Source organism: Oryctolagus cuniculus, chromosome X, assembly GCF_964237555.1.
Source record: "Oryctolagus cuniculus chromosome X, mOryCun1.1, whole genome shotgun sequence".
In the NCBI taxonomy this organism is placed as follows: Eukaryota; Metazoa; Chordata; class Mammalia; order Lagomorpha; family Leporidae; genus Oryctolagus; species Oryctolagus cuniculus.
This window is the reverse complement of record NC_091453.1, coordinates 24,318,263-24,606,620: the sequence shown is the minus strand read 5'-3', so window position 1 is coordinate 24,606,620 and position 288,358 is coordinate 24,318,263. Positions and strand designations below refer to the sequence as shown.

The following is a 288,358-nucleotide window of genomic DNA, read 5'->3' as shown; positions in this document are numbered from 1 at the left end:
CCCACATGAGTGGTAGGGGCCCAGTTTCTTGAGACATTGCCTCCTTCCTCCCAGAGCGAGCATCAGCAGGAAGCTGGAATCAGCAACAGACCAGGACTCAAAGCCAGGGCACTCTGGTATGGGATGCAGGCATCGCAAGCAGCATCTTAACCACTACATACAATATCTGTAATTTATTTACTTCTTTTCAGTGGCTACATAATATTCATTGTAAAAATAAGTTATAACTTACATAACCTACTAATCCACATTTAGGGTATTTTTACCATTTGTCATATTTGAAATGTTATTGTGGTTATTTTTGTATCTTGTATGTATATCTACCTTGGTTCACTTATTTGTTAGGGTACTTCCATACAATAACTTTCTAGAAAAAGTACTGCTACTTTAAATTATATCACATGAAACATTTTAATAAAATGGCCAAGTCTGTTCCCCAACTCGTGTTCTGTTTATGAGTGCTCCACTTTGCTAACATTACTGTCATATGACAATTTTTATGTTTCCTTGTCTTTATGCATCTTCTCCTGGCTAAACAGAAAAGTATTCAGTTAACTACTCTCCTAAGAGCACAGATGTTATGAGGATAGCAAAGCGGGTTAAATAATCTTGGGAACTTGGAGAAATGCCATATAGCAGTATCGCTGTTGGACAAATGGATAAATCATGAAGCGTTTTCTGATTAATTTAATTGTCATGGTCTTAGTATTCAAATCCTATTTTGAATTTTTACTTTATTATGTATTTCATTCATCAAACAGAGTATATCACCGAATGCATAAAGAATGAACAACTGTGTAGAATCTTCTTTATGGCAATTAGAGGTTGGGTTGAGTAAACTAATGATAGGTTTCATTTCTGTCAACCTGATCATTATATAGATCAGAGTCTCCCCTTCCTGACTCCTCCCTCGCCTAATCCTCCCTCTACCTACGTCCGGTAAAATGCAAATGACTAATAGAGATCATCCCTTTTTATTTTGGTGGCTATTTTGAAGAATTTATACCAAACATTGTAGATTTATTTTAATTCAAAAGCTAAGGCGTTAAGTCATTCTATAGCCCAGGATTATGTGCGTATCACCAAGAAACAGGGCCTTACAGCCAAGGAATAACTCCTTAGTCATGAACTTTCCAACATTCACAAGCAGATGGGAATGTAGTTGATGCAGTAGGCCTGGAGGGAGACCAAGGTGAGGCATATGTGTTGGGGGGGGGGTAGGGTGGTGGTCCATGTGCTTCTAAAGTATACCTGCTGTCCCCAGCTATGCAGTTTGCTGAGAGCATGCCAGAGCTTGGCAGCACACTGATGGCAAGAAATAGCTCTTCTCGCTCCTATGCCTCAGCCTGCAACATATGTTCCCAGAGACTGTCACAGGCAGGAAGAGAACTCGGGTATCCCATACCTGAGCCAGTTCTCTCTGACTCCACTCCAGCTGCATCACACTACACCACGGAAACGCAGACCTTTGTGTAGCTGATCAAGAAGGAGGTGTTTTTCAGGCCGAAATGTGGAATCCAGACTAGAAATTTCAGCAGGTTTATAGATCCGGGCATTGGTTGGCACTTTGGTTTTTATTACCATGGTGACACCTCCCACACTGTGACCATGGGCACGCACTGGCTTTACGTTGCTTTTTCATTTTAACACCACACAGCATTTTTTAAGCCCCAGTAGTCAGGGGGATTTGTTGGCAGAACGTAATCCCCATACAAAATATATAAATAAATAAAAATCACTTCCTCTTTTGCAAGGCTGCCAACTTGTTTACTTCAAGGGGCAATTATGTCACTGCCAAAATCACACTGATAAATAACCTCTCTGTATTTGAATTTGAAAATGAAGCCCTCCAGAGGGTTAGGCTCAGAAAGAACCAGTGATAGCTTACTTTGCTGGACTGGAGCTGAATTTAAAATTTGCATCTTAATAAAGAGAATTTCTTTCTTTCTTTTATGGGTTGAAAGAGAGAAAATAATGATGAAAGGGAGTTAAGACTTACCTTGGTAATTACAGAGTCCCAGTGGATTAGACTTGCTAATGGAAACCCAATTAAAACGTTTTTGAAGGATTTTGTAAGAACTTGTAAATATCTCAGAGCTGGTCTGGGTTGTCAGCTTTTTTGTTCTTTTTAAGTTTACAATTACATTTTTTGTTGTGTATAGCATACTAAGTAGGACTAGAGGAAATCAGCCTCTATGAGTCAATTCTTCAATGATGCACAAGTCCTAGTGCTTTACAGCGTGAGATGACTTCATAATTTCTTGAGGACCATACGTCATGGCCTAGCCTTTCATAGAGAAGCTTGTTATTAAGAGGAGAATCTACATGGCTTCACTTGTTTCTGAAGATCAGAAAACGATGCACTTAGTAAGTTCACAGCCTCACTGCCAACAGGCAGGCACCTGCCAGGTTGAGAGGGATAGCCATCTGGAACAGCAAAATACAAGGTGAGGAAAGCTTTTTCAATTTGCAGAGAAAGCAATTACTCCATGAAATGAGCGAGATGGGACCAGAAAATGAATGCCCCGTCTACCCACCTGCTGTTCTTGATCTCGAAATAATTCACTCCTTTGGTTATTTGCAGGGAGTTTTTGGAAGGAAACACATTTCATAAATCCCCATGGCTACAGAGATTGCTACAATGGTTCTCAACACACCCAACGCCCCTAGATTCCTGTGTAGTGTTACAAGGCTTGGTTAACTCTGAGTCACTGACACCTGCTGCTGTGAAGAGCCTTGATGTCCTCACTGCTGATCAGCCCAGCATGAGGGCTTGAGAGTGATGGATCCGAGAAGACCGCATGGCTGCCTTGGGCTCATTGCGCGTATTAACACTCTCAGTTCTACCTCAGGTGCAAGTCAGAAGACTGGAATGAAACAGGTTATTCTTTTAACTCACTGCACTGTGGATGTGAGAAAAAGCCCTTTTTTTAATTGAATCTGCTTCTAGGATCCAGAGCTCTTTCCTGGGGTCTTCATGATGCTAAAGCTATCAATCTTCAATTCAGTGATTAGTTAGCCATGTTGATTGTCTTAATTTTATTTTCCCTAAAAGTAGACCTCAAGACAAGTGTCTAAGTGCAAGTACCTGTTTGGGAAGTGATTCCAGCAAGCACTGTTAGGTGCATGACGATGTGAGACAAGGAAGAGAAGGAAAGCAAGAATGGGTGAATTTTCACCAGTATACCACTTATGGACCCAACTGGAGGTCATCATGTTGAGTGAAATAAGAAAAGAGAAGAGAAGAGAAGAGAAGAGAAGAGAAGAGAAGAGAAGAGAAGAGAAGAGAAGAGAAGAGAGGAAGAAAAGAAAGAAAGAGAGAGAGAGAAAGAAAAAGAATCTGTGTGTATCACTATTGCCACAAATATAGTTTTATAGAACTTTGTTTTATACCTTTGTCAGACCATTGATCAAGGATTTTATACTATTATAGTTTTAATAATCTGTGATTACTTTAAAATTTACTGTATATGGATGAAATGGTCATTTTCCTGTTAAGTATTGTTTATAGCTGTTGTGGGGCACACAGATTAAAAAACACAGCAAGACTTTTGAGGTCAAATTAGTAGTCTTTATTAGCCAGCTGGCAACTGCCCTCTCACAGAGCAAGTCCCGAAAAGATAGCAGTGGTGGTGGTGGGGCGTTAAAGGCAAAACTTTTTATCAGTTATTTAATTATGCATGCGGGCTTGTGCAAGCAGAAAGCAGGCAAACAGAAGGGAGAAGCAGTTAGCCAATTAGCCAGTTTCTTTGCACCTTTATTGAAAAATGTAACGATTCAATTATTCAATTGTTCCTGGTCGAGGTCAAGCATGGCCTCACTGACCTTGGTACCACCTGTGTTATCTTGTGGCTGCAACCGGTAGAAGACAGGAGAAACCACAGTCTGGTGGCCTTGGCCATTATCAAGCAAGCAGAGGCACAGAAGCCAGAAATGGGCCAGTTACAAACTAACATTTATTTTTATGAAGAACAGGCCCAGCTTTTAAAACAACCAAGCAAAATAACCTATAGTCTATAACCACTCAGGCGTGCTATGCCTTGTAGACAAGTTAAACTTTCGAGTCACCTGTCACATATCCGTTGCCTATATTCCCACTAAACTAGGCTCTTTTTGTTTTTTACTTATTAAACTTCTTATTTGATGAAACATTAAGCCTTTTTACTGTAATGTAAATTTAAAATGTTATCTCAAAAACTTAGAAAAGGAGAGGGAGGGAAGGTAGAAGGGAGAGGGAGGGAGGGAGGAAGGGAATATCATTATATTTTTTAAAAAAAGTGTATCAGGTTTTAAATATGATGCCCTTGTGGAGCAGGACTGGTAGTATGAAGTATCTTTCTTTAAAAACGAGAGATTTAGGGGCTGATGCTGTGGCTTAGTAGGCTGAACCTCCGCCTGCGGCGCCAGCATCCCATATGGGCGCCAGTTTGTGTCCAGGCTGCTCCTCTTCTGATCCAGCTCTCTGCTGTGGCCTGGGAACGAAGAAGATGACCCAAGGGTTTGGGCCCCAGCACCCCATGGGAGACAAGGAAGAAACTCCTGGCTTCATGTCAACCCAGCTTCAGCTGTTGTGGCCATTTGGGGAGTGAACCAGCAGATGGGAGACCTTTCTCTCTGTCTTTTCTTCTCACTGTCTGTAACTCTGCCTCTCAAATAAATAAAATCTTTTAAAAAAGACTTTATTTTTGGGGCCGGCGCTGTGGCACAGTGGGTTAACGTCCTGACCTGAAGTGCCAGCATCCCATATGGGTGCTGGTTCAAGACCCGGCTGCTCCACTTCCTGTCCAGCTCTCTGCTATGGCCTGGGAAAGCAGTGGAAGATACCCCAAGTCCTTGGACCCCTGCACCCACGTGGAAGACCCGGAAGAAGCTCCTGGCTCCTGGCTTCAGATCGGCACAGCTCCAGCCATTGCAGACATCTGGGGAGTGAACCAGCAGATGGAAGATCCCTCTCTCTCTCTCTCTGTCTCTCTCCTCTCTCTTCTCTCCTCTCTCCTCTCTTTGTGTAACTCTGACTTTCAAATGAATAAATAAATCTTTTAAAAAAAGACTTTATTTTTAAAAAAGATTATTTATTTATTTGGTTTGTTTGAAAAGTTGAGTGACAGAGGGAGAGAGAGAGAGATTTTCCATCTGCTGGTTCACCCCTAAAATGTCTGCAACAGCTGGTCTGCTCCAGGCTGAAGCCAGGAGCCTGGAACTCCATCAGGGTCTCCCACATGGGTGGCAGAAGTCCAGATACTTGGCCATCATCCACCACTTTCCCAGGCTTAGTAGCAGGGAGCTGAATCAGAAGCAGAGCAGCCAGAACTCGGACCAGCACTCCCATATGGAGATTTATTTATTTATTTGAAAGTCAGAGTTACACAGAGAGAGGAGAGGCAGAGAGAGAGAGAGAGAGAGAGAGAGGTCTTCCATCTGCTGGTTCACTCCCTAATTGGCTCCAACAGCCAGAGCTGCACCAATCCGAAGCCAGGAGCCAGGAGCTTCCTCCAGATCTCCCACGTGGGTGCAGGGGCCTAAGGACTTGGGCCATCTTCTACTGCTTTCCCTGGCCACAGCAGAGAGCTGGATTGGAAGTGGAGCAGCCAGGTCTTGAACGGGCGCCCATATGGGATGCCGGCGCTTCAGGCCAGGGTGTTAACCTGCTGCGCCACAGCGCCGGCCCCGAGATCATCTCTCTTCTCTAGATAACTTCCTTAAGTAGATAGTGAAATATTTCAGTTAGAATGATTCGCAAATGGAGAATAAGGTATATGTGTAATTTAATTTCAAATAGCAGTATTATGCTTATCATATACATATAAATGAAATTGATGAAACATAGAAGGCAGAAGCATCATCCAAGTAATTGTAAAGCAAAATTAGTGTTCACCAAGGCAAAACGTGTTCTGTCACCAGATTCTAGATACCACTCATTCCCAATATTGCATAGCCTCTGTAGAACCACTTTTCAATGAAACCTCAGTTTAGTCAATTCTTCACAGCCTTACACCCTAATTTACTTAAATGGCCATAGATCATCAAACTTTCATGAAAATTTAAAATGTCAGCATAGCTTAAAACCCAAAGGGTCAATGCTGTGGCACAGTAGGTTAAAGCCCAGGTCTGCAGCATCAGCATCCCATATGGGCGCCAGTTCGAGTCCCAGCTGCTACACTTCCAATCCAGGTCTCTGCTATGGCCTGAGAAAGCAGTAGAAGGTGGCCCAAGTCCTTGGGCCCCTACACACGCCTGGGAGATGTGGAAAAATTCATGGCTTCTGATCAGCGCAGCTCCAGCTGTTGCAGCCATCTGGGGAGTGAACCAGCAGCTGGAAGACCTCTCTCTCTCTCTCTCTCTCTCTCTCTCTCTCCCCCGCCCCCGTTTCTACCTCTCTGTAACTCTGTCTTTCAAATAAATAAAATAAATCTTAGGAAAAAAAAAAATAAACAATTCAGAGAATATTCAATGAAAAATAAAATCTGTTTTTTACTTAGAAACTCTTTTCTTTTAAAGGTTTATTTATTTATTTATTTATTTATTTATTTGAAAGGCAGAGTTACAGAGAGGGAGAGGTAGAGAGAAAAAGAGAGGTCTTCCATCTGCTGGTCATTCCCCAATGGTTGCAATGGCCAGAACTGGGCCAATCTGAAGCCAAGAGCCAAGAGCTTCTTCCAGGTCTCCCATAAGGGTACACGGGCACAAGGACTTGGGCCATCTTCTACTGCTTTCCCAGGCCATAGCAGAGAGCCGGATCAGAAGTGGAGCAGCTGGGACTTGAACCAGCACCCATATGGGATGCCAGCACTGCAAGTGGTGGCTTTACCTGCCACGTCACAGCACCGGCCCCAGAAATTATCTCAAGTTCGTATTTGGTCACTAAAACTAAGCACAGTCATTTCCCCAATAAAGTTATTGAATTATTATGAGTTTTAGATGTTATTTAATTTCCAGCATACCAGGATGTTGTCAAAAAGAAAACCAGTCTATTTCCCCAAGCCTAGTTTCACAGTTAGAACAAATTGTGCACATTAATGATATCACACACAAGATAATTGCTATCATATTGTACATGTCAGATTAAGCAGTGCCAAATTTCATCATGGCTGTATAAAGTTCCCCCTGCTAATTTGAAAGTTAACCTTCTTGTCTGGGGATTGTTCCAGAGACACATATGCCTCCTATGCAAAGCTATCCCAATTTTCTGGTCTTAGGAGGAGGATGGTTAATGATAAAGGCTAGGAAGTACTAATCTTATCTACACTGGCCTGCTTCTGTTTTTCTGACTTACTTTGTTGTCTTAAAGCCAATTGGCACATTGCTTTTCCTTCTGCTATTTAAGGTGGTCTCAATAATTCCATTCACTCATTCAACTAGTATTCATTTAGAAATCTTTGAGAGCCAACAATATGTCAGGTCATCTCCCCCTTCTCCCCTCTCTACTTCCAGCTACCACACACACACACACACACACACTCACATGAGCACACACACACACACACTTGTTTCAGGTTTACATAGTAGGGAAGGAGCTGAAGAATGTATGCACCGTACTAGGGTCCCCCATATCACCACAACCACCAGACCCACGTAACAGCCCTCCACAACTGTCAGCAGTGGAATGAGGATGTGAACATTGACTCCAAGCTTGAGAGATTCTCGGTTGAACCTCCTGAAAGAGTTCTTCAGGAGACCAATGTGAGTTTACTTGCAAGATTTACCTTTTGGATCCTGAAGACCACTAAGCAGATGAGTAGGCCAGGCCATCAAAAGAAATAAAAGCTATTACACATGGAGGGGGTGGTCAGAGTTCCAGCTACGGTGTAGGCAATGCAGCTTTTTGGTTGATGAAATGGCTTTGGAAATAGATGGTCACTGAAGTTCAGTTCTGTGTCTATAAAAATCAGTTTTGTAATCAGTATCAGAAGAATATGGGGCCAAGTGTTACGGTACGTGGCCATAATTAGTTCTATTTTAAATTTAATCATGCCTGAATATTTTCCTGAGGGCTCCAACTTTAAGCTAGTAGATTCGCAAAAGAAAATTCTCTCTATTCTTAGTGTACCAGTATTATATCCTTTCTACTATTGGATCTCTTTATTTTGAATAATGGCTAGTCTCTAATTTCCATTTTCTTGGAGGGATTTCATCACACCAAGCACCGCATCTCACTGATACCTATGAGATCATATGCCTCAGAATATTAAAATATTAGATTATCTTTTTATTGTATTTAATTATCAATACTTCTTCGATTTCTATATAGCAGGAGTAGCAAACACCCGGTAAAGAATGCTCTAATCCCCCTTCCTGTGCCATGCAGGCATTGTTAATCAGTCACAGTCTTTTGAATGCAGTTTCTAAATATTTCTCATAAGTTCAAGAAACCTTTACCAAGGTGAAGTCTATTGAAGTCTATTTGACATTCTTGGTATATCAGGGTATGAGTCCTATTCTTAGGGGTTAATATCAAGAAAATTACTTTTGAGATATGTTTGAGCCAGTTTTTAATTTGGAAAGGATGAAGAGAAAGAAAGAGAAGAACAAATAGAGCATTGCTCATATGAAGCAATGTTTTTCCAAGGAGAATGCTTATCGGATTTAATTTCCATTCTAGCAGATGGATTTTAATGTTTAAACAGAATCGCTTGGGTTTGAAGAGACCTCTCGTGGGTCATTTAGCTCGTATCTCAGCACTACCACAAGATAGATCTCATTATTTTTCTTAAATCCTGTCTTAAAAATGAATGAGTGTCTAATGAGTCTTTAAATAGTGATTTTACTACCTCCTTTGGTAGCATATGTCATAATTTCTGTATTCTAATAGCTTCATAACTTCTGTATTCTAACAGCTACCCAGTCTTCTCTTCCATTTATTTAAAACCGCCCCATAGCATCAGAGGTCCGTTACTGCGTCGTCCATACTCAGTCTTCCTCTAACCTTTTAAACTAATGTGATGGAAAGTCACAGCTGGCGGCCTCTGAAGAAGACATAGGAGCCAGGATGTCATGATAACCCCCCTGGACTTAACAGTTGTTCCTGACTGGTTCCTATTTTAAACCAGTCCTCTAAATTCAAGTGCCTGGAAAAGGGTCGGCCTCCATGCCTCTGGACTTTTGGATTCCATTGTCTGTCTAGAGGACTTGGCTTTTCTCACTTGCTTTCTCCTCCATTTCTTTCTATTTAGGGCTGCTTGGGCCAAGAATTCCTGCAGTGCTTCTCCCTATTGTTCAACCCTGACATCTGCAAAGAGGGGATTCAGACAAATTCTCCTAGAGCCTCATTTACAATGTTTACATTAATGCCTGATTACATCTAAACTTTGCATGCCAAGATCCATTAATTTGTGTCCTTCTCACCCACAGATGAATTGAGAAGTTATCTTTCTGGTATGATTTGACTGAATAGTCACCCTAATCAAAAATAGTTTCTCTACTCAGGAGAAGTGTTGGAAATCCAATCATTGAAGTGTCTTTTCTCTTGATTAATGACAAGGCAAAAAGATTCTCTTTTGAATTGCTGATGATCTGGAAGAGTTAACCCATTAGGTCAAAAACTGTTTAGTGTGAGTTAAATATTTTCCAGTCCATTTTCTTTCCAAATAGGTGCCCACAATAGCATACTGTAGTATTTGAAAGAGATGCTGAAAGGAAAGATAAGACAACAAATTGAATGATGGAAAATTTTGCTTGCTTTACCATGTACTCATGGGCTAGCCTGACATCAACTCTCAAACCAAAAAACAATGTTTTCTCGCATTGTTTCCTTATGGATATATTCCATATCAATATCCCTGCTACTTATCAAGTGTTCTTTATTCATTAATACAATATTTGGCTGCCTAAGACTTCAACGATTACATTCATGCTATCTTATTACCAGGACCTGGAGTTCCTTTCTTCTCTTTCACTTGACATCAAATTTTAGCTTCCTCTCCAGGCCAAGATCATTATAATCCCTCCATAAAGCCTTATTTGAGACCTCAAGCCTGCCTCTCAATTTCTTTAGCAAAAATTATTCTAGGATACCAAAATGAAGAGGAATGGAACTACGCCCAGTGAGTGCCTTCTATGTGCCAACCACCATGCTAAGCACATCTCATAAGGTATCTCATCTTAATAGTCAAAGCAATCATATCAGGTTGGTGTTATTATCATTGTAAAATGAATATGTGAATAAAAGACCTTGTCTTATACAACAAACTCAAATCTGCCTGGAAAATCATCCTGCATCTGACTGGGAAAGTTCATAAGGTAAACCATTACATTAGAGCAGGTGGAAAGATTCTAATTCCAAACGTGTGAACATTTCACACAAGGTGTCCAGCTACTTCTGGACAACATTTTAGTATCTGGATGCCTAAAAAGTCAATGGGTAAGATAATGTAAAACTTTACTGGGAAAAGAATGTAAATGGAAGATTTATTTAGCAATTATTGGTGACAAGTTGCTTAGATTCATGCATGCCATTTTGCCAAAGTCTAGTTTCTTTTTAAATATAGTCACTCCTGCTTTCTTTTATTAGGATTTACATGATGTATGCTTTTCTATATCTCTTTCTATAAATAGATAGATATAGATATTATACATATACCCACATACTTACACACATACATCATTATATTTAAAGCAAATCTTTTTCATATATATACTTGGGTCTTTCTTCAATCCGTCTGACAATCTCTCAAAGTCTCTTCATTAAATGGGAGAAACAGGATAAAATTATCCTATTTCACTTGGAATCAGAATTTCCTATTTATTTTATCTTTTTTTCAAAAAATGTTGATTTATTGATTTTCATTTGGAAGGTAAAGAAAGAGATCGAGATAGATATGGGGGGCGGGGAGTCTTCCATCCACTGGTTCGCTAACCAAATGCCTACAACAGCTGGTGCTGCACTAACATCCAAGCCAGGAGCCCTATACAGCCTTCCCACATGGGTGGCAGAGACCCAAGTACTCAAGCTACCATCTGCTGCCTCCCAGGATGTGCATTAATTCAGGAAACTGAATCAGAAATGGAGGTGGGACTTGAACCCAGGCCTTCTGATATGGGATGCAGGCATCCCAAGCAGCAGCTTAGCCCTCTGCATCAGAACACTTGCTACTATTTTATATCGTTTTTTTTTGTAGACAGGCAGAGTTAGACAGTGAGAGAGAGAGACAGAGAGAAAGGTCTTCCTTCCATTGGTTCACCCCCAAAATGGCCACTACGGCCGACGCACTGTACTGATCCGAAGCCAGGAGCCAGGTGCTTCCTCCTGGTCTCCCATGCAGGGCCCAAGCACTTGGGCCATCCTCCACTGCACTCCCGGGCCACAGCAGAGAGCTGGCCTGGAAGAGGGGCAACCGGGACAGAATCCGGCACCCCGACCGGGACTAGAACCCGGTGTGCTGGCGCCACAAGGTGGAGGATTAGCCTAGTGAGTCGCAGGGCTGGCCATACTATTTTATATCTTGTTACAAATGTGACTTTGAATTTATCACAGATTTATTTTTGCTTTCTTTATAACTTTTAACCTAGGGAAGAAGTTTCCATTCATTTTATTAATTATTGTTATATTTGGGGTTGTACCTACTATTTTATTATTTGGTTTGTGATTGCTCTATTTTTTTCATTTCACTGTTTCCTTTTTCCTCCTCCTTTGGAATTATTTGAACATATTTTAACATTCCATTTTATCTATTTTTTTTTTAAATATTTCCTTGTATAGCATTTTTAGTGATTGTTCTAGGGATTATCTATACCTACTGAACTTCTCACATTTCTCATTATCTATATTTTACTACTTCTAATGTAAAATCATTATAGTCATAGAGGTTCCTTTACCTTCCCTTCTTTATACTGTTCTCCTTTTATATGATATACCAATATACATTAAGGACCCCATCAGAAAATGTCATAAGTTTGACTTTCAGTTATCAATCATTTTTAAAACTCAAGAGATTTAGTCTGTTTACTCAAATATTTGTTATTTTTGTCTCTTCTTTCATTCCTAATGTTCCAAGCTTCTTTCCATAACATTTCCCCTATGTTTAAAAAACTTTCAGGGCACAGTATGTTAAGCTGCTACCTGTGATGCCAGCATCCTATATGGGTGCTGGTTGGAGTCCCAGATGCTCCTCTTCTGATCCAGCTCTCTGCTATGGCCTGGGAAAGCAACAGAAGATGGCCCAAATACTTGAGCCCCTGCCACCCATGTAGGAGACCCAGATGGGATTCCAGGATCCTGGCTTCAGCCTGGCCTATTGCTGGCTATTGGGAGCATTTTGGGGAGTGAACATGTGGATGAAGATCTCTCTCTCTTTCTCTCTCTTTCTCTGTCTCTCCCTGTCCTCCTTCCTTCCCTCTCCCCTCCTCCCCTGCTTTAAGTCTGCCTTTCAAATCAATAAATAAATCTTACAAAAAAAAAAGCTACCTTTAGCAATTCCTTAGAAAAGGTCTCTTGGAGAGAATATTCCAGCATGGGAAGCAGTCCACACAATAGACTCATAGAATGGCAATCACTTTAAGTAGAACTCTGACCTCAGAATCAGCTCTTAAGGCATCCTGATCTGGCTGAAAAGCCTATGAAAGCATTTCAGGCATGGAAAGCCAAGACCCTGTGGCAAGAAATGTTCTACATGAAGGATCTCTGTGAGAGAGACCCCAGTGAAAGAAAGGGCCATCAAAGAAGGATGTACTTTTTTCTGAAGGGAGGAGAGAACTTCCTCTTTGCTTATGGCCTTGCCTAAATACTGTCAGAATTTGTGGACTCAAAAGGCTTCCATAGCCTTGACAGCTCATGACAAGAGCCTTGGGTGGTCACTGACATCATACATAGGAGTGTTGATTGTTAAATTAACAACAGGAGTCACTGTGCACTAACTTTCCATACAGGATCTCTGTCCTCAATGAGCTGTATTATGAGAGTTAACTGTAAAACATATTCTCAGTTTTTTGTGTGTGCATGTGTGTGTGTGCAAATTGTTGAAATCTATACTTAGTATAGAGTTGGTCTTCTGTGTATAAAGTTAATTGAAAATGAATCTTAATGGAGAATGGGACTGGGAATAGAAGAGGGACAAGGAGGAGGCATGGCAGTGTGGGTGGTAGGGCGAGTATGGTGGGAAGAATCACTATATTCCTAAAGTTGTATTTATAAAATTTGTATTCTTGAAATAAAAGGTTTCTTTGGGGGGGGGGAGACAAGGTCTCCTGGAAATACATTACCTCAGTTCCTCCACCTGAAAGTGTCTAAGGACTGAGTTGATAGCTCTTCTCTTTAAACACTTAAAAAAAAAGTCATTCTACTTCCTCCAGACCTCCATGGTTTCAGTTGAGAAATTTGCTGACATTCAAATAGTTGGTCTCCTGTAATTAACGTGCCATTTTCTCCACCTGATCTCAAAATTTTTTTTGTATTGAGTTTTTAGCAGTGATCTGTCTGTATGTGGATTTCTTTGGGTTTATCCTAGTTGAGATTTACTAAGCATCTTAAATGTAGCTTTTATGTCTTTTTCTAAATTTGGGAAGTTCTCAGCCAACATTTCCTCAAATGTTTTCCTATATTATACTCTTCCCCACTTCCCATTTTGCCTCCCATGACACAAATGTTAGATCTATTACCATTGTCCTATAGGTCCCCGGGGCTATGTTCATTATTTTTTAAAATATTTATTCTTTTTGTTGTATGGCTAGGATAATATCTATTGATCTACCAAGAATTTTATTTACTATTTGCAAGGTGTCCGGCGCATAACAAATCTTCCCAGGCAGACGAATCAGTTAATTCACAGGCTTTTATTGGGGTTCTGCTCCCGGGCGAGGTTCCCCGGTCCCAACAGAGCAACAGAGCAACAGAGCGGGGGCGGGGGGGCTGGGGAAGTCACACGTCAGAAATTGGGAGAGCTCCTTTTATAGATTCAGGGCATGGGGGTTAAAGGTTGAGGCGGGTCTGATCCTCATTGGGTGACCTTTAGGCACCCGCAGGGACCTTGGCAAGGACTCTCCATTCCCGGAAGTATAGGCCTTCCCTCCATGCGGATCCCAAAGCTACCACTATTTTCTCTATTGTCTTAATTTTCCTATTGATGGAACAAGGACATAAGCCTTAGCCATTTTAGGTTCTTGTTACCCCTGCCTTCTTTCAAGAGACCAGTTCAGTTTCACACCCTATTGTTCCCATCCCACCCCCTGCATTCTTCCTCAGGTTTGGAAGCTGGCAGGCCAAACTTGAAGAACCAGTGTGCAGAAGCTCACCTCCACCTACTGCCTCTCACCCCCACCCCTAGCCCACCAAAGATATAAAAAGCCCCAGCCTGCTTGGGTCTAGGCCTTCTACCACATGTTTGGTCTGTGTGCATGCTGGCAGTTGGTCAACCTCTATGGATTTATTTTCTTTGAATAATTCAGTCTTGCTGTGAGTTTGTATTCTGTCTCCTTTCTGTTCTGTGCCCCTTTTTCTTATATTTTGGTGCCTCGTGTTAGGAGGCACCAATCTGTCTCCTTTTTCTTAAACCTACTGAGCTCATCTTATGAGTTTTTAATTCTGATTATTCTGCTGGTAAATTATAAATTTTGTATTTGATTTATCTTTGTATCTTTTTAAAAAGATTATTTATTTGAAAGGCAGAGAGAGAGAAAATCTTCCACACACTGGTTCATTCCCCCAAAATGGCCACAATAGCCTGGGCTGTGCCAGGCTGAAGCCATGAGCCTGGAACTCCATCCAGATTTCCCATTTGGGTGGCAGGGCCCCAAGTACTTGGGCCATCTTCTGTTGCTTTCCCAGGCACATTTAGCAGGGAGTTGGATCCGAAACAGAATATCTGGGACTCAAAGCAGCACTCTTTTATGGCATTCTGGCACTGCATGTGGTGGCTTCACCACCCCGTGCCAGAACACTGGTCCCTCCTCTTTATATCTTATATTTCTTTTTGAGTCTTTCTACTTTTCCATTTATTTCAAAAGTGTTCTCCTTCTTGGAGTATCTTAATCATACTTACATTGAAGTCTTTTATAATTCCAATATCTGTGTCATCTTGGCACTGGTGTCTGTTGGTTGTTTTTCTCATGCAAATTGAGTTTTTTTCCCCCCTGGTTTCCTGTATGCTGAGTAATGTTGAGTTTTATCCAGGATATTTTAGGAGATGCTGGGTTATGGAAACTCTGGGTCTTAAAATTCTATTGTGGAGGGGGCGGGCGCCATGGCGCAGTAGGTTAATCCTCCCCCTGAGGCACCAGCATCACATATGGGCGCTGGTTCTAGTCCCGGCTGCTTCTCTTCTGATCCAGCTCTCTGCTGTGGCCTGGGAAAGCAGTGGAGGATGGCCCAAGTGCTTGGGCCCCTGCACCTGCATGGGAGACCGGGAAGAGGTACCTGGCTCCTGGCTTTGGATCAGCGTAGCTCTGACTGTGGTGGCCATCTGGTGAGTGAACCAATGGAAGGAAGGCCTTTCTGTCTCTCCCTCTCACTGTCTGTAAGTCTCACTCTCAAATAAATAAATAAAATCTTTAAAAAATTATAGTGTGGAATGTAGATAGTTTTAACAATGAACTTGATCAGGTTCAATCTGCACATTGCAACCAGCCTTCTATGGATTGTGGTCCCACTGTCAGTTTAGTTTCCAAAGCTTTTCTAGTACTATTCAAATCTGTTCCATATGTGTGCCAACCTGTATGGATCCTGAGCAGTGTTCTAGCTCATAATTCAATTCTCATAATTCTTGGGATATTGTTTAGGGTCAGATTTATGCATGTACAGAAAGGGGGAAAAACTAAGAGCTAACAATTCTATGGGGGTTTTCCCCCATTGTGGGGAGCAACTCGGACTAGACTAAGTTACTGGAATTAAGACTTATTCTATGCATCTGCTCTCCCACAATATGGCGCTGAGAGGGGAGTAAACAGCTTCTGCGCAGCTGCCTCCAGTTCAACCAATAAACAGCAGGACCTGCTCCTGATTGGAGGAGAGCAGCGTACTCGGCATGTGGGTAGCAGAGTTGGGATTGGTGGAAGAGGACTACAAAGGAGGAGAGAGACAACATGCACCAGGAACATCTAAAGGGAACATCCAGATAACATCTGAGCAGCCCCCAAGAGAGCCCGCGGGCAGTGTGCCGCTCCCCCGCGGAAGTGGGGAAAGTGGCAGGGGGGCCCGCCCCTCCACGGAGGTGGAGGGACGGCAGCAAACCCGGGGAGGGCCGAGCAGACAAAAGAACAGTGCAGGGTCCTGTGTCGTTCCTCCGCGAAGAGGGGGAGCGACACCCCATAATATCCAAAATGTCCCCATTATCTTTTCCTTGAAGCTACTTTTCTTTCTCTGACCCCACAAAGGTGAGGCTGTGTGTGCACTTCCGCAACTATACCCATGTCTGGGATGAACAGCAGGAGGGTAGAAAGAGGAACACAAGCAATGAGCGTCACCCCATCCTCCTGGGACATAGCTCTTTTGATCAGAAACAACGTTTCCCCTCCCTCAGAGTTCTAGGCACCTGGAGGCCCCCGTTTCTGCTGTTGCTCCTGCAGGTTTGCTTAAAGGGCATGAGTACAGACAAGAGGCTAATCCCAGCAGATTTCTCCCACCCTCTCTAAGCACCAGGAGATCTCTTTTCCTGCTTTTCAGTACAGAACCAGAGAGCTTCCCCTGAAGTTCTGTCTGTGCCCCAGTACCCACTTCTAGATTGGGGGCCTCCTTGACTCTCAGAACAATAGCAGAAAAATAAATGGCAAACTCAGGGGCAGTCTGGTAGCACTGTAGACTCTGGGCCTTCTTCTTTCCCAATCTGCCTACTACTGTTAACTTTTTGGAGTCATCAAATATCTGCCCTATGCCTGGCTTTACAGCTGCATTGAGTGGGAGAAACAGAGTGGAATGATTGCATTTTACTTGGGTCCAGAACTTCCCATTTATTTTATATCTCATTACCAAAATATCTCCGTATTTATTTTTTTACTTCCATAAAATTTTCCCTAGGAAAAAGTTGCTAAACAACAATATTGACTTAGGTAGTGCAAACTGAGACAAGGATTCTTTTTATCCACTTGTGTATATTTATGGTGTACAACATGTTTGGATATACAGGTACATAACGAAATGGTTACTGTTTCAAGTTACAAGTCAAGCAAGGTAACATAGCATTTTTTGGTGGTTAGAATATCCAAAATCTACTTTCTTAGTCAATTTCTAATATACAATAGCATTGAGTTTAGTCCTCATGCTGTAAATAGATCTCTGTACTTACAGAAATGCAACAGTGCACTTTTCCACCTGCATCCCTCAATTCCCTCCCCCCATGCTCTTTGTTTCCACACATTTGACTTTTTTAAATATGGATTTTACATTTAAGTAAGATCAGGTGGTATTTGTCTTTGTGAGCTTGGCTTATTTCACTTAGAGTAGTGTCCCCTGGGTTTATTCATTTGGTAACAAATGGCAGGATTTCTTCCCTTGTAAAGGTTGAATAATGTTCCATTGTACCTGTATACCACAATTTCTTTATCCATTTCTCTACTGATGGACGCTTAGGTTGATTCTATACCTTGGCTATTGTGACTAATGCTGCAATGACCACAGTAGGGCCAGTAGATTACAAGGTGCTCCTTTCATTTCCTTTGGTATATAAGCAGAGCTGGGATTGCTGAATCGTGCTAGCTTTGTTTTTCAGAGTTTTGGGGAACCTCTATACTGTTTTACATAATGACAGCATCAAGTTGCATTCCCACCAAAAATGTACAAGGGTTGACTTGTCTCCATCTCCTCACCAACACATGTAATCTGGTGGAGTGTTCTCAGGCAAACCTATAAAGAAGAAAGTGGGGGAAGCAGGAAAAGTAGGGGATTGAGCTAAGCAATGATGTGCCTCCAGCAGAAGTCAAGCATTGGTCTGCCTGATCTCACATGGGGCTTGAGAGCGAGGATGGCAACACAGAGTTGTCTCCCTTGAGGGAAAGGGGCTGGCCTTTTGTAACTACATACCGGTCAGTCAGTGGTTGTGTTGTTAGGTATCTAACCGCTAAAGTCATCTGGGGGAGGTGGCTTCCATCATCTGAGAGCAATTCTCCAGAGAACAGTGCAGCTGCGAGCTGTTTGCAGCGAACACTCAGAGCTACTAAATATAATATAAATAGAGCTAGTCCTGGCTCTGGGTAAGATGGAGTAAGCAGCTGGGGGATGGGTGCACTAGCTGGGTAAAGGAGCTCTGGGTGGGGCATCAGCACCATCGGTGTGATGATTTCCCACACGTTTTGGTGCTGATAATCACTGAAAGTTGCCATTTCCTTCAAAAACAGAGAGAACAACTAAGGAGTCGTGGCATTGCAAGAACCGTGCTTACACAGAAATAATCAGCCTCTAGGGCAGTGGTTTGCAACATTTAGTGTGCATGAGAATCACTTGGGGAGCTTGTTAAAGATGCAGATTCCACCGTCAGTGTAGAGATTCTTATTAAGTAGATCCGTTAGGGGGGCTGAATTTTAACAAGGACCCTCGTGATTCACTTAGAGAATTTGTGGACGATCACACCACCCAGCCTATTCCAATGATGGCAAACATCATTCTGCTTTAATTGCGCCCCTGTTTATATCTGAAGATCCTATGGGCAGATATTCACATGCAGTAGTTTCCCTTGTAGTGATGTTCACCATCATGACGTGTTTCACACAGAATGTTTTAATTCAGCACCTATCGATTCACTATTCTGGTGATCCAAGTGACTATAGCATGCCTGAAATGGGCTAATTTTAAGTATCTGGGGCACAGACTAAAAATCTCAGAGCATGAGCCATAGGAGTTGTAGAATTCTAGAATGCAGCTAGCCCTATCAGCAGTGAATGATAGCTTTTGTTGGAAAAAATGTTCAAATAGTCCAGGGGATCAGAGACTTAATGACACAAAACGCCCATCTCTGCCAAGTGCGTTGCATCACAAGTGAAAACGTATGGCTGGGATGAGCCTGGGAGAGGAGCATCTGTTTTTACATCTGTGATTGTCCATACAGATTGGCAGCAGCATCAATCATACCATCTTTCACCATAGAAGGCAGAATATTGATCAGTATCTCTGCCCACCTAACAATACTACCTCTACTTTCAGTATCTAGAATTTAAGACCAAAAATGAAATAGTATTTCCAAAGAGACATAATAAAACAAAAACTAATATGAGAAACCAATAGACTATCAAGTGCTCTTTTCATTCGTTTATAAGCATTAGGTCACATGCTGTGAGAGCAAAGAATTTGCTTAGGAAGATCACTTAATTAGATAAAGTATCTTCACACAGAAGACATTTTTGTCTTCTATGATTTTATTAGCTTATAAAATGCACAGTATTGCCCACTCAAGTACAGCAGTTATTTTAATCTATTCTTGAAGAGCAAATGGAAGTTAGGAGGTTCATCTTGTTGTAGTTTAAAGAAATCTGACATAGGGCTGGAGGGGAGGGGGGTGGCCAGCATTGTGGTGTAACAGGTTAAGTCTCTGCCTGCAATGCCATCATCCCATACGGATGCCGGTTCCAGTCCTGGCTGCTTCACTTTCGATCGGGCTCTCTGCTAACATGCCTGGGAAAGCAGCAGAAGAGGGCCCAAGTGTACCCACGTGGGAGACCCAGAAGAAGCTTTGGGCTCCTGGATTCGGCCTGGCCCAGTATTGACTGCTGCAGCCATTTGGGGAGTGAACCAGTGGATTGGAGATCTCTCTCTCTCTCTCTCTCTCTCTGTAACTCTGTCTTTCAAGTAAACAAAAAGTAAATCCTTAAAAAAAAATCTGACATGGAAAGGAACAGGTTAAGTTTTTAGGAACCATTAAAATACAGAAAGTTTAATGATTACTCTGATCAAAATGTCATTTTTGGTCATAACAAATGGTTCAGGATTTGTCATTCCCAAAGGGAGTATCATGGAGGCTGTCCCTTGCCCAAAGGCATGTTTATAAACATATCAATCTTTGCAAAAATGTATGAAGCACCGAGTTCTTTATAATTATCTAATGAGTGACTCTTTGCTTCCAACCTATAATTAGATGAGCTTGTTGTTTGCTGATAAATCCTCCTAGCACTCTGGAGGTCAAAGCAAAGAACCAGTGTTGTGTGGCAACCCATGATCATCCATCTTACTTCCTTGAGGAAAGAGAAACCGTGAGCTGTAGCAATGAACAATAGACAAGAATTCATTAATAGGCATCATTTTCTGACTTCATTTATGTGCTTGTGTAAGCAAGCAGGCTAGACTAGTCCCGCCTCTGAGAAGAGATAAATAATTAGAGATGAGTTGGGCCTCACCTGTCTTGGCCCAGGAATAATCCTGGGAGGACATTTCACCTCCTGGGCTTAGTAGTTTCTAGAGGAATATAGAGACCAGACAATGAATAACTGAGTTGGGCTAGATCATTGTTGTAGGACAGGCTTTCTGGGAAGCTGACTCTGAGATGGAGCGTAGGAGGCAGCATGTTTATTAAGGCACACGCTTAGGATCCACAACTGGGGAATGGAGGGAAAGGAAGCTGGATCAGGCACAGAGGAAAGCCAAGCTGTAACGAAGGTACAAAAACATCTGAGCAGATCTCAAGGGTGCAATGGAGCCAGACTGGCCCTTCACAATGGTCACCAGTGGGCCAAGGTGGCTAGGACTTTATATCCCTGCATCGACATAGCATTGCCTAGGGAAGACCTCAGAAGCTCATCCGGGAAACTATCTTTTGGCCATGGTGGTTGTCTCCAGCTGAAGGGGCTGAATTGAGAGTTCTCTGCCAACAGTACTCCTGGCAGCTGAGATGACCAGGCTTCATTAAATGGGGATCTGGGAAGGGCAGCAACATGGCCTGCACACCAGTCAAATTGGGGCTGTGGCTTATCTGAGTGATTATGCCAAGTTAATAAGAACCCAGAAGAACTACAGGGCAAGTCATGCCAACCACATTTTGTTGCCTCTGCTTCTAAGAATCATGTTATTTTGCGATCTGATAGGGAAGTGCATATGTAGAATTCCAATTCTATTAGCCCTAGCTTTTTCTACAGGGGTGAGGCAAAGTAGAATGAAGTCGAGGATAGCAGTGACACAAGGCTGAGCTTGTGCCCGGAGCATCAGAATGTTAGTGAATATGTTACCCACGGCCTTCAGAAAGGGTCAAGCAGTCAATACGCGGCATCAAAAATGAAACACACTTCAGGCAAGGGTAATACTCAAAAGTCATTGCAGTGCAGGGGAGGCAAGGCACTGGGATTGCAATCATGGCAACTACCCTTTTTAAGTACTTATGTGGATCAGGAACCCTGCTAAGCATTTCACGTATATCATCTCATTTAGTGCTTACAGTTCAATGTGATAGCCTTGTTTCTATTTCTATGGAAACCAGTTCAGAAAGGACCTTACTCAACACTTTACAGTCGGTAAGTGGCAGAGATTCTAGACAGAGTGCCTGATTTTTAATTCTGATTCTACTAGGTTTGTCACCTAGGAAAACTGCTTGACCTCTCTGCCCTCAGTGTTGTCATCTTGAAGATGGGAATAATAGGGGTGAGCATTTGCTGTAGCAGTTTAGACACTGCTTGGGAGCCCTGTGTCCCATATCAAAGTTTGATATGGGTTTGAGTCCCAGATCCACTGCCAATCCCAGCTTCCTGCTCACGCACACTCTGGGAGGCATCAGGCAATGGTTCAAGTGGTTAGGTCTCTGCTACCTGGATGGAGTTCTAGGTTCCTGGCTTCAGCCTGGCCTGGCTGTTGCATGTATTTGGGGGGCATAAATCATCAGATGGGAGATCTCTCTCTCAATCTCTCGTGAATATTTTTTAATTGGAATAATAACATCTGCTATTATAAGCATTGATATCATTAAAACATCAAGAATGATACCTGCCATGACTTCAGAGCTGTATAATTGTTGGGGAATTAAGTGAATAGGTCAGTCTAACTCCAAAGCCTTTGTCCCTGACTATTATGTTACTCTGGTAGGACTATTGATTCTTAGAATGTACAAATAGAAAGCTAAGCAGCCTATGTTCTAGGAAGTAGCTAGGATATTAGGCAACTAATCATTCTTTCATTCCCTTCTTCACAAATATTTAGTGGGCTTTTCTATATACGTGCTAGGCATGCGTCTAGGTAGTGCAGATAAAGCAATGAACAAAATAGCCAAAGTCCCAGACATCACAGAGCTCATGTTCTAGCAGACAGACAGGAAATAAAATAATTGATAAATATGTAAGTGATTGCAGGTAATAGTAAGAGAAATGAAAGCAGGGGAAAGGCACAGGGAGCCATGGAATGTGGCTATGAGGATGGGGTAAGTGTGTGCTATTTTAGAGAGAGAGATGAAAAAAGGCCTTTCTGATGAGGTGACATTTGAGCAGAGACCCGAATGAAGAGAGAGGGGATTCAGGCTGTAATCTGGGCGCCAAGGCCAGGCAGAGAAAATGAGAAAGCAGGCATGGTTTTTCAGAGTTTGTCCGCAGTTGGGTGATGGAGGCTGCCCTTAGAAGGAGAAGCGATCTTAGGCCAGGCAGTTTTCTTCAGTGGAGGCAATCCCTAAAAGGGATCGACAGCTGAGGGTCGCCTTCCGGCAGCACTTCTAGCAGCTAGCTAAGTGTTTCATTCCGGAGGCGCTGTCTGGGCGGCACATTCTCACTTCCAGCACCCCGTGCTTGCTTCAGTTGCTTGTTCTGTTCTGGAAAAAACAATATCTGCCTCCCAAGAATACATGCAGAACATTCTGGAAATTTCATCAAAGTTCTTGGGCAAAAGTAAAAAGATTGAACTCTTAGTTAAGGCTTAAGTAGCTAGAAAGACAACGTAAATACTGGAATAGAAGTTCCTGAATAACACAGGGCAAAGGAGCAAAAGTCTCAATCTGATAGTTGTCTGAAAGGGAGTGCTTGGCAGATAGGCGATTCAAAACTGTGATCCCATGAATTCTTTTGCAACTTGATAACACTGCCCACGCATTCTAGTAACCATGTGAAAGAAGAAGGCTGTCATTAGAGATGGAAATTGCTTTGTGATTTTGGCAATGGTTTTGCCCTTAGGCCAGGTTCAGATTTCCCAGTTTCTGAATTCTAACCAATAATTACTGTTCCTGTGTTTGGCAGATGGTTGTTGGAGATTGTGGCAAGAAGATAAAGTCTTCTGCCTTTTAAGGCATCTTAATCATGATTTTGGCAGCATGGAAGCCTGCAACTTAGTAAACTGAGCAGCCATTTCCATAGCAGAGAAACAAGCTACTCTTTGATCCAGAGAGGGAGTTTTCGGCTGTTGTTTGTTGACCTGTGCTGAGGGAAACAAGATGGCAGATTGGACAAGTAGTATACCATGCAATTTATGCCCTTCGTGGACTGTCAAACATTAATTTAATTTTAATCATTACCATCTGATACTTATATAGACAGTCAGGCCCAGATAGATATTTCCTTATCTTGAACTGGTGAACAGACCTGTGTTTTGGTGCACAGCCATGTGCGTGCACTCCTAGGAGGGACAGGAGCATTGTAAGAGGGGAGGTTTGCACCAGTGCCAGGCATGAAGCTACCACCAACCCCAAAAGCTGTAAATGGGACCCGTAGCTGGGACAGCTCCCACCATGGAGGTATGAATGCTGAGTCATGTCTTTATATTCCTGGCCATTGACAAAGGAGACTGACTGGGGATGGTGGCTGGGTGAATTGAGACATCTAACTCTGTGGCTCAAACCTCTCGAGTGGCTAAGGAAACCAGGAACCACATTAAATCTATTTGTTAGGGGCAAATGTTTACTGTAGTGGTTAAGCCACTGCTTGGGACGCCCACATCATATATTTGAGCGCCTGGATTTGAGTCCCTGCTCCTCTTAGGATTCCAGCTTCCTGCTAATGTGTATGCTGAAAGACAGCGAGAGATGACTCGGGTCCTTGGGTCCCTGCCACACATGTGGGAGACCCAAATTGGGTTCCTGGCTCTAACATCAACTTGCTCCAGTCCTGGCTTTTGTAGAATAAGTCAGCAGACGGGAGATCTGTTTTTTCTCTCTCTCTCTCCTCCCAGCTCTGTTCCCCACCACCACTTCTCAAATAAATAAAATAAATTTAAAAATTTTTAAAAATCGGTTCAATAGGTTATTATTAAGCTTAAGAGACTATTAAGACCAAATGGCTGTTGAAGTTCCATCAGCCCTAAGAATCTGGGACTTTGTGTGGATCACAGTGCCAGACCCAGCAGGATACATGGAAGAAGTATTAAGGCAGCATCCCTGACCTAGAAGTCAACTCAGTCCCAGGAGGAATTTTCCTTTCTTCCAAGTCCTCAAACTGAAGCTCAGGTTATTAGTGGCTGGTAGGGAGTAGAAGAGTTGCCAAGAAGTCCTAAGGGATTAGGGGAGGGAGAATGGAGGAGGAAGCCCTTCCTGTTCCTGAATTTTAATTTCTCTATTACAAAGGACCTTGGCATCCACAAGGCTGGAGGATGTCATTCAGCAAGCCAGCTCTGGCTTCAGGAGCAAACACCGAGTCCTGTTTATCACTTTGTGGGGTAAGAGCACATGACCTACTTGAGACCAGAGAGCAAGTTTCCCCTTTCCTTTGAAAATAGAAACAGATCTTTTTATTTCTGATTTCCCTACAGTAATTATATATATATATACATATATACATGTGTGTTTATTGGCAAAAAAAATCAGATAATATAGAAAATTACAAATTGGCCACACACAGATCACTGTTAACCTTTTAGTGTCTACATATTTACATACACATATATGCAAGAGTCTTCAAAAAGTTCAGGAAAAAAATGTGTATTTTGAAAACACTATGCATGGATTTCAAAGAGCTTTGCACCCAAATAGGCATCCTTTAATTCCATTTTCCCAGGGACTTTTTGAAGACCTTTCATATCTACATTTACAAAAAAGGGGAGCAGGGTAGAGGTAGGGAAAAGCAAAGTCTCTTGCTGGGTGATTTTCTTCTCCAGCCAGATGTCAGCATGATCAGAAAAAATCTTCAGTAGCTTCAAGCAGAGGAAGTGAAAGTAGTATTGCAAAATTCGCCACTTCAAATTTCAAGGCTGGACATCCTTTTCAGCTCAAGCTGTGTCTGTCCAACCCACCTCCCGGCAACCATCCAGGACAGACTTGCCAATTCTTCTGATACATAAGGCCACCTCTTTCAGAATGTAAATCTTGTTTCTTTCACTGAAACACTGCATTTTTCCTTTTTTAGAAAAGACTTATTTATTTACTTGAAAGGCAGAGCTAGAGAGAGAGACACACACAGAGACAGAGACCTTCCATCTGCTGGTTCACTCCCCAAACGGTTGCAACAGCCAGAGCTGGGCCAGGAAGAAGCTAGGAGCCAGGAGCTTCATTCAGGTCTCCCACATCTGAGGCAGGGGCCCAGGCACTTGGGCCATCCTCTGCTGCTTTCCCAGGTGCATTAGTAGGGAGCCAGATTGGAAGTGGAGCAGCCAGGACTCGAACTGGTACCCTTATAAGATGCCAGCATCATAGGCGACGGCTTCCCCTGCTGTGTCACAATGCCAGCCCCTACATTTTTCCTTTTTGAAAGGAACAGAAAGCACTTTTCATCATGGAAGGTAATCACCAAGCATGGAAGAAGCATTTGCAAGAGTTAGAATGAAGCACCATTAAGTAAGAGAAAAGGAGTTTCTGCCTCCTTTCCTGATACCAAGGTGTCTAAATCAGATTTAAATTTTCTCCTGTTAGAAGACTATTCTATACAGAACATATTTTGATTCACGTATATAAAAATGCAAAGGATGTGATCCACGATTGTGTTTTGCCCTAGGTAAGGATGAAGTTGCAGCTATCCACTTGAGAGGAAACCCAGCTCCTCCTGGAGAGTGACAAGAGAGTAGAGGCCCAGAGCCAGGCCACGTGAGGAATGGCAGAGGAGGCAGGTGTGTCTCACAGGAGAAGGGAAGGCAACCTTTCCTTCAGTGGAAGATCAGTGGGAAGATGGGGGAACTTATTTTACATTCTTCTAGAAGCAAGAACTGGAATGAGGTGCATAGCTGGTATATGATGCTCAAGAGGATGAAGATTGTAAAGGATAAAGCCAGCTAATAATTACTAGGTGCCTACTATATATCAGAAATTGTGCTGAGGACAGCACTGTGGCTTAGTAGGTAAAGTCATCACCTGCAGTGCCGGCATCCCATATGCGCACAGGTTCGAGTCCTGGGTGCTCTACTTCCAATTCAGCTCCTTGCTGATGGCCTGGGAAAGCAGTGGAAGATGGCTCAAGTCCTTGGGCCCCTGCACCCACGTGGGAGACATGGAAGAAGCTCCTGCCTCCTGGTTTTGGATCGGCCCAGCTCCAGCTGTTGTGGCCATTTGGGGAGTGAACCAGTGGATAGAAGCCCTCTCTCTCTCTCTCTCTCCGCCTCTGCCTCTGCCTCTCTCTAACTGTGACTTTCAAACAAATAAATATTTAAAAAAAAGAAATTGTGCTAAATATCTTGTGTTATCTTAACCTTTACAATAATCTTACAGATAAATAATATAAGTAGTATTTTATAGATAAGGAAGGTAAGACTCAGAAAGGTGAAGTAAGTTGTCTGTGATCATAAAGCCAATAAGTGGCAGAATCAATTTTTTAAAATATTTATTTATTTGAAAGGCAGAGTTACAGAGAGAGAGAGAGGTCTTCCATCCAGTGGCTCACTCCCCAAATGGCCGCCAACAGCCAAAGCTGGGCCAATCAGGAGCTGGGAGCCAGGAGTTTCTTCCGGGTCTCCCACGTGGGTGCAGGGGCCCAAGGACTTGGGTCATTTTCTACTGCTTTCCCAGGCCATCAGCAAGGAGCTGAAGTGGAAGTGGAGCAGCCGGGACTCGAACCTGCACCCATATGGGATGCCAGCACCATAGGTGGGTGCATAACCTAATATGCCTCAGCACCGGTCCCCAAAAATATCACTCTTGCTTGTCTTCTAGGACACCTACTATGGCTATGATTAGCATTACGTTTTTGGCTAAGGTAAAAAACTGAAGATATTCAAATATTCCCATTAATGTTTCTTGGAGGACCCAATCTAGGAGACATTGTTGGATCCTACACATAGCCCTCAGAAAACACTCACCATTTCCATACATGCCAATGGGGTCCTGCCACAAGCACCCCCCAACTCTCTACCTCAGGGATTTCTTTTGGTTCTTGCAGGGCAAGCCAGAGCGCCAGGAGTCGTCCTGGCACTAGTCCTAGAGGTAGTCCTCAGCTAATGACAGATAGGAAATAGAAGACAAATACCTCAGCGTCCAGGTGCTTGTTTGAGAATACTGAGGTGAGTCCCCTACAACCCTCCAGAGTTCAGTCCTGGTTGTGCTAGGGGGAACCTGCTGGTCAACACACTCTTTAGTGGTTTTCTCCTCCTTCCCTGTCTCATTTCTGCTGGTGCTTTCCGTAATCAGCTCCCCACTAAAACAGCTGCATTCAAATCTTTGTCTCAGGGTTTATTTTTTGAGGGAACCCACACCAAACACTAACAATTCATATGGTTTCTTAGCCTTAGCACTACAGACCATTTGTGTTGGAGAATTCTCTGTTTGGTGCCATCCTGTAGGATGTTCATCAGCATCTTTGGTCTCTACACATTAGATACCAGTTGCACCTTCTTCCCAGTTGTAATAACCAAAATTGGGCCCGTATATTGCCAAATGTCTTCTGGGGGAAAAATCAATTCCAGTTCAGAACCACGGCTTGCTTGAGGTGCCTGTGGGAAGCTCAGGGAGGGGGGAATTTGGCAAGGAAGACTTGGAGTGGACTTGGGCAACCTTCTCAGTGAGCTCCAGAGTTGAGTAGAGGGCAGAGGTAGGGTGAGGAGGAGGCTGTGTGCGTGCGCGTGCGCGTGTGAGTGTGCATGTGTGTGTGTGTGTGTGTGTGCGTGTGTTTGGGAGAGGAAAATGTTAAATCAACTTTTACCATTTTATAACTCTGCCTGCTTCCAGGCAGTCCCTTGTCCAAAATAGATGAACAGCTCAGAACTAAACTCAGTAACCCTTGTAGTTTCTTTTAGAAAGAAAAATGACAAGCACACAGACGGTGTTGCAGTTTGCATAACATCAGTTTCCAGGTGAGTTTAGTTTGGATGACAGGCCCTCAAGCAGTCATTTCACAGCCTGTCGGTTTCTGGGTTGCTGGGGATGTTTTGACTTTTAAGCACTTGTGTGCAACTATTAAAAAATCAATATGTGGTTCCAATATAGGGACTGCTGTCAATCAGAGTACAGGGTCAGATAAAACATGCAAATGCTTTTTTCGCTGAAGCTTTGAGCCTGATTTGGCTTGTATATGTACAAAGGAGACCTCTGAGGACAGCGACAGATTTTCAGGGATGCTGCAGCTGTTCGAGATTGCTCCAAAACCCCTGTAATTCTCTGTAAATAGAGGAAGCGAAGAAGAATAAATACAGGATAATATCTATGCTAAAGTCTTCATTTTATCCATTAGATTTCCAGTAAAAAGGTTCTGATTGGGATTCCTCACTACCACTGAATTATGGTGCCTTCCAACGTCAAATAGTGAGGAATACTCTAATGCCCTGCCCCCCCACCCCGATCCCCTCACCTCCCTTCCACTGGCTTAGTGTGCCCAGCCTTCCGTGTCAGTGTGCTTTGCTGCTAATGACTAGCACCTGTGACCTTCCTTGGTGGCTTTTTCTTGGGCTAATTGAGTTGTCTCACCTGTACCTAGACCCTGAAACTTTATATCACCTTGGGGAGGTCCATAGCCAGTGGACAAGAATTTGAAAGCCCAATGCCGTGACCTCACATTTAAGGACACTTAAGGTGTAATTTTTTTTCTCCAGAGCTTCGCCTTGGGCTGAGGATGAAAGTGAGACATTTCCTGAAATTGCAACCTTGATTCTTGACTTTCTCCCTTCCTCTGTCCTGTTTCCCTGCTCTATTTTGGTCTCCCCTGGAAGCACTTACCCCATAAATCACTCAGACAGGAATCCTCATCTCAAGGTCTGCTTCTAGTGGGGTTTGAGTGAAGACATAAGCATTTCAAGGTGTCCATTGAACTTGAAGAGGAAGTGAATTCTATGACTCAGGTGGAATGTTCCAGAATCTTACCCTCTCCTATAAGGTAGGTTCTCTTGAGATGTTTCTTGCTGTAATGGATGATGATCTTGGCCTGGAGAACTGAGAAAATAAACACAGCTCCCCTTGCCTCCCAGGCAATAGGGCCACAAAGGATCTCAGGAAGTACTGTAGAAGCCTGCTTAGCCAAGGAAAGTAAGAGAAGCAAGCCTTGAGTTTTAAAGGACTTGGATCACGGACACCCAAAGCTGTGTGTCTGTGCCTTCAGACTTGAAAGGGCATAGTCACAGAAGATGGTGATTCAGCAAAATAGGTCAGCAGTGAGGAAATGTAGATCCAGAAACATATTAAGATCTGCTTCTGATATAAGGTTTGGGAGGATCTCCACAACTTTTTTGCAAAACTGATTGATGATATAGTGCCATTTTTTGGAGTTCATTATACTTGTGCAGCAATGTTTTTGTCATGCATTATATCATTTAATCTTTGTAACATACTTGTGAGATACTAACATTCCTCATTTTACAGGCGAGAATACTGAGGTTATCTGCCTAAGTTTACCCCCAGAGTAAGTGGGAGCTGGAATTTTAGCTCTCCTTGGTCTGAACCAGATAGCCTTTTGCTTAACTATCTACCAGTGGCTTTGATACTGGCTCTCCTCTCTCCAAAGTGATGAGGGAACATTTGTCAACATTTGCACAAGACAAAAAACTGTTTCATCTGGGAAGGTTTATGTAGACATTGTTCTTTTCGAAGGGAGATATGTAAATGTACAGGAAATTGAAATATATTAAATGAGCCCAACATGCTGTAAAACAGACAATATTTTATATGGCAAAATTTTCTCTAAGCTTAGCATTTCCTTACTACAAGGTCAATATGATGATTAATGGTTTATTTAAAAGGTAGAAAATGATCCTTTTCTTTGCACTCATTTGTAGTACCGCATCTGGTATAATTTCTTTCCTATCCGGGTACGTGCTAAGGTTGTGCTTCGGTTTTAATTATTTTGTTTTTCCTCCTCTTCTCCACCCCCCTCCCCAGCCTCATTTTTGCCTTAGAACCAAAGCCAAGAAGGCTGCAGAACTACTCTTGTTTTATCCAATTCATTCCCTCCAGGAATGAAAAATGTGGCTATCCCTGAATTCTAAGTTTTCTGGCCAACCTCAAATGCAATATGAGAACACTTTTGGATGACAACCCTCCATGAAAAAAAAAAAAAACATATACAGGATGTATGTTCATATTTTAGCTTAAGCACTGGAAGGAAATTCTAGGCTTTGTTGTGAAATTTTAAAATATCAATTTTCAGCAACATAGAAAAGAAAATTTGAAAGTAGCTACACAAAAATCAGTTTTTATTTTCATTTAGAAATCAGACCAAAGATTAGAGCAAAACTCTGTTCTCTGGGTTTCAAATTTTGTTGCCCTGAATAGAATACACCTTCCTGTTTGACAGAAAACACATAAAGTATCCTAATTGTGAAGTAGCCCCAGGCAAGTGGTATTTAGGAAAATAAAATACTAAGCACAGAATCACAGAGCTGGAAGAAACCCTGTGAGAACATCTTGTCCTGCTCTCATCTCCCAACAGGGAATGGCTAACTCATCCTTCATTGGTTATTTACTATTTTGGTAGGATTTGTAAACTAGATTTTCTTTCATGTTTTGTGCCATTCCCATGGCATTTCAGTTAATGGTGGAATGTCTTGAATCACAAGAAGCCACCAATACCTAATAAAACACTTAACACATACAGTATTCGGTAGAACTTTCTAGAAGGAATGAGTGCATCAACAAATGAAAAACATGAAAGGATGAATAGAAAATTTATAATGGGATTCTTACTGGTATGATTAATAAAAGTGGAACAAACTGTGCCCAAGTTAAATGTTTTGCAAACTATTCATTTCACATTCCATGGTATGGGTCTTGTCCTTTTTAATGTGTAAGGTGTCCTGTAATATGAATATATTCCAAGCAAGGAGTCTTTTGAGAGGAACAGGGGTGCTGTTAAACATTACAAGACTGCTGTGGGCAATCTGAGACTAATGGCTACCCTCTCAATTAGGGATTAGGAGCAGGGGGAAAATGTGTATACAGGCTGTAAATGAAGACACAAGAGTTTAATCACACAAATGAAGATTTGAAGGGATTTTATTATGAATATCTTTTGATGTTCTCACCTCGTTTTGGAATTGCAGCAAAGAAATGGGCCAAATAACAGACTCCTTTACAAAAATTAGGCAAGAAAGAATCGAACCCATATCATTGCTAGTCTGAGACTTCTCGCCCTGCTATCCTGCCAAATCCATCACGAACTCCCAACCCCAGTTCCCAGTCTCTCACCATCCTCTACTCCTCCTCTCCTCTTCACGGACAACTTCCAGGACTAGGGGCTTCAGGATGCATTGCTTCTGGAACCAGTCAACATGAGACTTCCATTAAGGTGAAGACTGCCGTCCACCACCTGGTCAACATGTATCTGAAGGCCTCCTCCACCTGCCTCTCCCAGGGCTTCTACGTTGAAGGCGGCAGTGTGGCTCAACATGGGCGGGGTGGCGGGGCGGGGCCACTTCTGCGAATTGGCATGAAAGTGTGAGGCCGTCGCGCAACGTTTCACGGGATACCGGTGCTGCCGCCACCTCACACCGCACCCTGTTCCCGAACCAGCAGCAGGAGCTGCACCAAGGGAATGGCGTGACATGTGGGAAGCCATGGAAGCCACCTGGCCCTGGAGAAGAACCTGAACCAGGCCCTTCTGGACCTGCGTGTCCTGGGTTCAGCCAATGCAAACTGAAGTCTCCGTATCTTTCTGGAGAGCCAGTTCCTCTACAAGGAGGTGAAACTCATCAAGAAGTGAGACTACCTGACCAATCTCTGCAGGCTGGCCGGCCTTGAGGCTCACTCCAAAGCACAACTGGAAGCTTGTAGAGCCCAGAAAACTTGGAGGGGCCCTCTTCATTCCTCTGGAATCGTGATTTCTGCCTAAGCTCCTCCCTCCGACAGAGACATAGCTTTGCATCACCATGAAGCACTCACAGAAGCCATGGACCAAATGAAAACGAAAAAGATTCCTTTTGCAGAGAGAGAAAAAAAAAGCGAGGCTAAGTTGGGGAAAAAGTATTTAGAATACATGCAGGATTTGCAGTCTGCTTATAATTTTCTGGATTGTCTAAATAAATTGTTCTTGGGGCTGGCACTGTGGCGCCTTGGGCTAAAGCCCTGGCCTGAAGTGCCGGCATCCCATATGGGTGCCAGTTCTAGTCCCGGCTGCTCCACTTCCAATCCAGCTCTCTGCTAATGGCCTGGGAAAGCAGTGGAAGATGGTCCAAGTCCTTGGGCCCCTGCACCCACATGGGAGACCTGGAAGAAGCTCCTGGCTCTGGGCTTCGGATCGGCACAGCTCGGGCCATTGTAGCCATCTGGGGAGTGAACTAGCGGATGGAAGACCTCTTTCACTGTCTCTACCTCTCTCTGTAACTGTCTTTCAAATAAATAAAAATAAATATTTTAAAAAAAGAAAAAAAGGAAATTGTTCTTAACTTTAATGCATTGTCTGTGTACTTTGAGGATTTGATAAGCTATATTTCTCTGTCCAGAAAAGAACACCTATTCATAAACTGTTAAATACAATTTTAGTGGTTTTATCATTTCTCTGAGGCCATTCTGGGTCCTGGATTAAATTCAAAATGTATTGTTGTAAAATGTATACCTAGTTTTGCCTAGCAGAGCGGAGAGCTGAGTATCTGGACTACATCATACTGTGTCACCTGTAACCCCAAAACTCAGGAGAAAATTACTTTTCCGGATTTTCAAGCTGGCGTGATGCCATATGCCTGCCCTGAGGAACACAATAGGAAAAAGCCCTGTGAATTTCATCTTCGCGTTTGCCACTAGGTTGCTGCGGAGAACACTGATTTTTACTTCATATGCTGACCTCTTTATGAAGCCTCTCAAGAGAATTTTCATTCTGGTCTTCGTATTAGGAGGAAGAGTGCTTCACTTGGATCATTGGTTTGTTTTTGTTTTATGGACACTAAATGTTATAACTAATTAAGTTTTCTCTTCTGATTGCCTGCTAGAAAGCTGCAAACCAAATTTGTCGTCCACCCCAGAGTGTATAAGTAGGATTGTGTAAGCATTTTTGTTTAAGCTTCATTTGTGGTCTGTTACTGATTTCTTGGTGTATGCATGTTATGGATCATTTTAAGCCACCTTAAAACCCTTCTAGAACAAGACTGTGTATAAATAGATAAACAAACTTAAAATGCAGGTTTCAAAAAAAAAATGGCTCTGCAGTTTAGAGAAAAGGGAAGATAATTTTAAGGAAGCAGCTAAGAGAGCCAAAATGATTAGAATGGCGGTGGGTCAAATGGAGGTTAAGTTCCAGAATCCAAGAGAGAAGCAGCAAAATATAGCATTTTATTGAAAATGTGTTTCATTTTTCTGCTCCGTTATTTTCTTCTAAATCCACACATTGTGTCCCTGAGAGAGCAATCTAATAGATATGTATTGTTTTCTTTGCACTTTGAAAAGCTGGGGTTACAACTTTTTCTCAAGATGCATAAATGCAAACAAGTCAATTCTTTCCCTGTGGCACCCTTCCTTCCCGAAGCAGGAAGGCCAACGACACCCTATCATTTCTTTTATCCTGGAAGGGTCAGAAGCATGGGAAGACTATTTTGCAGACTTTGGGACAACTGTTTTGCTTAGTTAAGGAGAAAATCTTATCTTCCTGTTTTCATGCAAAGTCTTGTGAAAATAAAAAATATATATTTAGGAAACATTCCTAGAGAAAGGACTTTTTCCCATTTGCTGTTTGTTGGCAGTAAGAGATAATATGAAAGCACTTAATTGTCTTCAGATTTGGATTAAAAACTCATACTCTGTGCTTAACATACATACTTAAAATCACTTTTCAAATGAGCACCCAAATATAATCACGTAAATCTGAATGAGAAAAAATAATCAATTGAAAAGCTATAATTTGAAACAGACCATAGGGGAAGAAGGATGACAAAATGTGTTTCTAAATGACAGCTTAATATTTATCACATTATTATTAGTGTCCTTCATTGTCAGGAATGGGGCTATAGGAGGAAGCTTTATTCAGGTCTCCCAAATTAGCAGAAATGTTCTTTGGGCATCATGTAATTCTTGAAAAACAACAACTTGCTGGGCAGAAAATAAACAATTTAAAGACATGCTAACGGCCGGCGCCGCAGCTCACTAGGCTAATCCTCCGCCTTGCGGCGCCAGCACACCGGGTTCTAGTCCCGGTCGGGGCGCCAGATTCTGTCCCGGTTGCTCCTCTTCCAGGCCAGCTCTCTGCTGTGGCCAGGGAGTGCAGTGGATGATGGCCCAAGTGCTTGGGCCCTGCACCCCATGGGAGACCAGGATAAGTACCTGGCTCCTGGCTTCGGATCAGTGCGGTGCGCCGGCCGCGGAGGCCATTGGAGGGTGAACCAACGGCAAAGGAAGACCTTTCTCTCTGTCTCTCTCTCTCACTGTCCACTCTGCCTGTCAAAAAAATAAAAAAAGACATGCTAAAATATTAGTTTGACTTTTAAAAATGACAAGGTTCTTGAAGAACTTTTGGAAAAGTGGGGGTTTATTGACAGTAAATTTCTAGGGATTAATACAAGTTCCACAGTGATTTCCTCTATGGATAAACCCACATGCCTCTGTGAGTGTGAGTGTGAGTGTGAGTATGTGTGTGTGTGTGTGTGTGTACACTCTCACAGAGAAGTGTAATAAATGATTTCTGTAGGCTGTGACAAATTCCTTATACCAGCCTTAAAGGCTTTTCTTGGTATACAATATTTTAAAATGAATTTAAATGACCTTTTAAATTGAATGTCCAATTACTTTCCAAGTGTTGAAGTTTTAGGGGTTTTAATTGTTCATTCTTCCTTTCAGCTACGTTCTAATCAATTAGAACAGAAAAGAATCAAGATGAAAATCAAAAGTGGCTTTCCTGATGGTAAAGGTACATTGGAGAATATGTTAAGGCTTTCTGTTGTTACACACTGAATTAAACAAAACCACCCAGCTCCAGGAAGAGGCTGGACCAGAGAGAGCAGAGATCAGGCTGAGCTGGCCAGAAGGGTAGTCAAACTTTTCTTCTTTATTTGGGATTTATTTTATTTATTTGAAAGACAGAGTGACTAAAAGAGAAGAAGAGACGGAGTTAGGGAAGGAAGTAAGGAAGGAGAGAGAGAGAGAGAGAGCGGTATCTTCCATCTACTGATTCACTCCCCAACTGGCCGTAACGGCCTGGGCTGGGCCAGGCCAAAGCCAGGAGCTAGGAAATCCATCTGGGTCTCCCATGTGGGTGGCAAGAGGCCAACATTGCCTTCCCAGAGACATTCATGGGGAACTGGGTCAGAAGCACGGTAGCTGAGACTTGAATCGGTGCTGTGATAGTGGATGCCGGTGTCCGGGTGGAGGCTTAACCTACATCAGCCCTGGTTCACCCTCTTCTCTAACTACACTGAGACCCAGGTAACGCTGGTCGTCCAAGGGAAGAGGGGAGGGCATGGCAGGCTCCATTGCCTTATCATTGCAGTGACCCTGTGCCTGGCAGGCAGCAGGCTCTCAGAGTTCTCCAACTCCCCCTACTGTGTCCCTTCAAGGACTAGAGTGGAAATTCCCTCTTTTTTATAGATATATGAGGCCTAGGAAATAAAGGTCTCTTGCAAATGACCTCATGAGGTCTCTGCCATAACCGAAGTGCCCAGTTGCTTGTCCCTAATACCTACACTTTTCAAACGGTTCCCCACATCCAGATCACCCTTCATACCCTCCTTCACCAAGTCCACTTTTCAGCCTGGTTTCCGTCTGTCTTCTGTGGAAGTTTCCCTGAGCAACCCAACCCAGCCTTCTGGGATGCATTCATTTTCTTCTCTTAGTTGTCTCATGGACCCCTGGACAGTAGGCAAGTTGGCAGCTGAAAGGCAGGTAGCACAGTGATTGAACAATGCCGGCCAGGCCACACTATCTGTGTTCAAATCCTGCTCCATCTTGGTCCAATGCTTTCACCTTTTTTGGCTCCAGCTTCTTCATCTGAAAAAGCAGACATCATCAAGATATTATTATCCAACTCAATTATACTAAAGATTACGGTAAGCAAGTCACGTACAGCCTTTAAGTCATGGTCCAGCACAAAATAAGTGTAGTGTTAGCTATCTATCAACTAATGTTGCACTTGAGTTATGCTAATGACATTTCAAAATAACATTGTTCCTCAATTTCAGGAAAATAGATAACTTTCGATTCTAGAATCTCCCTTAATGACCATTCCTCCCTTTAAGCACAATTAATGGAAGTAAAACCTGAGAATTTGCTCATCTTTTGGATGTATTACTCAGTGAGTAAGAGGATAGAGAAAGGAAGTGAAGGAGGACCGCTCTCTCTCCTTAGCCTAATAAGTTGAGTCATGTTATTTAGGTTCTGGGATTAATTGTTTTAATTACCACAGTGCTGAAAGCAGGAACGACATATTTTAACCTCTCAGGAAGGACAAGCTGCACAAAGGGGTCATTTGAGAGCTGAAGCTAATTAACTGCTGGCTGCTACTCTTTGCATAGTTTCCAATTCCTGGGAGTCTTCTCCACCCACTCTTTTCGCCCACACATCCTTTCCTTCCATTTTGTGGTAGCCTTGGCTAGATCAGCATAAGGAGCAGGGAACTGAATAGGCACAGTCAGAACTCCAGGCAACACTAAGGCCTTAAACTCTTTTGCACTAGGGCCTATTTAAAGTTCTTGCTTGGGGCTGGCACTGTGGCGTAGCCGGTAAAGCCACTGCCTGCAGTGCAGACATCCCATATGGGTGCCAGTTCGAGTCCCGACTGCTCCTCTTCTGATCCAGCTCTCTGCTATGGCCTGGGAAAGCAGTGTAAGATGGCCCAAGTCCTTGGGCCCCTGCACCTGCATGGGAGACCCGGAAGAATCTCCTGGCTACTGGGTTTGCATCAGCACAGCTCTGGCCATTGAGGCCAATTGGGGAGTGAACCAGCAGATGGAAGACCTCTCTGTCTCTCTGTCTCTGTCTCTGTCTCTCTCTCTCTCTCTTTCTCCCTCTCCTTCTGTCTCTGTGTAACTCTGACTTTCAAGTAAATACATAAATATTTTTAAAAAATAAAGTTCTTGGCCGGCGCCGCGGCTCACTAGGCTAATCCTCCGCCTTGCGGCGCCGGCACACCGGGTTCTAGTCCCGGTTGGGGCGCTGGATTCTGTCCCGGTTGCCCCTCTTCCAGGCCAGCTCTCTGCTGTGGCCAGGGAGTGCAGTGGAGGATGGCCCAGGTGCTTGGGCCCTGCACCCCATGGGAGACCAGGAAAAGCACCTGGCTCCTGGCTCCTGCCATCGGATCAGTGCAGTGCGCTGGCCGCAGCGCACCAGCCGCGGCAGCCATTGGAGGGTGAACCAACGGACAAAGGAAGACCTTTCTCTCTGTCTCTCTCACTGTCCACTCTGCCTGTCAAAAAATAAAAATAAAATAAAATAAAAAATAAAGTTCTTGCTTTTTGGATACTATAGTTGACTTTCCCTCTCTTGAAAGATGTAGAGTTACAATGCTACTTATTCAGAAGAGGAAAATAGCTTCACTGTGTTAATGGTACATTATTTATTTCTGTAAGCCATTTATCCACCTTGATGAATAATTTATTCATCACAATAATGATGAAGCAGGCACTGCTCCATGGAGCAGCGGGGGTGGCAGCATATAATATAAAAGAGTTTGAATTAATGTAAAGTTTCAGCTGACTAAACTCCATACGAATCAGACATCCTCCTCAGAATTTAGCAATTCTGATGGCTCAATTACAGATCCATAAGAAGAGATAAAGTCTGGCATTTGCCAGGAGAGGTCAAGGTTCCCCAATGGCACAAAATACCAGGTCAAAGTGAAGGAGACAAGGGTAGAGACAACTATCTGGGACTTAAAAATCAACCCCTTGTTTCTGCCAAAAATTGATATCCTGAATCTCAACATAGGAAATCATCACACAGACAAAAATTGAGGAGCATTCTCCAAAATGGCTGGTCTGTAATTCTTTTTTTCCACCCAAAGATTTATTTATTTGAAAGGCAGAGTTACAGAGAGGCAGAGGCAGAGAAATAAAGAGAGGTCTTCCATCTGTTGGTTCACTTCCCAAATGGCCGCAACAGCTAGAGCTGGGCTGATCCAAAACCAAGAGCCAGGAACCTCCTGGCTTCGGATCAGCGCAGCTCAGCCATTGCAGCCAACTGGGAAGTGAACCAGCAGATGGAAGATCTCTTTCTCTCTCTCTGCCTCTCCTCCCTCTGTGTAACTCTGAATTTCAAATAAATAAATAAATCTTAAAAAAAAAAAAAAAAAGAGCCAGGAGCTTCTTCCAGGTCTCCCACATGGGTGCAGGGGCCCAAGGACTTGGGCCATCTTCCAGTGCTTTCCCAGGCCATAGCAGAGATCTGGATAGGAAGTAGAGCAGCTGGGACTCGAACCAGTGCCCATATGGGATGCTGGTGCTTCAGGCGGCAGCTTTACCTGCTATAGCACAGCGCCGGCCCCACTGGCCTCTAATTCTTAAAAGTGTTGGAATGAGCAACTAACCCTGATTAAAGAAGAATAAAAAGGATGATAACTAAATGCATGAAGCAGAGTAGGCAAAACAAACAAACAAACAAACAAACACATAAAAACCTGTAAAGGACATTAAATAATTGATAAAATGTGAATATTGACCATGCATCAGATAGCGGTATGAATAGTACACTTCCTAATTGGGATGCTTGCAGGGAGATTGAAGAGAATGCCTTTACTTTTAGAAAATATGCACTAAAATTATTTAGGAATAACTGGGCACAAAATCGCCAACTTAATTCCAAATGGTTAAGAAAAACAATTTGGTGAATCTGGGTAGAATTTTTTAAAAGTTCTTATACCATTATTGTAACTTTTCTGAAAGTTTGAAACTATTTCTAAATAAAAAGCTCTCACAAGAAAGTCAATCTCTGGGCCAGCACCATGGCATAGCATGTAAAGCCTCTGCCTCCGGTGCCAGCATCCCATATGGGCGCCGGTTCGGGTCTCACTGCTCCACTTCCGATCCAGCTCTCTGCTATGGCCTGGGAAAGCAGTAGAAGATGGTCCAAGTCCTTGAGCCCCTGCACCCACATGGGAGACCCAGAAGAAGCTCCTGGCTCCTGGCTCAGATTGGCTTAGCTCCGGCCGTTAGAGCCATCTGGAGAGTGAACCAGCAGATAGAAGACCTCTCTCTCTCTCTCTCTCTCTCTCTCTCTCTCTGCCTCTCTGTAACTCTGCCTTTCAAATAAATAAATAAATCTTTAAAAAAATAATGAAAGCCAATCTCAGATAATTTAGACTTGACTAGATATTTAATGGGGCTTAGCCGCTCATGGCTATACTTTTTATCTAGCAACTGCTATGTCATTTCCCATCGCTAGGGGTGGAAACCCTGTTTCAGATAAAGGGCTGTATTTTGTTTGTTAATTCCATGATTATTTGTCTACTCTGATGGACCATGAGCTCTTCTAGAATAAGGATTTTGTTTTATTTATCTTTGCAACTCTTTCATCTGACAGAGTCCCTGACTTATATTAAATGCTCAAAACTAACTTGTTGAATGAATGTTGAAATGGCTTTTCTGTGACCATTTGGATTTAGATTTCCAGTCACAGGGCTTCCTGAACAATGTAACTATCAGAAAATTCCAACTTATTTTTCTTCCTGAATATAAATAATATATTTTCAGAATTATTTTTTACCATTTGTCTCCCGAAGGATGGCAACGATTTTTAAAAAGAGAAGAGTATCCAGGACAGAGAGGGGGAAAAAATGAAATCCTATTATTTTATAGCCACGTAACTGATATTGCTGCTAGATTAAGTATTTTAATCTTCCAAACCTGATGTTTTGTATCTTCCAAAGAGGATCTGTGCCATTTGCTTTTCTGGTGAAAAAAAAAAACTGTTTTTTTCAGTCATTATATGCCCCTGGGACTATGTCAGGCATCAAGATTTAAGATGTATGTCAACCTGAAAGGTCACCAAGTGGGATGGAAGATGCAGTTAGATGTTTGCTTGTCCTGTCTTCCCTTCATCTATTCAAGTTTCAGTGCGCACTTGTGAATGCTATCAGCACCTGTGTATATAATCTCATTCTTTCGGATGTTCAGAACTTATCTGATGTTCCCAAGCAGACCTCGATATTATTACATGCTGGTAAAATGCTCAGAGCCACGTCATTTTTGTTCTGCAGGGCATAAACAAACTCACAGAATACCAGACTCAGAGAAAGTTGCCCTGAGACCGTAATAAAATGAATCAAAGCAAGATCACGTCATCATTTTGTCTAAGCACGAAGTTAAAGCTTCTGTACCTTTCACAAAATACCCAGTGATAGGATTGCTTTCAATTTCTGAAAGCTGTGCCCTTGGTCCCTCCCCCAAATCATCCATCTAAAGCTCAGATCCCAAATCCTATACTTGTGTCTCTTTTCTGAGGCATCCTATGGTCTCCCATGATGTGTGTCATTTCACACTGAAATAAGTTAAAAGACAACAAGTTGTTTAATTACAGTGCATTCCTAGTTCTCTTTCGTGGAAGGAGATCGATGTTATTCTGAGAGAATGTTGTCTATGGCTATCCATTCAATCTACACTCATTTGAAAGGTATATTAGGAATACCCAAATTATTTGTGTATAGTTCCTTGTTTCATGTAATCCAAAAGTGTTTATTGGCCATATTCATTTATTCATCGAAAAATATTCATTGGAGGTGGGTGTTTGGCATGGTGATTAAGTCATCGCTCTGCTTCCTAGTCCAGCTTCCTGCTGGTGCACACTTTGGAAGACAGTGGATGATGGCCCAGATCACTCATATGTGGGACCAGATTGAGTTCTGGGCTCCTGGCTTTGATCTGGCCTAGCCCTGGATGTTATAGGCATTTGCAATGTGAACCAGTGATGAGATCTCTCTCTCTCTCTCTCTCTGCCTTTCAAATAAATAAAAATTAAATGAAAAAAGTGATTCTTTGAAAAGCAACAAAATTGACAAACATTTAAAAATACTATTTGAGTGTACCAGGCACAAGAGCTGGGTGCTAAAGATAAAGAGAGGTATAATACACATTTTATATTTCAGCAAGCTCACACTCTGGTTTAAAGATACAATATTAAGGGTTGCTGTTGCAGTGCAGTGGATTAAGCAATGCAAGCATATCATATGGGAGTGCCAGTTCAAGTCCCTGTAGCTCCACTTCAGATCTAGGGTAGACCAAGGTGATATGAGAGCTATAATTTTGATATTGCTTATGTTGCTCTCTGGTTGTTTACATGTGAGTTTTATCTCACCAATAGGAATGTAAATTCTCTTGAGTGCATGGGCCACAGCTTCTATTTGTATTGCTCTCTGCTAAGATGAAAACAGCAGATGATGACCCAAGTGCCTGGGCCCCTACTACCCACATGGGAAACCAGGATGGAGTTCCTGGCTCCTGGCCTGGCCTGCACCTGGCTATTGCAACCATCTGGAGGGGGTGAACTAGCAGATAGAAGAATCCCTCTCTCATCTCTCTCTCTTTCTCTCTCTCTGTGTCAGTTTTTCAAATATATATATATATATACACATACATATATGTTTATATATAAAACTTTACTACACTATGACAAATTATATGGTAGATTATAAGTAACAACCAGGGAAGCGTTTGCGAAAGAGGGCGTGATTACTTGGGCAGAACTTGGAACATGTTATAGAACAAGAGTTACTTAGCTGGTCTTGAAAGATGATCAGTGTTGGCCGGCGCCACGGCTCACTAGGCTAATCCTCTGCCTTGCGGCGCTGGCACACTGGGTTCTAGTCCCGGTTGGGGCGCCGGATTCTGTCCCGGTTGCCCCTCTTCCAGGCCAGCTCTCTGCTATGGCCCAGGAGTACAGTGGAGGATGGCCCAAGTCCATGGGCCCTGCACCCCATGGTCTCCCTGGTCTGGGAGACCAGGATAAGCACCTGGCTCCTGCCTTCAGATCAGCGCGATGTGCCGGCCGCGGTGGCCATTGGAGGGTGAACCAACGGCAAAGGAAGACCTTTCTCTCTGTCTCTCTCTCTCACTGTCCACTCTGCCTGTCAAAAAAAAAAAAAAAAAAAGATGGTCAGTGTTGAACCTTTGGAGATGGAAGGGAGGAGCATTCTGGGCAAAGAAGAAGCACGTTCAGAATGGTTGGGTTTATTGGGGGTGAAAAAGTGGACTGGGAAGAGAAGTCTGGAGAGGAAAGCAGGCCCCCAGTCGTGTTGGGCTTACTGGATTTAATCTCTCAGTAGTAAGGAGCTCGCTGGAATGTATCGGGGGGCGGGGGAGCCGTAAAAAAATAGAAGCTGTGGCCCATGTACTCAAGAGAATTTACATTCCTATTGGTGAGATAAAACTCACATGTAAACAACCAGAGGGCAACATAAGCAATGTAAGAATTGCAGCTCTCATATCATCTTGGTCTACCCTAGAAATTGCCTGTAAATAATTCCCATACAACTCTCTCCCAGAAGATACTCTGTAGCCACCAGCTCAGGCTTGGCCTGCAGGTGGAGCAGAACAAAAGCGAGCTGTTAACTTCTGCCCCTTCGCTCACAGCAACCTTGAACTGATAAGGGATAGAATTAGTGGATAAACACCTCAGCATCTTCAGCCCTCAGCAGAACAGTCTGAGGCATGCCTTGCACCGTATATCAGAAGGTGCCCAGTGAAATTGAAAGCTATTTTCCCACAATGGTATTTCCTTTGCTTGTAGACACTTTCTTGGTTTTCCTTTGCCGTGCTTCCTAAGAGCACACGCCCTCCTCAGACTACTTGCACTCGAGTCTCTGCTCAGGCTCTGCTTTTGCAGAACTCCAAAGTAAGACCAGAGTAAAGTAATAAATCATGAGGCAGCTGTGGTTGCACACCGGGGTAAGCTGCTGCTTGCCATGCTGGCGTCCCATACGGGAGCGACAGTTCAAATACCAGGCATTCTGTTTCCGATTCACCTCCCTGCTAACGTGCCTGGGAAAGCAGCAGAAGATGGCTCAAGTCCTTGGGCCCCTGCCACCCAGGGGGGAGACCCGGATGGAGTTCCGGGCCCCTGGCTTCAGCCTGTTGCAGATAGGGCTGTTATGGCCATTTAGGGACTGAGTTAACAGAAGGATCACCTCCGTGTCTCCCGCCCTCTCTCTTTCTCCCTGTGTTGCCCTGCCTTTTAAATAAATAAGTATGTATTTTAAAAATGAAGACAGCACTGTGGCACAGCAGGTTAAGCTGCCACTTGCTGCAGCGGCATCACACATGGGTGCCGGTTCAAGTCCAGGCTGCTCTTCTTCCGGACCAGCTCCCTGCTAATGCGCTTGGGAAAGTAGTGGAGGATGGCCCAAGTGCTTGGGGCCCTGCATTTACCCACGTGGGAGACCCAGAGGAAGCTCCTGGTTCCTGGCTTTGGGCATTTGGAGAGTCAGGCAGCAGATGGAAGATCTCTCTCTTTCTGCCTCTGCCTCTCCCTCTCTGTAACTCTGCGTTTCAAATAAATAAGTGCTTTTTTTTTTTAATCCTAGTTCTTTTTTCACAAAAATAAGTAATGCAATAAATTGTGTGTTACAGTCTCTCTTAGCTCTAAAAAGTTCTGAATGAACTTTCTCCTTTTATCCTGCAAAGGTGTATTTTACTCATCGTCACCTTGCGCGAAAGTAGGTGACAGTCCACTGCCCGGGTTTTGATGGCCTCAGGGAAAATTCAACCAGGAAAGCCCCGACTTTCTTGCAGAGCTGCTGCTCTTATTCTAGTCCCAACTAGGTGAGTTGGCTACCTTTCAAACTTCAAATAAAATCATCACATTTCAGGGTACTGAGACCATTTTCAGTTACTGTGCTTCATAAATATTCATAAGCACAACAGTTGAGGCCTGGTAAACACATTTTTTCCAGTCAGTGGTCACTTATAGTTCTCGGGGTAATGAAAACCTTAGTACTGGGTTTGGCTATAAATTTATTCATTAAAAGATCCAGGTTGGGGCTGGCGTTGTAGCGCAGTAGGTTAATCCCCCACCTGCAGTGCGGGCATCCCATATGGGTGCCAGTTCTAGTCTTGGCTGCTCCTCTTCTGATCCAGCTTCCTGCTATGGCCTGGGAAAGCAGTGGATGATGGCCCAAGTGCTTGGGCCCTGCACCCACGTGGGAAACCTGGAAGAAGCTCCTGACTCCTGGCTTCGGATCGGCGCAGCCCTGGCTGTTGCAGCCATTTGGTTAGTGAACCAGCAGATGGAAGACCTTTCTGTCTCTCCCTCTCACTGTCTGTAATTCTACCTCTCAAATAAATAAATAAATAATTTTAAAAAATTCAGATCTTGGACCCACTGAGACTGGAGCAGAACATTTGAGCCTGTTTCTCTGAAGCAAATATTAATGAGCCAGATATCTATTCTTGAGTCAGCTCACATTCCAATTATTATTAGCTGCTTACATCGGTTTGTATTTAGCATGACACCTGTTGCAAAGAGGATCATGTTTCTTTATGCCTGCAATAACAATTTAAATCTCTGGAAGCAGTAAGCACTTCACATTGAATCTATCTCTTATACAGCATTTACTGGAAAAATGTTTTTGACAGGGTAGGATGGAGTGAGAAGGAAAACCAAAAAAAAAAAAAAAGAAATTGGAGTAGGATGCCTTTTTAATAATTGACCAAAGTTAATAAGGACTTTGAGGGTGTATGTTTAGAAAGAAAATTTAGTAAATAGGCAGGTTATAAAATCAATGTATAAAAATCAATAATGGAGGTGATGGTTAAATGGATATATTTATAATTTTATCAAAACTCATCAAACTGTAGATTTAAAATCTGTGACTATTGTTGCATATAAATTATACCTTAACAATGCTTATTAAAATGATTAAACTTCTTATATACAGGCAATAAAAAGAAAAGAAAATACAAGGAAAAGTTCCATCTAAAACAAGGAAGACTAAACCAAAACAGATAAAACACAATACCTAGGTGAAAACTTATTTTCAAAATGCCTATAAGTTTATATGAGAAAAATTATAATACACTTCTGAAATACACAAAAATATACATGCATATCTGAAAATTAACAGAGGACAAAATTGCAACAATTTTAAGATCTTAATTGATTTTGTATTTTATTCTAAAATAGGGCATTTCATTACATAGAATAGAATATGTGTTCCAGTGGGCTGAGCAGAAGAGGTTTATTTTATAGACAAAGGAGGGCAAAGAAAGTAAAAAGAAAAAAAGCAAATTGATCATTTCAAAGTTACTTTCCTTGTAAGGTGGGGCAGGGAGATAAAATAGAAAAACAACTGGTTAACATTAGATTACTTCATGTTATTTTATACAAAGATTAGAGGATTAAGTATTAAAGTGAAGGGAATCTCATTGTCACGCTGATTGCTTTGCTTGGGAAATCTAGCTATTTCTTGGGAAATCTAGCTGTTTCTCATTCTCCTGACTTCAATGGTCAGATAGTTTAACTGCAGTTTGATGACATGGAACTTTAGCATGACTGACACCATTTTGATTTTTACTCTGCTCTGTTGGGTACCAGTGAGGGAATTTAGTCCAAAACAATGGACAATAATTTTTATTTTACACTATGTTTCTGGATTAGGAATACTCATTGTGACTCAGTTGTCAATCCTTCTTAAGTCAATTTATGTTTGCATGTTGGTTGAATATTTAATCATATTAAATATTTTAATTTTTGAAATGTTTGACACTAATAATTGTTCTTATTTATGGATACAGTGTGCTAGTTATATTTACATTTTGAGGTATTTACGAATTTGATATTGTTAAAATTTCCATACTACATAAAGCAATTCACAGACTCAATGCAATCCTGTTCAAAATCCCAATGTCATTATTCACAGAAATATGAAAAAAATCCTAAAACTTGAATGGAACTGTAAAAGATCCTGAATAACCAAAGCAATCTTGAACAAAAAGAACAGAGCTGGAGACATTACACTACTTGGCTTCAAAATATATTACGAAGATAGAGTAATCAAAATGCTCCTGGCATAAAAACAGTCACATAGACCAATGGAACGTAATAGAAAGCCCAGAAATGAAGCCAGTGATTATTAACCAGGGTGGACATCAGGACCAGTCAGATCTGGTTGGATCCCAGTCATCCGTACTTTTAAAAAAGCTCTTCCAGTGAAATCTAATGTACATCTTTGAATGAGAGTCACTAATTATAAACCTGTAAGATGCTTAGAAAATTCCTGCAGTCAAGAAACTTGTTTGATATTGCTTACCCAGATATTTCCTAAACTTACATGACCAAAGAACTCTTTTCATCACATAACAGTATTAAGATGTCTCCAAACCAGTGTTGTGTAACAGGCGGAAAGACACAAGTCTGAGCTTCTTGAATGCTATCTAAAAAGGTAGGAACATGGATTAGCTTACCCCTAAGACATCCTCTAGTTGTAAAATTCACAAATTGTAAGACGTGGACATCTAAGGCTGAAAATATGACTACTGATGTAATAACTCATGCTTTTGTATTCAAATCATTCCATCAATCAATAGTAGACCAAAAAATTTAAACATGTTCCTATTCCATATTTTTGACAACCTTCTGTCTTCCAAACTCCCTCCCCTATCTTCATCTCCCACCTTTCAGTTCACGTATACCATCTGAGTTAAATGAGTAAAATCTTTCCAATGTCTTTGCCATTTTCTAGTTGAAGAAACAGAATTTATGACACTACATTAAACAGTAAGCCCTGCCAATAGGATATTTATAGCTTTCAAAGAGAAACATTTAAGAAAAATAGCTTTTTATTGACTCTTCCAATTAAAATGCAAACGTCAGTGAGAACTGAGCCCTCTGGGAGTTAGTGGCTGTTGCTAGGGTGACTAACCTTTCTGGTTTACAGGAGACTGAGTTGTTGCAGGCACACAGAGCTTGTAGTGCTAAGATGAGGACAGTTTCAGACAAACCAGAACAGTAGACCACCCCAGTTCTTGGCAACCATTATTTGGTGGAATGGGAAAGGTGAGTATGTTTCTCTGCGTGTCAAAGTACATTCTGCATTTGCCTTTATCTTCTGGCTTTTTCTACTCTTACCATCATAGTGTCTGTCACTCAATGTCATCCATCCTATTGTTACAGAAACCTGGGGTTGGGAAAACTCCCTTTGTTCAAACAGACACCTGAGAGAGTAGAAGAGCCAAGCAGTTTATTAACACCAACGGACTCAGCTGGAATCAACTCCTGAGAACTGAGCATCATTCTCAAGTCTTTTACAGTATTTATAGGCTCATCAGCATCATACCTTAGCTGTTACAGCATTGGTGGGTTTAAATTGTAGCCTGCGTGACTTAGGACCACACTTCCAATGGTCGGTGGGCCCGGTATGTTTGTAAAAGCGATACCAGGGGCAGATTTATTAGAACAGATTTATGACTGGAGTTTACAGAAGCAGAACTTAGGACATCTTCCCTCCCTAGAAAAGATCACAGTGGGCAGCTGCTTCACTGGTTAATTGCCAACAGCCACTTTTCAAGGTCTGTGTTGGGAGGGGCGTCCACTTTTCATTCTTTGTCTCTGGTTGCGACCATATTTCCTCTACACTATTGTTTTCTTGCCAACTCAGAGGATGGTTTCAGGCTGCTGGGGTAGTTGGAAGGCTGTATCTTTTTTTATTTTACTTCTATCTTCTCTGATTTTTTATCTCATTCCATGGAAAGGAGAGGACTAAAGAGTTAGAAAGGACACCCTAGGTTGATTCCATTTACATGACAACTGTGCTATATGTGGGTGGCTCGGCAAGGCAGAGAAGCACACATTGGAAAACATGCAGTTAACAGGGAGTCACTGAACATAACTTTGCTTATAATTGAGCAATAAGCCAGCTGGTGCCCCACTCGCACTGTCCCTTATCGATTAACTGCTTGAAACAAGCATAAGACCAAAGGCTTATTTTGGATGTATTAAAATAATATCTTTACACAATCCTCACTGATAATTTATTTCTTGTTTACTTGGTTCTCAGGGTATCAAATATCAATCACATTGGGAAGTTAATGCCTCTCAAGTAGGTCGTTGCCATCATCCTAGCCAAGTTCATTAGACTACGAAATCAACAGAGGTTATAGATTATTAGTTAACATTCTTATGGGTAAGTCACTTAGCTGGATGGAGGTTGCAAGTGTTACACAGAATAACAAAATCAACTCCTTTGTTTTCTGAAGTACAAAGTTCTTTTTTTAATATAACATTTATTAGCTCCCAGTTTCTGTGAGTTAGGAATCCAGGAACAACTTATCTAAGCCTTTCTGACTCTGAGTATCCCATGAGCTGCAATCAAGATGTGGACTGTTGGGGCCAACACTGTGACACAGCAGGTTGTGCCACAGCCTGTGGCACCAGCATCCTCTGTGGGTGCTAGTTCAAGTCCTGGCTGCTCTGCTTCTGGGCCAGCTCCCTGCTGATGGCCTGGGAAAAGGCAGCAGAGGATGGCCCAGGTCCTTGGGCCCCTACACTCACATGGGAGACCTATAGGAGGTTTCTGGCTCCTGGCTTTGGTGTGGCCCAGCCCTGGCCATTGCGGCCATTTGGTGAGTGCACAAACAGATGGAAAATCTCTTTCTGTGTGTCTCTCCTCCTCTCTCTGTAACCCTGCTTTTCAAATGAATGAAAGAAAAACAAAAACAAAAAAAAACCAGCTGGATGTTCATCTCTTTATGAAATAAATAAATGAATAGAATAAAAATTTTAAAAGATGTGGGCAGCAGCTATAGGCTTATCTCACTGTTCTACCAGGGGAGGATTCACTCCTAGCTCACTCCTGTGGTTCCTGGCAGGATTCAGGACTTAAGTGCCTCCCTGGCTCTGGAATGGAGGCCACCCTGTTTTCTGTCCCATGGGCCTCTGTAACATGGAACTTGCTTCAATAAAGCCAGCAAAACAGTCTGGTGGAAAGGTAGAAGTCACCATCTTGTGTCAGTGATCACATAAGTGAAATCACTTTTGCTTGTTAGAAGCAAATTGCTGGCCGGCGCCGCGGCTCACTAGGCTAATCCTCCACCTAGCAGCGCCGGCACACCGGGTTCTAGTCCCGGTCGGGGTGCCGGATTCTGTCCCGGTTGCCCCTCTTCCAGGCCAGCTCTCTGCTATGGCCAGGGAGTGCAGTGGAGGATGGCCCAAGTGCTTGGGCCCTGCACCCCATGGGAGACCAGGAGAAGCACCTGGCTCTTGCCTTTGGATCGGCGCGGTGCGCTGGCCGCATCACGCCGGCCGCGGCGGCCATTGGAGGGTGAACCAACGGCAAAGGAAGACCTTTCTCTCTGTCTCTCTCTCTCTCACTGTCCACTCTACCTGTCAAAAAAAAAAAAAAGCAAATTGCTAGGTCTGGCCCCGGCTCCGGCTCAAGGGAAAGGGATTGCATACGCGTGTGAACACAAGGATGCAGGGACCACTGGGGACCCTATCGGAAGAGTGCCTGTTACACAGCAGTTTCAGAAGGTGTCTAGCGAAGTGCTTGAGCTACCTCTAGAGCCTTGTTCAGATTTCACTAGCTGTGTACGTCTGAAAACTTTAACCTCTCTACGCTCCAGCATCCTCTTCTGTTAAATCAGAATCCTAATAGCACTTAGTTCTCACAGTGTTTGTGACAGTTTATTAAATGAAAGTGTTTCTGTGCATATTGGCATGTGGCAGGTACGGTACCCACCCCAGCAACACCCCTGAAAGACAAGCAGAGGGGTTAGGGAGTAGGAAAGTAGACCAAGGGAAACTCTGCAGTGTGAGGTTGGCCTCCAAGCTGCACCATCATGAGGTCGGGCAGCTGTTTTCATACTCCCACACTCTGTAGTCAGTGTTAACAGCCACCTTGCGGGTAGAGTGGAGAGATGGAAACTCCCAACACGAGGCTTCTGATCCTGTGGGAAACACAGCCCCAGTAGCTTGAAGGCAATTTTCTGAACAAGAGCCTACAAAATGTGCTGGCCCTGCAATTCAAGCACTAGAGTTGGTGGATGGAGGGTACTTAAGAGTAAAATGGCGTAAAGGGCTCTGAAGTGGTCTGGGTAGAGCACTGACACTGTCCAATGCAGGAACACACCCTTAGCCCACCTCAGCGTTTTGCAAACATCACAGTGTACTTGCACAAACCTAGAAGCTAAGTGTTAGGGTATATATACAGTCATGCACCCCATAATGGTGTTTCAGTCAATGACGAACCACATACACAACAGGGGTTGTGTTCTAAGATTATAACGGGGCTGAAAAACTCCTATTAGTGACATTGTAGCTGTCATAAAATTGTACTGCAACACACTACTCCTGTTTGTGGTGATGCTGGTATAAACAAACCTGCCGTACTGCCAATCATATAAATGTACAGCAATACAATTATGTACAGTACATAATATCTGATAATGATAGTAAATGACTGTGTTACTGGTTTATGTATTTGCAACACTGTAATTTTAATTTTATAATATTCTCTACTTACAAAAAAGTTTACTACAAAATAGTGTTCTATGGGCCGGCGCCGTGGCTCACTCGGTTAATCCTCCACCTGCGGCGCCGGCATCCCATATGGGCGCCGGTTCTAGTCCTGGTTGCTTCTCTTCCAGTCCAGCTCTCTGCTGTGGCCCGGGAAGGCAGTGGAGGATGGCCCAAGTGCTTGGGTCCCTGCACCCACATGGGAGACCAGGAGGAAACACCTGGCTCCTGGCTTCAGATTGGTGCAGCGTGCCGGCCATAGCGGCCATTTGGGGGGTGAACCAATGGAAGGAAGACCTTTCTCTCTGTCTCTCTCTCTCTCACTGTCTAACTCTACCTGTCAAATAAAAAGAAAAAAAATAGTGTTCTGTGCAACACCAGCAGCAACCTCCTATATCTTGTGTTAAGCACATCTCTTGACTGCATTGAGAGATCACTTTGAGTGATTGACTCATGCCACCTAGGTCTGTTCAAGTCACTCTGGTTTTCACACAACAGTGCAGCTGCCTGGCGATACATCTCTGAGAACATGTCCCTGTGTTTAGCAGCACACACTTGTATGTAGTATAGCCTATTGCTCCTAGGGCCATGATAAACAAAACAACATGAAACTAAATTAAGCACAAGAAAAAATGAGGCAATCAAGAGATGTGGTTAAAAACAAGATATATGAGGCTGTTGCTGGCATACCACAGCACACTGTCTTACAGTAAATTTTTTCTATAAGTAGAAGCAGTATACTGTAATGATAAAAATATAGTAACAGGCAAAAAATGTATACAAGCCTGGAGGACATTATGTTAAATGAAATAAGTCAGGCACAGAAAGCCAAATACCATATGTTCTTACTTTACATGGAAGCTAAAAAAGTTGATCTCATAGAAATGGAGAGTAGAGTAGCGGCTATCAGAGTTTGGGAAGGGTGACAGGGTAGAGAGCTGGAGAGAGGATGGTAAACAGGTGCAGGGTTACAAGGTGATAGGAGGAATATTCAGCTTCTAAAGTCCAGTAGAGTAACTATGGTTGACAAGAATTAACTGGATATTTCAAAAGAGCTAGTAGAGAGGATTTTGAATGTTCCCAATACAGAGAAATGAAAAAAGTTTGAGGTGATAGATACACGAATTGCCCTGATCTTACCACTACACATTGTATACATATATTGAAAGATCACACTATACCCCTTAAATACGTGCAAGTATGTGCCGATTGAAAGCATACATTCATAAAAGCATAGCATAGTAAGTATACTGGTAATATAGTCATTTGCTATCATTATCAAGGATTTTCATTATCCATATTTGTGTATGCTATATTTTATAAAACTAACAGTAGGCTTGCTTACATCAGCATCAACACAAACACGAGTGATGCATGGTGCAATGATATTATGATGGCTGCCATGGTTGTAGGTGACAGGAATTTTTCAGCTCCATTATCATCTTACGGGAACCACCATGGTATATGTGTTACATTGTTGACGGAAGCATCATCATATTATGCATGATTTCTATTACTTCCCAAAAATGGGATCTGAGTTGGGAGATACAATAAATTCACAGAGAACTGAAATCAACTGCATAGTGTAGGGGCAGGCATTTGGCATAGCAGTTAAGTTGCCACTTAGAATGTTCACATTGCATGTCAGAGTACCTGGTTTGAGTCCCAGCTACTCCGCTTTTGGATCCAGCTTCCTGCTACTGCATACCTGGGAGGCAGCAGGTAGATGACCCAAGTGCATGCATCCCTGTCACCCCCATGGGAGACCCAGATTGAGGTTTAGGTTCCTGGCTTTGGCCTGGCCCAGCCTCAAGTGTTGCAGACGTTGGGGAGTGAATCAGCAGATGTAAGATATCTCTCTCTCTGTCTCTGTCTCTGTCTCTTTCTCCCTCCCTCCTTCTCTCTGTCACTCTGTCTTGCAAATAAATAAATCCTTTTTAGAAATACAATATTAGTGGTTGTGAGGATTGGGTGAAGAATAGTGGAAGTAAGAATGAAATGTAGGGCACAGATGCAGACATTGGAAAGGCAGAGCGCTTACAGACTTGGCAAATGATTAGACATAGGGAGGAGCAAAAGCTGCCTTTGGGACTTTTTGAAAGATCATCGGTGGGAGACATAATGACTTTACCTTTGGACCTGTTGAATTTTGAGATGCTATTGGATTCTCCAGAGAGTGATAATTATCAGGAATTTGTGAGCATATGAATAAAGCTTGAGGAACTAAATGAATTAAAAAACATAGGTTTGGTAGCTGAAACCATGGACAATGAAAAACTCAGCACAAGTTTCAAGAGAAAGAAAAAATAAGGAGCAAGGCTAGAGTCTTGGAAATTCTTTAGCATCAAGAAGAGGAAGCAAATCAGTGCAAGATATGGAGGAATATCCAGAATTAGCGTGGGGAGGTTCCAGTCATAAAATCAAGAGAAGAGGTGTTCAGGAACAACAACAAAAGCTAAGGGAAACTGAGAGGAATAGGGAGAAAGCTGCAGGCATTGGATTGACAGTTAGCAGGTATCTGTGACGTTGTTGAGTGGTTTAAGTAGGGTGGCAGAAATGGAGTCTACATTTCAAAGGAATAAGCAGTGACAAACTTATGAGAGTTTCCCTCAAGAAGTTCGAGTGCAGCAAATCTGGCAGCATGTCGGAGGCATGATATAATTATTCTTAATACAGGATAGACCTAAAAAATGTAGACAAGGAGAAGAGCCACCAAAACAGGACTAATTGAAATTGGAAATTGATGGAGCTGGATCTAAAGTATCACGAAGGGAGGGCATTTGGCACAGCAGTTAAAATACCACTTGGGATTGCTCTCACCCTGTATTGAAGTGCTGGGTTCCAGTCCTGGCCTCTCCCCTTCTGATCCAGCTTCCTACTAAAGTGCACCCTGGGAGGATCAGCTGACGGCTCAAATACTTAGGTCCCTGACACCCATGCAGGAGAACAACTCCAGACTGAACTCTAGGCTCCTGGTTTGGTTTGGCCCAGCTCCAGCTGTTGCAGGCATTTGGATAGTGGACCAGTGGATGGAAGATCTCTCTCTTAATCTATCTCCATCTCTTTCAAATATAAAAAAGTAAAAATAAATAGAATGGAATGTGTCACCAGAAGAGAATGAGGTCAAGAGAATATCTGTGTTCTTTCAGTCCTTGTAGGCTCCACTCAAGGAAGTAAACTCATTCATGCCAGCTTCCTGTACTTGATGTTATTATCAGCCTCCCCATTCCCCTGTAGCTTAGAATCTGTCATACTGTGACTCAAATAGTGTCTCTAGTAAAGTGCCTAATTTCGGATGAAGCTTGCCATTTGAGAAAGTAACATGCAGAAGATGACTGTATCAGGATGAGAATAGCAGATGCCTCCCTAGCAGAGAGAGCTCACAAGTCCGCCCACAACACCCATCAGGATGGAGAGGAACAATCACCTCAAAACAAAATGCAGCCTACAGACTTAATTTTTGGTTTCTGTGTGAACTGAAGTTTACATCAGCACAGAGATAAAATAATCTCCAATTAAACTCCATGGACCTAGTCACTTTTGATACCTAAAAAGGTAAAGATTTAGGGACAAATTTGTCAGTCAAAGGCTCTAAATAGAACCATAAATGAAAGAATCTTAAAACTAGTCAGTGGTTTCTTTTTACCTTCAATATCTTTTTTAAAGTAAAATTGTATTTACTTTAAAAGCAACGAGACACATGCACATAGAGATAGGCAGACAGAGATCTTGCATGTGCTTGGTCACTCCCCAAATGCCCCACAACAACCAGAGCTAGGGCAGATTGAAGCCGGGAGCCCTGGACTCCATCCAGCTCTCCCTTATGGGTAGCAGGGACTCACATACTTGAGCCGTCATCTGCTACCTCCCAGGGTGTGTATAGCAGGAAGCTGGAATTGGGATCACAGCAGAAACTTGAATGCAGACACTGTGATAAAAGATGCTGGTGTCCCAAGCAGTGTCTTAACCACTCCCCCAAACTCATGCCCCTTCAATGGGCTTCTGTTGTTGTTTGAATTTCTTTTCTCAGACGCTCAGAGAAGAGATTTGGAGTTCTACAGTGGGCCTGGGCGTGAGGAAACTAATGCCATCTTTCTGAGATTATTAGTGTTTTCCCAAGCTATCCCCACAGGTTACAGACCTGAAATTAAGCTTTGTAGAATCAGCAGGTCCCCCAGAAACTGGTAATGTCAGCTGTGTTTCCCTGTTAAGAATATAGTAGTGGAGGCCGGCACTGTGGCATAGCGAGTAAAGCCGCTGCCTGCAGTGCCGGCATCCCATATGGGTGCCAGTTCGAGTCCTGGCTGCTCCACTTCCGATCCAGCTCTCTGCTATGGCCTGGGAAAGCAGTAGAAGTTGGCCCAAGCCCTTGGGCCCCTGCACCCACTTAGAAGACCCAGAAGAAGCTCCTGGCTCCTGGCTTCGGATCGGCAGAGCTCTGGTGGTTTCAGCCAGTTGGAGAGTGAACCAGTGGATGGAAGATTTCTCTCTCTCTCTCTCTCTCTGCCTCTCCTTCTCTCTCTGTGTAACTCTGACTTTCAATAAATAAATCTTTTTTTTTTTAAAAAAAGAATATAGTGGTGGTCACACACGTAGCCATGCTACATTGTGTAACCAGCTTCTTGCTAGCAGCTGGTGAGTACCAACTGGCTGCCTTCTAATATGCTGGGGGCATCTCACTGCGGGGGCCTGCTGCACAGAGCAAGAGAGCAGGAGCCAAAGAACAGAAATGATGATTTTTCTGTCTTTGTTAAGCCACAGTTCCACTAAGATATATGGACATGTAGATTTACTTTTAATTATGCTGTTTCAAATTTATTAGGATCTCATAATACAGTTTGGTGGCTGTTAACAATTCTGGAAAACTCTCATCCATTATCTCTTTGAATCGTTCATGGCAGTCCTGTCTTTTAACCTTTCTTTACTAGGCTTGATCTCTTCTCTCTGGACTACATGCTAAATCATTTCTGTAGATCTCCCAGCTGGTGCTGACACAAGCACATTCCTCTGATGGCCCCACCTCTTTCCTACCACTCTTTGGTGGTGCCACAGGATGGAAGCTCCCAGTTTTACCTTCCCTTTGTTCACGTGTGATTCACCCTGCGTCCCTCTCAGGAAACATTAATTTAAGCAAAGTCTATTCCTGGCACCCTCTCTGCTTGATAGTTTCCCCATTTAGCCATTCCCTCCCAATTCTCATTTCTTACCTCCGATGGTATAAGGACAGTCGAGCAAGTGGTCTGACTAAGGTAACATAAGCAGATGTGAGGGAATAGGATCGCAGCCCTTTTTGCTGGTAGGCATCCATAAATTCAGCCCCCTTCTTGACTTTGAAAAGTGAAATATCATCCCACATTCCTGCCACAACCCAATCAGTGAAAGGGTGACATTAGGGTGAAGGGTCAAAACAGCTGACTTTACAGATACCAAAGAGACATTGAGCTGTCCCCTCGTACTCCCACTGTGTTGACTAGAAGACAGACATGGGAGGTTCTGTTTGATCTCCAGTTCATGTTCCTTGCAGGATAGAGGCTGGCCTCAATTCTAGATGGCTTTCTGAACTTAGATTTAGATGATTAATTTGTATTTTGTCAACAGCTTTAGACCTTAACTAAATCTGCAAGGAATCGGGAAAAGTCCACTTAACACCTGGTTATACATGGAATCATTATTTGTCAGAGAGGTTGCTCCGTGGTTGGGATCTTCAAGTGTTATTGTCAGTCGTGTTTTCAATACCACTCCCTAGTGTCCTGTGCATAGCACAAATAATTAAATGAATTTTTGTCTAATCTTTCTGAAATCTTGGTTTTGATAGAGAAATTTGTCTTCTACTTTCTAAACTCATATCTATTTTAAGGAATGGTTTATTAAATACTTCAGGGTGTGTGAAATCTACACAATTCAGTTCACACTAAGTCTCATTTTGGGTAGTCCCCAAACAACAGCAAACAAACCAAATGTCAACTTCTGATTAGCTCTCCAAATTAGAACGAGTACAACCACAATCTATTGATTGTCTAGGATGAATACACATTGCCATCATCCATAAACAACTCTAATTAGGGGAGCCATCAATTAAAATAAAGCAGGCCTTGGGCTGAGAATAGACATGACAAAAAACAGTCAAGATCTGCTAATTTTGATCACTAATGGACATTAGTGAGTTGAAAGACATGATTGTTTTTATAAAACAGTGAAATTTTAAAATAAAATGGCAAGGCTTATCCTAAAATAATTTAAATAAAAGTATAAAAAAGAACATAAAAATCTCCACAAATCCTCTGATCTGGAGAGGAATACTTACAATGCTTTGGTAAACATCCTTATAGACAAATATGTAGCATCATTTAAAAGAATCACATTTTATCATGGTTTTTCATGGTATCCTCATAACCAATTCCTTTTCAGTTGCTTTTCAATATTCCTCATAAACTCTTCATATTTTGTTATTTTGTAGAGGAAAAATGTAGCCAGCATTATTTGTAGGCACTTGCCTGGGGGAGGGGTTGATCTCTACGAAACTGGGGAAAAAAATCTCTAGAGCTTATTGGGAAGCAGCAGAAAAATGTAAGAGTTGCTTGTAATTTTAGAGAAATTCCACAAGTTTGATAAGGAAGACTTTTAAATTTTTATTTATTTATTTGAAAGAGAGGGACAGACAGAAATGGAGAGACAGAGAGAGATCTCATCCTCTGCTAGTTCACTCCCCAAATGCCAGCAACAATCAGCCCTTTGCCATGGTTTCAGCCAGAAACCAAGAACTCAATCCAGATCTCCTACATGAGTGACAGGAATCCAGTCACTGGCACTATCATCATGGCTTCACAGGGTCTTCATTGACACAAAGCTGGAGTCAGGAGCCAGAGCTGGGAATTGAACCCAGGTCCTCTCATATGAGATATGGGCATCTTAATCACTAGGCTAAAGGCCTGTTCCAGAAATCATACCTTCTTCATTTTATGATACTTGTCATAAATCCTGTGTTATGTGAAGTTAATAATCCTGCTTTCAAGAAAAATAGTGTGTATATATATAATATTTACAAATGAACTGAATATGGCAAAATGTTAAAAATTGTTCAATTTAAAAAGAATTTTGATTAAAAATAAATAAAAGAGAGAAGACTATATTTAAAGGCATGATGTTAGCAAATTAGTTTTACCCTGTTGATCCCACCTGGTGTTAAATCAATGTAAATTATTTTTGGTTTTCTTCTGTATTGATCTTCTTTATAGTTGTCTTTATGGTGTCTCCTTTAATTGCTTAGCAGGACTGCCACCTAGCTTCAATTGCTCAAGCTTTCAGAATGTCAGATCTTCCATCAGACAACACATGACCACTTGAAGTTCCCTTCACATGCCTTTATTACATATCGCTTAAAGTGCCTTCATCCTAGGGCAAAGGAACTCTTCATTTGGACTATTTATAGTTCAAGCTTTATTATATTGTCATTGCAAGCAATGAAGCCTTCAAAGGAAAAGGTAGAAATATGTCTCCTGTGTGAGCAGAAGATAATAAGGGTGAGTAGAAACTTTGGCCACCCAGGCAAGGCCCAAAGGGGAGTAACGCCATGGTCCTTGGTCAAAGGTGGCAGCAGGAACATCCTTTTTCCCCAAGAGGACCTTACGTTTCATATACCACTCACAATATCAGAGGCCTTGTAATAGGAACAATTATTTGATAACTGTCAGAATCAATGGTTCTCAATTCTGGCTGCACCTTAGAACTTTCTGGGAAGCTTTCAGTTTATTGAAGGCACCGCAACCAAAGACATTGGTTTGATTGTTCCAAAGTATTTCTCAAGCATTGGTATTTTTAAATTTCTCATTGATTCTATTGAACATCTATGGTTTCAAATCACTGGCTGAAATGAACAGAAGAGAGAGGAAGCCTCATTATAGCCAAAGCTTAGATCATACAAGATGATCTAAGCAGATGCTCAAACTTTGGGGAGAGAGTTGGAAAGAAGAATTAGGATATTTTCCCATTTTTGGTCTTTTGTGCTGTGTTGTTGTTTATTTATAGCTAGGACGGTCATATAATTTACTGTCCAAATCAGGAAACTTTTGAGAAAGAAGGCCAATTATGCCAGAACGACAGTTGTTAACGCTAAGTGTCCAGGCAACTTGGGACCGATTGCCACCCTGCTTAGAGCTAGTGCTCATCTTTTCTTCTGGTCTCAGTAGTGACCCAGAGTTAAGACAGGCTGCTGTTGATGTCTTAATATTTCACCACTGGAAGACTTTGAAGTCACTTTTTAAGAACGTGTGTGTTCATCATAGCACATTTTGCTAATCAGTTTGGAAAGTTATTTCCTGAAAGTTTAAAAAAATACACTTTCTCAAGATTCTCATTTCACTTCTTCATCATTCTTTTGCAGGAGATGTAGGAAGTGGAACCCACTTAAATTATCTGTAAAATTAACCTGTAACCAGCATGGATACTCTTTAGGATCTACAACCAAAGTTTAACAAGAGAGAAGGTAGAAACTACTTGCTCTAATTAAGTTTTTGGTTTGCACGTGGCTTTTGTATGCACAAACTGGCTCCATTTCCCATTAACAAGGATAATTAAATGCTAATTAGACTTAAGACATTTGTGAATGCACAGTCTTAATTAATTACCTTTATTGATCAGGTTTGTTCTCTTGGCTAAATGAAATGATTGTAAAAGCTCTTTAAAGAAGCAGAAAGTGTAAATAAATGGGAGATATTATATCATTGAAGTTTCTGTTTTAAAGCAGGATTTTCCTTTCCCTGGGATGATTTGGTTCAATGGGTTCTCAATATTTTTTCTAACCTAAGAACCATTTTAGCAAATTGCATCTACATATAAATTCAATATATAAAATAGGTAAAGGCTAGCTGCTTCCGTTGAAGTGAAAAGAGGTATTAGGAGTGCAGATGAGAGGAAAGAGGCTGTTTTTCCTCTTCATCCCATCACCCTCCCTTTCAGAGCAAGGGCCCAAGGAGAGAGTGGGAGAGTAACATTGGACTTTGGAACTCCATACTGTATCCCTAGTTTTTTAGTCCTAAATTTCCACTTAAACCCAAAACAATAGTTTGTTTCCAGAAATTTCTTTTTTAATGTACCATCTGCCCGCCACTCAGGAATTATATGTGAACCGAATAAGATAAATATGACATGCTTTGATTTTTGCCAATGCAAATTTATATAAATCTAAAATACTTTAGGTTTGTATAATAAAATGATCACTAATAGCCAATAAAAAAAGCAATAGACACACAGAGAAATGGTGACAGATGTTTGTTATTGAGTTAAAGAATATTTCAGAAAGAATTGTACTCTCTCTAAGTTTTCTGTAATTCATAAAGCCAAAGAGACAGGTCTACAGCTTCTTTTTCCCCCAAGTTTTCTTCTGTTACATCTATTTGCCCGTCAATTTGTAAAAAGATGAACAAATTATGAGATAAACACACAATGAAATATTATTCACTAATATAAATGAATGAATTTTGATACATACAACATGGCTGAATTTCAAAAACATTGTGTTAAGGGAAAGAAGTCAGACACAGAAGACCACATACTCTATGATTCCATTCATTTAAGACATTTTAGAAAAGTCCAGTCTGATCTATAGTCGCAGAAAGCAGAACAGTGGTTGCAAGTGGGGTGCAAGGGAACATTTAAGAATTTTGGGGCCAGTGCCACGGCTCACTAGGCTAATCCTCCACCTAGCAGCGCCGGCACACCGGGTTCTAGTCCCGGTCAGGGTGCCGGATTCTGTCCCGGTTGCCCCTCTTCCAGGCCAGCTCTCTGCTGTGGCCCAGGAATGCAGTGGAGGATGGCCCAAGTGCTTGGGCCCTGCACCCCATGGGAGACCAGGAGAAGTACCTGGCTCCTGCCATTGGATCAGCGTGGTGCGCCAGCCCCAGCGGCCATTGGAGGGTGAACCAACAGCAAAAAGGAAGACCTTTCTCTCTGTCTCTCTCTCTCACTGTCCACTCTGCCTTTAAAAAAAAAAGTTTTGGAAATATTTTGTATCTTGGTTGTTATGCATTTTAGTGTATATGAACTACATATCAATTTAAATGGCTAAAAAAGTTTCATTCTCTTAGGACAAGCACCACTTTGTTCTTGACACCTATGCCAGTGGAACAAGATGAAATATTACCTTGAAACAGTCTTATGCAAAATATGAATCAGTTGGTCTGCTTCTATCTCTTAGACCCTATTATATCTGCTTCTAGAAGCTTATACTCTGATATATATGCTATTATACCTACTTCCATATTTACTCCTACGCTTTCTTTATGTTCTGATTAAATTTTGTTTCATCTCATTTTATACTTGCTATTTTTTATGTTTTCATGCACTCATATGAATTATATAAAATCATTTCTAATAAAAGGTAGACTTTGTGAAATAAAACAAATTATTTGGGTTTTTTTTATAGCCAAAGGTAATGTGTATTTTTACTTCACTATACTTATACATATACTAGTATGTACACACACAAACCATTATTAATCATTAATGGATTTAGAAATGAATTGAAGTTAGTGGATTTGAGAAGGCATATCAAAACTGTGATAGATCCAGTAAATTAAAATTTTGTTTGGCTTTATGCGTCCTCTCCTAAAATAGGCAGAAATTTGATCAAATTGGATTAACAATGGACACCCTGTACTTGAGAAACTTGGCAAAAGAAATAATAATTCTAGACAACTCATTGAAAAAGTATAAAGTGGATTTAGTTGTTTATCATGTTAATGGTGGCAATGGGGACTAATAGCAATAAGTCCTGCTCTGGTATTTTACAATATTCAAAACCAGCTTTTCTTTTGTGAAATCAAAGCTGTCTCATGACACTGAAGAACTGTGTTATTCAAAGGATATTTGCCAATGGGAAATGTGCCCAGATAAAAGTCAATAAATGAAGTTTCAGATAGGGATTCAATGGAATAAATCCAGGAAGAACTCATATTAAGCATTTCAAATCTTATTTACAAAGTATGTAAGGAATATCTCTTTGTAAAATAAGAATAAGACTAAAAAAAAAAATCACACAACTCCATCTAAAGGTACAGATAATGCCTGTATGTAGTTGTGATAGGAATGGGCAGTGCAGACATGCTAATGGTATTAAAATTATCTAAGAAAATATCAAGTCCAAAGTATTCAAAATTTTAAAAAAATTAAAAATAAAACACACAATGTAAAAGTGGAGCAATGATTGTGATCTATAATTTCTGTATTAACTAAAATGTTCTTTGTTGCAAGTTGAATACCTTTCCTTTAAATTGTTTTTCATAAACATAAATGCACTATTGTCAGTAAAAGAACCTCTCCTCCCTTCACCATGATACACATAAAGAAATAATATTATTATAAATATTTTCTTTCCTTAAGTTAAAAGCAGAAATAAACTAAGATTAAATTTCTTTTTTTAAAAGATTGTTTTTTGAAAGGCAGAGTTACAGAAAGGCAGAGGCAGAGAGAGTGAGAGAGTGAGAGAGAGAGAGAGAGAGAAAGAGAGAAAGTCTTCCATCCTTTGTTTCACTCCCCAAATAACCACAATGGCCAGAGCTGGTCTGATCAGAAGCCAGGAGCTTCTTCTGGATCTCCCATGAGGATGCAGGGGCCCGAGGACTTGGGCCATCTTCCACTGTTTTCCCAGGCCACAGCAGAGAGCTGGATCGGAAGTGGAGCAGCCAGAACTTGAACTGATGAACATATGGGAAGCTGGCACTGCAAGTGGTGGCTTTACCTGCTACACCACAGCACCAGCCCCTAAGATTAAATTTCAAATGTTGGAGATTTGGAGCAAAATTTGCCATTAATATCCTTTTCTTTGATCCTTGATGCTCCAAGTGTGGCCCAGGGATAGACCAGAAGTCTCTGCATCACATGGAAACTAGAATTGGAGGCGCCCATGTGCCACTCCAGACCTCTTGAATCAGAATCTGCCTGTTAAGAAGGAACACAGAGAATCTGGATTCATTTTAGTTTGAGAAACATTCTGGTAAGCCATTAACATAACCAGAATTAGAAATTGCTAGAAAGCCGGCGCCATGGCTCAATAGGCTAATCCTCCACCTGTGGCGCCGGCACACCGGGTTCTAGTCCCAGTCGGGGCGCCGGATTCTATCCTGGTTGCCCCTCTTCCAGGCCAGCTCTCTGCTATGGCCCGGGAGTGCAGTGGAGGATGGCCCAGGTCCTTGGGCCCTGCACCCACATGGGAGACCAGGAGAAGCACCTGGCTCCTGCCATTGGATCAGCGCGATGCGCCGGCCGCAGCAGCCATTGGGGGGTGAACCAACGGCAAAAAGGAAAACCTTTCTCTCTGTCTCTCTCCATCACTCTCCACTCTGCCTGTCAAAAACAAAACAAAACAAAACAAAACAAAACAAAACAAAAAAAAGAATTTGCTAGAGTGACCAACCATTTGGATTTGTCCTGGACTGAGAAATGACCCTGAACTTGAGACTTTAGTGCTAAAACTGGGGACATCCTAGGCAAATAAGATGAGACAGTCTAAAACTGACCTAAGTTTGACTTTAGAATCGAGAAGGAAAAAATATGGATGTGGGGAAGTCACACTCTAGGGTCAATTTCCATTCATGTTAGCTACCTCCCCCAGTCTGTTTCTGCTTCATAATTTTCATTTTTAAAGAACTGTTAAAATTTATCTGAATTTTAAAGATGTTCGTTTTATTTGAAAGGCAGAGAAGAGAGAGAGAGAGTTCCCATCTTTTGGTTTACTCCTCAAATGCCCACAATGGCAGGGGTCAGGGGAGATTCCAAAGCCAGGAGCCAGAATACAACCCAGATGCCCCATATGTGTGTCAGGGATCCAATTACTTGTGCCATCACCTGCTGCCTCCCAGGTCCACATTAGCAGGAAACTGGAATCAGGAGGCTGGAACCAGAGAGAGAACAGGGTATTCTGATGTGGGATGCAGGTGTGTTCATCAGTGTATTAAGGGCTAGGCTAAATGACTTCCCTTGCTAAAAAAAAAAAAAATCTAAGTATTAAGAACATAAATAAAATGAAGAACAGCTCTCTGTGATGTTGGGATCATATAGCTCTTTAGGTCCTCCTATGAATTAAAACACGGAGATAGAATTAAAAAACTAACAGGAAAAAATCTGTTCACTTTATCAGTAAACTTCTTGCCATAGGGTTAAAATATTGGATAGCAGGGGCCAGCGCCATGGCTCACTTGGTTAGTCCTCCGCCTGCTGTGCCGGCATCCCATATGGGTGCCGGGTTCTAGTCCTGGTTGCCCCTCTTCCAGTCCAGCTCTCTGCTGTGGCCTGGGAGTGCAGTGGAGGATGGGCTCCTGCACCCACATGGGAGACCAGGAGGAGGCACCTGGCTCCTGGCTTTGGATTGGTGTAGCTCCGGCCGTAGCGGCCATTTGGGGGGTGAACCAACAGAAGGAAGACTTTTCTCTCTGTCTCTCTCTCTCACTATCTAACTCTATCTGTCAAATAAATAAATAAATGAAAAATATTGGATAGCCCCAAAGAAGGCATTTTGTTGTATTCTTCTCCTGATTTCTCAGGCAGCATTGTTGAGCTACACCTCTGGTCTGTGTGAGGTTGTCTTATAATTGCAAAACCTTTAAGGAAATCCACCAGGGATAGAGCTGTTTACTCTCATTAGCTTGGAAAACAGAACTCTGTTTATTCCTCTCGCTAGTGTCAGGGGATTCCTGGCTTAATTCCAACACAGGTCTGGGTGTTGATTTCACACAAAGGGATTACCTGGAGCATCTGTGAAAGTTCTAAGGCAGCCTCATAGGACTCAACATTGTGTGACTAGGGAAAACCGGGTGTACATAATACACTGTGAGTTTCTTTTAACACATAATTAGTAAGTAGAATAGTTATGAAGTCAAATCAAGTAAATAAAATGCCAGTAATGCTCTCTCATTTATCATGGATGCAATTGTTGATTTTTTAAAAAAAGACTTATTTATTTATTTATTTATTTGAAAGTCAGAGTTACAGAGAGGCAGAGGCAGAGACACAGAGAGAGGTCTTCCATCCGCTGGTTCCCAAATGGCTGCAACTAACGGCCAGAGCTGGGCCAATCCAAAGCTAGGATCCAGGAGCTTCTTCTGAGTCTCTCACGCAGGTGCAGGGGCCCAAGGACTTGGGCCATCTTCCACTGTTTTCCCAGGCCATAGCAGAGAGCTGGATCGAAAGTGGAGCAGCCGGGACTCGAACTGGCACCCATATGGGATTCCGGCGCTGCGGGCCAGGGCTTTAACCTGCTGCGCCACAGGGCCAGCCCCCACAGTTGTTGATTTTGAAACCATTCCTGAGAAGTGTCCCTTTTCTTCAGTGGGAAGGGTCGTTTGCCTATCTATTTGTAGAAACAGCGTGTCTCTGTGACACAGGACAATGTTTAATGCTCAGTCACCAGTGCTACGAGTGCTCTGCTCATAATTCTGTCTGTCTTCACATTTTCCTGCTTCCTGGATCTCTGCAGGCTTTCATTCCCAACAGCCCTCTCTAAGTTGAACGACTGCCCTCAGGCAGCTGCAGTCTTATTTGCCTGGAGACAAGGAAAGCCAGAAGTGCCTGGGAGTCTATGTCCCCAGAGAGCAATCCTTCATCAATTAGTGAATAAACAGTGCAGCCTCCCTGCCACGAGTTCCGAGGTGTATTTCAATGCTCCCCTATGAGACTGACCTGTAGCAATATTACTTGGTACTTTGCTTGCTACTGCAGGTGACTTGCTCTCCTTCCTGTTCTCAGCCCATTTCTTCATTAGCACACTGCTTGTTCATGGAAATACCTCCTAACAATGCACCTTCATTTTAAGTCTTTTCTAAAGAGCTGCCTCCCTGGAACCAAACCTAAGACACTGATGTTATATAAATTGAAGAGCATTAAACATTTTCATGTGTCACAGAGATACGCTGTTTCTACAAATAGATAGGCAAACGACCCTCAAGCATATGCAAGGATGCTCTACCAGAATCATGATGGGGGGAGTGAAAATTAGAACTTCACAGGATAAGGATTCCTCCTACATTCAGGAGCAAAACATCACAAGGTTTGACAGCACACTCTCAGGGACTGTGGGGAAACAGGCACGCTTCTGTGCAGCCATTGGAAGTGCAGGTCCTTGGAAAAAGGCTTTGTAACAACTTTTTCAAAATACATATGAATTTAATCTTTAATCATGCAAGCCTATTTCTAAAAATCGGGCAAAAATATGAGGTGACATTCAAGAAGATCATGGGAAATATGTGTTATTAACAAACTATGCGTGGGTTTCAATTTTAGCACCAAGGTAAACATCTTTGAATTCCATTCTCCAGGAACTTTTTGAAACTCACCTTATATACCAAAAACTATTCATTTCACCACTATTTGTAATAGCAAAGTGTCTTGGGAAACAAGCAATGAAGGCAAGTGTTGCAGGTGGTGTAAGAATTCGCTGGAGCAGTCAGATACGGTGAGAAGTGAACACGCTGCAAGGGAGTGGTGGACAGGACAGCCGGAGGCTGGCTGCTGCTGCTACACACTGCAAGGGAGCAGCAGGCAAGCAGAACACCGAGAAGCTGAGTACTGCTGCAACAGACTATAATCCAAGCAGCATACTTGTAGCTACAGTACTTTCTTAGGGTATTCCACCCACCCACCCCCCAGAATCCACAGGTTTTCCCAGGTAGGTGATTTGCATTTCTGGGTGGAGCTGGGGAGCCCGCACCTTAGCTTTGGGACTTTTCCAGTGCCCTGGGACAAAACTTCACACTTAAGATTGAAAATAACCCAAATGACCCTCACTGAGAGACTGTTTGGATAAACTACAGTACATCTGAACAATGAAGAACTAGTATATGCTAAAAAGAATGAAAGGGACCAGAGCTCTGGCATAATGGGCCAAGCCCCCGCCTGAGGTGTCAGTTAACGTCTCTGCTGTTGCTACCTCTTCCGATCCAGCTCTCTGCTGTGGCCTGGGAAAGCAGTAGAAGATGGCCCAAGTCCTTGGGCCCCTGCACCCACGTGGGAGACCCTGGTTCCTGGCTTTGGATCAGCCCAGCTCTGGCCATTTGGGGAGTGAACCAGCGGAGGGAAGACCTTTCTCTCTGTCTCTCCTTCTCTCTGTCTGTAACTCTCCCTCTCAAGTAAATAAATAACTATTTTTTTAAAAGAAAGAACGAAGCACACAGATAAATAAATACTCATGATGTCAGACTTTTACTTGAAAAAAAGGGGGGTAGTTAGAGCTTCCTTGGAAGTTTCTAGAACCTCAACTCTATTTTGAAAATTGATTAACAAAGAGAAAATATCAAACATTTACTTTGCTTCTCATACAAGCTGTATTTTAGGATAACCACATAGTTGATGAACAGCTTTGCTAATAACAATCATCCTAAGCTGTTAACATCATTGGGTGGATGTAGGAAGGGATCCTTATAATGGAACGATCAGATGGATAACACTTGAACCCAGTGCTATCAATCAGATCACAAAAGAAAACAATATGGTAAAGCCAAATAACATAGTTTAGGACAATTTATTAACAGGACTGCTGGCTGATTAGAGTGTGGGAATGATTAAGGAAAGCCAAAAAGTAATGTAGAAGTACTGTAGGACTCACAAGAGCAGAGTACCATTAACCCCAGGCCTAAAGGAGTAAAGGGGGGGACAAATTACTGGAAGGAACAGAGAGAGAACTACAGCTATAAGAGAAAGCTACTCGTTAGGAATTGTAGCCTTCTCTAGATAAATGCAATCAAGAATGGAAGCAACCAGAGAAATAAATACCCTGACTTTGCTCTCTTCCCAGTCAGTGATCTACAGGTGTCTACTGCTGAACAATTAGAAGTCAGAAGACAATGTCTATTGATGCCATCTATAAAAGTCAGTTGCTGGAGCAGACAGATGGGTAGAGAAGAATGGAGAGTTCAGACGGAGGGAGAAAAATATCTGGCAGCCAAGTGACAAATCCTTTCTTTTTTTCTTTTCTTTTTTTCTTTTTTTTTTTTTTAAGATGTATGTATTTGTTTATTTGAAAGGCAGAGTTACAGAGAGGCAGAGGCAGAGAGAGAGAGAGGTCTTCCATCCGCTGGTTCACTCCCCAAATGGCCGAAACAGCTGGAGCTGAGCCAATCCGAAGCCAGGATCCAGAAGCTTCTTCTGGGTCTCCCACATGGGTGCAGAGGCCCAAGCAGTTGGGCCATTTTCTACTGTTTTCCCAGGCCACAGCAGAGAGCTGGATCGAAGTGGAGCAGTCAGGTCTCAAACCTGCACCTATATGGGATGCTGGCACTGCACGTGGCAGCTTTACCCGCTATGCCACAGCGCTGGTCCCATGATAAATCCTTTCAGTCTGACTTTTTAAAAGACCTGAACAGGCCTCTATGCTGAGCTGCCTGCCTGGCCTGCCCAGGTGTACTCTCTCCACTCAACCATGTAACCTCGCTCTCCCCCAGTCTGAGTGACTGGGCGCGCTCTCTCAGGTTCTGTCTGGAGAGGTGCCCATCCATTCTTATGGGTGTCCCTGCTCTAATAAACCTTGCTATGTTACTTTCCACAAAAAAAGAAAAAAAGAAAAAAAAAAGAAAAAGACCTGAACAAAAGGCCAGACTTCATAAGGATTCTCCCAGCCCTCAGAATTTCTCAATTCCTCCCTCATATTGAAAGCTGATAAGAAGCAAGCTGGTGTTGGAATTGCTTCCAACAGTGTCCTGAGGATAAAGGCTCAGTGACCCTGTTTGTTCATCCCATTTGCCAGCTGGCAGACTAAAACACCTACAGTGAGGTTCAAGGTTTAGTTAGAATTCTCAGCTCGAGGAACTCCAGAGGAAGATAAACCCTGTAACGAATCCAATCTGTCTGGCCTCATGCAATTCCTTTAAATTTATTTTAAACATTAATCCTCTTTAATAAAATTTCCCCTGAACTTCAAATCTTCCTTCTTCTTCAACAAATTCTCTCAGACCGCCTATCCTTTTATCCCTGAAAAGACCCAATGATTTCTGTCACTTAGTAAGTAGGGTGCTCCTAATATAGTCAATCTTCATGATTCACAGATGCTACATTTGCAAATGTGCTTACTCGCTAGCATTTATTAGTAGCACGAAAATTAACACTCATGATGTTTTTGCTGTCATTCCTAGACATGTGCAGACTGACAAGAAATTTGAGTCACTCAATGTGCATATTCTGAGATTGAACAACACAACACTCTGTCTTCTTGTTTTAGCTCTCATTCTGTAAACAAGTGTCCTTTTTGAGATCTATATTGTGCCACATTTTCTTCCAGTTTTGTGTTTTCAGTTGGTGAGTTCACTCTTTAGTATGCCCCTCGGAGTGAAGGGCTAAATTGCTCTCTAGTGTTCCTAAGCGCACAAAAGTTGTACTCTGCCTCATGAGAAAATATGTGTGTTAAATAAGCATGGCTCAGGCATGAGTTATAGTGCCGCTGGCCGTGAGCTCAATGTTAATGAAACAACAGTATATATGAAAACACAGTGCCTTTAAACAGAAATGCACATAACACAAGGTAATGTATTGATTAGCTGATTAAAGCATGAGTAAAGGTTTTCAGGAAGCTAACCTTGTGTTTCCTTTTGGAGAGATGGTTCTGTATTTACTAATTCTGTATTTGCTGTGACTTCATAGAACATAACTTCTGTGAATAACAAGATTCAGCCAAATTAACTAAAAGAACATACTGCAGAAAATGAAAAATGAAATATTTGGACAAGAGATATAAATTGGGACTGTCCTGGGTACTCCACTAACAACATAACTAATGTGTCGCTGTCTATTCTATCTTCTATCTCCAATTTCTCTTTCTCTCTCTCTCTCTTTTTTTTTTTTTTTTTTTTTTTTTTTTTTTTTTTTTTGGACAGGCAGAGTGGACAGTGAGAGAGAGAGAGACAGAGAGAAAGGTCTTCCTTTACCGTTGGTTCACCCAAATGGCTGCTGCAGCCGGCGCACCACGCTGATCCAAAGCCGGGAGCCAGATGCTTCTCCTGGTCTCCCATGGGGTGTAGGGCCCAAGCACTTGGGCCATCCTCCACTGCACTCCCAGGCCACAGCAGAGAGCTGGCCTGGAAGAGGGGCAACCGGGACAGAATCTGCGCCCTGACCGGGACTAGAACCTGGTGTGCCGGCGCCGCAAGGCGGAGGATTAGCCTAGTGAGCTGCGGTGCCAGCCTCCAATTTCTCTTATAGCAAAATCCAACTGGAATTCTGATGGCAAAGGAATCTGAGAAATACTGTTATCAGACTTCTGTCTTCCAGTTCCCCACTTCTAGTTCTTCATAAAATATATAATATGGGCTTGTGAGCTATAGTCATCCTCGCCCCGCCAGGCTCTGAAACACTGGAACATAGTCCTTCTACCTGTTTTACTACCCCTTCTCCAACCTCCCTCCATTCATTCCCATTTTTGTTTTTGTTTCTTCCTAATTAATCGCAAGCTAGACCAATACGTGGTCCTGCTGCCTAGGGCAAGTGTACAGCATGCACCACGTGCAACTCATCCAAGCAAGTTCAACAGTACTCAATCTGATGCATACCTTGCTCAATAAGAGTACAATGATCATGCACTTAGTGTGGCAATATTAAATTTCTCTATAGATTTCAAGGGTAGGGGTTTGTCTAGTGGTCAAGATGCTGCTTGGGGCCGGCGCCGCGGCTCACTAGGCTAATCCTCCACCTTGCGGCGGCAGCACACCGAGTTCTAGTCCCGGTCGGGGCGCTGGATTCTGTCCCGGTTGCTCCTCTTCCAGGCCAGCTCTCTGCTGTGGCCCGGGAGTGCAGTGGAGGATGGCCCAAGTACTTGGGCTCTGCACCCACATGGGAGATTAGGAGGAAGCGCCTGGCTCCTGCCATGGGATCAGCGCGGTGCGCCGGCCGCAGCGCACCGGCCGCGGCGGACATTGGAGGGTGAACCAACGGCAAAGGAAGACCTTTCTCTCTGTCTCTCTCTCTCACTGTCCACTCTGCCTGTCAAAAACAAACAAAAAAGGCCGGCGCCGCGGCTCACTAGGCTAATCCTCCGCCTTGTGGTGCTGGCACACCGGGTTCTAGTCCCGGTCGGGGTGCCACATCTGTCCCGGTTGCTCCTCTTCCAGGCCAGCTCTCTGCTGTGGCCCGGGAGTGCAGTGGAGGATGGCCCAAGTGCTTGGGCCCTGCACCCCATGGGAGACCAGGAGAAGCACCTGGCTCCTGGCTCCTGCCATCGGATCAGCGCGGTGCGCCGGCCGCGGCGGCCATTGGAGGGTGAACCAACGGCAAAGGAAGACCTTTCTCTCTGTCTTCTCTCTCACTGTCCACTCTGCCTGTCAAAAACAAACAAACAAACAAACAAAAAAAAGATGCTGCTTGGAATACCGGCATCCCATATCCAAGTGCTTGGGTTTGGGTCATGGCTCCACACCCAATCCCAGCTTCCTGCTATTTCACACCCCGGGATGTAGCAGGTGATAGCTCGAGTGGTTGGATCCTTGCCAACCAAGTGGGAGATCAAGATTGAGTTCCAGGCTTCAGCCCCCTGGCTGTTGCAGGCCTTTAGGGAGTAAACCAGTAGACTGGAGCTCTCTGTCTCTCTGACCCTCAAATACACAAAAATTAAAAAAAAAAAAACCTGGAAGGTGTCATTCATAATGAGGATAAAATCAATTATTTGAAAGAATATGAAAGAATATTTTAAATACACTCTGTGTTATTTACCTGGTTGCAAACTAGTAATAAACAGTTCCCAGACCAGCTACCACACACAAATCACTTGTCAAGTCACACTGCTTTAGAGAATACGAAGAAAGAGCAAACAGCGCCATCATATTCAAGAACTTTATGAGTTAATAGAGATGAACCTGTTAACAAGTAACAATAATACAAGGTAGAATACAGTATGTCCTCTAACACAAAAACCAGTTCATAGCACATATGCATATTCTCGCCAAACCTGATCTACCTGTCTTGAATGGTGTAAGCCATTTTTAAAATTCCAGAGAAATTATTTAATGCATACCGCATTATTAAGACTTTTATTTGATAATAAGATGTAGCTGTGCATATCAGAATACACACACAAATCCACATATCAGAATACATACATACAAACACACTTACCAGAATTTTCCTATCATCTTTTTTGTTTTGAAAGGTGGTTTGTGAAAGCGAAAAGGAAAAAGGCACCTCATGGACATCATTACGAACAATTCTTGGTGAATGAAGGTTTGGAAAACATCCAGCTCAATTACTGCTGGCGCTGCGGTTGATCAACTAGAGACAGAGGCTATTGTTATTTCCATGTCAGATGGCGCGCTTCTCTCTCCGATGAGAACCAATACCCTCTATGTACTAGTAGTAAAAACCATTTGGAAAATATTTTTAGCTTTATAAATATGTAATATGGTAGAGGAGAGCCAGACTGAGTGTTGATGGGGGTCAAACTTTTTGACATTTCAGAGTCTAGCCACGGTCCTCTCCATTTCCTCTGAAATGTATTGTTTTCTTGCTCTTTCCCCTCGAGGGACTTTTGATGTGTTGCTTTGAGAGCACCTGCAAGAGAAACAGAGGAAAATGGAGAAGCAGAGTACAAGGACAAGTTTCATGGAACCATGAGTTTACTAGATATGGACAAGAGATCCATGTAAGCATGTGCTGTTAGCGGCAAAGTGTTGGTTTGAAGGGATACCTGCAGGGACTTATCTGTGCTGTACAGTGGGAGCATATGGAAGAGAAATAAAAAGGGAAAATTAAAGATTGTTGCTGAGGGCTGTGTGTTTGCCTTCTTCAATTACTCAAATATAAGTAAAAGATTTAACTTATCTAAAATTTACATTTAGTTGCTTGAAATGCACTCTTGAATATGATGCCATGTGAGGGATTTTTTTTTAAAAAAAGTTATTTATTTGAAAGATAGAGTTACAGAGAGAGAGGGAGAAGCAGAAAGAGAGAGAAAACAGATCTTCCATTCCCTGATTCACTTCTCAATTGGCCGCAGCAGCCAGGGCTGGACCAGGCTGAAGCCAGGAGCCAGGAGCTTCAGGTCTCCCACACGGGTGCAGGGGCCAAGGACTTGGGCCATCTTCTACTGCTTTCCGAGGCACAGTTACAGGGAGCTAGCTCAGATGTGGAGCAGCTGGGACACAAACCAGTGCCCATATGGGATGCCAGCACTGCAGGCAGCAGCTTTAACCCACTGGACCACAGTGCTGACCCCCCCCCCCCCAACATTGCCTTTAAACTAGTAACATTTTCCTTTTCATTTTACCACATCAAAGTACTCAGTGTTTGAATCTGGATAGTCATAAACTCAGAGACACTAAGTTTTCTTTTGGTGAATGCAAAGCTAACATGGCTAATGTTGAAAGATTCCCATGGGAGGCTGGCGCTGTGGCGCAGTGGGTTAAAACCCACCCTTTATGGATGCTGGTTCCAGTTCTGTCTGCTTCACTTCCGATCCTGCTCCCTGCTAATGCACCTGGGAAGGCAGTGGAGGATGGCTCAAGTCTTTGGCCCCCTGCACTCACGTGGGAGACCCAGAAGAAGCTCCTGGCTCCTGGCTCCTGGCTTCGGATTGGCTCAGCTCTGTCTATTCCAGCTGTTTGGGGAATGAACCAGAGAATGGAAGATCTCTCTCTCCCTGCCTCTGCCTTTCCATAACTCTGCCTTTCAAATAAATAAATAAATAAACCTTTTTTAAAAAAAGATTCCCATGATTCATAGATTTGACACTTTATTTTTGGCCATTACAACATTGACTCAAAATTTGGATATCTGTCCCCAAAAGAATCTATGAAGTGGGGAAGAGCTAAACGTCATAATCTCAGCTTTACAAATGGATGCATGTAGTTGCAAGATGCTTGATGTAGGGCCTCTTGGGAATTGAGTCTCCTGATTAACCACATTGCAGAACTGGCATGGATTACCAGTATCTTCCATCCTGGAGAAAATGACCAGAGGATTTTTTTGTTCACTGGAACAGCTACAAACATGTGAATGAGGAGAAACTCTAATCAATCTACTAATGTCTAAGCAGCCTCTTCACCCAAACAACTTGCGTCATGAATACTAGGGTGCACCACAGAAATGCTTCTCTGGGGGAAGGGTGACTTGGAACTTTCTGGGCTTTGAAAAATTCTTACTTTTACCTATGTCTCAGACTCCACCTCTAGCCTCTCCTCTGTCCACAGATTACTCTAGGAGCACCAAAATCTCTGCTAGTTTGATTTTGGACTGGCATCTGGAGGGATTTAGGATATTAAAATTTTATAAAATAATATTTTTATTTAGTGTTTGACAGGATGAAGACCCAAGACATATCACCAGGACAAGAATTGGAAAGAAGGAGGACAGTGTATGAATTTTACTTGAGTTAATTTTTATTATGCTGTGAAGTAGAAAGCTTGGGACTATTCTTGCCAACATACCCATGAGTAAGTGGGTCAAGGAGGAGCACTCTGAATCAGTCGTGTCACTAGAGAGGAAGAATCAGCCTATGAAATACTCTCCAAGGGGTAACAGATCTATTAGGGAGATACAGTCCCTCTCTCTGCCGGCAGAACACAATTATTTTCATGGAGAAAGCTCAAGGGTAGTGAGGGAGTGCACATTTTATATATAAAAAAGAAAAATGTCTAAAACCTGAAATGTATGCATTTAATTTTCTCCAGAAATGGTTTGCAATCATCTTCCCCTGTCACTGCAGTTTTCAGCATGGAGAAAGCGCATGACTTTGTGTTTGTGGTATGTACTTCAAGTTCTTGGGATGACTGATAATACCGCAATCTCGGATGATTCAGGAAGGCTCTTCAGTCTCGCTGATGTATTATTTTAATAAGCAAATTTGAGACAGAATGTTTCTCCGCCTTAATTGTCTTTGTGACATTCCATCGAGTTTCTATAGTTTATATAATAAGGCTGGCTCTGTTGGAAGTGTGACCTGTCTGTAGAAATGGCCCTTTGGCCTAAACTTATTCCCAGCATTGGCTCATCTTCTCAGGTGCTTTAGCACGATCTTACTCACTGTGGTCAGGGATATGGTAGGAATGAAACCACTGCTTTGGGTCAAGAACTCTTCCAGCTATTCCTAGGAGTTGAATGTGCTGCCTCCAGAACTCAAGGAGGCTTGCCAGGTTCTGTGCTTCCTTCTCTGGTATGGGGATGTAAGATGCAGCACTGATTTTAACCAGGACAAACTATCTCAGCATGTCTCTGACTACAGAACTTCTCCACCAGGATATTTTCTCAAGTCACTACCAGTGAAATCTGCAACATTTAAGCCACCACTTTGTGTTCAGGACTATCCATACCCCCCACCTAGCATCCAGGCAGTGTCCTGTTAATTTGCTGGGCAGTGAACCACCAAGTCCCATCTCCATATCTTACTGCCTATATTGTCAGAGCACTCCTGGTATGACCTGTACAGTGTAGGTGTCACAATGGGATTACCCATGCAAGAGATTCAAAAGGGAAAGTGTCTATAAGGGAAAATTGAGAGGTAACCAGGAAAGACTCAAGACTTCAGAGCAGATCTGACCCTCAGTGAAGGAGAGAGAGAAGGGAGGTTGACAGCAGTACAGTGGCTAAGAGGTTTAACAAGGCTGTCAGGGTATCCTTGAACCAGAGTCGCCATCAGAGGAGTCCTGCCTCATTGGTTTGGAACAGGCTACTGGAAATGTGGTTTTGACATCAATACACTGATGGATTTCAGGGCCCTGGGGCCATCGGTCACATACTGTCCTGGAAGTATATCTGATAGATGCATTTTCATAGCTTCCACAATAGCCTTAGTGCTCTTCATGGAAAAAATACTATTACACACATGAAAATGTCAAACATAATCTCATGATATTCATGGATCCTGTCAAGTCCATGTGTGGTTAAGAACACATATTTTTAGAGTTTATTGTTTATGTAAATTAGCAAGATTATATTACTATGAGCTTTTATCTGAAATATATACATCTTCAAAAACAACTATAAATTTTTACTATGCTTTGACTGTATGTGTTCCTCCAAAATTCATGTTGGAACTTAAGTCCCAAAGTGATGGCACTAAAAGGTGAAGCCCTTAGGAGGTGATTAGGTCTTGAGGGCTCCTCCCTTGTGAATGAGGTTAATGGCTTTATAAATGAAGTATCACATAGGATTCATCAGCTGTTGACCTTCTGTTTTCTGCCATGTGAGTACATAGAAATAAGCTACCATCTTGGAAGTAGAGAGTAAGCCCTTATCAGACATTATTGAATCTGTTGGAAACTTGATCTTGAACTTCCAGCCTCCAGAACTTTCAAAAATAATTTCTATTATTTAAAAATTACCCAATCAATATTATTTTGTTATAGAATCAGGAAAGAATAGGACAATTGTTAAGGATGTGTATATATATATATACATATATATATGTATATATATAGAGAGAGAGAGAAAGAGAGAGACATATATATCTTCTTCTTTACAAAAGGAGCCTTTCTTTCAGTCTAACTCTGCCTGTCAAAAAAAAATAAAAAAAGAGTGTTATATACTCTTAATTTAATGTACAATTCTGTATGCATTGTAGATAATCTGAGTATGTTGGGTGGGTATTAAGTAAGGATTCAGGTCAAAATAGTACCATCTGGGGGATAATTTTAGCACCAGGAATGGGAAGCAGCAACCACTTTCCAATCTTGAAATCCTCTCTTGTCACATAGCTTGGCAAACCCGAGATTTGGTGAACCCACCAACTGAAGAAGATCCAGACTTCCATTTGAGTAAAGAGGCCAAATTGCTCTAATCAAATTAAATGATTTTAAAATTTAATTGTTATTTGATAAACAATGCAGTTGAAACAATGAATTCCAAATCCAGAAAAACAATGAACTTGGGAAATTCATTTATTTCCTGTGCTTTGGATTTTCCTATTTGCTTTAATGCATTATTTATAATTTTTGTTTTTAAATTATTTGTTTGAAAGGCAGACACACACAGAGAGAAATACAGACCAACAGAAATCTTCCATCTGCTGGTTCACTTCCAAAATGTCCGCAGTAGCCAGGAGTGGGTCAGGACAAAACCAGGCACCTAGAACCATCTGGGTCTCCCACATGGGTGACAGGGACCCAAGTACTTGAACCATCACTACTGTCTCCCAAAGTCTGTATTCGCCAGACATTAATGATTTGAGGCAGCACTAGAACTGAAGCATTCCAATATAGGATGCAGCATCTTAATCACTGTACCAAAAATAGATAATTTTGATTGAAATAAAATTTATATACTTCAAGTGTGCAAATATTAAGGAAACAGCTCTAATACCTTTATGTAACCACCAATGAGATCAAGATAAAGTATAGTTCCAGGACCCCTTGAAGGCTCCCTCATGCTTCTTCCCAGTTTCCAACCATAAGAAAGTAGACACTTCTCTGGCTTCCAGAATCATAAGTTAATTTTACGCATTCTCAAACTTCATGAATTCCTTTGTGTCTGACTTATTCCACTCAACATTATGTCTATAACATTCATCCATGTTTTTGTGTGTGGAAGTACTTCATTTATTTTCATTTCTGCATCATACTCCACTGTGCGAATACACTGTCATTTACTGAACCACCCTAGTGTTGATGAACTTAGGGTGATTGCCTCCCAGGATGCACATTAGCAAGAAGCCGTATAAAAAGTGGATTAGTCAGGACTTAAATCAAACAAGGATTTCCATTTTAAATAAGAATAAATGAGCTCCATCAAGACAAAAGCAAATCAGTGTTTTCCGGGCCTCTTAAAGACATGGGATGGTTTTATCCTGTGAGATACCAAAAGTTGTGATGTGAATTCATTCTATCGACTATGTATTAAAGCACTCGCAGTTCTGTGGAAGGAGATTTATAGAAATAATATAAGAAGTGGTTCTGTAATTGCAAAGGCCCTCAGAAAAGCCGCTGGAAGTGATTCCTGGAAACTAGAAGTCCAGTCTATCGCCAAAATTAAAGTAGAACAAAGAGAGAAATAGCTACTTCAGGGACCACAAAAGTGGTCAAATCCAGAGGAAGGGATCTATCATGTATTTTATTACTGAGAATAACTGTTAACTCTTACTTAAATATGCTCAACTTCTTCTCGAGGTCATTTAAAAGATTAATAATTTAATTACTAAGAACTTGGATTTTGTTAAGTTGGAGAAATTGAGATGTTTATATCTGTGAGATTCTTGCTGTTACTGAGTTTTTACTGATGAAAAGGGAAGGACAGGGAATCCATTAATAACAACAACTAAGTGTTTCCCTTCTTTATTCTACTTTCAAACCAATGAGCAAGAAATATGTTTGATCATTTAATCTGTAAATCAAATTTGAAGACAAGAAATATAGATCCAGTATCTTCTTTAATCATTTCCCTTAGCTATTTTCACCCTATCAAGTGGTCTTGATTTGTCTATTTCCAAAGGTATAAAAATAATTTAAAATGAACATTTATTAATTACTTTTCTTATGATAAATAAGGAGCTAGGGTCCCTTGCATCTATTGTATTTATGCTTCACATCAAGTATTTTGCTTAAGTTCTTCTCATCCCTGTGAGATAAGAGGTTATTTTTTAATTCTGCTTGAAAGAGAACTGTTGAGGCAATGAAATGAAGTGGTCTGTTTTCACATGCCTCGTGACAATTTCAAATTCAAAGTGTTATTCTTCAGCTTTCAGATTCAACTAGCAAGTTCTGCCAGTTTTCTCTGGGCTTAAGTTTATTACTATTATTATTATTATTATTTTGCTTTCGTGACCATTGCCTAGCTCAGGGAACAAATTAGCCACAAGTTGAATTAGATACATCTGTACAGCATCACAAGATTAATGCTGACGAAACACTACGTGTACTATGTACCTCTCTCACGTCCCAGTGTTCAATGGCTCTTTGGAGCCTGCAGGAAAATGTAGTAGCCCATCAATAAAGATGCTCCTCAGTTTTGCACCAACATATTTCTCTAAATGTTTACACACACAATTCTTCCACTTCACGCAATAAGGACGTGTTAGGTGACTGACCATCAGACAAGCCACATAGATTCTCATCTGACACATCTGCTCTCAGTCCTGCTAACTTGATCGCCCTTTCTCCTTTTTCTTTGCCTAGCCAAACAGTGCCAGTCTTTTAATGGTGGAGTTGCTTCCATCTACTAACCATGATAGTTTCCTTATCAGTATTGTAGATGGTGTCTTCTCCTTTCTATATCTTGGAGGATATCACAGTTGTATCAAGCAGACAACAAACATTTGGGGGGGCACTGTGGCGTATTGGGTAAAGCCGCTGCCTGCAGCACCGGCATCCCATATGGGCGCCAGTTTGAGTCCCAGCTGCTCCTCTTCCAATCCAGCTCTCTGCTATGGCCTGGGAAAGCAGAAGAAGATGGCCCAAGTCCTTGGGCCCCTGCACCCATGTGGGAGACCCAGAAGAAGCTCCTGGCTCCTGGCTTCAAATTGGCTTAGCTCTGGCCGTTGTTGCATCCATTTGGGGAGTGAACCAGTGAATGGAAGACCTCTCTCTCTGTCTCTGCCTTTCTGTAACTCTGCCTTTCAAATAAAATAAATAAATATTTTTTTAAAAAAAGAAGTGTTTTGACTAAAAAACATTAAAAAAATTTAGAGCAGCAACAAAATGCAAAGTAACACAATAGATTCAAAAATAAATGATAAGCAAATAGACTGAAAGAGCCCAAAATGTGAGACAACAATAGAAATGGAAAATGCACATAGGAAGTGTTAGTAAAATGGTACCATCTTCCTAAGCCCAGCCTCGCTTACTAGAAGTCAGGTGACCAAATGGCCCAATCACAAGCGTCAGCTCCACCCCAACCCTAACGGGATTCGCTGCTCCCACACCCTCACCTCTGCAAAGCTATACCTGTTCTCCCAGTACAGGCTGTTGTTCTCTCTGTGTGCGGGGAGGCAGCCTGTCGGGTTTCCCCCAACTGACAATAAAGCTTTTCCCTTACTCCGGTGTTTGGTGTGTTTTGTGGCGGCCTTTCCTTTAAGGAAGGAAATGGTCTTTTACTAACATTTTTAAGCATATACTATATAGTATGCCACACACTAAGTATCTTCCCTTGACTTACACACTGATTTCCATAAGTAGGCACTATTATTATGCCCTATTTACAGATGAGGAGTTGAAGGGTATAGGACTTAGCCAGTATCATCCTGATAATCAGAGGAGAGGTGAGCTTTTTTTTTTTTTTAAATTTTTTTTTTTGACAGGCAGAGTGGACAGTGAGAGAGAGAGACAGAGAGAAGGTCTTCCTTTGCCGTTGCTTCACCCACGACCGGCGCGCTGTGGCTGGCGCACCACGCTGATCCGATGGCAGGAGCCAGGTACTTCTCCTGGTCTCCCAGGGGCTCAGGGCCCAAGTACTTGGGCCATCCTCCACTGCACTCCCGGGCCACAGCAGAGAGCTGGCCTGGAAGAGGGGCAACCGGGACAGAATCTGGCGCCCCGACCGGGACTAGAACCCCGTGTGCCTGCGCCGCAAGGTGGAGGATTAGCCTAGTGAGCTGCGGCCGGCCCAGAGGTGAGCTTTGAGTAGCCCATTCTTATTCGTAGGCTATCCTGCACTTAAGATGGAATCTCAAGTTCCAGTTGTTCCTGGAGAAAGAGAGAGTGGAACAATACAATGCCTTGAAAGACTCACAGGAAGGTAAATACAGACAACTAGAGGAGGCAAAAACTAACAATGGAAAAAGAAAATGATGGGGTGAAGCAGGAGCCAGGGAGGGTATCTCAGCTGGTTCTGCCTTGCAGGGTACTCTTCATAAACAGGTCTATCACTGATTCTTAACCGCAAGTGTTTGGTTCTCAGCTTTAACGCTATGGAAATGCCATTTTGTTGATTTGTTATCAGTTGAGTAGACTTCAAAGACTGACTCCTACAAACTAAATTTCTAAGAAATCAGTGGATAAACCTGATAGCAGTGTATTCATGCATAATGACTCAATTTCAGGAGACATTGAACTCAAAATTGTCTTCACAATGGTGTGAATGACTTCCCATTGAACTTAGAATTAAAAAAAAAAAAATTCTACCTTGCCCTCAAAGGCCAACCTGGGCTAATTCCTGCCCGGCTTTCCAAACTTGTCTTGTGCTTCTCTCTTCTTCGCTCACTACACTGTAGCTCTATTTTCTTCTTGCAATTTCTTGAAGACAAGCCTCTTTTCATCTCAGGGCCAGCCTACATACTATTTCCTCTAGCTGAACTAGTCTCCCCTTCATTCTTCACTTAATTATATGAGACTCAGAAATTAAATACCTTAATTTCTTTTCCTGACCTTAGTTAAAGAAATGTAATTTTTACAATTATATTTAATGAAAAGCCTTCAGGGGAGATAATCGTATTAGCTTAAGTACTTTGAGAATTAATTCAAAGTGTCATGCTGGTTGTTAACTTCTTAGCAAGGCACAGAAGAGAATTTTGGAGAACATTTATATTCCAGTGACCACACAAAAAGACACCCGCCATTGGAAAAATAGCCAGTTAAGGTGAAAGTTTTTAAAGATAAGGATAAAGAAAAGGAGTTAGTCCACGTCAATATGATAAGGCTTTCAGAAAGACGTTTCATGAGATTTGAAAATTTTTAAAAATCTAGTATAACCACTGTGCTCATGAAATATGTTTGCTACAGGTACTTGTAGTTGTGGTTATTCATTTAAGTGGCTAAACATTTTGTAATAAGAAATGGAATGGACTCATGTAAGCGGTAAATGAAATTGCCAGCCCTACAGCTGCACCGACAGAAAAATCTGATGCAAATACAGTGAAAATCCTGGTTTCTCCAAGTATTCCTTAGTTGAGACTCAGGATTTTTAGCGTATTTATTTATTTTTCAATTTATTTGAAAAGCAGAGATACAGGGGGAGGCAGAGAGACAAAGAAAGATGATCAATCTACTGGTTCACTCCTCTAAGTGCCTGCAACATCTGGGGCTGGACCCGGTTGAAGCCAGGAGCCTAGGACACAATCTAGGTGTCTTTCATGGGTGACAGGGACCCATGTACTTGAGCCATCATCACCTGCTGCCTCCCAGAATAAGCATTAATAGGAAGCCAGAATCAGGAGTGGAGCCAAGACTTGAACCCAGGCATTCCCATGCGGGATGCAGTCATCCCCAGCAGCACCTGGACTATTGGGCCAAATATCTGTCCCAGGATTAAGTTTTAATGCTACTTCCTCTTAGATCTTTGATCTGGGCCCTGCATTTAAAGCAGCACTACTCAAATTTTGGAAAATCATTTGGTAAAAATACAAAAACCTAGGCGCTCTGTATTTCAGAAAAACAGGGCCTCTATATTCCTTATTAGCTCTCGGTGTGACTCTGATACCCACTGGGGTTTGAGTACTACTGATCCAAATGCAAACTCTTCATTGTATCTCTTTATTTTCTATTATAGCCCCCCATTTGTTTTCCACACAGCTCCACACAATTTCTACTTGTATCTGGTAGTCAGTGTCCGTGTTATGCAGGAAGTTAGAAATCAGCCTATGTGTGCGAGAGGGGCCTCAGGAAGACAAAGCAGCTGCAGAAGCTGCCCTGGGAAGCAGCCCAGGATTTTACACTACAAAGCCCTACCCAGACCCTGATAACTTTAGAGGTGGTCTCAGCTTTCTCCCTAGGAAAGCTCCCCAGGAGAATCCTCTCTCCTCAGCACCTTGGTTATTTTTCAGACATCTTGAAAATCAGCCAGGTGAACCTGTCACTTCAAGGAAAGCAACTGGGAGTATCTGTTGTCAAAGATAAAATTTGAACTTTCAAGTGAAAATTAGAGTTCTATAAATCTTGTATCTGCTTTCAATACTTTAAAATTGCTCAAATGAGGTTGATGGTAGTATTAACAAGTGTGATTTTTCTGATTATATGTAACGAAATGTGCCATTATTTGGAAGAGCTGAATCATTCACTGAACTAAAATTTTGTAAATGACCAATGTGGAATCATGACTTGGGGTATAAACACACTCCAAATGCAAGAGATGTGAAATTTAATATAAATGTAGCTAAGTCATTCATATGGTTTCAGATTCCACATTGTTAGGAAACTGGTGCAGTTTTATCTATGGCGCGATCTACACCCTGATTTATATCCTATGCCCCGGTTCTCACTGCCATTGCTGAAAGCCAGGTGGCCACATGGCCCAACCACCAGTGTCAAGCTCCACCCCCATCTTAATGGGATTCTCTGCTCCTGCTTCCCTGCCTGCCCCCAGGCAAAGTTTTAAAAGGGCCTGTTCCTGAACACGTGCTCTCTTGGCTCCTCTCCTCCTCTCATCTCTCTTCTCACTCCTCTCTCATACTCTCCTCTCCGTTTTCCCTCTTCACCCTTCCCTCTGGTCTGCTGGTTTTCCCCAATAAACCCTTTCCCTTCCTCCGGTGTTTGGTGTGTTTTGTGCCAGCCTAACAGAAATACATAACACACATTGCAACTGATCTACCACCTGTGGAGTTTTAGTGTAACATCAAAGAATATTCACAATTATCTGAAAAGGATATTAAAATAGCTCTCATTCATCAGCTACTTATTAGCATGAGGCCAAATCTTCTACTTCAAATCAGCATGCTGTCACAGATGGAATGCAAAAGTAGATATGCATTCCATCTCCTAACTGATAAATTCAGCTGTCTTCCACTGAGGCAGACATAGAAGACATATGTAAAAAATATATAAACACAGCTATGCTATTAACTCACTTTATTTCATTTTGAAAAATATTTATTTCTCATAAAAATATATTATTTCTGTTAACTTGTAATGGGTTTATTATTGCTAGTTTAAATGAATTAATAAATATATATTTCTACATTTCTCAAGTTTACTTTCTACCATAGTATATGCTGACAGATATATCCCACATAAAGCTCTTTGAAATCTTTATAATTTATAAGCTAGTAAAGAATTTCTGAGAGCAAACTTTTTTTTTTTTTTTTTGACAGGCAGAGTGGACAGTGTGAGAGAGAGACAGAGAGAAAGGTCTTCCTTTGCCGTTGGTTCACGCTCCAATGGCCGCCGCGGCCGGCGCGCTGCGGCCAGCGCACCGCGCTGATCCGATGGCAGGAGCCAGGAGCCAGGTGCTTTTCCTGGTCTCCCATGCTTGGGCCCTGCACCCCTGTGGGAGACCCAGACCAAGCTCCTGGCTCCTGGCTTCAGATCGACCCAGCTCCAGTGGTTGCAGCCCATTGGGGAGTGAACCAGAGGATGAAAGACCTTTCTCTCTGTCTCTCCCTCTCTCTGTCTGTAACTCTACCTCTCAGATAAATAAACAAAAATCTTTAAAAAATAAAAACAAAGAATCCCTGCCTTGAGAAGAGTTAGGAAACGTTGTCCTTTGGGAAGTCCTGTGCTCAGAACAAAGGTTTTCCTGATTCCTTTCCCTTTTATCAGCTAGCCTCCCAGCCCAGTAATTGCTTGATGCCTCTGATTTATTTCACATACCCATATGTTCCCATTATGTGTTCTGAAGCAAAGGGTTCAGTGACCTTGATTGGATTTTCAGATTTGTTGGCCTCCGTGATTTGGTTTGGCAAAGTGTCAGTTCACTCCCCTGAGTAGAATTATTTATAAACCAGCTCTGAGAGAGAAATGGCTCAACTGAGGCATGAGCTGCAGGGTCCTGCCAATTCCAGAAGAGAAACTCATTCTTCGTACTTTTGATTTGATTTGATTTGTAAGTAGATAAGACTTTATTTTAGGGGGGACAGAGGGAAGGGGGTTTGAGCAGCAGGCTGAGTGCCTTCTTAAGCGGCGTGTTGGGGGAGGTGCAAAGTGCCACAGAGACCCCTGATAAGGTGGGTGGGGGGCTCTTTGGCAAAGTTTACAGTGCATTGTCTTAGCAGTTTGGAATGTCCCAGATGGGGGAACAATGAACATTTCACTAGACTTTATGTTATCTGTCTGCTCAGTTTCATCTGGTTTGGGGGTTTAGGCCTCAGTGGCTTTACAGGTTCTAATAAATTCAGCATTTATATATATATATATATATATATATATATATGAGAGAATATATATTACACAAATACATATGTTTCTATAAAAGTAAATATATAAATATAAATATGTATATATAGAAGAAAGAAAAACAAACTTTTGGTTTTACATAGGCAAACGCCCTGGGGGAGGGACAAACAAGGAAGGGGGCTGCTGACTGTCTCCAAGGCTACTCTACTGAGTACTGAGAGGTGTAGGTAGGGGAGTGGTTCCTCCCTCTCCCAGTGCAGGGATCCCTGGAGCAGTGGCTGAAATTAGGCACCTCTCAGCGAAAGGATATTGTCAACAAGGGTCTGAGTGATGTTCTGGACCATTGAATGAATGACCCATTTCAATAGCTGAAGGGTGCATGGTCCTAAATAAACAAGAAGAAACAAATTTTTTTAAAGATTTATTTTATTTATTTGACAGGTAGAGTTACAGAGAGAGGCAGAGGCAGAGAAAGGTCTTCCATCCACTGGTTCACGCCCCAGATGGCCACAACAGCCGGAGCTGAGCCAATATGAAGCCAGGAGCCAGAAGCTTCCTCAGGGTCTCCCATGTGGGTGCAGGGGCCCAAGGACTTGGGCCATCCTCTGTTGCTTGAAAAGGAGCAGCCGGGATGTGAACCGGTGCCCACATGGAATGCTGGCGCTGCAGACCAGGGCTTTAACCTGCTGTGCCACAGAGCGCGCTCCAGGAGAAAAAAAATTTATGAGGGGAATGGGAAGGGGCACAAACTAAGACAGCCAGGATGGTTTCTGAAATCAGCTGTTCCCAGAGTGAACTCTGGATGCTCTGTCAGCTTGCAAGCAGCATCATGAACAAGACAGGACCGGCTCACATAAAAGCAACATTCTTTTCCTACAAATTAACAGAGACCCTCTTTTGCTGATGTTAACAGGTCTAAGCTCTGTTGATTTTGTACCGTGATTCCTGCCATTGAATCAACTTGTCTTGAACCTTAAAAATGCCTTGAGATATTTCCGCTATAGGCTGTCTTGCATATCCTTAGTAGGAAAGGGATGTAGCAAGTCCTGCTACCCCTGCATTCACCCCAGTGGCAAATTTTTAGTTGGTTCAGAGGGATCTTAGGGTGGCAGTGTGAGGAGTCAGACGGGTCAGTGGGCAGTTAGGTTGGTCCTGGTGGAAAAAGTGGTAAGGGGAATCCTCCAAAGTTATCTTTAGCAAGATCAAAGCGCTGCGTCCCACTGCAGATTTCTACAGAAAAGCTGTCTTTAGCAAGACAAAAGCACCCAGTCCGCCCCTCTGAGTTTCGATCTTTATCATGAGAATAGAAAGTTACCTATCCCACCCTTCCCAAGGCTCTTTTGTTTTATCCTGAGCATGCTAAGACAGGGCAAACAAGATGAGAAATCTGTCCTTTTGATGGGTTTTGTCCCCACTTTCTAACTGATTCTAGCAGTGGGCAGCTGTGCTTTGTTTTGTTTTGCTTTTTCTTTCCCCAAAAGTGTACTTAAAAGACTCAGACCCTCACAGTTCAGGGGTTCCGCCTCCCTTGGAGCTCCCCTCCTGGCCGCTGTGGCAGGGGGTTTCTGACTTGAAAAAAATCTGCTTTTTCTTTCCCTTGTCCATGTGGAAATACTTTCCCGTGAAACAAAGAACCAAGGTCATCTTTGTTTTCACCAGTAATAGCAGTTCTTTTGTGGTGGCTATTTGTGGTTAGAGAAATAGGTAGAAATTGGTGATTTGGGAGACAGAAATGTAACTACAAGTTCTGTTAGAATCAGAATCAAAATGGTGTGAGTGTGGCCAAACGCTAATTACAGATCTCTTGCTTCTGTACATATTAGCTTTGCTTGCTAATGGCTAAGGGTGGATCTTGTGAAACTATGTGGGCCCAAATTCCCAGGAACTAGGTTGATGCAAATGTGTCCTTCACTGTTATCTTACAACCATCTCTTGGATCTGTTCCTGGGTTTGTTATTGTTAACTGTTATCTTACAACCATATTCTGGTTTTCCTCTTTATTGTTCACTGCATACCAGGGCCCGGTTCGAAATTGTGAGCCCTAGTGGACAGAGTACTATAAAAAGCTGTGTAACCTGCTGTTTGGGGCCCTGTTCTGGTAGGGAGTGTCGGTCCGGATCAGTTACCTTGCCTCTCATTGGTCTCTCATTTTCAATAAATTCATGTGCGACTGTCACTGGTTTTTGTAATATGCTATTTTAGCTGACGAGTGGATGCAACAGTTCTGGTCCAGTTAAATGGGGAGGCAGATAAGTGCTGGTCCCACGAAGGAAGAAGATCCCTTCTAATTTATATAAGCAACTTGTTAGATGGATGGAAAACAGATGTTGAAATATGTCGTCCCTCGTCTTGTCCCTATTCTGAGCCCTAACACCTCCAGATGATTTTCATGCTGCTTCTGACCACTCACCTGCCTCCCTCCTGTCTGATCCCCATGCAGGATTTTCTTGGACACTCAGTCTCACCCTCTCACTGTTCCTCATAGATACACACAAACATTTTATTCTCTACAAAAGTAAAATCTCACGGGCAATCTAAGCTAACCCTTACAACCCCCTGCACCCTTGCACATTGGCAGTGCCAATGTGTCTGGGAAAATGAACCAGGAACAACACAATGGACTCACGTCTTTTTTTGTGCTTTTTAAATATGGGTTATTCTATTGAATATCTTTCTGGATCAGTGGATGTAAACTTTTTTTATTGATTTATTTGAGAGGCAGAGTTACAGACAGAGAGAGGGAGAGACAAAGAAAGAGATCATCCACCTGCTGGTTCACTCCCCAAATGGCCACAACAGCCAGAGCTGAGATGATCCAAAGCCGGGAGCCAGGAGCTTCTTCTGGATCTCCCACGTGGGTGCAGGGCCCAAGGACTTGGGTCATCTTCTACTGCTTTCCCAGGCCAGAGCAGAGAGCTGGATCAGAAGTGAAGCAGCCTGGACATGAACCAGTACTTGTATGTAATGCCAGCACCACAGGCTTAGCCTACTACGCCGCAGCAAGGGGCCCCAGATATAAATTTTTTATGAGGGTAAAGAAAAAAAAAATGTTAGCAACAAGTGAACATGTGGAATGCAGCTAATATTTATTTAGCATTCACTCTAAGCTAAAACTGTACATGTTAACTTCATTTAATCCTGCAAACAACCCTATGAGATGGGCATTGTTATTCCTGTTATATATTAATGTTAGCCGTCGCAAAACACACCGAACACTGGAGTAAGGGAAAGGGTTTATTCGGTAACACCCAACAGACTGGAGTGAAGGGGAGGCGAAGGAAAAAGAGAAAGAGAGTATAAGAGAGAGAGCCAGAGGAGAGGAGCTAGTGATGAGAGAAGATAGAGCAGAGAGACGAAAGAAGAGAGGAGGAGAGGAGCCAAGAGAAAAGAATCAAGAGGGAAGAGCCAAGAGAGCACGTGTGCAGGGACAGGCCCTTTTAAAACTTTGCCTGAGGGCGGGCAGGGAAGCAGGTGCAGCGAATCCCATTAGGATGGGGGTGGAGCCTGGCTCAGGTAGCTAGGCAATGCAGCCACCTGGCTAAAACTGCGCCAATTCCCATTTTACAGATGAGAACAGGATAAAATAGCTGTTCCATAGCAGTGGAGGAACAAAACACAGCCTTAGTGACTAGAAAGACAAAGCAACAGTGGGATGATCTGCGTGTGAATACATTATAGTGGTGCTTTATGGATGTAGGACTGAAAACGCCTCAAATCAGTCTTCAGAATTGCCTCAAACCAGTGATCCTAAGTGTGGTCCCAGGACCAGCAGCCTCAGTATCCCTGGGGATGTGTTAGAATACAGATCCTCGGGCCTCATTTCAGACCTGCTAAAATAGAAACTTGGAGTGCGGGGCTCAGTAATCTGTGTCTTAACAAGCCTGCCAGGGAATTCTTTCTTTTTATTAATAGATTTATTTTCTTTATTTGAAAGGCAGAGTGGCAGAGAGACAAGGAAAGACAGAGAGATCTTCCATCCATTGGTTCATTTCCTAAATGGTCATGAAGCCAGGAACCTGGAACCCATCTGGGTCTCCCAGGTGTGTGCCAGAGGCCCAGGTATTTCTTCTGCTGCCTTCCCAGGTGTAGGGAGCTGGATCAGAAGCCAGTGCCCTCCCTCCGGGGAATTCTGACACTCGCTGAAGTTGGAGAACTACTAAAGTGGCCAACACAGCTTCAGGGAGCCAGCACATAGGGCAGCTAATTAAACAGCAGCTGGGATTACCAACCTTTAGGGGCGTTAAAATGTCACAGAAATGAATCAGAGCTATTGGGTCAATTAACTTCAATCTCTTTTTCTCTGTGAAAAGTGAATTAATCTTACTCGTATTGCATACAAGCAATAAATTCTTTGTTGTAAATTTGAACATATGACAGAAAAATGATATTTATTTAGAATATTCTTGTGCTCTCTACAAAAGACTGATCATGGTAACTGGAAAAATTTTTACTTGTTTCGCACAAGCTCGTCAGCATTTGTCAAATGGCATCTTACCTCCACACGCCTCCCTTGACGCCTGAAAGGTGAACAGTACAGATCCCCCAAAACTTTGATTCATGGATTTTCTTAGCTCAGATTCCCTAGAAGCACAGCCCGACATGGTGATTCTTGTGCAAGTGATTTGCTTGGGAAATATTCTTGGGAGAAACAGGTTAGAGCCACAGGAGGAACCTAAGCCAGGATGTGATCTGAAATGAATGCCGGTTTCAACTTATTCTTATCCATGAGGAGCTTTGGAGCATTAATTTCTCCACAGAGCTGGGAGCAAAGGGAGCCAAGTCTTTGTGTCCCTAATTTCTGTCACTTGTTGATGGTGGGCTACCAACGGTGGACAGGAGCGAGAGTCGGACTTCCCGGGCTAAGAGAGGTGGCTGAGCGCAGTGCTGTGAGACATTAGTAGCTGGAGGATGGACAAACTCAAATAAAAGGGATCTGGACAAGGCACCACTGCACCTACTGCATAGCTGTTCACTGGTTCTCCGGATAGCAGTATATCTTTGCTTTAAGTGTGAACTCTCAGGGCCAGCGTTGTGCTGTAATAGGTTAGGCTGCTCCCTGCAATGCTAGCATTCCATATGTGTGCTGTTTCAAGTCCCGGCTGCACCACTCCCCAATCAGCTCCCTGCTAATGCACCTGGGAAAGCAGCGGAAGGTGGCCCAAGTCCTTGGACCCCGGCATGTATGTGCCCATTTGGGGAGTGAACTAGTAGATGAAAGATCTCTCTATCTCATCCTCTTTCTGTCTGTAACTCTGCCTTTCAAATAAATACACCAAATCTTTAAAAAGTGAGTAAAAAAGAGAGAAAAACAACAGTGTGAACTTTCTTCTCTATCCCATCCTCACAGAACCAATCATGCTTCCCATTGAACCAGCCTGCTTCCCATTCCCCACTCAGCCTATTGGTACATCAGGGCAAATGGTTTTATTTGCAGGACCTCAGATAGCTTGCCGCAGGGTGTTGAACATATGAATTCTCCCTTCTTGTGTGTGTGTGTGTGTGTACATATATATATATGTATATATATATTAGGAACATTGTTATCTCCTGAATTTTCATTTTGTGAAATGAAGGAAGATCCTGGATTTTAATTTGTTTTAAAGATTTATTTGTTTGTTTGAAAGAATTACGGGTGGGGAGAGGGAGGATTTTCCACTTACCAGCACAGTCCCCAGATGGCTGCACTGGCCAGCACTGGGCCAGGTCAAAGTCAGGAGACAGGAGCTTCAGGCAGGTGGCAGGGCCCCAAACACTTGGGCCATCTTCCACTGCTTTTTCTGAGGCCATTAGCAGGGAGCTGGATTAGAATTGGAGTAGGGGCCAACACTGTGGCATAGCGTGTAAAGACGCCACCTACAGTGCCGGCATCCCATATGGGTGCCGGTTTGAGTCCTGGTGGCTCCACTTCCCATCCAGCTCTCTGCTATGGCCTGGGAAAGCAGTGGAGGATGGCCCAAGTCCTTGGGCCCCTACACCCACATGGGAGACCAGGAAGAAGCTCTGGCATCAGATTGGTTCAGCTCCGGCTGTTGTGGCCAATTGGGGAGTGAACCAGCAATGCAAGTCCTCTCTCTCTCTCTCTCTGCCTCTCCTTCTCTCTGTGTGTAACTCTGGCTTTCAAATAAATAAATAAATCTTAAAAAAAAAAGAAGTGGAGCAGCCAGCACACAAACCAGTGCCCATACAGGATGCCAGGGTCACAGGTGGCAGCTTTACCAGCTACAGCACAGTGCACGTCCCAAGACTGAATTGTTTTTAACCCCCAGTTCAGTTCTAAACTTCATTTGCCCAATGATTTTGCTTCAAAATGCATTTATGCCTTATTCACAAAACAAAAAAAAAAGAGTTTGTGTTTGCAACATGCATCAAAATAAAAGTGAAGTGTAAATAAAAAAAAAAAATGCATTTATGCTCACATTTCCTCTGAGAACCAGTTTCACAAAAGCACCGATTAGAAACTAAGCCTCATGTCATCAACATAAATCAGACACTAATAAGACCATAGGGCCAGCGCCGCGGCTCACTAGGCTAATCCTCTGACTTGTGGCACCGGCACACCGGGTTCTAGTCCCTGTCGGGGCGCCGGATTCTGTCCCGGTTGCCCCTCTTCCAGGCCAGCTCTCTGCTGTGGCCAGGGAGTGCAGTGGAGGATGGCCCAAGTGCTTGGGCCCTGCACCCCATGGGAGACCAGGATAAGTACCTGGCTCCTGCCATCGGATCAGCGTGGTGTGCCGGTTGCAGTGCACTGGCTGCGGCGGCCATTGGAGGGTGAACCAATAGCAAAGGAAGACCTTTCTCTCTGTCTCTCTCTCTCACTGTCCACTCTGCCTGTTAAAACAACAACAACAACAACAACAAAACATAGAAAATTTTAGCACATGTGACAGAGTCATTTCATTTGATCTGACCATGCTTTCTTTATCAATAACTGATATTCATTTGTCTGGATAGCTCTTAAGGAAGAATTTCTTTACAATATTGAAGAATTGCAAGTTGATTCTCAAATCCCTATTCCAATGATCTGTGTCATTTACTGAAGAAAGACAAGAAGCCATTATTATTTTCACCCTGGGGTCTTTAAAAACCTAGCAGAAACTGAGATGAGACACCGAAGCCATCAGTGCACTGTCTCTATGTGTCTCATTGTCTTCAAGTATAAGGTGATATTGAAAGAATTTCTGATGTAAATTGTTGATGCTAGGGTTGCCCCTACCAGATACTGGTCCTTTCTGTGATTTAAAACAAAGCACCTATTCAGGTTTAAGAAATAATGAAACGTTTCTCGTCTGGGTAGACAAGTTACAACAAAAGGCACTCCTTCCTCCTGGCTGGAAGGCCGATAAGGACATGCTAGAGTTCAGATGTTAGTTTCAGTGTTCCCTGAAAGCTCATGTGTTAAAGGCCTGGCTCCACAGTGCTGCTATTGGGAAAGGGTGGAGGTTTGATCCAATTATGGTGTTTAGGAGATGAGCTGAGTGGGAGGTCCATAGGGCATTGGGGCTTGCCCCCAGAAGGTAGTTCTTGCAAGAGGATTGGTTGCATAAGCCCGAGTTTGACCCAGTTATGAGCTACCTGGTTATGCTCTCTCTCTCTCTCTGCTTCCTGGTGTAGGACCCCAAAAGCGGTGTCCTCTTGTGACGACCCCAGAAACACAGACTCCGGACCAGACGATGCAATAGAGCAGGAGGTAATTTTATTTCATTTGTACAAATGGGCCCTCTACTGCTGCAAGCAGCAAGCAAGTGAGAGGAGCCCCGAGCAGCTATCTCACACAGCTTTTAAAGGGCAAAACCACAAAATTAACATATGATAGGCTGGCGTAAGTTCATTGGATAATTTTCAGTAGCGGGCCTTGTATGGCAGTCTAAAAGTGGTAATGTCGGTGGAAAAGTACTAGGTCAAAGGGATACATTAGGGGAGGGGGTCTCTAGGAGAGAGGAGTAGGTTGCTACGAGCCTTGCAGCTTTCTTTGTTAACCTTGAGCAAGTGTAGGGAAGGGGCTTATCTACAAGGCAGGTGTTCTGTGTATCTCTGGTTAGTAGCTGACTGCTTTCTCTGTGAACCGGTTTACTCCCCATTTCCCAAGGCCGTCTCTGGAACGGTTTGTCTCAGGAGCCCCATTTTTTTATGGTGGCTCTTGGCTCCTTTCACCTGGATCACCATGTACACCTTTCACTGCATGTGTTCTGCCACCCACCATCCTCATCAGACATCAGATCAATGGGGCCACCTGATCTTGGACTGCAAACCTCCAAAACTGTGAGATAAAATAGACCTTCCCTCATAAATAGCTTGTCTTTGGTATAGTCGTAGTGAAGAAAATCTGATTAATACAGAGACACAAGACTTGGTATTTGAAATGCAGACCGAGTCTGAAGCTTTCCTCGCATCTTTCACCTGAGATGTTTATACAGGATACAACTCACATGGGCAGTTTAATAGCTCCCTTATCTGTGGGTTCACTTTCAGTTGGTAGGGCTATTGCAAATCAAAAATATTAAATGGAAAATTTTATATCTTGAGAGGGAGAGAAAGAAACAGTGAAGAGACACACACAGAAAAAACATTCACTTAACTCTTACTAAGTATATTATACTTTAAAAATTTTATCATTAGTTGTCAATCTCTCACTTTGTTTACAAATCAAACTTTATCACAGATATGAATATATAGGAAAAATACAGTATATATGTATATATATTTGCATGTATATATAAAACTACCCATGGTTTCAGGCATCCATTGGGGGCCTTGGAACATACCTCCCAGAGATAAAGGGAGACTACCATATATGGTGCTCCTTGTTGTAGGAGTCTCATCATTGTGACTTGACTGAGTTTCCATTATTTAATGCAACCCTTCATATTTGTCAAAGGACATCAATCCTACAGAACCTCTGCCTGGCACCATGTCACAAGATGTGTCTTGAGGCAGCCATTGGGTACAATGGTTAAGATGACGTTTAGGATGTCTGTAACACATATGGAATGCCTGGTTGCCAGTCTTGGCTCTGCTTCCTATTTCAGCTTCCTGACAATGTGTACCCTTGAGAGTAGCATTTGATGGATCAAGTACTTGAGTCCCTACCACCCATGTGTGAGACCCAGATTGAGTTCCAAGTTCCCGGCTTCATCCTAGCCCAGTACCAGCCATTGCAGGATTTGAGAAGTGAACCAGTGGATGGAAGAATTCTCTCTCTCTCTCTCTGCTTTTCAAATAAATAAAAATAAATTATAAAATTTTAAAACAGGTATGCCTCAACCATCTTTGTTTGAGACATTCATGACAGCTTCCAAAACAAAAAGGCCCAAAGGAAAATGCCCTGGACACTCTCTGCATATGTATTTTTCACTAATTTTTTAAAATAAATCTCTCTTTTTTTAAAAAAGATTTATTTATTTGAAAGGCAGAGTTACAGAGAGGCAGAGGCAGAGAGAGAAAGAGAGAGAGAGAGAGAGAGAGAGCGAGAGCGAGCGCGAGTGAGTGCCGGCGCCTTGGCTCACTAGGCTAATCCTCTGCCTGCGGCGCCGGCACTCCGGGTTCTAGTCCCGGTCAGGGTGCCCGACTCTGTCCCGGTTGCCCCTCTTCCAGGACAGCCCTCTGCTATGGCCCGGGAGTGCAGTGGAGGATGGCCCAAGTCCTTGGGCCCTGCACCCACATGGGAGACCAGGAGAAGCACCTGGCTCCTGGCTTCAGATCAGCACGGTGTGCCGGCCACAGCGCGCCAGCCACGGCAGCCATTGGAGGGTGAACCAACGACAAAAGGAAGACCTTTCTCTCTCTCTCTCTCTCTCTCTCTCTCACTGTCCACTCTGCCTGTCAAAAAATTAAAAAAAATTTAAAAAGAGAGAGAGAGAAAGAAAGAAAAGAGAGAGGTCTTCCATCCACTAGTTCACTTCCCAAATGGTCGCAATGGCTGGAGCTGTGCAGATCTGAAGCCAGGAGCCAGGAGCTTCTTCCAGGTCTCCCACTTGGATGCAGGGGCCCAAGGACCTGGGCCATCTTCTATTGCTTTCCCAGGACATAGCAGAGAGCTGGATTGGAAGTGGAGCAGCCGGGACTCGAATTGGCGCTCATATAGGATGCTGGCACTGTAGGCAGTGGCTTTACCCATTATGCCACAGCACTGGCCCGTTTTCACTCATTTTTATCACATGAGAATCTAGGAACTAAGGTTCTAGGACCACTTGCCTAGGAGATCTAATGTGGCACTCCTAAGCTGATCTTCTATTTAGCTCTTTTCATTCAGGGACTTTATAATAGTCAAATTATTAGCACAATACCCATTAGAAACATCTAACATGGAGGCATTTAGCTTAGAAGATGCCAATTAGGATGCCGCTGACCCATATCAGCGTACCTGGGTTTAATACATGACTCTAGGCTTGACTTAAGCTTCCTGCTAATACATACCCTGGGAGACAAGGGTGATGGGCCCGTGTAGTGAGATTCCCGTCGCCCACATGGGAGACCTAGATTGAGCTCCCAGCTTCAGGCTTCCATCCAGCTTAGTCTCAATCATGGTGGCCATTTGGGGAGTGAACCAGCAGATGGGAGCGCGCTCTCTCTCTCCATCTCAAATAATTTTTTTTTGACAGGCAGAGTTAGACAGTGAGAGAGAGAGAGGCAGAGAAAAAGGTCTTCCTTCTGTTGGTTCACCCCCCAAATGGCCGCTACGGCCGGTGCGCTGTGCTGATCCGAAGCCAGGAGCCAGGTGCTTCCTCCCAGTCTCCCATGCGGGTGCAGGGCCCAAGCACTTGGGCCATCCTCCACTGTACTCCGGGGCCACAGCAGAGAGCTGGCCTGGAAGAGGGGCAACCGGGACAGAATCCAGCACCCCAACTGGGACTAGAACCCGGAGTTCCGGCACCGCAGGCGGAGGATTAGCCTAGTGAGCCGCAGCGCTGGCCAAATAATCTTTTTAAAAAAGAAATATCTGTTATTGAACTATCTTCCTAAAGTGCCTGGAAACTTACAACCGACCGATTTTTTTTTTTATTTTTGACAGGCAGAGTGGACAGTGAGAGAGAGAGACAGAGAGAGAAAGGTCTTCCTTTGCCGTTGGTTCACCCTCCAATGGCCGCCGCTGCAGCCGGCGCACCGCGCTGATCCGATGGCAGGAGCCAGGATCCAGGTGCTTTTCCTGGTCTCCCATGGGGTGCAGGGCCCAAGCACCTGGGCCATCCTCCACTGCACTCCCTGGCCACAGCAGAGAGCTGGCCTGGAAGAGGAGCAACCGGGACAGAATCTGGTGCCCCGACCGGGACTAGAACCCGGTGTGCCAGCGCCGCAAGGTGGAGGATTAGCCTAGTGAGCCACGGCGCCAGCCACGACCGACCGATTTTTAACAAGAAGGAAACTGATGATTCCTCATCAACACTGAGATGTAATTGCTTGCAGTTTCTGTCCGTGTTACAGTGGAGAAATTCTGGGAGAAATTAACTCTTGGGCCAAGTGACTCTGATTCATTAGATACACCAGGGACTCAAGGGTCATTGCTAGAGTTTCTTTGGAGTTAGAGTAGTTACACAGGAAAGGGCAAGAGGAAAGAAGAGACAGAAATAGGTTTGCAAAAATTAAGGCCAAGTTTTTCTCTTCTGTTTTCTTTTTTCCTGATAATATAAATAATATCGTTTAAAGAGGCAGAGTTAAGAAAGGAAATACATATCTATAGGTTTGGGGTGAGAAGGACGTGAAGTTGTGTGTATGTAAGAAAGTAAGCTTTGAAGCTTTCTAAGGAAAAACTGACTACATTTGGCCAGAAGATGATTACAAGATGATAGAAGAAAAAAGACTATACCACGCATTTGATTTAAAAATAACCAGGAAAGTGATGCGGCTTCATTGCCATGGGGGACCATTTGGTAAAGTAGAAGGATACTTCTATGAGGGCAGTTTAAGGACAAACTTCCAGAACTCATAAGGTACTTTCTGGTAAAATCATCCCTAATTTCTCTGCTGAAATAATATACTCCCCTAAATCCCACTCTCTTTCCTTCTTAAGTGTTTCCAATAAATTATTGTAGACATGAAAGTCACCTTTGAGACATACTGGAAACATGATTTTTTTTTCTGTAACATCATGAGGTGTTTTCCCCCCACAAAATGTTTTATTGTCTCTTTCTTGCAAATATAATTTGTAATTATTGCTTATTCATTTAGGTCATAGCTATCTACTGAAGAGTCTCAGTCAACCAGCCTGGAAACACTTTTTTAATAGTAGAGGTGGAATAGAAAGGAAACTATATTTTTAAAAATTGATAAATTGTGCTAACTTTTAAAAGTTTCAGTTAGGTGATCTAAAATTTTAAGTGAATTTTTCATACTATATCATAATAATTCAACAATGCAAGCTTTGTTCTCTCACAAGAGAAATGTAATTTTAAATGCATTATGATAATTCCATAATGCAAATTCTGATTATCTCAAAGAACAATTGGAGGGAAAGACTGGCTAAAATGTGGCAAGAAGTAGATTTATGGAAATGTTCAGTGTGGGGTGTAAGTAGATGCATAGTAAGTACAGATATGAGAAAAATAAATGGTTCCTTCTGGAGAATTGGAACTTACAAAGATGTTGCTCTGTCATGGCTTTACATACCTGGCTGAGTCTCCATGGTTTCACTGCTTGGTAACGAAGGCTTCTTTTGGACTTGCAACATTAAGTATTCATTATAGAGAAGAGGTCCGTGATCTTGAAGGACTCCCCTGCCCGCCCCGCCTTCCCACACATGATTGGAAAAGAATCCAGAGTTTGGGCACACTAATAGCTATTTTCTAAGAATTTCATGATTTGCATTCATAAGCGAGTATCTGTCTAATTCATTGGTCTGAAAATTGTATCACATCTGCAGGATGTATCGTTTGGCTTCCTTCTTGGTCCTGGGGGACTTTAACACAGCCCACATATCTACCAGCAGCTGACTTCCTGCTAAGTGTTTACTTATAAATTAGTATGGGTGATCATTTATTAAGGTAATAAGCAAAGATTACATTTAATAGCTTAGATGTTATGCATTATGAACATAGTATTTTATGTTTAATTGAGGCAAATGTATATGGTAATTAATATGATACCCAAATGTAACTCAGAAATTATAAATTAGAGAGCTTAAATCAAGTCATGTATAACAGCACCTCAGCACTTAAATTCCAGGAATGTTTCACAATGGCAAAGCACTATCCTCCAGTTCATCCACGCCATGTGTCAGGGATTTGTTTACATCTTAGATTTTTGTCTCCTTTCCCCATAAACTGGTCCATTCCATAACTGAAGAGCATTGTCTTTCTCTTGATAAGCATCACAGCATCAAAACTTTGGCTTCTGGAGCTTAGGTGAGTAATTTGTTAGCAGCGACACCATGACAGCCTGGGAAGACACAAGAAAAAAAAAATGGATAAACATTAGTAGCAGTCTGCTTTGGGACCTAAAGAAGGGGAACTAGATTTCAGCTTTACACTTCTAGAATTAAAATGTTTTCCCAAGGAAATAAGTGAACACTTAGACGTCATATTTAGTTTCGGGGGATCCAAAAAGGTCAAGATGCTGACTCAAACATGACAGAGTTTATGGAAAATGACGTTAAAATATATGCTTATTTTGGTGCAAAAATTTGATATTCATGCAATTTTTTAAAAAATAATACACATTTCCACAAACTTTTGCACGACCTCTATATGCATAGACTTCAAAATGTTTTGCACCATAGTAAACTCTTAATTCCATTTTCTTTTATTTCAAAAGGTTTATTTATTTATTTGAAAGGCAGAATTACAGAGAGGCAGAGGCAGAGAGAGAAAGGCCTTCCATCTGCTGGTTCACTCCCCAAATGACTGCAATGGCCAGAGCTGCGCTGATCTGAAGCCAGGAGTCTGCAGCTTCTTCCGTGTTTCCCAGCAGATGCAGGGGCCTGCGGACTTGGGCCATCCTCTACTGTTTTCCCAGGCCACAGCAGAGAGGTGAATTCCATTTTACGTGAACTTGTTGAAGTTCCTTCATATATGCAAAACCAACATGCTTACCTAAGTCTCATTCCAAGACTAATGGGTCAGAGAGTTGAAATGAAATGCCATGGTGGTAGCCATGGCTGGATTGTCAAGTTATCAGTGAAACTTAGGTATTTCTATTGGAGAGAAAGGCAATCCCTCCTATCCCAGTTCCTCAAGTTTATATAAGTTTTGGTCACTTGCAACCTAGAGAATCTTAAGACATATCAAATGAATAATAAAAGAAAATCATCTGGTTAATAAATATTGTCTGTTTCCAGACTGAGTTCTCTTGGAAGGGCATTAACTTAATAGACAAGATCATAGCTTTTCCTTGGGCTGTAGCCACAAATGGTAATTTTAACTTTCACCACTGTCCACAATAGACAATAGTGATAATATCAGATACAATAATGGTGGATGTTTATTGAATGCTTACTAGACACCAGGTAGTTTGCTAAGTGCCTTATCATGTGTCAATGAATCAAGAATAGTTTCTAGTCACTATGTAACAGGTGCTTTGGTGAGTTAGAGAGGAATGTTCATGCATTTCATCATGTAATTCAATGACCATCTAAGGTGGCTTCTGTCATTATTTATAGATGAGAAAAGTCAGTCTTCGAAACGGGTTTCCTGTGTGGGTACAGGGTTCCAAGCACTTGGGCCATCCTCCGATGCTTTCCCAGGTGCAGTAGCAGGGAGCTGGATTGGAAGCAGAGCAGCTGGGATTTGAATTGGTGCCCATATGGGATGCCGGTGCCATGAGTGGAGGCTTAACCTACTAAGCTGCAGTGCCAGCCCCATGTGACTCCACTCTTAAAAGGTAGCTTTACTGCCCCTCAGGTACTCACACTAACACTTCAACCATACTGTACATGATTTCAGAGGTGTTCAATGACTGTATTGAACAGTTACTCTGTGCCAGGTCCAATGCTAAGTGCTTTATGTGCAGCACCCGTGTAATATCCTTTCTTACCGTATGAGGTGGCAAGAGATGTCAACCACTCATAAAGATGAACAAACTAAGACATTTTAAGCTTATTTTCAAACAAGAAACCTAGAAAGTCAAGTCACTTTGAGTAGGGTTTCCAGATTTAGTTAAATAAATACAGACATACAGATGGGCAGTTAAGTAGGAATTTCACAAACAAAAATTTTTTTCTTTTTACTGTAAATATGTTCGAAAGATTGATTTCATGGAACACATTTGTACTGAAAATAGTTGCTGTTTTTCTAAAACTTGTTGTTTATCTGGGTATTCAGCATTTTATTTTGCACCCCTAACCTGGGGAGAAGTAAAAGACCAACATACCAAGAAGTACATTTGCAATGGGGCTATGCGACTGCGTCATGTGGATAGCAGTGCTCTGAAATGTCTAGGTTAGTTTAGCTCCATAGTCCAATCTGTGGGCAGAGGAAGAAACCTACCTGGCTTTTGTGAGTTTCACAGTCTTACTAATCAGTGAAAAATACAAAGTAAGCTTTGTGGGGAAAAAGGGTGTTTTTGTTTTTATTTTTAAACAAAGGTATCCAAAGGCCTGTGCTCTGTGGAGAGAACCTGTGATTCCTTAAGTGTTTTGAATTGCACTGCAGGAAATCACCCAGCATGGAGGGCTCAAAAGCTACTGAGTGTCCATTCTCTCTCTCTTTTTTTCTTTAAAATTGTTACATGCTTTAGAACAAGCTCTTCATCCTCTTTCAGTTATATACCTTACATCAGTTATAACGGGCATCTTAGGACTAGGAGACAGATTGTGTCTTTGTTTCCTTCATTCATCCTAACTTTTAATGAAGTGGTGTGTGTGTGTGTGTGTGTGTGTGTGTGTGTGTAAATCATTCTCTAGTGTAGTGCTGTCCAATGGGACTTTCTGTGATGATGGAAACCTGCATCTGTGTTGTTCAATACAAATAGTGAAGCCACATGTGGCTACTGAGCACTTAAAATGTGGCTACTATGACTGAGAAATTGAATCTTCAATCTTACTCAATTTTAATTAGATTGGGGCCAGAGCTGCAGCGTAGTGGGTAAAACTGCCGCCTGCAATGCCGGCATCCCATATGGGTACCGGTTCAAGTCTTGGCTACTCCACTTCTGATCCAGCTCCCAGCTAATGTGCCTTGGAAAGCAGCGGAGGATGGCCCAAGTTCTTGGACCCCTACATCCGAGTGGGAGACCTGGATGAAGCTCCTGGATCCTGACTTTGGACAGGCCCAGCTCTGACCATTGTGGCCACTTAGGGAGTGAACCAGCAGATGGGAGACTCTCTCTCTCTCTCCTCTCTGTTACTCTGCCTTTCAAATAAATAAATATGTATTTTAAAAGTTTTTAATTAGATTAAATTTAAATAGCCACATGTGCCTAGTGGCTACTGTACTGGCTAGGGCAACTCTAGAGGAAAACAAATATTGTGCCTTTTCAGTACATCTTAGAAAAATGTATTACAGCAGTGCTGGGACAAAAGGCCATTTTAAATAAGCTGTCTAAGAATAATTTTCTTGCCAATAAAATAAGAATTTAGCCTTCATAATCTCTAAGGTCTCATCCTACTTGAAAATGTTATGCTTCTGTGAATTTCACAGGTTGTATGGGGACTGAACATTATTCTCCTACGTTAAATCTCTAGTACCTGTCAGAGGACATGGCATGGAGTAGATGAACTGAAATGAACCCAAAGAAGCCTCTAAATCATCTAGCTAAGGGATGTAAAGGATGCAGCATGTGGCTCACCATCCTCTTGCCAGTACCGTGCCAGGCACACTGATTCATCAGTTAGGCCCCTCTTTCTGTCCCCTACCATAGGCAGGTTCAGGATCCTTCTCAATAGAGGGCTCTGAGTAGCTTATTGATAAGATTGGGAACATTTGCCATCTCTATGAAGCATTATGGATCAATTGGTATGTTTTGTAGGTGACGAAAGATGAAACAGATAACTGGTTTTGAAGGAAGCTATAGAAATCAGGTCTCCTCACTCTCATTTGTGCATTCTTTCTACTTTAGACTTTCCACATTCATTTGGACATCGTTCAGCCTCTTGGCTTCTCTGTGGTACATTTTCCCCTAATAAAAGTGGATAACTCAGGAGGGTAGGGAAAGGAGACAGTGGTAATATCTAGATAAAAGGAAAATGAGTGGACATAACTATATATATTCATATAGTCTTATAAGCATTCCAACCAAGTGAAATATGCTTTATTTATTTATTTTTTTGACAGGCAGAGTGGACAGTGAGAGAGAGAGACAGAGAGAAAGGTCTTCCTTTGTCCGTTGGTTCACCCTCCAATGGCTGCCGCGGCTGTCGCGCTGTGGCCGGCTCACCGCGCTGATCCGATGGCAGGAGCCAGGTACTTCTCCTGGTCTCCCATGGGGTGCAGGGCCCAAGCACTTGGGCCATCCTCCACTGCACTCCCCGGCCACAGCAGAGAGCTGGCCTGGAAGAGGGGCAACCGGGACAGAATCCGGGGTACTGGTGCCGCAGGTGGAGGATTAGCCTAGTGAGCCGTGGCACCGGCCTACTGTACTCCATTTTCGAAGAGATTATGGGAGCTGCTTCATGTCTTTTAATATAGTCCTTTGCGTCATAGTGGATTCTGTTGTTTGCAAATAAGACTGATTGGTAGAGCAACTGACACCGATTAAATCACTAAAAGCCGAAGGCTTATGAAGCTAAGTTATGGTATGTGAAGACTCAGTTTTCCAGAGAAGAAGGTGACTTTTGGGATGTTGTAAAGCAGACACTAAGGTTAATATTTCTTAGAAACTAGTGACTTTATCTGAAAGTGACTGATAATGTTGGAGATACGTTTTGTCAGAATTTTGGAAATGTATAATGCGTAAAACCAAACGTGTCTCCATGGCCAAATTTAGAGAATTAAAATAATTTTAGATGCTCCTTGACTTGTGATGGGGTTATAGCTCAGTAAAACAATCATAAGTTGAAAATATTGAAAGTGAACAATGCATTGAATGCACCTACCTACTGCACATCTTAACTTAGCGACACTTAGTACACTACAGTAGAGTCTCAGTGGTTTCCCATTGTAACCATGGGGCTGGCAGCAAGCTGCATTCATTGCCACTGCCTAGCACTGCAACAGCATTGGACCCCATAGTGCTGGCCTAGGAAAGATCCGAATTAAGCTTTCAAAGTATGGCTTCTACTGAATGCACATCACTTTCAAGCCATCATAAAGTTGAAAAATCATAAGTCAGACTATCCACCACAAGTTGAGGACCATCTATATCTGTTCAACTCATGAAGAAAAGACTGGAAGGAAGAAAATGGGGAGGAAGGATATGAGATTTTTTGAGTGCTTGTTTTGTATGAGGCACTGAATTAGGGGCTTGTATAGACATGAACAAGGGGATTCTAAAATAAGAATTACATAGCTTATAATGGTTGGTAGACAATGGTAATCGGTGCTCAGGTTGAAGGAGGGCAGTAAGAATTTTGATTAAAATAAGTTTATTGGGAAAGGAATCAGTTTTATTACATGAAAAAATATTATAAATTCTAATCAGTGATAATGATCTATTAGTAAGTTTCAGGATAAAATACATACCATATGAGCAAATAATGTCAGTGGCTAATCTCAGCTGCTTAGGATTTACTAAAAGGCAGGAACAACCAAGCTGGACTACACAGAGAACTCCCTTTTATCCTCCATGCCTTGTTTCTTGCTTACCATGATTGTCCACTTTCTGTTTTCTGCCTCTGGGAATACTAGTGATCGTGGAGAATAGAACACTTCATCGTCCACTTCTTCTGGCTTTCTGGGCAAGCAGTGTAGAAACGTCCAGTCAGAGGCAGCAACTTCAGCAGTCTAAAGAGATGGTGATAAGATCATTATATGTAGCAGTCACATTTGTCTGCTTCGGTATTTAAAAACACATATGTTCAGGGATCAGAGATCAATGCAAAGTAAGACAAAGGTCAGAGTGAAGGTTTTGGCTTCAGGCATGAGGGGGAAATACATATGGTGCTTTCAGCTTATGCAATTTTATATTCTTTTTTTTTTATTTGGGAGAATATCACTTCAAGTTAAATCACTAACTCAGTTTTTCAATATTTTGTCTGGATAGTGGACATTTCAGCAAAGAACTCTATGAGTATAATATATGGCTGAAAACAGAATCACCAATTACTCTCCAAAATATGAAAAAAGTTGCTTTGCTGTGGCAGTATTATATATTAGCTTATCGCCAAACTATAATTTTTAGCATTTGAAGCATATTTTGTCACTAATTAAAACAACTTTGAAGAAAGCATTGAGGTATGAATGTATTACTTAAGAGTATGGACACTATGCACTAGATACTTCCTTCTTAATGCCTGTTAGTGGTCTTTAAAAAGCTCATGGGATATGTATATAATAAAAATTATGCATGGATTTCTTTGTTTATTTTTATTTGAAAGGCAGAGAGAAAGAGAGAGGGAGAGAGAGAAACAGATGCACAGAGATGGGTCTCTCATCTGCTGCTTCACTCCCTAAATGCCCCCCACAGCTGGAGCTGTGCCAAGCCAAAGCCAGGGACTCAACCCAGATCTCCCACTTGGGTAACAGAGGCCAAAGTACTTGATCCATCACTTGGTGTCTCCCAGTATGTGCGTTAACAGGAAGCTGGAATCAGGAGCAGGACTGGAAATCCAACACAGGCACTCTGATATGGGATGTTGGCATCCCAAGTGGCATTTTAACTGTTACACCAAATGCCAGGCCCTATGCATGAATCAAAACATTTTTGCATCAAAATAAATTGAACTTTCAATTCATTTTCCGTGAAGGTTTTAAAAGTATCCTTATATATGTAAATGCATAGGAAATGTCTGCAAAGGGACATATCAAATTGTTAAGCAATGGCTATCTCTGCAAATAGTCAATGTTAAGTGGATGGGACAACAGATTGTTCACTTTGTATTTTGAACACTTTCATTTTATTTGACATGTGATAATGAGGGACTCATGTATTAGTTTATTGATAAAATGTTTATTGCACTTGCTTATTCCATTTCTTTATTAAACAATGTTAGTTGCTCTGTTGACAAAACTCCAGTGTGCACCTGTCATTATAGGGTAGTCCTCCAGAACAGGGGTTCTCAAAATGTGATCCTGCAGCAGCAGCATCACACCATCTGGGAACTTGGAAGAAACGCACATTCCCGAGTCTCACCTGTGACTTACAAAATCAGAAACCTGGGGAAGTTAATATACAGACAGCTGTACATTAACAACTCCTCTCAGTGATGCTAACCCATCTTCAAGACTGGGAAGCACTGCTCCTGATTTTACTGGAAAGCATCAGATTGAGTGAGAGTCCCCTGGGAATGCCCTAGAGGGAGTTAACACAAACTAAACTGGATTTAGGGGGCCTTAGAAGATAAAGGAGAGGAGTAGTCAAAGAAGCATAGTTATGGGGCTTTGCTTAGGGGAAAAAAATCACAAGAAGTTGCATGTAGCAGAAACAATTTCAAGTCTCTAAACACGTAAAGAGCAAAGCATTCCAATGCCTGTATTACTCTGGGAGGAAAGCCTGCTTCTCTCTTCTGCCTGAGTTTCAAATGACTTCATCCAGCACAAAAGTGTCTTTCCAAAGAGAAATCCCTGGGGAATACAGTTAGCGAGTCCTTTATAGGATATGCAAGGACAGTCTCTGTCCCCAGAGTGAGGAGGTGATGAGATGGTTCTGGCCTTTATGAATGGAATTAATGAACCTTCAGAGAGGCATTAATTTGTACCTTCATTGTAACCTGGTAACCTTGGAAAGCCTGGAGTCGCTTTTTTTTCTCTTCTTCTTGTCCCATGCTTATCCAAGTGTCTGTAATTAATACATTGCCTCCACGCGCTGCTTCCAATGGTTCATTCGTCAGCGACAGCTTGGTACCATTCTAGCATACATAAGCATGCCGGTTAAACAATTTCAGGGAACAGAGAAAGTCAATTATGGCTTCACAAATAAGGAACATACCTCCTTGGCATACTGCTCTGCCAATTTGGTTACACTAGGATCCGGCTCATAACCCTGCAGGAGTAAGAATTTAACTGTTATTTAGGTAATTTCTTTACATATGTTTGCTTATACATGCACTATTTTCTTTTCAAAAATTTCCCCACTCTCCCTTTAAAAAAAGATTTATTTATTTATTTAAAAGAGTTACACAGAGAGAGGGAGAGACAGAGGGAGATCTTCCATCTGCCAGTTCACTCCTGAGATGGCCACAATGGCCAGAGCTGAGTCAGGTGGAAACTAGAAGCCATGAGCTTCATCCAGTTCTCCCACATGGGTGGCAGGGCCCCAAAAACACTTGGGTCATCCTCTGCTGCCTTTCCCGGGCCATTAGTAGGGAGCTGGACTTGAACCGGTGGCCGTGGGGGATACTGGTGTCGCAGGGGATGGCTTTACCCACTATGCCGCAATGCTGGCCCCTCCCCTTCCCTTTTTAAAGATGTAGCCCAACCATATTCATTATTATGCGATTTTTACATCTAGAATTTCAAACATGAAGTGCCTTTTTGAATTTAAAGGGCAACCCATTTCCCCATCTTTCTTTTATTGTCTTTCGCTTCTTTAGTTATAAAGACAAATATGGAGTATAGTGCTTTCTAAGCTTTTGGCAGCACCTCTTCTCGTTTCCCTAATAGCTTAAGGGGATTATATTTACAACTGTACAGCCTAAAGCATTTTTGTCTGAGTCTTTCCATGCACTGTTCCTTTTGGTCCTTTGCCCACCCACTCCATGTATAACCTTTTCAGGTGTCAGTTCAAATGGCCCCTCCTCAGAAGATCCTTCCCTAGTCACCCCAGTTGAATACTTACAAGTCTCCCCAACAAACATCTTATCCTGCATTTTCCAGCAAATGTCCTGAGTGCAGGGCATTTGCTTTGCAATGACATTTACCCAAGTATATTGTTTTTGCTAATTTGATGGATTTGTTCGGGACGGTTTGGTGAGGGTAGGGTCAGACTCCAGTGAGCTGAGTAAGGTATTGAGGGCACAAAACTTAAGGAGATGTTACAAATTTTTTAAAAAGCAACCCGTTCTTAGGGTTGTGCAAGCATGTTTTGTGCCCTGGGTGCCTGGCTTGCTCACCCTAGTCCCAACTCTGGATAAGGGGACATTCTGAGGGCTACTAAAGCCCCCAGGTTATCCCAGGCCTCCCTGGGGGAACCTGCATGCCTCTCCTCACCCTTCAGTCTGTTCTGTGCACGGCAGTGAAAACTGTTTTCGCTGAAGCTTTCCATGTTTACTCCTTGTTTCTTATGTCAAAGCTGATTAAGAGCAGCAAGTCTCCCCGCCCACATCCCCTGCTACTGTCCCTTTTAATTCTTCTCAACATCCTGCTGCAGGAAGCCAGTCTTCTCGTCATCCCTGTACACGCTGTGCCCTTTCCTGCTGCCACAGCCTTTCACCCTTGAGCACATCCCTCCTTCTCCCCTCCTGGGCGTCTGCATCAGGACACGACAACTCCTCAAAACCGTAACCCAGACTCACCTTCAGGCCCTCCATACGGAAGTCTTGTCAGTTCCAACACCATAATTATCCTCAACTTTCTCCAGCCTTCTCATTTTCCTGAATGCTTAGCATTTATGATATTGATTTTTACCAATTTTCCGTGGGGCACTGTGGTGATATGCCCACCTCCCAACCCCCAGATTCCCCGTTATGAATAACCATAAGAAAGGTCGATTCCTCCAGCTGCTGGGAGATGCCAGAAGCTGGCCTCAGCTGCAGACAGTCGCCTCAGTCAAGGTCACACAACCTTCCAGGGTGACCCACGTTTAATCAGTGATTGACGGGAGGTTATGAAAACCTGATGCCCTCTGCCCAACTCTGGACAGCTCTGAATGGCCATCTCTCCATAAGGTTGGCCAAGACTGTTGTAGGGCCTGCACCACAGCTGTGCTTTTCTCTCTGTCTATTCTTGCTTCCTCCTCTTCCATAGTTGTTGATTTCAAGGTCATGTGCACATCTTGTGTGCTAAACTCTGAATCTGTTTTCTGGGAAGCCCAATCTGTGACAAGCATGTCCAGGTTTTTCCATTTGAAGTTGTGTTTATTTACACGTGACTGTATTACAGTTTTTTCTCTCATTACAAAATTCTTGAGAAAACAAACTACTCAGATGTTGATGGTGATAGCTGCAGACATTTTAGAAGCTAAGTTACTCTCAAATTGCTGTGAATTCTGGAGTCTTGTTTTTAGGGATTTGGGGAAAGTAATTAACAAAGGCTTGCTAATTTAGTAACTAATGTTGTGAATAGTTATACTGGTAAGCACAAGTGAAGAGGCTTGGATATTATCCCAGGTGCCTCCTGCCCTGAAAATTTAGCTGTCTCTTTGGAGAGCAGGTTTTACTCCCTAAGTATAATGATTCTCAGAGAAGGAATCAATAAGTACTTAGAGAACCAACAGAGAGGCTTGGAAATTAGAAAATCACCCAACCTTGCATGCACTGAGCCATGACTTAGAATACAGAGAGGAATTCTTTACTCACATCTCAGCTTTCAACACTAAATCACTCATTGGGCTTTCCATAAATCTTCAAACCAGATGAAGAGATGATTAACAAACCTGCTGCAGTCTAAATATTCACTTATAACAATGTTAAAATCATTACCATTGATAGTTTATGGAACAATTTTACAATCATGGACAAATTTATTTTTTTCTTGAATGTGTAAGTTATTCTTGGTTGAAGAATGGGAAAATAGATTAATTATGGCCCTGGAGACTTTTCAGTATTTCTTAACTTTACTATATCTCCAGCTTTCTCTTTAAAGGTCTACTAACAACTGAAGACTTACAGATTGCTAGAAGGATTTTTGTACTATCGAGACTTGCCAGAAAATTTTCTAAAACTCTTATTCCCACCAAGATTTAACTGGTCGTTAGTATCCTTTATTGTTTAAATGAGTTTCTGCATAAGAACAATACCAAAATTACTCTGTAATATTGGACTTTTTTCCTTTGACGTTAATAAAACATCTTTGACATACAATAAAATGTTCAAGCCATACATTTCTTCAGCAGAATAAAGGCTTTCCAATAGCACCTCATACCAAGGAAAGTCATTCTTAATGTATGTACCTGTGAAAACCAAATGCAATAATAGTTTGCATTAATACAGAGCCTTTCTTAAAACTAGATTTGTAGCAACAGTATGCTCACCCTTTCCATAATTGAAGAAGAGCCACCGTAAATACATATCCTATCTGACCCCTTAATTCAGTTCATGTCGAATACAAGAGGATTATCTGCTGAAAGGGTCATCTCTCTGAATTCTTCAAGTTTATTATAATAGGATGGCTTCCAGGATATCCTGTTGCATATACTTGCTATTTCTTCTAATGCAAGTGCACTTAGTAGAACAGTGTCCTTCAAAAATTCACACCCACCCAGAATCTCATAATATGACCTTTGGATATAGAGTCTTTGCAGATGCATTTTGTTAAAAGGGATTCATACAGGTTTAGGGTGGTCCTTAATTTAATGTGAATCATGTTCTTATAAGAAGAGGGACATTAGTACAGAGATGCGTTGTCATCGAAGGAATATGATGAAGGTAGAGATTGAATTGATGCAGCCACAAGCCAAAGAATGCCTGGTACTACCAGAAGTGGGAAGAGAAAGTCAGGATTCTCCCCTAGAGCCTTCAGATGGAGCATAGCCATGAATGCATCCTGATTTCAGACTTCCAGTCTCTAGAACTGTGAGAGAATAATAAATTTCTGTGGTTTAAAGCAACCCAATTTCCAGTAATTTGTTATGGTGGCTGGCTGTGGTTTAAATAAGGTATGGGGGCCGGTGCTGTGGCACAGCGGGTTAATGCCCTGGCTTGAAGCACCAGCATCCCACATGGGCGCCGGTTCAAGTCCCGGCTGCTCTACTTCCGATCCAGCTCTCTGCTATGGCCTGGGAAAGCAATAGAAGATGGCCCCTACACCTGTGTGGGAGACCCGGAAGAAGCTCCTGGCTCCTGGCTTCGGATCGGTGTAGCTCTGGCCATTGCAGTCAACTGGGGAGTGAACCAGTGGATGGAAGACCTCTCTCTTTCTCTCTCTCTCTCTCTCTCTCTCTTTGCCTCTCCTTTTCTCTGTGTAACTCTGATTTTCAAATAAAAAGATAAATAAATCTTTAAAATAAACAAATAAATAAGTAAGGTATGGCTCCTGAACTCATGCAGATGGTTAAATCCCAAAGTCATAAATTTATAGTACTAAGAGGGTGGAAACTTAATTCAATTATAGTTTGTAGGGCCTAGCAGGAGGTTGTTAGGTCACTGGGGACATGTCTTCTGAAGTCGTTCTCACCAGAGGGTGGGTGAGAAGACTGAGTTGGGCTCAGTTGGTGTCTCTGCTTCCTAGCTTGCCATGTGATCCTTCTTGTGCACACGCTTGGCCACGGCCATCAGACAGCTGAACTAATGTCTGATCCGATCTGATCCGCCAACACTGTGAGCCAAAATAAATCTCTTTCTCACCTAAGTAGCTTGTCCTATATATTTCATTACAGTAGTGAAAAGCTAATATACAGCCCTAGGAAACTAAGATGGCAGGATGCGTTGTTACAAATTGGTTCAGCCTGAACACCAGAGATGAGCATTTGATGGTATTTTATTTTGTTTTGGCAGGAGGCAACAGACTGGTACTGGTGCTCTAGCCAGCTGCCCTTTGAAGATGCCCTTTTATTGTCTGGCTCCATCTCCTGTTTCAATGTGTTTTTAACCTTTAGCACTCGCAGTTCTTCTCCTGTAACTTCTGGCTACCACATTGCTTTTCCTGCCAAAAGTTCCAGGATATTTACCACTCTACCTCTGCTGCCCTTGACCAAAGACTGGTTCAAAAGGACAAACGCCCATTTTCCTCACACTAGATTGGGACAATTCTAGACAATACTCCAGAGCTCACCTGTAGGATCAGGCTGAAGCTACTTTCTGTGGAACTGGGCCTGATATGGTACTAGGGTGATCAAATCACCCAGCTATGCCCAAGATTCTTCCAATTTTTTTTTTTGACAGGCAGAGTGGACAGTGAGAGAGAGAGAGAGACAGAGAGAAAGGTCTTCCTTTTGCCGTTGGTTCACCCTCCAATGGCCGCCGCGGCCCGGGGCGCTGCGGCCGGCGCACTGCGCTGATCTGATGGCAGGAGCCAGGTGCTTCTCCTGGTCTCCCATGGGGTGCAGGGCCCAAGCACTTGGGCCATCCTCCACTGCACTCCCGGGCCACAGCAGAGAGCTGGCCTGGAAGAAGGGCAACCGGGACAGAATCCGGCGCCCCGACCGGGACTAGAACCCGGTGTGCCGGCGCCACAAGGTGGAGGATTAGCCTAGTGAGCCACAGCGCTGGCCTAGATTCTTCCAATTTTAGAACCTCTCTGTGCTGTGCAAGCCAGGATGTTTGGTCACTATAAATGGTCCCCTCGCTCAGATTCTTCCTTTTCTCTGTCCTGCTCCCCATAGTCCCTTATAGGTCTCCCTTGGGAGGATTTCCTTACTAAATCACCTTTATTCCATAAAACAACCATACATACAAAACCCCACAGTACATAAAAACCCACTGGGGGTTCTGCTTGTGAGGCATTTGGCCTAAGACACTGGTGGTGATGGCAGGTGTAGAAAACACACAAGAAATTCAAGGATTTGGATATTCCCCCTTGGAGAAGTTAAGCTATTAATCAACAGGATGTAATTCATGTCCCCAGTGGTTGGCAAATAACCATCTCAAACTTGAGAAGCAGAAGCAGGAAGGAATTTTGAAGACTCATATGTTCACCTGTGGTGAACTGTTCTTAATAAGAGGGCCAGTTCTATCTTCTACCACAAATCAAGATTTCATTCCAAAACATTTTATATTTAGGGAGAATTTTCCCTTCAAAAGGCTCCTGGGAGGATGTTAGTAACCAATGAAAAACATAATGGAGAAAATAATCCAGTATAGAGTAGATATTTAAAAGTTTCTGGGGGTGTCCTTTGGGACTGGTTTGAGTCTCTTGTAGGGTGAATTTTTATCCTTTAGAGGTAAAAATGCATGGGAGTTGGAGTTGCTTAACATAATACTTCTCTTAGGGGGATTTGAACATTTTATATTAGTGTACTCATTTACCTATTTATATTATTATGTAAGTAAAATATCTACATGTTAAGAAATTCAAACTCTCGCCGGCACTGTGGCTCACTTGGTTAATGCTCCGCCTGCAGCGCCGGCATCCCATATGGGCGCTGGGTTCTAGTTCCGGTTGCTCCTCTTCCAGTCCAGCTCCCTGCTGTGGCCAGGGAGTGCAGTGGAGGATGGCCCAAGTGCTTGGGTTCCTGCACCCGCATGGGAGACCAGGAGGAAGCACCTGGCTCCTGGCTTCGGATCAGCATAGCTCTGGCCGTAGCGGCCATTTAGGGAGTGAACCAATGGAAGGAAGACCTTTCTCTCTGTCTCTCTCTCTCATTGTCTAACTCTATCTGTCAAATAAAAAAAGAGAAAGAATTCAAACCCTGTAAAAGAATATATGATAGTGACAATAAAGTCTCCCTCCTATCTCTGTTCCAGTTCCCCTCTTCAGGAGCAAAAACTATTACCAGCTTCTTGTGTATCAAAAGGGTTACATAGGGCTATGGAAGAAGGTCATGGGTCTCATACATTCCATGAAATATTTAGCAGCAAGGAAGTATGCAGGAGTTATCCTCATAGCCATGTGGGACTCAGATTTTAAAAACCAAAATATCCCTGCAGTTGATTTTGAAACAGTAAGCTAGTGTAGATGCCATCCCTGTGACCTTTACATTGGACTGGCGATTTTCTATCGAATTCCAGTATTAAAAACACGACAGAAATGTTCCCATGCATTGGGAATTCTCTGCTGCCTGGATTCATTGCTTTCTTCAGCCTTTGTGGCGATTCTGCACAAGGATGCCAGTCATCACAATGGCTGGTAGCAGGACATTCAAAGGCATGATTCAGACACACTTTTAGCACAGACTCACACAATAAAAGGCATCGGCCAAGATTACCTACTACTGTGGAGATGGGAAATTGGGCTCGCGAGGGGCCAGGCAGCTATTTAATAGGAGAGCTGATAACAGAACATAAATTTTGCAGTCTCACCTGTGCTCTCCTTGAATGGAAGAGAACCCTGTTTTCAGTGGGTAATTGCATTGGGGTATGATTTAAGAGGGGGTTAGTGTCAAGGCAGGACGCTTTCCTACCTTTGGAGTAGCTGCCTGAAGGTGCATTCCGAATTTCGCTGCACTCATCATGATGGAGTGCAGGATGTTGTTCCCATCTCCGATCCAGCTGAGGGTAAGACCTTTCAGAGAGCCATAGTGTTCCTAGAAGGTAAAGAATGAAGGAGATTAAATTTGAAGAAATTCCACTTGTATGCAACAGTTGCTGGGGGTTAAATAAAAGAAACAATTTTCACTTCAAATGTTTAGTACCTTGCTGTAATGAATAAATTACCATTTTTGCATTGTACAGGGCAATTGAATGACATGAATGTACAATCTCAAAATAATAGCACAGTCCTAATCGCTTCAATCATCATATGAACTTCACAGACACTCAGATTTTCATGCATTTCAAATCTTAGCCTTAGTTGTATTCATTCATTCAACAAACTGATCACTACCAATGCCCAGACTAAGGAGTCAAACATCACTGTTTTTATGTTGTTTACATTCTTTGGTATAAGGAAGAGGAAATACAGTGTACCTGGAACTGTGTAACATGGCAGCTCAGAGCTGTTTCCATTTATATAAAGGTGAAATACATACCAAATAGTGTATTACAAGTAATGTAATGAAAGTAATATTTATGGCTGTACATATGTGTAAATAAATTGTAAACACGTGCCAACGAATTATAAATACAAACATTAGGATAATAATTTCTTTGTGGACTGGGAGGAAATCAGATCAGGCAGAGTTACATAATGAGCTTCAGCTCTGTCTATAATATTTTACTTACAAACAACAAATAATTCTAGAGTAATTACTCCATCACATTAATATTTGACAAAACTGTGTAATGAGTACATGGACATTTGTTTTATTTTCCTTAGCATTTGTTTTCTTTTTCCCTAAAGTATGTGTAGGTTTAATATGTTTATATATTTATAAAGATAAGATGAAAAGGAGGAAGGCTAAGAAAGTTGGACATCACATAACTACTACATAGCTAAATTAAAATATAAATCCATGTCCATCTGATTTGGATCTCATGGTCCTACTAAGCTGCTATTTATTCCTGGAAGTCCTACTTTGAGTATCACCCATATAAAGGTGTTGTACTAGGTCTGGAAGAGGACACTATGAGGAATAGGCAAGCTCATTGCCCCTCAATTAATTTATAATCTAGTAATGATAAAGCCTGAAGTAAAGCATTAAATTATCTACATGTGAAGCCACACCCACAGATAGCCACTTGGTATCTGACATCATCGTATCACCTCTGCAGGGATGTTATCCTCACTTTGAGTATGTACTTATTTAAATGTGGAGGAAGATAAGCTTATCCACTTTGCTCTGTATTCTAAGAATCTTCTGTAGACACAGAAATGATGGTAGAATTCAAGTGGCAATACCACATAGGTAAGCTGTGGCAAATAAAATCCTGATTTGGAAGAACACAGCTAAATTTGAGCTTCAGCTCTATCAATTAGGCATCCTATTCTTAAGTTTATTAAAATAACAGAAAATGCCTCCCTCCTTCAAAGGGGTCTAGTGATTGACTCATTTTGAATACTGAAAACACATTCTATTAGTCTTTATTCCCAAGTCACAGAATCAAATGTATGTAAGATCACATAAGGCTTGTCCATCAGCATTCTCTGTCATCCATTGTGTTAGATATGGTGCCAAAAACAAAATGGTTGAGAGGCTAAGGAGTGAGAGGAGTTAACAAGGGTTAAACACAGTTGACAACAGAAGGATCTTACTGTCTTTCAACAGTGCCCTGTTTCCTCCAGATATAGAGTATGCATGCATATACCATAATTCATTGTCAAGGTAATATTTGAAAATAAAATGTCAGTGCTATCATTCAAGTAAATGGCTGCACTTAAGGCTATTGAGTTGATTTTGCTCTTTTGTAAGGCAAAATAATAAACCAACCTGGAGTGTAAGGTAATCAGCCAGGATCTGGATAGGATGGTACAAATCTGATAGCCCATTGATGATAGGAATGGATGCTTCTTTAGCCAAGATGTCCAGATCTGATTGTTTATACACTCGAGCCAACACTGCATCTGTCATGCTAGACAACACTCTGTGGCAAACCAAGGAAAGATAATCTGAGTTAATTATGTGTAGCAATTCCTTCTTTAATACAAAATCTTAATAATAAGAAATGCTAATAAATTAGAATTTTTACTAGATTAAAGGCTGTCAACATGATAGATCTAAAATCTAATATTAAATATGTAGTCATTACAGGTGCTAAATGTTGTTCTGTCCACGTACTATCCAGTGACCAGAGATTTAAAATCCTTTACAGAGAGAAGAAATCAATTGTGGACCCAGAGCACGTGATAATGAATTATAACTGATAAATGGCAGCTGCTTAAATCAAAAGGGGCAAGCCCAAAAGACAAAATATGCAGTTATTAATGATCTATGATGTGATTTTGTTTCACATCATCCTAGATAAAAATATACACTTTCATCATGCAATTGGTATCCACAGGTTCTGTATCCATGGATTCAACCAACTGCAGATAGAAAATATTTGGGAAAAAAATTGGATCTGTACTGAATGCGCACGGGTTTTTTTCTTTTCCTCTTGTCATTATTCTCTAAACAATGCAGGATAACAACTATTTACATAGGATTTACATTGTATTAGCTATTATCACTAACCTAGAGATAATTTAAAGGAAAAGGCAGGATGTTTATATGTTATATGCAAATACTATATCATTTTGTGTAAGGAACTTGAGTGTCCATGTCCATGAATTATATCAATAGAAAAGTACGGGAACCAACCCCCCTGTCCCCCAAATCCCAAGGGATGACTGTGTAGCATGGAAGCCATAGAAGTGTACACACAAATTGCCCTGCAAGAGAGAACCTGTTGCAAGGAGTTTTATTGGCTGATAGCCTCAGGCTGCCACACCTATGGGATCTGCTGGAACATTCTTGCTGAGGTCACATTCTTTCCAGGCTGTTCCCACTGTATGACTGAGCATGGAGCGTTGGGGGGCGGGGCACAGCTAGGTCATTCTTGCTGGCTATGAATCCTCTCTGATGGGCAGTCTTTACTCTAGGGCTGCCCAACTGACAAGCCCAAGACTGCCTCAGTTGTGCTGCTATCCGAGGGAGGCTCTTGCTACCCATTCTGTCTTCTTTTCCCTTCTTTCACTCAGACCTGGATCCTGCTCTGAAGGGTCTCCCTGCCTGCTCTGACTTTCTCTCTCCTTAATCCTTCACAGGTTTTCTCCTTCACACATTTTTTATTTTTAAAGATTTATTTTATTTATTTGAAAGGCAGAGTTACAGAGAGAGGTAGAGATAGAGAGAGAGGTCTTCCATCTGTTGGTTCACTCCCTAAGTGGCTGCAATGGCCTGAGCTGAGCTGATCTGAAGCCAGAAGCCAGGAGCTTCTTCCAGGTCTCTCATGTGGGTGCAGGGGCGCAAGCACTTGGGCCCTTTTCTACTGCTTTCCTAGGCCATTGCAGAGAGCTGGATCAGAAGAAGAGCAGCCGGCTCTCAAACTAGCACCCGCACAGGATGTTGGCACTGCAGATGGCAGTTTAAACCTCTACGCCACAGTGCCAGCTTCTCACTCTGATTCTTATAAAAGTAAACATTCAAAAACTCCTTGCCGGGACTGTTGCTGTCATGCAGCAGGTTAATGCCCTGACCTGAAGCACCGGCATCCCATATGGGCGTTGGTTTGAGTCCTGGCTGCTCCACTTCCCATCCAGCTCTCTGCTATGGCCTGGGATAGCAGTAGAAGATGGCCCAAGTGCTTGGGACCCTGTACCCACGTGGAAGACCCGGAAGAAGCTCCTGGCTCCTGGCTTCGGGGCACAGCTCAGCCATTGTAGCCAATTGGGAGTGAACCATCAAATGGAAGACCTCTCTCTCTCTCTCTCTCTACCTCTCTGTGTAACTCTGCCTTCCAAATAAATAAAATAAATCTTTTTTTTAAAATTCCTTGCCCCCAGAAGTTAGAGGAACAAAAGATGGCAAACCATATTCTTATAATACTGTTTCCTAGACTTTTGAACTTTAAAGAATATTTACTAATTTATTCATTTATTTGAGGGAGAGAGAGGAGAGAGACAGGGAGGGAGAGAGAAGTGAGAGTATGTTTGATTGTAGAGGTCATACTACAAATTTCTTTAAATATGCATCTCTTTCTTTCTTTCTTTCTTTCTTTCTTTCTTTCTTTCTTTTTTGACAGGCAGAGTTAGACAGTGAGAGAGAGAGACAGAGAGAAAGGTCTTCCTTCCATTGGTTCACCCCCCCCAAATGGCTGCTATGGCCGGCGCACTGTGCCGATCCGAAGCCAGGAGCCAGGTGCTTCCTCCTGGTCTCCCATGCGGGTGCAGGGCCCAAGCACTTGGGCCATCTTCCACTGCCTTTTCGGACCACAGCAGAGAGCTGGACTGGAAGAGGGGCAACTGGGACAGAATCCGGTGCCGCAACAGGGACTAGAACCTGGTGTGCCGGCTCCGCAGGCGGAGGATTAGCCTAGTGAGCTGTGGCGCCGGCCTAGATATGCATCATTTTCTAAAGCGTGTACAGATAGAATTACATATCTGGATTTACACTGCTGTTGATCTTGTGGACTCTCATCATTAGATAAGCAGATTTGACTTCTACTGTAGTCTCTGAAGCCATTTTAGGGAACTAGGATCATGGGCTACCAACTCCTATGGATTTCATTGAATTTTATAATGTTTAGTTATGTTTTGACAGATTTAGTATTTATGACATATAAAAATTATCTTAATCTTTTTTTAAGATTTTATTTATTTATTTGAGAGGTACAGTTACAGACAGTGAGAGGGAGAGACAGAGAGAAAGGTCTTCCATCTGTTGGTTCACTCTCCAAATGGCCGCAACGGCCGGAGCTGCGCCAATACGAAGCCAGGAGCCAGGTGCCTCTTCCTGGTCTCCCATGTGGGTGCAGGGACCCACGGACTTCGGCTATCTTCTACTGCTTTCCCAGGCCACAGCAGAGAGCTGGACTGGAAGGGGAGCAACCGGGACTAGAACCGGCGCCCACATGGGATGCCAGCACCGCAGGCAGAGGATTAACCTACTGTGCCGAGGCGCCAGCCCCCATCTTAATCTCAAATGTGAAGAAACCAAGGTTTTTGAAACCCTTGTGGTAATTACAGCAAGTTTAGGACAGGGTAAATATGTCATCTCAAAAACTCAAAACAATTAAAAAATTAGAGTGAGGGAAGAGTAAGCTGGAAAGAGTGAAGTGCTCTAGTCCCGGTCAGGGTGCTGGATTCTGTCCCGGTTGCCCCTCTTCCAGGCCAGCTCTCTGCTGTGGCCTGGGAGTGCAGTGGAGGGTGGCCCAAGTGCTTGGGCCCTGCACCCGCATGGGAGACCAGGAGAAGCACCTGGCTCCTGGCTTTGGCTCGGCACCAGCTGTGGCGGCCATTGGAGGGTGAACCAACAGCAAAGGAAGACCTTTCTGTCTCTCTCTCTCTCACTGTCCACTCTGCCTGTCAAAAAAAAAAAAAGAAGGAAAGAAAGAGAGAGAGAGAGAGAGAGAGAAAGAAAGAAAGAAAGAAAGAAAGAAAGAAAGAAAGAAAGAAAGAAAGAAAGAAAGAAAGAAAGAAAGAAAGAAAGAAAAAGAGTGAAGTGCTAGGGGAGCACTTAGAGACATTAATGCCCTATACACAAATATTTCAAGAAGACCTATCAAAAGGCAGCTGTTGTGGTTCCCTCTCTTGAACAAGTCTCCATCCCTAAAGTTTCCAAGGCAAAGCATCCAAAAGGCAAGCATGCATTTGCATGTCCTGTTTCTAATGTCAGTGTGATATCCCTGGGTGATCTATGGTGGAATTTCATGGAAGAATGCTTGATTCGCTTTATTGAAGTTGCCCAGAACTTTCTAGAACAGAGGTTTTCTGCACATTAGCATCACCTATGAAGTTTACAAAATCCTGATGCCACATTCTGTCCTTTGGAAGGTTAAACCAGAAGCTATGGTTGTAGTAGCCACATTAATATTTGTACAGCTCTCCAAACCATTCTATTACGAAAACTATGCATAGAACCACCATTGTCCTAGAAAAGAGAGAGAGAGAGAGAGAGAGAGAGAGAGGAAGTGGGAGGAGAGTGGGCTATTGGGTATTCTGCTGCTGTGTGACACGCTATATCAATAAAGAGGAAGAAGTCTTAGTGGTTGCTCTAATCCCACATTATAAGAAACGTAAGGGATAACATGATCTACTATGCTGGAAAGAATAAGATTGTTTACACTTACAGAAGAAGTATTTTCCTTTCAGATCAATCATTACCAAGAGCAGTCCCATGGCAGCAGCAGTAGCTGAAGTCTTTCCCTCCCTCCACAGATGTAGGAATCCCTAGTGTCCTGTTTCGGTCTTCAATATTACTTTACTCAAAAGAAGGAACCAGAAGCCATTAGAGGATAGTCAATCCCATGTCCTTAAGCAGAATAAAATCAGAATAGGTCTGTAACATCCTGTTGTTGCCACAAAGCAAGAATAAATTTATAACCATCAGGGGCACTGCTAAAAGGAAAAAGAGTTAACTTAAAGGAGCTCCCATTTGTAAAGTTGTAATCATTTATATTAATAAAAATTCTTCAATGAAACCAGTTGTGTTTGTAAAAGGTCACGATATTTATAAGAATACAGCTTCTTGAGGTGACTAGTTTTCCTTTCCAGTGTGGTAGAATTGCATAAACCTTGAGAAGATTATAAAATAGTTTCTTCTGGGACAGGTATTTGGTGCAACAGTTAGGAGGTCATTTGAGAACGCTGCATCCTGTATGGGAGTGTCTTGTTAGTGTCCTTCACTTATAATTCCTTCACTTACAATCTAGCATCCTTTCCATGTATACACCGGGGATGAGCAGGTAATGGCTCAAGTACTTGGGCCCTTGTTACAGACATGGGAAAACTGGATGGAATTCCAGGCTCCTGGCTTCAGCCTGGTCTAGGACTTGCTGTTGCAGGCATTCAAGGAGTGAAATAGTGGATGGAAGATCTCTGTCTGTCTCTTTGTTTCTCTGTTTTTCAAATAAAGTGAATAAATGAATAAATAAATAAATAAATTTAAAATTAACCTCTTCTAGAAATCCTGACAACCAAGCAATCTATAGAATTTTAAATTCTAGGACCATGTAAGAGTAAGAATAGCAGATTTAAGAATAAAAAACAAAATTAAATCTATGATAGTAACAGCCTTGTGCTTGGTTTTATTGTCAAAATATTAATCATCTCTGTAATCAATGTGGTATTTTGCGTGCATTTTTTTCATTGTAAAATGTTTATAGCATCGGAGGAAATCAGAAATGCTAGGCTTATGATTAAGTTAACTGCTCAGAAGCATTTCATTAAGTTTGTAATCAATGTTTAAATGGTTGAGAAGATTTGTTCATTTAATATGCATTTGATTTATTGGTTGTATAAGTAATATGTGAATATTTAAAGCAATGAAAACTTGAACATGCATCAGAATCACCAGGAGGGCTTCCTAAAACGCAGATGACTGTGTTTCTGATTCAGTAGGTCTGGGTTGAGGGCTGAGAATTTGCATTTCCAATAAGCTCCCAAAGGCTCCTTATGCTGCTGGTTTGGTGACCACACTTTCAGAATCAGTGACTTAGAGAGATGCTTGCTATTTTATGTTTAAAAAATGCTAAATAAAAATGCTTGATAAATTCATAATAAATTGGACAGTAAACAAAGGACAAGGAGAACACTCCAGTAGGCACAAAATGCCCCTTGGACATTAAAGCATCCATGAGCAAACAGGAGCATGACAAAGCTTGACAGAAATGCCACTTAATCCTCTTTCAATCACAGAGGCTGCATCTGGAATGGAATCCAATGGCACTGGAGGCAAGAGGAAGCAGCTCCCAAATTATTTTCACGTTGGAATCACTTGCAGAACAAAGATACCGCCGATGCCTAATTAATTCCTGTATTTTGTCAATGAAATTGGTTTCTACCTTCACGCTTAAAATTGCTATAAATCATGGAGAAATCAGCTTTCTTATTCTCCCAGGCTACTAAAAATCCTTAAAAATGTTTTAAAAACAAACCTTTTCACTGGGAACAATTACAACCCTACAACTAGAGCTGGACTCCAAGAACATTAACAGTAATCTAGGCTTTATATAATTCTCCATCAATTTCAAAACCTCACCTTTAAATGCTGCAAGAGCTTTATTATATGTTGTATACAAATGAAAGGCTGATAAGTTAAAAATACTCTCTGGTTCTGTAAAGACTTTTCATTAGGGCCTCTTTTCATTTCCGTTGAATGTATGGAGTTCTTCTTACCTTCCACTGGGTTCCTGCAGTCTTGCAAACAATCTCAGGCAACTGCCAACAATGGCAGCAAAACATCTTTTGCAAAACCCACATTACCCACATTTAAAATTTCCCATACATACCAGTTTGTACTGGATGTTTAATAGCTAACATTAGGATTTTTCAAAAACAATTAACAAGTTAAAATATTTACATAATTTATTTTGCCTAAATGCTTATAGTGTGGTTTATTTTCACCCATCATCTCTTTTCCTATTTACTAAAAGGAGAGTTATGACAAGGCATTTCAAATGGAAACACAGTTCAGGAGATAAAATATTAACATAATTATTTCTGGATGATGATATCAGTGGATTTATTAATAATTTTATCTCAATACTTTCTATCAAAAGTAGTATTACTATAGTAGTCAGAGAAAGCAAATTATTATTCAAAAAGAAATTTTTCCAAACATGATCCCGAAAGCAATTGAAAATGAACTGGGGCTCCTTAGAGCAATGGCTAATTCTCGTCCTTAGTAAAGAAATATACAATATGAGCCTGGAACATCTTGCCATACCTATGAACAAGGAGGATTATCAAAGAATAAAGGAGTTAGGTCAAAATGACCCAACCTGAACACAGATCACATTGGCCAAATATGGGACAATTTTAGAATCAATAAGAATAATGACTATAATAATCTGAAATCTTCAAATATATTAAAATTGATGAGTTTATAAAGACACTAAAAAGCAGAACATTATGTCATAGAAAGACCAATTTCAATTCAATTTAAAAGAGAATTCTCAGATTGCATAAGTTCTTGGTCAGAACAGTCAGACTACATAAAAATGGAACAAGATAGCTTAGTCAGTGAAGATATTTTTATGCAGAGCTCAGTAACTATTCTGAAGGTGTGGTATGGAGGAGGCATGAAAAGGATGGTTGAGCTAAATAAATCCTTTCTAATCTAAATTTTCTGTTATTCCTTGATATTTTCCCCTTTGGCATAAGATAGAATGTTTTTCAGTAATTAACTAAAACAACTTGAAGGCCACATCAAACCAAAGCAAAACAAAATAAAAAATACAATAAACAAAATCCCCTATGGCTCCAGGAAGGCCTGCTGCAGAGTCTTTATTTTTAGGTGAATAGACACTAAAAAAGTACAAGTATTGTATTGGGCCACATCTCAAGAGGAAATATGTATGTTAATGAGTTGGACAATCACACAGTAATCTTGACATCCTAGAAGGGGTTGAGTTGCCCCCAAAATATTGGAACATGGTGAGCGTTTCACAAAAAGCAATGGCAAATAACAGCTGTATTCTCACAGGGTTCTTCTATTCATTCTCCCTTTTGACCCCATCCTGCCTTGAATCAGACTGTGTACTCTAAACTCCAATTTGTTACCAATAGCAACTCTTATTAGTTAAGTTGCTCACTGAAAAATAGTAGGAAGAATTTTTGGTGACAACATCAAGAATCCTATAAATCATCTTTAAAATGAGTATTTTCTACTTTTTGTAATAAAAGTAGACAAAGGCCCTAGAAGAGACACAAGTTCTTTCCTCAACCTGAATTGATCAAAGGGGTCAAGGGAACTGTCTGAATGAGTCTCCTTCCAGGAAGCAGGATATTCCAATCATCTGGCCTCTCTGTCTGGGTTATAATTTTAGTTGTATTACTAGCAGAACAATGAAGAAACAAGGTAGTATTATAGTATTGTTAGCAAATCTAGGTGGGATTTTATCAAATGGGCTGGTTTTGGAAGAAGCCACAGATGTTGAATGAAATTTCATTTATTTATGAAGGGTTCTGTAATAGCCAGGTTGTTTTGGATTAGATGTGAGAACCCAAGTTTGAAGACCTCAGAGAAAAATCAGTAGAGCATGATAGCATTCAGAATGTCCACCTCAAAATGCGTTACAGGAAGTTCAGTGCTGGGTCTGTGTAAGCTGTCTAAAAAATCACAGAAATGGCCAGAATTGAGTCAATTCTTATCCTAAGGTTGAAATAGACTGCAACTTGATTCAACTGACATTACTTGAATTTCTTTCTCTTTTTTTATGATTTTTTTTATCTGAAAGGCAGAGGCAGAAGCAGAGAGAGAGAGAGAGAGAGAGAGAGAGATCTTCCATCCTCTGGTCTACTCTACAAATGGCCATAATGGCTGGAGCTGGGCTGATCTGAAGCCAGGAGCCAAGAGCTTCTTCCAGGTCTCCCATGTGGGTACAGGGGCCCAAGGAGTTGGGTCATCCTCTACTGCTTTCCCAGGCCATAGCAGAGAGCTGGATTGGAAGTGGAGCAGCCAGGACTTGAACCAGCACCCATATGGGATGCTGGCACTGCAGGCAGCGGCTTTACCCACTATGCCACAGGCCTCGTTACTTGAATTTCTTCTACATGCCTCCATGTGCCTATCCTTAACAAACATGATCTCATTTGTCATCATAAAACTCATTGAGATAAGAATTAGTTTGTCCATTTTGCAACTCAGCAACCTGAGACCGAAAAGCAATTGGACCAAACCACAAAGACCAGTATATGGTAGAGCTATGAGTTGAACTCAAACCTGACCCTTGCTTCACAATGCCTGCTCTATGCCTTATGAAACACGCCTCTAAGAATATATTATAGTTCCTACTGTGAGAGACCAGTGTTCATCATCATTTACCCAGGTATATACAACTGTTGGTATCTTGGTGCTCTCTGTTCCAATTTATTAGTACCTAATTAGGTATATATTTCCCATCAGGTAGAAATATTTAAAAACAAGAAATTTTACCTTTTTGCTCTTCATATCATTGGTATAAGTAACTTAATGATAGTATTACAGTTTTTTTTTTTTTTGACAGGCAGAGTGGACAGTGAGAGAGAGAGACAGAGAGAAAGGTCTTCCTTTGCCATTGGTTCACCCTCCAATGGCCGCCGCGGCCGGCGCGCTGCAGCCGGCGCACCGCGCTGATCCGATGGCAGGAGCCAGGAGCCAGGATCCAGGTGCTTTTCCTGGTCTCCCATGGGGTGCAGGGCCCAAGCACCTGGGCCATCCTCCACTGCACTCCCGGGCCACGGCAGAGAGCTGGCCTGGAAGAGGGGCAACCGGGACAGAATCCAGCGCCCCAACCGGGACTAGAACCCGGTGTGCTGGCGCCGCTAGGCGGAGGATTAGCCTAGTGAGCCGTGGCGCCAGCGATAGTATTACAGTTTTTAAAAATATTCCTTTCAATATCACAATGCCTTCTCTTGAGGACTGTGTCTCTTCTATAAATTCTTCTATAACTTTCATTATACAAGGAATCAAAACTACAATATTTGGAAATCCTTCCGTGTTGCCTCAGGAGCAAGTGTTCCTATGGTTGTAAATCATTGAATGGTGTCCTCTCCCCTTCACCTGCCCCAAACTCATGCCCAGCTAGAGACTCAGAATGTGACCTTATTTGGAAGTGGGGTCTTTGTTTATATAACTAATTAAGATGAAGTCATACTGGAATAGGGTAGGACCTAAATCCAATGAACGGTGTCCTTGTGAGAAGAACAGAGGACATACAGAGACACACAGAGAAGTAGCCCAGGTGAAGAAGGAGGCAGAGTTTAGAGTGATGCTGCTGTAAGCCCAGGAATGCCAAGAAATGCTGGGAGTCACAAGAAAGAGAATCATGGTCCTACCAATGCATTGATTTTGGACATCTGGCCTTTGAAACTTTGAGAGAATAAAGTTCTGCTGTTTTAAGCCCCCAATTTGGAGGAAACTAACACAGTGGTTTATGCTGATTTTCTTTCCTACTAGTTTTACATTAGCAGAACACACTTTAGCACTCAGTACCATAAGTAAATTGCATCTATAGGGACAGTAATTAGAGTAGAACAACATTACATTATTTGGTCTTATATGGAGCTTTTCATACACATGGTTCCTAAAACCACATTACCAAGGACTGTATTAAAGTGAAAATGACTGTGAAGCTATTATGCACCTTTCAATAGTGCACTCAGAACATTAGGCATGAACAGCTATCATTATGGAAGAAACAGAAAACCTTAAAGCTAGAGTGATAATGTCCCACTGCTGTTGTTAAGTTCCATCTGATTTTAAACTTCCAAAGAAATCAGTGATCTGAGTCATATTAAGACGTCACATCTAAAAGGACAAGCCCAGAGCAAAGGAAAAAAACAGAATACCCAGCTTTTATCCCCAGTAGAGCACCAGGGAATTGATAGAATCTGAAAATGCTTTAAAATATGAAGAGAGTTTAACTGAATGTGTATGTGTATGTTTTTATTTTATGATATATTAATGAATAGAATTGATTTGTTGAGAGAGATTTAAAAGGAAGTGAGCAACGTGGTTTGTTCCATCCAATGAGAGCCTTGTCTCCAACTATCCACATTGTGTTGAGGAAACAAGTCAAATCTTAAGGCTATCATCCCATGAGTATATGGTACATTCCCTGACCAGTTAGAGTATAAAACAGAAAGGAAAGTTAGCAAAATACAGAGGAGCGATGAGAGCTCTGTTGTGTAGAAATGAGTTAGCCCAGCAGCCCTGAGATGGCTATCTTTTGGAGGCCTGTTTCCAAAGTTGACTGGGGTCTGGGAAAGTGGACTTTGGGAGGGTTTCAACTATTCCCAGAATTAATAAGGGTGGCTCACTGTGCCTAAATTATTTTCATATACCCTATGGTTTATGCTGAATACCCACTTACCTTCTGAGAGTTTGCAACTTGGTTCAGGCTAGACAGAGTGCTTACATGACAAGCCCTCAGGAACTGGTTTGCTAAGGGAATTAAGTGCCTCTTGTGTGACTGCACTGGGAGAGGAATCTTGGAAACTTGTTTCTGGCTTCCCCCAGACTTCACTCCCTGCTTTGTATTCTTTCATTGTAATAAATCTTAGTAATCAGTACAGCTGTATATTGAGTCCTGTGAGTCTTCCTACTGAGTCATTGAACTTGAGAGTGGTGTTGGGGACTCTCAACTCATCAGCTCCTCCAAAATATCACTGGACAGCTTCATCTCAGTGCTCCCTTTCACTAATATTGAGATTACACCGTATTCAACTCAGGTTTAGCTAGAATATTACAATATTTTGTATAGTGAACTGGTTTTATTATTATAATCAAAGAGAAAAGGAGTAAATTCCGTTTTAATCTCTTTAATTGTGAAATATTCCTTGAGATATTTCTTTTTTATGAATTGTTTTTAAATCTTGCTGTACTCTAAATATATGATTTTTAAATTTTTTGTTTAGCATATTTAACATGAGATCTAAAGAGATTCTGCACAGCAAAAGAATCAGCAAAGTGAATAAGCAACCTATAGAAGAGGAGAAAATGTTTGCCAACCATATATTTAATAAGGAGTTAATATAAAAATATATAAGGAGGGGCTAGTGCTGTGGCATAGCAGGTAAAGCCTCTGTCAGCAGTGCCAACATACCATATGGATGCTGGTTCGAGTCTTAGCTGCTCCACTTCCAATCCAGCACCCTGTTAATGTACCTGGGAGAGCAACAGAGGATGGCCCAAGTACTTGGGCCCCTGCACACATGTGGGAGACCTGGAAGAAGCTCCAGGCTCCTGGCCCAGCTCTGGCCATTGCAGCCACCTGGGGAGTGAAACAGTGGATGGAAAACCTCTCTCTCTCTCTCTCTGTCTCTCTCTCTGTAACTCTGCTTTTCAAATAAATAAATAAATCTCTAAAAAAGAAGTGATTTTCATGACTTATGCAATAGTTATTTAAAAGAAAAATACACAAGGAACTCCGACAACACAATAGCAAAAAGGCAAAGGACTCAAATAGACAGTTTTTGTAAAAAAAAAAAAAAAAGATATACACATGACAAAAAGTGTATGAAAAGGGCTCAAGGTCACTAATTAGAGAAATACATATCAAAACTACAATGAGATATCACCTCATACCTCGTACATCCTTTTAGATGACTAGCATTGAAAAAAAGGTAAGCAGTGTTGGCAAAGATGTAGAGAAACTCTAACCCTTGTACATCACTGGTATGAATATAAAATGGTGTAGCTGCCATAAAAAACAGTATGACAGTCTCTCAAGAAGTTAAATATAGGAAAGTAGGCACTTAGCCTAGTGGTTAAGATGCCTACATCCCACATCAGAGTACTTGGGTTCGATTCCTGGCACTGGCTCCCAACTCTAGCTTCCTGCTAATGCAGACCCTGGGAGACTGCCATGATGGTTCAAATAATTGCATTTCTGCCATCTTCATGGGAGACCTATATTGAGTTCCCAGCTCCTGTCTCTGGCTTCTTTCCAGCCCTGGCCCAGCCCAAGCTACTGTAAGAATTTGAGAAATGAATCAGTGGATGAGAGTTCTCTACTGGTCTCTCTTTCTGTCTCTCTCTCCCTCCTCTCTTTTCCCCTCTATCAAATAAATAAGTAAATAAATAAATTCTTTAAATTAAACATAGAATTACAATAGGATTTGTCAATCCCACTTTTGGTTACATAACTAAAAAAACTGAGATCAGGGGGCTGGCACTGTGGCGCAGTGGGTTAAAGCCCTGGCCTGAAGTGCCAGCATCCCATATGGGCACGGGTTCTAGTCCCGGCTGCTCCTCTTCCCATCCAGCTCACTGCTATGGCCTGGGAAAGCAGTAGAAGATGGCCCAAGTCCTTGGGCCTCTGCACCCACATGGGAGACTTGGAAGAAGCTCCTGGCTCCTGGCTTTGGGTCAGTGCAGCTCTGGCCATTGCACTCATCTGGGGAGTGAACCAGCGGATGGAAGACCTCTCTTTCTCTGTCTCTGTCTCTGTCTCTCTCTCTGTAACTCTGTCTTTCAAATAAATAAAGTAAATTTAAAAAATTGAAATCAGGATCTCAAAGAGATATTTTAATTTTCATGTTCTTTGTAGCATTATTCACAATATGCAAGCTGTGGAAACAACCTAAATGTCCATCAGCAGATGAATGCATAGAGAAAATGTGGTGTATACATGCAATGGAATATCATCTACTCTTAAAAAAGAGGATATTGCCATATTTAAAAACCTAGGTAAACCTGCAGGATATTATGCTAAGTGAAACAAGCCAGTCACAGAAGTATAAATACCGCATAATTTCACTCATATGTAAAATCTAAAATAACCAAACTCATAGAAGCAGAGAGTGGAATGGTAGTTTCCGAGGATGGGGAGGAGGGGGGAAATTAGATTTTCTGTTCCATGTGTACAGAAGTCTTCTTTTTATCTGCAGCTTTACTTTCTGCAGCTTGTTACCCACAGTCAACTGCACTCAGGAAAAAATTAAACAGAAAATTCAGAAATGAACAATCCATAAATGTTAAATTGCATGTTGTTCTGAGTAGTATAATGAAATCTTGCACCATCCCACTCTGCCCAGGGCATCCCTTCGTTCAGCATATCCACAGTGTATGGGCTACCCACCCATTAGTCACTTAGTAGCTGTCTTGGTTATCATGTGGACTGTTGCTCTATACCAGTGCAGATGTTTAAGTAGTTTGCATTTTACTAAATAATGACCCCATGTGGGATGTGGGTACCTTAACCCCTAGACTACATGCCCAGTCTCCTCTAAATTTTTGAGGCACCTCCATACTGTATTTCATAGCAGTTGCACCATTTTACATTCTCGCTAATAATGCATAAGAGCAGCAATTTTTCACCAATTGAATGTGCCAAAGAGAATCCAAAAAGTGCTTCCTTTGAGTGAAAAGACAAAAGTTCTTTATTTTGTTATAGACACGTAAATGTAGCACAAAACACAGTATATGTAGGATTCAGTACTATCGGAGGATCAGGTATCCACTGGGGGTCATGGAATAAATCCCTTGTGGATAAGGTGGCAACTGTATAAAATAGCAGTTGTGCAACATGAATAAATAAGTTCTAGAGATCTGCTGTACAATACATTTTATTTTGAATGTACATTTAGGTTTTTTATACTCTGATCTGATTTTTTTTCTTTGGTGGGTGATCCTGATGATCATCCCAGAAGGGTACACTTTTTTTGTTTTAGAAAAAAATGCATATTTAAAATGTCTATTTGCAGACTTTCGGACATTTCTAAGTTTCCCCCCTGTTTCTGAATATATCCAGCTTGTTGCTGACTTAGGTTTTCTCACCAGCAGTTCTGTCCATCTGTGATGCTCTCCCCATAGCTTTGCTTGCCTGGCTCTGTCTCTTCATTGAGTTGTCAACTGTCACCTCCTCCTAGAGGCCTTCTATGACCTCCAATCTAAGGTGCCCCCCCAACTCCACTGACAGATCATTCAGCATTAGCTTCATCATAGCTCTTATTTCAACCTGCTCTTCTATTCATGTCTTGTATATTTGTTTAGTAAAAGCATCCTTGCTTTAGAATGTATTTCCATTCCAACAAGGATCTTGTTTATTGGATCAAAGATTTTTTTCTCAGTGCTAAAACAATGTCTGGAAGCAAAACTAGGCATTCAATACTTATTTTTGAATAAACAATTAAATTATCTGAACAAATAAATGACATGTTGGAAACTGCATTTAACAGCTTCCAGGAGACTGATCCAGTTTCGCTTTTTTAATTCTCTCTTTCTGTTGCTGCATTCACTGAATCCTCCCTCGGGTTTTTTCACCAATGTGCAGGAACTATTTATCCTACCCATGCCCTAAAGCAGCAGATGGAGAAGCAACATCGTCAGTGTCAGGTGTAAACTATTCTGATTTGAAAGGGTCAGCACTTTAAACATCATCCAATCCATTTTGCACCTTAAAGAGTTAAACTTCTCCAAAAAGTAAAAGCGGTAACTGCTAAGGATTGTATGGTGCATTTCAGCAGGGAAGATGTCATTAAGATTCACTTCCTTGCTTCTCATGTTCACCTGTTCTGTGGAAGGCAGTGGATTTCTCTTGTCTTCTTCAATTTAAGCTTATCGAATTTCTGAGTCTTAGCATATCTTGTTTGTCAGATATTTTGGCAGATTAAGCAGTAATGGGGTACATAGAAGAAAGGCAGATTTCCACGGTAGCTACTCCATCCCTTTTTCTGACACCCCATATCTTCCAGCCCTGCCGCTGCTTCTGACAGTGTAGAACTGTCAAGAACTGTAGAACTTCCTCCTCTCCTGGTATCCTGAGGATTTCCTCCTGCCCCTCTTGAATTGCACTTGCCTTCTGCAATTCTCCCACAAGACCATAGAGCTTGTCTTCTAAACTATTGAGCTTATACTTATATTTCTACAGCTTTCAGCTTCACCCAAGCTCCTTATCACCAATGGTTCAGCCTTTCATGCAATATATCTAATACCTAATCTACCACCTTCTTCTCAAAGCATAAACTCATTTTACTTTCTTGAATATATGATATATATTTAATAATATAAAACTTATTACATAGTTTTATATATTATATATATTTCCAGATTTGTGGAATATATAATGAGTCCAGATTTGTTACTCTCAAATATATATATATATATTTACCTCCACTATCTATTCACCCTTGACAATCAGCTGTCATGAAGCCACATAAATCATTTATTAGGCATCTTTACCATTCCTTTGCTATTGCCTTAGCCTAGATACATAGCACAACAGCCCAGGTCTTCTACACCAACTCCTAACTCAGGCTCTCTCAAAGTATGGTCCAGTCACTCTTGTGTAATATTCATTTGGGAAATTTGTTAAAATGCAGATTCCCAGACACTATGTGAACCTTAATCTGCAGAGCTAAAATATCTGAGTGTGGGGCTCAGAATTCTGCATCTTAACAAGTTCCCCAATATAATTCCAAAAGTATGTTTTAGAATCCCTGGAATTAACCTCTCTACCTCCCATCTTTACTCTGATTCGAATTATTCTGCTTCTGCCCACACATAGTTTGTACTGGGACACAACTCTGTAAGGACTACCACTTTATATCTGATACATGTGCATGAATTTGAGGATATAAAGTGGACCTTAAGGGTCAGAACTCCTTCATTTCCTAGAAAAGGAAACTAAGATCCAGAAATATTTTCCCCTATGAAGGTTACAGGGTAGGTAACTGGCAGAGCTGGTATTAGGTCTCCAGATTCCTGATTCCCAAGCCATGCAGAAGAGAGCTAAAACAGCAAGCCCGGTTGCTATACTTTGAAATGTCTGCGTGCATGATTGGCTCTTGGATGTCATCTAGGAAGTTCAATTTGGGGAGTGCTTCTTCTATTCCTAGTATTGAAAACAGGGGCTGACCGCATCATTTTAGTTTATTTATTTTATTTTTACAAATAATATGGTTTAAGGTAAACATTTGCTTTCCTTTTCAGAGTCAGGAATTTGGGTACATGCCAGGCAGGGAGTGCCAATGTGACCAGTCCCAATAAAGACCATGGGCACTGAACCTCTAACAAACTAATTTGCTGACAACACTTCATAGGTGTTACCAAAATCATTACCAAGGGAATTAAACATGTCTTGTATGACATCACTAGGTAAGGACTTCTGGAAGCTTGCACCTGGCTGCTCCTGGACCTCGCCACCTGTGCCTTTTACCTTTGTTGACTGTGCTTAGTTTACTTCCATTGTAACAAATTGAAGCCATGACTGTGACTAGATGCTGAGTCCTCACAGTCCTCCTAGTCAATCATCTTGGAGACCTTCTGAAACACAAACCAATGCTTTCCACAACTTATTTCACTGCCTCTCTCCTGGGCCGAATAAAAGAAGCATTAGGGGTTAATCAAAACAGCAGGACCTTTTAAAAAAGACAGTGTGATTTAAACTTTGACTTACTCAGTTTCTAACTTCTGCTTCCTCTCAAAGACATGGTCTTCTCATCTATACAACTAGGTCAATAATCCTTATTTTGCAAGATTTTTGAAGATTTGGCACAAGAAGAGTCCATAGGAGACCCCCTTTAAGGAGTAGCTATTATTTTCATTTAGTTTTTGGATAAATGAAATGATTTAATTTTCAGATCCATATATTCATGTAGCAATGGAAATAATTACATGTACTCAAAAGGTCCCAATTGTTTTGCAATTTCTGAGCATGATATCTATATAGAATTCCTCTAATGAAGAATTTCTGTGAGAACTGTGGAGTGCAAGCACAGAAAAGAGCATGCTATACTTATCCTCTGCTTTCAATCCATGCTTGGCTATTTTTCCCTTGCTTTTGGGGTCCTGACTTCTGGGTCTAAGCCTCTTTCAGTCTGCCAATCTGTACTACTTAACTTTTTCTTAGATTCTCAGTTGCTCCTCCAACTGGACCCTTTTCTAAACACTAGTTAACATTTGACTCATTCACCATCATGCACTGGTCCTATATGAAAAATCCCCACTGAAAGGTCTTTCCTGGATGTGTCTCTGGCTTCCAGTTTCATCCCTTAACCTGCTTGCAATATCTGCTTTTTGAATAAAGTAGTAGAATTATTTGTAGAAGTAGAATTATTAGGCAAATATAACCCCAGTCAGTGGCAGTGCATTTGAAAGAAAAACTCATTTATATTCATTTATTTTTTGTCACTAGCTTCCAAAAGATAACCACAGTTCTTCTTAATATTATCACTGTCGCTTCTGAAATAACCACTGAACAGTTTAAAGATGAGTTATTTGAAATCTCTTCAGCAAGTCAAATGAGGTGAATTCTTTCGTATGTACTTGGATAGTTGCCATGAAAAACAGACAGTATCTGCTAGGGGTTACTTTGTGGCATATCATTTTCAGAAAAAATAATCATTAGTTCTCTCCACTGAGGGAAAAACATTTAACAAAAGACATTTGCTCTGGATTTCTTAGCCAGGCACGCTAGAGTGGTGAGAGTGTCGCACAGGGAGTTAGAAGGCCCGTTTCACTCTTTCACTGTAATACAGTGGGCAAGAGCTTTCCCCACATCTCCTTTCATCTGTGTGAGGGTGACCTACCAGTCCTTGCCAATGCAATGTGAATGGAAGTGACTGCCCCGCTTCCCTGCTAAGGTGGCTTTGAAACAAGTATGCCTTCTCCACGCTCTCTTTTGTCGAGGCCCTGGCTGCATATTGACATCCACTCTGGTCTTAGAGGCCACATGTTAAAGACGGAAGAGCCGTTCTTAGCCAGAGTCTCTAACTGACCACATAACTTAATAATTTCTCGTTCTTACCAATCAGGAACATGTGCCCTACATTAAGACACTGAAATTCAAGATTTTGTTGGATGGCAGCTAATATGTTACTAATTAAGTTGTTTAACCAATTTTATGGCAATCTGTTTGGGTTGTTGAATTAGAACAATGCTTGACACACAAAAATGCTCAGTAAATGTCAGCCACTGATATTGTTATCTACTCTGGTACTAACCAGTTGGGCATCATTGAACCTGTGTGTTTCTCCAGACCTCTATTGCCTTAACTGTTAAATTTAAGAGTCATGCTTGATGATTTCTAGGTTTCGTGGAATCTGAAATTTTATTATCAGAAGCCTCTTTTAGAAGCAAAATTAACTCTGAGATGCAATGACTGAACAGCCTTTATCTGCACTGTTGAAAAACAGTTTTTTTTCTTTTTTTCTTTTTCTTTCTGATACAAAGTGTTGAACTCTTTACCTAGAATAGAGCTAATTTTCTGTGTTATTGAAAATAGATCTTAGTGTGCCTGGCGCTGTGGCACAGTAGGTTAATCCTCCGCCTGTGGCACCGGCATCCTATATGGGAGCCAGTTCTAGTCCTGGCTGCTCTTCTTCTGATCCAGCTCTCTGCTGTGGCCTGGGAAAGCAGTGGAAGATGGCACTTGGGTCCCTGCACCCATGTGAGAGACCCAGAAGATGCTCCTGTATCCTGACTTCAGATCAGCTCAGCTCCCCTCTGCTCTGGCTGTTGCGGCCATCTGGGGAGTGAACCAATGGATGGAAAACCTTTCTCTCTGTCTCTCCCTCTCACTGTCTGTAACTCCACCTCTCAAATAAATAAATAAAATATTTTTTTAAAAAAAGAAAAGAAAATAGATCTTCATAAAAAATAAGATTGGGAATAGGAGAAGGAGGAGGAAGAGGGGTGGGAATGTGAGTGGGAGGGCGGGTATGGTGGGAAGAATTACTATGTTCCTAAAGTTGTATTTATGAAATGCATGCAAATTAATTTTTAAAAAGCCTCTTTCATTTTTATAAGATTTATTTGAAAGACACAGTTACAGAGAGGCAGAGGCAGAGAGACAGAGAGACAGAGAGGGAGAGAGAGAGAGAGAGAGAGAGATCTTCTATCCACTGGTTCACTCCCCAGATGGCCGCAACAGCCAGAGCTGAGCTGGTGCGAAGTCAGGAGCCAGGAGCTTCTTCTGGGTCTCCCATGTGGGTGCAGGGGGCAAAGGACTTGGGCCATCTTCTACTGCTTTCCCAGGCCTTAGCAGAAAGTTGGGTTGGAAGTGGAGCAGCTGGGACTTGAACCAGCACCCATATAGTATGCCAGCACTGCAGGCGGTGGCTTTACCCGCTACACCACAGTGCCAGCACCGGAGGCTCTTTTAAAAAGTTGCTAAGAGGAGTGGGTATTTAGCCTAGTGATTATGATCCTCACATCCTACAACAGAGTACCTGGGTTTGATTCCTGGCTCTGGTTGTTGACTCCATGTTCCTGCTAGTACAGACTGTGGGATATGGTGGTGATGGCTCAGATAGTTGGGATTCTGCCACCCAGGTGGGAGACCTGCATTGTGTTCCTGGCTTCTGACTTTGGCCCCAGACCTGGCTGTTGCAGACATCTGGGGAATAGACCAGCAGGTAGGAACTCTGTCTGCCTCTCAGACAAATAAATTAAAATTTTTAAAAACTGATAAGAAAAAATATCTTAACCAATGGAAAGTGGCCAGAGGATAAGGAAGAGTCATTCAGAATATCAGGGAAAGAGGGAAAACACAGAATTGACACAGGAATCGGATAGGGAAAACAATTATTTAAAGAGAAATAGACGAGTATTTTCTTTTGAAAATTTATCCATGATATTACTTTTTTTAAAGATGTATTTGCAGAGAGAGAGAGAGAGAGAGAGAGAGAGAGATCTTCCATCTGCTGGTTCACTACCCAATTGGCTGCAATGGGCAGAGCTGGGTGGATCTGAGCCAGGAGCCAGGAGCTTCTTCCACGTCTCCCATGCAGGTGCAGGGCCCAAGGACTTGGGCCATCTTCTACTGCTTTCCCAGGCCATAGCAGAGAGCTGGATCGGAAGTGGAGAAGCTGGGACACGAACTAGTGCCCATATGGGATGCTTGGTGCTACAGGCAGCGGCTTTACTTGCTAAGCCACAGTGCTGGCTCCTATCCACCATATTCTAAAATAAGCTATACAGGGAAGAAAAGATTACTTACCGGGCGGTGTCTGTGAGACTTTCATTCACACCCAAATGAATATCTTGTGTAGTAAGAAAACAAGGATGTCCTCCCAGAAGTGCAAAGCCTGCAAAAAGGAAAAAAGATTAAAAACAAAAAACTAAAGTGGCAAAGAAAAGTACAAAGAATAAGCTCCACCTCAATTGAAAAGTCACAATCTTTGAAGTTCTCCAACCTCTTTGGTAAGTGATTCCCAGGCAATGCAAATTTGGGAGTTGAAGGAAGAAAATATAACATTGCACTTAACTCTCCTTCAGCCATGTTTCTCCATTCTCTTGTACTGGGAGAACCTGGGACTAATGAGGCATTGTTCCTTTTTGGAGGCTATGTTTAGTTTTGATTCTTTAAAATATATACACATTTGTCAACATCAACTCAACTGTATTCTTAAATTCTGTCTATTGTACTATATATAAATTATACCTTGATTTAAAAAAAAAACCTTGAAAATAAGATAAAGTAAGCATTGACAGGTGGTATCAAATCACTAAGAATCAGCTACTGCTTGATCTTCCAACCAAGACAAAGCTAAACACCACCCACACATTACCCTCACTGCTTTTCAAGCTTCTGGGCAAAGTGAGATTACTACAGATACCCGAGCAAGTAAGGATGGCTCCTGCCCTGCCCTTAGAGCACATTCCATTCATCTGAGGATCATGACACATAGAGGGGCTCCTCCAAGTCACAGTTAAACTCTCAGCACAAGTAGAGCCCTTTTGGGGAACAATTATAGGAAATGGTGATACTCAATCAGAACTTTACTATATCGTTTGAGATAGTGCAATGCCAGACTTTCTCTAGTACATGGTTAAAGGCAAATAACCATAATTACAAGAGACAGACATCTGAGGAATTCTGCAAGTGTTACTTTTTTCCTCCTTGCAATGTGTCTAATTTATCTTTTGGGAACTACATGACAGGTTCATTTTACTAGTATCTTTTTTTCCATGAAGGAGGAAATCATTAATTGCATGGTGAATTGAAGGGTAAGAGGTTTTAGACCCATGAAAGGGACTATAACTCAAGATCTCATGAAACACCTCACTAAAGATTTAAACACAATGTGAATACTGTGATTTGAATATGGACTGGAATCAAATATTAAGTAATCATTATTTTTATTAGATGTGATGGTATTGTAGCTATATATGCAAATATTCTTCTTTTAGTAAAAGATACATTTTTTAGGTCACAGGTCTATATTATACTAGTTTATTTTTTAGAGCTTTTCTTTTTTTAAAAGATTAATTTATTTATTTTGAAAGGCAGAGTTACAGAGAGGCAGAGAGACAGAGAGAGAGAGGTCTTCCATCTTGCAACGACCGGAGGTGGGCTGATCCGAAGCCAGGAGCCAGGAGCTTCTTCCTGGTCTCCCATGCGAAGAGGCTCAAGCACTTGGACCACCTTCTACTGCTATCCCAGGCCATAGCAGAGAGCTGGATGGGAAGTAGAGCAGCCGGGACTTGAACTGGCACCCATATGGAATGCCAGCACTGCAGCCAGCAGCTTTACCCACTATGCCACAGCACTAGGCCACAAACTGATCTGTTATGGGATAAAATGCCATAGTTGCAATTTACTTTTACAAAATTTTAGCAATGGGGCCGGCAGTATGGTATAGCAGGTTAAGTCACTGCCTGAAACACCAGCATCCCATATGGGTGCCGATTCAAGTCCTGGCTGCTCCACTTCCAATCCAGATCCCTACTAATGCACCTAGGAAAGCAGCAGAAGATGGCCCAAGTGCTTGAGGCCCTGTACCCATGTGGGAGACCTGGATGAAGCTCCTGGTTTTGGTCTGCCAAGCACTGGCCATTGGAGCCATTGGGGGAGTGAACCAGTAGGTGGAAGATCTCTCTCTCTCTCTCTCTCTCTGCCTCTTCTTCTCTTTTTGTAACTCTGCCTTTAAAATCAATAAAATAAAACTTAAAAAAATAATTCAGCAATAAAAATAGCTAGACAAAGAAGGTAACATATTGACATTCATTAGATTTATGGAAGGGGTATTTGTGTTGTTATGCCAATCTTTCCACTTTTCTGTTTATTTAAAAATTTTCATAATAAAAGTAATTTTTTTAAATAATATAACAATCATCACTTGGGTTAGTGCATAAAAATTAAGTGATTGTATTCTACCTATTTATTTATTTATTCGAGAGGCAGAGAGATGGGGGGACAGAGACAGAGAGAGGCAGCGATTTCTCATTTGCTTGTTTACTCTTCAAATGCCTGCAACAGGCAAGGTTGGCAGGGCCAAAGCCAGAAGCCAGGAACTCAGTCTAGGTCTCTAATGTGAGTGGCAGGGGCCCAACTACCTGAGGCATTACCTGCTGCCTCCCAGGGTCCACATTAATAGGAAGTTGGAACCAGGAGCCAGCAATAGAACTTGAACTCAGGCACTCCATTATGGGAATGTGGACATCTAAATCAGCATCTTACTCACTATGTCAAAGGACTACCCCATGCTACCTATTTTATACTTTAAAGTGCTCCTTTAAATATGCTGAGAACAAATGACTTTTCACTAGAGGTTACCATATTCTAACCCTAGCGATGGGTACTTTATAAACATTCTTCCATCGAATCCCTCACTCTGACAAAGCACACAGTAGATATTATTTTAAGAATTTGATGAACAGGGGTTCTGAGAATCAAAGAGTGCAAAAAAATTTGTTTGAGATGTTTTTAAGTCAGTATAGCTCTTGGCCTTGCCATAGGGGAACCAATGCATGAGCCAACTTACATTGTGATCTACAGAGACAGGACAAGATAGTGGAACTGGACAGAAGTAGTCATATGGAAAATATGGTCCTAAGGTCTCTTGCAGATCTGAAGTAGAGTTAGAAAACATGCAACATCTAAATGGTCCAACTTTCCATGATTCCCGTAATGAAGAATCTGACTCCGTTTTTTATGTTTTCTGGATGACCACATTCAAGCCCACTTCTTCCCTTCCCTTTTATTCTTTTTCTTTTAAAAAAGATTTATTTACTTATTTGAAACTCAGAGTTAGAGAAAGAGAGAAAGAGAGAAAGAGAGAGAGAGAGAGAGAGAGAGAGAGAGAGAGAGGATCTTCTATCTGCTGGTTCTCTCCCCAAATGGCTGCAACGGTGCAATGGCCAGGGCTGAGTCAGGCTGAAGTCAGGAGCCAGGAGCTTTTTCCAGGTCTCTCACGTGGATACAGGGGCCCAAGGACTTGGGCCATCTTCCACTGCTTTCCCAGGCACATTAGCAAGGTGCTGGATCAGAAGTGGAACAGATGGGACTTGAACCAGGGCTCATATGGAATGCCAGCACTGCAAATGATGGCTTTACCTGCTACATCCCAGCGCTGGCCCCTTCCCTTTCCTCTTCTGCCCCACATCTGTGCAAACTGATAGGAAAGTACAGGTGTTCCCCTCTTTGTCACTAGCAGAAGTTTAAAAAAAAAGAAGCTCTAGTCTGTGCGCAGTAATCTTCACCCCAGCCCTGCCCTTTAACACAACAGATTGAAGCCACCATCATTTCCCTGCTCTCTCAAGCCATTTTTGGACCAGACTGGGAGCCAGCCTACTTCTCTCCACAAAGGTAGGTTGTGTGAGTAATAAACATTCTTTATACCCTCTTGGTGCATGTGTGGTGTCCTCACTGTCAACAATGGAACCAAATTTAAGGTGGATGGAACATCTCACTCCTGCAAAGGGACTAGGACAAGTCATAGGCTCTCAGCATTCATTCACTAGTTTCTAAAAATATGTGCCTAGTGATGTTCTAGACATTGGGGAAACCATTGTGAACACCAAGACACAAGTCCCTGACTGCATGGAACTTACATTCTAGTGGAAAGAACAGATAATAAATGGAATGAACAAGTAAAATATACTGTATATTAAATGTTGATAAGATAAATGTTGATAAATAGGGCAAGGAGGGGGATAAAGAATATAAGGGACAGGAGTTACAATATTATGTAGTGTGATAAAGGAAGCCATACTAATAGCGGGACATTTGAATAAAGACCTGAGCAAGATAGATGAATGAACCACAGAAAACATACAAGGCAGTGGGAAAAGGTAAGGGTCATGACTGTTGTGTTCAAGGGATAACAAAGAGGTTGCCGTGAAATGTGCAGAGTGTGTGAGGAGGCTGGTAGAAGGAGGTGAGGATGTAGAAGGAAGCTGGGGAGAATTTTGACTTTGTCTAAGACAGAAAGCCGTCAGAGGGTTGGAGCAGAGTGACACGTTTGGACTTATGTTTTATAAGACATTTATAGTGGGGCAGAAGCAAGGATATCAACTAGGAGGAGACTTGCAAAAATCTTGGTGAGAATTAATAGCTTGGACTAGGGTGCTCATGACTGAAGTGGGGAGGAAGTGTTTGGATTCCTGATATATTTTCAAAGTACAGCCAGAACTCAGTTGTTGACCTTGCTTCGTATCTCAGTGAAAAAAAAAAATGCAGCAACAGGGAACTTCCAGACTCCACCAACACATTTCCCCACCTGCCGGTGTCTCTACCCATATACTCTGCTTTCTTTCCTATCAAACATAGCTAAACGTTCCATGCCTGTGTAAATTCCCCACTCATGCACTGGAAGCCCCCCCCCCCTTAACGATTCAAGGATGTTACTCTTAGCAGTTCTTCCCTTTCTCTCTTGTATCACCTACACTTCGAATGTACTGTTCTCATTTTTTCACTTATTAACAACAACAAAACAAATATAAATTTTCTCTTGGCCCTACTTCAACTGCCAAATTTCCCTTTAGTTCTTAAATTGTTTACTTCTCTTTGCAGCAAAATCCTTCCTTCCTTTCTTTCTGCTCTCTCTCTCTCTCTCTCTCCTCTCCTCATTTCCATCTAACCTACTCCCATAAGACTTTGCCCCCAACATCGCTACCTCTTACCAATGTTATCAAATGACCTTGTTGTTCCTACATCTGGTGGCCATCCCTCAGTCTTTCTTCTTGATTCATTTAACAAAGTTGATCACAGCTTTCTCTTTGATAAACATTCTGCACACAGTCTAAGATACAATATTGTCTTGCTTTGTTATATCTACCTCTGTAGTTTTTCCTTCTCTGCCTCTATTACACTTCTATTTTCCTTGACCTCTGAATATTGATGTGCCCCAGAGCTCATCCTTGGCCCTCTTCTCTCAAAGTAGACTCACTCCCTTTATAATCATACCTAGTCCTGCGGCCTTAAATACCATCTATCCTGGTGACTCCCAAATAGCTCCAGGTCTGATGTCACTCCCAATCTCTAGTTTCATACTCAACTACCTTTTCTACATTTTTGTTGGTGTATCTTCTCTTCTATATCTAATTGGCACCTCAAACTCAATACATCCAAAACCGAACTCCTGATCTCTCTGATCCAACCTGCCTCACCTGTAGATTTCATAATTGTTCAGGTAGAAATCTTGAAGTCATCCTTGACATTTTTTTTTTTGCCAACTATATCAGTAAACATTTTCTCTCTCCCTCCAAAACATTTCTACAATCTGTCCCTGTCACCCCCTCCATTGCTACTAACCTGGTCCCAGCTTCAATATGCAGGTACTATCTCCTTACAGGTTTCACGGCTTCTGTCTTATTTCTACTCCCCCTCACTGCCCCAGTCAATTCTCAACACATCAGTTAGAGTAATCCTTTAAAAATGCAATTTCAAAACTCTCATCTGCTTCCCCATTTCACTCACAGTAAAAGCCAAAGTTCCAATAATGGCAAACGTTTCTCCCCCAGTTCTGATCTCACTATATCACTCATTTATTTCTTGTGTCTATTGTTTATTGTATGTAGGCCCGTTAGAAAGTAATTTCCATGAAGGCAGGTGTTTTCTGTGTTCTGTTCATTGATGTGTCACTCAAAAGCACCTGGAATAAAGACTGCTGAATGGTAAGTCCTCAATAAATACTTGTTGATTGAATAAAGGAAGGATTTTGACTCTGGAGAGAGGGACCCCTTCTTCTCATTTGCAAATACCCCCTCATTTTGTTAACAGAAAGAACAGAAATGTCTGTTATCTGTGAAGACAGCTAATGGAGTTTAATGTTGATTATAACCTCTAATAAATCTTGAGCACTTAATTTGTATATGAACAGGCAAAGTCACCAAAAATATGAATACCATACATTCATCAAGTAGGTATATTTACTGTGCACCTACTATATGCCTAGCACGGCATGAGTACCATTGAGGGTTGGAGACTATGAAGAAGATTTCAAAGTTTAAGAACTACTGGCAGGTCTGTTCCAAGTCATAGACTCTCTTAGAATGGAAGGCCTTTTGTTGTAGCAACTCAGGATTTGTCTATTGCCTGTTCATTCCTCTCCATGTGCTAAAAGGGAAATTCACATTAGGGCCAACATTGTCCTGTAGTGGTTTAAGTGCTGCTTGTGACACTGACATCCCATATCAGAGTAAAGGCTTGAGTCGTGGTTGCTCCACTTGCAATCCAGCTTCCTGCTAATGCACCTGGGAAGGTAGCAGAAGATGGCCCAAGTACTTGCGCTCCTGCCATGGCAGGCCAGAAAGGAGTTCCTGGCTCCTGGCTTTGGTTTGGCACAGTCCCAGCAACTGTGGTCATTTGTGGGAGTGAATCAGTGAACCTCTCTCTCCTTATCTGTACCTTTCAAATAAATAGATAACTTTTTTTAAAAAAGGAAATTCATACCAAGCCTGGATTTATGATATAATGGTAGGAAGAGGGGTCACACAAAGTGTTTGCAGAGAGTCAAATTCTTCAGCAATTCATGAAAGAAGTAAAAGGGGGGGGTATTGTCTCTGAAAAGGAATTGTAATTTTAGTAAGTGACCAAAAAGAAACCTCAGACCCCAGTCCAAAAGTACAGGCCATTCACCAGTCTGTCACGGCGGGATGGTCATTAGTGCATCCGAGTGTGTCAAGGTTTGCAGAAGTCACCAGGAGCTTTTATTGCCAAAGAGAGAGCAGGACAGACGGACTGCTCTGCACCTTCTCTGCACCCCTCGTCTTCAGAAGCCTGCCTTTATCCGTTTCATTTGGTATGCTTTCACATCAGGTATTTTTGAACTAAGAGTTTCTTTTGTTCATGTCTTAATTTCTGTTTGGGAAAATAAAAGTAAATTTACTGGGGCTGGCTCTGTGGCATCATGGGTGAAGCCGCCGCCTGCGGAGCTGGCATCCCATGTGGGCGCCCGTTTGGTCCTGGCTGCTCCTCTTCTGATCCAGCTCTCTGCTGTGGCCTGGGAAAGCAGTAGAAGATGGCCCAAGTCCTTGGGCCCTTGCACCCGCGTGGGAGACCCGGAAGAAACTCCTGGCTCCTGGCTTTGGATCAATCCAGCTCTGGCTTTTGCGGCCATCTGGGGAGTGAACTGGCAGATTGAAGACTTCTTGCTCTGTCTCTGCCTCTCTGTAACACTGCCTTTCAGATAAATAAATAATGTTTAAAAAATAAATTTTAAAAATTGAAAAAGGTAAATTTACTTCATTCTTTCTTTTCCTCACAGATCCCTGCAGGGTTTGGAAGAAAGGAGAAATCCTAGGGATTTGAGAGCTCTTCCTGGTAGAACTAAGGCGGTTCTTAACCTCTCCCTGCTTGGCTTTCATAACTGCAGAATACGATCACAATTTCTATATTGGCATCTTTGTAAAGACGACGAATTTGAAACAGCTGCTAAAGCACTGGCTTCTATTTCACCTTGAAAGTGAAATATCAATGACACATAATGAAAAGAACCATCTGTAAGAATACCCTGTGCAGTTTTCTATCAGCTATCGTGCTTACCAAGATTAATAAATAGATCTGTCTATTGGCTCCCTAATTTGCAATAAAAGAATATAGTCATCAGTAGGCACACTGGAGATTTGTCTGGTTTGCCGCGCAGGCACACACAAAGGGTGGATAAGGAGTGAATGATTTACAACTATACACAGCAGCATGGATACATATCACAACCATAAAGCTGAGCAAAAGAATCTAGACCCAAAGAGCACATGCTGAATGATTCCATTGAAATACAGTTTGAAAATAGGCAAAACCAATGTGTAATGTTGTAAGTCAGAATAATGGTCACCCTTGGGTGGAGGGAGTAGCAACTAGAAGGAAATACAAGGTGTTTGGGAGGGTGTTTCTGGGTGTTATTAATGATTTGTTTCTCCATCTAGGTGTGAGTTACAATAACGTGTTTAATCATTCATCTAACTATATATCTAGTGATTTGTGCACTTTTTTTATAGGGGTGTTACACTTTAATAAACACGTTACATAAGCAATTACTATAGTTGCAGCTGGGTAAAGAATTTTATCCTGTCTCCTGAGATAAGCAGATATTCTGCTGTATGTTTGAAACTCAGGCTTGAGATAGAATTCTTAAGGACTGTCCTCTGAGGATCACTCCATCCCAGAAACTGTCACAACTCTTGAGGAGCAATATAATTAATTACACCCCATGCTCATTTTAAACACTAAGGCAACAGGTGGTACCTGTACACAATTTTACCAAAGGCCAATTATTAAGATGCACATATGCACCAAGAAATGTTCTGCGTGGCTTTAACTGAGGTTTACCACTTCCGTCAGCATTTAAGGTGACGACTCTCTCTGATTCTCCTACTGTTGAGTTTGGCAGGATATTATATGCAATTAGACTCCTGGGTGTTCACTGAGGATAAAGACAAATACTCTGTGAACTGTAAGTTTTAATATTCAAACTTTCCTTTCTTCATGTATTTGTTATTATAGTTTGCACTTTGTTCAAGTTTCACAGTACTTTAGAGAAAACTGTCACTTAACAAAATACTTAATGTTACCTGTAGAAACAATCTTGCTAGAATAAAACATTACTCTTACATGCCTGAATTAAATAAGATATTTAAAAATGCATTTAATAATAGCTTCCAATCCTGGCTCTACGATTATTAGCTATATATCTACGGGCCATTTGCTGTACCCGTTTCAGCCTGCTTTTCTCAATGATCTTGCTCTCATACAGTTGTCATAAGTATTAAATGAGATAAACTATGTAATTAACACAGACCACTTGGACTCAGGGTTTGTATCCAAAAACTTATTAATTTCTCATTCTTGTTTTTAGTAGTTAGCTTCTGTGCAACATTGTGAATGGTAACTGATCATTTATTTAAGGATACTTTGATGCCAAACATAACATTTGAACAGAAATTAATGTTAGGAAACACCAGTGACCAATAAGAAAAAAACATTTAAAAACTTAAAATTGAAAAATGTCTATGTATTAATCAGTTATTTTGATGATTTCAAGAAATATCACCTCTTTTAAGTGCTAATGGTTAAGAATAGGTAAAATAAAATAAAATTTCACCCAAGCCATGAAGGACCAGTGCTGGAAGGGAGCAGAATTTGAGAATTTCTAACTGGTTATTAATTTTCCCCCTACTATCCATCAGATTCCAACATGATCACTTATAGAAGCAAGCTTTGAAGAACAAAATGTTCTCATTTGTTTGCTTCCCGGGACTTTAAAGATTAAGTGATTCCTTATATATTCTTGATCTTCCTCCTTCCTTCTCTTAAAGGGAAAGGGGACTGTATTAGTAGGAATAATGCACTTGACATCAGATTCCTGGTATTAGTTGTGTTAATTGAATGAACTTAGAAAGTCATTTAATTCCCCCAAATTTCATTTTTGTTATCTATTTGATGAACCTCATTATTGATTATTGCAATGCAAAAAATGCCTTAAGTACAATAGTTATTTGCTTCTAATACCTAGAAAGCTCTGATACTTTTATGTCAAGATAAGATATTTGAAGAATCAACCAATGTGTTTTTGTGATGCTTCGTTCTTGACCCTGTCTGATCGTCCGTTTGGGCAGTCATATTATTGATTCAAGGGAGGTCTAACAGAGCAAAGATAGAGAAAGGAAGAAAGAGAAAGCAATTTGTGGCTTATGAGCTTCAAAATAGACTTTTTGAAACCCATCGCAGAGATAATAGCTTGCGAGAAAAAAAGAAAAATTTGAGTTGCAATAGCCCAGAATTCTGGATAAACACAATAGCTGTGGAAGAATACATGGATACTGTCAGAGCCAGTTTTCCCTCCTGCTGTATCTCCTGGCCTCTCATACTGGGAAGTGGAAGGAGAAGAAGGGAAGCAAAAGAGAAGCAATAGAAGTAAGAATTGATTTGATTTTTTATTTTCCTTTTTTTAAGATTTATTATTTATTTGAAAGTCAGGGAGAGAGAGAGGTCTTCCATCCGCTGGCCCACTCCCCAGTTGGCCGCCATGGCCAGAGCTGCGCCAATCCGAAGCCAGGAGCCAGGAGCTTCTTCCGGGTCTCCCACGTGGGTGCAGGGGCCCAAGGACTTGGGTCATCTTCTACTGCTTTCTCAGGCCATAGGAAGTAGAGCAGCCAGGACTTGAACTGGTGCCCATATGGGATGCCAGCACTGCAGGTGGTGACTTCACCCGCTATGCCACAGCACCGGCCCCTGATTTGACATTTGATACAGTACCCTGCTGTGTTCCCCAGCCTAACTTCTAAAGGGTGGGAAGCATAATGGAAATGTCAGATGCATTTGGGAGACCCCAGAAATTAGAACATCTGTGTCTTGCTGTTAATACAGAGCTCTAGGAGGCAGCAAATGTTATAGTTTTCCTTGGCACCCAGCATGAGGAAGGAACATTAGAGTAGAGATGGCCTTGCAGTATCTCTGTGCCTAGTGTGACTTGGAGAGCTGCCCAGAAGTTGAGAGAACCAAATTGATAAGATATCTCAGATCTTGTGAGCAAAGTGAAGCAAACACCACAACAAATGGGAAACTGTCAGAACTCCATGGGAATACAGAAGTCCTGGCAGACTGCAGCATGGACATTTGATGATGATGTCCTGACAAGCAAGGACCAGAGCCCCATAGCCCTAGATATCCTGACATTCAGATATCCTCGAGGATTTAACCATGAATGTGGGGAAAGGATGTTAACTGCAGAGATCAGGTTTCCATTATCCAATAGAATTGAGAAACATAAGAAAAGGTTCTTTGCATGTCAGAAAACCTTCACACTTCTTACCTGCTACAGCTTGAAGTCTGAGAATTTGTGTCCACTTAACATTTTGTCCTGAACAGGAAGAAGGACATGGAGCTTTCTACTCAAGTCCTCCTGATACAGCTAATTTTTTTGCCTTACGAGAATTGGAAAGAGCATTCACAGGCTTGCACTGCTCATCCTGGTGCAAATGTTTCTCTTTTCCATTGCTAAAGAGGGAGACACATCTCACTGGGTTATTAGCCTCCCAAGTCCTCACTCTCAGGCTCCCTCTTTAACATAAGTACAAGCTTGCCAGTGAACTCACCTGTTTCTGTGGATAATCTTGTTCGAGTACTTCGTTTCTCAAAAATCATGCTTAACGACTTCCCTTGCAATAAAGGTAAATACTGAAAGTCAAGGACAAAAATACAAGTAAATATGTAAAATACATTTCATATCCAATACTGAGGATTGTGTTTCAAATCTTATTCTTTACATTATTAGGAAATATAGGTTAATCACTGCTTCCAAATAAGTGTTCAAAATACCATTTTTAAATGAATTGATGATGTGCCCCCCCCCCGCAGTGTTTTTACATACTTTGGAAAAAGCAACACTAATTTCCACAGCTTACTGACATGTGGTTAAAAAAGAGTAATAATTGTTCTATGTTCAATTTGGACATGTGTTCCAAAACATAATAATATTTCAAGCTGGAAACATCTTCTTTCTTAACGCCATTGAAATCTCTATTAAATTTTCAATGCCCTTGAAGAGGTTTGGTTCAGAGGTGGTTTCTCAGGTAGGAACACAGAGCACTAAGATTCCTACTTAAGCTGATAAAGAAGCCCGAGTTTTAGCTACGCGTTCCTCATGTACCCACATGGTTTTGTTTCTCAAAGCCATTTGAAAACAATCTGGAGAGTTTGGACATAGGGTGGGGCTCTTTCTCCTTCCTTTTCGGTAGATGGGCTTCCTGATAGGATGAGTTCTGTAATAGTTTCTGACAGCTAACCTATTTTGTACACAAAGTGGGGAGAACAAAAGCATGGTATCTGGGAAGACATTTTCTCCCCATTTCAGGCATTCCATAGGCGTGTCAGTCCACAGCTTTTGGGGTTACTTTTGTCCTCAGTTTGTTCTCAGAAGCTTGAAGAACTGAGCAATTACATAAGAAAATCATGGTTGTCTGAAACTTTCTAAACCTGAAAACAACTCTTTATTAAAGTTTTTGAACAAGTTTGGAATCCAAAAATGCTCTCACAATTAAGCAGTCTAAATGAAGCTACTGAATTAATTAAGCGTGTTTCAGACACAAATTGCTCAAAATGCAGAATAATGCTTACAGCTAAGTACCATGTCCCATCTCTTCCCCTACTTGGCTACCATTTAATTTTTTTTTTTTTTGCTAATCTAAATGCTTCTTTAAACACTATCATAGCCTTGTGAATTTTTTGACATTGCCCTAATGAGTATATATCTGAAATGCATCCAAAATTTAAATTTGTTGCTAGAAAAAAAGTATCATGTTAAATTTTGATTTTTTTTTTTTTTTTTTTGACAGGCAGAGTGGACAGTGAGAGAGAGAGACAGAGAGAAAGGTCTTCCTTTGCCGTTGGTTCACCCTCCAATGGCCGCCGCTGCAGCTGGCGCACCGCGCTGATCCTGGCAGGAGCCAGGAGCCAGGTGCTTTTCCTGGTCTCCCATGGGGTGCAGGGCCCAAGCACCTGGGCCATCCTCCACTGCACTCCCTGGCCATAGCAGAGAGCTGGCCTGGAAGAGGGGCAACCGGGACAGAATCCGGCGCCCCGACCGGGACTAGAACCCGGTGTGCCGGCGCCGCTAGGTGGAGGATTAGCCTATTGAGCCACGGCGCCGGCTAGTATCATGTTAAATTTTAACTTGATAGCAAATACATAGAGAAAAGAAAAGAGGAATAAAAATAAAATCTTTCCAGACAAAAGATTTCTTAGGTTCTGATCCACTTAATAATGAATTTCAGTATTTCACATGAAAGAAATGCAATGATGTGTCATTGAATAACTGATCTTTATGCTTTTTTGTATGCCTGCGCATTCAGTGATAATCAATTATCTTGACTGTGAGGTTTCATTACTTAGCTACTATCTAGGAATTCTAATGTATTTTCCTTTCCCTCTTTCTTTGGAAAGGGAAGACTTTGAAAAGGTTTATTGGTAGTAATGGAAGGTAACAAGAAAATGTTACTTACCTCGCCTTTCTGTTTTATCCTAAATTTCAGATCTGCTGATAACCACAGCATATATTTAATTTCTTCTCCTGTGAAGTCCTTTAGAGTAAGGAGGTCACGCCCTTTCAGCTGTACTTTATTTTGTACTGGTTGCCCACACCTGAAAAAAAAAAAAAAAGGAGAAAAACAAATGTAAGGGAAAAAGCCATGTGAATCACATGTAGTCCAGGGTGTCTCTGCAACGTGTTGATGCATTGAAGCTGGTATACCTGTTGTTTACATGTTAAACATTTAGTATTTTGGATGATTGATAGAAAAGAATTCTTGGAAAGGGACTGAAATCTTATTTTCTCAAAATAGCTAAATGAACAGCTTTGCCACTTACTAGTCGTATAACCTAGGCAAGTTACTGCAGTTCTCTCTGTGCCTAAATTTCTCACCTGGAAAATGAGTATAATAATCTTACAGGGTTGTTGTAAGGATGAAATTATTTAATACATGTAAAGTCAACAGTATCTGGCATATGACAAATACTTGACAAATTTTAGCAACTATTATTGAAATCAGGATACTGCACAAGCAGAATTTATAATGCACAATAGAAAATAATTTCATTTTCTTCCACACTGCCTTTCTTTAAAAAAAAAAAGATTTATTTATTTATTTGAAAGTCAGAGTTACACAGAAAGGAGAGGAAGAGAGAGAGAAAGGTCTTCCATCCGCTGGTTTGCTCCATAAATGGTCACAATGGCTGGCGCTGAGTCAATCTGAAGCCAGGAACCAGGAGCTTCTTCCTGGTTTCCCACGTGGGTGCAAGGACCCAAGGACTTAGGCCATCTTCTACTGCTTTCCCAGGCCATGACAGAGAGCTGGATCAGAAATGGAGCAGCCAAGACTCGAACCGGTGCCCATATGGGATGCCGGCACTGCAAGCGGTGACTTTACCTGCTATGCCACAGAGCTGGCCCCACACAATGCCTTTCAAATCTGTTCTTGGAGACTTGTTCTTTTTGTCCCTGGTCAAAAATGCAATGGGCCCTACAGCTTTCCTAGTCACTCTCAGAAAAAAAAATTTTTTTTAAAGCCCTGTGCTTATTTTTACTACCTCAGAGGGTCTCAGTAAAATAATGTGTGATAATATAATAGCAATGATTTTTTTAAAACCTTAAGAAATGTGTTGCAAGTTGATGCGTTTTCCTTTCTAGTTTTTCCTTATACAAGCTGGTCTCTTTTATACAGGAAGCACAGTTGTAAGCTCTTTGCTCTGTCTCCTGGTAGGGTGAGAAATCAGAATCAGAGAAAGTCTGATTCCGTTCTAGCAATCTAGCACTGGTGTAGTTGTTTGAGGCTGACTTTTTCTACTGTGGGTGCTTTTGGGGGTCCTTTGGAGATTTCCCCAATAATTGGGACTCTCCCATAGCAGCTCTGGATAGCAACAATTACTTTTCCTCTGGCATCCTAGTGGACACATATGACCTTTTTGTGCGGAGTTCATCCTGTTCCAGGAAGTGTCTTGGTCATAAACTGAAACAATACCATGCTGGGTCTCCTTCCCATTTCATATTGTTTCATGGGAAGCTGTCAGTGTCCCTTGCTCTGACAAGTGTCAAGCCCATCCCAGTATAGACTCTCGGTTCTGTCATCAGAACAGGTAGCTGGCCAAGCTAGATTTCTCAGATAGCAGCCTGACAAAAGTTTACAGTGTTCCCAAGCTCTCCAATTTAAGAGATTGGTTCCACTGGGGCCACTTTCCCTGGGCCTGAAGTTAGGGAAGAGTATGCCCTCTATGGAAGGGCCCATACACTCAACAATAACACTCTCCAAAAGTTTTCTCTTTTTTTTATTTAAACACTTTTTAATTTTTAATTGATAAATAATAATTATAGGTACTTATGTGGTACAATGTGATGCTTTGATATGTGTAAATATGGAAAGATCAAATCAAGCTAAGTAGCATATCAATCTCTTCAAATATTTATCATTTCTCTGTGGTAGGACATTGAAAATCCTCTTTTAGCTATTTTAAAATACGTAACATTTTATCATTCACTATAGCCACTGTGCTGTGCAACAGACCAACAGAACTTATTTCTCCTATCTAACTGCAATTTTGTAAAAATTGACCAATTTGTCCTCTTGTGCACTTCTACCCCCTTCCCTCAGCCTCTGAAAACCACCATCATACTCTCTGCTTCCGAATTTGCCTTTTCAGATTTCACACATTTGTGAGGATGTGCAGTATTTGTCTTTTATGTACTTGGATTCTTTCACTTAACATAATGTGATCCAGGTTCTTCCACGTTGTCACAAATGGCAGGGTAAGCTTGTTTTGTTTTTTTTTTTTTAAACTGAAAGGTATTCTATCAATGTATACATATCACATTTTATTTATTCATTCATCCATTGATGGGCCCTAGTTGATTCCAAATTTTGCCTCTGTGAGTAGTGTATGCTGAAGAGATATTTGAACTCCCATATTCAAAAATCTTCTTCCAATTCTCAAGCATTTTCTTTGTCTCTGTAACCCATTTTATAAGATGGGGGTAGTAACCAATGGCTTGCGAAACTAAATCTTGGCTATCGCCTTGGCAAGTATGTATTTTACTGGCCTAAAACCTCAGTTTAGAATGAGGGAAGAGGGGTCAGCGCTGTGGCACAGTGGGTTAAAGCCCTGGCCTGCAGTGCCAGCATCCCATATGGGCACCGGTTCTAGTTCCGGCTGCTCCTCTTCCAATCCAGCTTTCTGCTGTGGCCTGGGAAAGCAGTAGAAGATGGCCCAAGTGCACCCACGTGGGAGACCAGGAAGAAGCTCCTGGCTCCTGGCTTCAGAGCTCTCCGGCCGTTGCAGCCATCTGGGCAGTGAACCAGCAGATGGAAGACCTCTCTCTGTCTCTACCTCTCTCTATAACTCTTTCAAATAAATAAAATAAATCTTTAAGGGCCGGCGTCGCGGCTCACTAGGCTAATCCTCCACATAGCGGCGCCAGCACACGGGGTTCTAGTCCCGGTCGGGGCGCCGGATTCTGTCCCGGTTGCCCCTCTTCCAGGCCAGCTCTCTGCTATGGCCAGGGAGTGCAGTGGAGGATGGCCCAAGTGCTTGGGCCCTGCCCCCCATGGGAGACCAGGAGAAGTACCTGGCTCCTGCCTTTAGATCAGCGCGGTGCGCAGGCCGCAGTGCGCCAGCCGTGGCGGCCATTGGAGGGTGAACCAATGGCAAAAAGGAAGACCTTTCTCTCTGTCTCTCTCTCTCTCTCACTATCCACTCTGCCTGTCAAAAAAAAATCCTTAAAAAGAAGAATGAGAAAGAATCTGTACCTATTGGAGCTGGGCAGAAACTAGAACAGAAAGAGACCTATTTTAGCATATTGTAATTGTTCTTTCTTATAATTATTCTACAAAATGAGTAGCACGTGTTTCATTATTCCAAGTACTACCTGTATTTAACAATAATTAGTCTTATCTACCATTAGAAATTATGAATCACTGAGGGCTAATTGTGGTGCAACACATGTATTAAACATTAATTTTATTAAAAGTAAAATAACTCACAAAACAGTGATTAAATTTTAAGGTGAGAACTTGTGCTACTTGGGATGAAGGGTAAATCCTCTATTGAGATTTATGTATGACCTTTTTGCAATGATGACAAGATCATAGATATAAGAATCTCAAATTCAATTAATGTATTGTTTCCACTGAGTGATGTCAAGTAACTTAGAAAAATGAATATTTCACTAAAAATATATAATTTTCTGGTAGATTTCATCACTTCATTTAATGTTCAGTAGGTGAATACATTTTTTTTCCAGTACACATCTTGTGAGATTAAGTCTTTCAGAGATTCTAGCTTACGAGAATGTGAATTTCCATAAGAATTGTGGGCTGGTTGGCTAATTGGTTGATATATTCATTTAATATTAAGATACTAATGATGTATTCAATGACAACTAGAAATTAGTATTTTCAGTTTATGCTCATTTGAATACACATTGATTTAATATTTTTGCACCAAAGTAAACTTAACTCTTAATTCCATTTGTCTATGAACTTTTAAAGTGCTATCATATATAGAACAAAATGTTAGTCAATAGCCATGTTTCAAAGATGTACTATTATTTTCTACTTTTAAAAATTTGTGAATTATGGGCTCTTCAAATGGAAATTTCTTTTAACTGGTGGTCCTGGCACTGGTGCTGTGGTTAAATCTCTTCCCGCAGTGCCGGCATCCCACATGGGCTCTGGTTAGAGTCCCAGCTGCTCCACTTCTGTTCCAGCTCCCTGCTAATGTGCATGGGAAAAGCAGCAGAAGATGGCCCAAGTAGTTGGGTCCCTGCACCCACGTGGAAGACCCAGATGAAGCTCCTGGCTTCTGGCTTCAGCCTGGCCCAGCCCCGACCATTGCAGCCATTTGAGGAGTGAACCAGTGGATGGAAGATCTCTCTCTCTCTCTCTCTCCTTCTCTCTCTATCTCTTCTTTTCAAATAAATTAACAAATCTTTAAAAAAAATAAAGTGGTGGCCCTCATTTAAAATATTTGATTAATATGTAATAATACATATTTATGGGGTACAGGATGATATTTTGACACATGTATACAGTGCATCCTTATTAAGTCAGGGTCATTAGCATTTCTGTTTCATTATTACATACATTTAACAGTAAAAAGTTTTGAATATAGACACATATTTACGTTTACTTATTTATAGTACACATGTTACTATACTAAATTATTGTGTCCATAACAAAACATAAACAAAATTAAAAAGCATAGACTAAGAAAAGTAAAATATTATAACAATAACTTTATAAATATGCAGAAACACTTTGCTAGCTAAAGAACTTTCTGGAACATCCACTTATTTTCTTCCTTCTACTGGAATCATAATAAAAAGCTTACAAAACTATTTCCATGAGCTCAATCATAGTGTTTAGGCATGAGATAACTTTGATTATCTACATTTAGGTAGAAAATTTGTATTTATATATGAATTTCAGTTATGCATTTGGTTATGATAATTTTGATTAGTGATACTATTAAGCAACACTGGGCATGCATAAGTACTAATACTAAGAAGTAAACCTGGGGTTGGCGCCATGGCTCCCTCTGTTAATCCTCCGCCTGCGGCGCCAGTGTCCCATATGGGCGCCAGGTTCTAGTCCCGGTTGCTCCTTTTCCAGTCCAGCTCTGTGCTGTGGCCCTGGAAAGCAGTGGAGGATGGTCCAAGTGCTTGGGCCCTGCACCTGCATGGGAGACCAGGAAGAAGCACCTGGCTCCTGGCTTTGGATCAGCTCAGCGTGCCAGCTATAGCGGCCATTTGGGGAGTGAAGCAATGGAAGGCAGACCTTTCTCTCTGTCTCTCTCTCTCACTGTCTGTAACTCTACCTGTCAAATAAAAATAAATAAATAAATAAATGCTTGATCTTGTTAAAAAAAAATTAAACCTTCTGACAGTCATGCATATTTCAAGGTCAACTGGAGCCTTCTTCTGGGAATCTGTAAGACAGGTTTTACATATCTGACCTGGAATGGAGTCATGGCAACTTAATCCTTACTGAAAATATTTTTTCTTCTGAAATAAGAGCCATGTAAGATAAAGTTACAGAAGATAAATCTTCTTGACTACATATTCTTATGATAATGAATTAATATTACATCACTTAAGACTTCTTCCTATACTATTTTATTATTACTTTTAAAAAAGATTTATCCATTTATTTGAAAGTCAGAGTTACAGAGAGAAAGAGGGAGAGACAGAGACAGAGAGAAAGAGAGATTTTCCATTTGCAGGTTCACTGCCCAAATGGCCAGGGCTGGGCAAGGCTGAAGGCAGGAGCCAGAAGCTTCCTCTGGGTGTCCCACGTGGGTGGCAGGGGCCCAAACACCTGGGTCATCTTCTGCTGCTTTTCCTCAGCCATTAGCAGGGAGCTGGATCGGAACTGGAGCAGCCAGGACATGAACCAGAGACTATATGGTTGCCAGCTTTGCAGTTTATCGCTTGACCCACTGCACCACAACACTCGCCCCCATTACTATACTATTTGAAAAAGAAAAAAAAAAACTTGCAGGAAAATCTCAGTCCCTTTGTTTCAAGGAATTTGAGAAACATCCTTAGCTATTGGAACTCCTAGCCAGGGGAAACAACTAAGGAGCTAACTGTGAAGCCTATTCTTTGCCTAGAGTCAAATTCAGACTTTCAGTTATTTTGGAGCCTACAAAAACTGGGTCCTCAAACTGCTATACATAAGGGAATCAGTATACTCCCCCTCTGCCAGCCCTGAGAATTTGTTGTATCCTCTCCCTTCTAAATACTCATAGACCTACAGATTTCATTTAAGAGATGATCATAGATCATAGAATTGTGTTATTCTTGCTGAATCTCAGAGAAATACAAATGGAAATGAAAAAGAAATAAAAATTTTACAAAGAATTAAATGTTTTCCCCTGGTTTCTATGAAAGGAAACAGGAAAGAAGATCAAGAACATCTTTTGCCATTTCAAAAGCACCACCTTCCAGCTCTTACTACCCCAAGAGAAGACAGACTAGGGGGAGGCAAAAGGTCTCTGGGACTTCCTCAGATTTGTCTTTCCACATTCAAGAAGTTTCTAAGTTGGAGGTGGGTTTAAGCAAGTGTTTAAGCTTCTGTTTAGAGCCAGGGCTAATGTTTACTGTTGGGATTGCGTTGTGAAATGCTGCTATAATTTCTAGTCGTCAGTTCTCCATGGACAGAACATACAAGTACAAAGGTAGAAAGAACATACAAACATCCTGCTTGAATCTTTCCTTTTTGCCAAGATCTGATAAATTTTACTTAAAAATGTATGTAGAACTGAAACTTTATTTCAAATTCTTTGCCTTGGACCACATGACTGCCAGTGATAATGTTTTACTCACTCCTATTGCCCTGGGATTGCACTCCCAATAAACGTTAACAGATAAGCTCTCCCTGCAAAGTCTCTTTGTGTCCCTTTAAGATTTTGTGTCTTTGTTTTGCAGTAAGGACACAATGTGAGATCTACTCTCCCCAAATATTTAAACTGCTCAATACATATTGTTAACTATAGGCACCTGCATGATGCTGTACAGCAAATCTCTAGAACTCATTCATCCTGTACAACTGAAACTTCATATCCATTAAGTAGCAACTCCACATTTCCCCTACCCCGGACCCTCTGACAACCACTAGCTATTGTGATTTTATGACTATGACTATTTTGGATATCTCATATAAATGAAATCATACCATATTTCTCCTGCAATTGACTTATTTTACTTAGTATGATATCCTCCAAAGCTTTTTTTTTTTTTTAAATTCAGGCAGTTATGGCTTTGCATGGTAGTATGAGGTAGTGTGAGACTATAAATAACCAATAAATCTAAAACAATGCAAAAAGACCTTAATAATTAGAGGGCAAAATCATAATTGTTGGGGTCAGCATTGTGGTACAGCAGGTTAAGCTGTTGCCTGCAATACCAGCATCTCATACCAGAGAGCCAGTTCAATTCTCTGCTGCTCTGCTTCTGATCCAGCTCCCTGCTAATGTATCTGGAAAGGCAATGAATGATGGCCCAAGTACTTGGGCCACTGGTCCAACATGGGAGACCTGGATAGAGTTCTAGGTTCCTGGCTTTGGCCTGACCCAGCCCCAGCTGTTGCGTTTAGGGAGTAAACCAGTATACTGAAGATCTCTCTCTCTCTTTCTCCCCTCTCTTTCTGTCACTGTACCTTAAAAATAAATGATAATAAAATCAATATTTTAAAAAATAGCAATTGTTCTGAGACTTAAAAAAATGGTTTTTCCAATACATTAAAAACACTCTCGTTTCTGGTAATAAAGGAAGAAGTAAAAAAGAGAGGGAGGTGAAAACATAGTAAAACTGATGCATTCTTAACAGACTGTAATAAAAAAAATTAAGACATTACAAACATTGAGAAGTAGAATGCTTTATTTGTTTGTTAAAACTCTATCAAAAGCAGTTTAAACCGTGCTTTCTTGCTTCTTATAAGGTAAGAGTACACACATTTTCCATTCTTGGTGAATTGTTCTACTCCTTTTTCAGTCTGGACTAGCTTCTAACATTTTATCATTTGCACTTTCAGTGTTGTACAATATCTCTAAGAATTCCTTTAATGTAAAGTGTTTCGCTAGTGTCATGTCCTGGGACACCATTGTCCTCTTTGTCACAATCACTTTCTGCAGTTTTGTCAGTCTATATCTAGAGGGTCTCAGTGGCCGCATCAATAGCCCTGCAGCCAGCAATTTGTTTTATGCTTCCACTTACATTTGATTCTAATTTAACTTCTAGTGTTACCACTTTTTACTTCTCTGCTACACTTGCACATCTGTTAGAAATTCCCTCTTTTGATTATTCATATTTATAAAATGTCCATGGCTCTGTACTAGGAGAAAAGAAGGCAGCAAAATTGTACTCTTTGCTGTTCATTATATGAGCTGAATAGCAGATAGACACTAATCACTAATAAACTTTGGAAGAAGTGATACGATTGGCCAGTGATCATGATGTGCTTGTTATTTACACAGTGCCTGAGGAGCAAGCAGCAGAGTTTTATTTTATGCAATCAGCCACAATGAATATACCATGGTAAATGAAATTTGAACTGTGCTCTTTGAGGACTGATGCTATGAACTTAACTCTGATAATTGAAGTCCATGCATATGGTGACCATGCAAAGGAAGGGCTGCTTGTATTTCACAGGCTTTTCTGTCACAAAACTATTACTGCTCTCCAGACATTCTTCGCACAGCTCTCAAATCCAGCTCCTTCTCATCCTTATGCTGGGAGCTTGAATGCTATATCTTGTGAGATTCCTTCCTTGACTATACTAAGTAGTCATCACTTTACCCTCATTCTATTCACAGCACTATTACAATTTGTAATGTGTATCTATGTGCTGTTTACTGCTTGCTTACACTATTTTCTCATTGGACTGTTTGTTCCATGATGTCAGGGACCTTTCTTGTTTTATTCACTAATACATACCCAGTGTTTATTGCCAGAGCTGGGATATAGTATTTAAAATTTTTATTAGATTTATTTACTTGAAAAACAGAGTGAGAGAGAGCTCCCATCCACTGACTTAACCCCCTCCCCAGCCCCCACAAATGGCCCTGGATCAGTCTCAGGGCTGAAGCCAGGAGCCAGGAGCTAGGAGCCAGGAGCCAGGAGCCAGGAGCCAGGAGCCAGGAGCCAGGAGCCAGGAACTCAAACCAGATCTCCCACATGTGCAGTGTCAGGAACCCAAAGACTTGAACCATTACTGCTTCCTCTCATTGTCTACACTAGCAGAAGCTGAAGTCAGGCTGAACTGGGCATCGAATTGAGACACTCTAATATCTCTAATATGGGATGCATGTCTCTGTATAGGCATCCTAACTGCTAGGGCAAATACTTGCTCCTTCAAGAAATATTTCTTACGTAAATGGATGAATGAATACTATTAGGCATCTGGGACCAAGTCAATCAATTTGTATAAGAAATTCAGTAGATTTCTGGGAATGAATTTAGAGGTATTTGTCATGACGGGTTTTCAATGTCCTTACCAAGTTCTACTGACAGGAAAAGACAACAATGGCTCCCAAAACAGAATTAATGTTGAGGTAACAGCAAGTTTGACTGCATCTCAGGCTGAACACAAAGCCTAAGAATCATAGAAGACAATTGACCGTGGCCTGGTATGTTGCTAAACCTGAAATCTCCTAAGGCTCAACAATTCTGATATAGTATTTATAGAACAATGGTTGGACATTTACATGTGAAACAAGAGCATTAGAACCTTGGATCCTCAGCTCTCTGCTCTGGCCTGGGAAAGCAGTAGAAGATGGCCCAAGTCCTTGGGCCTCTGTGCCCTCGTGGGAGAGCCGGAAGAAGCTCCTGGCTCCTGGTTTTGGATAGGCACAGCTCTGGCCATTGCAGCCAACTGGGGAGTGAACCAGCAGAGGGAAGACCTCTCTCTCTGTCTCTACCTCTCTCTCTCTCTGCCTCTCCTTCTCTCTCTGTGTAACTCTCTCAAATAAATAAATAAATCTTAAAAAAAAAAAAAAACCACATTGGATCCTAAGCACAGTACTTTAAGTCAAGTGCCCAAATCTGGAATACTGGTTAGAAGACCTGATATAACCAGTGTTTGTTGCTCATAGCTGAATCTGAAACAGTAGCAGTGGAACTACACAGATACTTTGGCTCCCTCTCTTCACAATCCCCTTTTGGAAAGGACAAAAAGGTATACTGCATACTGTATACCTGTTCATACCAGCATGTGAGGGCTTGAGTGAGTAACTAGAAAATCTTTAGAAAATTTAAGCTCAAACTAGTGAAGGGGGTGACGCTGTTTATACCATAGAAAAATCATTAGTTGTCACCAGCTCTCTCAGTTCTATCTAGGAGGTTGGGCAGGAAGTGTTAGCTTGGGAAAAGAGCTGTTTTTCATAGATATCAAGAACTAACCAGGAAAATTTATCACTGGAAGGAAAGCAAACACAATGGCCCCAGTTTAAGTTCCTATCCTGTTTACCATCTCCTCACAGACCTTCCTTTGGCTCCAAAATGAAGCTGCCACAGCTCTTTCTCAAACTACTTTGAGAATTAGAGAAATGTAAATGAGCTCTACAATTATATGATGTTGAAATGCCTCTCATATAAGCTCCTTCTTTCTGTTCCTTTTTCTGCTTTTTGATGATAAGCCCATACTTAAATTTGGCAAAACTGCTGGCATGAATGGCTACTACGTTCCCACAGAGATTCTGTTCCTCAACTGGAGGCAAACTACTCTGGTTCATGAGCCCCAGAACCAAGGCCAAAATCACTATTTCAGTCTTCTCATAAGATGCTTGATCTTCATGCAGTAAATTGCATACGATGTAAAGCCAGAAATAAAGAAAAAATTTAATTGGTAAACCCAGCCTAAACCACATTATCAGTCTTCAGCCATGGAATAAACCATGGGGATCACACAGAGATTTTTCATCAAAACTATCATCGCGGTTTGGTTACAGCCAGAGCCTTTGAAAAAGGCAAGACTAGTTCTTTTTATTAATGCTATCCCTTTAAAAAAACAATTACAGACATTTCTTAACCCCCGAACACTGGACACTAAGAATATAAGCCAAGGTAACAATAGATCCTTTTTTTCACTTCCCCCAAATATCTTTGTAGCTACAATCTGGAAGAGTATTCACTATTGGCAGAATGAAGTCTTTCATTGCTAGAGTGTGCATTTTTCAACTCTGGTAAATTGGGGAATGGGAGAGACCTGGATGGGGTCCCTGGCATAACTGTACTTTGTGGGAAGAAAAAGTGCTTGGATCAAGTAAAATGCGGTCAGTCAGAAGCTGACTTTGCCAGAGTAGGAAAAAATTCAGTGTTAAATGATATTCTGATCCCCATGGAGAATTTGAGATAAAGATTTTAGCTTCTGGAGGCATAAAAGAGGGCTGATGGGCCTCATGGCTGAGATTTTGATGTTTCCCTAACCTTGCAATAATTCCAGAGTTAAAGTGTATTTTTGTGGGCTCTTTTTGGTTTTGTTTGTTGTTGAGATATTTTGTCTATCCCTACAAAACAGACATAGGGCAGGGACAGATTGGTTAACTTGATCAACTTGGAGAGATCAAGTAATCAAGTATGTAATCAAAGTAATGGGAGAAAAAGAGAAGTGGCTTCAAATATTTGAATTGTAGTACTAGTTTAGCCAAGATTTAGGAATAAACTATAATCTTAGGAAAGTCGTTTGCCATCTCTGGCCTCAATTCTTCATCTGCAAAATTAAGAAAGTGAATTAAGCCAGTGATTTCCTATGTCTGTCTTCTAGAATGTTCATGAAGTTTATAAACATAAGATTTCTCATGGGCCATCCTGGGCCATTCTCAGTTGTCTAACTTCGATTCTAACCTTTTCTTTCCTCTTCAAAATGCATATGAGAATTCACGTGAGGAAGAGTACCTTTATTTTCCCACACACAAAAAAATCTTGAACTGATTCCATCAATGTGCAAAAAACCCACAAATCATTTCCAGATGTATTTACTTACTATTAGGTATAATACTAATTTGCTGGTAAAAATTTACTTGAAACTTTCCTCATTGTTGCCACACAACCATATGTGGTACAATTTATTATTTATTACTGAGTGACTAGGTAATTTCTAAGATACTTTAGATTATCAATATCCTAAAATCTGAAACTTCTCCTCAAACGAAAATTGAAGAATTCAGTCGAGGGCTAGCTTTATGCAGACCTACTATTAAAGGGCTGGAAACCTGAAACTGTTGAAAATCTGTGGCTAAATTTCTGAATTACTAAACATAAGAAACTAGGAGAAACATTTTACTGTTGGCCAAGGGAAACATCATGATTCCATACCATTCCAGATCCATTCCTTGTATGGTTTTCTGAAGTCAAATTAGGATACTTTTTCTAAGGCATTCATTTTAAGTTTTGACATAAAACGTGAGTGATCAAAGAGCACTGTTTCCTATCCTCTATGCAAGAGCATGGATGATCTGTAATCACTCTGTCTGTGTGTCCCCATGTGTATGGATGGGTATGTTTTGGATGAGGGAAACATAATGAGTTATGTGAGCCCTCCCAGAGTCTGGAATGAAATACCTGAAAACCAGTCACCTCTGGCTTCCATCCATAACCTGCACAGAATTGGGTGGCTTAGCTCAATATTCTCTGAAGAAATTTCTATTTGTGAGATGAAATTGAACAGCACTTACAAACTGGACTCTGATAAAGAGAGAGATTTTTTAGTGTTTCTTTAAAACTCTAAGTAGCTTTCCCTAATAGGCCACAAATCATAGGGCACTCTCTCTTACCCAAACACAGCCAGGCTCTAGAGCCTTGTTTGTGAGATGGAAGCCTGTGAATTGGGTGTTTTGAGCAATCTTGGTGTCTGATTCTACTGATTTTTAAAAATTAATTGACTATAAATGATTGATCTAGGGGCCTATGTGGCTGCCTTAAGCCTTGCTTAAGCTGTTATTTTATCATGGCCACGACAACATGGCTGCTCACTTTGAAACTGTGCAAATCCCTGTTTTGTGCCACATATTTCCTATCACTTGCAAGTGGCAAACTCACATGGTATGTTGTGTAACAAGGGACCTTTCCCAAGAGAGATTGGAAAAGAGAATTTGAAACGCTGTGGAAGGCTGAAAATTAAAGTGTAACACAGGCAGAATTGACAGGGAGATTTTCTCTGTTGCTGGGGGGCTTATTAAATATTGTGGGTCTTACTGGTGTTCGGTGTGTCTGATACAAGTAGGAAAGAAAAAGACTCAGGCTGCATGAGAAGGCCATGGTGAAATCATGTCAACATTATCTCATTTTTCATAGAGCCTCGTGCTACTGAGATTTCACAACATGCATAAATTGAGACTGTCATCTTTTAAAACTGTAGGTGTACATTTGGGATGATTTACCTATGCTTTTGCCCCAGTTCCCATTCCCTGTGAGAGACGCAAGCCAGGATTTTCAGAAATTCATTTTCAGAAGTGACTACAGACAATAGAATACTAGTAAATATCAAAAAAAGCCCAACTATTTGGAAGAGGTTTTACTTTGCAAAATTTAACTTATAATTATTGTAAAAATGCATCCCTGTAATTTTCAAACAAGAGTTCAAGTTTGGGACCAGCATTGTAGCACAGTGGGTTAAGCCACTGCTTACAACACTGTCATCTCAAATGAAAATGGTAGTTGAAGTCCTAGTTACTCTTCTTTGTTTCCCAGCACGCTTCTAATGTGCCTAGGAAAGCAGCAGAAGATGGCCCAAGTACTTAGACCCCTGCCACCCACATGGGAGGCCTGGATGAAATTGTGGGCTCCTGGCTCCTGGCAGATCTGACCCTTGTGGACATATTGGGGAGTGAACCAGAGAATGTAAGATCTTTCTGCCCACCCCTGTCACCCTGACTTTCAAAGAAATAAAAATAAAATCTTTAAATAAGAGTATAAGTTTAAATTCCAAGCTTTGGTTATTCATTCGGTTGATTATTTTCAACTCAGTGATGATTCTTTGTTAAAAACGATGGAATAAAATTTCACCACATCTTTATCTGATGTGACTCAGTGAGATGGAATAATAAAATAAATAATGAATATTATTTAGTTACATCACAAGTTTCACACACATTATCTCATTAATTATCACTAGATTTTGACTTCATGTATCTTATGATCTTATTTATCACTCTATCTCTAATGCCTTGCATAGGGCATGGCGCATAGTACATGCCCAATAAACATTTGCTGAATGAATGACCAAATCACTTTGTGATATAGGCAGAACAGATATTATCCTTTTCCCCTTTTTATCAGTGAAGCGACATTAGAAGTTTACTTGCTCAAGGTCATACAACCAGCAAATGCTTGTACCAGGCCATGAACACAGTTCTTTGGACTCCAAAACCTAAGCTTTTTTTCAAAACTACTGGACTATGTACTCTGATTCTGGCATCAACTGGTAAACCCCCAAATCTCCCTGAGCTTCACTGACCTTCTCTGTAAAATAATAGAAGGCACTATTTCACGGCTGTGAGGTCTCCCCTAGGTTTGTGGGCTTACTCTACAATACATACAGTGTTATTCTGGCTTCTTAAAGCCTTATATTCACTTTAAAAAGTGGTGCTAATGGGGGAGTCCAGAGAACCTAGAGCACCAGGTGATCTAAGAAAGGGAAGCCATGGGCCCCTGTCACAGGTACACTTCCCAATACCAGAGAAAACTTCAGACTAGAAGCTTCTTCCCTTAGGAAGTGAGAGACATTGTTCTCAGGTTGGTTTCCCTTGTAAACAGTCTCTGAGGAAATGCATTTTTTTCAGACTGGTAACAGGCAACTACTCTAGAAACTTTCTAGCAATGTTGTCTGCACCTGATGGCCTTGCTCACTCAGCTGAGTCATCTCCCCATCCCCACCTCTTCCCCGCTGACACGCTCGATGCCTTCAATCCTGTGTTCAGTGGCTGGAAGCAGGATTAATCTTTTATCATGAATTTATTGAAGCAGTCTTCCTTACACATGCCATCGAGAATTTCAGGGATGGATTTTAAATTTGGATATTATAAAAACAAATGAAAATACCGCGATCCCCACCACATTTGTGACTCCTTTGCAATGCCTTTGTAAATATTTATCTAATTGTGATTTGGAGTCTGACTTTGTTTTAAAGAACTGATTAGTCATGAGAGCGATACGTTGTTTTCCAGCAAACCCAAATATAAGCTGAAGGCCCCTGTATATTAGTCCCTTTAATTTCCTCCAGCTGGTTGCTTGTTTAGAATGTACACAAATGGAAGATGTCAAGAACATTTAGTCATTATACCTGTTGTGGTTAGCTTTCCCCACAATGCACGACAAAATATGATTACAGAAGGACTGAGAAATGAAAGCTCAGCTGGAATTAGAGACAGCTGTCTGAAGAGTAGAGCATGTACTGCAAAAGAAGCCTTTGTGGCTGCATTCCTCTACAGACTGTACTTTCATTTATCACTACAGTTCCCAAGACAGACCCAGATCTCTGGCCAGCACTTACCCAAAATTTCGCACCATGAAATTGTGAGCATTTCTAAGAGCTGTGTTGTTCAACAGGATCCTCAAATTAAACAGCATCTTCTTTGGATTGTGAAAAGGAAGATTCTATGTCTTGAAGACTCCACAGCAAGTTAGCCAGTGGAGGCCGCAGCTAAAAGCTAAGAATGCTTCTGATTGCAGTGAGGGATCAAAGGTAATACCACCCTTCAACTACCTTATCAGATCCCCTGGTTAGAGATACTACCGGGCAGGGTGCAAGAGCATTTGAACTTTAAGCTAAGCTCTACCACTCTGAACTTTTTTTTTTCTTTTGAAAAGGAACCCTGACTCTTTTGGTGCCCAACCTCCTCATTTTTCATAATATATTTATGCTGTCACATGCTTGTATAAAATCGGTTGACAAGTACTCACTGAGCATATAATATATGCAAGGCAGTGCAGTGCTGGCTTCTGTAGGGGTACATAGAAATAACTCATTCAGAAAATGTGAATTGGCAGTGCAAAACCCCAGGTATTCACATGACAGCCCTGAGTATTTCCATTGATTTCATCTTTCTACCTCAAAGTCTCAGTCTTTCTACAAAAACAAATGGAAAAAAATACCCTGGAAGCTTTTTTTTTTTTTTTTTTTTTTTTTTTTGGAGGGGTGGTTGGCAGGGAGCTAAACAGGGGACAGAGGTATAGTAAAAAGATCTCAGCCCTGGAGTTCCCTCTGTGCCTTGTACATAGATCTTCAATAAATAAATCAATAGTTACCTACTGATTCTAGCAGAAGCCCACAGTCTGTAAACTCTGCAAAGATGAGATCATTTGCCTTCTTTGACCTTAAAGTCTACTTTGGTATCTGACAATGCATTGACTTTGAAAACATCCAATTTATAACTGTGGAGAAATAAATGAATGTGGAACTGAGGACGGTCCCTTAGTGATCTGGAGAGGCTGCTAGGGGAGAATCTTTCTTCACTGCTACTGATTGTGGGATCCTGATTCCTCAAAACTGGAAGGAGCTACAGAAGAAGAAAAGGAACCTTTGAGTAGACCCAGAGAAAGGAACAAATAGGGTGTGTAGCATAAGAACAAATGATTCAAAAGTGAAGAGATGGATCCACCCCATCATTGACCATTAAAACAAAGCCCCAGTCACCACCAAGGATGCTATGAAAACACAAAACCACAAATGTCTGTTATATCCCCTACGGCATTCGGTCTTCCCCTACATACTTGCTACTTAATGCAGGCACCCACAGCTGTCTTCCTGAGCATGAGTGCCCCACATTCCTCACCCTTCGTGTGGGCAACTATGAGGTACATTCTACACATTCCCTCAAAGGTCCCCTGTGGCACTGAACTTCAATTGTCCACAACAGTGACCTGCTTCTAAGCGTACCCTGTGTTAACTGGCTTCCCTTTTTAGTCTCACTTCTTCACTACCCTACCAGTGCTTCCTGGGATCACTTCCCAAATAAACTATTGAACCCAAACCCCCTTCTCAGTGTTGGCTTTTGTGGAAATGCAACCTTGCCCCTGGTCCACCTCCCAATGATTTTTCAACAAATCTGCTTCTTATTCTCTTTGCTTAGGCCCTCCTATCTTTGACTTTGTACCTGGGCTTTCAGTGTCAACAACGGCCTTGCATACAATATCACACCCTTACACACAAGTTGAGGCCCCATTAGCTTGCAACTAGTGGTTTGCTGATAAATGTTTAATAAGCAGCTCATTGAAAAAAGAAAACCAGTTCTGAACTGTAGCATTGTCTGATTTTTGTGGTGTAAAACCTCTCACCACAGCCAACTTCAAGCACTAATGTGATATCATTGAACATGAAGTTGGGAAGACAGGTGTAAAATTGGTTCTTGTGAGCCACGGTGAGCTAGTTCACATATACCATTGCCCAGAAAGGAGGATTATCTCATGGATTGGGAAGGAATATTGAAGGCAAATTCCTGAGTATCTTGGAAGCCAGATTATGGAGCTAAGAATTTAATCTGTAATCAAAGGGAGATTATTAAAGTTTTGGAGCTGAGGCAGACAAGTAGACAATGTCACTATCTCTATTGTGTTTTTAAAACATTCATCTAGTGGTATCATGTAAGCCAAGTGGGAGGAAAATGGAGGCAGATAAACAAAGAGGTTATTGTGTGATAAAAAAAAAAAAAGACCCGAACCTATATCAAAGTTGTGGAGATAACTAAAAAGGGGGGGGATGAGTGCAAGAGAGATTTAGGGATTAAAATCCTCCCAATAGGACAACTGACGGAATGTTCAGGGAAGGGAGATGGACAACTTAGTGAAATCCTAGGATTTCAAGTTTACCCTACAATTCCAAATAGTTAAAATGTTACCAGTGAGGATTAAACATGACAATAGGTCTGATCTGATTTCATCATCATTTAAAAAATCATCTATTATTTTTCACTTTATGTATCTGTGTGAGAGCAAACTGTTGAAATCCTTACTTAATGTATACTAACCTGATCTTCTGTATATTAAGATAATCGAAAATGAATCTTGATGTGAATGGAAGGGGAGAGGGAGTGGGAAAGGGGAGGGTAGTGGGTGGGAGGGACGGTATGTGGGGGAAGCCATTGTAATCCATAAATCGTACTTTGGAAATTTATATTCATTAAATAAAAGTTAAAAAAAATTCTAAAAAAAAAATTCTAAAAAAAAAAAAATGTTACCAGTGAGGATTTAAAGAGTGTTGGTTTCCTGACATACACAGCTTTGTAAGTATCATGTATGAACTTGAAATATTTCTTTGAAATTGCCACTGTGCTTCTTTAGAGAAACTCAAGCCTCAAAGAGGGAATCAATGTGATGTAAAGGTAATAATGATGAAACTGATGTGTGATAACCAAAATAGACCTATGGCTCACTCATTGACAAATGGTGAATTTGACTAAGTCAGACCTGAGACCCTCAGAACCCTCATTGGTCCAATGAAAGGTTTTAATAAAATTAACTATTGGCGGGCGCCGCAGCTCACTAGGCTAATCCTCCGCCTGCGGCGCCAGCACCCTAGGTTCTAGTCCTGGTCGGAGCACTAGTTCTGTCCTGGTTGCTCCTCTTCCAGTCCAGCTCTCTGCTGTGGCCCAGGAAGGCAGTGGAGGATGGCCCAAGTGCTTGGGCCCTGCACCCACATGGGAGACCAGGAGGAAGCACCTGGCTCCTGGCTTTGGATCAGCGCTGTGTGCCGGCCATGGCAGCCATTTGGGGGGTGAACCAATGGAAGGAAGACCTTTCTCTCTGTCTCTCTCTCTCTCTCACTGTCTAACTCTGCCTGTCAAAAAAAATTTATCTATTACAGTGCTTGGTAAATTTTAACATGCTAATCAAACATGAGGTACAGCGTTTAACAGCCTGAGCATAGCTACTGTCAATAAAAAAAAAAAAACTATTGCAAATTTGAGCTTTACACAAACAAGGCATATGGCTGTTACCGCAATGAGAAGCTCTGATTTATTTTAGAGTGTTACTAATTACATAAATAATTTGTGTAGCCACTTGTCTGGAATCTTGAAGAGCCTGAGAAACTACAGAATTTGCATGCAAGTACAGATGTTGGGTGAATCTTCCCAGTTCTAAAGGACTGACGCTGGTGATCTATTATCCACTTGATAAGAACAAAGAAGCTTGTAACCCTATCTGAGACCAGTAAGCCATCCTGTAACCAGGAGGGGAAATAGTCTTAGAATGAAGCTGTTATTGGTAGAGTGAAAGAAGGATTTATCACTGATTTGCAAAACCAACCAACCTCATTATGCTCCCTACCACTGACACCTTTATGTAAAATAACAAATGCCATTTTTGTTTAAATCACTCTGAATTGGAGCTTTTGTTACTGGAGGCCAAATGCATGTTAATACACAATTTAGCTTAGGTTTTTGACAGTATATAACAGCAAGGGGAGGAAAAATCCTTCAAAGATGTGAGTTCTAGTTCAGAACCTATTGTCTATTTATTGTACTTGATATTTTTGTCATTTAAAAAATTTCAAGTTAGCACAGCATAAACTTAACCATTTTGATATACAGTACTGACTGTAACGCATGTATAGATATCTGTAAACACCACCGCAATCAAGAAAAAGAACAATCCCATCACCCCAGAAAACTCCTATTTTAAATCCCATTGTAATCATACCCTCTTTTATCCCTAATCCTTGGTATAATGATCTTTTCTCTCTCTCCTACAGTTTTGCCTTTTCCAGAATGTAAAATAGATGTATGTAATTTTTTGAAATGGGTTTCTTTCAATGAGTATAAAGGCTTTGAGATTTATCCATATTGTGTGTATTACTAGTTTATTCCCTTTTATTGCTGAGTAGTATCCCTTTGTTTGGATATATCAACTTATTTATGCATTCTTTCATTAAAGGACATTTGGATTGTTTCCCAATTGCGGAGATTATAGAGCTGCCACAAGGTTTTGTGTGTAAATTCTTCTTCTTCTTCTTCTTCTTCTTATTATTATTTTGGAAAAGCAGACAGGGGTTGGAGTGGGGGGGCAAGAAAGAGAGAGAAAGGGAGAGAGAGAGAGAGGGAGAGAGAGAGAATGAAACATCCCTCCATTGATTTGGGCCAGGCCGAAGGCTGGGAGCCAGGAACTCCACGCAGGTCTCCTATGAGGGTTACAAGGTCTTAAGTACTCCAGCCATCACCATTGTCTCCCAGGGTATGCATTAGCAGGAAGCTAGAATTAGGGCCCAAATCCAGACACTCCAATATAGGATGCAGGTTTCTAAAGTGGCATCTCACCTGATTCCCAGTATATAGATTTTTGTGTGAACATAAATTTTATTATCCTTTTTAAATATGTATTTTATTTATTTGAAAAGCACAGTGACAGAAAGAGTGGGAGAGACAGGGAAACAGAGAGAATGAGAGAGACAGAGAGAGAGATTGATCTTCCATCAACTAGTTTGCTTCTCAAATGGCCACATTGACCAGAGCTGGTCCATGCTTAAGCTAGGTGCCTGGAACCACATCTCCCATGGGGATAGCAGAGGTCCAAAGCACTTTAGAATTCATCTGCTACCTTCCCAGACACATTAGCAGGAAGTTGGATTGGAAACAGAGCAGCCAGGACTTGAACTGCTGCTCCCATATGGGATGCCAGCATTGAAAGTGATTTAATCTATTGTGTCACAATGCTGACACCAGTTTTATTTATCTATTTATTTACATATCTTGGAGTAGAATGGCTATGTCAAATCGTAGCAATGTGCTTAACTTTGAAGAAACCATCACGCTGTCTTACAGAATGACTGTATTGTTTTCTAGTTCCAGCAGTATTCTATGAGAAGTCCAGTTGCTCCATGTCCATGTAAGCACTTGGTACTGTCAGTAGTTTTCACTGATGCCAGCCTAATAGCTATGGAGTACAAATTTTGTTTTTCATTTGCATTTCCTAAGGGCTGATAATGTTGAGCATCTTTTCATATGCTTATTTGCCATCCATATGTATTCTTTGGTCAAATGTCTTAAATTTTGTGTCTATTTATAGCATTACATTTTTTTAAACTAAACTTATCATTCAATTTCATTCCATGAACTTTTATTTTATTTTTTAAAGACTTATTTTATTTATTTGAAAGGCAGAGTTTCAGAGAGGCAGAGGCAGAGAGAGAGAGAGAGAGAGAGAGAGAGAGGTCTTCTATTTACCCGTTCACTCCCCAGATGGCCGCAATGGCCAGAGCTGAGCCAATTGGAAGCCAGGAGCCAGGAGCTTCTGCCGGGTCTCCCATGCGGATGTAGGAGCCCAAGGACTTGGGCCACCTTCCACTGCTTTCCCAGGCCACAGCAGATAGCTGGATTGGAAATGGAGCAGCTGGGACTCAAACCGGTACCCATATGGGATGCCAGTACTGCAGGCAGCAGTTTTACCTGCTATGCCACAGAGCTGGCCCCTAAAATTAAATTTTATTTTCTTATTGTTTAGTGTGTGTGTGTGTTTTTTTTTTTTTTTTTTGATACAAGACTCTCATTGGATATGTGACTTGAAAATACTTTTCCCAAGGCTGTAGCTTTTCTTTTCATTCTCCTGACAGGGTTTTCTACAAGGCAAAAACTTTTTAATTTTGAGGATTGGCATTGTGACATACTGAGTTAGGCTTCCATCTGTGATGGCAGCATCCCAGATGGGCACCAGTTCAACTCCCAGCTGCTCCACTTCTGATCCAGCTCCCTGCTGATGGGACTGGGAAAGCAGCAGAAGATGGCCCAAGTACTTGAGCCTCTACCACCATGTGGGAGACCTGGAAGAAGCTCCAGGCTCTTGGCTTCAGCCTGGTCCAACACTGGCTGTTGTGGCCATTTGGGGAATGAACCAGTGGGTGGAAGATTCTCTCTTTCTCTCTGTCTCTCTGTCTCTCTGTATCTCCCTCTTTCTGTAACTAACTCTGCCTTTCAAATAAATAAATCTTGAAAAAATTCAAAATTCTGATCAAATTCAATTTACCATTTTTTCTTTTTATGGATCGTGCTGTCTATGTTATAGCTATTTGCATAACTCACAGGCACAAGGACTTTCTTCTATGCCTTCAGAATATGTTACGGCATTATTCCTTACATTTATAATCCATTTTGAGCAAAATTTTGTCTAAGGCCTGAGATTTAATTTCAGGTTCCTTCCACTCCCACACACAACATATGGATGTCCAACTTCCCTTTTCATAAGAGCCCTCTATGTCTCAGGTCATACCAACATACTGAAGAATCCAGAAATCTCTATGCATTAATATTCTTGGAACGCTTCTTAAGCCGTAAAGCTCCCCCTGATTATAAGAATGTATTATTTTGTGGTTTGGATCTGCATTGGAACTGGCAATAGGGAATACATTAGAATTATGATAGTAAAGGAAATCACCTATCAGCTGGCTGCTTTTTTTTCTCTTTGCACATGCGCACATGGGTGTGTCTCACCCAAAAAAGTTCCTGATTTACATGAAAATTGCTTTTAAATTAATAGATGGTAATGACATTTTGTCTAAAAATATGATGCTGGAGTGTTTTATTGCTACATTGCCACTAAGCATTTGTTCAAATAGGCAAGCCCTAGGGGCAACTGGGAATTATCACCAGCCCCTTTCCTACCACATTCTCTCAATGGAGGCATTTGAAGAATGTAGACAGGGTCCCCCATGAGGATCAAATTTACGAGCAGATTGTGAGATACTGATGATCAAATTCAAGTGTAATCTTTCTTCTCTCTTGTCATATACATCACATTTCCATCTAAGTCATTCTTCTGTTAAACAATTACTCTGGCAATTGCTGATTTTCAGCAGATCATCAAATTTTCCAGAGCTTTATGGACAGAATCTCAAATTTTAAAACTGATGCTTTTGATTTTTGTGAACTGTTAAATTTTGGCATAGAAGATAAGAATAGGAAATTCACACCACAATTTATGAAATAGGAAAATGGTAAATAAATATAGTTAATGATCCAACTTTATGTCAGAGGTGGATGAGACACAAAGGGCGAAGTTCTCTTCCAAGGGTCCCCTTTTATTTACTCAAACTCTCACGCAGAATCCTAGAGTCATCTCTTTGGCCACAGGCTAATTCCAACTCCTCCCCCTTGGAAGTGCAGAGGTCAGGCTGTGTATAAAGGAGATTTATTAGCAGACCAAAGGCTATCAGGCTTTAAGTAAACATAGAAACCACAGAAGTTCAAAGCTCACCAGTGTTTCAAAAATCATTCCTGATGCTTCCCTGGGAATATCAGACACTCCCAGCGCCAGACTGCTGGGGACCCTGTGAAATCATTGGCACTGATTGCTTCCTGATGACCAAGGCTTGGTCTAGAGGCAGTTGTCCCATTAATAATTTTCCTAAAAATATTCTTGAGTCCAGGACACATGCCATAGGTATCCTCAAAAGTCACTTCTTGGTGAATCTCTTCCCTGCCCCTTTCTAATTCTTGGTGAAATCTATAATCATCTTGGTGGTGGTGCCTCTCTCCAGACCCTGTTGGGAAGTCCTCTTGGCCTGCTCTTTTCTTAAACCAAAAGCTTTATTTTTAATATATTTGAAAGGCAGACAGAGACAGAGAGATATCTCCCAACTGCTTGTTTACTCCCGAAGCCAAAAACAGCCCTGGGTTGGCCAGACAGAAGCCAGAAGCCAGGAACTCCAGCTAGGTCTTCCAAGTGAGTGGCAAACACTCAAGCATTTAAACCATCACCACTGCCTCCCAGTGCATCAGCAAGAAACTGGAATTGGAAGCACAGCTGGGACTCAAATCCAGGCACTGCACCAAATGCCTGCCCCCTTGACCTGCTCTTGATTGTTTTATTACTCCATATCTGCTAAGCAAGTGATCTGTCTTCACCTTAAGCTACGGGATAAACACAGCCTTCTTCTCTTGAGGCTGTTCCATGGGTAAAAACTCTGTAGCTTGTAAAGATAGCACCTATCTGGGATCCAACAGGGGTGGGGAATCGTTTTTCTGCCAAGGGTCACTTGGATATTTATAACATCATGCACAGGCAATACAAAATGATCAAATTAAAAATTAGCCTGCTATAGAATTAGTGAATTTTGAGTCCTGACTGCAATTGCTTTGGTAGGGTCAGACCAAATGATTTTGTTGGCCTTAAACAGCCCAGAGGCTAGATATTCCCCAGCCCACTCTGGAAGATAGACTATGGGTGGCCGGCGCCGCAGCTCAATAGGCTAATCCTCCGCCTGCGGCGCCGGCACACCGGGTTCTAGTCCCAGTCGGGGCGCCGGATTCTTTCCCGGTTGCTCCTCTTCCAGTCCAGCTCTCTGCTGGGGCCCGGGAGTGCAGTGGAGGATGGCCCAAGTCCTTGGGCCCTGCACCTGCATGGGAGACCAGGAGAAACACCTGGCTCCTGGCTTCAGATCAGCACGATGCGCCAGCCGCAGTGCGCCGGCCTCAGTGGCCATTGGAGGGTGAACCAACAGTAAAAGGAGGACCTTTCTCTCTGTCTCTCTCTCTCACTGTCCACTCTGCCTGTCAAAAAAAAAAAATGATAGTCTATGGGAATCATGTCTCCAACACAAAAGAGAAACAAGCCCTTTTTCATGTAGTCATGTTGAATATTTGGATCCCGGGTCATGGGGGTAAGGCACTCACTACTACAGATTTTATCCTTCAGAGTGCTTCAACTGAAGTTCAGTATCATTTCTTCCAGGGAACCAAGAAGTTGATGGATTCATAGATCACCCCCAGTTATTACTAAATGTATTTAAGGAATAAGCAAATTAACTGAGAAGCAATATAAGGAGAGTGAATTAAAAGTGGAGAGTCTGTTATAGGTTGGAGACTTACACATTTTAAGCAAATATCTCTGAGCCTCAGTTTTATCCTCTGTTAACTGGTGGTACTAGCAACTCCTATTTGTGATTTTGTCATGTCTATGAAAAGTGCTAATGGATAGAAAGCATTGTTAGCATGATACCTGGCTCAGTATTCAATAAACGTTAGCTTTTCTTAATTACTACCATCAATACCCAGTAGTTGGCTTATTCCATTCTATTTCTTTGAAATACAAGTTTTGATGTGCCCTGCTTTCTTTTATCCACTCTCTGGAGTTGTATTAAAAGTACCATTTCAACACTATGAGAAACAGTGACTTGATTAGCCCTTGTCCTGACTGTTGATGAACAACTTAATACTTTATCCCTTTATGTATTTTTTCTGTTCTACTTAATACTATTGGTTGAACTCTTTAATTAGCACACAATTATTCTTAGGTGTTTAAATTTAACTGAAAAGTGATCTCTGTTAAATATAAGAGTGGGAATAAAAGAGGGAGGAGATGTACAATTTGGGACATGCTCAATCGGACTTGCCCCAAATGGTAGAGTTAGAAATGTGCCAGGGGATTCCAATTCAATCCCATCAGGGTGGCATGTACCAATGCCATCTCACTAGTCCAAGTGACCAGTTTCTGTTCACAATTGATCATAATGATAGGATTAAGAGTCAAAGGGATCACATAAACAAGACTAGTGTCTGCTAATACTAACTGATAGAATTAAAAAGGGCGAGAACAATCCAACATGGGAAGCGGGATACACAGCAGACTCATAGAATGGCAGATGTCCTAAACAGCACTCTGGCCTCAGAATCAACCCTTAAGGCATTCGTATCTGGCTGAAGAGCCCATGAGAGTATTTTAGGCATGGAAAGCCAAGACATTCTGGCAAACAAAACAAAACACCTAAATGAAAGATCTCTGCAAGTCAGATCCCAGTGGAAAGAATGGGCCATCAAAGAAGGAGGTACCTTTCTCTGAAGGGAGGAGAGAACTTCCACTTTGACTATGACCTTGTCTAAATAAGATTGGATTCGGCAAACTCAAATGGCTTCCATAGCCTTGGCAGCTTATGACAAGAGCCTAGGGTCATTACTGACGCCATAAACAAGAATGTCAATTTGTTAAGTCAACGACAGGAGTCACTGTGCACTTACTCCTCATGTAGGATCTCTGTCCTTAATGTGTTGTACAATGTGAATTAATGCTATAACTAGTACTCAAACAGTACTTTACACTTAGTGCTTCTGTGTGGGTGCAAACTGTTGAAATCTTTACTTAATATATACTAAATTGATCTTCTGTATATAAAGATAATTGAAAATGAATCTTGATGTGAATGGAATGGGAGAGGGAGCGGGAGATGGGAGGGTTGCAGGTGGGAGGGTGGTTACTGGGTGAAAAAGCCACTGAAATCCAAAAGCTGTACTTTGGAAATTTATATTTATTAAATAAAAGTTTAAAAAAAGTACCATTTCAAATCACACTATTGTCCTCTAAACTACTAGAAAAAGGGAGAGAAGCAAATGCAATGCTTGTTAGTGAGGACTATGATGTGTTTTCTTTTCCTTTCTTTTCCTTTGTTCCCTAAATGATGGGAAAACCAGGACCTTTGTCCTCCCTCAGTATTTTACCTGCCTCATATTACAAGTTTCTAATCTTTTATTATCCTTCTGTGACCTGGTCATGCTAACCAACCTATCCCATTTGAGATGACAATGAGATAAAGCAATTAATGATTCTTAAGTGCTTCAAAAATACAAAGGACTCCAATAAATGCCATGAGTGATGACTGCCTTTCAATGTAATGAAGAAGCATCATAAAAATGGATCATAAAAATTTCTTCACTACCATGGCCACTACTCTTTCTTACTAATTAAAAATTACAAAGACGACCTATTTATTTAAAGCAACAAAGAACACAAAAACATTCTGGTTATTTTTTAAATTAAGTTCCCCCAATCACTTGAACCCAAAGTGACTCTGAAAACATCGACAATGCACTTTGCAAAATGTGCGTGAGAATAATGCATCAAGATTACCTTCAATTCCTAATGACATCACAAAATCCTTCCCCACCCTAGGCTTTTTTTCTGCAATGAATGTGCTATTCATATCTTTTCCACACCTATTAATTAGTTTACAGACGCTCCTTAACTTCTGATGGGGTTACATCTCAATAAAACCATTTTAAGTTCAAAATATTGTCAGATGCTTTTAATGCACCCAACCTACTAAACACTACAGTCTAGCAACATAGTACACTGTAGAGTACCAATTATTTACCCTTATGATTGCAGGGCTGACTGGGAGCTGCTGCCACCCAGCACAATAAAGGATAGCACCACACATCACTAGCCCAGGAAGATCCAAATTCAAAAGTCAAAGTGCTTTCTATTGAATATGTATCACTTTCACATCATTGTAAAGTCAAAAAGTCATAAATCAAACCTTCTAAGTTAAACTATCACAAGTCCACATTGTCTGTATATCACCATCAGGTATCTGTTCCTGTACACTGTGCGTCATAGCAGCAGGTCACTAGACAGGGAGGATAAATAATCCAGATAACCTTGGGCTAGGAAGGGGACAAAGGGTGAATTCATTTATTGAGTTTAGAAGAGACTATTTCATCAACTTAAAGTGAAAGCAATTTCCTAGTTTTCCTATTGTGATTTCTAAATGAATAGGATTTTAAACCTGCAGCTATACCAACCATACCTGGAAGTCCACTTTTTTTGTGTGTTTGGAGAAGCCTGAGGACTCCACATAAGACATGTGAGGGACGCAAATAACTGGAATTTCACTGGAGGGCTCAGGATTCAGGCTTTTTGGGAATCAAATGCATATAAAAGTCCTACGCAATTTTCAGAACATTTGGTGCTGCTTTCTTATTTTTTCATCCAAACAGTGCCCTTTGATTTGACAAAGTGATGTTGGCAACTGACACCATTCCTTAACTTTATAAAGTGAGTATAATTAAAAGTTATTTGCGTTCAATTATTTGCTTATCTGCTTCTTTGATTGTGCTTTCTCTTTTCATCAATACCAATTTTAGCTTCATTTAATCAAAGTAGTGAAATAATTAGATAGATAAGAGGTTTAAAGTAAAACTGATGCATCAACCTTGATAAGATCCTAAGGCCTCCTGGAATATCAACTTTTTTTTTTTATTACTGTTCTACCTAAGATTCACCTTGATTTTTATATGCATTTTAACTTTGCAGAGGTGGTTACCAAGGCAATTATTAAAATCATATAAAATGTCAAGGCAAGTAAGAGTAAAATGCTTCAATATATAACATTATAGGGAAATTCAATAAATGTGTAGAACCTGACAAAGTTTTACATTCAATCAGACACTGGGTCAAAATTGGTCATTTAAAACTACTCATCAGATGAAAGGAAAAATCTTAGACTATGTGTGGGGAGCAATCCGGACTGGACTGAGTTACTGGAATTAAGACTTATTCTATGCATCTGCTCTCCCACAATATGGTGCTGGGAGAGAAGTAAACAGCTTCCGCACAGCTGCCTCCAGTTCAACTAATAAACTGTAGGACTTGCTCCTGATTGGAGGAGAGCAGCGTACTCGGCGTGTGGGCAGCCGAGTTAGGATTGGCGGAAGAGGACTATAAAGGAGGAGAGAGACGGCACGCACCAGGAACATCTATGGGGAACATCTAAGGGAACACCTGTGCAGCCCCCAAGAAGAGCCGGCCGGCGGTGTGCCGCTCCCCTGCGGAAGTGGGGAATGTGGCCAGGGGGAACTGCCCTTCCACGGAGGTGGAAGGGATAGCAGCCAACCCGGGAAGAACCAGCAGCAAACCCGGGGAGGGCCGAGCAGACGAAAGAACAGCGCAGGGTCCTGTGTCGTTCCTCCACGAAGAGGGGGAGCGACACTATGCATTTATTAAGCTCTTGCTGTAGGCATAGTACCTTCCTTACTAGATTCATAAGAGGTCTGAGATCATTGAAGAATTAGAAGAGATAAATATCTTAGTCCCACTCTCTCCCCAAGAGGACCAGAGAGGTACAGTGACTCTTTGAAAATCAGGTAAAGGAGGGAAATAAGAGAGAGAAACAAGTATTAATTAGAGTGAGAAACAGAAAACAGCGTCTGGACTCCTAATGGAAAACCTTTCTACTATTGATTGAGAGAAAAAGAGTCTTCCCCAACCAATATCTGAACCTCTTCTCTAGATATGTATTCTGAGAGTCTCAGTATAGTCTTACCTGCTTTCCACCCCCCCTTTAACCTTTCAGAGCAAGGTCATAAGCATATGATCCGGTGGATGCTCCTACCTGGAGCTTTGAATCCTGAAGGATGATAAGGAAAGAGCCTGAGAAATGAGATTTCCTCTGATGTAACTGACCAGTGGTGGTCACTGTGTCCAGTGGATAGCATCATCTTGTTGTGGTGACTAGGCCCAGTGGTGCTGTGGACTACAACACTGACAACAGCAACACCCCACCCCATCTCCTGCTGCCTCCCCTCCCTAGTTTCCCACCTTCATTCAAATATTCCTCTTCAGAATTTTGGTTAGTTCTATGAGTTCCTGACAGTTTCCCACTAAATCCTCCCCTCCCATCCCAACAGAAACTGGAATCACGAAGTAATCTGCAGGCAGCAGACCCTTGTGGAAAATAGAAAACATTAAGATTCATTGGCCAGAAGCAAAACTTCCCCTTTGAAACACAGCAGCAAAACACAGTTTCCTAAACAATCGTCTATGTTCACCTGGAATGCTCTTTGAAATTATGATTCAAGGAGAGTAGTTTGAAGAGCATAAAGAGCTCAATGATGGCCAGGGAGATGGCTGCTTCCTATAAGAAATAGCTTAATGATGAAAAAGGTCATTTGACCCAGCAGAACTGAGATGGTTAAAGATAAATTCAGATTTTGACTTGATCCTGTGTGATAATGAATTACAATATCAGTAGTATTCATATCTCTGACAGGTTTCTTAGGTGCATACTGTGGCATTATCTGGGTTAGATTGAAAGCTGGAAATTTGACATGGAAATATATGAGAGAATTTAGAGGACCCTACCAATGCTGAACCCTTAATTCTCATTGAATCTCTCTTGCCAGCTTAAGAAACCTCTCCTACCTGGCCTGATGAAACTGTCCTACCCTTGATTGAAAATGCTCTTTTGCCTGCGGAAGTTACCTTGCAGGATGAAGCCAGCTCTCTTCATTCTGTTCCCTCCCCCACCAATTTTCAAGATTTTCAGATTTCAGCTTGATCTTGGGGAGGGGTGGAGGGGTGACAATAACAAAGTCAGAAGCCAGAGAAGGCCAAAGAACTTATGGATTTCTATTTTATATTGGAAAAGCTCTGGGAAGTATATATGAGAATAAAGATGCTTGATTAAAGATGAGAAATGTAATTTTAACAATTCAAGTTTTCATTGTAGATTTCACAGCTAGAAGTAATCTAAGGAGTGAGTAAGGTAAACGCTCCCAGCGAGCAAAACTCCAAGCAGTGCACCTCACTGCATGTTACTGAAAAGGAGGGAAGACTTGAAGCAGGGATCTATACCAATTCATGAGCAGTGGTTAAAGGTTTGGCCAGATAACTCGGGACACATCAAGGACAAGATGAAAAGTAGAGGGGACTGGCGCCGTGGCTCACTTGGTTAATCCTCTGCCTGCAGCGCTGGCATCCCATATGGGTGCCGAGTTCTAGTCCCGGTTGCTCCTCTTCCAGTCCAGCTCTCTGCTGTGGCCCGGGAGTGCAGTGGAGGATGGTCCAAGTGCTTGGTCCCTGCACCCGCATGGGAGACCAGGAGAAGCACCTGGGAGTGCAGTGGAGGATGGTTCAAGTGCTTGGTCCCTGCACCCGCATGGGAGACCAGGAGAAGCACCTGGCTCCTGGCTTCGGATCGGCACAGCGCTGACTGTAGCAGCCATTTGGGGGGTGAACCAACGGAAGGAAGACCTTTCTCTCTCTCTCTCTCTCACTGTCTAACTATATCTGTCAAATAAATAAAAATTTTTTTTAAAAAAGCAGAAACAAGGAGGTTTTGAGAAACATGTGAATAGAACTTTCAGAGACTGAGAATATTGGTGTCCCTGTGAATGCACACAAGAGGTACATGGTGTGTAGGATCTTTTATGTCTGTCCCGTTTATTACTTTGTTAAGTATGTTAAACTGCATCTTAAGGCCATAAAATAGGATAATTTTTCCTATATTAATAGCAGCTAAACCATTGAGAGAAATGCATGTTCAGTGATGTCTCGGTATCAATCACCCAAGAGGTTTAGGTGTTCTGCCAGAAAAATGTTGACTAGGGCAATCTTTTTTTTTTTTTTTAAAGATTTATTTATTTATTTATTTATTTGAAAGGCAAAGTTGCAGAGGCAGAGGCAGCGAGAGAGGTCTTCCATCCACTTGGTGTTTCACTCCCCAAATGGCCACAACAGCTGGAGCTGGGCCGATTTGAAGCCACGAGCCTGGAGTTTCTTCCAGGTCTTCCATGTGGGTGCAGGGGCCCCTATACCACAATGCTGGCCCCAACCAGGGCATTTTATTAGGTGGGCTTGCATGTATTTTATATCTGCCCAGTATGTGAACTTCCAACTAGATTCAAGGATTTTAGTCATGCCTTCTTTATTAATATCTAGAGAGATGAAGAGACCTTCCTAACACCAGGAAGTAGAGGGAGGAAAGAAATCAGAGATAAGTCAAAGAACTGAAAATTAAAAAAAAAAAAAGAAACAACAAACAACAACATCAAAAAACCCACCAGAACTCTATACTCTCGTCTGATAGTTTTTTGAAATATTTATTTGAAGGACAGTATGCCGGCTGGCACCATGGCTCAATAGGCTAATCCTCTGCCTGCGGCACAGGCACACCAGGTTCTAGTGCCGGTCGGGGCGCCGGATTCTGTCCCGGTTGCTCCTCTTCCAGTCCAGCTCTCTGCTGTGGCCCGGAAGTGCTTGGGCTCTGCACCTGCGTGGGAGACCAGGAGAAGCACCTGGCTCCTGGCTTCGGATCAGCACGGTGAGCCGGCTGCAGCGGCCATTGGAGGGTGAACCAACTGTAAAGGAAGACCTTTCTCTCTGTTTCTCTCTCTCTCTCACTGTCCACTCTGCCTGTCAAAAAAAAAAAAAAAAAAAAAAAGGCAGTAGGCCAAAAAGAAATGGAGAAAACGTGGGGTGAGGGGAGATCTTCTGTCTGCTGCTTCACTCCTCAAATGGCCCCAACAGCCAAGGCAGAGCCAGGCCCAAGCAGGAAACCTACAACTTCCTTTGGGTCTCCCATGTGGATGGCAGGGACCCAAGCATTTGACCCATCATCTGCTACCTTCCCAAGCACATTAGCAGGGAGCTGGATCAGAAGCAGAGGAGCCAGAAGTCCAACCAGCACTCCAATATGGAATGTGGGTGTCTCAAAGTAGTGGCTTAACCCTCTGTATCACAATGCCCACTTCTTATCTGACAGTCTTATTGCTGTAAATTTATAACGAAGATTTAGGAGGTCATTTGTTAGTGGGGATTTATTTTTTTTTTTTTAGAGGAGACAGAGAACTGATTTGTCTTTGAACTCTTTTCCTAATATCTAGAAATCTCCAATTGCGTGAGTCTTACAAGAAGGCAGCAGCTCAGTTCCCACCAGAGAAGTCAAAGGCACAGAATGCTTCCTTTCTCCACCTCTTGGCAAAGTGGATATGAGCATATGAATTAGCCCAGCCAATAGGATGCTCCCACCTAGGACTTTGTTCTAGGGTATGTAACCAAAAGATGAAGGGACAAGGAGATTAGAAGCATGGTGCAAGCAGTAGCTGCATGCAGCAGTGGCATTCCAGTAAGAGCTACCCCATGGGGCCAGTGCTGTGGTGTAGTGAGTAAAGCCATGCCTGCAGTGCTGGCACCCTATATGGGTGCCGGTTCGAGTCCCAGCTGCTTCACTTCCAATCCAGCTCTGTGCTATGGCCTGGGAAAGCAGTGGAAGATAGCTCAAGTACTTGACCCCAGCACCCACATGGGAGACCTGGAGGAAGCTCCTGGTTCCTGGCTTCAGATCGGCGCAGTTCTAGCCATTGCAGCAATCAGGGGAGTGAACTAGTGGAAGGAAGACCTCTCTCTCTCTCTCTCTCTCTTTCTGCCTCTCTGTAACTCTTTCAAATAAATAAAATAAATCTTAAAAAAGAGTTACTCCTACTGGGTATCGTTTCTTGATTTCTTTTTATCCCCCTGTCCCTTATTCTCCAATTTTCCACTGAGTCTGTGCACTAGCTGACAGCCGCAAGTGCTAGATTGATACACAGGAAAGCTGATTTTAATGGGTTACATCAATGAACTCTCATGCTTTCTGAATTCTAGTCATTAGAATTCCAGCAGGAGACTGGAGGGAGGGAGTGGAATGAAATCAGAGTATTTATTCTCATGGCTTTTTCCTTATGACACCTTGGGTTGTCTTGCTCCTCTCAAGGTGGCCTGCCCTACCCAATTTTCTCTCCTTTCAAATTCTAATAAATTCTCCATCCCTTCATCTCTTTGGGCCAAGGGATAGTAACAAGTTCAATGCTGTTAGCCCTGGATCCTTGCACTATGTCTTGTGTCTGTCCTAACTCCTTTCAATCCTTCACAATTAGTTCTTTTGTAAATAAATTCTTCTTAAATTATCCTAATAAGAGGGTGTCATTGTTAGTTGGAAACCGGACTGATATGTTTTCAGGTACACTCCTTTTTCAGTTAATTTCATGTCAAAGAAACTCAGCATTCTAAGAGCAGGATAAAGACAGGGGTGGGGGGATCTCATGTGTGGTTGAAAGGTGAAATTATCAGTAAATGAGACTGAATGTATCCAAGGAAACCTGCTAGGAAAAAGTCACCAAGGAAAGGCGCCGATAAAAATGGTTCAAAATATACTTAGAGAATTTTCAGGACTGATTTCCAATCACAAAGGGCATGACTAACAGCTGATGTGAAAAGAAACGTCTGTTCACAGACATACAGTTGCTGCATGGTAGGGTCATTCATTTTTAAGTGTCTGACCAACATTAAGCCTTGCCACCCCCATTCCTCTCGTTCTTCACACAAAGTAAAATGCACATAGCTTCTTCCAGGTGTCTCCTCCCAGTTTTCTTTGCTGTCAAAGAGACACAGCTGTACCATGTTTGGAATGCAGCAGCATGAAAAAGCTATTAATCTGGCTCCATCTAGATGCACCAAGTCTAACTGCAGGCCTGCCTTCAGCTTAATTATATCACAGTGTGTACAAAGTAATGAAACTTTAAAAACATCGGCCATGAAACACAAATAATAGGAATTAAAACTCTGAGAGAAATATTTAAAGGGCTTGCTGAAAGCCAGACACTATAGATTTTGTACATATCATCTTATTTAGACCACAGAACAATCCTGCATATTAGAAGTTATAATCCTGATTTGACAGATGAAGAAACAGAGAGTAGGCAACTTGCCCAGATTACTAAGCTAATAAGTAGTAAAACCAGAATTCAAGACCATGATATCCCACACCTATTCCCTAAGTTGGGGTTGTGTGTTCTCCTAGGGGATGGGCAAACCAATCCATCTTGGTGGAGTAAAACAAATAATGCAACTTGTAGTTACGTTTTTCATTTCACTATTGAAAAATTTCCATTTTTGTGTATGCTTTACAATGTACACAACATGAGTATTAGTACAGTAGTATACGCATATAAATGCACCATTATCATTACATTACATAGTCCTTCAAAGTAGCCATTCAGAATATTACCTCATCATATAACTACACAGACCTCTCAAAACTCTTCCTTTAGAACTGTGTCCTGAATTAGCTTGTGAGCCATCCAAGGTCATCAGGTCCACTGCTTTATCATCACCCCTTATTTGTTACTCCAAATTACGTTTTTTCTTCTTGAGCATATTTTATGTTCTCATCAAATTTTTAAAAATATGAAAGTCAGAGTTACAGATAAAGACGGCAAGACCGAGAGAGAGTGATCTTCCATTTACTGGTTCACTCTAGATGGCTGCAATGGCCAAGGCTGGGCCAGGCCAAAGCCAGGAGTCAGGAGCTTCCTTCAGATCTCACCAGGGCCCAAGCACTTGGACCATATTCGACTGCCTTTCACAGGTACATTAGCAGGGAGTTGGATCAAAAGTGGAGCAGCTGGGACTCGAACTGATGCTCATAGGGGATGCCGGTGTCCCAGGCGGCAGCTTACCTGCTACACCACAATGCCAGTCCCTGTTCTCTAAAATTTAAACTCCAAATTATTCTTTAAAATAACTTTGTTGGCTGGCACTGCAGCTCACTTGGCTAATTCTCCACCTGCAGCGCCGGCACCCTAGGTTCTAGTCCCGGTCGGGGCGCCGGATTCTGTCCCGGTTGCTCCTCTTCCAGGCCAGCTCTCTGCTGTGTCCCGGGAAGGCAGTGGAGGATGGCCCAAGTGCTTGGGCCCTGCACCTGCGTGGGAGACCAGGAGGAAGCACCTGGCTCCTGGCTTCAGATCGGCGCAGCGCAAATGGCCCAAAACGGCCATTTTGGGGGTGAACCAACGGAAGGAAGACCTTTCTCTCTGCATCTCTCTCTCACTGTCTAACTCTGCCTGTCAAAAAAAACAAAACAAAACAAAAAAACAAAAAAACCTTTTTTTTTCCAGGATCTAATGAAAATAATTCTGTTTCCTAAATGCAAAAACTGTAGATTTTCTACTGCCACGTCTTTTTACCAGAACATACCCTAGGTTCTGGAATTCCTTCCAAAAGAAGAGTCAAAGCACATTCTTAGCAGTTGCAATGATTCTAGGCTAAATGATCTCCCAAAGAAAGGGAAATGTCTCATCTGAATGTGCCAAGTCATCTCTAGCAAAAAGTAATGTTCACATCACTGGAAAAAAATCACTATTTTACTCACGCATGATGTAATGGAGGGAGTTCAATTATCAGTGTCATATAAAACTAGGTTTGGATACTGCTTCAATATTTTCTAACAGGACAATTTAAGGGATGAGTGTTTGACCTAGTGGTTATGATGCCTGCATCCCTTGTCACAATGCCTGGGTTTGATTCCCAGTTCCAGCTCCTGACTCCAACTTTCTGCCGATGTATACCCTTTGAGGCAGTTATGATGGTTCAAATAATTGGGTTCCTGCTGTCCATGTGAGAAATCTGGATTGGGTTCCCAGCTTCTGGCTCCAGCCAGCCCCAACCACTAAGGAGAGTGAACCAGCAGATGGGATCTATGCCTCCCTCTCTTTCTCTATCTCAAATAAATACATATATATATTTTAAAATCACAGATCACTAACATTTTTGTAAAGTGATGTAGTAATTCCTTGTTTTCAGGATTGAGTTGCGAGATGAGTTCAGTGAGATAGAGAATCAGATATAGCAGGGTCTTATAGGCTCTTGTTATGACTTTGGCTTTTATTTTGAGAAAATAGAGAAGTTAGTGGAAGATACTGAGAAATGGGAAGCATGTATGTTTTGCCTATAAGAGGATCAGTCTGGCTCCTGGGCTGTGAATATTGCGTAGGGTATAAGCAAAGACATCAATTAAGAAGTGGTAGCCCATTGGTTGAACTCTTTACTTAACACAGAATTATACTTAGGTGTTTAAATCCAATTGAAAATTGATCCCTGTTAAAAATAAGAATGGGAATAAGAGAAGGAGGAGATGTATCGTGTAGCATATGTTCCCTCAGACTTACCCCTAAGGGTAAAGCTAAAAAATTGCCATGGGACTCCAAATCTCATTAAGTTGGCAGGTACCAATGCCATCTTACTAGTTAAAGTGATCAGTTTAAGTTCATAACTGATCATAAAGATAGGATTAAGAGTCAAGGGGATCACATACATAAGACCAAGTGTCTGCTAATAATAATGGATAGAATTAAAAAGGAGAGAATGACCCAACATGGGAAGCAGGCCACACAGCAGACCAATAGAATGACTAATGCCCTAACAGCACTCTGGCCTCAGAATTAGCCCTTAAGGCACTCAGATCTGGCTTAAAAGCCCATGAGAGCATTTCAGGCATGGAAAGCCAAGACACTGTGACAAAAAATGACCTACATGAAAGATCTCTGTGAGTGAGATCCCGGTGGAAAGAAGGGGCCATCAAAGAAGGAGGTACCTTTCTCTGAAGGGAGGAGAGAATTTCCACTTTGATTATGGCCTTGTCTCAATAATGTCAGAGGCTGTGGACTCAAGAGGCTTCCATAGCCTTGGCAGCTCATAAGAGCCTTGGGTGATTACTGACTTCATAAATAAGAGTGTCAATTATTAAATCAACAACAGGAGTCACTGTGCATTTGCTTCCCATGTAGAACCTCTGTCCTTAATGAGTTGTACAATGAGAATTAATGGTAAAACTGGTCTTCAAACAGTACGTTATACTTTGTGTGTCTGTGTGGGTGCAAACTGTTAAAATTTTTACTTAGTATAGAGTTGATCCTCTGTTTATTAAGATAATAAAAATGAATCTTAATGAAGAATAGGATGGGAGAGGGATTAGGAGGTGGGATGGTTTGGGGATGGGAGGGTGGGTATGGGAGGAAGAACAACTATAATCCAAAAGTTGTACTTATGAAATTTATATTTATTAAATAAAAGCTTTCTATAAAGAAAAAATGAAAAAAAAGAAGTGGTAGCAATAGTCCATGTGAGAGGTGATGGTGTTTTGAAACATCACATAGAAGTGATGATACATGATTGAATTGGAATATATATATATATAATACACACACATATGATTTATTTATTATTCATTTGAAAGTCCTGGGCCAGTGCTGTGGTATAGTAGGTTAAGCCACTGTCTGCAATGCTGGCAATTTCACATGGAGGCCAGTTCAAATCCTCACAGCTCCACTTCTGGTCCAGCTCCCCACTAGTGCACCTGGTAAAGCAGTGGAAGATGGCCCATTTTCTATTGCTTTTCCCAGGCCACTAGCAGGAAGCTGGATTGGAAGTGGAACAGCTGAGACTTAAACTGGTACTCATATGGGATGACAGCATCACAGGCAATGGCTTTACCTGCTATGTCCCAACACTGGCCTCTGAAGATATATTTTGAAACTATACCTTTCTGAAGATATATTTAAAGGGATAATGTAGGGGCTGGCGCTGTGGTGAAGTGGGTTAAAGCCCTGGCCTGAAGCGCCGGCATCCCATATGGATGCCAGTTCTAGTCCCGGCTGCCCCTCTTCTGATACAGCTCTCTGTTATGGCCTGGGATAGCAGTAGAGGATGGCCCAAATCCTTGGGCCCCTGCACCCATGTGGGAGACCCAGAGGAGGCTCCTGGCTCCTGGCTTCGGATCAGCGCAGCTCTGGCAGTTATGGCCATCTGGGGAGTGAACCAGCAGATGGAAGACATCTCTCTCTGTCTCTACCTCTCTCTGTAACTCCATCTTTCAAGTAAATAAAATAAATCTTTTTTTTTAAAAAATGGATAATGTAGATTAAAGTTCTCATTCAGTTATCTGACATACAATAAAACCAATAAAGGGACACAATCATACTACTTTTTAAAAAATATTTATTTATTTATTTAAAAAGCATAGTTGCAGAGAGGCAAAGGCAGAGAGAGAGAGAGAGAGAGAGAGAGAGAGAGAGAGGTCTTCCATCTGCTGATTCACTCTCCAGATGGCTGCAATAGCCATAGCTGTGCCAATCTGAAGCCAGGAGCCAGGAGCCAGGAGCTTCTTCTGGGTTTCCCATGCAGGTGCAGGGTCCAAGTACTTGGGCCATCTTCTGCTACTTTCCCAGGCCGTAGCAGAGAGCTGTATTGGAAGTGGAGCAGCCAGGACTAGAACCTGCACCCATATGGGATGCTGGCAGTATAGGCAGCAACTTTTATCTGCTATGCCACAGCGCCAGTCTTATAGGGTCAATCTTACAAGAATAAAATGTTAGCCCATTATTATCTATTTTGCATATACCCTATTTCCAGTGAAGTTGAACATCTTTTTGTTCTTTTTTAAAAAAAATTTACAGGGCTGGTTTTGTGGCATAGCAGATTTCGCAGCCACCCGCAATGCCAGCATCCCATATGGGCACCAGTTCGTGTCCCAGGTGCTTCACTATTGATACAGTCCCCTGATAATGACACAGGACAAGCAGCAGAAGATGGCCTAAGAACTCGAGCCCCTGAACCCACATGGGAAACCCAAGTGAGGCCCCTGACTCCTGGCTTCAGCCTGGCCCACTGTTGGCTGTTGTGGCCATCTGGGGAGTGAATCAGTGGATGGAAGAGCTCCCTCTCTCTTGCTTTCTCTGTCTCTTCCTCTCTCTCTCTCTCTCTCTCTCTCTCTCTCTCTCTCTCTCCCTCTTTCAAAATAAATAATCATGAAAAAATAAAACAATTATTTATTTGAAAGGCAGAGTGAGACACACACATACATACACACACACACACAGAGAGAGAGAGAGAGAGAGAGAGAGATCTTCCATCTTCTATCCTCTGATTCACTCTCCAAATGGTACAACAGTCAGTTTTGGGCCAGGCTGAAGCCAGGAACCAGGAACTCCATCTGTGTCTCCTACATGGGTGGCAGAGGCCCAGGTACTTGGAGCATCATCAGTTGCCTTCTCAGGCTCATTAAGAGCAAGCTGGATCAAAATCAGAGCAGCTAGGACTTGAAATGGCACTCCAATATGGGATGTCTGCATACCAAGCAGCAACTTAACCTGCTGCACCACAACACTGGCCCCTGAACATCTTTGCATAGGTTTATTGGCTATTTGGGCTTTTATCTGTATGAAGGTGATTTTTTAAAAAAAAAATTACTTATTTTTAATTTACCTGAAAGGCAGAGTAACAGAGAGAGGGGAAGAGACAGAAGCAGAGAGAGAGAGAGAGAGAGAGAGAGAGAGATTGAGACTTCTTCCACCCCCGGTTCAATCCCCAAATGGCCACAAGAGTTGGAGTTGGGTCAGGCCAAAGCCAGGAGCCAGGACTCTGCCCAGGTCTCCAACAAGGGTGGCAGGACCCAAGACTTGCTCCATCTTCTGCTGCCCTCCCAAGTGCATTAGCAAGAAGCTAGATGGGAAGCAGAGTAGGCAGGATGCAAATTAGAATTCCAATATGGGATGCTGGCATTGTATGTGACAGGTTAGCCTGCTGCATTGCAATGCCAGTCCCAGATGTGTTATCTTTTGCCTATTTTTTATTTCTTATATTTTTGTCTTTTTATTTATTTATTAGTATTCTCATAATCTAAATACTAAATCCTTTATCTATTAATTGTGTATAATCACATATTTTAGTCTTTTCCTTTCTGGCTTCTATAGAGTTGTTCAGGTTTTTAAAGATTTATTTATTTATTCACTTATTTGAAAGGCAGAATGACAGACAGAAAGGGAGAGACAAAGAAAGAGAGCTCTTCATGTGCTGGTTCACTCCCCAAATGGCCACAACAGCCTGGGCTGGTCCAGGTCAAAGGCAGGAGCCAAGAACTCCATCCAGGTCTCCCATGTGGGTGGCAAAGGCCCAAGTACTTGGGCCATCTTCGATTGCTTTCCCAGGCATATGAGCAGGGAACTGGATCAGAAGTGGAACCGTGCTCCAATATGGGATGCTGACATTGCAAACAGTGGCTTAACGTACTGCACATCACTACACTGTCCCCTAATGATAGTTCCCTTATGCTTTGCTACACAAAGTGTGATTTATGTACCAGAAGTAGCAACAGCAGGGAACTTGTTGAAAGTGCAGATTCCCCAGATCTACATAATCAGAAGCAGAATTTTGACCCCATTAAAGGATTTTAAAATAGTGGATCAAATAATTAAGAAAAGAACAAAAGTGCAAAATACTTTGCCAGGTAAAAGCACAATGAGACCCTCTGACTTCTGCTGCTTCTTCTCACTAGCTTTGGATCTGAGTGCTTAGTTCAGGAACTCTACAGTTGTGTTTTTCAAAAAATTCGGAAAGCAAAGAAGCCAGTAGCATCTTTTTTGTAAATTTGGATGTTTATGGGATTTCACAGTAGAGTTTGCAAAGTGGGGACACCTCTGTTTATTTGACTCCAAATAGAGAAATAAACAGCAATAGCAGCTGCATTGTAATGCAACACAAAATTCAAGCCTTGGAAGTTTTGTTGAATGCTCTCAAGAAAAACAAATTCAGCTAGGAAGTATGATCTATCAAATGTCTTCCTTCTTCACACATGCCTCTACCTTTAGTTGACACAACATGCTCCAGAACTGAATAACAACGAGACTTAATAGAGAAAATTGCCAAGACTTGTGCGTGCTGTCAGATTTGTGATGATTTCCGTGTATCAACATGATTTCCTGAGGGGTGTATACGTGTTTGGCTGTGTATGAAGGGAACACTGAAAGAGTACTCCACCACAGTTGAGAGCTGTAAAACCCCAGAATTCCCTGCCTTCTACAATACAAGGTGTGTGTGTGTGGTGGGGGGGGGGAATCCACAGGCTGAAGGCGACTGATGGCAGGGATTGTGACTGAGATATTTACTATTCATTGAATGATCCTGGACTCTCATAGTTCCCAGCCTCACCCCCTATGCAGTGCACACAGCTATGTACCCTGGATCTGGCCAATGGTTTGTGAGGAGGAGAAACATGTCACTTCTCACCTGAAGCATTTGACTTCCTGCTCCCTCTCTCTCTTGCTCTGCTACAGCAACCAAAAAAACCAGGAGTTGCAATATGGTGCAGTGACAAGGTAGTTTAACCTCCAGCAGTAGCCTGAGCCCTGGCAGGGTGAAGTGGAGCATATCCTTCCATTGACCCACATTGGACACCCAGTGTGAGTGAGAAAGAAATTTCTTTGTTTGTGTTAAGCCATGGAGATTTGAGGGTTGTTTGCTTTGCAGCATAGCCTGGGTTATGCTGACAAATACAGTGATCATAGCTGACTCTGCCTTAATGATAACAACTAACGCTATTGAGGGCTACTTTATTCTAGGCACCAAGCACTAAATTTTGCATGCATTGCCTAATACCTCACAACATCCTTCTGAGATAGACAATAGCATTGTCATATGATATATATGATCTGCAGCTATATTTATATATAATCTGGAGTTATGGCATAACTCTCTATGTCTCTAAAGCATATGTAACAATAGTACATAGATATCATCTCTATATAGATATAGATGTATCATATACTCGTATACCAATTGGATATAATGAAAGGAGAGTTTTCTTTCTCTCATCCTGTTACGCTAGAAGCATCTCTCCTAGCTGAAGCCTGTCACTCCACCTAAGGTCTAAATGCCTCCTCCTCTTGCATTATACTATTGATTATTCCTTCAGTCTCCTGAATCTGTATTCTTGCCCTGTGTATTCTGTTTGGCCCCTCATCATTCTCAAGCTTAACAAAAGCCCTCCATCCACCTCACTCCCCTCCAACTACTATCTCCCACTCCCTCCTATTCCAACTTTATCTCCTGTTTGAAAGTTTTCACCCTCAACTCTTTTCCCTCAGCAACTCCCACTCTCCAACTACTCCAATATTGTTTCTTTCTCCATCACTCTACCAAATGGTACCTCTTGACCTGCTAATGATCATTGCATGACTAAATTCAGCAGGCATTAGTTTTCTCCTTGTTTAATTTCTCCATGTTATGTGACTCCATTGCTGAAACATTCCATAGGCTCTCCATCTCTGGTCACTCTGTCTCCTTTTCAGCTTCGTCGTATTTTGCTGGACCATTAAATTTCTGCATTTCTCACAACCCATCCTGGCCTCTTTTCTCATTTGGTAGTCATGTTCCAGTCTTTTACTCGTTCCCAAGGCTGCTATAACCATCTAGACCCAGGCATTCCCCAAATATGTGCCTTCTGCATACCCTCTACCTGTTCAGCTCGGCTCTTCCATTCTGATATCTTAGTGCACCAAAGGTAAACCTCATCACATTCTCCTCACCTACTTATCTCCTGCCTCATCCCATCCTCCCTCAGTGTCGCTCCCCCTCTTCGTGGAGGAACGACACAGGACCCTGCGCTGTTCTTTTGTCTGCTCGGCCCTCCCCGGGTTTGCTGCTGGTTCTTCCCGGGTTGGCTACCATCCCTTCCACCTCCGTGGAAGGGCGGTTCCCCCTGCCACATTCCCCACTTCCGCGGGGGAGCGGCACACCGCCGGCCGGCTCTCTCGGGGGCTGCACAGGTGTTCCTTCAGATAGATGTTCCCCGTGCATGTTGTCTCTCTCCTCCTTTATAGTCCTCTTCCACCAACCCCAACTCTGCTACCCACACGCCGAGTACGCTGCCCTCCTCCAATCAGGAGCAGGTCCTACAGTTTATTGGTTGAACTGGAGGCAGCTGTGTAGAAGCTGTTTCTCCCTTCTCAGCGCCATATTGTGGAAGAGCAGATGCATAGAATAAGTCTTAATTCCAGTAACTTAGTCTAGTCCGAGTTGCTCCCCACACCTCAGTATTCTCAGTGCACCGCCCTCTTCTTATGTGCTTATGTTGGAAACCTGGGAGTAGGGTGGCATCAGTCCTTTCAGGGATTCTCAGAACCAAAATAGGCTTTAAATGTCTGAGTTTCCTGTAGTGACTATTATGATGCTTCAAAAATGATTATGCAATCCTTTTCAAAATAATTTAGGGCCTCTTCTTGGCTGCTGCTCTAAGAGCTATTTAGTAGTCTAGCACAGTCTAGCAGTCAATAATCAGACACCATTTCCTGTTGATCCTACCACAAGAGATATTTTCAAATCCATCTGCTCCTCTGCTGCCAGCACACTTGATTGAAAGCCAGCCTGCTTGTCTCAATTCCTGCAATAGCCTCTGAATTTCCCTCCCTGCTCCAGTTTCTTCTCTATAAAGCATCCAGGTCAGGAAGAAAGATTTTAGGAACACACATGACTGATCCTGTCCCATTGTCCACTGCTTTAAAACCATTCAATGGTTTTCCATTGTCCTTAGGATAAAATCACAGATCCTTAACAATCTCAAGACCTTGCAAACCTTGCCAGGAGCCAGCCTCACCCTTCTGAGTTCATAGAAAGAGCCAAGCTGCTTACTAGGCTCTTACCAGTAAATTGCACACAATTTACTCTATGACCTAGGCTGTCTCATCTCTTTCAGTTTCATCTTCTTTAGTTATCAGACTTAACATTCTTTCTCTAGATAGTCCTATTTTGACTTCCTATATGAGGTCAAATGTGCCTTATTAAACACTTTCTTGGGAGCCCCCAGTTTGTTTTGTAACTAAATGATCATTTGTGTAACACATATTTTAATCTCCCCTTCTTATTTTAATGCAAACTCCCTGAGAAAGAGTTGGAACCACACTCCAGTATACACAAATAATTCAGATGAAGAGGCAACCGACAGAATGGGAAAAATATTTGCAAATTATGCAACTGATAAGGAATTAATAAGCAGAATCTACAAAGAGATCAAGAAACTCCACCACAACAAAACAAACAACCCTCTCAAGAGGTGGACTCTCAAGAGATGGGCCAAGGTCCTAAACAGACATTTTTCAAAAGAGGAAATCCAAACGGCCAACAGACACATGAAAATACGTTCAGGATCACTAGCCATCAGGGAAATGCTAATCAAAACCACCATGAGGTTTCACCTCACCTGTTAGAATGGCTTTCATACAGAAATCAACAAACAACAGATGCTGGCGAGGATATGGGGAAAAAGGCACACTAACACTAATCCACTGTTGGTGGGAATGCAAACTCGTAAAGCCACTATGGAAGACAGTTTGGAGATACCTCAGAAATTTGAATATAGCCCTACCATATGACCCAGCCATCCCGCTCCTTGAATTTATCCAAGGGAAATTAAATTGGCAAACAAAAGAGCTATCTGCACCTCAGTGTTTATTGCAGCTCAATTCACAATAGCTAAGACATGGAATCAACCTAAATGCCTGCCAACGGAAGACTGGATAAAAAAATTATGGGATATGTACTCTATGGAATACTACACAGCAGTAAAAAAAATGAAATCCAGTCATTAGCAACATAATGGAGAAATATGGAAAACATCATTCTGAGTGAAATAAGCCAGTCTCAAAGGAACAAATATCATATGTTCTCCCTGATCGGTGACAACTAACTGAGCATCTAAAGGAAACCTGTAGAAGTGAAATTGACACTATGAGAAGCAATGACTTGATCAGCCCTTGACTTGACTGTCGAGGAAGAGCTTACTATTTTATTCTTTTTAGTATTTTCTTTTTCTATTTAATACCATTGGTTGAACTCTTTATTAAACACAGAATTATTCTCAGTTGTTTAAACCCAATTGAAAATTGATCCCTGTTAAAAATAAGAATGGGAATAAGAGAGGGAGGAGTTGTACAGTTGATCACATTCCCTCGGACTTACCCCTAAGAGTAGAGCTAAAAACTTACCATGGGATTCGAAATCCCATTAAGTTAGCAGGTACCAATGCCATCTTACTAGTTAAAGTGATCAGTTTAAGTTCATAACTGATCATAAAGATAGGATTAAGAGTCAAGGGGATCACATACATAAGACCAAGTGTCTGCTAATATCAACTCATAGAATTAAAAAGGAGAGAATGGTCCAACATGGGAAGGAGGACACACAGCAGACCAATAGAATGACTAATGCCCTAACAGCACTCTGGCCTCAGAATCAGCCCTTAAGGCACTCAGATCTGGCTTAAAAGTCCACGAGAGCATGTCAGGCATGGAAAGCCAAGACACTGTGGCAAAAAATGACCTACATGAAAGATCTCTGTGAGTGAGTGGAAAGAAAGGGCCTTCAAAAAAGGAGGTACCTTTCTCTGAAGGGAGGAGAGAATTTCCACTTTGATTATGGCCTTGTCTCAATAATGTCAGAGGCTGTAGACTCAAGAGGCTTCCATAGTCTTGGCAGCTCATGACAAGAGCCTTGGGTGATTACTGACTTCATAAATAAGAGTGTCAATTATTAAATCAACAACAGGATTCACTGTGCACTTGCTCCCCATATAAGACCTATGTCCTTAATGAGTTGTACTATGATAATTAATGGTAAAACTAGTCTTCAAACAGTACTTTATACTTTGTGTGTCCGTGTGGGTGCAAACTTTTGAAATCTTTACTTACTATAGAGTTAATCTTTGTATATAAAGATAATAAAAATGAATTTTAATGAAGAACGGGATGGGAGAGGGATTAGGAGGTGGGATGGTTTGGGGATGGGAGAGCATATATGGGGGGAAGAACCGCTATATTCCTAAAACTGTACCTATGAAATTTATATTTATTAAATAAAAGCTCTCTAGAAAAAATTCAGAAATCCTGGAGTTCAGCTTCATCTGATTCTACATGCATGCCCACAACTACCACTTGTACATGTATCTACTCATTCTGGAAAATGGCTTTTTGCCTCTTAATTTTATGAAGGCCAAGTGTGGACGCGTGGGAAACCATTGTTTAACTAAAGAACTGTAAGACTGCTGAGTGTATTCTAGAGCAATAACGTTCCGCTGGTAGTGAAGGCCTTTGTGCATGTTCCTGCGAGTAGCAGATAGCACAGCTTTGCCTCTGGTGGGCAGTTTAGACAGGACTAGTTGGGCTGGACTCCAGCTCTTCCGTTGTATAATCTCTACATACCTAAATAGGGGTGACACTAATCACCTAACAGAATTCCAATAGTACTCAATCAATAGTTAACGGATATTTCCTATGCCCAGGTCTTGGTTTAATGCTGCAGATAACAAACGCAATTTAGGATGTAAAGGGTTTAGCAGAGTGCCTAACTCATTTAATGTTATACATGGTCACCATTACTAGTATTGCCATACTTGTTTATCGCCGTTTGCAGAAGCGAGAGTTTGTCACCACCCGGGTGTATTACCACGCGGCGTGGCTGCTCCCCCACTCAGGACCATGAGAGGGCGCACGAACTCTACCGCTCGCCCACTACCTCTGCGTCTGCGCCTGCGCCGCAGAACGTGCCTGGCTTACGCTGAGGTCTCCCTGACGTCAGCCCCTGCTGGCGCCACAAGGCTCCACCTCCGTTGCCCCTAGCGTCTGTTTGTTGACTTCCGGCTGCGCAGTACTTACCTATGTCAGAAAAGTCATTATGGGGGAGTCAGAGTAATGCGCCGCGCACTTCAGTAATGAGGCGCCGGGGCTGCCCTAGACTTCATCGGGTGGCCCCTATAGTCTTCGTGGCCGAAGAGAAACCTCAGCGCCTGGCCCTGAGAATGGGAGAGCCTGAAGGTCTGGTGCCGGGTCAGTCGCTCACGCAGGAGCGCCTGCGGCCATTGGGGGAGGGTCCGCGGGCGGGCGGGAGCGCGAACAGGCTCCGCCTGTGGGCCGGCCCTGTGGGGACTCAGGCCGGAGCTTTGGCGGCCTGACTGGGGCTGAAACTGCGGCCCCGTCGCCGCTAGTGCCTGAGGGGCGAGGACGGGTCGGGAAAGGGGGTGAGGGGGACTAGGTGCCCGCCTTACCCTTCAGATAAGCTTTCGGTTGCTTTCTCGAAGGCAGGGACTCGTTTTACTTTGCAAAGTACCTGCTTCTCACACGCGATTCGGTGAGAGGTCCCCCAGGACCCAGCGAGGGTAAAGAGTGGGTGGCCGCGGAGGTAGGGTCAAAGGGGATGAAGGGAACGAATTTCAAGAGGGAGGCTTTCCTGAGTGTGTGTTTAGACAACATTTCCCCTTGAGCGCCCCAGAAACGCAGTTGGCATTGTGACCCAGCAGGCAGACATAGTGGCTAACGGAAATAGTCGTTCACGCGGCGGTGCTGGCCAGCTTTTTGGTGCACGCTTCAAACTTGTCTATAGATCATCCCATTAGAAATGGCTGGGGTGGAGAGTGGGGGTATCAGGGAAGGCTTCCTGGGGAGGCGGAATCACAGTGAAGAGGATTCCTAGAGCCTGGCTAACAAAGTCTCCATTCTTTGGACAGAGACACCTTACTGGGGTTCTCAGAAGGTTTTCCATAATGACCAGTGTCTTGCGAGTGAAACTTTGTTATTAATGCTTACATTTGCTATGTTTTCCTTTCTGTTACTGATTAGTCTCTTTATACACGAGCATCCTCCTTGGGATTTCCTCCAAAGCTGGACATGGCCTTCTGTGTGTGCGTGCATGCATTTGTGTATTTAACTGGTTTTTAAAGAACTGGTAAGGGTTCTTTGTCTCCACAAAATGGTACTAGACTAAAAGAGTTTTTGAATGCCACCCATTTTAGGTAATGACTGAGTTTAAGAGTGTTAAATCAACTTTCCTCCTCCCCATCCTACCCCAATCTCCGAGGACCGTGGGGTACAAAATAAGCCATCTTTTTCCATGTAGTGCTTATGGAGAGAGCAAAAGATATCTCCATAACCAACTATATAGTACATGAGGAAGATAAGAATTAGAAGCTTACTGAATAGTTGTATTGAGAGAACCCTGTCATTTTATACTGGATTCCTAAACCTTTTGAACTTTCTTCTGTAGAAATATTAAAAGAGGCTGAAACATTATTCTGTTGAAGACTTAGATGATCTGCTTTTTAAAAAACATTTTTAAATAACAGGCAGCACAGTAAAAGTTGTTAAATAGAAGCCATCTTTCATTCACAGGTTCAGGTGCTGTGTTTACATTTGGAAAAACCAAATTTGCTGAAAATATTCCTAGCAAGTTCTGGTTTAAAAATGATGTGCCTACATACCTTTCATGTGGAGATGAACATACTGCCGTTGTGACAGGTTAGTATTACAGTGCTAAGTGAGGACCATGGCACTTAGAGAATCCTGCATTTTACAGATGTGCTGTGTTTTAAACATGTTGAAAATACATAAAATGTGATTGTTGTATTTTGTTAGAGAATTCACAGATTGATTCATCTAGAGTATCTTCAGTGTTAAGTGCCCTTAGTGTATTTAAATATGATTTTTAATATATGCAACTTTCTTGGAATAAATCTATTTCAGTATAATCTAAAGAACTGTTACTGGGTAACCTTAAAACTCTTTTAAACCTAATGGAATGTGGCTATACATAGATAGATAAGGTAACCTGTTTCAACATAGAAAAGCAATGTGGTTTTTAAAGTACAGCTTGTTTATTGCTTTGTGATCATTTCACTTCATAGTATGTATGTGAAAACGCTTCACTTTATTATATATTCCCTTTTCTCTCCTACCAGGAAATAATAAACTTTATATGTTTGGCAGTAACAACTGGGGCCAGTTAGGATTAGGATCCAAGACAACTATCAACAAGCCAACATGTGTCAAAGGTTGGGGTCTTTTCTTCTTTATTACTTTAAATACTTAACATACTCCATAAAGTACTTTTTAATTGATTGTTTAGTTCTTCAGTGTCATAAATAATAGTCTTTCTTTGTTTTCTGACTTTTACTTGTGTATTAACATTTAAGCTAGTTTTTTATATGAAATGCAAGACTACTTTTATATGTTAGAGTCTAAAAATCACCTTGGTTTTTTTTTTTTTTTGACAGGCAGAGTGGACAGTGAGAGAGACAGAGAGAAAGGTCTTCCTTTGCCGTTGGTTCACCCTCCAATGGCCGCCGCTGCTGGCGCACTGCGGCCGGTGCACCATGCACCATGCTGATCCGATGGCAGGAGCCAGGTACTTATCCTGGTCTCCCATGGGGTGCAGGGCCCAAGCACTTGGGCCATCCTCCACTGCACTCCCTGGCCACAGCAGAGAGCTGGCCTGGAAGAGGGGCAACCGGGACAGAATCCGGCGCCCCGACTGGGACTAGAACCCTGTGTGCCGGCGCCGCAAGGCGGAGGATTAGCCTAGTGAGCCGTGGCGCCGGCCTAAAAATCACCTTGGTTTTAAAATGATTATATAGTACAGTTCGAATATCCCTAATTTGAAAATCCAAACTCTGAAGCTTTTTTTTCTCCTAAACATTTTTTTAAACTTTGAAACTTCTTGAGTGCTGACATGACACTCAGTTTTAATTTAAAAACATTTTGGATTTTAGGTGTTTGTATTAGGGATGCTCAACTAGGTAAAGTCTATGCAGATATTGTAAAATCTGAAAAACTTTGAAACATTTCTTGTCAAACATTTTGGATAAAGAATACTCAACCCGGATTGCATTTGTGTATCCTTTTTGTTGCTTGTTTGTGAAACTATTTAAATATTGGTGTTATTGTGTATCAAAAGACCAAATATCATGGTGTGTTGGGATTTTTTGAACTCTTTTAGTATACTTGTAGACATCATGCTTCTATGTAGTTGAATTGCCAGTTTTATAACCGAATGAAACATTAAGACTAGGGGGTCGATCAGTACCAGTTAACAGAACTATAGGACAAAGTATTTGAAAGACTGTCCCAGAAAATGCTGGATGTATAATACCCTTACAAAGCATTCTCACTGTTACATGCAAAGCCTTTGTTTGGAGATGACCTGTAGACATCAGCTGAAGTTGAAGGGCAATGGAGATTACTTCGGATGTGACAAAGACAGTTTTCTTTATCTTTGTAACCAAATTCTAAGCTCCCACTCAAAATTTATCATATCCATGCTATTTATAGATGTTGTTATGGGAATCTTAAAGTATTCCATGTGGTCAAAAAGTATTTATTGAGTACAGTCCATGAATACATGGAATATTCATGGTGAGCATGATCCTCAGTTTCAGAAATCTTATCTGATAGGCTAACAGGGTTGTCTAGACTATAAATTCTCTCTTAGTTATCTTTGTAGTTCCTATACCAAGCACTTCAGAGCTGTTCTAAAAACATTTCTTGAATAATAAGTTGATAAGAAATTTTTTAAAAGATTTATTTATTTATTTAAAAGAGTTACACAGAGAGAGGAGGAGAGGCAGAGAGAGAGAGAAAGAGAGAGGTCTTCCATCTGCTGGTTCACTCCCCAGTTGGTTGAAACAGCCAGAGCTGTGCCAATCCGAAGCCAGGAGCCAGGACTTTCTTCTTTGTCTCCCATGCATGTGCAGGGGCCCAAGGACTCCAGCCATCTTCTACTGCCTTCCCAGACCATAGCAGAGAGCTGGATCGGAAGTGGAGCAGCCGAGACTCGAACCAGTGCCCATATGGGATGCTGGCACTGCAGGTGGTGGCTTTACCTGCTACGCCATAGCACCAGCCCCGATAAGCAATTTTAACCTAGATGTATGTCTGTTAATATTGGACTTGCAGGTTTTCATTGAATGTGGTAGATAGTGAGTCTGATAATGGTGATGGCAGATTAGGTAATGGATCTGTTTGGTTAGGGTATAGCAAACAATACGGTAGATCTCAGCACAATATTAATTACCCACAGAGTTTTTAAAAATACATAGATGCGTAGGCCCTACTTCAGACCCACTGAATCAAATTCTCCAGGGATGAGACTAAGCTATCTATTACTGTTTTCAAAGCTCTACTGGTTATTGTAGTACATAACCAGTTTTGAAAACGTTTGGGTTAGTAGTTAACATCACCTTTGGAGTCAGACACATTCAGTTGTATGACTTAGTTACCATTTGACCTGGGTTATTTATTATTTTTGTATCTATAAATTATTTTAATTGTCAAATTCCTCTTTTTAGCTCTAAAACCTGAAAAAGTGAAATACGTTGCCTGTGGAAGGAACCATACCCTAGTTTCAACAGGTATGATATTGAACCTGTGTGACTTCCTGCCTGACTTTGAGAACTGAAGCAAGTTACATTAGGGTTTTCAAATCTGTCAGTGATTGGTGTTAGGTATTTGTTTTCTTAGATATGCAGATAATGTTAAACAGCTGAAGAAAGCTTGCTCTTTGATATTTTCAAGGAACATCTCTCTGGGTGCATACCTCAAGGGCTGCTTGCTCCTTTTCTTGCTCTTTCCTCTTCCTTGCTAAGGGTGAGTGGAAGCCACCCAAAAGACTAGGGATGTAAGTGTAATTCTAATCCAAATTCAAATAGGCTTTGTGTGTGTATATAGAAATTGAAAAAGTGATTCTGAAATTTATATGGAAAAGCCAAGGGCATAAAATAGCCAAAAACTTTTTGGAAAAGAATAAAATTGGGGAACTTGAACCACCTGATTTCAAGATGTGAAGTAAAACTACAGTAATGAAGACAGTGTGGTATTGGCAAATAGATGGACAAAGATTAATGAAACAGAATAGCGTCCAGAAGTGGAGGCATACATATGCCCAAGTAATTTTTAAAAAATATTTATTTATTTGAAGGGCAGAGTTACAGAGAGGCAGGGAGGGAGAGAGAGAGAGAGAGAGAGAATGAGAATCTTCTATCCACTGGTTCACTCTCCAAATGGCCGCAACCTCCAGAGCTGAGCCAATATGAAGCCAGGAGCTTCTTCCAGGTTTCCTACGTGGGTGCAGGGGCCCAAGGATTTGGGCCATCTTCCACTGCCTTCCCAGGCCATAGCAGAGAGCTGGATCGGAAGTGGAACAGCCAGGACTCGAACCAGAGCCCATATGGGATGCTGGCACTGCAGGTGGTGGCTTTACCTGCTACACTACAGCGCTGGCCCCCCAACTGATTTTTGACAGAGGTATTAGGTAAGCTGAATGAAGAATAGGGTAGTCTTTTCAGCAAATGCTGCTGTAATAATTAATCCCGCGGGCCCAGAATCCCTTAGCAGTGCTTCTTACCTCTTTCCCCTCCACACTACTTCTGTCTTCTGTCTATTCTCACTGCCTTCTGTCTCCTCACTCCTCTGCCTTGGTCTTTATACTGTCCCCTTTCTGACATGTCTTTTCTCTTTTGGCCTATTCAGATTCTTATCTTTTCATATCCCATATAAATCTTTCTTTTTCCATGGAGTTTTTTGGGCCTATTCAACTTTTTTTTTCAAGATTTTATTTAATTATTTGAAAGAGTTACACAGAGAGAGGAAGAGACAGAATCTTCCATCCTCTGGTTCATTCCCCAAATGACCGCAATGGTTAGGGCTAGGCCACACTGAAGCCAGGAGTCAGCTTCTTCCAGATCTCCCAAGTGGATGCAGGGACCCAAGTACTTGGACCATCTTCTGCTCCTTTCCCTAGGCACATTAGCAGGGAGCTGGATTGGAAGTGGCACAGCTAGTCTTGAAATGGCATCCAAATGATTACTGTAGGTGGTGGCTTTACCCACTATGCTGGCCCCTCTACTCAACTTTTTGCTCACGTAGTTCTCTGATACTTTAACATTTCACCAACTCTCATTTTGCCCCAGCATGTTGAATTTTACAGTCCTATTCCATGTGGTCTTATAGTGTCTTCCATTTAAAAGCTGATTTGTGGGGCTGGTGCTGTGGTGTAGTGGGTTGTGCCTCTGCCTATGATACCGGCATCCCATGTGGGCGTCAGTTTGAGTCCTAGCTGCTCCTCTTCTGATCCAGCTCCCTGCTAACGGCCTGCAGAAGCAGTGGAAGATGGCCTGAGTTCTTGGGCCCCTGTACCCACTGGGAGACCTGGAGGAAGCTCCTGGCTGCTGGCTACAGATCGGCCCAGCTCCGGCCATTGCAGCCATTTGGGGAGTGAACCAGTGGAAGGAAGACCTTTCTTTCTGTCTCTCTCTCTCTCCCTGTCTGTACTCTACCTCTCAAATAAATAAGTAAATCTTTTTTTTTTTAGATTAGGTTTTGTTCTTTTGCTACTTTCCCCAGGCACATTAGCAGGGAGCTGGATTGGAAGTGGCACAGCTAGTCTTGAAATGGCGTCCAAATGGGATGTTGGCACTGCAGGTGGTGGCTTTACCCACTAAATTCAATACTATTTGTATCTAATTTAAAGTTTTCACTGATTCAGACTGATTTTGTACTGTTTGCCCTATAACTAAGTGAGGTTTAACTTTATGTGCATTTTTAAAAAATATTTATTTATTTATTTATTTGAAAGAGTTACACAGAGAGGAGAGGGAGAGAGAGAGAGAGAAAGAGAGAGAGAGAGAGAGAGGTCTTCCATCCTCTGGTTCACTCCCCAATTGGCTGCAGTGGCCGGAGCTGTGCCAATCTGAAGCCAGGAGCCAGGAGCTTCTTCCAGGTCTTCCACGTGGGTGCAAAGGCCCAAGGACTTGGACCATCCTGTACTGCTTTCCCAGGCCATAGCAGAGAGCTGGATCAAAAGTGGAACATCTGGAATTCAAACCGGTTCCCATATGGGATGCCGGCACTACAGGTGGAGACCCTCTTTTTGTGCATTTTTATGACAGATGTAGCTACTTTAATATGTGTGTGTTTAAAAAGCCTTCATGATTTCCATTTGCATCCATTGTGTTGTGAACAACAGGATTTCATTCTTGTTTACAGCTGAGTAATATTCCATAGTGTGCATATACCATGTTTTCTCTATCCAGTCATAAGTTGGTGGGCATCTGGATTGATTCCATATCTTAGTTATTGTGAATTGAGCTGCAATAAACATGGGGGTATGGATAACTCTTTGATATCCTGATTCCATTTCATATAGGTAAATTCCTAGGAGTAGGATGGCTGGGGCAACTGGAAACCATTACACTTAGTGAAATAAGCCAGTCCCAGAAAGACAAATATCACATGTTTTCCCTGCTCTGTGGTAACTAATAGAGTACCAAAAATGTAATGTATACAAGCAAAATTGAAATTTTGAGAATTATTTTTATAGCCCTTATCTCTACTGTTGAGGAACAGTGTTTTTTTTTCTTCTATTTGTTAAAGTCTTTATTTAGTGGGACATTAATCTTTTTTTAAAAAAGATTTATTTATTTATTTGAAAGTCAGAGTTACACATACAGAGAGAGAGAGAGAGAGGAAGAAAGAGGTCTTCCATCCAATGGTTCACTCCCCAATTGGCCACAACGGCAGGAGCTGCACTGATCTGAAGCCAGGAGCCTCCTCCAGGTCTCCCACGTGGGTGTGGGGGCCCAAGGACTTGGGCCATCCTCCCCTGCTTTCCTAGGCCATAGCAGAGAGCTGGATCAGAAGTGGAGCAGCTGAGACTCGAACCGGCACCCACATGGGATGCCAGCGCTTCAGGCCAGGGTGTTAACCTGCTGTGCCACAGCACTAGCCCCATGTTAGTCTTATGATTGTAAAATAAACAAAGTATGTCATTGTAAAAATTAAAAGAATAAGAAAGGAAGGAGGAGGGAGGGTAGGGTGGGAAGTATCACTCTGTTCCTAAATCTTTATATATGAAATACATGAAATTTGTTCATCTTATATAAATAAAAAATTGTAAAACAAAACAGATAAAAGTCTTCATTAGTTTAGAGACTACTGGAAATTGTTAAAATCTAGACATGGTGTACTTATTTAAGTAATTAACATTTGTATAGTGTTTGCAATGAGTCAGATGCTGTTCTAAGAATTTTACAAGTGTCAACTAATTTAATCTTCATAACAACTTTGAAGTAGGCATCCAGTGCTATCCCCATTTTACAAATGAGGAAAATGAGGCACAGAGAAGTTAAGTATGGCTTGCCCAAGGTCACACAGCTGGTAAGTAGCAAGTCGGATTTTGTACCCAGGCGGTCTCGCTCTGAAGTCTTTCCTCCTAAACACAATGCTGTACTGTCTTCCTATTTAGCTAGAAAGTTAAAATAATTATACAACATTGAACTTTCATATTTCTGATTATATTCTTCAGTTTGCCTCATTTTACTTATTTGTACTATTATGTTTTAGCTTTAATGGGGATGAAATTTAAAATTAATGAACCACACCTCAAAATAGTTCGATTTGGATTTTAAAGTAATTTGGAAGTTTCTTTCCTATTTTTTGCTTGTAATTAATAAAGTGCTGTATTAACCAGAAAATGCATTCTGTATATTTCAGTTGCCAAGTAAACTCTAGAATGATTCATAAAATGTCACCAAAGTGTGTGGCCTTGCTTGATGTGCTTTATTTTTGACCTTGAAATGAAGTTGTTCACCTAGTAATGGGATGGTAACAGCTTTCAAGTTTCTTCACCGTGAATAGAGGAAATATCTCCTCTACACTGACTTGTCTGCTACAGAGGGTAACTGCAATTTATTGGTGTTTTATTTTCCCATGCACAGAAGAAGGCAACGTATATGCAACTGGAGGAAATAATGATGGACAGTTGGGACTAGGGGATACTGAAGGGAGAAACACTTTTTATCCAATCAGCTTTTTTACATCCCAGCATAAGATTAAACAGCTCTCTGCTGGTTCCAATACTTCAGCTGCACTGACTGGTAAGGCTCATTTCCATTGCAATCTAGGACATGTCTTTTCCTTTAGACCAGGATATGCCGACTCAGTAGACTGAAGACACCATTGCTGGTTAGTTTTTTGTTCATTGACTGTGTGCATTCAGAGGACTTTTGAAGCAGAACTTTAAATCTTGACATATATTACAGTTTATGCTTATTTAGAATTAGTTGTAAATATGCATTTAGAAGATAATTGGTAAATCAAATCTAAGCCGTACTGTCCATCTCCTTTAGGTTTATTAAATGTTATCTTCATGGTATGCTCCAAAAGTTATGCTTGCAGCTTTAATAAAGTTGCTATCAGAAACATCTATACAAATCTGTCACAGTGTATGTTGTGAAAATATATGTTAATGGTCGTTGCATTTCTCTGCCTCCTATTGAAAGTGCATCTGAGTCGGTGCCGCGGCTCAATAGGCTAATCCTCCACCTAGCGGCGCCGGCACACCGGGTTCTAGTCCCGGTTGGGGCGCCGGATTCTGTCCCGGTAGCCCCTCTTCCAGGCCAGCTCTCTGCTGTGGCCCGGGAGTGCAGTGGAGGATGACCCAGGTGCTTGGGCCCTGCACCCCATGGGAGACCAGCAGAAGCACCTGGCTCCTGCCTTCGGATCAGCGCGGTGCGCCGGCCGCAGCCCACCAGTCGCGGCGGCCATTAGAGGGTGAACCAACGGCAAAAGGAAGACCTTTCTCTCTGTCTCTCTCTTTCACTGTCCACTCTGCCTGTAAAAAAAAAAAAAAAGGAAAGAAAGTGCATCTGAGACATTTCTTTAAAAATTGGAGCTGAGATCAACATGGTCTCATTGAAGCTGTTGATCTGCTTTGTTCCGAGTTGGAGGCTGTAACTTCCAGAGGTGCTCTGCGTGTCAGGAAAGCCAGTCATATCTGAACCTCTGGCCCTTCAGTTTTGTCAACTGTATAGTTAACATTTTGGCATCCTTCTTTCAGTTTTATTTTCAATCATTTATTCAGTTATTAAATCACTTCAGAGTTTACCAATTTTAAATCAGTTGCAGAATGTAAATACGTATTGATACATTCCTTCTAAATATTCTTCCTAATTTAACCTTTTCACACATCAAAACCTTTAATAGAAAGGAAATAAGTTAACCTGTTTTGTTTTTTTTTTTTTTTTTTTGACAGGCAGAGTTAGACAGTGAGAGAGAGAGAGAGACAGAGAGAAAGGTCTTCCTTCCGTTGGTTCATCCCCCAAATGGCCACTATGGCTGGCGCGCTGCACCCATCTGAAGCCAGGAGCCAGGTGCTTCTCCTGGTCTCCCATGCACATGCAGGGCCCAAGCACTTGGGTCACCCTCCACTGCCTTCCCGGACCACAGCAGAGAGCTGGACTGGAAGAGGAGCAACCGGGACAGAATCCGGGCTTCCCAACAGGGGCTAGAACCTGGGGTGCCAGCGATGCAGGCGGAGGATTGGCCAAGTGAGCCACGGTGCCGGCCCAACCATTTTTTAAGATGTCATGTAGACTAATCTGTCTCCTCATTCACTGAAGCTAGAGTCTGTGTTTTCAAAAAGATAGATTTCCTTTTTTCTTTAAAACATATTTTCCCCAGTGTTTTCAAGGGTGAGGCCTCCCAGGCACTTTGGACCTAGGACTTGCCCTCAGGCCTGTAGATCTCTAGTGCTGTCTCTCTCTTCAGATAGACGGCTTGGAAGGAAGAAAATATTTCTGTTTAGAGACATAAGGATTAGAGAAAAAGTGATTAATTATAAGAAAGGGCAATCGGTGTGTGCTGTTGAGGTGAAGAGATGGATGTGCACAAAGTGATTACAGTCGGGTCTGTTAGAAATATGAATGTACGTGCTGGAGAGTACTGCTTTTAAAACCTTTTCTCATGCTTTCTTTATAGAGAACGGAGAACTTTTTATGTGGGGTGACAATTCTGAAGGACAGATTGGTTTAAAAAATGTAACTAATGTGTGCGTCCCTCATCAAGTGACCATCGGGAAGCCTATTTCCTGGATCTCTTGTGGGTATTACCATTCAGCCTTTGTAACAAGTAAGCTAAAATATTTTACATTTCTCATGTTATCTACCATTTCTAAGTTATTACTAAATAATAAAATTATATAATATATTCTACAGTTCTGTACAAATAATGCCATGGTTGTCTAGAAGATGAAAGAATTTTGGCCTATCTTAGGTGACAGTATTTCTCTATTTCTGTGATAAGAATTTATAATTTCAGAGTTTCTCTGACATGTTAACTTTTTAAAAAAACATTTATGGGGCTGGCACCGTGGAGCAGTAGATTAATCCTCTGCCTGTGGCGCTGGCATCCCATATGGGCGCCAATTCTAGTCCCTGTTGCTCCTCTTCCAGTCCAGCTCTCTGCTGTGGCCTGGGAAAGCAGTAGAAGATGGCCCAAGTCTTTGGACCCCTGCACCCGGGTGGGAGACCAGGAAAAAGCTCCTGGCTTCGGATCAGCGTGATTCTGGTCATTGTGGCCATTTGGGGAGTGAAGCAACGGAAGGAAGACCTTTCTGTCTCTCCCTCTCACTGTCTGCAACTCCACCTCTCAAATAAATAAATAAAATCTTTAATGGGCACCAGGTTCTAGTCCAGTTTGCTTGTCTTCCAGTTCAGTTCTCTGCTGTGGCCCCGGAAGGCAGTGGAGGATGGCCCAGGTGCTTGGACCCCTGTACCCACATGGGAGACCAGGAGAAAGCACCTGGCTCCTGGCTTCGGATCAGCACAGCTCTGGCCGTAATGGCCATGTAGGGAGTGAACCAACGGAAGGAAGACCTTTCTCTCTGTCTCTCTCTCTCACTGTCTATCTGTCAAATAAATTTAAAAAATCCTTAAAATATTTACTTATTTACACTTACTTGAAAGGCAGAGTGGCAGAGAAAGAGGAAGACAGACAGTTATCATCTATCCACTGATTCACTCACAGATTTCACAATAGCTGGGGCTGAACCAGGCCAAATCCAGGAGCCAGGAACTCTAGCCAGGTCTCCCACATGAATGCAAGGACCAAGCACCTGAGCTGTCATCTGTTGCCTCCCAGGGTACATATGAGCAGGAAGCAGAATCACAAGCAGAAGTGGGACTCAGTCCCCTCACTCTGATGTGGAATATGGGCATTTATTGCAGGCTGTAGCTTAACCTGCTGCACAACACCTCACTTTCTAAGTGAATACCCATATTTGGTCTATTACAGAAACAAAATTAATATGTTAGAAGCTGAAATTTTGGGTCTCAGACTTCTTAGATCCCTTTGGCATTTACAAGACCTTTGGGCCACTTGGCTGTAGAACTATTTGCCTATATACTTTACCCTACTGTTGTCCTGATAATTTAGTGTTTCAGTGAGAACCAGGTTGAATACTAGTTGAAAAAGAAATAAAGCTCATTATAGGATATGAGTACATTATAGGAAATAGTGGGATTTTTCCAAGCAGCCTCAACTTCTCTTTCCTGGACCCACTGACAACCTTTTCTACCTTAGTTAAAAATAGTTGAAATGTTGGGCTCTTTTATAGTCTATATATATATACTAGTAGTAATAAGAGAAATATGATTATGGCTTTCCACTTAGCTGATAGTTTTTTAATTGTTAAAACATCTAGAGGGTGTAAGACATTTGTTGCCCCTCTTAGACATCTCTCTAAATCTTTATTTTATACAATTACTCTTTTTTTAAGATTCATTTATTTATTTGTGTTTTTTTTTTTTTGACAGACAGAGTTAGTGAGAGAGAGAGACAGAGAGAAAGGTCTTCCTTCCGTTGGTTTACCCCCCAAATGGCTGCTATGGCCGGCGTGCTGCGCCAATCCGAAGCCAGGAGCCAGGTGCTTCTCCTGGTCTCCCATGTAGATGCAGGGCCCAAGGACTTGGGCCATCCTCCACTGCACTCCCGGACCACAGCAGAGAGCTGGACTGGAAGAGGAGCAACCAGGACAGAACTGGCGCCCCAACCGGGACTAGAACCTGGAGTGCCGGCACTGCAGGTGGAGGATTAGCCAAGTGAGCCGTGGCGCCGGCCTCATTTATTTATTTGTAAGGCAAAGTTACAGAGAGGCAGAGGCAGAGAGAGAGAGAAAAGAGAGAGAGAGGGAGGGAGGGAGAGAGAGGTTTTCCATCTGGTGGTTCAGTCCCTAAATGGCCACAGTATCTAGAGCTGTGCCGATCCGAAGCCAGGAACCAGGAGCTTCTTCTGGGTCTCCCACATAGGTGCAGGGGCCCAAGGACTTGGGCCATCATCTGCTTTCCCAGGCCATAGCAGAGAGCTGGATTGGAAGTGGAGCAGCCAGGACTTGAACCTGTGTCTGTATGAGATGCCGACACTGCAGGCGTTGGCTTTATCCGCTATGCCACAGCTCTAGCCCCTACAATACTCTATTGGACCACAAACTCAGGTTATGAGTTGTTAATTGACCCATCCCAGTGCTTCCCATTAACCAATGGATTTGTCAGTATAGTTCATCACTGTATCATCACTGTATCACTTGACTTAAACAAGTTGATAATGAATAGTGTAGAGGGAGTAGGTGAATAAATAGTCAAATTCCTTGTGGGGGGTAATACCATCTGCCAAATTTTTGGCAACTTTGGGGCTCTTGGGGGTTGGTGCATTCTACACTTTATTCATGAAACAAAAAACCAGGAGGAAAAACACAAATGGAAAAATAAAACCAGGGCCGGTGCTGTGGCACAGTGGATTAAAGCCGCGGCCTGCAGCACCAGCATCCCACATGGGCGCTGGTTTAAGTCCCAGCTGCTCCACTTCTGATCAAGCTCTCTGCTGTGGCCTGGGAAAGCAGTAGAAGATGGCCCAAGTCCTTGGGCCCCTGCACCCATGTGGAGACCTGGAAAAAGCTCCTGGCTCCTGGCTTTGGATCAGCTCAGCTCTGCTCTGGCTGTGTGGCCATTTGGGGAGTGAACCAGCACATGGAAGATCTTTCTCTCTCTTGCTCGCTCTACTTCTCCCTGTAACTGTCTTTCAGATAAATAAAATAGGCCGGCACTGCGGCTCACTAGGCTAATCCTCCGCCTTGCGGCGCCGGCACACCGGGTACTAGTCCCGGTCGGGGCGCCGGATTCTGTCCCGGTTGCCCTCTTCCAGGCCAGCTCTCTGCTGTGGCCAGGGAGTGCAGTGGAGGATGGCCCAAGTACTTGGGCCCTGCACCCCATGGGAGACCAGGAGAAGCACCTGGCTCCTGCCATCGGATCAGCGAACCAACGGCCAAAAGGAAGACCTTTCTCTGTGTATCTCTCTCACTGTCCACTCTGCCTGTCAAAAAAAAAAAAAAACAACAAAAAAAAAACCAAATAAATAAATAAATCTATAAAGAAAGAAAGAAAACCAATCAAGGAAACACAAATTGCAAATAAATATATTTGTATTTTAAGAAAGGTGCCAGATTCAATTTTATTAGTAAACTCTGCTTTAGCTGTTAGGGTATAAGTTAGTTTTGTTCTTCTCACCCAACAAGTGTTACATTGAGCTTTTGTTTTGGTTTAATGACTTTCATAAAAAGGAATTTCATTGAGATGTAATTCACATACCTTGAAATTCATTTAAATTCCATTTAAAGTATGCAATTGAAAGGTTTTTTTTTAATAAAATATATGCGCAGCCTTGTATATACAGTGAACCTCTATACTAACTATATTGGTGGAGACTCAGTTTTCTTGCTAGCTATTTTTTAATGGCAATCATTTGAAGGAGCTTTTTACAGATCTTGGACATAACTCTAACATAGGGGCTTTTACTTAATATATATTTTATGAGAGATGAAGATATTATATGGAAAAGGACATTTGTTATCTTTTGGAGACCCAAAAGACCAAGTTTTCGTAATAAAAATACAGAACATGTTACTGAAATAGTTAATGTTTAAAGCTTCCTGCAGATTTTTAAACTTAGTAGTATGTTTGGTCATGTTCATGTTCTAAATTTAAGTTCGTGTTCTAAATTATATACAATATTTGATTTTTAAATATTAGGAGAAAAGCATATGGAGTTTTCAGATATTTTCCCTGCTTTCTGTCGTTTCATCATATTTCTTATTTCATCTGATTTCTTAATGGTTGGGTCTGAGCAGCATTTCAGCCATAAGAGTGAATTAGGCACAGCACAACAGGGATTATAAGTAAATCAGTTGGGGTTATGGGAATGGGATAGGGATGTATGGATTAATCTTCAGAGATTGGAGAATAAAGACCTAGCAGGGCACCTAAGTAAAGTCAGAATCCTGGGGGAGGTAGATATCAGAGCCAGGTAGATAGTTTGAGGAATCCAGATTTCATAAAAAACTAATGGGCTCCAATGAAGTAAAAGTGGATGATTTCTTTGTTCATGATATGTGATTTTTGTATATAAATAAGAAAATGAACTCAGAACATTTTATATGAATTAAAAGTTTATCTTCCCCATTTAAAGAAGATTCTACTGATAGCTACATGGAAATATCATTTCTAATCCTTTATGGGTACATATTTGACCTTAAAAAGTTGGCACTGTGAGAAATGATTTAGTGGCTTACTATGTAAAATTCATTTTAAGTGATTTTTTTATAATACCAACTTGATTAGAACATAATACTAGCTACCAGATGTATAGTTTTACCATCTGGGGCTGATGTGGTGCAGTGGGTTAAGCTATCACCTATGACACCAGTATCCCATAGGAGCATTGGTTTGAGTCCTGGCTGCTCCACTTCTGATCTACCTTCCTGCTAATGTACCTGGGAAAGCAGCAGATGATGGCCCAAGTACTTGGGCCCCTGCCACCCACATGGGAGACCTGGATGGAGTTTCAGGCTCCTGGTTTTGTCCTGACCCAGCCCTGGCAGTTGTGACTATTTGGGGAGTGAACCGAACCAGCAGATGGAAGATCTTTGTCTCTGTATCTCCCTCTCTCTCTATAGCTCTGCCTTTCAATAATTTTTGAGAGATTTATTTATTGGGGCTGGCGCTGTGGCGCAGTGGGTTAATGCCCTGGCCTGAAGTGCCGGCATCCCATATGGGCACTGGTTCAAGACCCGGCTGCTCCACTTCCGATCCAGCTCTCTGCTATGGCCTGGGAAAGCAGATGATGGCCCAAGTCCTTGGGCCCACGCACCCGCATGGGAGACCCAGAAAAAGCTCCTGGTTCCTGGCTTCGGATCGGCTCAGCTCCGGCCGTTGTGGTCAATGGGGAGTGAACCATTGGATGGAAGACCTCTCTCTCTCTCTCTCTCTCTCTCTCTCTGCTTCTCCTCTCTCTGTGTAACTCTGCCTTTCAAATAAATAAATCTTTTTTAAAAGAAAAGGCAGGCCGGCGCCATGGCTCAAAGGCTAATCCTCTGCCTGTGGCGCTGGCACCCCAGGGTTCTAGTCCCGGTCGGGGCGCCGGATTCTGTCCCGGTTGCTCCTCTTCCAGTCCAGCTCTCTGCTGTGGCCCGGGAGTGCAGTGGAGCATGGCCCAGGTGCTTGGGCCCCGCACCCACATGGGAGACCACGAGAAGCACCTGGCTCCTGGCTTCGGATCAGCGTGGTGTGCTGGCCACAGCGTGCTGGCTGCAGTGGCCATTGGGGGGTGAACCAACGGAAAAAGGAAGACCTTTCTCTCTCTCTCTCTCTCTCTCACTGTCCACTCTGCCTGTCAAAAAAAGAAAAGAAAAGAAAAGGCTGAGAGAGAGAGAGAGAGCTTCTATATGCTGGTTTACTCACCAAATAGGCACAACGGCTGGAGCTGTGCTGATCTGAAGCCAGGAGACTGGAGCTTCTTCAGGGTCTCCCACACAGGTGCAGGGGCCCAAGCACTTGGACCATCATCTTCTACTGCTTTCCCAGGCCATAGCAGAGAGCTGGATCGGAAACAGAGCAGCTGGGTCTCGAACAGACCCCCATATGGGATGCTGGCACTGCAGGTGGCGGCTTTACCTGCTACACCACAGTGCTGGCTCCTCAATAAATAATTTTTTTAAAAGAAAGTTTTTCCATCAACAAAGGATTTTCAAGTAAAAAAGTCTTCATTTAATCTCAGAACTCAAGAGAGGTGGTGTTATCTCTGATTTCATTTATGGAAGCAGGTTTAGGATATGACTTTAACAAAATTTATGCTGCGCCTTAGTTGCAGAAACAATTTGAAACCCCACCTTCTGACTCTAAAGGCCCAAATGCTTCTTCTTGGCTCATGGTTTCTCTTCATGCTCACAAGGAGGAGGAGGAGGAGGAGGGTGTGGAAGCAACTAATGACTGGCACTCCCTGTATGTTTCAAGTAGTTTTGAATGCATTAATTCATTTATTCTTGTGAATCAGCAACTTCATAACATAGGTACTTGTATTCCCATTTTATAGACACAACAATTAACTTGCTCAGTATGACTAAGTGAATGGCACAACCCAGATGCACACAGGGCTGTCTGGTTCTGGGGCTCATGCTTTTAACTACCATGCTATACCAATAACTATAAGAGATATAGTCCACTATTGGTAATATAAGAAATTTGATATTAGAGTCTTAGGTGACATCAAACAAGAGAAAAGATTATTTCTTGCTAGAGGCATCAGAACATATTTCAGAGAAAGGATGGTTTTTAAAATTAACTACTAAACTTGGAAAGTACTTTTAGAGGTGGAGGTGAGAGAAAGAGAAAGCTGGCAGAGACAAAACCAAATGCGGCTGGCGCCGCAGCTCACTAGGCTAACCCTCTGCCTGCGGCACTGGCACCCCGGGTTCTAGTCCCGGTTGGGGCGCTGGATTCTGTCCCGGTTGTTCCTCTTCCAGTCCAGCTCTCTGCGGTGGCCCAGGAAGGCAGTGGAGGATGGCCCAGGTCCTTGGGCCCTGCACCCCAATGGGAGACCAGGAGGAAGCACCTGGCTCCTGGCTTCGGATCGGCGCAGCACACTGGCTGCAACACGCCCGCCGTTGCGGCCACTTGGAGGGTGAACCAACAGAAAAAGGAAGACCTTTCTCTTTCACTGTCTAACTCTGCCTGTCAAAAAACAAAACAAAACAAAACAAAAAAACCAAATGCATTTATGGCGGCAGAAAAGTAAATCGTGTATTTGAAGATTATTGCATAGTTGAGCTTGTCTAGACGTGATGACAAGTTTCCTACCTAGCAGTCATTGATCTCAAATGAAACTGAACCCCAGGAATAATATGCTACATTTTGTAAGTGCATTTTTAAAAAATTAGAAGTATCAGGTTTAGACCCTTTATTTTGGAAGATATATCTGTTATTGTTTAGATATCTGAGACTAAAGCTGGGAAACCCATTTGGAAAACTTGGTTCAGGAGAAAATTCATGTAAGGTGGGAGGGGCAGTAGGAATTATAAGAGGTGGGGGAGATTTACCAGGCCTTAGTAACTAATTTTATATGAGAGGCAAGAGGCATGAGAAAAGGGGGAAGGTTGCTAACATACTGAGCACTTTTCCTGAGACAGTTTTTGCTAAATACTTCGTAGAAAACTATGGTGCAGCAAAATTAATTTTCTGTGCAGGTAAATCTAGAAAATCACTATAGCTGCATTTACAGTACTTGATGAAGTTTTAAGTGTTGCACAACATCTTTGCTGAATGTCCCAACACTTTCCTAAGTTGTGTGATTTGCTAGAATGACTCACAAGCTTCAATAGCAGATTATACTCATGAATAAGCTTTATTATAGCAAAGCAGAAAGAACAAAATAAAAATATGAAAAATATGCATCATAGATAAAGTCCATAGAGGTCTAGTATAGGCTTCCTTGCAGATCCCTTCTTCTTCCTGCCATATAGGAACTATAGGGACATGTGTGGAATATCTCTGATTAGGGAAGCCTATGCTAGTCTTGGGGACTGAGGCTATTTTTTTATGGTAAGCTGGAGGGAAGGGGGGACAGGTCATGTAGGCTTTTTCTGCTAGCTAAAACTGGGACCATCAATAACAAACCTGAGAACCTAATCTGGCATAGTTCATTGCTCCAGGTGTATGTAACAAAATTATCAGACACTAACAATGAATCCTCTAAGGGCCAACTTTGCAGTTTGGCCGAGGGTCTATCATGGTTCTCTTGGAGATATTCCAAGAATAAGGCAAGCAAACCCACTAGGTTACCTCTTTCCTCACACCAATGTTTGTATGTTCTGTGTCATTTGTTAGATTAGTTTATGTATTTATAAAAATGTAAAATATGATAATATATTTTATTAAATTTCTGCTTTCTAGAACTCAGTTTCATAGAAATGAATAAGAAAGTGTCTACTTTCAGGAATCTTAAAGTCATAGTGTAATGAGTACAAATCAATGGTGTTAGTATAGACAAGACAGTGATTAAATGTAAGGACCTCCTTGGTAAGAGACTCTTTCTGGAGGAAGAACATCTAACTGAGTCAAATCTGCTATATTAAGATTTATTCAACATATTTACTCTAGTTACTAGTTCTTTAAATTTTTTTTATTTGACACAGAGAGAGAGAGAGAGAGAGAGACAGAGAGGACAGAGAGAAAGGTCTTCCTTCCATTGGTTCACTCCCCAAATGGCCGCTATGGCCGGCGCTGCACCGATCTGAAGCCAGGAGCCAGGTGCTTCTTCCTGGTCTCCCACATGGGTGCAAGCACTTGGGTTTCCCAAGCACTTCGGCCATCCTCCACTGCCCTCCTGGGCCACAGCAGAGAGCTGGACTGGAAGAGGAGCAACCGGGACTAGAACCCGGTGCCCATATGGGATGCTGGTGCCACAGGCAGAGGATTAACCAAGTGAGCCATGGCGCCAGCCCAAGTTACTAGTTTTTTAAAACAAGTTTTATAAAAAGTAATTATTCATTCACTTATTTAACAAGTATTTGATAATTGCTTATACTAGATACTGTTGGGTTTTTTGATATCAGTGAATAGGACAAAACTCATGTTTTTATGGGGTGTTAATATTTAGTTGTTTTGCTTTGTTATAAGTAAGTGGGGGGGGGGGCGGTGCTGTGGTGTAGCGGGTAAAGCCACCGCCTGCAGTGCTGGCATCCCATATGGGCACCAGTTCAAGACCCAGCTGCTCTGTTTCCGATCCAGCTCTCTGCTATGGCCTGGGAAAGCAGTAGAAGATGACCCAAGTCCTTAGGCCCTTGCACCCACATGGCTCCTGGCTCCTGGCTTTGGGTCAGTGCAGCTCTGACCATTGCTGCCATCTGGAGAGTGAACTAGCAGATGGAAGACCTCTCTCTCTCTTTCTCTCTCTCTCTCTCTCTCTCTCTCTCTCTCTCTCTCTCTGGATCAGTGCAGCTCTGACCATTGCTGCCATCTAGAGAGTGAACTAGCAGATGGAAGACCTCTCTCTCTCTCTCTCTCTCTCTCTCTCTCTGCCTTTCCTTCTCTCTGTGTAACTCTGACTTTCAAATAAATATAAATCTTAAAAAAATAAGTAAATAGAGGGGAAGTAGGCATTTAGCTTTCCAGTTGACACTGGTTAAGATGTGTGCAAACCATAGTGAAGTACCTGGTTTCAATACCCTGCTCTGTCTCCTGACTGCAGCATCCTGCTAATGTACACCCTGGGAGGCAGCGGTAATGGGCCAAGTATTTGGGTCTCTGCCACCTATGTGACAGACTTGGATTGAATTCCCAGTTTCCAGCTTTGTCCCAGCCCAGCCACAACCGTGGCAAACATTTGGAGGAGTGAAACAGTGGATGGGAGCTTGCTGCTGTCTCCCTCACCCTTGCCCTCACCCTTGCCCTCGCCCTCCTTCCCCTAATGAAAAAGAGATTGAAAAGTAAGTAGAGGATGCAAGATAGCCTTTGCTATGTTTTGTGAAAGAGCTAAAATGATTATGTTTGTTTAATAGTAGATAGTCTTAAAATCTTCATGAAGATTATTAGATTAAAATAATAAAAGAGAGCCAAAAAAATCTAATTTTATTTCCTTGTATACAGTAAAAATATCTCTAGAAAGAAAGGTCAAATTTATTAAGTTGTCATTACCTAAAGTTTTTATTGAACATGAGAATATGTACCAAAAAGATAAGTTCTTGTTCATCTTTATGTCATCATTGATAACAATACTTTTCCTTCCTTAGTGGACGGTGAACTGTACACATTTGGAGAATGTGAGAATGGGAAGTTAGGTCTCCCTGAGGAGCTGCTGATCAATCACAAAACTCCCCAGCTGGTGACTAGAATTCCTGAGAAGGTGATCCAGGTGGCTTGTGGTGGAGGACACACTGTGGTTCTCACGGGTATGTGTAGAGCCTATTGCTCTGTTCCCTGATTTCTGTGGTGGCTAATGACATCCTTAAAATTTTTTATTTTTTTAAGATTATTTTTAAGATTTAGAAATATACCAGGGTATTCGAATTCAATCCCATCGAGGTGGCATGTACCAATGCCATCTCACTAGTCCCAGTGATCAATTTCTGTTCACAATTGATCGTAATGATAGGACTAAGAACCAAAGGGATCACATAAACAAGAATAGTGTCTGCAAATACTAGCTGATAGAATCAAAAAGGGAGAGAATGATCCAACATGGGAAGTGAGATACACAGCAGACCCATAGAATGGCAAATGTCCTAACAGCACTCTGGCCTCATAATCAGCCCTTAAGGCATGCAGATCCGGCTGAAATGCCCATGAGAGTATTTCAGGCATGGAAAGCCAAGACACTCTGGGGGAAAAAAAAACCTAAATGAAAGATCTCCACGAGTGAGATCCCAGTGGAAAGAATGGGTCATCAAAGAAGGAGGTACCTTTCTCTGAAGGGAGGAGAGAACTTCCACTTTGACCATGGCCTTGCCTAAAAATGATCAGAGTCAGTGAACTCAGGGGGCTTCCATAGCCTTGGCAGCTCATGACAAGAGCCTAGGGTGATTACTGATGCCATAAACAAGAGTGTCAATTTGTTAAGTCAACAACAGGAGTCACTGTGCACTTACTCCTCATGTAGGATCTTTGTCCTTAGTGTGCTGTACATTGAGATTTAATGCTATAACTAGTACTCAAACAGTATTTTTCACTTTATGTTTCTGTGTGGGAGCAAACTATTGAAATCTTTACTTAATGTATGCTAAACTGATTTTCTGTATATAAAGAGAATAGAAAATGAATCTTGATGTGAATGGAAGGGGAGAGGGAGTGGATAAGGGGAGGGTTGCGGGTTGGAGGGACGTTATGGGGGGGAAGCCATTGTAATCCATATTCTGTACTTTGGAAATTTATATTCATTAAATAAAAGTTAAAAAAACATAAATAAAAATAAAAATATAATATTTGTTATAAAAAAAAAAAGAAAAGCAGAGTGTGGAGAGACAGAGACAGAGAAATCTTGCATCTGCTGTTTCACTCCCTAATGGCCACAACAGCCAGGGCTAGGCCAGGCTGAAGCCAGAAGCCTGGAACTCTATCCAGGTCTCCCACCTGGATGGCAGGGCCCTCAGTACTTGAGCTGTCTGCTGCTGCTTTCCCAAGCACGTTAGCAGGGAGCTGGAGTGGAAACAGGGCAGTTGGGACTTTGAACTGGGATGCCGGTGTCACAGGCAGTGACTTAACCCATTTCACCGCAATGGTGGCTGGCCCTGCTAATGACATTTTTAATGACCTTTTTATTGTGATAAGAACATTTAACGTAAGGTCTACCCTCTTAATGGATTTTTAAGTGTATGGTATACTATTGTTATATGCTGTTTATATGAGCACAATGTTTTACATCAGGTCTCTAAAACTTGTCCTATATGACAGAAACTTTATTCTTGTTGTACAGTAATGCTCTCTCCCTCACAACTTCACCCCTGACGACCACCATTTTATTCTTAGCTTCTGTGAGTTTGACACTTTTAGATACTTTATGTGAGTTGGCCTTGCATCTTTTTCATCCCTATAGTTAATACATATTTCTGGCCTATGAAAAAGTTTTTTTATGAAGGAAAAAAAATTGATTGTTGAATTGTTTTTGCTAACATGATTGACATTTCCATGACTTTAATATCTTTAATGGCAGCAAATAACATAGTGTCTAGTTCATTTTTAAGGACAAATAATTGTCTTCCTCATGTTTATGTATTCCATTATGTATTACTTATCTGTTCCTTGACTTCCCATTTTAGTCCCAGTCATGCTTACTGAATTTTGGTTTCCTAGAATTAAAATTTCCAAATGGAATCTTTTCCAAGTTAGAAATAATTTTTTTCAAAGGCTGCATTCTAAATTTGGAAATAATTGTGAGTTATGATGTTTTGAAATCATTGTTGACAAAATTAATTTTCATATAATTTCAAAAAGATTTATTCTAGAAATTAATCTTCATAAATTAAAAATTCATAGTATAGGCAGGGATGAAATTTATTTTTTATGTGCCAGATATTTTCTCTAGTTTATGGAAATATTGTAGAAATAGGTTACTATTCTATATTCTATTCTATATATTCTAATAGGTGAGTCAAAGTTATTCTGAATGATTCAAATATTGATTGTTTAATAATGTCATTCACCAATACATTATAAATTATTTTCACATAAAGTGAGCAATAAGGGGCACAATGGTTAACCTCAATTGCAAAAATCATGGCATGGGTCTTATTTTACCTTTTATACATAACCAGAAAAGAAATTGTTATAAATAAGCAACTAGTATGATAGAAGATGCTTAAGTTTGGGGACTACTTGAAATGTTCCTATAACTACCAGCTATACTCAAAAAGCATCAGTTGTCATTAAATTAATTCCTTTTACTACCTCAAATGAATTATAATTGTGTGCCTTTTCATTTTTCTGTTCAGTGAAAAATTTATACCTCACTATTAAATATTCTTAATACAGGTATTTTTTCAGTGACACTTAACTTCCATTATAAAAGGTTGAATGTACAGTTTTTCTAGATATGGTGGTGACAGTGTCCACTTCCGTGTAATCTTGTATTTGGCCCTTTCCTTTCAGAGACAATTGTGTATACATTTGGACTCGGGCAGTTTGGTCAGCTGGGTCTTGGCACTTTTATTTTTGAAACTTCAGAACCCAAAGCCATCGAATATATTAAAGATCACAAAATAAGTTCTATTTCCTGTGGAGAAAATCACACAGCTTTGATAACAGGTATGGGTTAGAATTTATTTTATGTATTTGTGGAACTGGGTACATTTTGTTACAAAAGTCATAACATATGGGCTGAATGTATCTAAGTCAAGGAATTAATGACTGAGAAAAATGGAATTCCTTGTAAACATTCCAAAGTATAAACTTGTAAATGCCTTTTATTGTTTTAATTAAGTTTTTTAGATTCATTTTTATTTATTTGAAAGGCACAGTTAGAGAGAAAGAGGTAGAAACAGATCTTCCATCAGCTGGCTCATTCTCTAGATGGCTGCAACTGCTAGGGCTGGACCAGACCGAAGCTAGGAGCCAGCAGCTTCTTCTAGGTCTCCCACATAGGTGCAGGGCACCAAGCACTTGGGCCATTTTCCACTGCTTTCCCAGGCACATTAACAGGGAGTGGGGTTGGAAGTGGAGCCGCCAGAACTGAAACTGGCACCCAAAAGGGATGTCGACATTGCAGGGGCAGCTTTACCTGCTATGCCACTACACCAGCCCCTTTAATTCAACTTAAAGTAAGTGTTAATGGTCCAAAGATTTAGAACTTCAAAATAGGCCATGTTTTCAGAATTAAAGCCATAATACTATATTTTTAGAGAAATCTGGAATCCTTTTGAAACTGTAACAGTTTGAAGCTCTTAACTCTACTCAGGCCATAGGGGAGAATCCCACAAGAAAGAATTTATTTTAAAACATTGTTCATGTTCAATTTGACAGTGACATTCAAGATGAGTAAATTATGATGCTTTTGCCACCAGGAGATGTTTTCAAAAATGACTCATCCTTTCTGTTTCCAGAATGAGACAGAGAAAGGCGCCTCAAAGACCTTCTCTCTGTGGATACCTTCTCTCTGTGGCTTCTGTATTCACGGAGATGTTTCTTTGGACCTACTTCTCAGCTTCAGAAACTGGTGCTGCTAATAATGTAGGACTTTATGGAGAGTCTGTCCTAAAGTGATTCAGTCATGCTCATCTCATGCCTGTCACCCCTTTGGCTTCAGGCATATTGGCTGTTTTTCAGCTTCTTAACCATGTTTTCTCTTGATTGAGAGCCCTCTTGTGTATGCCCTTCTATGTACTGCTAACTCTCTATAGAAAATTCTTTGCTCTCATCTTCTTGCTGCTGAATCTTACCCACCCTTTAAGTTTCAGTTTGAAAGCCTTCCTTAATCCCAGACTGGAGGAACATCTCCCTCATCTGTGTCCATGTGGGCACCCATTACTTCTGCTCCTGTGGCACTTACCCCAGCTGAGATGGAGAGTATAAAAGAAGGGCTTGAAACAAGAAATGAAGGTTCAGAATAGCTTCTATGGCAGTGGTAAAAAAGGGTTGACTGGAGAGAAGTAATGAGGTTACTCATCATCATTGTGAGACCAGCCATGGACAGTACCCGGATATTAGTATGGGGACTAATCAGCATGGTTAGTTTATGACCTTTTCTTTGCAGGTGTTTCATAGCTCAGCAGCCGAATTAATAAAAAGACAGATTTTTCTAAGCCAGTAGTTCTCTACCAGTGGCAATTTTGTCCTCTTAGGAGACACATGCCATATCTGGAGACATTTATAATTATCACAACTGCAGAGGGGGGTTATTCTACTGGCACATAGTGAGTAGAGGCCAGGGATGCTGCTAAAAATTCTACAATGCAAATGATAGAGCACACATCCAGAAATTATCTGACTCCAAATGTGAGCAGTGCCAAGGTTGAGAAATGAATCTGTCAAAGATCTGAGAAAAGGGATTGACGCTGTGGTGCTGTGGGTTAAGCTGCTCTCTGCAACACCTAGGTATCCCATAAGGATGCCAGATCGAGTCTTGACTGCTCCACTTTCTTTTGTGTGTATGTGTGTGTGTGTGTGTGTGTTTAAAGATTTATTTATTTGATAGGCAGAGTTACAGAGAGGCAGAGGCAGAGAGAGAGAGAGTCTTCCATCTGCTGGTTTACGTCCCAAATGGCCACCGCAGCCAGAGCTGGGCTGATCCGAAGCCAGGAGCCAGGAGCTTCTTCTGGGTCTCCCCTGGGGGCACAGGGGCCCAAGGACTTTGACCATCTTCCACTGCTTTCCTAGGCTGTAGCAGAGAGCTAGATCGGAAGAGGAACAGCCGAGACTCGAACTGGCACCCACATGGGATGCTGGCACCACTGGCGGCACCTTTACCTGCTATGCCATAGCACTGGCCCTGCTCCACTTTGAATCCAGCTCCCTGCTAACTTGACTGGGAAAACAATGGAAGATGACCCAAGTGCTTGGGTCCCTGCACCCTTGTGGAAGACCAAATGTAGCTCCTGGCTCCTGGCTTTGGCCTGGTACAATCCTGGCTGTTGTGGCCATTTGGGGAGTGAATGAGCAGATGAAAGATTCTATCTCTCTCTCTCTCTCTCTCTGCCTCTCCCTCTCTCTCTGCCTTTCAAATAAGTGAAATAAATCTTGGAAAAAAAAAACCTTAGAAAACAAGAAACTATATGCATTAGGATGTCAGGAATCAGAATATAAGTATCTCCTTTGCCTTGAGAATATGGTGTGTACCACAAAATCTCATAATGTATTGCTGCTGCTCCGTATAGTACTTTGCACAAAAGGGCTTCAATTTCACAGACCACCAAAGATTAGTGATTTTTTGTCAGAGTACTATTATATAATATTATATGCAGAACCAGAGAGCCCATAGAGAGTGTGGAAAGATCAGTGGATCATTAGTAAATTCAGTGCAGAATTTGAGGGGAAAATTATAATTGTGGTATAACATATATTGTATACAAAGAAATCCATGCAAGTAACACTTTTATAATTCTCTTCATTTTTTGCATTTTAGAACTAGGCCGTATGTATACTTTTGGAGATGGCCGATATGGAAAATTAGGACTTGGACTAGAGAATTTTACTAATCAATTCGTTCCTACTTTGTGCTGTGATTTTTTGAGATTTATGATTCAGTTGGTAAGGGGATTGCATTTCCCTGTTTATATTTTCATATTGCTTTATTTGTCTTTTAATATTTCATAGAAAATAAGTATTTTTATGTTTGTATGAAAGAATGTCATGGATATATCTAATAAATATACTAAAAATCCAGACGTCAGACATTTTACTACTTAAAAATATGTCCCTTTCCTAACTTTCTTCCTTAACCCATTATACCCCATCATCCTATCTATATGGCACCTTTAAAGACCAAATTTGAACAGTACTTACCACTTATGGTAACTTTGAAATAAATACTTTATCATTGAAATATTCAAATAATTGAAAACTTGGGACTTAATGGGTTCAACACCTTTCTGTCCAAATTTTGATTAATCTGCTTTGTTCTCCTATGTCTCTTTAAAGCCTGGACTATGCCTATACCCTTTGTATCTTGTGTATTACCCAACAGATCTTCCTTACTTGCTATAGTTTTCAGTAAATAATTGTGGAGCTAAATGTTACTTGGTTAAATCCTACACATGAGAAAAATATGACAATACAGTTTTGAGAATATATTTCATTGGCTAAATGTTTGGATAAGAATATATGACTTCAGTGTTACATCACCATTGGGCATCATGTATCTATTGTTTCTAATAACTTTTGCCAGTTAAGAATGATAGATTTGTGAAAATTGTTTACTTGGGAATGGTAATTTCACTTAAACTTTGTTATTCAAAGATTCATTGTCTCTTAATATAAAACACAACCATTTAATGAAAGCCTGTTATACACAAGATGCTGGACTAAGTATTAGGAATGTAAAGTAGTCAGTGATTAAAAAATGATCAAGTCATCATTTATTTATGGGGACAATAATTTTTAAAAAGACATATGCAAAGATACATACAAATGTTAAATTTGAAAAGTTATTAGGAGAGGTGCTAGAATTGGTATATTGAAAATACTGTGTTATGTGTGTGTGTGTGTGTGTGTGTGTGTGTATAGAGAGAGTGTGGAGGTTGGGGGAAAGGAAGGGAGGGACAGCAAGTCAGTCAATCTAGGAAGTCTACCATTAAATAAACGTCTTGTGGCTGATAACTAAAAATATTTTTGTGTTTGAGGAAAATGTTGATTAACCTTGCTGTGAATTTGTGTTGCAGGTTGCTTGTGGTGGATGCCACATGGTAATTTTTGCTACTCCGCGACTTGGTTCGGCAAATGAATTTGTGTCAGATGAACCAAATTATTCTTACTTTCCTTTATCATCTTCTCTACATGTCAGAGATTGGATCTCAAGTAGTGTACTACATAGAAACTTATCAGCACGTGTGCGTCGAAGAGAGCGGGTACATTTGTGGCCTATTCTATATAATACTGTTGTCTACCACTGTAAAGAAAGCTTGAAGAAAATTCTGTTTTGTTTTTAAATCAACGAAGAGTATTTTCAGACAAAATTGCTAATAAAATATTTAGAATTGAGGGCTTTTAAACTTTAATGTGAATTCAGGGTTAAGCTCTTAAAGACACAAATTAGCAAATTCAAATGATCTTGAAAAAAACATTTGCTTGTAGACAACAGTACTATAACAAAATGTACTTTATAGACCATTCTTAACAACTCAGACTGAATGCTGAATTGTCTTTTCAATTATATGTGAGTTAACTTCTTTAACTTGTTATATCCTAAGAACACTTAACATAAGATCTAACACGTAACATATTTTTACATATGCAGTTCAATATTGCTAGCTATAGGATAGGTACCATATTATGTTTTACAGATGTTTACAGCATAACCATCTTATAGAATGCCACATTGTTTTATTTCATCTTTACACCTCATGAGCAATGGGAAATTAGAATATAAACAATGAAACATGGAAAACAAAGCAATAAAGACTTTGAGGGATGGAATTTCTCTCTCAATTAAATTTAGAGATTCTCCTGTGTTTCAAATTGTTGTTTCCATGACATATTTTTTTTAAAATTCCAGATAATATCCAAAGGAGACATTCCTTTTTTGAAAATTAAAGTAAGTTCTAAAGACATATTCCTTTTGAATTAATATGTTTAAGTCTGGCTTTTTATTATGAAAAAAATATGTGTGTGGAAAGGTTTAGAAATATCCCATCTGTGTTTTAAAGTTGTTTGTTTATATCTCATGATTAATTTTCTATTTTTCAGGGAAGGCAAAGAAAATGCAAATATACTTTTTCCCTATTATGTGAAGAGCAGGCTTTCAAACTGACAATTTAGAGCAACTAAGTGATAGAAACAACAGAATAAAACATTTCTGAGCCCTTGGGAATCATTAAGAAGTGAATGTTGTGGGATGTTAGAAAACTTTGAAGTCTTCTAAATATTTTAAGTTTATGCCAATATCAAACATATAACATCATTTGACCATTTATTTAACCTTCTTGTTTTAAAGGAGAGATCCCCAGATTGTATTCAAATGATGCAAACAGTACATCCAATAGAAGAGACTGACCCTGCATCTGGTAGTTTTCCCGTGAGTTTAGTTCCTTTCCATTTATCTCAGAATAACCAACCAGCGCAAACCAGATCTGGAAGGGGTGAGCCAAAGTTGCCAGGTAATATTTTCTGTTCTGCCTGCTCTCAGGAGATAAAAATATGCTTGCTATTCCTACTGTTTTCATGTTTTTCTTAAGATGTTTTCTCCAGTTAATTAAATTGTTCTTTCTCTAGTTAGAGCCTGACATCTCTCATTTGACTCGAAATCCTGGAATACCCTTCCATAAAGAAACCACAATCAGGCCTGCGCCGTGGCTCACTAGGCTAATCCTCCGCTTTGCAGCACCGGCACCCTGGGTTCTAGTCCCGGTCGGGGCGCCGGATTCTGTCCCGGTTGCCCCTCTTCCAGGCCAGCTCTCTGCTGTGGCCCGGGAGTGCAGTGGAGGATGGCCCAAGTCCTTGGGCCCTGCACCCCATGGGAGACCAGGAGAAGCATCTGGCTCCTGCCTGCGGATCAGCGCGATGCGCCGGCCGCGGTGGCCATTGGAGGGTGAACCAACAGTAAAAGGAAGACCTTTCTCTCTGTCTCTCTCTCTCACTGTCCACTCTGCCTGTCAAAAAAAAAAAAAAAGAAACCACAATTAGTGACCTTAAGAGTACTATAAAACCACAGAAATATGTCATTATAGAGCAATGGATAGGTTACGTAGCACCTTCCCCTAGATTATCTTCTCTAAAACCAGAAGCAACTCCATGAAATAGAAGGGAATTATACTCTTCATTTTACAGATGAAAAAAAGCAAGGCTTTCTCATAGAGTGTATAGCATAACAATTAAAATCATGGGGTATGGATGTCAGCTCTGACATTTACTATGTGACTAACTTTGAGAAAGTTACTTAATCTCTAGAAGCCTCAGTTTCCTTCTCTTTGAAATGAGTATAATATTGTCTATATCTGATAGTGATTGTGAGGATTAAATGAGATCAGACATATAAAATATAATTGCCTCTCCATATCTGTGCTTTCCATATCTATGGACTTAACCAATCTCAGAAAAAGAGTATTTAGAAAAATTGCATCTGTACTGAACATGTACTGACTTTTTTTCTTATCATTCTTCCCTAAATAATATAGCATATAAACTATTTACATAGCATTTATACTTTAATGGATATTATAATTAACGAGAGATTAGAGTATTCTGGATCATAGCATAGGTTATAATCAAATACTACACCTGTTTATATAAAGGACTTGAGCATCTGCAGTGGGGTCCTAGAACTAATCCCTGTGGAAACTAAGGGATGACTGTAATTAGCATTGAGCCTATCACCTCTAGAAATCTATTAATAAACAATTATGGTTAGTATTAACTCCTTGACTTCACAGCTTATTAGATATAGATTTTATGTTTTCAATGGTATTCCGAGCTCCTTTGCTGTTTTATACCACCTCTTCTAAATTTTGTGTACGGACATTTGTGTATCTTTGGAATGTCTACGTGTTACTGCAGGGCATGTGCTTAGATAGTACACATGGGGCAAGAAACCAGGACTGGGAAATCAGTATAAGCAACAGATTTGGAATTAAGAAGATAAATCCTGGCATCTGGCATTAGGGATTAAGAACCATGGCACAGATAATTTTAGTATCTTTTAGATCAGGAACTTAAGCAAAAAGTTGAGGCTTCAAAGGATTGGGAGCTTAGGCAAGACTTGTGGACCATGGAGATAGAATTTTAACTGTAACTAGGACTTTAATAAGCTATTCTCCCATATCTGACCCACAGATTTTGTGTATTTCCATTTGAAATAAGAGTCAGTGTCTAATGGTGCTATTCAGCCCTGGACATGGTAAAAATAGTAGATTATGGCAAGCAGTGTGTATAAGGAAAAGAGAAGTTTATGGTTGAGGAGTGTTGTTTTCCACTTTAAGAGACTTAATGTGAAGATATAAAAATGTTTATAGATAGATCAAAAGGAAAAGCTATCCCTTACTGGATTATTAGCTAAAACTCTGTTAATAAAAAGTATTTAAAAAGTTGTATTCAACATATGATCTATTTTGAAACTTGTATTCAACATATGATTTATTTTGAAGCTTGTATGCAGCATATGATGTGACTTTTTCTAAATAATTTTCAGACTTTAGTCTTTATAATGAAGAAAAGGGATCAGGGTAGGCCTTGCTGAGAATGTGTCTTATCAGGTAAAACATAAATGGTAAGAAGGAAATATCCACACAAAGTGAGAAAATAGACATTCCAGGCAAAGGAAATAATACAGGCAAAAGTTTGTAGTCTGTTTATAAGAAAAAGAAAGATTACCAGTGGGGCTAGAAAGTGAGGGGAAAGGCAAGAAAAGATTATGCTGGAGAGGGAGAATCTGAAAAATTATTCCTAGGTTTATAAGCAATGAGAGGCCTACTATATTTGAATATTTCCCTTAAGTGCAATAGAAAACAAAGGATTCTAAGCAGTGGACTGATGTAGTCCAGTCCAATTGGCATTTTAAAATAATCACTTTTGCCTCCAAGTAGATTGTAGGAAGGCCAGACTAGAGGTAGGAAAAATACTTGTGAGCCTTTTGGAAAGGATGACACCATGTGGACCAAGGTGTTTGTAATGCAGATAGAGAGACAGGGGTATATTTCAAACACATTTTAGACGTAGACTCAGGTGGACTTGCTGAATTTATTTAATGGATTATAAATAGATATGAAATAAAGAAAGAAATCAAAGATGATTCCTAAGTAAGAGGATGGTTGACAGGTTTGCGAAAGAAATTTAAGATCTGAGTCTGAGATCACTGTGAGACATCAAAGTGAAAGTAAAGTATCATTCAGGCAGTTGAAATTGCAGGCTTAAAGTTCAGAAGAGAGCTCTGGAACGACACAGCTAAATTTGGGAACTGTCAACACAGAGAGAGTATTTAAAATCCGTGGAAGTTGGGGGTCAATATTGTGGCGCAGCAGGTTAAGCTACCACTTGCGACACCAGTGTCCCATGTCAGAGGCTGGTTCAAGGCCCAGCAACTCTGCTTCTGATCCAGCTTCCTGTAATTGCACCTGGGAAGACAGAGGAAGATAACTCAAGTGCTTGGTCCCCTGCCACCAATGTGTGAGACTCAGGTGGAAGCCCCTGGCTTCGGCCTGGTTCAGCCCTGGCTGTTGTGACCATTTGGGGAATGAACCAGCAGATTGGAGCTCTCTCTGTCTCTGTCTCTGTCTCTGTCTCTCTGACACTGTGCCTTTCGAATAAATAGATGAATGTATAAAAAAACTACCGAGGTTGTTAAATAACCTGTTAGAGAGTAGGGTCCAAAGAGAAGAATATCCAGCATGTTGTCCTGTGTACATCTACCGAGAACAGGAGGAATAGCCACCCAAGAATCCATACTTGCTTCATCGACCAGTAAGATAGGAGGGAAATTGGAAGAGAGTGTCATGAATGGAAAGTATTGCTCCAGGATCAGATAGAAAGCTCATTTGGTATCATGGACATTGTTGATGATCCTGCAGAGGAAGATTAGAAGCCAGAGTATTAAAAAAATGTATGAATAGAGAATGTGAAAGAAGAGATAGGCTGTTTAAATGATTGTTTTGCATATTTGATCATGAAGTAGAACAGATAACTGGCCTGGCAGCTAAAAGGAGCTGTGGGGTCAATGTGAATTATTTTAAATATTTATTTATTTGAAAGACAAAGTTACAGAGAGGCAGAGGCAGAGAAAGAGAGAGGTCTTCCATCTGCTGGTTCACTCCCCAAATGTTCGCAACAGCTGAAGCTGCACAAATCTGAAGAAAGGAGCCAGGAGCTTCTTCTGGGTCTTCCACGTGGGTGCAGGGGCCCAAGGATTTGGGCTATCTTCTACTGCTTTCCCAGGCCATAGCAGAGAGCTAGATCGGAAGTGGAGCAGCCAGGACTTGAACCGGTGTCCATATGGGATGCTGTCACTGCAGGCAGCGGCTTTATCTGCTACGCCACAGTGCCGGCCCCAATGGGAATTTTTGAAGCACATTTTATCCTAGTAGAGATGTAGCAGTAGTCCAGGAGAGCTTGATAGCATAAGAGGATAGAACCAAAGGTGCAAAAATCTCCCAAAAGACAGGAGGGGCTAGTATTCAGAAAAGACTCTGGTAACAGAAAAGACACATCCTACATTTTATTTTATTTTTTAAATTGTTTTTAGAAAGCTTTTGTTTAATAAATAGATATTTCATAGGTACAGCTTTTGGAATATAGCAGTTCTTACCCCTATACCTGCTGTCTCACCCTCACTCCTGTCCTACTGCCTACTCGCTCATCCATCCCATTCTTCATTAAGATTCATTTTTAATTATCTATATATACAGAAGATCAATTCTATACTAAGATTTCAACAGTTTGTACCCACACAGACACACAAAGTATAAAGTACTGTTTGAAGACCTGTTTTACTGTTAATTCTCATAGTACAACTCATTAAGGACATAGGTCTTACATGGGGAGCAAGTGCACAGTGACTCCTGCTGTTGATTTAACAATTGACACTCTTATTTATGACATCAGTAATCACCTGAGGCTCTTCTCATGAACTTCCAAGGCTATGAAAGCCTCTTGAGTCCACAACCTCCGACCTTATTTAGACAAGGCCATAGTCAAAGTGGAAATTTTCTCCTCCCTTCAGAGAAAGGTACCTCCTTCTTTGATGGCCCCTTCTTTCCACTGGGATCTCACAGAGATCTTTCAAGTAGGTCATTTTTTGCTGTATTTCAAGCTTTCCATGCCTGAAGTGCTCTCATGGGCTTTTAAGCCAGATCTGAATGCCTTAACAGCTGATTCTGAGGCCAGAGTGCTGTTAGGGCATTAGTCATTGTATGAGTCTGCTGTGTGTCCTGCTTCCCATGTTGGACCATTCTCTCCTTTTTAATTCTATCAGTTGTTATTAGCAGACACTTGGTCTTATGTATGTGATCCCCTTGACTCTTAATCCTATCTTTATGATCAGTTATGAACTTAAACTGATCACTTTAACTAGTAAGATGGCATTGGTACCTGCTAACTTAATGGGATTTCGAATCCCATGGCAAGTTTTTAGCTTTACCCTTAGGGGTAAGTCTGAGGGAATGTGATCAACTGTACAACTCCTCCCTCTCTTATTCCCATTCTTATTTTTAACAGGGATCAATTTTCAATTGGGTTTAAACAACTGAGAATAATTCTGTGTTTAATAAAGAGTTCAACCAATGGTATTAAGTAGAAAAAGAAAATACTAAAAAGAATAAAATAGTAAGCTGTTCCTCAACAGTCAGGTCAAGGGCTGATTAAGTCATTGCTTCTCATAGTGTCAATTTCACTTCTACAGGTTTCCTTTTAGATGCTCAGTTAGTTGTCACCGATCAGGGAGAACATATGATATTTGTCCCTTTGAGACTGGCTTATTTCACTCAGAATGATGTTTTCCATATTTCTCCATTATGTTGCTAATGACTGGATTTCATTATTTTTACTGCTGTGTAGTATTCCATAGAGTACATATCCCATAATTTCTTTATCCAGTCTTCCGTTGGCGGGCATTTAGGTTGATTCCCTGTCTTAGCTATTGTGAATTGAGCTGCAATAAACATTGAGGTGCAGATAGCTCTATTGTTTGCCAATTTAATTTCCCTTGGGTAAATTCAAGGAGCGGGATGGCTGGGTCGTATGGTAGGGCTATATTCAGATTTCTGAGGTATCTCCAAACTGTCTTCCATAGTGGCTTTACAAGTTTGCATTCCTACCAACAGTGGATTAGTGTGCCTTTTTCTCCACATCCTCACCAGCATCTGTTGTTTGTTGATTTCTGTATGAAAGTCATTCTAACAGGTGAGGTGAAACATCATTGTGGTTTTGATTAGCATTTCCTTGATGGCTAGTGATCCTGAACGTATTTTCATGCGTCTGTTGGCCGTTTGGATTTTCTCTTTTGAAAAATGTCTGTTTAAGACCTTGGCCCATCTCTTGAGAGTCCACCTCTTGAGAGGGTTGTTTGTTTTGTTGTGGTGGAGTTTCTTGATCACTTTGTAGATTATGATTATTAATCCTTTATCAGTTGCATAATTTGCAAATATTTTCTTCCATTCTGTCGGTTGCCTCTTCACTTTCCTGTTTCTTTTGCTGTGCAGAAACTTCTCAATTTGATGTAATCCCAGTGTTATTTTTGGCTTTGGCTGCTTGTGTCTCTGAGGTCTTTTCCAAGAAGTCTTTGTCTGTGCCCATATCTTGCAGGTTTTCTCCAATGTTCTCTAATAATTTGATGATGTCATGTTGTAGATTTAGGTCTTTAATCCATGTTGAGTGGATTTTTGTGTAAGGTGTAAGGTAGGGGGCCGGTGCCGTGGCTCAATAGGCTAATCCTCTGCCTGCGGCGCCAGCACACTGGGTTCTAGTTCCAGTTGGGGCGCCGGATTCTGTCCTAGTTGCCCCTCTTCTGGCCAGCTCTCTGCTGTGGCCCAGGAGTGCAGTGGTGGATGGCCCAAGTCCTTGGGCCCTGCACCCGCATGGGAGACCAGGAAAAGCACCTGGCTCCTGGCTTCGGATCAGCACGGTGCTCCGGCCGCAGCGTGCTGGCCGCGGCAGCCATTGGAGGGTGAACCAACAGCAAAAGGAAGACCTTTCTCTGTGTATCTCTCTCACTGTCCACTCTGCCTGTCAAAAAAAAAAAAAAAGGTGTAAGGTAGGGGTCTTGCTTCATACTTCTGCATATGGAAATCCAGTTTTCCCAGCACCATTTGTTGAATAGACTGTCCTTGCTCCAGGAATTGGTTTTAGATCCTTGATCAAATATAAGTTTGTTGTAGATGTTTGGATTGATTTCTGGTGTTTCTATTCTGTTCCATTGGTCTATCCATCTGTTTCTGTACCAATACCAGTCTGTTTTGATTATAACTGCCCTGTGGTATGTCTTGAAATCTGGTATTGTGATGCGTCCAGCTCTGTTTTTGTTGTATAAGATTGCTTTAGCTATTTGGGGTCTCCTGTGCCTCCATATGAATTTCATCATCATTTTTTCCTATCTGAGAAGAATGTCTTTGGTATTTTGATTGGTATCACATTGAATCTGTAATTTGCTTTTGGAAGAAAGGGCATTTTGATGATATTGATTCTTCCAATCCATGAGCATGGAAGATTTTTCCATTTTTTTGTATCTTCTTCTATTCCTTTCTTTAAAGTTTCGTAATTCTCATCATAGAGATCTTTGACAACCTTGGTTAAGTTTATTCCAAGGTATTTTTTTGTGGCCATTTTGAATGGGATTGATCTTAGAAGTTCTTTCTCAGCCATGGCATTGTCTGTATATGCAAAGGCTGTTGATTTTTGTGTATTTATTTTTTATCATGCTACTTTACCAAATTCTTCTGAGTTCCAATAGTCTCTTAGTGGAGTTTTTGGATCCCCTATATAAAGTATCATGTCATCTGAAAATATGGATAGTTTGATTTCTTCCTTCCCAGTTTGTATCCCATTGATTTCTTTTTCTTGCCTAATGGCTCTGGCTAAAACTTCCAGTACTATATTGAATAGCAATGGTGAGAGTGGGCATCCCTGTCTGGTACCGGATCTCAGTGGAAATGCTTCCAACTTTTCACCATTCAGTAGGATGTTGGCTGTGGGTTTTTCATAAATTGCCTTGATTGTGTTGAAGAATGTTTCTTCTATACCCAATTTGCTTAGCTTTTTCATCATGAAAGGGTGTTGTATTTTATCAAATGATTTCTCTGCATTTATTGAGATAATAACTGTTCAGCAGTTCATAATGTGCTATATCACATTGATTGATTTGCAAATGTTGAACCATCGCTGCATACCATGGAAAAATTCCGATTGGTCTGGGTGGATGATCTCTCTGATGTGTTGTTGGATTCTGTTAGCTAGAATTTTGTTGAGGATTTTTGCATCTATGTTCATCAGGGAAATTGGTCTGTAATTCTCTTTCTCTGTTGTGTCTTTTTCAGGGTTAGGAATTAAGGTGATGCTGGCTGCAAAAAAATAATTTGGGAGGATTGCCTCTCTTTCAATTGTTTAGAATAACTTGAGAAGAATTGGAGTTAGTTCTTTAAATGTCTAGTAGAATTCAACAGTGAATCCATGCGGTCCTGGGCTTTTCTTGATTGGGAAGGCCTGATTCAATTTCCATCTTTGTTATGGGTCTATTTAGGTTTTCTGTGTCTTCATAGCTCAATTTAGGTAGGTTGTGTGTGTCTAGGAATCTGTTTCTGCTAGGTTTCCCAGTTTGTTGGCATACAACTCTTTGTAGTGATTTCTGATGACTCTTTTTATTTCTATGGTGTCTGTTGTTACATTCCCCTTTTCATCTTTAATTTTATTGATTGGGTCTTCTCTCTCCTTTTTTTGGTTAGTTGTGCCAATGTTGTGTCAATTTTGTTTATTTTTTCAAAAAACCAGCTCTTTGTCTTGCTGATTTTTCAAATTCAGTTTTGGTTATTTCTTCTCTAATTTTAATTATTTCTTTTCTCCTATTAGTTTTGGGTTTGGTTTGCTGTAGTTTTTCTATATCCTTGAGATGCATTGATAGCTCATTTATTTGGTGCCTTTCCAATTTCTTGATGTAGGCACCTATTACCATAAATTTTTCTCTTAACATCGCTTTTACTGTATCCCATAACTTTTGATATGTTGTGTTGTCATCTTCATTTGTTTCCAAAAGTTTTTGATTTCTTTTTTGATTTCTTCTGTGACCCAATGTTCATTCAGGAGATGTTATTCAGTCTCCATGTGTTTGCATATACTCCAGTGATTCCTGAGTTGCTGATTTCCAGCTTCTTTCCATTGTGGTCTGAGAAGATGCATGGTATGATTTCGATTTTTTTGAATTTGCTGAGAATAGTTTTATGGCCTGTTATGTGGTCAATCCTAGAGAAAGTTCCATGTACTGATGAGAAGAGTGTGTATTTTGAACCTGTAGGATGAAAAGTTCTGTAGATATCTGTTAGGTCCTTTTGGTCAATAGTGTCGATTAAATCTGCTGTTTCCTTGTTGATTTTCTGACTTCTTGATCTGTCCATTGCTGAAAGTGGATTATTGAAGTCCCCCAATACTATTGTATTGGAGTCTAAGTCTCCCTTTAAGTCCCTTAACATATCTTTTAAATAGCCAGGTGTCTTGTAATTAGATGCATATACATTTATAATAGTTACATCTTCCTGTTGAATTGGTCCCTTAATCATTATATAATGAATGCCCTTCTTTGTCTCTTTTAATAGTTTTTGTGTTAAAGTCTATTTTGTCTGATGTTAAGATGACTACACCAGTTCTTTCTTTGGTTTCTGTTGGCATGGAATATCTTTTTCCATCCTTTCACTTTCAGTCTGGGTGCATCTTTGATGGTGAGATGTGTTTACAGGCAGCAAACAGATGGATTGTTTTTTAATCCATTTAGCCAGTCTATCTTTTAACTGGGGACTTGAGGCAATTTACATTCAAGGTGACTATTGATAAGTAATAACTTTGCTCTGCCATTTCGAAAAATATTGCTAATATATACTTTGAACTTCCTTTGATCTTTTACTGAAAGATTTTCTTCCTTTACCTTCTTTTTTAGTGATAACCATGTTTCTGCATGCAACGCATCCTTAAGCATCTTTTGCAGAGCTGGACAAGTGGTGCCAAATTCTTTCAATTTCTGTTTGTTATACAAGGTCTTTATTTCACCCTTCATTCACACATAAGAGCTTTGCAGGGTATAATATTCTGGGATGACAGTTTTTTTCTCTTGAGACTTGGACTATATCTAATCATTCTCTCCTAGCCTGTAGGGTTTCTGATGAGAAATCCGCTGTGAGTCTAATTGGAGATCCTCTGAAAGTACCCTGGCATTTCTCTCGTGCACATTTTAGAATCTTCTCTTTATGTTTCACTGTGGTGAGTTTGATTACAATGTGTCGTGGCGAGGTCACATCTATTGGGAATTTTGTGTGTTTCCTGTACTTGGATGTCCTTTTCTTTCTCTAAACCTGGGAAGTTTTCTGCTATTATTTCACTTAGGCCTTCTAGTCATTTCTCTGTCTCCATGCCTTCAGGAACTCCTAGAACCCGTATGTTGGTTTTTTGTATATTATCCTGAAGATTCCCAACAGTGCTTTTTAGTTTTCTAATTTCTTCTTCTTATCTTTGGTTTGACTGTATACTTTCCTGTGTTTTGTCTTCTAAGTCCAATATTCTCTCTTCTGCTTCACTAATTTTATTTTTAAGGCTCTCCACTGTGTTTTTTATTTCTTCTATTGAATTCTTTATTTCATTTTGATTTCTCTTTAAGATCTCAATTTCATGTTATATTGAATTCTTCATTTCATTTTGATTCCTCTTTAAGATCTCAATTTCATGGGAGAATTTTTTTTTGACAAGCAGAGTTAGAGAGACAGAGAGAAAGGTCTTTCTTTCCGTTGGTTCACCCTCCAAATGGCCGCTACGGCTGGCGCACTGCACTGATCCAAAACCAGGAGCCAGGTGCTTCCTCCTGGTCTCCCGTGCGAATGCAGGGCCCAAGTACTTGGGCCATCCTCCACTGCCTTCCCAGGCCACAGCAGAGAGCTAGACTGGATGAGGAGCAACCGGGACAGAATCCAGTGCCCCAGGGAGAAATTTTCTTTCATGTCCTGCAAAGATTTCAGTAGTTCATGCATTTGCTTTTGATTACTTCTGTGTAATCTTATAATTAATTTTTTGAGTTCCATTTCTTACATTTCTTCTATCTCATCGTCTTCACAATCTAGTATTGTAGTGTCATATTCTTTTGGGGGCATCATATTGTCTTCCTTATTCTTGTTTCTTGGATTGCTGCGTTTGTTATTCGGTATTTGTGGAAATACCCGTTGGTTTGTTCTTCTCCCCCACCCCCCCACTGTGGCAGCTTTTATTGTAATACTATGACTCTGTGGATAAGTGGAATGTCTGCTTTCAGTGAATCTCTAGAGGCTTGTAGTGGGTGTGGCCAGAGAACTCTGTTCAGTTCTCCAGGTTAAGGATGTGCCTAAGGTGACACACCCAGGTTTGGCATGGTAAAACTTCTCTTTCTCTCTCTCTCCCTTTTTTTTTTATCAGAAGGGAGGTATATTATGCTCAGCTGAGGTCCTCTCCTCAATGGAGACCAGTGTCTGAGCGCTAGTCCCAGTGTGTATAATATTCATACACTCTGTCCCGAGGACTACACAAAGGATCTGTGCATTCTCCAGTGTAAGTTCAGATTCCCCAGCAATGTCTCTCACCAGGTAACCAGGAACCCGTGGCTAATGGTGTCTCCCACAGAGACTGCTCAAAGTCCCAGACACACCATGAGTCCTCCCACATATCTTCTGTTTTTTTCACAGTCCTGGTTCAGCAGCTTCACACAGTCACAAGCTCCTAGCCCCCTGTTAGTTCTCCCCACCAGAGTCAGGAGTCTCCGCTCAGCTGTATGCCGGGTGCAGAGACGAGCTGGCACAGCTGTTATGTATGTCCAAAATGTCGCCCACTCTATCGACTTGTTACAGTACGCTGTTGTAAAGTGATTGGGGGCTGGCGCCGTGGCTCAATAGGCTAATCCTCCTCCTTGCTGCGCCGGCACACCGGGTTCTAGTCCCGGTCGGGGCGCCGGATTCTGTCCCGGTTGCCCCTCTTCCAGTCCAGCTCTCTGCTGTGGCCTGGGAGTGCAGTGGAGGATGGCCCAAGTGCTTGGGCCCTGCACCCGCATGGGAGACCAGAAGCACCTGGCTCCTGGCTTCAGATCAGTGCAGTGCGCCAGCCGCAGCGTGCTGGCTGCAGCGGCCATTGCGGGGTGAACCAACAGAAAAAGGAAGACCTTTCTCTCTGTCTCTCTCACTGTCCACTCTGCCTCTCAATAAATAAATAAATAAATAAATAAAGTGATTGGGGAGAGAGAAACGTCTGTCCCGTCTTTTTTTTTTTTCTCTCTTCTAGTTTGGCTGGTACACTTTCCCCCCATGGGGTTCCAAGCCTTGTTCCCTCTGGACTCTCCCTGCCACTTTTTTTGCCAGTGACTTGGGCTGCTGTGGTCTGGTCTCACCTCATTTTCCAGCACTGGTACATAGGCTTTCGGCTGTTGGAGTCCCGAGCCGTGGGTGCCCACGACATCCACGTAGGCCCACCATGTCCCTCTAATTTCAGTAGAGTTTCCTCTACTGTTTTTTCCCTAACTTCCCTGAGACTACACTATCTCCACTTTTTTAAAACTATCTTCTCCTGGGATACAGCAGTAAGCTCCCTCCTTACCCTGCCATCTGGAACCTCTCACATTCTACATTTTAAAAGAAAAATGAGAACTTGGATAGAAATATATGTAATTGTGTACATTTGTTGGTGAAAAGGCCATAATACTGTACAGCTTTTTAGAAAAAAATGTTTGCTGCCTGTGATTTTGATCAGTCTCATTTAGTGTAAAAAAGATAGACTATGGAGTCTCACAAACCTGAGACTGACACTGCGCACCAGAAAGGTTACCAAAGCTTAATTTCCTCATTCATAAAACGAGAATGTAATACTTGTTGTGGATTAACCTAACATATGTAAAAGCGTATTTTCCTGGCATATGGTTAGCCTTACTCGCAAGCTTCTTTGTCCTGTGCCTTGTTCCTAATCTTTTGCAGACTACTGTTCTATTGCTTTACTACAAATGGGCCTCACTTCCTTCCCCTTTCTATCTGTACCTCGCAGAATTCTATGCATTCCTATATGCATCACCTCAGTGAAGCCTTTCCTGATCCCCAGCATTTGGATATTATTTCTTTTTCTCCTATATTGTATTTTAGATTTTTAAAAAAGATTTATTTATTTATTTGAAAGTCAGAGTTACAACAGAGAAGGAGAAGCAGAGAGGTAGGGGCCTTCCATCTGCTGGTTCACTCCCCAGATGGCTGCAATGGCCAGAATTGAGCCGATCCGAAGCCAGAAGCCAGGAGCTTCTTCTGGGTCTCCCATGTGGGTGCAGGGACCCAAGGCCTTGGGCCGTCTTCTGCTGCTTTCTCAGGCCATAGCAAAGAGCAGGATCAGAAGTGGAGCAGCCAGGACTCAAACCGGCTCCCATATGGGATGACAGCACTATAGACTGCAGCTTTACCCACTACACCACAACGCCGACCCCATGTATTTTCTTCTAGACTATAAATTCATAAGGAATTAATAACTGCTATAATTGGTAATTCTTCATTGATCCTATAATCTATGTATATCAAAACATGTGTTATATACTTTAAATATAGGCACTACAAATAAAAAAATATTAACAATTACTTAAGTTGCTATCTCCGCATATTACCTTACACGGAATAAACACACAATGATTACTTACTCATTTAGCTGAATGGCGATTTTTTTAAAAGATTTATTTATTTATTTGAAGGGCAGAATGATAGAGACAGAGAGAGAGGGATCTTCCTTCTGCTGGTTCACTGCCCAAGTGGCCTCAATAGCCTGGGATGGTCCAGGCTAAAGTCAAAGGCCTGTAACTCCATCTAGGTCAGGTTGCAAGGGCCCAAGTACTTGAGCCATCTTCCCTTGCTGTCTCAGGTGCAGTAGTAGGGAGCTGATCAGAAGTGGAGCAGCTGGGACTCAAACCCGCACTCCAGTATGGGATGCTGGCATCTCAAGCAGTGGCTTAACCTGCTGCACCACAGTACCAGCCCTAACTGAATGGATTTATAAAAGAGAATATTGGCATTTTTAGTGAAGACTTCATTAAAGAGCTCTCCTTAAATAAACGGACAGGTGATCAGTCAGAGGATAGTGAGGAATTGAGAAAAATGTAGGGTCAAATAAAGCTTTTGTTTTTTAATTATCTGTTTTATCTTGCAATTGTCTGTGAAAGGTTCCAGGTGCTGGTGCTAGTTTTCTGCTGTTACATGACCCCAAAAATTAGCAGATTAAAAAAATACACAAACATCTATTATTCCACACACTTTGAGAGTTAAGAATCCAGGAACAGCATAGATGTGTGTTTCTGGCTCAGAGTCTTTCATAGAGTGGCAGTCACACTGTCGTATGGGACTACATATTATCTGAAGGCTTCACTGGAGCTGGAGGATCCACTGCTAAACTCATTCATATGGTCATTGGCAGAAGCCTTCACTTCCTCTCCATATAAGCTTCTCTATAGAGATGCTCAAAACATGGCTTCCCTTAGGGCACGTGCTCCAAAAGAAATGAGAAAGGGGAAGAACAAACATGTGCAATGAAGACAGAAACTACAGTGACATCACACTTGTTTCCTTTATTGTATTGGCCATACATATACAAACCCACCTGGTATAAAATGCAAGGGTGTATATACACAAGGGTGTGAATACTAAGAGAATGTGGGTCATCAGGCCTCTTCTTGGCACTAGCCTTCAGTGCTTGATAACTGGGTAGTATTTATCTCAAAGGAATAATGTTTGCCTTTCCTCATGAATGAAGCAATTGATATCAAAGTTTTTAAACTTTCAAAAAGAGATTTCAATACGTTATGACTGAATGAATCCTACTGCATTCCTAGAAATGAGGTTAAAGGACCTTTAGTGAAAATTATACATGTACTTCCTATTACAGAAAAATTTGTTTTCTGTCCAGTTCTCGTTTACTTTTCTGTTAAAATATGAATTTTCTTTTTTCTTTTGATCACTCAGATTATTTTCAAGATAAAATGACCAGAGAGAGCATGACAAAAATTTCATCTGCAGCAGATTTGGAAAGCCTTGGAGAAACTAGTGATATTTTAAATATGGTAATAACTTTCTGTCTGTCTATACGGGTTTGAATTTTATTTCATTATGAGTATACATGTATCTACCCTTTTTATACCCAATACATAAAAGACTACTTTTTTAAAAAAGATTTATTTTATTTATTTGAAAGACAGAGTTACAGAGAGAGATAGAGACAGAGAAAGGTCTTCTATCCACTGGTTCACTCCCCAGATGGCCGCAATGGTTGGAGCTGCGCTGATCCAAAGCCAGGAGCCAGGAGCTTCCTCCAGGTCTCCCACACAGGTGCAGGAGCCCAAGGATCTGGGTCATCCTCTGCTGCTTTCCCAGGCATATTGAGCAGGGAGCTGGATTGGAAGTGGAGCAGTTGGGACACGAACTGGCGGCCATATGGGATGCTGGTGCTGAGGGCAGGGCTTTAACCCACTGCGCCAAGCATCGGCCCCCAAAAAGACTACTTTTTATTTTTGTTTTTTGCTTGTTTATAAACCCACTTTATTGAGGTATAATTCACATACAATAAACTTCATTTCAATCCCCAGATCATTAGTATGGCAGTTGAGAATAGATTATATTAGAATACTGGCCTATTTTATACTTGTTTTATTTATATAAATGCTTATTTATTTAGAATGTATAAATATATCATCATCAGTTTTTATTCCTTTTTGAGCATACATTTATGTTTATTTCAGACACATATGATGAGCCTGAATTCCAAAGACAAGTCATTGAAATTATCACCAGTTCAAAAACGAAAGGTATAACAAGAATTTTTTTTTCAGTATGGTAGGTAAAAACACTCTAAAATTATTTTTTCTTTGAAACATTTCTGGAAAGAACACGAGAAAGGTAAGTATTCACTTCCCATCAAGTTTGGAGAGCCTTTTTTTTCTTTCAGCAGCCATTTGGTTATTTGTAACATCTTTCATGGGTCATACAAAATCATCAGTTTAAAAATTAGCCTGCTATAGATTTATTGAATTTCAAGTCCCACCTGCAGTTTCCCTGGCAAGACCAGACCAAATGATTTTGCGGGCTTTATTAAATGGCTGTGGGCCGGATGTTCCCCATTGCTGCTTTAGACCTTAAAAGACAAAGGAATACAATGTAGATTACCTCTATTTTGGCTTGTTCAGTTGGTGTGTATTTTCTGTAATGCACTAAGTATAATAGAATTCCATTGCAGACATTTGCTCTTTAGGGTCACTAGTTAAAGTAGCCCTTGTTTTCTTCTGTGGAACAACAAATTATGATTAGAATTCTTACGCATAGGAAGATGCTGATGTTTGTTAGAGTGGCTTTCTGGTTTTGGCTGAGTGTGACTTTCAGTAGGTTATTAAGGACTTTACTGGCTGATACTAATATCTTTTCTAGCTCTATAATTTTGTGATTTTTAGCAAAAATATTTGACAACAGCTTTCCCAATTTTGCGATTGGGTTTTAATTTGTCAAGGAATTGACAGTATAAAAACAACATGAAACACTTGCAAATTAGTCAGAAATTGTTCATAGGTGAGAAAGAGAGACCTTTTGTGAATAAGTGATAGCAAGAGAAGTAGTGTGTACTTTTCACAGCTCTGGGGAGATAAAAGCCTACACTGCAATCCTTTGCTTTCCCTGGCTTTAAGGACCACTGGGATAAAAGGATGAGGAGTTTAGGAAACAAATTTTAGTGTTCCTTAAAGAATAAACCTGCCTTTTAAGCTGATACCTATTTTATTCTCACACAGTCCTTTTATTTCTATTTTTTTAAAGATTTATTTTATTTATTTGAGAAGTAGAGTTACAGACAGTAGGAGGGAGAGACAGAGAGAAAGGTCTTCCATCTGCTGGTTCACTCCCCAAATGGCCGCAACGGCTGGAGCTGTGCCAATCTGAAGCCAGGAGCCTGGAGCTTCTTTTGGGTCTCCCACATGGGTGCAGAGGCCCAAGGACTTGGGCCATCTTATACTGCTTTCCCAGGCCATAGCAGAGAGCTGGATTGGAAGAGGAGCAGCCGGGACTAGAACTGGCACCTATATGGGATGCCAGCGTAGAGGATTAACCTACTGCGCCACAGCACTGGCCCTCTCATATAGTCCTTTTAAGTTTAGCTGCTACCAGGCCACCTTTAGTGAATAAAAAATATTTACTAACACTATTTTTGTATATTAGTTTAAGTTTTCACCTGTTTTGGCTTTGGCAAAAATAATGAGCCTTTTCCAAGGCACAATTTAAAAAAATTGGTTTAGTGTGATTTCACTATCCAGAGACCCACATTTGTCAGATATTTAGACTTATCACCTTGTCGAATTTATGTCAACAAATTAACTTCATATTTTTAATGTATTCGAACCTCAATGTTTGATTCTAGAATAGTTTTTATACAAATCTTACATTTTATCCTAAGTATTTTCTTGTCTAAATACTTTTTCATGTGTGCAAACTATTACAAGGCAAAGATATAATAGATGAAAGGAAGAGGGTCAGAAATTTGAAAATCCATATAAAGGATTTTGTTTAGAAAAGAAAAAATATTCATTGCTACTTAACATATAGATAAAAAGATTGTGCATGCAGTTTTCATTTCACTTTTTTTAGGAAGTAAGCTATTAATTTTTTTCCAATTTTTAAATTTTTCATACTTTTATTTTCTTTGATTTTATGAGTTTCATGGACTGAAAAGGCAAATCAGAGTTGAGAGTTTAGCCTAGATAATCAAGATGGTGATTGGAGCCCCTAGTTCCCATACTGGCATTCCTGGGTTCAATACCCAGCTCCATTTCCTGATGTCAGCTTTCTGCTAGTTCAGACCCAGGGAGGCAGTGGTAATGACTCAAGCAATTGGGTTCCTGCCATCCAGGTAGGAGATCTGGATTGAGTTCCCAGCTCCTGGCCTAGGCCTGACTGCCCAGCCCTGGCCATTGTGAACAATGGGAAGTGGAACAGCAGATGGAAGTACTTGCTCTCTTGTGTGTTTCTCTCTCTCTCTCTCTCACTCTCTCTCTTTCTCTTTCTTTTTCTCTATCTCTTTCTCTTTTTTTCTCTCTCATTCTCTCTGTGTGTGTGTCAGCTTCTTAAATTTTTTAAAAAATCAAAATTTGGAAATCAAAAGCTATGGGGAAGGTAGAAAAAAGTATACTGAACTACATTCAAGAGAAGTGTAAATTTTTTTTTTTTGACAGGCAGAGTGGACAGTGAGAGAGAGAGACAGAGAGAAAGGTCTTCCTTTGCCATTGGTTCACCCTCCAATGGCCGCCACGGCCGGCGCGCTGCGGCCAGCTCACCGCGCTGATCCAATGGCAGGAGCCAGGTACTTCTCCTGGTCTCCCATGGGGTGCAGGGCCCAAGCACTTGGGCCATCCTCCACTGCACTCCCGGGCCACAGCAGAGAGCTGGCCTGGAAGAGGGGCAACCGGGACAGAATCCAGCGCCCCGACCGGGACTAGAACCCAGTGTGCCGGCGCCGCAAGGCGGAAGATTAGCCTAGTGAGCTGCGGCGCCGGCCAGAAGTGTAAATTTTTTTAAAGATTTATTTATTTACTTGAGACCAGAGTTACAGACAGAGAGGGAGAGACACAGAGAGAGGTCTTCCAACCACTGGTTCACTTCCCAAATGACCACAACGGCCAGAGCTGTGCTGATCCGAAGCCAGGAACCAGGAGTTTCTTCTGGGTCTCCCACCCGGATTCAGGGGCCCAAACACTTAGGCCATCTTCTAGCTTTCCCAGACCATCAGCAAGGATGCTAGATCGGAAGTGGAGCAGCTGGTACTCAAACTGGTGCCCATATGGGATGCTGGCACTGCAGGCGGCAGCTTTACCCACTATGCCACAGCGCCGGCCCCAAGAAGTGTAAATTTTTTAACAGCATCTGAAATCAGTCTGGAAATGTCTTATATGTAAGGACTGATTCAGATTGAGAAAAGAGAGTATTGATGGGGTTGTGATTAGTGACACAATTGAAATAAGCAGTAAGAATTGAAAGCAAAACATAGGTGCATGTTACTAAATTAAATTACATGTGCCACAGACCTAAAGAATGGTATAAATTACCCCTAATTAAAAGGAAACTTCAACAAAACATCTGGTTAAAATGGATATCTTCATTCTCCTAGAGAAATTTGTAAAAATGTAAAGCCTTGGCAGTAATTTATACTAGATAAGTTACCTTTGTCAACTAATAGTAGTATGACGATTACTTCAAAAAATTTGCAGAAACAAGAAACATTTGTGAAAGTGATGCAACCTGCAACTCAGACTGGAAAGGATGATAATAATGGATATGAAGAGATGGCAAAAACAAAAGAAGGGAGGATGTATAAGCAGCCTGTGGCAAAAGGGATATTCATGATGCAAGCAGCTGAAAGTATGGAAGCATTTTCAGATGAGGAAGTAGGTAATAATCCAGGCCAGATGGGGCCTCGGGCCGACACCAATGGAGAGGGTTTGCAAAAAGAGATACTTAGACATGAACATAAAAGTGATGTTGATGAGCATGCTGCTGAGGAAATAGAAAAGGAGAGTGCTGAAGGACACAGTCAGCAGGATTCAGAAGCAGAAGAAATAGTCTCTGGGACCGAAACTGAGCTGGCGAATATAAGAAAAAGTGAAGAGAATAGAAAAAATATTAGTACATTCTCTGATAACTTATCAGCTAGAGATATGAATATGGAGAATGAAGAAAATAAGCGATTTGTTAAGACAGGGAAATGTAGCAAGCAAGATGTGACCTTTGACAATGAAAGAGAATCGATAGAAGAGCAAGAGAGTTACATGGAAAGTGAAAGTGAGAGTCAGCAGGGTACAGCTGATGGATTCGAGCAGCCTGAGTCTATAGAATCTAGTAGTGGAGAGAAAGACGATGATGAAGTGGAAACTTCCCCAGACCTGTGGTATAGTAGAAAATATATTGAACAAGAAAATGAGGAAGACATCGAACCCAAAATGTCGAAATTCATGACAAAATTTAATTTTAAGTGTGGCCATTTGTCAGAGATCCCAGAAGAGCAGGAAGGAGTAGATGATTCAGAAGAAAGTGACCTAGAAGAGCATGAGATAGAGGCAACTGGGCAAAATGTGGAGATGCTTGAAGCCAGAAAGGAGGATAAAGCAGAGATCCTGTCAGATGATCTTACAGACAGAGCAGAGGTGAGTGAAGGCAAGGGAAGCTTAGGGGAAGAGATAGAGGATGGCTCTGAAAGTGGAGCAGATGGAATCTGTGAGGAGGGTACTTTAGGAGTGCAACAGTGGCAAAGGGGGTTGGGGAGGGAAGAGGCAAAGAAAGACAAGGGAGTAGGAGAAATGGAGAACCTGAATAAGGACCTAAGAGAGGAGGAGGAATGGGAGGAGAGAGATGAGGAAGAACGGCAGAAAAGGGAGAGGGAACTAGGTCACCAGAAGGAAGGAAACCAAGAGATGGCAGAAGAAGGGGAGGAGCCATTAGAGGGGGAAGAGGAGGAGCAAGGAGAAGAGGAAGAGGGGGAGGAAGAAGGGAAAAAGGAGGAAGGAGAAGGTAGGCAAGAGGAAGGAGAGGGAGAAGGGGAGGAAGGAGAAAAGGGAGGCGATAGGGGAGAGGAGGTGGGAGAAGGGGATGAGGAGGAAGGTGAGGGAGAGGAAAGAGAAGAGGGAGGAGAGAGGGGGGAGGAGGAAGGAGAAGGGGATGAGGAGGAAGGTGAGGGAGAGGAAAGAGGAGAGGGAGGAGAGAGGGGGCAGGAAGGGGAGGAAGGAGAAGAGGATGAGGAGGAAGGTGAGGGAGAGGAAAGAGGAGAGGGAGGAGAGAGGGGGGAGGAAGAAGAGGATGAGGAGGAAGGTGAGGGAGAGGAAAGAGAAGAGGAAGGACAGAGGGGGGAAGAGGAGGAAGGAGAAGAGGATGAAGAGGAAGGTGAGGGAGAGGAAAGAGAAGAGGGAGGAGAGAGGGGGGAGGAGGAAGGGGAGGAAGGAGAAGAGGATGAGGAGGAAGGTGAGGGAGAGGAAAGAGGAGAGGGAGGAGAGAAGGGGGAGGAAGGGGAGGAAGAAGAGGATGAGGAGGAAGGTGAGGGAGAGGGAAGAGAAGAGGAAGGACAGAGGGGGGAAGAGGAGGAAGGAGAAGAGGATGAGGAGGAAGGTGAGGGAGAGGAAAGAGAAGAGGGAGGAGAGAGGGGGGAGGAGGAAGGGGAGGAAGGAGAAGAGGATGAGGAGGAAGGTGAGGGAGAGGAAAGAGGAGAGGGAGCAGAGAGGGGGGAGGAGGAAGGGGAGGAAGGAGAAGAGGATGAGGAGGAAGGTGAAGGAGAGGAAAGAGAAGAGGTAGTAGAGAGGGGGGAGGAGGAAGGGGAGGAAGGAGAAGAAGGGGAGGGGGAAGAGGAGGAAGGAGAAGGGGATGAGGAGGAAGGAGAAGGGGAGGAGGAGGAAGGAGAAGGGGAGGAGGAGGAGGAAGGAGAAGGGGAGGAGGAGGAAGGAGAAGGGAAGGAAAGGGAAAGGAAGGAGAAGGGAGGGGAAGAATATGGGAGCAATGGAGAAGAGGAAGAAGTAGACTGTGAGGAAGAAGAAGGGAAATACCAGGAGACAGATGAAGACGATCAAAGGCATAAAAGACAAAGTGAGGGAGAAAAATCAAAAAAAGTGGGCAAAAAAATAAGGTCTATGAAATATGGCAAACATAGAACAAATAAAAAAGCTTTGATTACTAACATGGAGGTAAACAGAAGAGAGCAGAGGTTCAAAATGCTAGGGCAGTCAAAACAACTTTCAGAAAATGTACCACCAGGTTCCAAAAAATTCTGGAATAATGTATTACCACAGTATTTGGAATTGAAGTAACAGACTTTAAGTTTGATTAGGTTATTACCAGCCAAACCATTGTAACACTTTGTATATAATAGGCACTCACTACTTTTTGTTAAGTTGATTTTCAGTTACGATTATACGATTATTTTACTTGTGATGAAAAAACAACTGATACCAGTTGTGTGAGGGGTGAAAAACAACAAGAGGCACTAGTAAATTTTGGTTCCTCTTAATACCTTAAGATGTTTTTCTCAAGATTATAACTCTCTAACTAGAAAATATCAAAAATAATGTCAGATAATTAACATTATATATTTTGTTAGACATATTTAGGAAGTAGAAGTATATTATAAGTTTATTTGTAGATATATTTTTAAATGGTACAGATTCTTAAGGCCTATAATTTTTATAAATGTTTGCATTTTTTAGCTTGTGTTTACAGTTACCTACCACAAAGAATAATTTTACAAAAATGGATGGTATTCTAAAACTAATATGAAGAACTCATATTTTAAAGTAGTGTTGTCTTTTTACCTTTTATGTGTCCATTTTGTAAAAATGTCCAAATTAGTAACTTTGTTCAGAACTTAAATCCTAATAATATGGTCTCTTTTGGTTATTGTCTAGTCAGATGCCAGTATATCTAATGAAATAGAAATGAACTCAAAAGTATAATCTGGAAAGCTTTAAAACTTTATTTATTGGCCAGGCAAAGCTATTCAGTGGACCTCAGATTCTTTATCTGTACAATGGAATGGAAGAGGTGATAGGATAATTATAATCCCTTCTGACTCTTGAATTATTTTCATTCTAACATGCTGATTTACTCCATCATTTTTGTTATTTGTATAATAAACTATTTAATGAAGAAAATTACACTTTGAAATTAAATTTTCTATAAAATACTGTCCTTTACTGTTGAAATGTTGTGACAACTTTAACATCTCTTGTCTTCTGTAATTCCATGTTTCTAAACTCTTGTCATTTCCTAGCATTAACTGTATTGTCAGAACCTTCATTCCCAATATCTGCTTTGTGCCATCAATGTGTGCTTTATTGACTGTTCTGTAATTCTTGGTTTGTCCATCAATGTCAAGTTTCAAGTAAAATAAAAAATGTATACATTCAGTAATTGTAAAAAGAAAAACTGTCTAATATTAGATACTGAATTTTAGAGATTCTCATTATTAGAAAAATTTTACTATTAGTGAAAAGAAAAACTAATATTAGATACTGAATTTTTGATTCTCACTACAGTAATTTCAGTCTTCCTTAAAATTTTTAATATATTGCTGGTTTGTTTAGTTGGTTAGTCATAACTTCCTTTTCAACTGATTTCCTTTCCCAGTCCTTTCCATATTTTGGACATAAGGGATTTCTAGTACTTTACTGAGGAGGATTTTGATGGTAAACTTCTTGTGAACATTGTAGAGTTGAATTATTTGCTGATTGGATTCTCTGTGAATGAGAAAGAATAAAAGTATGAGGGAAAGGACTAAGATCATACAAAATGAAAAATTTCCTAGGAGAAACTGTAAATTTTATCTCAGCTTCAAGGATCTGATAGCTTCCCCTAACCAACCAGATATACTGATTTGGCATTGCAGTGCTTTACCAAAGTCTAGCATACTCATTAAATGTTGAATAGTATTAATACTATGATAAAATATATGTAACAAATATAGTCATTTAAAAAGTAGACAAAATGATTAAATTAAGATAGGTGACACAGGTGGGATTCATAAATCAAAAAACTTCAGGGAGATAAACTTGAACTCTTCCACTGTAGAAATAATCATCTGACAATACTGAAGCAATGTCCTAAAATGTACCCATAGACCTCTTCAGGATTTGAAGTGCTCTAGATTTCCATTTTAAACAGAATTTTTGACCCATTTCTTCACATTTCTCTAGCCAAAACCTTTTTGTGCTCTTTAGAAATAACGGTTCATACAAGCATAGTGTTCTGGCCAAAAGAGCACTGGCCTACTCATTTTGAGACCAGAACTCTACTTCCAGCTTTGTACTTTTGAGCTCCTTAAACTTGAGTCAGTTTCTTAGCCTTTTTAGGCCTTAGTTTCTTCATCTAGAAAAGTACAGAACTAGAATTGGAGACTAGGAACACCAGTTAGTCATTATCAACTAGAGTTTTGTCAGAACTGGTATCCTTTTTCTTCAATGCCAGTATTATAGTTTAGTCACCCAAATCACCCCATTTTCAAGCTAACTAGCATTTATTTATATCAAAGTAAGCAGTTATCATAAACTAAGCATACCAACTTTCTGTGCCTACTGTCTAGTGAACATTTATGTAATTATATATATTTGTACATCTAGCACCCTCTATAAGTTTATGAAAAGGAATTTTTTGCTGGTTAGTGGGGAAGGTGGGGGTAAGAGAGTAAAAGAATCAGATCTTACTAGATTTTCCTGAACAAAAGTGATTTAAATATTTATAAATCATATGACTCTTAGGAGAGAAAGAAAAGGAAATTTAAGAATGGGACCACTGTGTCATAAATTAACACTTGATTACATATATTAAAATAAGTGGTTCCTTATTGTCCCCATCTGCTCGTTGGATTGCTCAGGCTTTTACTATAGTTTGTCACTGGTCCTTAACTGAGGGAGGGTGAGTTTTATATGTAGAATCAATTGAGTTACAGTTTTCTGATAAGGATTCTGGCAGAAAGACTTTAAGGTAAGCTACAAAGGAGAACCACAGGAGCATCTGCTGTTGCTGAACAGCAGCTCGCGAGGTGAGTGCAATTGAAATGTCTTCTGTTTTTTCACTATAAAAATGAACTTGCCGTAAATGTACAAGGAAGCTTCAGAAAGTTCGTGTAAATAGAATTAAAAGATAATAAAAAAATCTCCGTGAACTTTTAAAGCCCCCTTGTGTGTGTCAGAAATCAAATGCAGACATGGAGGAAGGTGCTGTGATTCCTACCTTCATTCTTTCCATTGTGAAAATTCATTGTGATATTATATGCCAGTACCTTGCACTTAGCATTTGGTCTGTATTATCCATCAAAAAATACCAGAACAGAAACTTCCCCAAGTGAGATAGATTTCGAAAAGTAAGGGCAGTTTACAGTCAACTTCATGTGGTCCTTATACCTGTTATGGACTTTGGGTATAGATTCTCAAAAGAACACTATTTCTTAACAATGCTCTTCCATTTCCTGAAACCCGTATGCTCTTAAACCCATTCCGCCCAAAGACAAGTATGATCTGGAGCTGAATCTGTGTTTTTCTCCATTAAATCCCTAATTAATGAGAAGAAAATGATTTTGTATTGTGGGTGCAGAGAGTAAGGTATTTCACCTGATCTCAAGTAACTCTTGGGCTATTTCTAGGTTGAGCAGAAATTTAGTAATATGGTGGAGTGCTTTAGGCTGCAACTTCAGCAGCACAGATAAAGGTTAGGAAAGGGCTTCCAAGGAGTGAGTGGTGAAACTTGATTGGAATCAGGTTAAGTAAAATGTAACCCAACAAAGGAATTGAGGAGAAGGGGGATTTGTAGTATGATGGAGTCATGAGTGTTTTGGTGTGACTGCAGCCTCAAGTGTATTTTGTTCCTAAATAGAAAAGCAAAGGACCTTGATGTGTTTGTGAAACAAGTCAAACCAAAAAAGTAAGTTGACCACACTTAGGTTTTTGTTAGATTATTCTGGCAGCATTATGGAGGGTGGACTGGAAGGAGTCAGGGATACAAGTTTGAAGGAAGTTATGGTAGACCTGGCAAGGAATGAAGAGGGCCTGGACTAGGACAGTGGGGAGACAGGGGGGGCATGTAGAAATGGGGACGTGTGTTAGCAAGAGTGATTTAGGGATATAATTGAAGGATTTAATAAAAGAGATGTGGCTGAGACGGACAGAGAATGCTAGGCTTTTCTTATTTCTGGCTTAGAGAAATAAATGGAAAGAGCACAGTTCTCTAAGATTGGGAATAGGGGAGTAGGAACATGTGAAGATGGTGGTTTTGAACTTGTTAATTTCAGATTATCTCCAGGAAATGTTCAGTAGACAGACATGGATCTGGAGCTCAAGGGGGATTGCTGAGTATCACCTGCTTATATATGTAGTTAAAACTAAATTTGAGTGAGCAAGAATTCCTAGTGTGAAAAGAGAAAAGACCTGAAGATATAATCAGTAGGTAAGGGGGAGGTTGAGAAAGGGACCTCTGAAAAGAAGGGGGAGGGAACACTTACTAGGAAAAGAGAGGTGGCACCCAAGCCAAGGAAGAGGTTTCTGGAGGAAGGAGTGATAGAGGCTGCATAGAGGGCCACAGTCAAACCACATTGTGAAAAAAGAATGAGCTCCAGGAAGTTTGATTTGTAGAGAAATAGAATCAGAACTAAACTTTGAAAAACACATATCATTGAATGCTACTCGTATATTCCTAGGGGACATATCCCAGAGACTTTAGTACTCAGAAAAAAATCCTAAATTTTTATTTGCTGTTCATATATACTGTAGTAGGTGAGAATAGGATGTTAACTGCTGGGAGCATGTGAGCCAGAAGACTCTGCAATACTTTAAACATCAAAGTGTAAGAGAAAAGAAAAAAATCAACAGCTTGAGGGCAGCCATTATAATCTTTGAGTTATTTGAGTAAGATCAGGAAAGAGCATAGGCTCTGGAGCCCAGTAGACTAGCCTTCCACTGGGATGTGTCCTATGTATGGACATCTGGAAAAGATTTTTTAAAAATCCTCCTAAGTCATAATAATCCTCCTAAGTCTTTTAATAAAGGAAGGATCTTTTGGTAATTATGTTATGGGTGCTCAGCAAATGGTAACCTGTATCATGCTAATTGTCCTCTCTGGTCACAAAAATCAGATGCAAAGCTACACTTACAAATCTCCAAATCACCAACAGATGTTTATAAATTTAGTCCTGTGAACCTGATTTTGGTATAATTACAACATAATGACTGAAAACTTGGCTTATAGTAATAGACCCACGGGAATAAAGTAGATTGTAATAATGATAACTCTTAAATATGAGGTGGAGTGAAACTTTATTATACACCATACATGAGTTAATGGGTCTAGAATTCCCCCTCGGTGTTTGAAGCTGATTGCCTTCATGTGACTGTAGGTGATAGTTCATTTTACAAGTAAACTATGAAGTGTGTTAATTATGTGCCATTCTTAGGCTTTGAGTATTAAAGCAAGATTTGGAAAACAGTGCTTAGATTTTTATTTAATGTCCTTCCCAGTCACTGCTACTGCCTCAGTGACTTCTATTGTAGTTAAAACAGGAACTTATATATTAGCTTTTCCTGTCCTGAAAACACCCCCCCCCCAAAAAAAATCCCAAGTTGATATTTTAAAATATGTACCTCTTTACCTGTACAACCTGAATATAAAATTTTACACTATATTAACCTATTTGGAAATATTTTCTACCCTATATATGACATTGAGACATGTTATAAATCCAGAATTGTAGCATGGGATATCATGCCTTATGTTTTGAGGATTTTATTTTACTTAAAAACAATATGCACAGAGATACATATCTCATAAGTGTATAGCTCAATATATTTTTTACAAACTGAACACACCCATCCCAAACTGATCAGCCTTCAGACTAAAGAAAAGTACAGTATCTTTGGCTTCCTTCAAGTATGCAGTGTAATTATATTCTAAAGCAAACTGAAACTGAGAACATTTGCTTTCTTGATATTTCCCATTAAGAAATTTAAAAAGTGTTTCCCCAGGCCAGACTGCAGCTTGCAGTGCTATGTTTGACGAATGAAACAGAATCTTTCTGTGAGAGGCCACACCTAGTCACTTCTTTACCGTAGTTCTAACACAAGATGCACACTTGTCCATTCCAGGCTACCTCTGTATGTCTTATATGGTTCTAGTGCTAAATCTACTTAAACTTTGCCCTTTCTTTTTATAAAATGACAGTATTCTGCCAATCTCTCCTAAGTTGTTTCAGTTTGAAGGTAAGTGCTTTCTGTGATTTAAAGTAGTTGTCCAGATGTGTATAGAATAATTTTAAATGTGCTTAGTAAGTGCACTGATGATGTGATTTCTAGTAGAAGCTATCATTTTCTAATAGTTTTCTCAAAATTAGAAAATGGTTTAGTTCCAACTTCTTCATAGCCATAGATCTTCTTAGTTAATGAGTAAAATTATAATTCATTGCAAGAGATGAGTGTTTTGTGTTTTGCTTCTAAAATAAGATGAAACTCCTTTTATAATACAATGTTATTCTATGATTACTTTAGTACCATAGTTAACAAGCTTGATTAGAGTTGACCCAGGTGCTAAATTAGCCAAACTCTCCATGTGAGGACTATGCTGGAAACACTGCTCACTGACTATCTTTCTATGGGGCAGAGGGTCCTGTTGGAACTTCTCTGTCTCAGGAGCACTGTTCTTTCTAGTTAGTCTTTCATTTATGTATATTTATGAATATATTATTTATGAGTCATAAATCTTAAACCTAATAGCCTTCTCATTTCATTTCAAAATAGCCTTTGATAATTTTAGCTACTCATAGTACATATCTGGCTAGGCAAAATATAAAATATAAGTCACTTGGAGGGGAAAATCATGCAGAAAAAAAAGGAAAGCGTTAGAAGTTGTTGATTAACTCTACCCATCCTTTGATATAGCAGCTGTTCTCCCTGGTGCCATGCTTCTTTCCCAAGTTCCCTTACATACATTGTCTCATGACCTTGGATTAACCTAAGTCAAATTGTCCCAAAATAACTTTTGAAACTCTTTTTTCAATCTTGTTTCACTTACAGATTGTCTTTTTTGGTGAGAATGCTGTTACCCTTAGTACTACTAGCCTGAGCATACAATTTATATTTTTTACTAAGGTGTGCAATATAAATGCATTCTCTCCCTAGCCTGAACTTTCCCATTTTGCATTTTTGCCAGAAGACTGTGAGTTATTATCAGCGTTGTTTTCAAATCAGCAACTGAAGATTTTGAGTTTCAGGCTTTAGCCTTAACCAGATAGCCACTAGGAAACTAGTGATCACTGAAAACTAGTAACAGTGCTTATGCAGATATAAAGCTTGTATATAGTCTGAAGTAAATATTGCCAAGGTGCATTTGTACCAGTCTTATTCAAGGGAGTGAATGGTACTGATCCACCTATCTTAGAGGCTGTTAAAGTTCTTGTGAAGTGTGTAAATGAAAAGCATAGCAGGAAGTCCCTTGAAGACCTTAATCTCTTAGTGAAAGTCAGTAAAAATATTCTATACAAAGTATGAAACTGTAAAAATAAAAAACCTTCAGTTTAGAATAAAAATATTATCTTCTACCTATACTTAAGGATTATATGATGTACTGTCAGTTTATCAAATCTATAGACAGATTGTTTAATAATTTGGATTATGTAGACCAAGTTCTGCCTCTGTATGATTTTCCCTCTGCTGTTAATAATCAAGAACAAACCATTTAAGGTGTGTCCCTTTGTCTTGTTCCTGGAATGTAAATACTTAATCTTTCTCATGAATATCAGTGAATTGTGCATCTGAAGTGATTTTAAATACCTATGTTTTAGAAAATGAACCATAGATATATTATGTCATGGTATATAGAAAACTTTTTAATTTCTCTCAAGTTTAAAAGCATGATTTTGAGACAGCTAAGAAAGTACATTCAAATTTTTTTCCCCATTTTAAACTTGCCATAGGTGCTAATATAATTTTGGTAATTCTAGTCATTGAAATAGAGCAGCATGCGTAAAATGCTTGGTAATACAGTAACTTGATATTCAGCGTGGGTTCAGTGTTTTATTTCCTCAATTTTAGTATGTAAATTAACATTCTGTGTTCTTAGAGTATAAATTATTTGTGATATTAAATTTAAAAATATTAAATTTTTTAAAAGGAAGTCTTATGCTTCTTTGTTGATTAACTTTGTCACAGGATCACAAATTATTAGAAACTGAAGAAGTGGAACCAGAAAACATGCATGAGAATATTAACACTGATAATGAGAATTCTATGGGAGATAAAGAAAGCACTCCTGCAGTTGACCATGGTGAAGTTGAAGGGTTAGAAAGAACTTATGATGACTCAACTGAAGCCATTGAAAAGGTATGATGATAAATGTTTAAATCCTGAGATCCTGTCTATAACAAAGCACGTGGGGCCATTGGATCCTGCAGAGGGCAGATTCTAATTTCCTTTGGAGACAGAAATACTTATATGAATAATTTCATTTGTGTGCTCTAGGAAAGGCTTTGGCTAATTTCTGAATCAGGAACACTTTGTCCCTAGGCTACTTTCTACATTACTTTATAGCATTCTGTTCCCAGCATGAGAGGAAAGCAGCTGGTATAGGCCACTGTTGGAAAATGAACCAAGAAGCTCAGCATATGTATGGTCCTTGAAATGCTAAAATGGCCAAGTTAGGAACACTGGCACTGGTAGCAGAATTGGAATATGTATGTGTACATCTGTTTACATATATATGGACAGCTGGAAGTTGGTCACAGCAGTCTAGACAAAGAAGAGGTATAGGAGGTAGTATCACTGAAGTAGCATAATTGTCCTGAAATTGGAGATAGGACTGCAAAAAACAATTTCTTTCATTTGTCTATTTTGCCTGAGAATGACCTGCTAAGAAACAGTTGGCAGATTTTTAATAACTCATTTGTTAACAATACTCTGAATTAATTTCAGAGGTACAGAATTCTGAAATCCAAACTGAATGACATTGTATCCATTTATTTTCATTCTCATTTTGTTTGGACCTCTCATGCACAATGCTGTTAGTCAGGCTTTTTAGTTGCTGAAACATTCTCATCAAGGTTCTTATGTCTTACTTGGATTTATTCCTTTTTGCCCCATTCCATTCTTCTTTTCTCTAACACAGACAAGCACTGAAACATACATTTTATTTGAATGTGCACTTGAGAAACATGTTGTTCTGTGTGGGTGTACTTTTAATTTAAAACAGAGATGGGGAACTTTTTTGCTGCCAAGGGCCATTTGGATATTTACAGCATCATTTGTGGGCCATTCAAAATCATCAAATTAAAAATTAGACTGCTATACTTTTATTGAATTTCAAGTCCCACATACAGTTGCCTTGGTAGGGCCAGACCAAATGATTTTGTAGGCCTTACATGGACCATGGGCTGGATGTTCCCCACCTCTGATTTAAAAGATGTTGCTATGCTGTAGAGGTTGTTTTCTTCCTTCTTTTCCAAAGATTCCTCTCACTGACAAAAAAAAAAGTCCTAGCAGGTATTGTTTACTTTCAGAGGGGGAACATGATTCTGTTTATAGACAGTATTAAGAGCTCAGGCTAGGGTGGTCTTAGAATTCTTTAACATATGAATTAACATATGAATCATTATACACCAGTCTGGTCTGAGATTGTGAATTGTTAAAGACAAACCACATGCCAATTAGTGCTCCAGAATCTTCTGTGAGAAGAATTCAAATCACGTATTTTTTCAAAAATCATACAATTTTCAGCTAGGATATCGGTAATCATTCTGTATCTAAGGCCCCTCATTTTATAGGAGTCTAACAAAGTGAAGTAATTGTCACATGTTTATGTCATTAGCTAGAAACAGACTCTGGAACACTACTTAAAAATGAAGGCTAGATTTTCTAACAGCACAAATATGGGTTTTTTTCATATTGCCTCTTTATTGTTTATAGGATGAAAAAACCAAAGTAGAGGAATGGGCCATTTGTGACTACAATGAAAATCTAAAAGGTATGAGCACATTTGACTTCAAGACCTTGTTTTTAAAGAGACTAAATGTAAATAACATCCATACATATGTACATTACAGATAGGAGGGGCTTTCAGAAGTTCATAGAAAATGCTTATTATGAAAAATCTGTGCCTGGATTTCAATTTTTTTTGCACCAAAATAAACTTAATTTTCTATGAAGTTTTTGAAGTAACTTCATATACACATATGTATGCTATGACTGGCTAATTATAAGCTTACATGAATATGTTCCATTTTATTTTTACTGTCACCTAATCCTCAAAAGCTGTGAAATGCATGACAGAGGCTTACTTGCTCTCATTTATAAACACTGCAGTTCTTCACATACAAATATCCATATTACTCACAGCTGCTGATGTGTTAAGAGATTTAGGACAGCCTTTTTACTGCCTTTTCTTTTGCCTATTCAACCAGTTCTATTAAACAGGCTTTTGCCCTAAATCACAATTTATATCTCTGGTGAGCACTGTGGACTTCTTTGCCCAAGATAGAATGGGCTGGCTTAGAGCCACAGTGGGCATCCAGTTATTTTCCCCTAGAGCCCAAACCTCAGTCTCTGATCCTACCACGGCCGTTGTGTCAGAGAACAGGTGCCATGGAATGGAGGATACTGTGATTATCGCAGAGCTGTATAGATTCTAGGCCCAAATAATGTATTTTTTTTCTGTCTGACACCTATGTTATATCGCCATACCATCACACCAAAACGTGCTCAGTAAAAACTGTTCTCATAAAAAATAACTGTTTGTAATACTGGATATCTAATATAAAATTAAGCAGAGGAAGGAGTAGTTTTCTTATCTAATTTCTAAAGATAGAGTAGTAAATTTAGAATATTTTAAGCAAAATGTTAAAATACTTATCACCTAAGAGTATCTTCACATATAACTTAAAATGTTTAAAACAAATCAAATATAAGTTTTAAGTAGTTGATAATATAAAATTAAAAGAATGTGTATGCTTTTTAAGTATAAAGATAATTACTCAACTATATCACATGTATTAATTTGAAATATTAAAAAATAATATGCTCATTTGAGTACAAAGAGTTTAATCATAACTAGGTTATTTTTTTTTTTTTGACAGGCAGAGTTAGCAGTGAGAGAGAGACAGAGAGAAAGGTCTTCCTTTTGCTGTTAGGTCACCCCCGAAATGGCCACTATGGCCGGTGCTGCACTGATCCGAAGCCAGGAGCCAGGAGCTTCCTCCTGGTCTCCCATGTGGGTGCAGGGCCCAAGCACTTGGGCCATCCTCCACTGCACTCCCTGGCCACAGCAGAGAGCTGGACTGGAAGCGGAGCAACCGGGACAGAATCCGGCACCCCAACCGGGACTAGAACCCGGGATGCCAGCGCCACAGACGGAGGATTAGCCTAGTGAGCTGTGGCGCCGGCCCATAACTAGGTTAATTTAAAAAGTAATTTAGATGTTCAAGAAATCTTTTGTAGCTATATTTGTTTACTGGTCATCTAAACATTTACAATATTGGTCAGGTCATCCTGGGCATTTCTTGTTAACTCACTACTGTGGGGAATATGCAATGTAGACGTTGTCCACTACAATAGTGAGTTATTTTTGTATTACCCCACAATTCAGGGTTGGTAGAATTTCATTGAAAGCATAAAATCTTTCTTTTTCTTATGAGTTAGAACCAATATTTCTACATGTGTCCAATTATAGGAAACATGAATGATCAGGCACAGAGCAGTTCTCCAGAAGTACTGGAAATGAATGAGTCAAAGAGTAAAGATGTAAAAAAACAAAAGAAGGTAAATGAATTTTCCATATTAATATCAATACGAAAGTATTAAGTTATATTTTTCATATGGTGTTTCTCATAATTTGAGTTTTATGACCCCCCAACCATGAAGGATTTGAGATGGTGTTTCCTTTGGTTAGCATTTGCCTGATGGATCTTTTATCCCCCTTTACTTACACTTGTGTTCTACTTGGATTTCTTATATATTGCCTATACAGCTGGATTTATCTTTGAAATTTCTTTAAAGATTTATTTATTTATTTATTTGAAAGTCAAAGAGAAAGAAAGCGAGACAGAGAAAAAGGGATCTTCCATCTGCTGGTTCACTCCCCAAATGTGTACAGTGGCCAGAGCTGGGCCAGGCAGAGGCCAGGGGCTTCATCTGGTCTCCCACATATGTTGCAAGAGCCTAAACTCTTGGACCATCTTCTGCTGCTTTTCCCAGGCTATGAGCAGGGAGCTGGATTAGAAGTGAAGCAGTTGGGATATGAACCAGCACATATGGGAGTGCCAGCATCATAGACAGCAGCTTTACTCACTATGCCACAGTGCTGACCCCTGTGTTTTAATTTCAGCGATAATATTTTTCACTTTTTTAAGTAAGGTGTCTTGGTTCTTTTTCAAATCAATCCAGTCTTTAAAAAATTAGTATCTTATGCTCATGTTTTATTGTAGTGATTAAAATAATTTGAGCATACTTATTTTACTTTCTGTATTTAGTAATTCCAATCTCAAAAATCCTCAGGAGTCTAAATCTTTGTGTTGCTTTGGCCAACTTAGTATTGGTGACTTCTTTCCATATATGTTTTGAAATTTGGATTCTGAATTCATGTTCAGCTGGAACTTTTTTGTAGAAATAAGGCTTAGAGTGAGTCCGTCCATGGAGAATTCATATTAACTTGTGCTAGCTCTGAAATGGCTGAAGGACCACTTACAGATTAATTTTTCATTTAAGGGTTGTAATGTAAATATGAACCCCAGACTCACATTAGCAAAACATTTTTATCCTTTTACTCAATTGCCAGGCCAAGAGAAGCTCATTGTTTTCTTATCTTGCAATGTTTATAGGTGGACTTCTATTAAGGGCATAGTCCTTAGGAGGTCCTCGTATTATTATTTAGGAGTCTCAGTTCCAATTCCATACATTTTAAGAAATCAAATCTGTTAAAATTCAAAGATCTAAATTATGAGGTTAACAAATGTCATTTCAGTACTCAGTCATCTCTGAGGTTTCCTGCTTCTTCATTTTTTGAGCCATGAAAATTTCCATTAAATTTTGTGAAATTGTACATTATAAAATTATATTTGTGATACTTATTCAGTATCTCCTGTAATTTTCTAAGTGGCAGAATTTTTCAGGTGTGTAATCCTCCATTATACCAGGAAAAATTCTTCTATTTTAATTCATAGACTTTTTTTCTAGACTCCGATTTTTTGGGTTACAACTTTTCACTCTAGTTCCTCCAATCTTTAAGGCTAAATGTAGGTTATTAGCACCATGTTGATTCTGAAAGAGCAGACTCTTCACCTGGTTTTTGTTTTATGTGTTTTATTTCTGTCATCCTGTTAAAAACAAAAAATGCAAAGGACTGTGGGTATTTAGCATAAGTAGTTAAGACATTGGTTAAGATGCCCACATCCCACATAGAGTACCTGGTTTTGATTCTTGGATCCTGCTGCTAACTCCAGCTTACTGCTAATGCAGTTTCTGGGAGGCAGTGGTTGATGGCCCTTGTTATCCACTTGGAAAACCTGGATTGAGTTCCCAGCTTCTGGCTTTGGCTTTAACTCAGCCCTAACCATTGCAGGCATTTGGGAAATTAACCAGCACATGAGAGCTCTCTATCTATGTATCTCTGCCTCTTAAATAAATAAATACATTTTTAAAAAGTTGGTGGGAAAGTGGAATTAAAAGATGTTTTTTACTATTATTTGTGTTGTAACTCTTTAGAAATCCTATTTTCTTTCTGGCTAAATACTCCAAAGACTTAAATCAAATGAAATGTTTGTCATTATCTTACTTGGTCTCTCCTACATGTGGCCACTGCCTTGATATATTTCTCTCCCTTGGTTTCTGTGCTGCCTCATTTTCCTGATTTTGCTCCTGTATACAAACCTTGGTCCTGGATGCTGGCTCCCCCTCCTGTGCTTGACTTGTACTTTGTGTTTCCTCAGATTCTTTTTTTTTTTTCCCTTTTCCACCTGCATAGAATACTTAGGTTATTGGAGCTACTTTCCTCTTTTCAGCTGTTATCTGTGTTCTGCATATCTGTAGCCCTGGTCTCCCCTGAGCAGCAACTCCATGCATCCACTCACCTGCATACCTACAACGGCTCACTCAGCTGTCCTTTAATTGCACTAATGTTTTGCCAGAAATTCTGATCTGTAGGAATAGGATATACATCATTGTTGTTATCCTCATCCTTCTCTTCCCTCTCCTTCTCCCTCTCCTCTTCTCCTTTTCTCATTCCCACCCCATCAGAATATTATAGTAGAAATTCTCTAGCTGCCAATCATTTGGGAATTGCAGGCATGTTCCCAGAATGACTCATCCTGCTTACATTTAAAAGTTTATGATAAGTAATACCATAGTTTTCATCTTTTTTTCCTCTTACAATTCAACAAAGTGAAATACTTTGTTCTTTGAAGAAAATGATATTTTGCCAAAATGTTGATGATATTGAAAGTTAGACCCTGAAAGATCTTGTTTAAGTGTAGAATCATGACTGCAAAGACTTATGAATGCTAATAATGTACCATTCATTGTACATCTGGCGCCCCATAAATATGTGACAAAATAATGTTACTACTTCTTGAAAATGATGCCCTTTAAATACTGTTCAGTGAATGTTTCTCTTACTAAAATGAATTCTTTTTGTGTATTTTTCCAGATTTTCCTCTTTAAAAAAATGCCAGTGACAAGTCAGAAAAATATGCAGGTTGGTGGTAAGCCACTTCCAGAGATAAAACCATTGGGAGATCAAATAGCTTATAAAAGGAACACCAGCCAGGACCACGTGGAGCCACATAATCAGAATACTTCACCACCAAATATGGAGAGGTCAAAATCTTGCGTCATTCTTTGAATACAAGGTTTTTGTGGTTATGGAGTGTATTGTCATTTATACTTGAAAAATGTTACAACTTCTGAGAAAAGTTCTTAATAACAGACTTTTTGAAGGTATAAGTTGTTTCATTTGGTTTAAACACTATGACCAGTTTTGATATTTATTTATGCTAAAATTTTTGACAAGCAGTTTCAAAATTCACGTGTCTCAAACTCTAAGTGTTGTGGCCTTAACTGTTCAGTGTTGTGACAAAAAATATATTTTTATATGTGAAAATTGAGTTACAATATTTCACAGTTTTTACTATACAATATTACTTCATAAGACAATATTTGCAATGTCATGACACTGCAATAGTTTTTAATACATTTGTAGTTTTTTAAAAACTGAGACAAAACTGTTTGCAATGAGCATATTTTTAATAAACTTTATTTGGTCAGTTCTCTTAAAATGAATGAGAATTAAACATGGAAGTATTTGGAGTTACCAATTGGCAAAATGTAGAAAACACATATAATTTTAAAATATTGAAGGGTGCAAAATGCATAGGCTCCTGACTGAAGAAACCATTAATGCAAAGTCGTAAACAGTACATCTTTGTGGAGGAACTGAGTGTGGAAGTTTCTTTGCTTCCCTCTCCTTTCTTGAGGAAGGTGAAAGCATTACAGATTGTATGGGGTGATCCAAGGTATTGGGCTGTGCCACAGATTGCATCATAGGAGATGCAGACAGCCAAGCTTCTTCATTTCAACTGTCTCTAGCATTGATGGTGGTAACCAAGTGTGGCTCAGTCACACAGTGCATTGCCACAAGGGACAGGAAGGACAAAGCTATTAAGTCTACTTGGATAGAAACATGGCTTGCCTTTCTCATAGGTGCTACTTAGGTAATGGAGCCAACTACCTTCGTTTTCCCTATTTTAGCTCAATAACAAAACACTATTCTTAATCACAGTGTCTATTACTCCTTTCAAACAAAGAAAAAAAATCCATCTTTCTGTTTCATAAACAAGGTTTATAAGGATGTTAGTCCAAAGTAGATGTAAGTCTGAATTCTTAAAAAAGTCTTCTGTGTAAATATTACATTCAGTACAATTCTAATTTTATTAAAGGTAAATACAATAAAATTTTTGGCAAGTACAACTATGGTAGTAGAACAATATTGCAAAAATACTTTGCCAAAATATAAACTGTAGGAGCCCAGTGGAAGTAAACCTCACAAACGGTACTAAGGCATGCCAGTTTTCATAGGCAGAATTTTAAGATGGCCCTCAAGGTTCTACCTGCTGATGCCCATGTGCCTTTAATAATTCTTCCCCCACATTTTAAAAATTATTTTATTTAAATTGTTTTTGTTAACATACAATACTTGTACTTTTTATGGTGTGCAGTGCAATCTTTAACACATACACACAACATAAACCAATGATACCAGGCAACTGACTTTTCCATTTCCTTCTTTCCTTTGTCTTTGGAGCCTACTAGCTCCCCTCTTCCTCTAGTACTTTTTTATATAGTGGATAGCACGTTATTGTGAACTGTAGTCATCCAACTGTGCTATGGAACACTGGAACTTATTACTTCTCTCTGACAGTGTTTTGGTATTTGTTAATCCAACCTCCTTGTATTCCCTACTTCCCAACCTTTGGTGATAACTATTCTGAGTTCAGGTTGACTGTTGTTTTAAACTTCCATATATGCAAGAGAACCTACAGTATTTGTCTTTTTGTGTGTGACTTTTTTCACTTAACATAATGATCACCAGTTCCATCCATTTTGCTGCAAATGTCAGGATGCAAAATGCATATACCCCTGACTGAAGAAAACATTGATGCAAATATGTAAATAATACATCTTTGTAGAGGAACTGAGTATGGAAGTTTCTTTGCTTCCCACTCCTTTCTTTAGGGAGGTGATTTGGCATGAAAATGTTACAGATTATATGGGGTAATACAAACTAGTTGACCATGCTGCAGATTTTGCTACCTTAGGAGATCCAGACACAGTCAAGCTTCCTCATTTCAACTGTCTAGCATTGATGATAGTAATGGCTGATTAATATTACTTTGGGTAAATATACCATATTTTCTTTATCCATTCACCCATGGATAGACATTTAGCTTGATACTGTATCTTGACATTTTGTTAAGAGTGCTACAAGGAAGTTGGGAGTGTAGTAGATACCTCTTCCATATACTGAATTCATTTCCTTCATACACACACACACACACACACACACACAGAGAGAGAGAGAGAGAGAGAGAGAAGTAGGATAGCTAGATCTCATAGCAGATCTGTTTTTTAGAGAAATGCCCATACTGTTCTCCATACTGGCTGTGCAGACTTAAATCCCTGCCTTCCTTGTATCAGGGCTCTCTTTTCTCCCCAGTCTTGGCAGCATTTGTTACTTTTTGTGTTTGTGAAAATAGCCAATTCCAGCTGGAGTGAGATGACTCTTCATTGTGGTCTTGATTTGCATTTCCCTGACGGCTACTAATATGATGAGCATTTGTTCATATATCTCTTTACCATTTGTATTTCTTCTGAGAAATGTCTGTTTAGAACCTTTATTTCTTAATTAGATTGTTATTTATTAATTAGATTGTTGAGTTTTTTGAATTCCTTATGTATTCTGGATATTGTCAAATGCATAGTCTGCAGATATTTTTCCCATTCTATTGGTTGTCTCATCGCTCTTGATTGTTTCTTTTGCTGTATCTAACTTCTTAATTTGATGTAATCCCATTGGTTTTTGCTTTTGTTGCCTGTGTTCTTGGGGGTCTTACCCAAAAAAAAAAATCACCTATGGGAATGTCTTAAAGTCTTTACCTTATGTTTTCCTCTGGTGGTTTCATAATGTTAATCTTACTGACAATTGATACATTTTGAATTTATTTTTTATAGAGAGAGAGGTAGGGGGAGAGAGAAAGATACAATAATCTCCCTCTGCTGCTGCACTCCCCAAATGTCTGCAACAGCCAGATCTGGGCCAGTCCAAAGCCAGAAATCAGGAACTCCATCCTGGTCTCCCAAATGGGTGGCAGGGGCCCAGGTATTTGAATTGTCATCCACTGCCTTCCCAGGCACATCAGCAGGGAGCTGGATCAGAAGAAGTGCAGCCAGGACTTGAACTGGCACTCTGATGTGAGATACTGACATTGCAAGTGACAGCTTAACCCACTGTACCATGCCCCATCGCCTTTTTGTAGCTCTTATGAATGAGATTGCTCTTAACATTGCTTTCCCAGTGACTTTATTATTACTGTATTAGAATGCTAATGATTTTTGTGTGTTGACTGTATATTGAAACTTTACTAGATATGTTTATCTATTCTAATAAGAATCTCTATCCATTCAATAAGAATCTCTCTATATAGAATCATGTCATCTTTAAGCAGGGATAATTTCAATTGCTCCTTTCCTATTTATATGTCTTATTTTATTCTTGCCCATTGACTCTGAATTAACTTTTAGTACCATATTGAAAAAGAACAGTGAGACTGGACATCTCTTTCTGGTTTCAGATTATAGAGGAAAGGCTTTCAGCGTCTCCCCATTAGATATGATATTAGGTTTGTCAGATATATTATGTTGAGGTATGTTCCTTCTATACCTAGTTTTTTCAAGTTTTTTATCATTAATGGTTGCTAAATTTTATTAAATGCTTTTTTCTGCATTTTTGAAACTATGATCATATGATTATTATTTTTTAAAGATTTATTTATTTGAAAGGCAGAGATTACAGAGAGAGAAGGAGAGACAGAGAATGAGAACTTTCATCCAGTGGTTCACTCCCCATGTGGCGCAACAGGTAGGACTGAGCCAGGAGCCAGGAGCTTCATCCAGGTCTCCCACATGGGTGCAGGGGTCCAAATCCTTGGACCATCTTCCACTGCTTTCCCAAGTGCATTAGCAAGATGGTAGATTGAAAATGGAGCAGCCAGGACCCCATATGGGATGCAGACATTGCAAGAGTTGGCTTAACCCACTATGCCACAGTGCCAATCATTGATTATGGCTTTATTCTTCATTCTGTTGATATCATGTGTTGCATTTATTGATTGCTTATGTTTAGCCATCCCTGCATCTGGGATAAATCTCATTTAATTATGATAAATGATTTTTAGATGTGTTGTTGGATTCAATTTGCTAGTATTTTGTTGAGAATTTTCTTCATTCCAGGAGCATGTTGGTCAGTCTCCATGTATTTGTACAATTTCTAAATTTTCCTTGGTTGTTGGTTTCTAGTCTTCCATTATGGTCAGAAAAATACAGAATATGATATTTTTAATTGAGACTTGTTTTGTGGTATAATATATAGTCTATCCTAGAGAATGTTTCATGTGCCAGTGAAAAGAATGTGTATTCTGCAGCTGTTAGGTGGAATGTTCTATAAGCACCTGTTAGGTTCATTTGGCTTTTAGTGTAGTTTAACTCATGTGTCTATGTGATTTTTAGTCTGTGTGATCTGTCCCTTGATCAACATGGAGTGTTGGAAGTCCCTCATTATTACTGTGTTAGAGCTTATCTCCCCCTTTGGATCTAGTGTTTGTTTTATAAAATTGGGTGCACTGACATTAGGTGCATATACATTTACAGCTATCATATCTTCTTGTTGGATTGGTCCCTTGATCATTATATAGTAACTTTCTTATTTCTTTTTTTACAATTTTATCTTAAGGTCTGTTTTATCTGTTACAAGTATAGCTACTCCTGCTCACTTTTGGTTTCTGTTTCTATGAACTGTCTTTTTCTATCTTTTCACTTTTAGTATGTATGTGCCTTTACTGGTGAAGTGAGTTCTTATAGGCAACATTGTTGGGTCTTATTTCAGCCATTCTCTTAATTGGAAAATCTGTTTCATTTACATTCAAGTTAATTATTGATAAATAATGACTTAGGCCTGTCATTTAAATATTTCTTTTGTTTGGAATATGCTTTGTTCTGTTTCTAGTGGGTTTTATACTTTACATTTCCATGATGGTTGTTAGTTTTGATTCTGTATGTGGGACTCCCTTAAACATCTGTTGTTAAGACTGGTCTAGGGCCGGCGCCGCGGCTCACTAGGCTAATCCTCCGCCTAGCGGCGCCGGCACACCGGGTTCTAGTCCCGGTCGGGGCGCCGGATTCTGTCCCCGTTGCCCCTCTTCCAGGCCAGCTCTCTGCTGTGGCCAGGGAGTGCAGTGGAGGATGGCCCAGGTGCTTGGGCCCTGCACCCCATGGGAGACCAGGAAAAGCACCTGGCTCCTGGCTCCTGCCATCGGATCAGCGCGGTGCGCCGGCCGCAGCATGCCGGCCGCGGCGGCCATTGGAGGGTGAACCAACGGCAAAGGAAGACCTTTCTCTCTGTCTCTCTCTCTCACTGTCCACTCTGCCTGTCAAAAAAAAAAAAAAAAAAAAAAGACTGGTCTGGTGGTAATGAATTCCCTCAGCTTTTGCTTGTCTTAGAGTCTTTATTTCTCTGACATTTGTGAGAAAGTATGAGTTGTTTCTATCACTTTGAACAAGTGGCGTTTTTAGTACAAGGCGTTTTCCTGGAGATAGTCTTCTGGTGTTGGTTATAGTCTGTTTTGGTTTTGTTTTCAGTTAAATGCTATAATATTCTCCCTATATCATCTTTGACATGGGCAGGGAGTTCTCTCTGACCCACCAGAAGTATATTGGTCTCAGCAGCGGTTTTGAAACAGGGTCTCGGGTCATGGGGATGCCAGCCTTCAGTCCACTGTGGCTGTGGGTGTGGAAGTACCACCCTAGAGTCATGGAGGGGTCATTGAGATATCTCTGTTGGCAGTGGTATGGTTGGGGTTGCAGAAGCTCCAGCCCAAAGCCCGCCAAGGGTATACAGTACCCACAGTGTTATCCTCAGGTTTCTATGCAGTGTCTTTGTACCAACCTACATTTTATTTTTCTCAGCACACATTGATTCTCTCCATGGTAAGCTGCCTGGCATTGTGGGAGAAATGATATGAACAATCCAGTAGCTACCTAGGCCACAATTCTAGGTCATACTCAGAGACCACAGCACCCTAAGATCAAATGCAGCACATTGGCCATGGCCCTATGGGCTGCCTGCTGCTGAAGTAGACTTGCAACCTGAGACTGCTGCATCAACCACAGGTGATGCTGGCTGGATAAAACCAATTGACTGTGGCCACAGGTCTCCACTTGAGACTGTGACAGGTCCAAGAGTTTCATCTGTAGGTAGTGGCCTGGGGACAGTAATAATTTGTATCTGCCCAGTGATGGTATTTACCAGATCCAAGGTGCATATACTCATTTTCCTACCCTACTATCTTGTTACTGATGTCTCACTCTTCACTGTCTGAGTTTGGGGAACAGGTGGCAGAGGCAGTCCCATGGCCATCCAGAATTACACAAGCTGGGTCACATCAGGTCTCAAAGATACCGGGCCCTGCACAATCTCAGAGGTATACACCTGGTCCTCACAAGACTAGCAGTGATAATAGCTTGAAATGAGCCCATCCCAGCAGGGCACAGGTCTCCATTGGGTGCCAGAGCAGATTTACAGGCTTGCATCTATGAGCACTGGCCTGGAGATAGAAACCTTTGGGCTTTATCTGGTGCTGGGTCTTAACCACAGCAAGCCCAGCACTGAGCTTCAAGGCAAAACCCTAAGGTCACTTTCCCACTCTCCTCCTCAGTGACTGATGTCCCTGCCAGAAGTTGAAAGAGGAGTAGCGAGGTGGCTTTTTGGCCAGGAGCTCAGTCTGCAGGTACTGTCCTGGAGGCAGAGGCTGTGGGGTCCTGTCTGCTCTAGGTTTCATTATAGAAGACCTGATACTGGGTTTCAAGTCTAAGGTCTGAATATTTTTTCTCTGTCCCCCAATTGGGAGGTATCTCTCATTGGCTTCTTTGGCTCTGTGAAGGTGACTTGATGCAGGAATAGCTGTTCAAATTATTGTTTCTGTGGAGCGATTGCTGAAATATCTTACTCATCTTGCCCTGCCTCCAGTCCCTTCCCCTTGAATGTGCACAGGACCAGTAAATATGATGTGATGTCACTTCTTTGCTTAGGTTATATTAATATGGAAAAGGTGAAAAAATTTGCAGATATAATTAAAGTTTAAAATTTTAAATTAAAATATACAATGAGTAAGTCAATAGAGTCTGCTAGTAAGAGATCACAGTTTTAGGTAAGAAAATCATGGGAAGCGACATCCCATCATCTTTGCCATATTCTATTGGTTAGAAGGACGTTTTAGTTCCCACCCACACTCAAGGTGAGGAGATGACACAAAGGCACGAATTCTAGGAGGCAAGAATCATGAGGGCCACCTGAGAGCCTGACCACTGTACTCTTGATTTGACCAGTCACTGAAAACGTGAAAGGGACAGCATAGAGACCAAAGGAATAAAAAGCTTGTTTACAAAAGAAGGGCTAAGTCAAAATACTTGGAAGAAATAAATATATGAGAACCCTCACCAAACTCATGAAGTATCCCTGCTTTGTCAGAGATTGCAAAGCAATTTATATTTTTTAATAAGACAATTTATTGAGAATCAATGCCAATGGTCCATTTTAATTATGAGTAAATACTTTTACAGAAACTACTATAAAAACATACCAGCTGTCTGCCCTGGGGCTGCAAATGCTTGTATTATATTTATTTTCTAAATTGGGTTTCATATCTGGCTTTTACATTGACTAAATACTGAGTACTTCCCATGTGCCAGATGTTATGCTAGAAACTAAGGAAACAGAAAGTGACAGTTTTGTTGAGAGGAAAATGAAGAAAATAGGATATGATTCTAATTATCAATGGAAGATTTAAAAATATAAATTTCTTAATTGGATGGGAAGGAGATTAACAGACATAAATGTCAAAAAAAAAAAAAACCAAAAAACTGAGGTAACTTATTTGAGAACTCTTAAAAGAGACCATTGATGGAATTGAATATTATGATCAATTTATACTAGTTTCAAAAATAAATGGAGTTGCATTTACTGGTAACTCTGTGGGTTTACAAAAATTAAGTGATTCTTTCATTCCCCAAACTATTCATTTTTGTTATTTTTCCATTAAGTATTCTTTTATTTCCATAACTGTTTCTTCAGATTTTCCTATTGACCTCAAGGATACCTGAAAATAAAATCCATGGAATTGAACATTAAGGAGTTCTTAGATTATTGAGATATGTTATGGATCAGATGTTAAGTGTATATTAATTTTTAAATCATTGGCAGTGATAGAATCATTAAGATCTACTTTTAAAAAGCATACAAATCCATGTGAAAATATTACAGATAAAAAAAATTGGTAGTCACAAAGATTTTCCTATATGTGAAGAATAAAATACAGTCTAGAAAGGTGGTACCTGCATTAGCTACCTTGAGCTGCCTTAAAAGTACCATGAACAGACTGACTTAAAAGTCAGATACATCTCGTTTCACAGTGATATAGGCCAGAAGTCTGAAATAAAGGTATCCACAGCTCCATGCTCCCATTAAAGGTTCCAGGAAAAGATCTGTCCCAGTTCTGGCTCCTAACTTCCAGTAGTCTCAGGCATTCCTTGGCTCGCAAATACATCACTCCAATCCTTTATCTTCCTATGACATTCTTCCTGTGTTTCTCCACAACGTTTTCCTTCTGTACTTAACTTTACTTCTATAAAGATCCTATTTCCAAATAACATCACTTTCTGAATGACTAGGGGTAAGGATGTCAACATACCTTTTTTTGGTGGACACAACCCAACCCATAACTGTTTCAGAGCTACAGATCTCTCCCTCTCCCTCTCCCTCTCCCTCTCCCTCTCCCTCTCCCTCTCCCTCCCTCTCTAATACACACATACAAATAAAACCTCTCATTTGTTTTTGAAATTATTACTATTTCCTAAAATGTAGACAATCTTGCTGAATCCTAGATCTTTGGTGGTATTTTTTTTTTAATTTTTTGACAAGCAGAGTGGACAGTGAGAGAGAGAGACAGAGAGAAAGGTCTTCCTTTTGCCGTTGGTTCACCCTCCAATGGCCGCCATGGCCAGTGCGCTGCAGCTGGCGCACTGCGCTGATCCGATGGCAGGAGCCAGGTACTTATCCTGGTCTCCCATGGGGTGCAGGGCCCAAGTACTTGGGCCATCCTCCACTGCCTTCCCGGGCCACAGCAGAGAGCTGGACTGGAAGAGGGGCAACAGGGACAGAATCCGGCACCCGGACCGGGACTAGAACCCGGTGTGCTGGTGCCGCAAGGCAGAGGATTAGCCTAGTGAGCCGCGCGCCGGCCTGGTGGTATTTTTTGACAGAAACTTTTTATTTAAGGAATTCAAACTTAATGCTTTTCATAAATACAATTTTAGGAATATAGCAATTCTTCCCACCATACCCACTCTCCCACCCACACTCGCACTGCTTTTCCTCCCTTCTCTCCTATTCGCATTCTTATTTTTTACTAAGATCTATTTTCAATTAACTTTATACAGATACGATTAACTCAGTATTTAGTAAATAGTTCAACAAATTTTGTGAAAAAAAAAAAACTTCCTCAGCAGTCAAGACAAGGGATGTTCAAAGTCATTGAATCTTGAAGTGTTAATTTCACTTCTATGAATTATCTTTTAGGTGCTCTATTAGTTATCACAGGTCAGGGAGAGCATATGGTATTTGTCCTTTGGGGTCTGGCTTATGTCACTAAGTATGATGGTTTGTGGTTTCATTAATTTTGTTGCAAATGACCAGATTTCATTTTTTAAAACCACTGTGTAGTATTCCATGGTGTACATATCCCATAATTTCTTTATATAGTCTTCAATTGATGGACATTTGGATTGATTCCTTATGTTAGCTATTGTGAATTGAGCTGCAGTAAACATGGGAGTACAGATAACTTTCATATGTTGATTTCATTTCCCTTGGGTAAATTCCAAGGAGTGGGATGGCTGGGTCATATGGCAGGTCTATATTCAGATTTCTGAGGTATCTCCATACTGCCTTCCATAGTGGCTGTACCAGTTTATATTCCCACCAACAATAGATTAGGGTACATTTTCCCCCACATCCTCACCAGCATTTGTTGTTTGTTAATTTCTGTATGAAAGTCATTCTAATGGGGGTGAGGTGAAAACTTATTGTGGTTTTGATTTGCATTTCCCTGATGGCTAGTGATCCTTAGCATTTTTTCATGTTTCTGTTGGATTTCCTCTTTTGAAAAATGCCTGTTAAAGTCTTTTGCCCATTTCTTAACTGGGATGTTTGTTTTGTTGTTGTTGAGTTTCTTGATCTCTTTGTAGATTCTGGTTATTAATCCTTTATCAGTTGCATAGTTTGCAAGTAATTCTCCCTATTCTGTTGGTTGCCTCTTCACTTTGCTGAGTGTTTCTTTTGCAGTACAGAAACTTCTCAATTTGATGTAATCCCATTTGTCAATTTTGACTTTGATTGCATGTGCCTCTGGGAGCTTTTCCAAGAACTCTTTGCGTATGCCAATGTATTACAGAATTTCCCCAATGTTCTCTAATAATTTGATGGTATTGGGTCATAGAATTAGGTCTTCAATCCATGCTGAGTGGATTTTTGTGTAAGGTAGAGGTCTTGCTTCATACTTCTGCATGTGAAGATCCAGTTTTCCCAGCACCATTTGTTGAAGAGACTGTCCTTGCTCCAGGGATTGATTTTAGCTCCTTTTCAAAAATAAGTTGGTCATAGTTGCATGGATTGATTTCTGGCATTTCTATTCTGTTCCATTGGTCTATTCATCTGTTTTTGTGCCAGTACCAGGCTGTTTTTATTATTTGACAGGTAGAGTTATAGGCAATGAGAAAGAGAGACAGAGAGAAAGGTCTTTCTTCCGTTGGTTCACCCCGCAGATGGCCGCTATGGCTGGCGCTGCACCGATCTGAAGCCAGGAGCCAGGTTCTTCCTTCTGGTCTCCCATGTGGGTGCAGGGGCCCAAGCACTTGGGCCATCCTCCACTGCCTTCCTGGGCCACAGCAGAGAGCTGGACTGGAAGAGGAGCAACCGGGACTAGAACCTGACACCCATATGGGATGGCAGTGCTGCAGGCAGAGGATTAACCAAGTGAGCCACGGCGCCAGCCACCTGGGCTGTTTTGATTATAACTGTCCTGTAGTATTTTGTGAAATCTGGTATTGTGATGCCTCCAGCTTTGTTTTTGTTGTATGAGATTGCTTTAGCTATTCAGGGTCTCCTGTGTTTCCATATGAAGTTCAGTATCATTTTTTCTATATCTGAGGATAATATCCTTGGTATTTTGATTGATATTCCATTGAATCTGTAAATTGCTTTCGGTAGTGTGAGCATTTTGAAGATATTGATTCTTCCAATCCATGAGCATGGAAGATCTTTCCATTTTTTTGTGTCTTCTTCTCTTTCTTTAATGTTTTGTACTTCTCATTGTAGAGATCTTTGGCATCTTTGGTTAAATTTATTCCTAAGTATTTGATTTTTTGTAGCTCCTGTGAATAGGATTGACCTTAGAAGTTCTTTCTCAGCTGTCACATTGTCTGTTTATACAAAGGCTATTGATTTTTGTCTGTTGATTTTATAGCCTGGTACTTTATCAAGCTGTTCTATGAGTTCCAGTAATCTCTTAGTGGAGTCTTTTGGATCCTCTCTCTATATATAGTTATGTATGTTAGGAGTTCTATGTGCTTCCTGTATTTGAGTGTCCCTTTTGTTCTCCAAATTAGGAAAGTTTTCTGTAATTATTTCACTGAATAGACCTTTTAATCCATTTTCTCTTTCCATGCCTTCAGGAACTCCTAAGGTATGTATGTTGTTTCATTTGATAGTATCCCTTAAATCTCCAATACTTTTTTTTTTTTAGTTTTCTAATTTCTTCTTCTTTTTTTTTTTTTTTGACCTGACTGTAAAATATCTTCTAACTCGGATATTCCTTCTTCTGCCCTACCAAGTCTGTTCTTAAGGCTTTCCACTGTATTTTTTATTTGTTCTACTAAATTCTTCATTTCTAATATTTTATTTATTTTGATTTCTCTTTAAAATCTCAATTTTGTGGGAAAATTTTTCATTCATGTCATTACAGATTTCAATAGTTCACGAATTTGCCTATGATTACTTCTATGTAATCCTGTGATCAATTTTTTGTATTCTGTTTCTGGCATTTTGTCAGTCTCTTCATCTTTACATTCTGGTATTGAAATGTTGTGTTCTTTTGGGGGCATCATGTTGTCTTCTTTATTATTGTTTCTTGAATTGCTGCATTTATTATTAGTCATTTATGGTGATTCTTGTTGTTTTTTTTTTTTTTTTCCTCCTGTAATGGCTTTTATCTTTAGACTGTGCCTCTGTGCATTAGTGGAGTGTGCACTCTTTCATTGAATACCCAGAGGTGTGTGCTGGGTGTGGTCAGGGAGCTAGCTCTGTTCAGTGCTCCAGGGTGAGGGGAGTGTTCAAGGTGACACCCAAGTTGGGCGTGGTAAATCTTCTGTCTTTTTTCTTTTATCAGAAAGGTTTATTCTGCTCTGTTCACATATTCTCATGCTTACCTCCTCTCCACAAAGGAGACCAATGCCTGGGTGCTAGCCCCAATGGGTACAATTTTCATCCATACTGCCATGAGAACCACACAGAGGATCTGTGCAGTCCTCAGTGTGAACATGGATCCTGCAGCAATGACCCTCAGGGAGCCCTGAGCCTATGGAGCCACCCATAGTGACTGCCCAAAGTCCCAGCCACTCCCTGTGCCCTCCCACATATCTGCAGTGTTTTCACAGTCCTGGCACACATGGCTCCCACAGTCATGAACACCTAGCCCCTGTCTATTCTCCCAAAAAGACCCGGGCCTCTCCTCTAGGCTGGTTGCTGGGCATGCAGACATGAGCTGGTGCAGTTGTTATGTATGTCCGGAATGGTGCCTTCCTTCTCTGCTGGTGCCAGGTGGTCAGGGAGAGAAAAACGTGCCTCCTTCTTTTGCCCTCTACATTGGAAGGTACACTGTCCCCCACAGGGCTCACCAGGCTCTTTGCAGCCTTATTGCCAGTTGCTTGGGCTCCTTCAGTCTGGTCTCACGTCATTCCAAAGCTGGTGCTGAGGCTCTCACTTGCTGGGATCCTGAATTGCACACATCCACACCCTCCACATAGTTATACAGTGTTCCTCTAATTTGAGTGGAGTTTCCTCTGCCATTTTCTCCCTAATTCTTCCCTGAGACTTCACTCTCCAGTGGTATGTTTTCAGTGGAGACATTTTGTGAGGTTGAGACTTCCATTTATTGTATCATCATTTATATCAAAACAGGAATTGCAACAGAGTTATCTTTTGGGGGATCTTAGACATAATGAGCAAGTATTAGGTACTAAATGATTACTAAACAAATTATCTCATTTAGTTGTAGAGTTTGGAAAAGGGTTTCTTAGACAATTATTAACAAATACACTAAGGTTAATCTCAATTCTTTATTTACTTTATGGCTCATTATAGTACAATTCTACCACCCATAGGCTATCATAAATCTAAAGAGGGAAAATACAGTCTTCCCATGAGCAAAACAAACCCTCTTTCAACAAAAGCCATAAACACCATCAGAAGCAAACAAAAGGGTAATTTGGACTAACTAGCTTTATAATCATCAGGGTTGGCAACTGGAATGAAGCTGTTGTCAAAGACTTCCTTAGGTTGTCATGGGAGACATAAGTGGTATTTGGTAAGAAACTATGGAGCCAACATTATGACACCGTGGGTTAAGCCACCAGTTGCAATGCTGGCATCCCATATTAGAGAGCTGGTTTGAGACCTGGCTGCTCAGCTTCCAATTTAGCTCCCTACTAATGCACCTGGGAAGTAAGTGGAAGATAGCCCAAGTGCTTGGGGCCCTATCACTCATGTGGGAGACTAGGATGGAGTTCCTGCCTCCTGGTTTCAGCCTGATTGGGCCATGGCTGCTGCAGCCATTTGGGGAGTTGACCAGTGGATAGAAGATTCTCTCTCACTCTCAACTTTCAAATAAAAATAAATATTTTTAAAAAGAATTAGATAAGAAATAGAAAGCAATTATTTTGGGTCAGAGTGGCTTTTTTATTACATCTTTCAGCTTCAATTAAGAAAACATTCTCATTTAATAGTAGTTTGTTAATAGTCTTAGAGTATCTTTCTAGAACTTTCAAATGTGCTTTACTTTTTTTATCCTATATGAACAGAAATTAAGTGAAAAGAGTAGATAATAGGAAGATTAAAAACTCTTCATCTCACCAATGAGATGAATATTTTATTGAATTAAACACAAATGTGTTTAAACCAAGGATTACAAAACTAAATTATTTTTAGGAGCTTGGCAGGTAAGCATTTTGGAGCTGCTGCCCTTGTGCTGTAGCTTGTGATTGCTGTGTTTCCCAAAAGTGGGCACAGATTTCCAGACTTGCAGCTGTTTTAAAAATAAGCTGAATTCTAGATTTTTATATGGGTAACTCATGCACGTGTGTGTGTGTGTGTGTGTGTGTGTGTAAACTTAGAAAAGACCAAAACTGTAACTGCAGGACAATTTTGTCCCACAAAATGCCAAGTTGTGACCTTGGTTTTAAATACAGTACATTTTTTGATAAGAGAAATTAGCTTGCAAATAAAGCATGTTGAAATAATTAGGCCCTGGATTTGAACTCTTCTATGAGTTCAAATAGTCTCTTAATGGAATCTTTTGGATCCCCTATATAGAATCATGTCATTTGAAAATAGGGATATTTTGACGACTTCTTCCTTCCCAATTTGTATCTCTTTGGTTTCTTTTTCTTGCCTAATTGTTTTGCTAAATCTTCTAATACTATATTGAATAGCAATGGTGAGAGTGGGCATCCTTGTCTGTTCTGGACCTCAATGGTAGTGCTCCCAACTTTTCCTCATTCAATACAGTGCTGGCCATGTGGTTGTCATAAATTGCTTTGATTGTGTTCAGGAATGTTCCTTCTATACCCAATTTGCTTAGTGTTTTCATCATGAAAAGGTGTTCTATTTTATCAAATGCTTTCTCTGCATCTATTGAGATAATCATATGGTTTTTGTTCTGCAGTTTGTTCACATGATGTATCACATTGATTGATTTTCAAATGTTGAACCATCCTTGCCTACCAGGGATAAATCTCACTTGATCGGGGTGAATGGTCTTTCTGATGTCTTGTTGGATTCAATTGGCTAGTATTTTTTTGAGGATTTTTTTTGTCTATGTTCATTGGGGAAATTGGTCTGTAGTTCTTTTTCTCTGTTGTATCTTTTTCGGGTTTAGGAATTAAGGTGATGCTGGCTTCATAGAAAGAAGTTGGGAGGATTCCCTTCCTTTCAGTTGTTTTGAGCAGCTTGAGAAGAATTGGAGTTAGTTCTTCTTTAAAATCTGATGGAATTCAGCAGTGAAGCCATCCAGTCCTGGGCTTTTCTTTGTTTAGAGGTTCTTTATTACTGATTCAATTTTTGTCTTGGTTGTTAATCTGTTTAGGTTTTCTGTGTCTTCATGGTTCCATTTAGGTAGGTTGTATTTGTCCAGGAATTTGTCTGTTTCTTCAGGGTGTCCCAATTTGTTGCCATACAGCTCTTTGTAGTAATTCTGATGATTCTTTTTATTTCTGTGGTGTCTGTTGTTATGTTTCCTTTTTCCTCTCTGATTTTATTGATTTGGGTCTTCTCTCTCCTTTTTTTTTGGTTAGTTGGGCCAATGGTGTGTCAATTTTGTTTATTTTTTCAAAAAACCAGCTCTTCGTCTTGCTAATCTTTTGTATTTTTTTGATTCAGTTTTGGTTGTCTCTTCTCTAATTTTAATTTATTTTCTCCTACTAGTTTTGGGTTTGGTTTGCTATCGTTTTTCTAGGTCCTTGAGATACATTGCTAGCTCATTTATTTGGTGCCTTTCTAATGTCTTGATGTAAGCACCAATTGCTATAGACTTTCCTCTTTTTTTCTTGGAAAATGCACATTGTCTTTTTTTTAATTTATTTTTTATTTTTCCCCCAAAGAAACCTTTTATTTTAGGAATAGAGACTTCATACATTTCATAAGTACTACTTTAGGAATGTAGTGATTCTTCCCACCATACCCACCCTCCCATCCACTCTCCCACTCCTCCTCCTCCCTCTCCCATTCCCAGTCCAATTCTCCACTAAGGTCCATTTTCAATTAACTTTATACACAGAAGACCAACTCTATACTAAGTAGAGTTTAACAGTTTGCATGGTAAAAAACAAAACAACAAAAAATACTGTTCCTCAACATTCGAGAAAATGACTGTTCAAAGTCATTGCATCTTAAAGTTAATTTCACTTCTTTTTGTTTTTAGAAACTTAATTAACTTTAATGAACACCCAAGAATGACACATCCTTTGGGAGCACTTAAACATAGTTACAATGCAACTCTTTGAAGACAGAAGTTCTGCATGGGAAGTTAGTGCATAGTGACTGCTTTTGCTGTATCCCATAAGTTTTGATGTGTTGCGTTGTTGTCTTCATTTGTTTCCAGAAATTTTGTGATTTCTCTTTTGATTTCTTCCAGGACTTACTGTTCATTCAGGAGCATGTTATTCAGTCTCCATGTGTTTTTCTATGTTCTAGAGATCCCTGAGTTGTTGATTTCCAGCTTCATTCCATTGTGGTCAGAGAAGATGCATGGTATGATTTTGATTTTTTGGAATTTGTTGAGACTTGCTTTATGGCCTAGCATATAATCAATCCTAGAGCAAGTTCTGGTGAGAAGAATGTGTGCTCCTCAACTGTATAATTGAAAGTTCTGTAGATACTTGTTATGTCCATTTGGTCTATAGTGTCAATTAACTCTGTTGTTTCCTTGTTGATTTTCTGTCTGGTTCATCTGTCCATTACCGAAAGTTGGATATTGAACTCCTCTGCAAGTGCCATGTAGTTAGGTGCATATATGTTTATTACAGTAACATCTTCCTGTTGAATTGATCCCTTAATCATTACATAGTGCCCTTCTTTGTTTCTTATAACAGTTTTTGTGTTAAAGTCTATTTTGTATGATATTAGGATGGCTACCTCAGCTCTTTTTTGTTTGTTTGTTTCTGCTAGCATAAAATATCTTTCTCTATCCTTTCACTTTTCCTTCTGCGGGAATCTTTGTTGGTGAGATGTGTTTCTTGTAGGCAGCAAATAGATGGGTTTTGTTTTTTAATCCATTCAGCTAGTCTGTATCTTTTAACTGGAGAGTTGAAAGCATTTACATTCAAGGTGACTATTCATAAGTTATGACTTTGCTGTGCCATTTTTTCCATAAATATTCCTATTGTTTACTTTGGATTTCCTTTGTACTTTTACTGAGAGATTTTACCTTCTTTCATAATGATGACTATATTTCTGTTACTGCAAATCCTTAAGCATCTTTTGCAAGGCTGGATGAGTGGTGACAAATTTTATCAATTTCTGTCTGTAATGGAAGGTCTTTATTTCACCTTCATTCATAATGAAAACTTTTCAGGTATAGTATTCTGGGTTGACAGTTTTTTTCCTTAAGACTTGAAATAGGGGCCGGCACTGTGGCATAGCAGGTGAAGCTACCACCTGCAGTGCTGGCATCCCATATGGGCGCCAGTTCGAGTCCCAGCTGCACCACTTTTGATCCAGCTCTCTGCTATGACCTGGGAAAGCAGTAGAAGATGGCCCAAGTCCTTGGGCTCCTACACATAGCTGCATGGGAAACCCAGAAGAAGCTCCTGGCTCCTGGCTTTGGATCAGCTCAGCTCATGCTGTTGCGACCATCTGGGGAGTGAACCAGAGGATGGAAGACCTCTCTCTCTCTCTCTCTCTCTCTGCCTCTGTAACTATGCCTTTCAAATAAATAAATAAATCTTAAAAAAAAGACTTGGAATATATCTTGCCATTCTCTCCTAGCCCTTGTAGGATTTCTGATGAGAAGTGTGCTGTGTGTCTAATTGGAGATCTTCTGAAGGTAATCTGACATTTCTCTCATGCACATTTTATAATCTTTTCTTTATGTTTTATTGTGGAGTGTTGACTATGTGTCATGGTGAAGATCTTTTCTTGTCGTGTTTATTGGGAGTTCTGTGCACTTCCTGTATTTGGATGTCCCTTTCTTTTTCCAAATTACATAAGTTTTCTGTTATTATTTCATAAAAAAGGCCTTCTAATCTGTTCTCTCTTTCCACGCCTTCAGGAACTACTAAGACCCATATGTTGGGTTATTTGATCCTGTAGATCTCCAAAAGTGTTTTTTTAGTTTTCTATTTCTTCTTCTTGTTTTTGGTCTGACTATAAAATTTCCAGAGATTTGTCTAATAGCTCAGATATTCTTTCTTCTGCCTCACCTACTCTGTTGTTAAAACTATCCACTGCATTTTTTATTTGATCTATTGAATTCTTCATTCCTGTATTTCATTTTGATTTCTCTTTTAAATCTCAATTTCATGTGAAAAATTTTCATTCATATTATATATAGTTTTCTTTAGTTCTTGAATTTTCTTCTGATTGCTTCTGAGTAATCTGATGATTACTTGTTTTAATTCCATTTCTGGCATTTCCTCAATCTTTTCATCTTCATATTCTAATATTGAAATGTAGTGTTCCTTTGTGGGGGCTCATAGTGTCTTCCTTATTTTTGACTTTTGGATTTTCCCTTTTGTTTCTCGGTATTTGTAGACTTCTTTTCACTCTGGTTATATCTGTGTTTTACAGGCACACCAGTTACCCGCCTGTTTAAGCCCCGCTCACTTCTCGATTGTGCTGCGCGGGTTACAGGCTCCCTTATGCGGCATTTCCCCTCTGCTTCTGTTGCTGAACAACTGATGTGGTGCAGCTGACACTGGAGTTGGGTCTGCTGCTCCCTGCCTGTGTCCAACAATGGTGTCAGCTCTCCCCCTGCTGGCCGTAGGTCTCCCTGTAGTGATCATGGGGGAAGGGAGAGAGATGCGTGGCCTCTTTTTTTTTTTTTTTTTTTTTTTTGGTCCCTCTGTTTTTATTTCCCATTCATGAGAGATCCACATGGAACTCCAGTAGTAGTTCACTAAGCTTTCCCTCCCAACGTATCAGCAGTGTCACGGGCCTGTGGAGTCCCCTCTCACCTGGCTTGCCGGGGTGGCCGTCCTCCTCACCAGATCCAAATCGGAGTATCTGCTGTTTTGTTTTTGTTCTCTCAGCATGGGTCTGGACCACCTCTACTACTCTGGAGCGGTCTCCCACCATGGCTGTCCCGCAGTTTTATCCTGAGAATGTACTTTTTTTCCTTTTTTTAATATTAATTTCACCCTGCTTAAGACAGATCATCCTGTCACTGTTCCACCATCTTGGAACCCCTCTCCCTGTGTTGGCTTTATCTTTGGACTATGCCTTTGTGCCTTAGTGGAGTGTCTGCTCTTTCAGTGAATACCCAGAGACATACAGTCAGTGTGGCCAGGGAGCTCTGTTCAGTGCTCTAGGATGAAGGGAGTGTTCAAGGTGACACCCAGGTTGGGCATGGTAAATCTCTTCATTTTTTTAATCAATGGGGAGGTTTGTTCTGCTCTGTTCGCCTTGTCTCGTGCTCTCCTCCTCTCCTCAAAGGAGACCAGTGCCTGGGCGCTAGCTCCAGTGGGTACAATATTCGTCAAGCTGCTGCAAGAATCACACAAAGGATCTGTGCAGTCCTTGATGTGAGCAAGGATCTCATAGCAATGACCTTCACCAGGGAATCAGGGAGCCCCGAGCATGTGGAGCTGCCCACAGTGACTGCTCAAAGTCCCAGCCACTCCCTGCATGCTCCCACACAGCCACAGTGTTTTCACAGTCCAAGCACACAAGGCTCCCAGAGTCATGAGCACCCAGCCCCCTGTCAGTTCTCCCAGCCAGAGCAGAGAAACTGCTCAGCTGGTTGTTGGGTGTGTGGACACGAGCTGATGCAGCAGAAATTTCTATATTATTGTTTATGAAAATATACTGATTGTTCAAGAGCCTCAGGTGGTCACTGATGTCATACATAAGAGTGTTAATTGTTAAATTAACGATAGGAATCACTGTACACTAACTTACCATGCTGGACCTCTGTCCTCAATGAGTTGTATTATGAGAGTTAACTGTAAAACTTTTTCTCAGGGTTCTTTTTGTGTGTGTGGGGGGGGGTACACATTGTTGAAATCTTTATTTAGTATAGAGTTGATCTTCTGTGTATAAAGTTAATTGAAAATGAATCTTACTGGAGAATGGGACTGGGAATGGGAGAGGGAGGTAGAGGAGGGGTGGGAGTGGGAGTGGGAGGGTGGTATGGTGGGAAGAATCACTATATTCCTAAAGTTGTACTTATGAAATTTGTATTCCTTAAATAAAAGGTTTCTTTGGAAAAAAGGAAAATATACTGATTGTGTTAGTCTAGATTTTTAACTGTCATAACAAAGACATCCCAAATCTGAGTTGATTAACAGGACAAATGTTTATTTCTTGTTCATGTCATATTCCACCAAGAGTGAGTGGTTGAACTTGCTCTACACAGTGTGCAAAAATCTTGGCTCCTGTCATCTGGTGGTTTTGAAGTTCTCTTTAGGTCTTGGCAATCTGCAGTCCTGAAAGTGGCATGTATTCTTTTTCCCATGTTCCATTGGCAATCAGTGACATAGCCCCAACTTGCTGCAAGGGAAACTGGAAAATGTAGGTTAGCTGTGAGCCCAGGAAAATAAGGAGGTGGCCATAATTGAATACATTTAGTCTATGTGCCAATGAAAGGTAGATCCCTTTGCTTTCATAATTAGTGAAGTACAGAATACAGTGTACTTACCTTATACCTATTATAATTTAAAACTCATTCTAGAGGACAATTCAAGTAGTGTAAAACAGCTGGACAGTGGCTGTACCTTCTAGCCTTTCCCTGACCGGACTCCAGGGGAGATGGTCATCAGTGTTCCAGTGTGTCTTCCCTGGGCTACTACTTTATCCTGGTGGATGGCCTAATGCTTAAGTGTTCAATCTGTGGCCAGTTGTCCCATCACAGGGACAACTTATTCTGGCAAACACTCTTATAGAAGCATCTGGTGGCTTCGTATGTCCATTTAGCTAACTGGGAACCATGGAACTAAGTTGCCTAGAATTCCTTTCCTTTGTGGCTCTTATGTATGGTTGGCTACATGAGAGTTCAGAAGATAAAGGTGAAGTAGTAGCCATTATCCTCTGAAGGTCAGTGGAAGGAGCTAGGCAGTGCTGCAAGGTGTGTATATTTCCACTGAATTGCTGGTTCACTTTGTTGACATACACCTGGGCCCCCAGATGATGCAGCCCTTCCTGACTTTCTTCAGCTTCTTTAAGTTCTAAGATAGTTGCTGACTTCTGCAGGTCATTTGCCTCACTGGAGCTGGAAATGATGAGTAAAGTATGGTTTCCAGTTTGTCCTTGTGGGTTCCAGTTGTCCTTTCTGTCTCATGCTTCATGTCCAACATTCTTTGACTGCAGGCCCTGTTACTTACAGTGACTTTAAGCTCATTTCCATGTGCAGAGACAACAGTTTCCTATACAGTTTCTCACTAGCTCCCATAAATGCATAAGGTCTAATGATTTTTATAAATTCCAAATTCCATGTCACTTTTAGTGATTCTGCTTTCCTAATTGAACTTTAATAGACTATGATAACAGGTTAACCTTCAAACTAGTGGCTTAACACAACAATGATTTATTTTGAGAAGGCGAATGTTGAAGTAGCCCTGCTCCACAAGGTTATTCAGCAACACAGTTCTATAGAGAGTTTAATATCTCAAAACTTGGACTTGGGAGGCACAAAGTGATGACTCAACCATTTGGGTCCCTGCCACCTACAAGGGAGACCTGGATTGGGCACCTAGTTCCACCCTGGCCCATTCCTGGCTGTTGTAGGCATTTGGGGAATGAACCAGAGATGGGAGATCTCTCTGTGTCTGAATGTGTCTCTCTCTTTCAAAGAAATAAAACTAATTAAAAATTTAAAATACATTAGCTCTATTAATGGGTTGGTGCATAAGCAAAATGTGGTATATTCATATAATGTAATATTACTCATTCATAAAAAGGATTAAAGCAGTGACACATGGTACAACATGAATGAACCTCAAAAACATGTACTAATGACAGAAATCAAATGCAAAAAGACTTCAGGTTGTATTATTTTACTTATATGAAATATCCAGAATAGGCAAATACAAAGAGATAGAAAGTAGATTAGTGGTTTCTAGAGACTGGGAAGAGGGGAGAATAGAAGGGAGTGCTAATTGGTACGGTATTTTCTTTTGTGGGTGATGAAAATATTCTGGAATTTGATAGTGATATTGTTTGTCCATGTTTGTGAATATACTAACAAGCACTGAATTGCACACGTTAAATAATAAAAACATGTTCGACATCTTAATATGTGACCGTATTCAATTCCATGTAGCAACCACACCCATAATTCTTTTTGGGACATAGTTAACAGATCTGGGACTTTTTTTTTTTTCTGTTTTGTAAACCCCATAGCATTCATTTTCTCTGTCCCTCCTTCTCTCTCTCTCTAACTTTGCCTTTCAAATAAATAAAATAAATCTTTTTTAAAAAGAAAATATTTTCTCTCCATCTTTGACTTTTAATTCTTTTGGAAAAATATTTATTTATTTGGAAAGTAGAGTTACAGAGAGAGGGAGAGACAGAAAGGTCTTCCATCCACTGGTTCATTCCTCAAATGGCTGCAATGGCTGGAGCTGGGCTGATTAGAACTCGGAAGCCAGAAGTTTCTTCCGGATCTCCCAGGTAGCTGCAGAGATTCAGGGACCTGTGCCATCTTCCACTGCTTTCCCGGGCGATAGCAGAGAGCTGGATAGGAAGTGGAGCAGCCAGGACTCAAACCAGTGCCCAATATAGGTTGCCGGCACTGCAGGCGGCGGCTTTACCTGCTACACCACAGCGCTAGCCTTGACTTTTTTTTTTTTTTTTTTTGACAGGCAGAGTGGACAGTGAGAGAGAGAGACAGAGAGAAAGGTCTTCCTTTGCCGTTGGTTCACCCTCCAATGGCCGCCGCGGCCGGCGCGCTGCGGCCGGCGCACCGCGCTGATCCGATGGCAGGAGCCAGGATCCAGGTGCTTTTCCTGGTCTCCCATGGGGTGCAGGGCCCAAGCACCTGGGCCATCCTCCACTGCACTCCCTGGCCACAGCAGAGGGCCGGCCTGGAAGAGGGGCAACCGGGACAGAATCCGGCGCCCCGACCGGGACTAGAACCCGGTGTGCCGGCGCCGCTAGGCGGAGGATTAGCCTAGTGAGCCGCGGCGCCGGCCCAGCCTTGACTTTTAATTCTTCTGAAATTGTCTTTTGAAAAGCAAGTGTTATTTTTATTTTGTTGAGGTCCATTTAACATTTTTTAATGGATGTGCTTTTGCTGTCATATCTAGGAGTCTTTGCCTAGACCAATTTATAAAGATTTTCTCATGTTTTCTTCTACATATGGATCAAAATTATTTTTTATTGGCATATGGACACTCAATTGTCACAAGATCACTTGCTGGAAAGAAGACTCTTTCTCCCTGGATTGCCTGTGCACCTTTGTCAGAAATCAACTGACCTTGTACTTGTCTGAGTGGGTCTATTTCTGGACAGTCTATCCTATTTCATTGGTATATTTGTCAGCCTTTATGCCAATGCCACAGTATCTTCATTAATGTAGTTTTAATAGATATTGCTATCGAGGAGTATAATTGTTCAATTTTTTTCTTTTTCAAAGTTGTTTTTATTGTTCTAGGTCCTTTTGCACTTCCATACTAGTTTTACAATCTGTCAATTTCCACAAGAAAAGCCTACTGAGATTTTGTTTTGGATTAAGTTTATTTTTTTTAAAGATTTATTTATTTATTTGAAAGAGTTACACAGAGAGAGGAGAAGTGGAGAGAGAGAGGTCTTCCATTTGATGGTTCACTCCCCATTGGCTACAACAGCCGGAGCTGTGCCAATCTGAAGCCAGGAGCTAGGAGCTTCTTCCGGGTGTCCCAGGTGGGTGCAGGGGCCCAAGGACCTGCGCCCTCTTCCACTGCTTTCCCAGGCCATAGCAGAAAGCAGGATCGGAAGTGGAGCAGCATGGTCTTGAACTGGCGCCTACATGGGATGCCGGTGCTTCAGGCCAGGGCGTTAACCCACTGTGCCACAGCACCGGCCCCATGGATTGAGTTTAGCATATAGAACTTTGTGGAGAGAATTGACATCTAAAAATATTTATTCTTGTGATCTATGAACTTTAATTTTTCTCAACAATATCTTATTCTTTTTAGTATACAGATATTGCACAGCTTTTGCCAGACTTATCCATAAATTTTTGTATGTTTAATGATATTGCAGAAGGTTGTAAGTTTCACTTTCCAATTGCTTGGATACTATAGAAACTCACTTCTTAGTTCTCACAGTTTTTTGTAGATTCCACTGCATTTTCTATATAGGCAATCATGCCTTCTTTGAACAGTTTTACTTTTTGCTTCCCAATATGAATACATTTTGTCTCATTTTTTTGCCTCATTTCCCTGGCTAGAACTTCCAGTACAATACTGAATAGAAGTTGCAAGACTGGTGCTCGCTTCGGCAGCACATATACTAAAATTGGAACGATACAGAGAAGATTAGCATGGCCCCTGCGCAAGGATGACATGCAAATTCGTGACGCGTTCCATATAGAAGAAGCGAAGGGGCGACTAGGCAATGAGGCTTGCTGTTTGGAGATCTTGAAGCGTTAATCACCTCCGTCGTGGGGGATCCATCGCACCTAAATTAGCTCCAGAGGAGCGAGGACTCAGCTGCTGCAGGGTTAGTCCATTTTCCGAGAATGTCCTGACCCTGAGGGACTTCTACACCATTCCAATAAGAAATCAAGAGTCCTGAGACCATTCGGGTTCTTATTTGTTTGGACCAGAGGCAAGGGTTGGAACACAATCATGTGTAGAACTAATGCATTTCCACACGGAAAAAAAAAAAAAAAAGAAGTTGCAAGACTGATATTAAGGGGGGAATATTTCACCTTCACCATTAAATATAATAGCAAGCAGTTTTTTGGAAATGCTCTTTATCAGATTGTGGAAGTTTTATTTCAGTCTTACTTTGCTGACACTTCTTTATAACCAGGAATGTATTTTTATTGAAATTAGCTTGTATTCCTAAGATAAAATACACTTACTCATGATGTATTATATTTTTTATAATAGATTACCCAATTCTAGTGTATAAAATTTAAATAATTTTTTACAACTATGTTCATGAAGGAAACTGGTTTGTAGCTTTCTTTTTTTGTATTGTCTTTGTCTGGTTTTGCTATCAGAGAAAGTGTCAGCCTTGTAGAATGAGTAGGGACATAGTCTTTCCTCTTCGTATTTCTCTAGCAGTCTATGAGAATTGGTATGACTTCTTCCTTACATGTTAAGCAGAATTCACCAATGAAGTCAGTTAGTCCTGGGGTTTTCTTTGTGGAAAGGCTTTTTAACTATACATCTTGGCTCTTAAATACTTAAGCTTAGAAGTGATTCCTTGTACTTCTCACAGCCAGAACCAGCCATATGTTTCCACTTAATTGCAAGAAGTCTAGGAAAAGTAGAGGAACACATAATTATTGTTAGTCAGTAAATACCTATACCATAGAGTCTTTCTGAAAATGTATAGAAAATTATATGTACATGAGTAATGGATCAAAAATCCCTTTAAAATCCTGAGATGTGGCAACCATTTTACATTTTTTTTTCTCTTGAGCACTCTGCAAAATCCCCATTGCATTTATCATGCAATTGTGGAAATAAAATCTCATTCTCTGTGCAGTGGCTCTGTTCTGTGTTGAGTGGAAACTCGGTTTTCTGCTATGGCTTCTGCTTCACATTTGTGAAGGAGAGGATTTTATCCAAGTTAGGCTTTGGCAGGAAAAAAATAGTTTCTAGATTGGATCCAAGATGAAAAATGGTTCCTCAGTCTTATGGAAACACAAATACCACGATTCTTCCTGTCTTCCACTATAAATATTCGAGTGTCTGCAGAAGCTTCTGTTGGCTGCACAAGTTGAAATATTCCAAGTCCACTGATATTTGAGCTACAAAAATTCACAACAGTTTGAGTTTTATTAATATTCTCATATTATTAACCGAAACTTATTAGACATGTGAGGTAAGTTTGTTCATAAATTAAGAACCAATTGGAAGTTGCGTTACTTAGGACACATGCCAAGATGCTGCAAGAGAGGTCTACTTTCAAGTGGGTGATTCAAGGTGTATATATTCCTCTCTTAGATCATAGTTCTGAAATGTGCTGTCCAAGGCTAGTAAAGTCACTCTTCAATCCTCAGTATGGGGTTCCATTGAACAGTTAAAGATGATGGTCTAGTTCTTACTATTTCCCAGCCAAGATGAAAAGGAAAAACACAGGAGAGTCCATGGGTCTTCCACTGTAGAGGGATTACTTCTGTTTACATTCAGTGATCAAAACTTAGTCTCTTGACCATATCAGGTTGGAAGTTATATCATTAAATAAAAAGCCCAGCTTCCTCCCTCAACTGGGAACAACTCTACAGGGCCATATTTAGAGTTCCTTGTTGGGTTGCCTATAGCCTCCACTGAAACTGTATCACAGTCAGACTTCTGCTTTACCCCCTCATGCTGCCTTCTGTTCCTTTCACGTGTATTTGTCCAAAGCATATTCCTTCATGAACCTCCTGCATGCTTGTTGCCATCTCAGGGAACCTGATCTGCCACAAGAACTGAATAAACCTTTCACAGAACTCCCCTCACGTCTCAGTGTCCTACAATGCCATGTGCACACCCCTAAATGGATTCCTGGTAAGGGTAGCAGGACTGTCATAATTGGCTTATACAAAGAAGGATTTTTTTTTCCAAGATTTGGGATGGGGTCAGAGTTCTCCAATGCTTGTGGAACAGTCTTGGGAACTATACAAAACTGGGTCACTACAGGTGGTAAAAAAGTAGACAATGAATGTTGGGTTGGCAAATAGCAGCGTCTGAGACATCACCTTCCTCTAGATGGCTCTTCTTCCTCACTTCACTCACTCACACAGTTATCCACAGAGTCTGATTTTTATTCATGCCAATTTCTTTTTTTTTTTTTTGAGATATAAAAGTATTTATTAGAATCAAGAGCAGCGTGGAAGGGTGCTTCCAAGAGAGGAAAACCCAAAGGGGACTGGTGGCAGTCGGCTTTAAGTAGAATTTTGAAGGGAAAAAAACCTGACAATTAGATTGGCATTCAGTTACCAGGCGGGGACAAAAACCACCAGAAGACCTCATTTACAGTTCTCCATCCTGTCTACCTTGCTAAGGGTGGGGTAGATAACTTGTTTTCACAATAAGCTGTGAGCTCCATAAGAGCTCAGTAAGAGCCCTTGCTATTCTCATGGTAAATTTGGAGATTCTGAAGGAGGGCGGTCTGTTTGTCCTTGCTAAAGATAATGTTTTGGGAAAGGAAGCAAATAATGGCTGGTGCAGTGGCTCAATAGGCTAATCCTCTGCCTGTGGCTCCAGCACACTGGGTTCTAGTCCCAGTCGGGGCGCCGGATTCTGTCCTGGTTGCCCCTCTTCCAGGCCAGCTCTCTGCTGTGGCCAGGGAGTGCAGTGGAGGATGGCCCAAGTGCTTGGGCCCTGCACCTGCATGGGAGACCAGGAGAAGCACCTGGCTCCTGGCTTCAGATCAGTGCAGTGCGCCGGCTGCGGTGGCCATTGGAGGGTGAACCAACGGCAAAGGAAGACCTTTTTCTCTTTGAAAGTCATAGTTACACAGAGAAAGGAGAAGCAGAGAGAGAGAGAGAGAGAGAGAGAGAGAGAGAGGCCCTGACTAT

The 288,358-nt window shown here is 41.2% G+C and overlaps 2 protein-coding genes and 1 non-coding gene across 19 annotated transcripts; 2 read left to right on the top strand and 1 right to left on the bottom strand.

The window, feature by feature from the left end:
- Positions 1-97,364: 97,364 nt before the first annotated feature.
- On the bottom strand, positions 97,365-195,317 carry OTC (ornithine transcarbamylase). 2 transcript variants are annotated; one of them, XM_070066550.1, is made up of 10 exons: positions 195,180-195,317; positions 148,367-148,505; positions 146,462-146,543; positions 135,144-135,231; positions 114,509-114,662; positions 112,604-112,726; positions 105,377-105,430; positions 105,147-105,296; positions 103,096-103,233; positions 97,365-97,795 (listed from the first exon to the last, which is right to left on the bottom strand). In XM_070066550.1, the coding sequence occupies exons 2-10, from the start codon at positions 148,415-148,417 to the stop codon at positions 97,736-97,738; spliced, it is 900 nt and encodes a 299-aa protein (XP_069922651.1). In that variant the 5' UTR covers positions 148,418-148,505; positions 195,180-195,317; the 3' UTR covers positions 97,365-97,735. The 2 variants fall into 2 exon arrangements, with proteins under 2 accessions (XP_069922651.1, XP_002719883.1); XM_002719837.5 differs by lacking the exon at positions 195,180-195,317 and adding an exon at positions 163,901-164,114.
- On the top strand, positions 195,089-261,103 carry RPGR (retinitis pigmentosa GTPase regulator). Of its 16 annotated transcripts, XM_070066543.1 has the most exons (20): positions 195,124-195,350; positions 196,689-196,814; positions 197,255-197,347; positions 199,640-199,702; positions 204,065-204,223; positions 206,106-206,255; positions 216,241-216,399; positions 219,092-219,247; positions 222,060-222,184; positions 223,315-223,500; positions 224,148-224,186; positions 224,586-224,748; positions 239,266-239,363; positions 240,039-240,104; positions 243,543-243,723; positions 244,321-244,475; positions 253,998-254,168; positions 255,747-255,804; positions 257,506-257,594; positions 260,476-261,103. In XM_070066543.1, exons 1-20 carry the CDS (start codon positions 195,182-195,184, stop codon positions 260,668-260,670), a joined length of 2,601 nt encoding a protein of 866 aa, XP_069922644.1. In that variant the 5' UTR covers positions 195,124-195,181; the 3' UTR covers positions 260,671-261,103. The 16 variants fall into 16 exon arrangements, with proteins under 16 accessions (XP_069922649.1, XP_069922638.1, XP_069922636.1 ...); XM_070066541.1 differs by having other exon boundaries at positions 195,122-195,350; positions 243,543-244,475; XM_070066544.1 differs by lacking the exon at positions 244,321-244,475 and having other exon boundaries at positions 243,543-243,719.
- Positions 261,104-285,105: 24,002 nt separating this feature from the next.
- Positions 285,106-285,212, top strand: LOC127484995 (U6 spliceosomal RNA). The gene has a single exon (XR_007912204.1). It is a non-coding gene; the product is annotated as a U6 spliceosomal RNA (small nuclear RNA).
- Positions 285,213-288,358: the final 3,146 nt, after the last annotated feature.

Bases quoted from the DNA above. Each gene is read 5' to 3' on its own strand.
- OTC (XM_002719837.5), bottom strand. From the start codon at position 163,977: ATGCTGTTTAATTTGAGGATCCTGTTGAACAACACAGCTCTTAGAAAT. The intron at 105,297-105,376 runs GTATGTTCCTTA...TATGTATGCTAG, and splicing joins CAGAGCAGTATGCCAAGGAG to AATGGTACCAAGCTGTCGCT. The intron at 97,796-103,095 runs GTAAGCAAGAAA...GTGTCTTCCCAG, and splicing joins ACAGAAAGTGGACAATCATG to GCTGTCATGGTGTCGCTGCT.
- RPGR (XM_070066534.1), top strand. From the start codon at position 195,182: ATGTCAGAAAAGTCATTATGGGGGAGTCAGAGTAATGCGCCGCGCACT. The intron at 195,351-196,688 runs GTCAGTCGCTCA...TTTCATTCACAG, and splicing joins GCCTGAAGGTCTGGTGCCGG to GTTCAGGTGCTGTGTTTACA. The intron at 216,400-219,091 runs GTATGTGTAGAG...CTTTCCTTTCAG, and splicing joins ACACACTGTGGTTCTCACGG to AGACAATTGTGTATACATTT.